At 42.3% G+C, this 255,411-nt stretch overlaps 4 protein-coding genes and 1 long non-coding RNA gene across 6 annotated transcripts; 2 read left to right on the top strand and 3 right to left on the bottom strand.

Annotated features, from left to right (window-relative positions):
• Positions 1 to 22,568: 22,568 nt before the first annotated feature.
• Positions 22,569 to 30,689, bottom strand: LOC118921213 (transcription initiation factor TFIID subunit 4-like). Its single transcript, XM_057489242.1, has 3 exons — positions 30,630 to 30,689; positions 30,077 to 30,491; positions 22,569 to 29,739 (listed from the first exon to the last, which is right to left on the bottom strand). Exons 1-3 carry the CDS (start codon positions 30,687 to 30,689, stop codon positions 29,129 to 29,131), a joined length of 1,086 nt encoding a protein of 361 aa, XP_057345225.1. The 3' UTR covers positions 22,569 to 29,128.
• A 5,002-nt stretch (positions 30,690 to 35,691) lies between these two features.
• LOC118921255 (WAS/WASL-interacting protein family member 3-like) lies at positions 35,692 to 37,222 on the bottom strand. Of its 2 annotated transcripts, none has more exons than XM_057489476.1 (2): positions 36,606 to 37,222; positions 35,692 to 36,221 (listed from the first exon to the last, which is right to left on the bottom strand). In XM_057489476.1, exons 1-2 carry the CDS (start codon positions 37,220 to 37,222, stop codon positions 36,062 to 36,064), a joined length of 777 nt encoding a protein of 258 aa, XP_057345459.1. In that variant the 3' UTR covers positions 35,692 to 36,061. The 2 variants fall into 2 exon arrangements, with proteins under 2 accessions (XP_057345459.1, XP_036758809.2); XM_036902914.2 differs by having other exon boundaries at positions 35,692 to 36,188.
• LOC130679901 (uncharacterized) lies at positions 35,890 to 37,398 on the top strand. The gene is made up of 2 exons (XR_008992902.1): positions 35,890 to 36,020; positions 37,013 to 37,398. It is a non-coding gene; the product is annotated as an uncharacterized LOC130679901 (long non-coding RNA).
• A 1,282-nt stretch (positions 37,399 to 38,680) lies between these two features.
• Positions 38,681 to 197,330, bottom strand: AFG1L (AFG1 like ATPase). The gene is made up of 13 exons (XM_036902913.2): positions 196,999 to 197,330; positions 184,984 to 185,207; positions 162,205 to 162,256; positions 153,197 to 153,298; positions 151,812 to 151,942; positions 143,843 to 143,942; positions 133,072 to 133,130; positions 104,794 to 104,876; positions 77,586 to 77,656; positions 77,229 to 77,329; positions 54,054 to 54,194; positions 51,344 to 51,457; positions 38,681 to 41,410 (listed from the first exon to the last, which is right to left on the bottom strand). Exons 1-13 carry the CDS (start codon positions 197,132 to 197,134, stop codon positions 41,282 to 41,284), a joined length of 1,443 nt encoding a protein of 480 aa, XP_036758808.2. The 5' UTR covers positions 197,135 to 197,330; the 3' UTR covers positions 38,681 to 41,281.
• Positions 197,331 to 212,950: 15,620 nt separating this feature from the next.
• Positions 212,951 to 246,970, top strand: SNX3 (sorting nexin 3). The gene is made up of 4 exons (XM_057489465.1): positions 212,951 to 213,224; positions 239,458 to 239,553; positions 244,625 to 244,749; positions 246,225 to 246,970. Exons 1-4 carry the CDS (start codon positions 213,063 to 213,065, stop codon positions 246,328 to 246,330), a joined length of 489 nt encoding a protein of 162 aa, XP_057345448.1. The 5' UTR covers positions 212,951 to 213,062; the 3' UTR covers positions 246,331 to 246,970.
• Positions 246,971 to 255,411: the final 8,441 nt, after the last annotated feature.

Here is a 255,411-nt window from a genome sequence, read left to right as displayed (position 1 = left end):
GACTTCATGAACTGCTGCCCAGACACCTACAGGTTCGCTCCCTCTTACCCAGGACTCGAGCACAGCCGTGTTTCCCTCGTCAGGAATTTCATGACAAACGCGGAAAGAACCGTGTAACGACTCAGAAGAAAAGCAAATGATCCTCCATTCCGAAACGTAGGAGCAGATTTTGAACAGTTGTGAACGGGAAGTAATTTGGCTCTAATTTGCATATAATGGTAAAACGGCTGATTGTGCGTTTTTGACTTTTAAAAAGAAAAAGGCTTAGGGAAACATCTCTGCAAATCCTTATCCTACGATCAGAGCCTAAATCGTCCATTTGTGCACTAAGAATGCACTCCATGCGACTCACTCACCAGAAGTCTGTCCACTTTGGTTCATAAATCTTTTTCCTGAAATACTTCCAGTGTAAATCTATTTTTCCTGAAATCCTTCCAAGTCACTGGAGATATTTTAGGGTCTAGACGCGCCCGCGACAACCCGACACACAAAAAGGTCCAACCCAGCTACGCAAGAGTCCGCCCACCCGGCGGACTCCAGGCTCCGGGCTTTCGCACGGCCCGTCACTCAAGTGACGCACGGCCCCGCCCCTGCACCAAGCTAGTTCGACGCGTACAAACAGATGATGTCATCGCATCCACACGCGCGTGACCCGGGCGCTCGGCGCTGCGTCGCCATTCGCTGGGCCGCCTTCTCGTCAAGCGACGCCGCGCGCTGACTGGCCGTGGCCGCCAGTCTCCAGGCCCCAGGCGCCCCTCTCCGCCCCTCGCCCCCGCCCCCAGCAAATAATAAACAATCGAGTAAAAGTCTCGGGAAGGAGGGGCTGGAGGGGCTGGAGGGGCGCGGGCGCCCCAGAAGCAGGTCCCCCGCCGGCTGACGGGCAGCGAGCGAGGGGCCGGTCGGGAGGCAGCGGGGCATGGCGGCGGCGGAGGGGAGTTGGCGGGGCCGCCGGGGCGCGGAGTGGGCCGCCCGCGGGCGGAGAGGAGCGGGCGAAGCGGCGGACACGTGCGGGAACGGGGCGGCCGCGGCCGCGCGGGCTCGGCGGGGCCGCGCGCTTGTTTACCGGCGCACGTGGGTGTTGTTATTAGTGGAATGCGGTGCCCGCCACGCGGCTGGGGGACGCGGCCCGGCCTCTCCGCGCGCTGCTCTCGAGCCAGCGAGGCCGTCGCCGCCGCGGCGCCCAGCCCGGAGGCGGCCTGGGCTCCGCAGCCGGATCGCGTGTTTCCCGCGCTGCCGCAGCCCAGAGGCGACTGGTTTCCGCGGCGGGACGCTGCCCTCCTTCAGCCCGCTGGCTCCCTGCTTCTCTTCGCCCAGGAGGCCGCGCCGGCGAAGCGCCCTGGCCACCGGTTCCGGCGCGGGTTCGAGACGCTCACGCGCCCACCGGTGCACAGCCCCTGGGCTCTCACGCTCCCTTGCTCTGAATGCCCCCAGACCACGTGTGCCACACAGCTCTGCCCACTCCAGTGCATCTCGGCTCCTTGGGCGCTCTGGAAGGACCTCTGAGGAGGGGCCCTCTGCGCCCTGGGGTTGTCCCTCTGCGTGGGTCGGATGCTGTGAGAAGCGCCGAGTTCGTAGCCTGCAGCGTGGGCGGCTCTGCACACCCACAGCTCTGTTTGCGGTACCCGTGCGGGCGCGGTGGGGAAGGCTGGGCCGGTGTTCAGCTCTGGGAGAACTGAGAGGCCCGATCACCCAAGGCCTCGCACCCTGATGCACCATAACATTCAAAGAACTTTCAGTTGCCCCTTTGTAATAACTTGTAACACACTGGAAGAAACTCACCCTTTTCCTTCTCTAAACCTACGCAATCTTTTGTCCTAAAAGTGCAGATGTGCAGACGTAGAAAGAATGTGTTTACACTGCTGGGCTCTCGGCCATTACATTCTCACTATAAACACACCGAGTGTCCATTTACAGAGCGCGCGTCCGGAAGGCTTTTACAAAAATGGAACAGCGATTGAGTTGACTGACTGAACTCGCAGAGACCCTCTTGGTGAGGACACGTCATATCGCCACTTCCCTCAAAGTGCTAGGTTTGGGAAGGTTTCAAGGTTAGAAGCAGTACAAGACAAATGCAAGAGGTCACAGGTGCAATGTCGGCTGGGTGTCAGTGAGGATTAACACTCCAGATGGCAGTGGCTATAAACTTTCAGCTTGGCAAACGTGCATCTTACCCAAAGAATCTGTCGTGGTAATTTGTCCCTATGGGCAAATCTTTGAAAACTCGGAGGTTTTATCTCAGTGATTGTTCTCTTTTAGCCAGAAATTGCGTTGGCCTTTGCCTTTCCCTTGAAGGATAAAGTATGTGTTTGTTGGACATTTGGTCTACTTTTGACAACAGATTGTAGAAGAAGTATCTTTACCTTTCAAGGGATCTGCCTAGAAAAGATTCCATGTCTTATCAAACTAATTTCCATTGTTTGCTGACTTAGTGGTTCTTGGTTACTTGGGAAAACCACGTTTCCGTAATATTAAAGGAGCCAAGACTTGGTAAGTTTCATAATCTGTGATTCCTGTTTAAGCTTTAAAACCTTTTTTGGTATTTTTGACAAATGTCCGCAAATCAAATTCTATATGAAGTCTCTTTTACCTGGAAGAAGAGGGCCCCTGGAATATCCCAAAGGATTTCTTAAACTAATTAGGCTTATTTGATATGTGAAGTTATGTCAGAAGCATTGTCAAATCAGAAGTAATCTCTATGTTGCATTTGTGTAGGTATGTAAGTATTCTAGAAATTGTGAAATTCCTAGAAATCTGATATGTCCTGGTATAATGTTCTCTCTTATAATTCTAGTGATGAATGTTGTGTGACCCCAATCAAAAATTAGCAAAAAGTAAACAATCTTCTTACTGCTCTTTTCTTACTTTCTGAAATTGCTGTCATCAAAAATTAAGGCTCCCACTAAAAGGCTCCCACTGACTGAGTCCCTGACACCTGAGTGAGGGAAATGCCCCAGCTGACTTTCACACAAAGGGAGCCACAACAGCACCTATATTGTGGCACACGTGGATGATGCCCACTCTGCTTCTGCAAAGAATGGCCCCGCATTGCCAGACTTGTGCCACCCCGGTGTCCTTGCGACAGTCTGCTCCTAAACGGAGGAACGAAGGTGGGTGAACAGTGGCTGTGAATTAGAGAGTTGGGGCTGTGGAAAATCCAGGATGGCTGCCAGGTTCTTCCTACTTTTCAGTTTTTCACTTCTTTGCCCACCATTGTGCATTTAAGATGACTCAAATTATGAATCAACATTGGTGGGGAGACTTCTACAAAACTGCAAATACAGCCTGCCATCACTGTGTGGCCTGTCAGGTCCACAATCCCAGAACAACTATATTTGTCCCCACAGGCCTCAGACCCCTCCCTCTGGGCCCTTTGAATATCTGCAGCTAGACTTCATTCAACTGCCACTTAGTACAGATTATCAGTAGGTTATTGATAGTGTATGTGTGTTTTCTGGATGTGTCAAAGCCTTCCCCTGCCACAAGGCTGCTGCCCTCACCTTGAGAAACTGCTAGGAAATGTGTTTCTCACTTAGGGTAGATCTTCCGCAATCTCCAGTGATTGAGGCACCTGCTTTGCTGGGCAAATTCTATGAGCCTTAGCAAAACCCTTGCAGGCTTCTTGGAATTAGTACTGTCCCTGTCATCCTTAATCATCAAGCTAGGTCGAGAGAGCTAATGGGATCCTCAAACTTAAAATTTCTAAACTTGCCAAAACTCCTGGACTTCCTGGGCTGAAGGTGTTGCCTTTGGCCCTGCTGCGAATTCACAGTAACCCTTCAGGGAACATAAACTCACTCCACATGGGACAGTCTCCAGCCGACCCATGTCTATTGATATGCAACCTGATCCCAATTGTCTCACGAAACTGGCCAACTGCTATCAGCCTCTAATGTCTTATGCTAAAGCCTGTCATCAGCTGGCTAAGGAAGTCTTCTAGGATCCGACCCCGTGCCAAGGATCCTAGTGGTCACAGCCTAGAACCTGGTGACTGTGTATTCTGGAAAGGTTATCAGATGAAGACAGCCCTTGAGTCCCACTGAAGGGCCCTTACCCAGTGCCCATAACCATCAACCCTGCTGCAAAACCAGAAGGAACTGAGCCTTGGGTACACATCACAGCTGAAGAAGTCTCTACCTGCGGCCTGGTCCTTTGTGGGTGCTGGAGCTGAAACAAACTGATGAGAAAGAGAAGTAGCTGCCATCAAGGCAGACAGATCAAAACACACCTTAACTAAGCATGAAACCCTTTCTCCTTGTTTTTCTTTCCTCTACTCTGGCATTGGCCTGGAACGATAATGCCATCATCTGTATCTTGCAGGGCACTGTGAAGGGGGTTAACCTTTGGATTTAGAACAATGCCCCTGACTTGCCCCTAACTTTTGACAGGCAAAATAAGACAGCTCATTGAGGGACTCCTCTGAATTCACATTGTTGGGATAGAAAGCACGTACCAGGAGGTTTTCAGGATTCAGGATTGACTCCTGTTTCCCTGGTTACAGATACATATAGGTGAGGCTATGATCAGGAACTTCTTACTTTTTGGAGTTACTGTACAACCTGCTGCTGAAGCAAGAGTGGCCCAAGAAAGATCCTTAGACTCTTTGTCCAAAGTTGTTCTGGGTAATAGGATAGCCCTTGATGATCTTTTATCTGTGCAAGGTGGGATCTGTCCTACGGCTGAAGCCACCCACCGTACCTGGAGGTTGGAACTGAATTACATAAGATCACTGAACAAGCCATTTTAGCTAGAAGGCATCATTCTTTGACTTTTTTGGCTTTGATTAGTCCGCATTTTGGGGAATATGCCCTGATGTACACTCAAAACATTGGGAATTATCCTGCTTATGATCTCCCTGGAGTGTTGTATCCTCTCAAAAGCTTTAAGTCCATATCTGCAACCACTAACAACCAAGCAGATGAACACTGGAGGGGGAGCAGAGAGAGTGACTGACTGAAGGGTTACGAGCTGGAACTGAGATCTGAGAGTGTCACGGGGATTAAGCAAAACATCATGGCCTGTGCATATCATGCAGAGGACTGGTAAAAATGCCAGAACTACAGAGTATAGCTGAGACTAGCATTAATGCCTTAATTTTTTATCACATCTTGCAGTTACACCAAGAATCAAAAAGGGGGAATTGTTTAAAAGAAGTAAGGATTGAGGGAGCCAAGATGGCGGCGTGAGTAGAGCAGCGGAAATCTCCTCCCAAAACAACATATATCTATGAAAATATAACAAAGACAACCCTTCCTAGAATAAAGAACAGAGGACACAGGACAATATCCAGACCACATCCGCACCTGAGAGAACCCAGCGCCTCGCGAAGGGGGTGAGATACAAGCCCCGGCCCCGCGGGAGCCGAGCGCCCCTCCCCCCAGCTCCCGGCGGGAGAAGAGCAGGCAGAGCGGGAGGGAGACAGAGCCCAGGGCTGCCGAACACCCAGCCCCAGCCATCCGGGCCAGAGTGCAGGGCCCCCGATACTGGGAAAACAGGGCAGCAAGAACAGTGAGCAGGCACTGGAGGCTGGGCGACAGAGGGCATAAGAAAAGCGCGCGACTTTTTTTTTTTTTTTTTTGCTGTTTTGTTTTGGCGAGCGCTTTTTGGAAGTCTTAAAGGGACAGGGACCCCAATACTAGGGAAACAGGGCAGCAAGACTGGTGAGCAGATGCCTGAGGCTGGCGCCAGAGAATAAAGAAAAACGAGTGGCCATTTTTTATTTATTTATTTATTTAATTAATTTAAAAAAATTTTTTTTTTTTGTGGTCATTGTTTTGTTTCGGCGGGTGCTTTTTGGAAGTCTTAAAGGGGCAGGGCGGGTCACTTAATCCAGAGGTAGGGAATCCGGGATCTCTGGGCACCCTAACCCCTGGGCTGCAGGGAGCAGGGAGGCCCCTTACGGAGATAAATAGCCTCCCAGCAGCTCCTGCTCCAACGCGACTCCACCACTTTGGAGCAGCTGCCCGAGCCAGGCCACGCCCACAGCAACAGCGGAGATTAACTCCATAGCAGCCGGGCAGGAAGCAGAAACCCTGTCTGCGCGCAGCTGCGCAGCACAAGCCACTAGAGGTCGCTGTTCTCCCAGGAGAGGAGGGCCACAAACCAACAAGAAGGGAAGTCCTTCCAGCCGTCACTCGTCCCAGTTCTGCAGACTATTCCTATCACCATGAAAAGGCAAAGCTACAGGCAGACAAAGATCACAGAGACAACACCAGAGAAGGAGACAGACCTAACCAGTCTTCCTGACAAAGAATTCAAAATAAGAATCATAAACATGCTGACAGAGATGCAGAGAAATACGCAAGAAAAATGGGATGAAGTCCGGAAAGAGATCACGGATGCCAGAAAGGAGATCGCAGAAATGAAACAAACTCTGGAAGGGTTTATAAGCAGAATGGATAGAATGCAAGAGGCCATTGATGGAATTGAAATCAGAGAACAGGAACGCATGGAAGCCGACATAGAGAGAGACAAAAGGATCTCCAGGAATGAAACAATATTAAGAGAACTGTGTGACCAATCCAAAAGGAACAATATCCGTATTATAGGGGTCCCAGAAGAAGAAGAGAGAGGAAAAGAGATGGAAAGTATCTTAGAAGAAATAATTGCTGAAAACTTCCCCAAACTGGGGGAGGAAATAATCGAACAGACCACGGAAATACACAGAACCCCCAACAGAAAGGATCCAAGGAGGACAACACCAAGACACATAATAATTAAAATGGCAAAGATCAAGGACAAGGAAAGAGTTTTAAAGGCAGCTAGAGAGAAAAAGTTCACCTATAAAGGAAAACCCATCAGGCTAAAATCAGATTTCTCAACAGAAACCCTACAGGCCAGAAGAGAATGGCATGATATATTTAATACAATGAAACAGAAGGGCCTTGAACCAAGGATACTGTACCCAGCACGACTATCATTCAAATATGACAGTGGGATTAAACAATTCCCAGACAAACAAAAGCTGAGGGAATTTGCTTTCCACAAACCACCTCTACAGAACATCTTACAGGGACTGCTCTAGATGGGAGCACTCCTAGAAAGAGCACAGCACAAAACACCCAACATATGAAGAATCGAGGAGGAGGAACAAGAAGGGAGAGAAGAAAAGAATCTCCAGACAGTGTATATAACAGCTCAATAAGCGAGCTAAGTTAGGCAGTAAGATACTAAAGAGGCTAACCTTGAACCTTTGGTAACCACGAATTTAAAGCCTGCAATGGCAATAAGGACATATCTTTCAATAGTCACCCTAAATGTTAATGGGCTGAATGCACCAATCAAAAGACACAGAGTAATAGAATGGACAAAAAAGCAAGACCCATCTATATGCTGCTTACAAGAAACTCACCTCAAACCCAAAGACATGTACAGACTAAAAGTCAAGGGATGGAAAAACATATTTCAAGCAAACAACAGCGAGAAGAAAGCAGGGGTTGCAGTACTAATATCAGACAAAATAGACTTCAAAACAAAGAAAGTAACAAGAGATAAAGAACGACACTACATAATGATAAAGGGCTCAGTCCAACAAGAGGATATAACCATTCTAAATATATATGCACCCAACACAGGAGCCCCAGCATATGTGAAACAAATACTAACAGAACTAAAGGGGGAAATAGACTGCAATGCATTCATTCTAGGAGACTTCAACACACCACTCACCCCAAAGGGGTGAAATAAGTAAAGGACACAGAAAGTAAAGAACAAAGAAAATAAGTAAGGACACAGAAGCACTGAACAACACAGTAGAGCAGATGGACCTAATAGACATCTACAGAACTCTACATCCAAAAGCAACAGGATATACATTCTTCTCAAGTGCACATGGAACATTCTCCAGAATAGACCACATACTAGGCCACAAAAAGAGCCTCAGTAAATTCCAAAAGATTGAAATCCTACCAACCAACTTTTCAGACCACAAAGGCATAAAACTAGAAATAAACTGTACAAAGAAAGCAAAAAGGCTCACAAACACATGGAGGCTTAACAACACGCTCCTAAATAATCAATGGATCAATGACAAAATCAAAATGGAGATCCAGCAATATATGGAAACAAATGACAACAACAACACTAAGCCCCAACTTCTGTGGGACACAGCAAAAGCAGTCTTAAGAGGAAAGTATATAGCAATCCCAGCATATTTAAAAAAGGAAGAATAATCCCAAATGAATGGTCTAATGTCACAATTATTGAAATTGGAAAAAGAAGAACAAATGAGGCCTAAGGTCAGCAGAAGAAGGGACATAATAAAGATCAGAGAAGAAATAAATAAAATTGAGAAGAATAAAACAATAGCAAAAATCAATGAAACCAAGAGCTGGTTCTTCGAGAAAATAAACAAAATAGATAAGCCTCTAGCCAGACTTATTAAGAAGAAAAGAGAGTCAACACAAATCAACAGTATCAGAAACGAGAAAGGAAAACTCACGATGGACCCCACAGAAATACAAAGAATTATTAGAGAATACTATGAAAACCTATATGCTAACAAGCTGGGAAACCTAGGAGAAATGGACAACTTCCTAGAAAAATACAACCTTCCAAGACTGACCCAAAAAGAAACAGAAAATCTAAACAGACCAATTACCAGCAACGAAATTGAAGCGGTAATCAAAAAACTACCAAAGAAAAAAACCCCCGGGCCAGATGGATTTACCTCGGAATTTTATCAGACATACAGGGAAGACATAATACCCATTCTCCTTAAAGTTTTCCAAAAAATAGAGGAGGAGGGGATACTTCCAAACTCATTCTATGAAGCTAACATCACCCTAATACCAAAACCAGGCAAAGACCCCACCAAAAAAGAAAACTACAGACCAATATCCCTGATGAACGTAGATGCAAAAATACTCAACAAAATATTAGCAAACCGAATTAAAAAATACATCAAAAGGATCATACACCATGACCAAGTGGGATTCTTCCCAGGGATGCAAGGATGGTACAACATTCGAAAGTCCATCAACATCATCCACCACATCAACAAAAAGAAAGACAAAAACCACATGATCATCTCCATAGATTCTGAAAAAGCATTTGTCAAAGTTCAACATCCATTCATGATAAAAACTCTCAGCAAAATGGGAATAGAGGGCAAGTACCTCAACATAATAAAGGCCATATATGATAAACCCACAGCCAACATTATATTGAACAGCGAGAAGCTGAAAGCATTTCCTCTGAGATTGGGAACTAGACAGGGATGCCCACTCTCCCCACTGTTATTTAACATAGTACTGGAGGTCCTAGCCACGGCAATCAGATAAAACAAAGAAATACAAGGAATCCAGATTGGTAAAGAAGAAGTTAAACTGTCACTATTTGCAGATGACATGATACTGTACATAAAAAACCCTAAAGACTCCACCCCAAAACTACTAGAACTGATATCAGAATACAGCAAAGTTGCAGGATACAAAATCAACACACAGAAATCTGTGGCTTTCCTATACACTAACAATGAACCAACAGAAAGAGAAATCAGGAAAACAACTCCATTCACAATTGCATCAAAAAAAAATAAAATACCTAGTAATAAACCTAACCAAAGAAGTGAAAGACTTATACTCTGAAAACTACAAGTCACTCTTAAGAGAAATTAAAGGGGACACTAACAGATGGAAACTCATCCCATGCTCGTGGCTAGGAAGAATTAATATCGTCAAAATGGCCATCCTACCCAAAGCAATATACAGATTTGATGCAATCCCTATGAAACTACCAGCAACATTCTTCAATGAACTGGAACAAATTATTCAAAAATTCATATGGAAACACCAAAGACCCCGAATAGCCAAAGCAATCCTGAGAAAGAAGAATAAAGTAGGGGAGATCTCACTCCCCAACTTCAAGTTCTACTATAAAGCCACAGTAATCAAGACAATTTGGTACTGGCATAAGAACAGAGCCACAGACCAATGGAACAGACTAGAGAATCCAGACATTAACCCAGACATATATGGTCAATTAATATTTGATAAAGGAGCCATGGACATACAATGGCGAAATGACAGTCTCTTCAACAGATGGTGCTGGCAAAACTGGACAGCTACATGTAGGAGAATGAAACTGGACCATTGTCTAACCCCATATACAAAAGTAAACTCAAAATGGATCAAAGACCTGAATGTAAGCCATGAAACCATTAAACTCTTGGAAGAAAACATAGGCAAAAACCTCTTAGACATAAACATGAGTGACCTCTTCTTGAACATATCTCCCCGGGCAAGGAAAACAACAGCAAAAATGAGTAAGTGGGACTATATTAAGCTGAAAAGCTTCTGTACAGCAAAAGACACCATCAATAGAACAAAAAGGATCCCTACAGTATGGGAGAATATATTTGAAAATGACACATCCAATAAAGGCTTGACGTCCAGAATATATAAAGAGCTCACACGCCTCAACAAACAAAAAACAAATAACCCAATTAAAAAATGGGCAGAGGAACTGAACAGACAGTTCTCCAAAAAAGAAATACAGATGGCCAACAGACACATGAAAAGATGCTCCACATCGCTAATTATCAGAGAAATGCAAATAAAAACTACAGTACGGTATCACCTCACACCAGTAAAGATGGCTGCCATCCAAAAGACAAACAACAACAAATGTTGGCGAGGCTGTGGAGAAAGGGGAACCCTCCTACACTGCTGGTGGGAATGTAAATTAGTTCAACCATTGTGGAAAGCAGTATGGAGGTACATCAAAATGCTCAAAACAGACTTACCATTTGACCCAGGAATTGCACTCCTAGGAATTTACCCTAAGAATGCAGCAATCAAGTTTGAGAAAGACCAATGCACCCCTATATTTATCGCAGCACTATTTACAATAGCCAAGAATTGGAAGCAACCTAAATGTCCATCGATAGATGAATGGATAAAGAAGATGTGGTACATATACACAATGGATTACTACTCAGCCATAAGAAAAGGGCAAATCCTACCATTTGCAGCAACATGGATGGAGCTGGAGGGTATTATGCTCAGTGAAACAAGCCAAGCGGAGAAAGAGAAATACCAAATGATTTCACTTATCTGTGGAATATAAGAACAAAGGAAAAACTGAAGGAACAAAACAGCAGCAGAATCACAGAACTCAAGAATGGACTAACAGGTACCAAAGGGAAAGGGGCTGGGGAGGATGGGTGGGTAGGGAGGGATAAGGGGGGGAAGAGGAAGGGGGATATTAAGATTAGCATGCATGGGGGGGGGGTAGGAGAAAGGGGAGAGCTGTACAACACAGAGAAGGCAAGTAGTGATTCTACAACATTTTGCTATGCTGATGGACAGTGACTGTAAAGGGGTTTATAGGGGAGACCTGGTATAGGGGAGAGCCTAGTAAACATAATATTCATCATGTAAGTGTAGATTAGTGATACCAAAAACAAAACAAAAAAAAAAAAAAAGGGCTGTTCCTGTGTGGTAACCTCCAATGAGTTCTACACAAGGGTATAAAGGGCATATAAAAGTGTAGGCAAAGGGTCTGTTTGTGTTTATACAGAGGATCAAAGCCTAATTGGGCTACCCCGAAAATGAACTGAGATACGATATGAAAAAGAACTTCCAACATCAGCACTCTCTGGAAGACTCATGCCAGAAGATGATCATCAAAAAACCCCAACAAAGATCCACGCACTGCTACAGCTGTAGATGTACTCATCCCACCAGCTCCTGGACTTGCCATGGGAATGAGGAAGGAGATTATCTAAGCTGGCCTGTGCATACAGTAAAACAACAAATTTGACTGGATCTATACTGTTGGAACTCAACCAAGAATTAGGAGAAGTGCAAATTGTAGCGCTCCAAAATCTTACAACTACAGACTATTTACTGTTAAAAGAACATATGGGATGTGAACAGTGCCCAGGAATGGGTTGTTTTAATTTGTCTGATTTCTCTCAGACTGTCCAAGTTCAGTTGGACAATATCCACCATATCATAGATAAGTTTTCACAAATGCCTAAGGTGCCTTACTGGTTTTCTTGGTTTCACTGGAGATGGCTGGTAATTACAGATATGCTTTGGTTATGTAACTATACTCCTATTATGTTACTGTGTGTGCGCAATTTAAGTAGTAGCTTAAAACCTATACATGCTGAAGTTACTCTACAAGAAGATATGTCAAAGAAATAATCAATCTTCCCATGTTTTCTTCCGCCTACTACTTCTATAGCTTTTCTTCTTCCTTCCTAATTACAACCCTTAAATAGAGTTCGTGCCTCATATCAAATTTACCGAGTATCATAATTCTTCCAAGTGGTAAAGATACCTCAAGACAAATGCTGGGCATAGAAGCCACAGGGCATAAATCTGCAAAGAAATAAAAAGCTAACCTTTTCAAACAATAAGGCTTCTCTCTCACTTACCAACTTTACATTTCCCTGTATGGCCCCGGAAGATGACTGGTTAGCCAGAGACGGGTAAGATTCCTCAAGGGAGGAACAACCTAAGACAGGCACAGTCGCAGGGGGGCCATCAGGTGAGAAATTGGGGATCAACAGAGATGAGGCTTAGAACCTCACCCCCCCTGTTCTGAGAGAAATCTTCTGCATACGTGGATGTTTTATTGCCCTGGTCTAGCTTGGATTAACACATAGTCTACAGGCACACACCTGATCATCTACATTTGCTCTCTTACAACACTAAACTATGTTTTCTACCTTTATCTTGTATCTACCTACCACTTCAGCATTTTATTAAAAATAATAAAGAGAGAAATGTGGTATCCACATATAAATCAAGTATAAAAATCAAATGAGTATTCATATTTGAACTGTTTATAGTTCATAATGCATGAGCAAAACCAAAAGTTTCTGTGATGACTGCCCTTGTACTGTTCACTATGTAACTTATTCACTATGTAAGAATTTGTTCTCCATGTAAGAACTTGTTCGTTATGCTTCAGAAGATTGGAGACTGACGAAAATTAGGCTTGGGGTGGATTAATGATTGTGCATTGAGCATTGACTCCCCTATACAGAATTTTATTGTTGTTAACAACCATTTGATCAATAAATATGAGAGATGCCCTAACAACAACAACTAAAAAAAAGGACAGACTTCCAATGGTAAAATAAATAAGTAACTGGGATGTAATGTATAGCATAAGGAATATAGTCAAAATATTGTAGCAACTTGGTATGGTGATAGCTGGTACCTAGAATTATCATGTATATAAATGTTGAATCACTGTGTTGTACACCTGAAACTAATGTAATGTAATACTGTGTGTCAACTACCCTTCAATAAAAAATAATTATCTAAAAAAAAAAAAGTAAGGATTGAGACCAGGCAAGCAGAAGTAGACGACTGCTTGTAAGCTACAAACGGGTTTCTCCCACTTTATTTCTCCCTTTGACTGATTCTGACTTCAAAGGTTATTTGCCCCAGGCTGGAAACATTTTCCCACTAGAGTTACAAACCCCCTTCCCACCTTTTAAAAACCTTTCCTTTTCTATAGCTTAGCAGAGTTCCTTTCTGCTGCCTGGTTCAGGGCTTGTTTAATAAAGCCAATTTGATCTTCCAATTTACTCCATTGAATTTTTTGTTATTTAAAACGAGCATCATTCCAGGCAGCTTTCATCAGCACCTCTGCAAGAGTCTGAGAAGCTTCTGTCTTCTCTCCTCTCCTTACCTCCTTCAGGCAGGCTATCCCGTGGCAGGGCCTCCCCAGGTCATTTCAGTGACTCCTGTGGTTCCTTGGAGCTGTGCTTATAGGGGGCATGTGGAGGATCAAAGGTTGAAGATTTACTCAATAGAGAACTACATAGGCAAGAGGGAGTGGGGAGGATTTTCCGTCCTGTTATGATGAGGTAATGTGGTAGCTAACCACTGTTACTGACGGGGTTCCAGGCCTGAACCAAGCACTTTATCTGCAGTGTTTAATTCAAGCCTCACGAAGACCATACAAAGTAGGTACAGTAGTGCTAAATGGCATGGGGTTTAAGAATTCAGACTCTGAGCTTAAGTCTGATCCCCTCACTTACCAGCTCTGTGACCTTGGGCTGTTAAGTAACCAGTTCCTGGTTAAAGCATGGTTGACCTCAGTTCCTTATTCATAAAATGAGAATAATACCTTCTAGGATTGTTGGAAGGATTGGGCAAAATGAGATTATAATCTGAAGCATTTAGGATTAGAATACAGGGGCAGGTGTTTAAACAGTGATGCCCAGGCTCCTTCTTGGACCAACTGAGTCACAGTCTTTCAGGGTAGGGTCAGCACTGATACTTGTCAAGTGTTTGCCAGGTGAGTCTCAGAAACGCTGAGCTAGTGGTCTCCCTTCTGCACACTCCTGTTTGCCCCCAGCTGTGGCTAATTGGCTGCTGCTTAAGGATGACGACAGAGCCATTAACATGTTCCCATCAGGTTGTGTTTTTTGCTTTCCTACGTTTTCAAAGTTTTTGAGTCAATTGCCAACATTTAAAAAGGAGGAGATTTCACCTAAAAGCTAGATTTCTAACTCTTGAAAAATTAGAAGCTCTGGTAACACAGTGAGCGGGCATGTGCTCCCCGGGCCCGTCTTCATCAGCAGGCCCTGTCCGTGCGCACTTCCTGGCCGCTCTTGGGCACTGCGCTTAGGACCCTTACATCTTCTGCCTCTACAGTGGCATACCGGGCTTGACTCATTCCGGTTCGTGAGAAACCAACATATCTGCCCAACTCTTTGTTCAGTGAATCAAACTGGTGGCTTGAGATGGGCTGTGGTGGGCGTATTTACCCCACAGAAATTGGCAAATGCTAACAAGTCTTTTTCTTTTTTCTTCGGAGAGTCACTTTGCCAGCACACCATTGCCCCTGCCCCACTCAGCCACTGACTGGTGTTCTGAGGAGGAAGATTTGTTCCGAATAGAAAGTGATGGGAACAGAACATTTAAGGAATTACTTAAACTTGTTTAGCAGTTGATTACACATTGCCTAACCTTGTGTTTAAAGTACTTCAATTTAATATGGTGGAGTAGATACCCAGAGGAAACTTGATGAAAACTACAGCTGGGTATGAATTTTTTTTTACTATTTTTTAAAATAAACCATTTTTCTAGCAAGAAAACCACAGAGACCAAAAACGAAATCGAGGTGGAACCCCTGGGAAAGTGTGCTGGGGCTGAGAGACTGAAGATAGAGCCCCAGGCCTGCCCACACCCACAAGCATAGGAAGAACCTGTCTTCACGTACCCCAGTGCAGCCACTACGGAAAACAGTGCAGAGGTTCTTCAAAACATTCAAAATAGGACTACCAAGTGATCCGGCAATCCCACTTATGGCGATCCAAAGGAAACAAAATCACTGTCCCAAAAAGATTTCTGCACCCCTGTATTCATTGCAGCACAATTTACAATAGCCAAGATATGTAAACAACCTGAATGTCCACTAAGGGATGAATGTTTAAAGAAAAGCTGGTACATATATAGTGGGGTATTACTCGGCCACAAAAAGGAATTCCCGTCATGCGTGACATCCCGGACGAACCTTGAGATCAGTATGCTAAATGAAATAAGTTAGACAGAGAAAGACTTTTTAATCTTAAACCTCATATTTAAATCTTTTTTAGAATCTGAAAGAGCTGAATTCATAGAAACAGAGGGTAGATTGCTGGGTGCCAGGAGCTCGGGGGTGGGGGAAATGGGGAAATGTTGGTCAAGGGGTAGAAACTTTCAGTTATAAGATGACTCTGTTCTGGGGATGCAATGCTCAGCAGGGTGACTACAGTTAATGGGTTGATGGGTATGTTAACCTTATTGTGGTGATCATTTCACTATGTATGTATAGCAAAGCATCACATTGTACACTTTAAACTTACACAGTGCTATATGTCAATTATATCTCAATAAATCTGGGGAAAATAATAATTTTATATAAAAGTTAAAATGTATACATTAAGAAAATAACTTCTCCCATAAAACTTGGCTCTGGAATCCCAAAGAGCCAAATAAAGATGAACGTGAAGTTGACCTGCCGTGCAGAAAAAGACCCTGGAAGGTGTGCCTGTCTGCGTCCTGGAGCCGCTTGGAGAAGGAAGTTTTCCTTGAGAATTCCCAAGTGTGGTGTGGTCTGCATGTACCAGTGTGACCCAAATTCAGGATGCCATGGGATCTTGAAAACTCAGTGAGGCCAAGTTTGACGTGCTCCAGACACCTGACAGAGGCAGAGGCCATCCCCCTGGAGGAATGGTTTAAGCCCAGGCTCCAGAGATGAAGTTTCCAGAGCAGAAGTTCACCATCAGAAAACAAAACACAGGAGGAAGCAAGGCTCTGTGAGTAAGTCCAGGCAGAGACAGAGTGGAAGGCCAGACACACAAAGACTTGGGGTTCGGGGATAAGCAGATGGAATACGTGTGCTGAATGCACCTCAAGAAATAAAAGAAAAATTTGAAGATACAAGCAAGGAACAAAAGTCTGTAAAAAACTCCTGAGTAGATTCCAAATCAAAGCACATCTTACTTGTTTTTTATTTTTTCTTCTCAACTAGATGTTGGCACATTGAAGACCCAGGGGCTGGGCTGCACACCTTATAGGTCACTGCCGATTGAAGGAAGGAAGTACTCAACTCTTCGGAAGCCAGCAGGAAGAACTGAGTTTATGACTACATCTTAAAAAGCCTATTGCAAAGCCCTAGTCATCACTTCTAAGGGAAAGGAAGATGTGAAGGCAGAACTGGGGCGAGGCTGCCAGTTGACGGGCCTGCAGCAGACGGCACTGGGCTGCATATGTGCTCCGTCTACTCCATTTCTCATCTTGGGAAAACCTGTCAAGTGGGCAGGTGTCCACGTCCACTTGTTAGAAAATCTATTTTAAATGCCTAGTAATTAGAATCTTAAATACAAATTACTTTAAAACATTGATGTGGTTCTTAAAAGAAAAGGCTGTGTGGAACCATTCATGACTCTTCAGAAAGTATCGCATCTCCCTGGTGCAGTTTGGGATGCCCACCCAAGTGTGAAGTTTTCTGGAAGAGGCTGACATTGAAGCCCGCACGGGGTGTGTGTTAGGGCCTCAGGGACATTAAATCTGATTATTGCATCTCCCACATCCACAGCTATAAAGGGACTGAACGTGTGAAACAGGAAATTTGGAAAAGTCTACAAAATATCGCAAGTCTAATGCATTTAAACTTCTCACGCTAGTAAGCTATGAGGCCTGTGTGTGTCACAGCAAACCTGGCACAGGGACGTGCCAAGGAAAGGTGCCTGGCCACTCACTGTAGCGACGACGTATGTGGGTCTGAATGCTAGTCCTTAGCGATGGTTCGAACATCCAAGAAGCAAGTTATCCTTCATTGGAGAACCTTTCTCTCAGTGCAGGGCCTGGTGGCCTAGCAGTATTGGAGGGACCTGCTTGGTGAGCCCCTCTCTGCTCCAGGAGATGGCATGAAGGCATCTGGCCTCAGAGCTCCCGGTTTCCTCCAGAGGTGAAATCCTGGCTGGTGTTTCAGTATACTCCCCTCAAAGGCAGCTCTTCTCCCCGTGCTAGGAAGGGCTTGCCTCACCCTTCTCCCCACTCTTTGGATAGTTCACAGGCCTGTCATGTCACATTTCTGTGCCTCTGGAGGGGCTTACTGGTGCTCATTTCTGGAGAGACAGCTGAGGGCCCCAAAATGGGTGATGAAATCACTCAGTGAGACATATGCAAGGAAGAAGGCCTCCACGAGTCACCTGATGAAGCCCGACACCTGCACTTCCCTTTGCAAAGCATGTAGTCCTTTTGCAACTCCACCTCCTAATGTATCATTTGAAGAGGTTTGTTTTTACACTTCTAAACTCTGTATGTTGGAAACATATAATGAGGCCAGGTGAATAATTCCATAAAGGAACACAATCCCTGGGGGATGCACCTGTTCAGGGAACTGACCAAACCCAGTCCCCTCCAGTCAGGCCTCCCTGCAAACTAAACTCCCTTTGGGGTTCGGGGCATTTTGCCCACCAATAAAAAGATGAGGTTTGAGCTGGGCCCTTTTTTTCCCCTTCCTTTTCACTTATTGTGTCATGAAAATATGTTGTTGAAGAGTGAACCAGTTCTCTTGACAGCTGGAGAGGCTATGCCCCACATGGATCCCGGAGGCAGGAGAGCCTGCGGCCTGCAGTAGCTGGCCTTCCTGCAGCAGAGAGGAGGCCCAGCAGCTCGGGGGAGGCCAGTGGCCTCAGGAACCACTCTTGGCAGGCTGTCCCCCTGACCTGACCGCTGCCTGGGTTAAGGGGCGAATCAATTTTCTGTTCTCTTTACCTGATGCAGGGAGCATCAGACCCAATCTAAGGAAACCACAGGCAGAAGAATTCTATGAGGCCAGTCGAATAGAGCCCATTTTGACCATTTTTTCCTCTATAAACACAATATTATCAGTGAATTGTTCTTTGCAAACCAATTGGTTCCCAAGTGGACAATTAGAATTGCATTCCCTTCTCTAAAGGATAAGAACTAGAGTGTCTGTGTATGTCTGAAGTCAGTCCCTCCTCCTCCTTCACCACTGTGGGACATGAATATTGAAATTCAGCTAGGTCAAAATCCGTATGTCTTTGTTGCTTAATTTCTGGATTCAAGAAATACTCAGAAGAGAATGTTAGAGGGCTTGGAAAATTCCTTCTCGATGTCCTGCCTAATGCTATGTCATTCTCTTGCATATTAAAAGAAAAAAAGCCTATTAACTTTGAATCTTTTGACTCACCAATATGAAACAAAGGCACTTAAAATATTATACAAGGCAGCTGTTTTGTCTTGACTTGTCCCATGTCTGAGGATGCTACCCCATCTCCTTCAGGATATACTTTTTTTCCCCCATTTTTTATGGAGAAATACAACATGCTTACAGAAACTCACAGAATAGTTTATACTTTATGTAATAATACACAGTTTAATGAATGATTGTTAAAAGAAAACCCACATAACTAACACCCAGATCAAGAAATAGGACACGACAAGCACCCTACAAACCCCTGGGGCGCCTGCCCACCCGGCTCCCCGCTCCCCGAGGGCAGTCACTCCTCCCGGCCCTGGCCACCGTTTCTCCTCTCTTTACAGCTTTCCACCTGTTCCGTCCCTGAACACTGTCACTTCGGTTTGCCTGGTTCTGATCTTCACGTGGGGGGAATGCCACTGCATACGTGAGCTCTTCTAGCTGTTCTTTGTGTCTTGCTTCTCCCTTTGTATTATGTTGGGGGACTCACCCATGTTGCTCTGTGCTGTTTAGTCCATTGTGGGAAGAGTTGTCCATCCACTTAAAATCCATATATAGTCACTTATCTGTTCTAATGTCAATGGCCAATTGGGCTGTTTCCAATTTAAGACAATTACAAATACTGCTGTTCTGCACATTCTTAGGCATGTGTGCATGAGTTCAGTATATACTTAACACAGAAACTTCTGGGTCACAGGCATGTGGACACCCCCTTTCACTCAGGGCCAGGCTGTTCTCCAAAGTGCGTGTACAGTGCACACTCCTGCCAGTCCCATGTGCTCCTTTTCCACATTCTTGCTCACACTTGGAGATGGTGAACTGTTTAATGTTTTTACTTTTTTCTTTTAGTGATGATGGATTTAAACAATGTAGATTTAATTAAGATGTATTGAGCAACGGCTCAGCAGCAGTGCCTACCCTGGGAACCTCTGTATATTTAATCATCAGGTCACAACAGCCCTGTAAAGGAGGTGATGTGCAGCCTGTTTCCCAGCTGAGGTTCTGACAAAGCTGGGCCTTCAGCTCAGGTCCGGCTGACCACACAGACCACGCTCTCCACATGTAAGTATGTCGCCTCCGCCCCTCGTGTCTGCTTGGCCTCATCACCTGGGTGGCTGGCTGGGTTGAAGGTTGTTGCCTGTGGTCCACCAAGGCCCTCCTGGGGACTGGGCTGACCTCGTGCAACTCTGCGGTAGCTGACAGTCCACCACCTGAGGGCAGAATTACAGGAGGTGGTGCTGCACTAGCCCCGGAGAACCGCATCTTTTTATAAAGGGTTCCCTTAAATATTCTTTCAACTAGTTTATTCTGTTTCATTTCATGCCCAGAAACCCACTTCCTTCTCTTTCAGTCTCAGCCTTAGTCCTTTTGCACTGGGATCTTCCCTTCCAGACTCTCAGCTACTTGAGGGCCGAGGCAATGTCTCAATCCCCTTTAAAAAATCATTCGTTGTTGTGGGGAGCTGTCTGTGAAAGGGTACAAAGTTTCCATTATGCAAAATGAATACATTCTGGAGATGTGTGCAACAGGGCACCTGTAGTTAACAGTACTGCATTGTCTACTTAAAATTTTGCTAAGAGGATAGATCTTCAATGCTCTTACCCAAAAAGAAAAACAATTAAGAAAGAGGGCAGAAACAAACTTTAAGGTGATGGATAAGTTCACGGCCTTGACTGTGGTGACAGTCTCATGGGTGCATACTTATCTCCAAACTCACCACGCTGTGAGTGGTGTAAGCTAAACATTAAATATGTATAGCTTTTTGTATATCAACCATACTTCAAGAAAGTGGTTAAAATAAAATAAACAAAGGAAAAGATTGTATGCTATGACAGCCCAGACCAGGGATCCACGTGGGAGAGAGAGCCCAGGGATGGGGAGACATTCCTGCTGCTTTCTGCTCCACCTTGGGCTCACCAGGCCCTTTGAGCTTCCCAGGGCCCCGTTCCCTTTTCTGTAAGACAAACAGCTGGACTAGACCCCCGCGGAGGGCATCTGTGGCTGTGTTGATTTCAGCAAGCATGTATCTCACACTCCCATTTGCAGCCTTTCACAGACAAAACTTCTGGCCCGTGTCACCGAGTCAGAGGAAAGGCCACAGAGCTCCTGTTTTCCCCTTTCCCACATGTTAGTTCTCCCACTTGACTGGAAGCTCGGTGAGGCCCAGTATTGTGTCTGATTTGTCTCTGCATGTCCAGCACAGAACAGACACTCCATACATGGAAGGGAGGGAGGGAGGGAACAAGGACGCAGGGGAGGCAGGGAGGGCCGATCTTTGGAGTCCTCCCACACCTGTGGCATCCCTGGGCACAGACAGTGGGTGTCTGAACCACAGCCCCTGTCCACGGAGCGGGCTGTTGGTAGCAGGCTCTGGCCTTTTACTGAATCAGCAAACCATCGGACCTACACGACATTACATTATTTTACAGAAGCCTTTTGCAGGTCGCTAATGTTATCAGGGCCTTGATAAAGGATGCCAGTGCACAGGAGAAGAGACAAATATTATAATAAAGTTAGACTCACGCAACCACAGACAACCCCCTGCTCGGGTAGACCCTCTATTTTTCCTGAGTTGGCCTTACTGTGCGGCAACCTGCTTTCTGTCAGTTCTCATTAGTGTTTTCAAAGGGCTCTTTGGGCAGTAATTTTCTTTACCTGGGTCCCACTCTGGGCTCTGCCCAACTGAAACCCGTGTTTATCATGAATATGCCCCAATCACGTTTCCTTCCCATAGTTGCAACTATGTCCCTAACTTCAGCATAAAAATACAAAATTTAGTTTGCGCAGCTGTACCCCGGGGCGCGGAGGCAGCGTGCGCCCCGGCGCCCACGCCACAGCACCCTGCCCTCCGGAGCAGCAGCCTGCGGACTTGCCCGCCACGGGGTCGGAGGGACACAGCCCCCAGCCCACTCCCCGCTAATGAAGTCTGACCACTGGCTGCTCCTGCGGGATCAGGCCCCTCGTTTATTCTTTCTTCACCACTTCCTTCGCAACTATCCAGGGGAAGATTACCTCCTACGTAGAAAGGTGAGCTCTATTTTTCAAAGCACCCATACGAGCCTATAATAAGTTTCTGTTTCCAAGGTTTGCGCTTCCCAGGTGGGCCCCGGAGAGGTTCTGCAGGAGGTTCCCCAGGTGCTGAGCTGCTAGGCAGCCTCCCGCCCCTCTCCCGTGTAGGGCTCTGGGTCCTGGGACAGCTTCTAGCAGTGGGGACCCGGCCTCACTTTTTGGGTGGGGGAGGCAGAGAACTGTCAGTCGAAAGCCCTCCACCAGGCGACGCCATGTCAACGAGGAGTTTAGGTCCTGAGGCAGGAGAACGGGTGAGAAAGGGGCGCCCCGGGGCGCCCCCGTTCCCCCTTGGCCCCTGCCGGCTCCCCCGGGGCTCACCTTCCCTCCCTCCCCCTGCACTCGGAGTCCCCCGCCGTTCTCAAGGCTTCAGAGGGGACCCTGTGCGACAGGGCGCTGTGTCAAGTGCCAAGCACTGCCTGCCTGGTCCCAGAGCTCCTGGTCTCCCAAGCCTGTGAGGTCAGACCCTACGCAGGCCCATTTTAAAAACTAGACGGTAGACTTCATAACGCGGGGATATGTCAGCTCTTTCTACTCCCGGCTTCCGTGGGGCTGTTCCAGCGGCTCGGCCAATGCCCTCCGGTGCCTGAAATCAAGAACAGCATCTTGCACACCCACGCACCACTACTTTTAAAGTGTTTAGGTGCTGTTACAAATACTTACCACTATGAATTTTCCACGATGAGTAGAGAATAAAGTAGAGCCACAGTCATGGGAGAGGCCTTACAGAAAGGCTGGGCAAAAGCGATCAGTGGCTGTACTTTACCTGGCTGGCTGCTGACAACCCCATCCTAGACCCCAGCTCCCTACTCTTGCGGGATGAGGATAAGGAAAGGCGCCCACCCTTCCTCATTGCAAGGGCACTCTGCACTACTGGGTGGTGGGCTTGGTGTCTGCATTTCTGCTCAGTGGGCCTGTAACTGTTGTCACAGGAAAGACATGGCTTGGGAGAAAAGATCCTTTTTTAAAAAGAGATGAGCTACATAATAAAGCCCTTCACATTTATTCTGGGTTTTTAAACCACCACCACTGCCCTCATTCTAATTTTGAATATCTTTTAAAAATAGAATAGTTGCTGAAAAGTGAATCAATCACTTCAGTTTGGAGCATTTTTCCCTTGAAGGTAATTTTTCAGGACAGTCTTAGGAGGTGGACCTGGGGCTTGCTGCAGAGGCCACGGTCAGTATTTGTACCACCATTTTGCCTACAGGAACCCGCAGTTGCCCAGGGTAGACTGGTCTACACTGCGCCGCGTCAGTGTTGTCCTGACACCCCTGATGCCCTTTCTGCCGCCATCCTAGCTGGAGGCATCCGCACCATGCTGTTGGACATCAGTCTCTCTGCAGGGGTCACTGTGGTCTGTCAGGTGGGCTCCCCACTCTTGCTGGGCCAGCTGCCAGGGCCCCTGGGATCCGTGCGAAATGGGCAACCTCAGGGCGCCCCGAGTGCCTGGCCCACCAGCAATCAGACTGCTCTGCAGCCTGCAGCGGGCCTTAGCCGTCGATCGCCCCCTGCGTGCTTCCAGAGCACGACCCACCAATCCCTCCTCGTTCCAAAGCTGGTTTACGCTAGTGACGTGTCTTCACTTGGACTCTATCTCAAGCTCCTTTCGTTTGAACCAGCAGACTTTCTCCCAGTGCCCATTCCAGGAAACGCTCCTGCTGACGGGTTTGCTCTCGGGACAGGTCTTCCCGCCTCCCCAGGAGCCGCTGTGAGACTGCTCCGGGCTGCGCGGTGAAACCGGACCCTGAGGGAACCCACGGGTCGGGGTGGGGCCGCTCTGCCCCCTCCTAGGAGCTAGAGTTTTCCACAGTTCATTGTAATGTTTGCCTCCCAGCCGCCATGTGGAAGGTAGTTGAAGGGTCAGGACAGGAGCAGAAAGCCGCTGGTGAAGTCTCAGAGAGAAGTTCTTGATTCAATGAAAACATACAGTTATGCTGCTCATCTCCCAACTTAATGCCAAGAAACAACAACGATATTTATGAAATAGGAGGAAGGTACTCACTGGGAGGAGAAAGAAGCCAGGGCGCGCTGCCCGGCTGCCCAGGGATGGTGCCGCCCTCCTGCTCTAAGGCGGTGAGGCCCCAGCCCACACGCAGGCTCCAAGTGTCGCTGGGAGGACAGATACCCTCAGAAAAGGGGTGGATTCAACCCAAGGGACGGGGCAGAGACAGTCTCCAGCGGCCGTACCTAAGCACGCGCACAGTTTATGCAGATCAGAACTAACATTTCTCTGCTGAGCCAGGGAGGCTCTCGCAGGACAGGCGCTGCTGCCTTGCGGGTGGGGGTGGGGGGCGGGCAGGGGAACCAGGCTTGGCCAGAGCAAGAAGGCGCCCTCGGCCCCAGCACCCGCTCCCAACCCGTCCTCCCGCACCAAGCAGCGTCCTTCTCCTCTGCCGAGCGCACCCCGCGGCCCGCGGCCACCGAACTCCAGGCAGCTCACGTGGGCCCAGAGGGTGCCGGGAAGGTCGGCACACATGCGCACGGACACCGGGCTTCCGGGAAGAACCTCTCTCCCCCGTGGCTCTCGGCGCGCGTCGTGCATGTTCTCTCCTACCTGCTCTGCCCCAGTGAGGTAGCTACAGCCAGAAGCCGTGTTCTGCAGATGGAGAAAGGGGGGGCGGGCAGAAACACGTATCCTCCCTGCTGGTCACCTTCACCACCAAACCATCGCACCTACTTGTTTTCTCAGCACCTCGGACTGTTTCACAGCGAAGTCCAGACAAAGGGAAATCGCTCTCCTCCGTCCTAACTTACCCGGGCCGGGCGGGCTGGGCTTTCCGGGGCGCAGCCAGCGCTCGGCGCAGTCCCTGGGCAGCTCCGCCTGCGTCTGCTGGTCTCCTCCTGCCCTCTTGTGGCCGTGAGCCGAGGGACCGTGCGGGTCCCAGCCGGTCCCCCGCGCCGTCTGAATGACCAGACTGAGTTACTGTCCCCTGCCCTCCGCACCCCGGGGGGAGGAATCCACTGGACTTGTAATTCACTGACCTCTTCACATGTCTGTGAGCGCGGGTACCAAAAAGGTCCTAACTTTGACCAAGTTGAACTTTTGCTGAAGATGGGGAGATGAGGTGCCGCGGGGAACTTCAAATACCAACAAAATAAAAGGAATTGCCTGGCTCATATAACACAGAAAAAACAAAGGTAGGGAAAACTTCTGCACGGATTGATCCAAGGCTCCTGTCGTCTTCAGGGCTCCGAGTCCGTGTCTGCGATCCTTTCTACCTTGGCCCCCAACTCCTCTTGACGCTGGCATCACCCCCAGGCTGCAGGACGCCGGTAGCGGTGCCAGGCAGCTCTTCTATCTGCCTGCTACATAGTCCAGAGAAAGACTGGATCATCTCTTCCAATAGCGCCCAGAGTCTGAGGACGTGGCTCGGCCAGAAGCCCTTGGTAAATATTTCCCTGTCTCTGTGAGGACCGGCCCGACCCCTGCCCTCGTCCCTAAGCCAATCACGATGCCCAAGGCAGAGCGGGGATCCTCCAGCTGGCTTAGACCAAACGGGCCCCTCCAGGAGATGGTGTGGGGTCAGTCTCACATAGCACACACGGCTGCCACGAGGTGGGCTGGGGCATTCTCCAGAGAGACTGGGTCCTGAATTTTGATGGGAGAAAAGGAATAGATGCAAGGGAGGAAGCCGGTGAAAGTGTGCCACGCTAGTAGTCTGGGGATGTTTCCCAGCATATGCCCCAGTCAGCAGACAATGCATAGTTACCTGTAAATCACAGCTCTATACTAATAGAGCAACATAGCTGCATACTGTAATACAAAAACATAACTTTCACATCATAAATAAAAGTGGAATTTTAAATAGTCAAGTTTTTACAGGGCTCAAAAAGTTTTTTCTTTCAAGATTGTAATTAAAAATTGCAAAAAAAGCAAACATCCAATTAAAATACGGGCAAATGTGAACAGACTTTCCCAAAGACATACAGATGGCCACCAGGCACACGCAGACTGCTCCACATCATCCATCACCAGGGAGACGCAAACCAGAACTGCAGTGAGGTATCACCTCACGCCTTCTAGAAAGGCCATCACCAAAAAGACGAGAGTTAACAAGTGTCGGCAAGGATGTGGAGAACAGGGAGCCCTGTGCACTGCTAGTGGGAATGTAAAGTGGGGCAGCCACTACAGAAAACAGGATAGAGGTTCCTCATAAAACAGAAAATGGAACTACCATACGGCCCAGCAATTCCGCTTCTGGGTATTTACCTAGAGAAAACAAAAACATTAACTCGAAACAATGTATGCACCCCCACCATGCTTGCTGCCACGCTGTCTACAACAACCAAGAATGGAAACAAGCCAGGTGTCTGGCAGTGAATGGATACAGAAAACGTGGTACAGACAATGGAATATCACTCAGCCATAAAAAAAGAAATCCTGCCATTTGTGACGACATGGACGGACCCTGAAGGCATGCTAAGTGAGATGAACCAGACCGAGACAAATACAGAATGGCACCCCTTGGGAGCAGACTCACAAACACAACAAGCTGCGCCCACAGAGACAGAGAACGGGCTGGTGGTTGCCAGAAGTGGGGGTTGGTGGAAATGGGGGAAGCCGGTCGAAAGATACAAACCTGCAGTGACAAGATAAATAAGTTCTAGGGACATATCGTACAGCACGGTGACTACAGTGTTATGTTGTATTGCATATTTAAAAGTCACTGAGAGAGTAGAGCTTAAAAGTTCTCATCACAAGAAAAAAAATTTTTTCTAACTATGGTAATGACTGTTCATTAGACTTACTGTGGTGATGGTTTTCCAATATATATTAATATTGAATCTTATGTTGTACATCAGAAAATAATATAATGTAATATGTCAATTATATATTAAAAAGATTGTGATGGACTGAAAACACTTTTTCTCTTTTAAATATCTTAGTTTAACACTTTATGATTCAAAGACCTGGTTTTAAGTTTATTTCTCTACTTGGTTTTAGTGGCTGTTATGGCAGACCAAGACACTGACACGTACATTGAAATTAAGAAAATCGTGTTAATGGCTGTGCTTACTAATTCATGATACTTTTCAGTTCCACCTACCGCTTATGCAAAGATTTTTTCCATCTTCTTGACACCAAAAGGTATTTTATTTTTAATAAGTGCACCCTTCATTTGGAAGACTTTAAAACTTTGTTTTTAAGTGTGCAGATCTAGGGGTTTTTAATAAATGAGACTTAACATCATTTTTGGCCACAAATCACATCATGATGCAATATTCCCAGATATGTTCAAAATGTTCTCTTTCTAGCAGCAGTTACAGCTGTTGTAAACTGCTTCTTTCTTATTCTCACTTTAAAAAGTCACCTATCCCTTGAAGGTACTGATTTTACAAATTCACTGTCAGCATACCACTAAGCTACCCGTCACCAGAAAGGTGGGCACATTTAGAATTAAGTCTTTTCCTTTTATGTGTTTGTCAAAGAAAAGTGCATAACTCATCCTTAAGTCCAACAATTCTTCTAAGCACATTGCCATGGGCAGCCCCAAAACCTCAGTGGGGTTCAGAGATTTTCACAACCACCTCTATTCAGCACCATTTCATTTACAAAATACCAAGAAGATCCTTTCCTTTAAAGGTCTTGTCTTTATAAAAGTAGCCATGTCAGTGCCAGCCTGTAACACCTAAACCTAACGCCAGATGACTCCTTGCTGACAAACGGACGGCGAGGGTGCCAATGTCCAGGCCTCCCATGTGGCTGCCCCCTCCCCTTGAGGAAGAGCCACAGGACTGGCTGTTTGACAAGGGACCTAGAGAGGTGCTAAGGGCAAGCCAGATAACAAAAATGAAACAATTTTTACTTCTAAAGTTTTAATAAGCAATATTTCAAAGCAGTGACTTTCCTGTGCTTTCTTCCTTCACCCCAGTACAGAGCAAGTGGCCCTGTGGCATGTGCACCCCCCTCAGCTGGGTGACCAGTAGTACTTCCACTGGGCCAGTCTGCCCCCTCCCCCCCACCACTATGGATTTCTAAGCCTCTCAGGAGCAGGGGCTGTGCCCTGTCCTTCTCAGCGCCCCCAAGAATCTAGCAGAGAGCGCGCAAATCTCAGCTGCTCTATGACACTGGATTGATTAATGGAAGGACTGGACTCCACCAAAAGTGGACCCTATGATGTGCAGCTGCCCACCAGACCCAGTGCGGCAGGGCTCAGGGATGAATAAAGCCCAGACCCGACTCTTGCAGCTTCCTTAGGTTCTGGGGTGAAGGATATAACTAAGCGATGACATATGACCCAGGTCAGAATGAAGCGGGAGTTGCTGGAGAAATGCAGGAAAGGGCTGTGGGAGAATGGGGCAAAAACTCCAGGCTCTCATTCATTCTCCCTAGAAGGATTGAAAAAGGCTTCTTGGAGGAGGTGGCAGTCTGTGCAGTGGCACAGGTTTTGTGAAAGTATGGAGAGAAGACGATGAAGTGGCCTCAGGAGGTGGCCTGTCCGGGGAGAGCACGGGTGGAGGCGGCACCGCACACCCTGCCACTCTCAAGGGGCATGGCCCCAGGTCCACAGGTGGCGGGCTGGGACAGGACGGTCACATCCCCTACAGTTCCAGATACACGGGGTTTTAAGAAGTTTTGCCCAGTGGGTAAAAGGCCATTAGATGCGATGTTCTTCCTGATCTTCCCTCCCTCTGTCTAGAACGCTCTCCCCAGGGGGTCACCCCCTTGGGGGCCTCCCTGTCCTCACGGGAGGAGGCCCAGGCACACCGTCATACCACGCTCCTCATTCGGTGTCTGCACTAAGCTCACCCTGGTGTTTTCTAGTTGGTTTTTATGGTGACTTGTTAACAGCCTGCTCCCCGCAAATTATAAGGGTCAGGGTTGCTGTGATCACTCACCACAAACACAAGCGCGTGGCGTCCCCCAGGTCCTCCTAAAATACTTGCTATCAGGCCACTCTGATGAAACAGTCTCTCTTGAGATTACCCCAAATCCACTTATGGGGGAAAAAGGAGAGAGAAATAGACGTGTGTGGGAATTGCTCCAGTGAACAGGGCTTACCAGGCAGCTTTGGTTTAACTTCTATGTAAACCTAATTGGTTTCATTTCTCTCATTTAGTTACTTGTTTAAAAAACTTAGTTTAAAAAGTCCCACTGTGTTTTATGCACATGTTTACGTTAAGATGCCTTAAGTGGTAGAGCTAAAAAGCACATTAAAAGTTCGCGGGGTGTACAACACTGAGTATGTGATTTCTCCACAGATTTCTCTAGGAATGGTCAAGGTGTTGAGGCTTTGTTTCCAGTCCTAGCTGACCATTAGGTTCTCCTTTTCCAATCCTCCCGAAAACAATACCAATGCTTCACTCTACTGCTCGAAAGCCATTACTGTGAGGATAGCGGTGTTAAGGTCAAAAGACTTTGCTTAAAATCTGCTGACTACAGTGTTGGCCCGACTCTCCCTGAATGTTGGGGTGCCTGCTTGGGGACCCTGCAGCTACGGGGTCTCCGCGCCCGGGTGCCCCATCCGCGGCACCCGGGCCTGACACCCTGCATGTGCCAGCGGGCAGGCAAGCACTCGGAGCCGAGCCCCCGACGTGACTCGAGGGGCTGCTGCACACATGCGGTGAGCCAGTGTGACTCGGGCCTCCCCCCAACCCGAGGACCCAGGCAAAGGCCGGGGGAGGGGGAGGTGCTGTGGACAGAACTGGGGGAGTTCCTGCTATTCTGAAGAGGTCTGAGCACCCAGCCTCGGTACTCGGCGGGGCCTAAGACCCAAGGGGTGCGGTGTCGGCGCGGCGGGTGCGGCCCGGCCCAGGAGGAGGTTGGAGCCGGGCCTCCACTCGGCCTCACCTGCGCTGGGCAGCGAAGACGCGCAAATGCAGACCAAGGGCCCCGAGGCCGTGTGAGGAAGGTGAGGTGACGGCCCAGCCGCCTCGGGCCGAGGTCGGACACGGCAGTCGAGGGGAGTGACACCCGGCCACCGCCTGGCGCTCTGAGTTCATGCGACTGGTGCCCTGGCTCGTCTGTCCTCACCCTCCGGATGGAGCCTGAAAAACGGGGAAGAATGGCCACCCTGTGACCCTGCAGGTGTCTCAGGACCAGTCACGGATGACAGTGACCCCTGAAAGCAGGCCCGCTGGGCCCGAGGGCCAGTCCGGGGGCAGCGGGCGCCCCGGCTGGCAGCTGCGGGGCAGAGAGCGGGCAGCACAGGCCGCCCCCACCAGCGCTGGCCGCGCCTGGACGAGCCAGGAGACCAAGGCCGGTGGCAGCCGGGCTCTATCCGTCACGGAGGTGGGACGGGGGCCGGCGCCTCGGGTCCGGTGCAGCCGCGGCCCGACCCCCGCGGGGTGGGGAAGAGCCCAGGGTGAGGAGAGGGGCACTTACCCGGGCACGCGCGGCCCGAGGTAGGGGACGGGACAGGTGTGAGGACACCCGCTCTGCGCGCGGCCCCGAGGCAGCGTCGGAGGCGCCGAGCTCGGCGCACGCGGGGCAGCCCGGCGCCCGGAGGAGGGAGCTGCCCCCCAAGTCCCGCCCCAACCGGCGGCGGCGCAGGCGCAGTCCCGGCCCGCCCTGCCCGGGGCCCTGGCCACGCGCTGCCACGCGAGCCCCGCCCCCTACGCTCCGCGGCTCCTGCCCGGGGCGTCCCCCACGCCCTGCGCGCGCGCTTCCCCGCCCTGCGACCACCTGGCCGCGCTTTGGGGATCGCGTCCGCGCCCTGCGCTCCGAGGGCGGCAGGACCAGAGGTGTAAGTATCACAAAGGTGTAAGCGATTACTTTTAATTCTACGGGCTACCTTCCTCTAATCAACAGAGATCAGGTGATATTTCTTAAGCATAGAGTTTAAGATTCTGCATGTTACAGAATTTGGTTTAAAATATGATAGGTTATTAGTGCAAAGTAAAGGGCACGTTTGATGATAGCAGTTTTCACACTATACACCCTCGACGTTGGGTTCTAAAGATGAATTGTTGTCTGAGAGGATCGAGTTATACCCCATTGCAGCATTCAGACATTCAAGTCATGTCTCCCGCTTCTGAATTTCCAGAGCACTTTGTACCGCACGTGCTACGTATCCCCCTCTGCCCGTATGCTAGGCCAACGTGTAAAGAGGAGGAGGGACGGGTCTTATCACTTTGCACCTTGTCCCCAGCATACAATACTTGTGGCTCTGCCCTTTCTCTGCCTTTTTCTAGACTCCTTGGCTGACCTGAGTGCCCTCGGAGTTCCCAAGACCCCTGGGCAAGCTGCCCTCCCAGCACCTACTACACTATGTCCGTTGGTAGGCCCCAAAGATCACCAGCCCATCATGCCTAGGGAGTGTTTCATTCAGCTTGGTGTGCCTAGCTCCTGGCACAGAGCAGATAGCCACTAAATGGTGAATTAATTAATTAATGATTAGTGAATATCTGCAAACTATTTAACAGCATTATTGAGATATAATTCACATACCATGAAATTCAGCAATTCGAAGTGTGCAGTTCAGTAATTTTTTGTACAAAGATTCATGCAGTCATGACTACAATCTAATTTCAGAGCCCCTGAAATAACTCCTAGAAAATCCCCTGTATCCATCAGTGATTATTCCTCATTCCTGACACCGCATGTAAGCCCTACTTTTTGTCCCGTGTATTCACCTACTCTGGACATTTCCCGTGCATGGAATCAATAATATGTGGCCTTTGTGCCTGGCTTCTTTCATTTAGCATAATGCACTCAAGTTCCTCCATGTTGTAGCATGTATCAGCGCTTCATTTTTAAATGCTGGTAAAACCCACTGTATGGATATACCGCAGTACGTACATCCATTCATCAGCTGATGGGTATTTGGGTTGTTTCCCTTTTTGGCTAACATGGATAATGCTGTGAACATTCATGTTACACATGAGAACTTGTTTTTTTCAGATCTTGGGTACATGCTTAGAAGTGGGTCATATAGTAACTATGTTTAACACCTTATGGAGCTATGCCTTGCCAATGGGTTTCAGCCCCAGACAAGTTCACTCTTAATTCAGTGAGACCAAAAAATGACAGTGGAACATTCTTGGGATGAAAGGGTTATATCCAACTTTATTCCCACGGTGGCAGGTCAGTCACCAGAATCCCATCCACTCAGGGCGAGTCTGCACACAGCAAGCCAGCCTCTGCCTCCAGGCCCCTCTGCCCCCACAGCTGTCTCAGTCTGTCCTCGGTGCTGCCACCACTCCAGGCTCTGCTCTCCTGCAGCTGTGCAGCCCAGAGCCCTGGGCAGAGCTCTTTACATAGAGTCAGTGTTGCCCACACGTGTGTAGTTAGCAAGCCAACCAGGGTCAGGTGAGAATCCTGGCTGTAGGAATGTCTTGCCAATGGGTTTCAGCCCCAGGCAAGTTCGCTATGGATTCAGTGTGACGAACGAAAATGACAGCAAAACGTTCTTGGGGTGACAGAATTATACCCAACTTTATTTCCAGGTGGCAGGTCAGTCACCAAAATCCTGTTCACTCAAAGTGAGTCTGCATGCAGCAAGCCGGTCTGTGCCCCTGCGCCCCTCTGTCCACACAGCCGTCCTGCACAGCCCTCCTCTGGGCCTCTCTGCACAGTCGTCCCACACAGCCCTCCTCTGGGCCTGTCCTTGGCGCTGCCACCACTCCAGCCTCTGCTCTGCTCTCCTGCAGCCTTGCAGCCGTGCCACCGTGTCGTGCCCAGAGCACTGGGCAGAGCTCTTTTTATAGAGTCAACAGCCATGTATTGCCCACAGGTGTGCAGTGAGCTAGTCAACCATGACCAGGTGAGAATCACAGGAACTCTCATTTTATCCACAAGGAACTTTCACTACAAGCTGCCAAATTGTTTTCCAAAGCTACACCATTTACCTTTCATCAGTGATGTGTGAGGGTTCTGGTTTCTCCACATCCTTGTCAATACTTGTTATCTGCCTCTTTAATTCTAGCCACCCTGGTGGTGTGAAGTGGTATTTCGTTAGTTTGATTTGCAATTCTCTGAGTTACGATATTGAGCATTTACATGTGCTTACTGGCCATTTATATCTGCACACTATTTAATCAAATTATAAAATGTCAGAGTTTCACAGAAAAACTTTACAGATGAGGCCCAAAGAGTATGTTCAGTGACTTGTTCAAGGTTACGTGCCCAAGGTCATGTCTGCTTAGCACAGTGTGGGCCCCGCATCAGTGCCGTCCTTGCCCACCCGGCCCTCCCGCCAGGTCGCCTCTGGAGAATGAAGTGACTGGTTTCTTACAATCTGTACAAGCAGGTGCTCTACCGCTGCCTGATTTTATGCTGTTTTTTCTTCTTTGGTCGGATTGATTTCATCTCTGAACATGGTTTTCTCTGGCTGCAGACTTCATAGCTGAGGAGACGGTTTTCATAACTTGCATCTACTTAAAGCTTCAAACAACTAACAGCTGAACTCCAACCCTTAAATAATGCGAAGCAGCTTTCCTGGCCACCTAAGTGCTAGTGAGAATGGGTTCAAAGGCACAGGATGAATTTAAGCCTGCCCACCAATGTTTCCACTGTGACCAGGAACACAAAAACAAAGTAAGAAGTATTTAAAGTTAAGGAATGTAGGGGGCTGGGAAGGAGTTATACACATGGGTAGATATAGAGATACGCTGATACTGCTCAGGCCCCCAGGGACATACCACACCGATCTGGAGATAAACTGGAAGAGAAGCCATCCTTAGTGTCAATTCTCAGGGAAAAGGCAGGTCCTCAGACAAGAAACAGAAGTCAAAGAGCTGGCCTGGGGATGGGCTCTTACATAGTCAAGATAGACCAGGTTATACTAGAGTAACCAACGCCACCAAGAATCTCCATGGCTTCTCAGAATGTGATTTTCATTCTTGCTGATGCAACATTCCCCGGGGCTGTGCACGTGGGGGCCGAATTGCAGGCTGCCTTCGCCTTGGGTGTACTGTCCTAACAGTGTTGCCAGGTTTTCCCTGGCAAGAGGACAGAGCTGGATGATCTCAAACAAGCTAGCGAGTGCTGCACCTTGGAAGTGACCTGGTACATCCCTTCTGCTCACAACCAATTGCTCAGAACTTGTCTCATGTCCTTGCCTAACTACCAGGGGCTGGGAAGTGGGATGGCTGGAAGCTTGGAAGGAGATAATGGGATACGGGCAAGCTCTAACGTCTACCACTGCTGGACAGGGGGGTCCCTTTTGGCCCATGCTCTTGCCAGGGAAGCTCTTGGGGCTATCCTGGTGTTTATGAGAGTAACCCTTTGTGGTAGGTGACGGAGATGAGTCCGGAATGTGGAGATGGAGCTGAAACAGAGGGCAGATGCATGCTGGAAATGATCAAATTGACTGTTATTAGCCAGATCAATCTAGATCCCAAGTATTTTCTGAGCTTATTATCTGGATCCCCAAACATGAATGAAGTCGTTGTCTTAGCTAATATTTGGGGAAACTCAGCAAGTCTGGCTCAGCCTTGCCTGAGCCTAACTACAGAGAAGGTGACAGTGGCGGGGGAGGCCCGGCACCTCCAGCTAGGAGAGTCCCATTCCTTCTCCATGTCAGTCTTGGAGATTCTAGTTTTCATTGACATCAACTGGTTAGCTTTCCTTGAGGAATAATAGTCAACATATAGATTCTTCTATCAAAACAACCACTTTTTTTAGCATTTACACTGTTAGATCCCACATGGTATCTAGCAGAATGCCTCACCGTAAGAAGCTCTTAAACAGTGTTTATTCAATAAATTAAAGAATGAACAAGAGGACTGAGAACTAGCAAATATTGCATTCCCAAAGGCCAGCCTCATTCAGTAAGACTCCCGAGTCCATTCTCAGCCCAGGGTGGATTGTGTGAACTGGAGAGACTCCAAACCTGGTTCGGCTACTGTAGAAACACTCAGGACAGGCCTGCGGCACTGGGAGGATGTCTGCTCACTGCTCCTATGGGCAGTGTTGCATTTGCCCCTCCTTCCCAGTGACTGACCATCCACCAAGCCCTGTCCTTCCCTGATACTCACCTGAGCCGTTTCCCAGTCACACACCCACATGATTCTAATATCCGTCCCGCCTTTTCTGTTCCCAGCACCACTGGCCCTTGTCAGTTCACACTGTACTGCAGCTACGCGACTGCCTGGATGATATCATTGCAAGAAGATATTGTGGACACGGAAGACTGGGTTGAGATCAGTGCCACCTTACACATCCTGAGTTTAAAGAACATTCAAGAGGAGAGATTCACTAGGCAGTTGGGAAGTGAAGGACAGACGACTGGGGGAAGTCAGCGGTGGGTACACACATTCAGGAATTGTCAGCATCAGACGCATTTGTAGTTGTGGAAATCAAGACAACAATGTGAAGAAGCTATCTGTCAAAGTATTTTGTATAATATTCGGTGTTGTTTTATAATTACCATTTGTGATGGGCCCAAGAAAGAACTTGGTGAGAAAAAGGGAAAGGAGCCAGACGCATTCAGAGGAGGAGGTAAGAGGCTTGAGGAGAACCAAGTATTGGTCCATGGAAGCTGGAGAAAGTGGTCTCATTGGGTAGATTGGCCACCTGCTGTATTCAAATGCCCGTCCAGCTTTGCCCCAGCCTTCCCCATGCTCAGAGCCCGCTCCCCATTCCCGTTCCCTATACCAGCTCTTACCCCTGGGCTCCAGCGGCCTCGTGGGAACTCTTTATCCCATTAGCAAAAAACTCAACCTCATCGAAGTGTGACCCAGGGGCTCCTTGAGGGCCTGAGCCTCTTCCATCAGTGAGTCTCTGAGGTCAGAACCATCTTTCACACCACCACTGACAGACATTACTTACGTCCGACTCTCAGGCTCTCCTAGGTATAAGGCTGACTTTTCCAGAGGCTACACGATGCCGACTTCACAGCCGTTGGGTGCATAAGCCAGTATGATAATCTAGCTGTATTCCATGAAGCCAGACATTGGCAAAAATTTAAAACAGTGCTACTCTTGTTCCTAAATTGCTTTTGTTTTGGAAAAGTTACTTTTTTCATAATGCTACTTATGTAATACGTAATGAGCTCATTACTTTTAAATGAATTAAATATTTCACAACTTCTCAACTGTAATTTCTGATAGCTTAAATACATACACCCCACCCACAAACACGAGCGGTTTGCAGCCGGCGGTGGTTCCTGATCACGGGAGAGGTGGGGCCGCTGGCTTCTCTCCGTCCCGCCGCTGCGCTCCCCGCCCCGGCCCCCCGGCTTCCAAAAACCGTCCCTGCCCATCCCGAAAATGGCTGTGACGCGCCTGGGGCCCCAGCGCGCTGGAACAAGCCCGGGAAGCTGCCGGCGGGCCCTCCGGCAGCCGGGGAGTCCTTCTCCTCGGGGAGCCCGGGGGGCTGTCCTCAGGTAGGGAGCCTGACGCCATGTGTCCGCGCAGGGCCGCTCCTTTATGCTGCGTGGCGCCTGACGTCATCTGTCGGCGCCAGGCCGCCTTTCGTCTCGCCCTTCAGCTCCGTCCTCGTCTCGCGCTTCCTCCCCCGAGCAGCCGCCCTCGTGTATGCTGTTCCCTCCGGTCTGTCCCCCACAGATAAATTTGATTTGTGTGGCCTAGACAAATACCGAGTCATTTTATGTGTGGGCTTCCAAAGTTACATTCATGGCATTGACTCTCACGTTGCCCCGACGCGGCTGCAGGCTCCCCCCGGGGCCTCGGGGGCCCAGGGCATTGCTTCCGGCGGCGGCGGGCGGTCCCGCGCCTTCCCCGTCCCCGGGCGGCAGACCCCAGGGGCTTCCAGGGAGTCCCTGTCCTCATTTTCTCATTGCACAGAAAGACCGGTGGTGACACCCTCCTCTTGGAGTCACTGTGCCGACGGCGCGTCCCTTTCTGTGCCGTCGCGTGTCCCGCCTGTGGTGCCGCGGGCGGCAGCCCCCGTACAAGCCCCTGCGCCCGCATCCTTCCCGGCCCACAGCGGCCCCCCTGGGGGCTGTTACCACGACCGCGGCGGCGGGCAGGGGAGGCCACGCAGGCAGGGCCCGGGGCGGGAGCGTGTCTCTCGGCGCGTGGCCCAGGGCCTCCGCTTCCGCAGGGGGGCAGGGGCACCACGCGTCCCTCCGAGCTGCCGCGGCGAGAGGGCGGGGGAGGGGAAGGGCTCCGTGAAGGAGGAGGCGCCGACCGTGGGGCCTCCGGGCCCTGTCGGTCGGGGTGGAGGGGAGAGGCGGAAGGAGAAGCGGACGGAGGGGCGCAGCAGGCCCGGGGGCAGCAGGGAGGCCGGAGGTGCCGGTGGCCGGGTTTCTGACAGGCGGTTCTCCACCCTGGCTGCGCAGCAGCATCCACGGGAGCCCTGGCAGGTACCGACCCTGGGGCCGCCCCAGCTCACCAGTGATCCTTGCGTCTCCAGGGCTGGGGCCTGACCTGGGAACCGCAGCGCTGAGAACCACGGTCCTCCGACACTAGGATTCTCCGACTTTCTTCCCCCTGCCAGCTCATCCCACTGACCACAAGATGGTGCCCTCTTCCTGGGAAATCTTTTTGCTGTTCCCGGCACAGGCTGAACAATCCATTTTCTCTGTAATCCTGAAAGAATGGACTGGAATTTAACAATCTTCATAGCATCTCATTAAGCCAGAATTCTGTACCCTTGATGTCTAACCGTTTAATGTGTATCTTCCTCTTCTGCTAGAAACCGCATTGTTTACTGTCTTACTATAATGCAAGGCAAAGCAACAATGCATAGTTACCTTATGATCATAATCATTAGTATCAATAAAAATACTTAGTCCCTTACCATTTATTTGCAAAGTACTTTTCACCAATCATCCTCAGAATAACTCCATCAAATGGGTATTACGGTTCCCATTTATAGATGAGAAAATTGAGGGTCAGTGCACTAGTTCAAGGTCACAAAGCAAGAGTTTGCAGAACCAGTTCCTGAGCCCTTCCCACTGCACTGGGATGAGAAGAGCGGGCACACCACAGAGCCCAGCTGTCAGGCAGCGGGGACAGCCTCCGGAAGCCTTCCTGGGCAGGCAAAGCAGACAAATGCCTCCGGCCTCACACCATCCCAAGCAGCTCAGGAGATGTGTTCCCTTGGGGTGAGGGACCAGCCGAGGGCAGATGTGAGGTTTCTAGTACAAAGCAGGACAGAGTCAGCAGACACTTGACCACAGGACAAATTTTATTATTTTTAATTTTTTGTTCCAGGAAAATGAACTGCTATGCCAATGGGAAAAATGAATCTTACTTCTGCCTTAAGAAAAAATTGTAAACTCATCTCCAGAGGACATTCTTTTCTACCAGCAAATGTTTATGAGGTTAGTGGACCTGATGAAGGTCATTAACAAGGTCACAAGATCACCTGCAGACTTTCTGCCAGTTTCCCACAATCAGTCAGGGACCCAAATGTCAGGACCCTGGATGCCAATCACTCATGTTTTTATCCCACATGACGGGGCTGCCAGGTAGGTTCAAGTTGCTTGCAGTAGGCAGAGTTTTCAGGACAGAAGCAGTTACATGGCAAGTTTAATAAATAAGTATTTTGGTCATTTTACTGACTCCAGCATACATATTAGCAAGACAGTATACTGTACCCATTTTCCATGCCTCGACTTCTTTGTAAAATGGTGGTAACTACCCAGCTCATCATAGGATGGTTGCAAGGATCAAAGTAGTTTGTTTAAGAAGCTCTTAGAACCATGCCTAGCAGAGAGTATTATCTGTTTCTTAAATAATGTTAAATACTTCGATATGAGCACATCTATTTGTACATTTTACAAAGGGAATTTTTTTCAAACTCCAGTGTTTAAACCATGTTACTTGCACACTCGCAAGCACATGAAATATACTTCAGGAAAACTAAAGTATTACAACTAAAATTTGAAATCCCACTGGAAATGCATAAATTTGATTAGAATGGTCCTATAGTCTTTTGGGTCTTATAAACATTAAAAATAGATTAAAAATTTAAGTCCACCATGTTTTTCTTTTCATTATTACTGATGTGAGTACGTGGCCCAATCACCACCTAAAGAAATGCAAGAAGAATGCAGTGATCAGATTTTTCTTTCTCCTCCTCAAGAAAAATCTTCCTTCACCACGGGATTTCTTCTCTGTTTGGGAATTAGTGACCCTTTTGGAGGGCGCCCTTCAGAAGCACGTTCGGACAGGATGACCTCTCGGTCTGAGTTTCTAGGTGGGAGGGGCTAACCCACAGCAAAGCGAAGCTCAAACTCCATCTTCAAGTGTAAATTTAAAGCATTCAAAAAAAGAGCGTTTGCTCTGGGAGATTTCATGCAACCCCAGGGAGAAAGAACGTAGTGCTGAGAAGGAAACAGGGGCAGGACTGGAAGAAAGACACATGAATGAAGCGCTGTCCGTTCCAGCTGTCATTTTTCATGTCTCACTGTGGCATTCGTATTCTTTCAGAACTGCCATATTGTTTCCTGGTAAGAGCTATTCTTTAAGACTTCTTTTTCTTGCAGGATGATTTATGAAGCAGATTTTATGGAGAGGAAATGAGGATAAGTGTGTAGCATTTCCAGCCGTCACGGAACTCCCTCCTGTCTTTGCCTGACGCCTAGGTGCACGCGCCCCCTGCCCCCCGAAACCCCGACCACTAGTGAGCCCCCTTCCACTAGGGCCTATCACACCAGGTGCAGGAAGAGGCAGGCATGGGGGTAGGACAGAAGTGGGGACCCAGTCCACATACTCAGCTGGAACCTGAACTAGTTTTACTCTACCAGAACAATATTTTAAAAGGAGTTTAAGTTTTTAGTGGTGAAATTATGGGGCAGCTATACTGAGAATCCCACAGGCTCCTGTGCACTGAGCCAGGGCACTAACCTGTTGTTTCTATGGGAAAATGAAATTCTAGTTCCCAATACCTGACCTCACACGGACCTTTACAACAGAAAGTGAGTTGGGGGCTATTCACATACACCCACACGCTCAGGGACGTCACTGTTCCCATCCCTTCACACTGTCTCTGTGTGTGAGGCACAGCAAAATTGCCAAAGAAATGTGAAAAACCAAAAGCTAAGATGGAAAGAAACAAGTTAAACATTTTATATCTATTGAGTTCAAAGCAATGGTTCTGTTGCAAATTTATCTTCACTGAGTTTTTTAAAAAAAGAATCAATATTAAAAATGATCTATTTTTTCTAGAGGTGGTGTGGAATAAAACATGGCATTAGTTTTGTAGTCGTAAACTGTGACTCTTGGTCAAACTAACGTTCCAAGCCTCAGTGTCCCTATCTACAAGCAGGGATGACTTCATTAACCTCCCGGGATTAGTGTTTTATCTGAGAGCAGGCAATGTCCGGTTGTTTCTAATACTTTGTCCCTCTTACCCTGCCTTAACTGCTTTTTGAACTTCAATAAAAATATTTTAAAACCACATTTAGTTTTCAGAAACCTTGATTTACACTTTTCTCTGTACTTGGGTAACCTATTCATCATCTACTTGACTTAGGTTAATGTCCAGAACAGACTAATGTGGAAAAGGTATTAAGTAATAAATAGGCTCAAAGAGCTTGCTTACGTGGCCAACTGGGGTCATTTATTCAAACAGAGTTGCCTGTCTTTACGCCCAAAAAGGATCTGATTTTCAGAAGACCTGGTAGCTTTCGCATTTTTTTTCTTTTCTCTTTTTTCCTTAAAGAGGGATTTAGACTCTTGTGACAGCCTCAACCAAGGTCCATCTGGACAAGAGTCAGGAAAGTCAGATTGTACTTGAATGAATCAAGGAATGACCCCAAGGAAGGACAAATCGGATTTTATCCAAGTAGGTTGTCAAAAGTGTTTTTTCGGTCTTACCTTGTGGTCGTCCCACCGCAGCAGCAGAGGCGGTGGGGGAAGCAGCCCTGTGCACCCAGACCAGGTGGGCCGTGGTGGGCACTGCTGTCCTCTGGGGCCCTGCCCGCCTGCCGGCAGGATCCACTCCACTGCCCGGCCTCCCAGAATCCTGTCCCCTCCCAATTCTGTCCCGCTGGCCCCCTTCCTGGTGTCTGTCCTCCTGCTGGCTGTCAGCGTTGGGGCATCTGCCTGTCAGTTGGAATCTGACGGCCATTCCGGCAACTCTGCGTCCCCTGGAGATGAGGTCCTGACTGGCAGCTCCATCTCCTGGTCAGAAACACACTCCTGCTGTGAGGAAACCTGAGGGCCTAGGAGATTTAGGACAATGATAGCCCCCCAAAATCCCATGTATAAGCCCTCATTCTAACTGCCATTCTTTAGTTTGTAAGACCAGAAAGCTTTCTCTGCTTGGGGTTGAAATGCAGGGTTTTTCCCGCCATCGTGGAAGATGTGTTTGTCGTGCGGCTGCCGTGGGCCGAAGCTCAGCAATGTCCAGACACCCTGCATTTCCTGTGTGTGTCAGAGGTTTATTCAGGCGCTTCAGGTGCAGCCACGAGGTCTGATCCTATGTTAGTCTGCAGGAGTGCTGGTTTTAATTTTGTGCTGCAGAAATGAGGCTGAACAGGCAAAGAGTAGACCTATAAAAATGGCTTTAACTTACTAATCTACTACATCCTTGACAGCAATTTTAGATAACATGGTGCAGAGGACAAACTGCATAATTAATGATGAGAAAGTGACTCCTTCAAGTCCCCTAATAAGGAGTTCTGCCTGTGCTAATCGTTTGCCCAGAGTTTTATTCATGCAGAAGTGACGGTCACTGCTTGCTTCTGTCCCCTTCATCCCAGTATTGTTCAGTCTGCATTTCCGTGAGGCGGGAAATCGTGCGCTGAAATGCAAAGATTTCCTCTTCCCCAGTAAACATGGAGAGTCCTTTGGCTGAGTCCTGGTTACCCAAAAAACAAAACAAGAAACAACCCAGCATCAATTAAAGCCACCAAAATTTACAGAGCAAAGTGCAGGTTAAAAAAAAATTGTTTAGGTTTACCTGCTAAGATTATGAAATGTCCTATAAATTTTTTTCATATACAATCTCTTAAGACTACAGAAGGACTAATTTAAACTGACAATTGATAAACAGAACAAATTACAAGAAAGGAAATAATAGGGAAAACTTTAGAAGAATAATTAAAACTAACACAATACGAGGAAAGACAGGGAAGATGGCGGCGTGAGTAGAGCAGTGGAAATCTCCTCCCAAAACCACATATATCTATGAAAATATAACAAAGACAACCCTTCCTAGAATAAAGACCAGAGGACACAGGACAATATCCAGACCACATCCGCACCTGAGAGAACCCAGCGCCTCGCGAAGGGGGTAAGATACAAGCCCCGGCCCCGCAGGAGCCGAGCGCCCCTCCCCCCAGCTCCCGGCGGGAGAAGAGCAGGCAGAGCGGGAGGGAGACGGAGCCCAGGACTGCCGAGCACCCAGCTCCCGCCATCTGGGCCAGAGCGCAGACACAGTGCGTGCCCAGGGGGCCCTGGATACTAGGTAAAAAGGGCAGCAAGAACAGTGAGCGGGCACCGGAGGCCTGGCGCAGGAGGACACCAGAAAAGCGAGCGCCCTTTTTTCTTTCTTTCTTTTTTTTTTTTGGTGGTCGTTGTTTTGTTTTGGCGGGTGCTTTTTGGAAGTCTTAAAGGGGCAGGGCAGGTCACTTAATCCAGAGGTAGGGAATCCGGGACCTCTGGGCACCCTAACCCCTGGGCTGCAGGGAGCAGGGAGGCCCCTTACGGAGATAAATAGCCTCCCAGCAGCTCCTGCCCCAACGCGACTCCACCATTTTGGAGCAGCTGCCCGAGCCAGGCCACGCCCACAGCAACAGCGGAGATTAACTCCATAGCAGCCGGGCAGGAAGCAGAAACCCTGTCTGCGCGCAGCTGCGCAGCACAAGCCACTAGAGGCCGCTGTTCTCCCAGGAGAGGAGGGCCACAAACCAACAAGAAGGGAAGTCCTTCCAGCCGTCACTTGTCCCAGTTCTGCAGACTATTCCTATCACCATGAAAAGGCAAAGCTACAGGCAGACAAAGATCACAGAGACAACACCAGAGAAGGAGGCAGACCTAAGCAGTCTTCCTGACAAAGAATTCAAAATAAGAATCATAAACATGCTGACAGAGATGCAGAGAAATACGCAAGAGAGATGGGATGAAGTCCGGAAGGAGATCACAGATGCCAGAAAGGAGATCGCAGAAATGAAACAAACTCTGGAAGGGTTTATAAGCAGAATGGATAGGATGCAAGAGGCCATTGATGGAATTGAAACCAGAGAACAGGAACGCATAGAAGCTGACATAGAGAGAGACAAAAGGATCTCCAGGAATGAAACAATATTAAGAGAACTGTGTGACCAATCCAAAAGGAACAATATCCGTATTATAGGGGTCCCAGAAGAAGAAGAGAGAGGAAAAGAGATGGAAAGTATCTTAGAAGAAATAATTGCTGAAAACTTCCCCAAACTGGGGGAGGAAATAATCGAACAGACCACGGAAATACACAGAACCCCCAACAGAAAGGATCCAAGGAGGACAACACCAAGACACATAATAATTAAAATGGCAAAGATCAAGGACAAGGAAAGAGTGTTAAAGGCAGCTAGAGAGAAAAAGTTCACCTATAAAGGAAAACCCATCAGGCTAAAATCAGATTTCTCAACAGAAACCCTACAGGCCAGAAGAGAATGGCATGATATATTTAATACAATGAAACAGAAGGGCCTTGAACCAAGGATACTGTACCCAGCACGACTATCATTCAAATATGACAGTGGGATTAAACAATTCCCAGACAAACAAAAGCTGAGGGAATTTGCTTTCCACAAACCACCTCTACAGAACATCTTACAGGGACTGCTCTAGATGGGAGCACTCCTAGAAGGAGCACAGCACAAAACACCCAACATATGAAGAATCGAGGAGGAGGAACAAGAAGGGAGAGAAGAAAAGAATCTCCAGACAGTGTATATAACAGCTCAATAAGCGAGCTAAGTTAGGCAGTAAGATACTAAAGAGGCTAACCTTGAACCTTTGGTAACCACGAATTTAAAGCCTGCAATGGCAATAAGGACATATCTTTCAATAGTCACCCTAAATGTTAATGGGCTGAATGCACCAATCAAAAGACACAGAGTAATAGAATGGACAAAAAAGCAAGACCCATCTATATGCTGCTTACAAGAAACTCACCTCAAACCCAAAGACATGTACAGACTAAAAGTCAAGGGATGGAAAAACATATTTCAAGCAAACAACAGCGAGAAGAAAGCAGGGGTTGCAGTACTAATATCAGACAAAATAGACTTCAAAACAAAGAAAGTAACAAGAGATAAAGAAGGACACTACATAATGATAAAGGGCTCAGTCCAACAAGAGGATATAACCATTCTAAATATATATGCACCCAACACAGGAGCACCAGCATATGTGAAACAAATACTAACAGAACTAAAGGGGGATATAGACTGCAATGCATTCATTCTAGGAGACTTCAACACACCACTCACCCCAAAGGATAGATCCACCGGGCAGAAAAGAAGTAAGGACATGGAAGCACTGAACAACACAGTAGAGCAGATGGACCTAATAGACATCTATAGAACTCTACATCCAAAAGCAGCGGGATATACATTCTTCTCAAGTGCACATGGAACATTCTCCAGAATAGACCACATACTAGGCCACAAAAAGAGCCTCAGAAAATTCCAAAAGATTGAAATCCTACCAACCAACTTTTCAGACCACAAAGGCATAAAACTAGAAATAAACTGTACAAAGAAAGCAAAGAGGCTCACAAACACATGGAGGCTTAACAACACGCTCCTAAATAATCAATGGATCAATGACAAAATCAAAATGGAGATCCAGCAATATATGGAAACAAATGACAACAACAACACTAAGCCCCAACTTCTGTGGGACACAGCAAAAGCAGTCTTAAGAGGAAAGTATATATACAATCCCAGCATATTTAAAAAAGAAAGAGCAATCCCAAATGAATGGTCTAATGTCACAATTATCGAAATTGGAAAAAGAAGAACAGATGAGGCCTAAGGTCAGCAGAAGGAGGGACATAATAAAGATCAGAGAAGAAATAAATAAAATTGAGAAGAATAAAACAATAGCAAAAATCAATGAAACCAAGAGCTGGTTCTTCGAGAAAATAAACAAAATAGATAAGCCTCTAGCCAGACTTATTTAGAAGAAAAGAGAGTCAACACAAATCAACAGTATCAGAAACGAGAAAGGAAAAAAAAACGACGGACCCCACAGAAATACAAAGAATTATTAGAGAATACTATGAAAACCTATATGCTAACAAGCTGGGAAACCTAGGAGAAATGGACAACTTCCTAGAAAAATACAACCTTCCAAGATTGACCCAGAAAGGAACAGAAAATCTAAACAGACCAATTACCAGCAACGAAATTGAAGCGGTAATCAAAAAACTACCAAAGAACAAAAACCCCGGGCCAGATGGATTTACCTCGGAATTTTATCAGACATACAGGGAAGACATAATACCCATTCTCCTTAAAGTTTTCCAAAAAATAGAGGAGGAGGGGATACTCCCAAACTCATTCTATGAAGCTGACATCACCCTAATACCAAAACCAGGCAAAGACCCCACCAAAAAAGAAAACTACAGACCAATATCCCTGATGAACGTAGATGCAAAAATACTCAACAAAATATTAGCAAACCGAATTCAAAAATACATCAAAAGGATCATACACCATGACCAAGTGGGATTCATCCCAGGGATGCAAGGATGGTACAACATTCGAAAGTCCATCAACATCATCCACCACATCAACAAAAAGAAAGACAAACACCACATGATCATCTCCATAGATGCTGAGAAAGCATTTGACAAAGTTCAACATCCATTCATGATAAAAACTCTTAGCAAAATGGGAATAGAGGGCAAGTACCTCAACATAATAAAGGCCATCTATGATAAACCCACAGCCAACATTATATTGAACAGCGAGTAGCTGAAAGCATTTCTTCTGAGATCGGGAACTAGACAGGGATGCCCACTCTCTCCACTGTTATTTAACATAGTACTGGAGGTCCTAGCCACGGCAATCAGACAAAACAAAGAAATACAAGGAATCCAGATTGGTAAAGAAGAATTTAAACTGTCACTATTTGCAGATGACATGATACTGTACATAAAAAACCCTAAAGACTCCACCCCAAAACTACTAGAACTGATATCAGAATACAGCAAAGTTGCAGGATACAAAATCAACACACAGAAATCTGTGGCTTTCCTATACACTAACAATGAACCAACAGAAAGAGAAATCAGGAAAACAACTCCATTCACAATTGCATCAAAAAAAATAAAATACCTAGGAATAAACCTAACCAAAGAAGTGAAAGACCTATACCCTGAAAACTACAAGACACTCTTAAGAGAAATTAAAGGGGACACTAACAGATGGAAACTCATCCCATGCTCGTGGCTAGGAAGAATTAATATCATCAAAATGGCCATTCTGCCCAAAGCAATATACAGATTTGATGCAATCCCTATGAAACTACCAGCAACATTCTTCAATGAACTGGAACAAATAATTCAAAAATTCATAAGGAACCACCAAAGAACCCGAATAGCCAAAGCAATCCCGAGAAAGAAGAATAAAGTAGGGGAGATCTCACTCCCCAACTTCAAGCTCTACTATAAAGCCATAGTAATCAAGACAATTTGGTACTGGCACAAGAGCAGAGCCACAGACCAATGGAACAGACTAGAGAATCCAGACACTAACCCAGACATATATGTTCAATTAATATTTGATAAAAGAGCCATGGACATACAATGGCGAAATGACAGTCTCTTCAACAGATGGTGCTGGCAAAACTGGACAGCTACATGTAGGAGAATGAAACTGGACCATTGTCTAACCCCATATACAAAAGTAAACTCAAAATGGATCAAAGACCTGAATGTAAGTCATGAAACCATTAAACTCTTGGAAGAAAACATAGGCAAAAACCTCTTAGACATAAACATGAGTGACCTCTTCTTGAACATATCTCCCCGGGCAAGGAAAACAACAGCAAAAATGAGTAAGTGGGACTATATTAAGCTGAAAAGCTTCTGTACAGCAAAAGACACCATCAATAGAACAAAAAGGATCCCTACAGTATGGGAGAATATATTTGAAAATGACACATCCGATAAAGGCTTGACGTCCAGAATATATAAAGAGCTCACACGCCTCAACAAACAAAAAACAAATAACCCAATTAAAAAATGGGCTGAGGAACTGAACAGAAAGTTCTCCAAAAAAGAAATACAGATGGCCAACAGACACATGAAAAGATGCTCCACATCGCTAATTATCAGAGAAATGCAAATTAAAACTACAATGAGGTATCACCTCACACCAGTAAGGATGGCTGCCATCCAAAAGACAAACAACAACAAATGTTGGCGAGGCTGTGGAGAAAGGGGAACCCTCCTACACTGCTGGTGGGACTGTAAGGTAGTTCAACCATTGTGGAAAGCAGTATGGAGGTACATCAAAATGCTCAAAACAGACTTACCATTTGACCCAGGAATTGCACTACTAGGAATTTACCCTAAGAATGCAGCAATCAAGTATGAGAAAGATCAGTGCACCCCTATGTTTATCGCAGCACTATTTACAATAGCCAAGAATTGGAAGCAACCTAAATGTCCATCGATAGATGAATGGATAAAGAAGATGTGGTACATATACACAATGGAATACTACTCAGCCATAAGAAAAGGGCAAATCCAACCATTTGCAGCAACATGGATGGAGCTGGAGGGTATTATGCTAAGTGAACCAAGCCAAGCAGAGAAAGAGAAATACCAAATGTTTTCACTTATCTGTGGAATATAAGAACAAAGGAAAAACTGAAGGAACAAAACAGCACCAGAATCACAGAACTCAAGAATGGACTAACAGGTACCAAAGGGAAAGGGACTGGGGAGGATGGGTGGGTAGGGAGGGATAAGGGGGGCGGAGAAGTAGGGGGGTATTAAGATTAGTATGCATGGGGGGGTAGGAGAAAAGGGAGGGCTGTACAACACAGAGAAGGCAAGTAGTGATTCTACAACATTTTGCTATGCTGATGGACAGTGACTGTAAAGGGGTTTATAGGGGAGACCTGGTATAGGGGAGAGCCTAGTAAACATAATATTCGTCATGTAAGTGTAGATTAGTGATACCAAAAACAAAACAAAACAAAACAAAAAAAAAAAGGGCAGTTCTTGTGTGGTAACCTCCAATGAGTTCTACACAAGGGTATAAAGGGCATATAAAAGTGTAGGCAAAGGGTCTGTTTGTGTTTATACAGAGGATCAAAGCCTAATTGGGCTACCCCGAAAATGAACTAAGATACAATATGAAAGAGAACTTCCAACATCAGCACTCTCTGGAAGACTCATGCCAGAAGATGATCATCAAAAAACCCCAACAAAGATCCACGCACTGCTACAGCTGTAGATGCACTCATCCCACCAGCTCCTGGACTTGCCATGGGAATGAGGAAGGAGACATCTAAGCTGGCCTGTGCATACAGTAAAACAACAAATTTGACTGGATCTATACTGTTGGAACTCAACCAAGAATTAGGAGAAGTGCAAATTGTAGCGCTCCAAAATCTTACAACTACAGACTATTTACTGTTAAAAGAACATATGGGATGTGAACAGTGCCCAGGAATGGGTTGTTTTAATTTGTCTGATTTTTCTCAAACTATTCAAATTCAGTTAGACAATAACCATCATATCATTGATAAGTTTTCACAAATGCCTAGGGTGCCTAACTGGTTTTCTTGGTTTCACTGGAGATGGCTGGTAATTACAGGTATGCTTTGGTTATGTAACTATACTCCTATTATGTTAATGTGTGTGTGCAATTTAAGTAGTAGCTTAAAATCTATACATGCTGAAGTTACTCTACAAGAAGATATGTCAAAGAAATAATCAATCTTCCCATGTTTTCTCCCGCCTGCTACTTCTATAGCTTTTCTTCTTCCTTCCTAATTACAACGAATTCTTAAATAGAATTCATGCCTCATATCAAATTTACCAAGTATCATAATTCTTCCAAGTGGTAAAGATACCTCAAGACAAATGCTGGGCATAGAAGCCACAGGGCATAAATATGCAAAGAAGTAAAAAGCTAACCTTTTCAAACAATAAGGCTTCCCTCTCACTTACCAACTTCACATTTCCCTGTATGGCCCCGGAAGATGACTGGTTAGCCAGAGACGGGTAAGATTCCTCAAGGGAGGAACAACCTAAGACAGGCACAGTCGCAGGGGGGCCATCTGGTGAGAAAATGGGGAGCAGCAGAGGTGAGGCTTAGAACCTCACCCCCCCTGTTCTGAGAGAAATCTTCTGCATACGTGGATGTTTTATTGCCCTGGTCTAGCTTGGATTAACACATAGTCTACAGGCACACACCTGATCATCTACATTTGCTCTCTTACAACACTAAACTATGTTTTCTACCTTTATCTTGTATCTACCTACCACTTCAGCATTTTATTAAAAATAATAATAATAATAAAGAGAGAAATGTGGTATCCACATATAAATCAAGTATAAAAACCAAATGAGTATTCATATTTGAACTGTTTATAGTTCATAATGCATGAGCAAAACCGAAAGTTTCTGTGATGGCTGCCCTTGCACTGTTCACCATGTAAGAACTTATTCACTATGTAAGAATTTGTTCTCCATGTAAGAACTTGTTTGTTATGCCTCAGAAGATTGGAGACTGACGAAAATTAGGCTTGGGGTGGATTAATGATTGTGCATTGAGCATTGACTCCCCTATATAGAATTTTATTGTTGTTAACAACCATTTGATCAATAAATATGAGAGATGCCCTCACAAAAAAAAAAAAAAAGGAAAAAAAAAAAAAAAGTACAGACTTCCAATGGTAAAATAAATAAGTAACCGGGATGTAATGTATAGCATAAGGAATATAGTCAAGATATTGTAACAGCTTGGTAGGGTGATAGCTGGAACCTAGAATTGTCATGTATATAAATGTTTTATCACTGTGTTGTACACCTGAAACTAATGTAATGTAATACTGTGCGTCAGCTACCCTTCAATAAAAAATAATTATCTAAAAAAAAAAAAAAAAACTAACACAATACCCCCAAATCCAAATATGGACATTTTTGCTCAGATGAAAGTTCTCTGCAAAACCTAAAGGAGGGGCGTTCCTACAGAAGAGGAGGGATTCTTTCTCCAAAGCGCATGCCAGGCATGAGTGATGGCCTGAAACAGCAGTGCCGGCAAGCTAGGAAGAGGCTGTCACCCCCTCTGGATCTTGGTGGACACGGCCACCCGCATTCCCCGGGGGAGGGCCTGAGGACAAGTCTCTGAAGAGCCTTTGCAAACCGGATGCCTGGGAGTCTCCTGGGGGCCTGGAGACTGTGCCCAGGGCCTATCATGGGAAGGCCAGGGCTGCTGTCGGCCTGAGCTGCTGAGACACATAGCCCGCCGTCTAGGGTTACGGTGGGGAGGCCTGTGTGAGGCCAGTGACCAGCCTGGGACTGAAGATGCCATTGTGGGCTTAGGGCCAGTAGGTGGACATTGAATTTTTGTCTCTTTCCTTAGGAGTCTGCTATTCTGCTCTTTCAGAGGAAAGTTCTGGACTCCTGAGTTCCCCACTGACCCACCGTATAACTGCATGACCTTGAGGTCACATGCCCTGATTATGAGCCCCACGTGCTGAACTTACTGGCCCTGTATCTGAAACCCAATCCTTGGGGAGAAATTTAAGAGCCAGTGATTTAAAGGCCTTTAGAAACTGAGATGATGTAGCCCCTCAAGAGTATTTCTCCAAATTTGAAAGACATTATTTGGATATAATTATTCTCTTAGAGAAACTACCATTTCAGAAGGCCCCAGCACATTGGTTTATGAGTAGCTATTTATTTCTACATGTAATCATATTTTCAAAGTTTGCTTTTTAAAGAATTCTTGGCCTCATTTTCCTAAACTCCTGAGAATATGCAATTTCTACTCAGGTTAACAAGGAACTGTTTCTTCATTCCAGGTGGCCTTTCACCTCCTGTTTGGAAGAATGGGGCGCCTTTCATTCCGGAAGTGAGGGTTTAGAGATGGTTTTACATTTGTGATTAATGTTTCAACTGTCTACAGCTACATCGCACCCTGCGAGCCTCCCGCAGAAGAAGGAAATCCGAGGGCACTTCCGCGCGGCCTGTGTGACTCAGCAGGCCCCAGGCTGTGGGAGAGCTGGGCCAGCCCGGGCTGGGCCCCCGGAGCCCAGCACCCACAGGGGCTCCAGAAATGTTCACAGAACGGGGGCTGGAAGGTGACTCATGCACTTCCTTTGAAGCCAAGGCCTTTGCCTGGCTCTCCGTGTTCCTGGAGTCCCCGGCCCGCGTGCTCGGGATCCTGTATCTCGCGCTCTGCGAACGCAGCAGATGTGAAGAGTATCTGGAAGAGGCAGAGCGCTGTAGGGGAATGAGCCCAGCACCAGAGGCCGGGGCCCTGGGTCCAGCGCTGGCCTGCCATTAGTCAGTAGTGGGACCGCAGACTCATTCATACACCCCTCTGGACTTTGTTTGGTCACATGCAAAAATAACTACGAAGATTTCTTCCACCCTAAGCCTGTAATTCTCTACGTTTAGTGATACTGAGAATGAGTCTACTGTCTGGCTTTGGAAGAAGGAAGCAAATCGATGGTTAAATATATACCGTATTTCTTCTTCAAACCGCAGCCATGCATAAAACCAAACCAATTAGGCTGTTTGATAATAATGAGAGATTATGTTAATATGGCCTACCTGGCTCAGCCCCAAATCATCCATCAGTATTCTGCTTTGCTCCAGCTCACTGTCATGGTGTTGGTGCAAAAACAAGCTGGATATAGGAGTCGGTGCAGAGCAAATTACGCGCACCTGAAATAGGGAAGATGAGTAAATGTGTGACTCCTTCCGTTTCACAAGCTGAAAGCAAGAATAAACCTCTCACAAAATAAAATTGTCATAACAGGTAGCTTAGATTTTTGCTTTTAAAACATCCATATTTTTCCTAAGAGTTGTGTCTCTTTAAAGTGATATTTTGAAACTGCATAGTTCTTTCCCACACAGCTCATGTGAGGTAGGGAGTTAAGGTTTCGCCGGGCAACCTCAGGCCTGGAGAGGACTCAGCCCCCGACGGCGGCCCACGCGCCCATTCTAAGTCCGGCGCGCTTTCCTTCACAGCCTGACGCTGGCATTCGCACCGGCTGTTTGGAGCCGTCTCGGTGGGCATCAGCCATGCTCCCAGATGCACTAGAGGACTTGCCCTGCCTACGTGGTGACCGCTGAGCTCGGTGCTCTGCCGCTCGGACTGCACCCCAAGTCTCCAGAACCCACATTTATGTCAGCATCCTGCAGAGGCACTCTGCAAAAAGACTGAGCTTTATGTCAATATTCCGTGAGGACATAAGTGTTTGAGCAAGTGTGTGTACGTGACCATATATTGGAAACAGCTTTTATATCTTCGTGAACTGTATGTCTACTACTTTAAATACAAAACATATTTTTGATGTTTACAGAGTCCTGAGTTTCTTTTCAGGATTCAAAGCTATCCTTTAAAAATCATTATTAAAATAAATATGCCAATACTTTAAGATACTGTATTGACATTTGAGACTAGTTTTTCCATATCCAAATGGCCTTCCTCCCCCTCTCATAAATTATTTAATCATAAGTGACATGAATACATGACTTTATTTCACAAGTTTTCACGAATACATTCTAGAATAATGTCCATTTAATGCTCCCAATGTCTGATGATAATTTCGCTGTTTACAAAAAGAGTATAAGCTCTAGATGTGATTTGGTAAAGCAAACATCAGGTGTGGTGCTCCATCACGTCGCCACATATGCCTTCCTTCGTCTTAATGAGGAAGTAAAAGAGTGGACTGGGGTGGGACTGGGCCAGGTGGTCCCCCAGCTCGGGCGGGCGCAGCCTCCTGCCTCTCCCATGCCCCCGTCTGGGTGTCTGCTGGCCCCATGCGCACGGAGGTGGGGTCCCCTTGGCAGCGTGCCAGAGCCATGCCAGCCGCCCTCTGTGCTCAGGCTGGTCACAGGGCTTTTGCTGCAAAGCCCCACCCTGCGGACCTGTTTTCACGCGGCCACATGGCTCAGCGTCCATGAGCAGCACTGGAGCTCGTGAACCTGCGGGCGCCGGGCCTCATTCTCTAGGACCAGGGCCCGCGTGCTGGGCTGGGGGCGGCCTGGGCTCTAGAATCTGGACCTTAACTGGCCCAGATGATTCTGCTGCCGTCAGTCCTCAGCAAGACTGCGCTTTGTCCGCCCCGACCCTGTCCCTCAGCAGAGGTCAGTCTGCTCTTCCCCCAGACCCCCAGCACCACACTGCCATCTCTGCAAAAGCTCATCCACAGCGTGGCTCCACATTCAGGTCTGCGGCCATGAGACTCATGGTCCTCTGGCGCCAGACCACAAGCCCCATGAAGGCAGGCACCACGCCTAGCCTGTCCCTGAATTCCCAGCCCTTGGCCTGGGCCAGGCAGTGTGACAGTTCTGAATGGATGGAGCGTTGAAATCTCACCTCTCCCACCCAGCAGATTTTGGTACTTCAAAGTCCTTCTGATTTTAGAAATCGCTGATCTATTCTGTACAAGGAACAGGGAGAAATTTATATCCAATAGAAAAATATTTTTCAATCAACTTATTTGAAGTTGGACTTACACTTTTGCTGTATTTACAGATACACACTACTAACAGTGGCTCACCTTCCCTGGAAGCTGATTATGTGCCACACGGTGTCTGCGAGCCTCCCCACCACCACTGTAGGAGGTAAGTGCCACCATTACCCGCTCTTTCTACAGAAGGCAACCGAAGCTCAGGAGGTAAGCTGGTCCTCGAGGCAGACAGCCCGGCCCGCAGCCCGGCACACAGGCCGCCCTAGCTGCTAGGCTGCGCTGCATGATGAATGCGCGGCACCTCTGCTACTCAGGCTAAAACACGTGGGCCAAAAAACCAAACACACAAGACGGGACAAGGCTTGTTGCTGGGGTTTCTGCATCGCAGGGAGAGAAAGTGCCGATACTCAGGAAGGTCCTTTAGTCATTCATTTGCTTATCATTCACTGTTTCATCAGTCCAGCAGGTTACTCAGGAGGCAAATACTTACCACGCCCTAAGTCCTGGGCAGGCACGTGCCGTGCATCATCGGCGGAGCACACGGCTCGTCCACGCACGGAGGTAACCACTAACACGAGGGCAGCGTTACTGTGCTGTCCTTACTGTTGGTACTTGCACAGCACACGGCTGGCGCCCAGCATTGTGTCAGTGCTTTGCACGGACTAGCAGTTGTGTCCTCACAACAATTCTCTGAAGTAAATACTGTCATTATCCCTGATTTGCAGATGAGGAGACTGAGGCACAGAGAAGTGAAGGGGGCAGCAGACCAGCGTTTCCAGCCCAGGCAGTACAGCTCCACAGTCCAAAATGTATAGTTCTGAGAATATGAACACCACCCTTACCTTGAAATTGTAGAGGCTATCAATGAGAGTTATGAATCTTCGAGCCTGAGTCCTCTTTGCCAGTGTAAATTGTGGAATGTTTCGTAAAAATACTGTATCAAAATTCCTTGACAGTTCCAAATAGTCACTGGCACCAAGTGGCTATAATTAAAATGAAATAACAGAAAATTAAAGCAAGCCAATGGTTATTAAGTTCCAGTTGCCTTTAGGTTATTTAATTTGAAAACACCTTTTTTTTCCTTGTCATGCTGATTGCGGTGGTGGCCTTGGGGTAAGTGACCAAGTGGGGCGTGTATTGTGCACCACCGTCCCCTGCGTGTAGCTGCACAGTGTGACTGCACTCCCGGTGTAGCTATACTGTGTGTGGTGTGCACTGTGTGACGTGCACCGTGTGTAACTGCACACTAGGCCGTAAGAGGACAGGTGGGGGTGAGGGTACCTCTGGCCATCTCACCTGGATTCTTGTAGGCCTGTCCTAAATCCAGTCTCCAGCTGTTAAATTTGCATGACCTGACTTTAAACACGTCCTAACAAATCCTTCCTATTCCTCAGCTGCAAACTGTTATTATTGTGGAATGGCATCACCTTGTGAAGGCATGCTGAAGATCATGTCACCACTTTGAAATAAAGACTATGCCTCAATATGAAGAGAATATTTTCTTGTAACTTGAGGTAAATAAAGCGCTTCAAGTGCAATGTCGTAAAGTTTGCTAACCTCCAGAGGAGATCCCGGGGAGGTTAATAACAAGACTGGACCGAGGGTAATTCGGCACAACTCGTTACCTGTTGATCTGAGGAAGGTTCGGCGCTCGGGCGCCACAAGGTCACCCACAAGGGTACCACCTACAGATGCACAGCGCCTGCTCCCGAAACATGGATCTGACTCGCGGAAATGACAGTAACTATCTGCAAGCACAGTCCGGGTCGCGTTGGGATGGCCGTGCGCGGGGGTGGGGAGGGGTCCCCGGGCCGCCAGGGTGACGGGAGCCCAGGGCCTGCGTGGGCCGGGTGCCGCTGAGACGTCCACCCCTCCGGCATCCCCAGCATCGCCACGGCCCGTGCCTGGCAGCATCACGGCAGAACCCACCGACACCCCTTCCTGTCCAGAAAGGTCTCCCGCGCTTGGGAGAACCAGGGGCCTGGGAGGAGGGGAGGGCCACTCCCGCCCGAGGGCCCCGCACCTGCGGCCACCGCTGTCCCCTCCGCCCGCAGAGGGCTGCCACTCCCCGGGGCGGGGACTCCCGGGAGGTGCGGGGCGGGCTCTGCAGCAGCTGCGAGGCCCGGGGCCGAGGGGCGCGGGACCGGAGGGCGCACGGATGCCCGCCGCCCCTGCAGCCCTGCCGGGGTCCCTTCCCCTCCCCCAGCCCGCCCGCAGACGCCGCCCAAGGAAGACCCCTGCCTCTCCCGGGCTGGAGGGCCGCGAGGGGGAGACCTCTGCCCGCCGTCGGCCGGCGCCCGGCCCAGCCTCGCAGGGCCCGGGGTGCAGGCGCGCAGGTCGGGGGCCAGGGGCGGGCGCTGACGGCGGGCTGGGGGTCCTGGGCCACGACTGACAGGCCGCCGGCCTCCGGGAAGTCCTGGGGCCTCTCTCCCGTTCCCCCATCCGTAGGGTGGGGACGGATTCCTGTCTCATGGGACTGTGAGGATTAACGGGAACGATGCACGCGAAGCACCCAGCACAGCACCCGGCGCGCACGTCGGCACTCACGCCACTTGGGCTGCTTTCCATTTCATTGTAGCTCAGATGACTGGGCTCAGTGGGGTTGAGGGTGTCGTGAAGTGTCATTCTCAACAGGACCGGCTAGTTTTTGCCCCCCACCCCACCCCAATTACCTCTGAAACCCGCAATCAGCCTTTGTGCGCCCGCCTGTGGGGGTCACAGCAGGGGCCGGGCGAGACTGGAATCCCGGCGTAATGAAAACACCCCCCAGATGCGGCAGGGAGGGCTGCCTACCGTCTGCACCTAATCCGGCGCCCCGCACAGCGAGACTCAGGCACCGAGGACCCACACACTGTGGTTTTAGGATCAGTCAGAATTAAGTGTCTCACCTTTTGCAAATCAGAAAGTATAAGTAAAAAAACGTAGAACCTCATCTTAGGTATGTAGTTATGTATAATTAAGCTCTTTATGCACGGGTGTGATTTCTATCAGTACAACGGCATGCCCACGGAAGATCATTACCAGAAGGGCGCTGAAGTGCCCGGGCAACTGGAAATCAGAATTTTGCCCACTCAGCTTTTTAAAACAAATTATATACCTTTGCCAGTGGGTCCTGCGTTTGCCATTATATTAGCAAATATCCCCAAATTCGTTTCACTGACCCAATCATCTGCTCATTCACAGAAAGAAAACTAATTAAAAACAATAGTCACTGGAGAGAAAGGGGAGTGACTGCCTAGTGGACACAGTTTCACTTTGGGATGACGGCAAATCCCAGAGCCAGAGAGAGGACGGCCGGCCGCCCAGCACGGTGGATGGACTTGGTGCACTGAACACGACGCTTTTAAAAATTATGAAAATCGTGAGTTTTATGTTATGTACTATATTACCACAAAAAAAAAGTCATTAAAACAAGGAAGGGCTATTAGTTGCCAAAGAAATCCCAATTAGGCCATGGAGAGATATTATATTTTTCTTTAAAAACACGAGAAGGAAGAATGGAATGTATTATTAGTTGAAGAAGAACATCTTTTCCCAAAAGAAATCAGCACCACTAAGATAAACTTCAAACGAGAAGGCATTTTGCTGTAAATAGTCACGGACTCTGCTTTCTTACACTGGCTTCAACGGTGAAGTGTCCGAGAAGTGACTCTCCAACTTTCAGGACTGACTTTGGCGACAGATTCATCAGAAACGCTATTTTCCATTAAGTGAAGCAGGAGTGGGCAAAAATGTGGCAGAAGCGTCGGCACTGCCAGTCCGCCCTCGCGGCCGCGTGCCCCGAGCCGGCCCCTCTGCCGGCCCTTCTCTGTGAAGTGAGGGCATCACCGCGCCCGGCTCACCAGGAACTGCAGTCGGCCGTTTCCAGCATCAAACCTGGTTTTTCGAAAGTTATGTTTAGGGAGGCGACTTTGCTCATTACAAATTTGAGAAGATTTTTACTTGACAGTTTTGTTCAAATCCAGTATTTGGTATATTTAAAATATCTTTGTAAATTAATTTTTACAAACAGTGTAAAATTGTTATATAATATATAGAGATATGGTAACTGTTTTCACTGAACCACATATAGACGCTGCCAAGTCAGCCCGTGTGCCACACAAGTGGATCGTTTTTGTTGTGTGACGCCCCGATCACGACGACTGAGAAGTGGCTAATGTTGCCCCAACTAGCCACCTGCTCTTTCTCTAGCACTTGGTATTTTAAAGGTGTTTGGGGCACTCAGGTGCACTGGCTGAAACATCCCCTGGAGAGTCATGACAGCTGAAGCCCATTTAAAACGCTCGGGAGGAGTGCAGAACGCCCGTGTGGCACCAGGCCTGCGACCTCGCCCGCTGGGCCTCCAGAGCTTCTTGCCTCCGTGCCCACACCCTCTGGGTTGTGACTTTCCAGCTCTCCCACTGAGACACGGGGTCTCTCTGCCCAGCCCTTCCATCTGGACTGGTTTTTTGATTTGCCGCCACCAACAGAACGAGGCAGAAGGGACGGTTTTCCAGCTCTGAGGTTAGGCCTCAGGAGGCTTTCCATGCTTCTCACACCGCAACACTGCCGCTGGGCTGCTGGGCGAGGAGAGCCAGCCGTCCGAGCAGAGGAAGCGTCCTAGGCCAGCCTGCAGCCAGCTGGTCCCCCAAACAGAGGACTGAGCCCGGCCAAGATCAGCAAAGCTGCCTACAGATGCATGGGCGCGTCCAAAGTGGACCAAAAGCACCTCCCGGCAGGCCTGCAGACGGCAGAGCAGGAGTGCGTGCTTCTGTTCATGAGCCACTGAGTGGGGGCGGGGGCTGACCCGTCAGGCAGCCAGAGCTAACGGAGCACTGTGCTTGCTACAGAGAGACTTCCTCAGAAAGGCCCTCAGGACTCATAGCAAGTCCAGGACATGTGGAAAAATATGATCTGCTTTTATAGTAAAAGATTGGTTTTATGTAAGTGATAAACACATGTAAACACATGTACTGTGACTTATGTTCATATGTTTTTGGCATTTGTATGGCATAGTATAAAACTTATTTCCAAAAATAAAACTTCTGATTTACTGTATACAAGAGCTAGAAGAAAAAAGTCAAAAATTATGTGGCATCTTTACAGAATGCAAGAAGACATGACCCAACTGAATAAAGCAGAAAGTCACTGAGAGAGAGCAGCTGAGATGAAGAAGTAACTGGGGGAGACAAGGACTGTGGCAAGAAAACTAGGTTGTAAGAGCATTCCAACAGAAAAATGGATAAAGAATTTGAATAGACAATTTGCAGAACAAAAAACTGCAAAAAGTATAAGAGGCTATTAGACAAATGCAAAATGGAGTCAAGCTCAACAGTAACCAAAGAAAGACAAAATAAAAACATCACTTTTCATATAGCAATTTGCAAAGAAAAATAAATTATATTACTCAGTGTTGGCAACCATGTAATGAGGTAGCCATTGCTTCCGGAAGAAGAAAGCAGTTGAGCTGTTCCAGAAAGGGCCTTGTTGGACTGCATTAGGAGCCCTAAAGTAGTCATAAACTTGACTCAGTCCTTCTGCTTCAAGAAATCAGTCTATAGGCCCATAGACAATGGGAAGTGACTGGTGGTTCCCATGGGGAAGGGGTTGGGGTGGGTGGCTGGAGAGGGGGAGGGGGAGAAGGCATAAAAATCTCAATCATGATGTGAGCTGGTCACGGGAATGGCAGTGCAGCATGGAGAACAGAGCCAATGATTCTGTGTGGACAGACAGTGACTGCACTAGTGGGGTGAGGATGTAATAATGGGGGGAACTGGGGAACCACTGTGCTGTTTACTTGAAACTAATGTAAGATTGTATATCAACTATACTTCAATTTTTAAAAAATCTATCTTTAGGAAGTGATCAGAAATTCAACCAAAGGCTATATACGGCAGGATTATTTATGACCATATGCACCAAAAAGCAACTTTAAAATAAAACAACAGAGGAATGGCTGAGTAAGTTATGTCACATAGATATAATGGAATAATATTATTGCCAACAAAAAATGCTATTTATGAAAAATATTTTATTTGGAAACATGACAAACAACTAAGTGAAAAAAGCATAATGCAAAATTATAATTGTACTGAAGTACCTGTTTTGCTCAAAATATATAAGTAGGAAAAAGGCTAAGTAAAAAATGCTAGTAATTGTTATCTCTAACATCTGATAGACTTATTAACTGATAGACTTGGAGGTATTTGAATGATCTTTTTTTATCATTCAGACTTTCCTGTATTTTCTGAAGGGGAGAGAAACAAGATATATTGTAACAAGAAAGAATAAAAACAGTGGTGTTGCAGCAAAACAATGCTGACACTCTGTACGGATTCCGACCAAAGTCTACTCTTTTTGTTTTTAAGCTATTTAGTTCCCTGCATCTTCCCTCATAATAATGAAGAATGACTGTATAAAATACTCAACATAAAGGCACATACTAAAGGACTTGAGGAGTCACCAGTCTATTTACTGCAATTTTCACCCTCATTTACCACTCAGTGAGATGGTGGATCCCCAGAAAGGTGGGCACCATCTTTCTCTCCTCTGTGTCCCCTGCACCTGGCACAGACCAGGGACAAGATTGGTGGATAAATGAATACACTTCTTCAAAATCAACTGTATCTATCATGCTTAATAAGTACAAGGCATTGTACTAAGTCCTTTAAGAACCTTGCAAAACACAGAGAAGACACATTTCTCCACTCTTTTGACCTGACATACTACTAAATTGCATGCACTGGATATCTATGGCAGTTGCAAATATTTACACTTTTGTTTTGCATTAGTTGACCCTCTTATGTAAGTAAACCATACTTTAAGGCACTTTTGAAACCATAATTTGTATTGTAAATTAATGCACATCCTATGAATAATTAAAGCATACGATTACTTTTGAGTACTAAATGGCACTTGAGTTAGTAGCTTGAGTATGTTATTCTAGCTCAAAATTCAAGTAGCATTATCCACTGCAGATTCTTATGACAGATAATGATGACATTCTCCATCTTTCTACCTGAGCAATTAAAAAGTTTAATAGTCTTTGATGTGGCTGGTTATCTGAATAATTTTCCCAACAGGAACAATTAAAATCCACTTACTCGATGGTTTGTGCATTCTCGACTATTGTTTCAAACTCTTTGTTTCTGTGGAAACCTGATGAAAACTTAAAGAACTTTAAATCTATAATGAGTCTGCAGAGAGCATTTGTCTTCCTTAATTACCGAGAGTATACAGCTGGATTATATGCAGCACGGTTTCTTAACAAACTTGCAGGAATAAAGAGCCCAGCCCGCCTGCTGCCTTACTTCTGTCCGGGAAGCTGCACAGCTGGCTGCTCGGTTTGAGCCTGGTGCCAGGACGGGGGTTTCTCAGCACCATGCCAGCCCCGCACCCGAGATCCCCACCAGGCTGCCTCCTGCCCTGCAGGGAGGACTGCACCACTTCAGCAGACACCAGGGAGCTCTCAGCCAGAGGCTCTTTCCTCTCTCCCCAGCTAATGCTTGTCTGCCACCGTTATGTCAGCTCAAGTCGGACGATTATGATTTCAAGCACCGTCTAGGTTGCACTGTCCTAAGGGTTATTGTTACCTGTAGAGACTCCTCTTTGTAAGATCCTTGTAGTGATGCCCTGACAGCCCCTCATTAAACAAGGGTGTGTGCATCTTGCTTTCTTTACACGGAAATGACAATACCTCATCATCTGAAAGAGAAGTACCTTTTAATAGGAAAAAAAATACTCAAATGGGATCAGGATGAATGTGTCATTTCCAAAACAAACCTGAACTATCACAGGAACTGATGTTAAGACAACTACAGGCACCACATTAATGACGATAATAATGAGGAAAGCACAGCACTAAGATGTGTGCCTTTGTAGAGTAAAGAATTTCCCAGGACCGGCCAAGTGGCACCTTGATATGAGGGAGCTCATTAACAGGCGTCCAAAGCCTCCAGGCTGAGGAATATTTCATCACTCCGGAAAATGCCACGAGCTCTTACACCTCCTACTGCAGAAAGTGTTCCGAGTAAGACTTTTACTACTTGACTTCTATGGTCTCAAAGGCAGGAACCTAATTCTACCCAAATCTGCCAGATTTTTGCTAAAATATTTATCCCTTCTATGGCCAAATAATAATGGTTAATATAGTGCTCTTTTGGGGGGCGGCCATATGTCTAGTAGCTTATAGAAACAATGACTCAACACAAAGGCAACGGGGCGAACCAGAGGCGACGGCCTCCTGTCCCCACCCCAACTCGACCAGCTTTGATGTAGGTAACGGAGCTCCAACTTCTGGCGCTAGTTCTGGAGATTCCAGAAGTCACAACTTCCTTAAAACACAAACCACGCCAAATCAGACCCACTGACTGCCTACAACGTGAAAAGCACTCTCTGGGTTTACTCTTAGGAGTTCTCCCAGCTACTGGGAAACCCCTACAATTGGCATCAAAACATGTTACCTATGGCCTGTACCACGGAAAATGAAAAATGTGGAGATAGGTTAAAAACACACCATTAGAAGAATATGCAGTGGGAAATCATCAGCAGTCGCGCCGTCATTACTGTCCAGGGCCTCTGAGAGCGGCCTCGGGAGAGCCCACGAGGCGGGGCCCGCGGGGCCTCCCAGACTGGGTCACACTCACCGCCCGGACTGCGGACACCACGCTGCTCAACACCTAGCTGGCATCTGACCAGCGCGGGGCGTGCAGTTGTTTAACAGACACCTGAAATTTGAGGCAAGTCAAAAATTGCCCCTTTTTGGAAATGAGATAAACAGCGTTCAACCATGCCAGTGGAATTAACAATGGTGCGTGAATTAATGTAGCTTAAAACCCTCTCTCTACTCAGAAGGACCCGAAACACGTGGGGAATTAGAAAGTCCTGCCTAGTTACTGTATTGAGCTACTATTTTTTTTAAGGGTAGTGGGAGGCAGTCAGAAAGCAGCCTCGAGTCTAAGGGAAACAGGGCTGCTGCTCGGGTTTTTCTGGCTGAGGGAGACGAGGCTTCCGGGACATGCCTAGGGGGCCGCGTCCTAGAATCCAGCCTCACCCGCAGATCATCTGACCTAGTTAGACTCTCCTACCCGTTCTCAGGTGTCTGAAGTTTCTCAGTTAGGGTTTAAGATTTAAACTTAATGCAAAGCCATGGGGACACTTCGGACTACTAGGTTTTGTGTCTCGGGGCTCCAAAAATTTGTTTAACTCTAAGCCTGTCCTAAGCATGCGAGGCTCTAGAAAAATGGGAACACCACTAGTGGGCTGAACAGTGCATCCCACTGAGCATTTAGCCTAATAAGAAAACCCACATTCTCCATTCCCAAGAACATAAATAACAAGACGCTTCTCAGAAACATGCCGTATACACAAGTATGCGTGAGTGTATGTGTATGATTGTCATTGGTCAGTTTCCTCAAGGAGTTTTTAGTCGGAAGGTATTTAGATTAACATGATCCTCTACCGTTCATTAACCATATAAAATTAACCCTTGAAGATCATAAAGAATGAGGACATTTTATTTTAGCCACATAAACAGCTAGTCCTGTTTGTGCAACTAGACATAGAGCAATCCAGAGACACTAAAAAAAATATTGCCAGGGGAGGAAAAACGGCCCAACTATTGCTAAAATTATTTCACAAACTCACTTGTTAAAATAATGCTGTAACAACACCTTCCTAATTTCCCAGTGGAAAAGAGATTTTCTGAGCAAGTTCAAAACAAATGGAAATTTAAACATTATTAATTCTTCAGACATGGTATCTGATTGTACAGACTACAGAAGGGTACACATGTAAGTGGCCAAAGCTGAAATGTTTCCATCCTTTTGGTGTTCTATTTGTTACTACAGTAATTTTAATAAGAATGTATACGGTAACAATGAAGGAATTTGTAACAACCTGATTCTACCAACATCTCTGAAATCAGAAACTGAGGACCAGCACCTCCTTGATCGCGCACACAGTCAAGCCGGCCCGGGCGGCCCCTCAGTAGAGGGCGGTATTCGCTACGTCTCCGCGGGAGGAGAGCCGGTTCTGTCTTCCCGGCACAGATCGGCCTGTCCAGAAGCTGAATGAATGGGGCGGGAGGCGGCGCCCCGGCCCTGCTCCTGCTCCTGCGCGTGCGCCGGAGACCAAGGTCGGTCGGCGGTGACCTCCCCCTTCGGGGCTGAGAGGCAGGAAGGGCGACTGGACTAGAGGGGCAGGAAAGGCTGTAGAACCGCAGGGTTTATGGTGAGAATGATGACTTCTGAACATGTTTCAGTCTTACAAATGCAGAGATTTTGTTGTGTTTGTTTGGCTTTTCTCTGTTTGAGTTCATTGAGGGTAAAGCCACATCAGGGTTGGGAAAGAAGAGGGTATCAAAGAGTTACTATTCTTCCACTCGCTCTTCTTCTTTGCAAATCATGGAAATACTCCGTGGAAAATGCTAATTCATATTCTAAAGACATGAAAAAGTGAATCAGAGCGAGGCTGAATGCCTCTTTGTGCTACTGGATATGCAAAGGGCCAAACCCTTCAAACTGAGTGAGACCAAAATAATTCTTCACTCCATCTCCTTGCCAAAAAGACAACCTGCTGCCCAAAGTTTATTAAAAGAAAGGTTTGAACACGAGTCTATCCAATCTCTAAGGATTTATCTAGTCTCTAACCCGTTTCTCTGGATCAAGCCAGATAATAAAAAGAAAAGGTTCCTTGTACTTTTCTGACCTCTATCGCACCAGCCCCATTACCCTGTACTTTGTCATTACGACCCCAGATTGTATAAGAATCTGTACAATACAAGCTTGTACCGGCGGAAGGAACGGTGCCGAGGACAGTCTGCGGCGTGTTCAGAAGTGCTCTTGTGAAAGGCCCCAGGGCCAGGGGAGTCTTCACTCCTGAGGACCTGACTTCTGTCTCCTAATTTGCTGAACCTTTTCCCATGACTGACAGGAGGCTGAAAGTTGATGGAATTGTTCAATTCAAGAACTCTGCATAAATTTGTCATGGATTTATGTCTCTCTTATCTTTCAGCTTAACTATTCCCTATCTCACCTTTGCCCTGCTTTAAAAAAAATCTATTTAATTCTATGTATGTATGTATATGTGTGTCTGCATATGTATATCTGTAAACACATGTAAAAACCTTCTTGGTTTTAATACATGCTCAAATTATTCTTTTTCTCTTTCTTTTAAAACTAACTTCATTATATATTTTGCTTTTATTAAATAGGAGGCCAAAGAGAATCAGGGAAATAAGGTATGAGTAAAGACTTCAGAGGCTAACATCAGTGCCTCTTTTAAGTTCATTAGTTAACAAGTACGTAGTGGGCACCCATCATGGCACAGTTCCAAATGTGGGGCATGGGATTCTTAGAGAAGGTGGGTTTCCTGTGCAGGGAGGTAGTTACCTGTTCTACGAACATGAATGGAATTTGGTGTGAATAAACTAGGCTGAGAAAAGCAAAGGATCACGGGCTTCAGTAACGCAGCAAAGGGGGATCAGGAAATGTATGCGGAGGCTGTGGCGGTCCAGAAGGACGCGGACACTTAACGACTGAGACTTGTATTAGGACATGATATGGAAGTGCAGGAAGTGCAGGAAGAAGCTGACAATACCAAAGGTGTGCAAGATTATTTACAAAAGCCAAGATGTGGAAACAGTGTAAGGGTCCATCAATGGATGAATGGGAGAAATTGTGGAACATTTATATAACAGAATATATATATATATGTAATGGAATATTATTCAGCCAGAAAAAACGAGGATGTTCTATCATTTGCAACACCATGGATGGACGCTGAAAGCATCATGCAAAGTGAAATAAGTCAGAGAAAGATACTGTATGATCTCACATGTGGAATCTAAAAAGAAAAACAACAAAAAACCACAAAAATGGATATACCAAACTCACAGAAAAAGAGATCAGATTTGAGGTCAACTGGGGCAGGGGTTTGGGAGAAGGGGGAGCTGGAGGAAGGTGCTCAAAAGGTACAAAGTTTGGTTTTTTTTCACATCATGCTGTACACCTTATTCCTCAATAAAACTGAAAAAAGGTAGGCAAGATAATTATTATATCTCCTTATAAATGTGAGTAAGTCAGTTTACAGTTTTTAAGATATGTTAAGGCTGAAAAGCAGTAATATTAGGTTATTAAGAATAGTGGTTTATTGTATATGTCTATTAAGACCTTGTACAAAATAACATCCAAATCCCAAGATGTTACCAATCTAGTAAATTACTTCCATTTGAAAAAACTCTTCAATAAGATGATGGGAAATTTTAATTGTTTCTACTGTACCTTTGATTCAACTGTACTAAGATTGTGGCTCCGTTTCCTTCCACTGACTCCTGTGGTCAGACTTGCAGCCCCACCCGGTCCCCTCACCTCTCCCACTTCCCCTGTCAGTCCCGGTGAATTCATTCCTTCAGACGCCGAACTAGCCCCTCTATGAATGACTCCAGATCTATATCTTGAGTCCGAGGCTTCCGACTGTTTGTAAGGCTTCTGCTGCCTTGGGTACAAGGGCTTAGCTTGTTCACTGCGCTTCACTTTAATGCACTTCGCAGACACTGTGTTTTTTACAGACCGAAGGTCTGAGGCAGCCCTGCATCAGGCGAGGCTGTTGGTGACATTTTCCAGACAGCATTTGGTCACTTCGTGGGTCTGTGTCACATTTTGGTAATTCTCACAATATTTCAAGCTTTCTTATTATTATATTTGTTAACGGTGATCTGTGATCCGAGATTATGACTCACTGGAAGCTCAGATGATGGCTAGCAACTTTTAGCAACAAAGTGTTTTTTAACGAAGTTATGTACATTCTTGTTTTAAACATAATGCCATTGCCCAGTTAATAGACTACGACGGTACAGTGTGCACACAACTTTGATATGCAGTGGGAAACCGAAACATTCATTTGACTCACTTTATTGCAGTGGTCGGAACCCAGCCCACAATATCTCCGACAAATGCCTGTGTTTCTGTGAAGGGTCCTGCCATTCCTCTGGTCGCCTCTGCTGAAAACATCAGAGCCCTAGGCGGCGTCTCCTTGGCCCTGAGACCTCTCTGCATCCAATCCCCTGGAGATTTCTCCTGTGTTCTTTCCAATCTATCATGCACATGAGGTGCGATGAGCAGCTGATCCCCAGTCCATGCTCCGCTTGCCAAGCCGTGCACCCCGGTGAGGGGCGGCATCCACCTACAGGAAGGGCCGGCCACCCTTTTTTCCACATAAAGGTGTGATTTGCTCACTTGGCTCCATGCCTCCTTGAGGAGCAGCTTCATCTGACACACACAGTCTCTATCTTTTTGTGTGTGTGTGTGTGTGTGTGTGTGTGTGTGTGTGTGTGTGTGTGTACACCTTTGCCAGATTATCTAATACAGATCTGTTAAAAATTAATGACTAGTTTGCTTTATGCTGATGAAGATTCTCACCCAACTCCACTGGCAGGTAAGCCCCTCTACAATGACGCCCCCCATCTATCCTGCCTGTGAACACACCACTCGTCTACACACAGTCTGAGCTCCAGCCATGGCTTCTCAGTCCTCTGGAGAGAGAATTCTGGATTGTCATGTCTTTGTTTTTGTTTTCCGTTTCAGAACTTTAAGGATGCAGTCGCATTGCTCTAGGTCTCTGGGGCTTCCAGTGAGCAGTCGGTCTTTAATCCCATTGCTGCTCCCTGGCTGCTTTCAAAGTTTCTTAACTTTCAGTTTTCAACAGTTTAACTGTGATGTGCTTAGGAGTGATTTTCCTTGTAACTGGCAGGGGTTTACTGAGCTTCTGGAATCTGTGAATTCACATGTTTCATCACATTTAGAAAATTACACACATTATTTCTTCAAGGAAATTTTCTGCCCTGTTCTCTTTCTCCTTCCCTTTTAAGACTCCAGTGACACAGGTTGACTTTTGATGTAATTTCTGATGTCATGAGGCTTTATTGTTCTTCTTTTCCCCCAGATCTTCCTCTGTTTTTTAGACTGCATAATTTCTATTGATCTATCTTCAAGTTCACAGACTCTCGTGTCAACTACAATTTGGTATATTGAGGACATACAGTGAACTTTAAAATTTTCAGGTCTAGAGTTTTTAACTTTTAGAGTTTCCATTTTGTTCTTTTCTTATAGTTACAATTTCTCTGCCAAGATTTCCTATTTGTTCATTACTAGTATATCTTCCTTTATAGTCTTGAGTATAGATATAAAAGCTACTTTAAAATCCTTGCCTCTAATTCTAACATCTATGTCATCTCAGGGTCAGCTTCTGTTGATTGTCTTTTCTCTTTTAAACTGGGTCAGATTTTCCTATGTCTGCATATACCTACTAATTCTGGATTGTATTCTGAATATTGTGAACGATATGTTGAGAAGGCTTGGGATTCTCTTATATTCCATCAAAATATATTGATTTTTTGTTGTTGTTGCCACTTCAGCAGGTTACTGGCTAGTCTCAAGCCCCAAATGCGGCCCCTCTGGGATGGACAGTGACTTGGAACCCCTGCTCGCCGTGTCAGCCTCGGCTGTGCGTGGCCTGCGGGCCGGCCCGCGATCTGGGCAGTCTGGGTGGGGCGCTTTGGGCTCTTCCTCTCTGGCTCTCTCCTCCCTGTGACTTCTCATATTCTCCAGCTGCCTTGGCCACTCTTCTCTGGGTCTTCAGACCAGGGATACTGAAGGTTTCTACTAAGTTCTAGGTGCTCCAAGTGAGGCCAATGTGATCTGCTCTCAGGAAAAAACTATAAAAATAAGAGATTCACCGCTGTCAATCCTTTCTACCAGGTGTTGACTGTGCACCACTGTCTCTCTGCTTCTGGCTGCTCAGCAGTGCCTTCCAGGTATTTACTTTGTTATATTTTGTCCAGAGTTACAGCTGCGGTCTACAGGGGATTGGTCAGACAGGAGCTGCGCTGTCACCAACAGAGGTAGACCCCCGAGTCTTTGAGTCTCTGAATATCCTCTATAGTTCCTTCCTTTGTGTGTTTCATAAAAACATAAACTCTCAGAGCAGGAAGAGACCACAATGATTGCCCTCCTGAGGGCCCGTTCTTAGGACACCCAACAGCCCCCTCTCATGCTCCCCACTTCTTCCCCTGCCCCAGCAGAACCCACAGCCCTCCAGCCTTCAAGGTCCAGGTCCAGGTCCTCTGATTCCACCCAGCATTCTAGTCAACCTGATCCTGTAGTACAAAGTACAGTCCGCCTCACACGCTAGTGATCTGTGTACTGATCACATTTTCTCTCCTAAATGCGGATTGTATAAGCATGGAGAGTGAATTACCCATCAGGGCACCCAGACCTGTGTCAGCTTTTCCACTAGTACTCAGGAAATATCTGTTGAATGACTAGGAAGAAATGCCATAAAATATAAAAAGAGTAGAGCCCTGTTACCCTGCACAAAAGGAAACTTAAATATCTAGCATGTTGGTTTCCTTCCTGGAAGGAGGACATTCCCAAGAGGAGACGCTAGTTGCTGACCCCTGGCACACGCTAGTGGAAGTTCAGGCCTTTCCGAGGGTGCCCCCTCCACCTTATGAAACCTCGCTTTAGGTGTCCTACGCCCGCTCAAAACCTACAATGGCTCTCTGTGGAGGGGTCCGGCTAGGACGGCAGATCTGAGGTTTTTTACACTTACTTCCCTTCTCTCCCCACAGGCACTCTGCTCTCCTGAGGCGGGGATCTTCTCTTCCTCCTGAGACGCGCAGTGCTTGGCTTTGGTCGTCATGAGACACCCCCACTCTGCTCATTTAAGCTCCACTTGCCCTTCAAGGTCAAGAGCGGCTTCCTCCTTACATCGCTGGCTCTTCAGTCTTCCCAACCCTTTCTATCCTCACTGTTAACTCCCGATGTGCGCAAAATATGTATTCAGCTCGTGAGCACAGCTCTTCGAATAGACCGTTGCAACGGGAAGTGCCAATCACATCGTGAATTTTACAGAGCCTCTGGGTGAGGGCTGGGGTTCCTGTCTTGACCCAGTCGGGCCTCTTTCTCCGCCACTCCGCTGCCTGACATTTGTCTCATGTTATTTCCTTCACTAAGGAACCTGAAAGAAACTTCTTTTACATTCCTCATGACATAGGGGCATACAGATATGGAAAGACGCAAGCAACAGCCGCTGACCACTGAGTGTAACAATCTTGGTTGGGAGGGAAGAGAAGCTTACACAACATATTTCTTGATTAACAACAAAAGATAGAAGAGTTAGGTCATATTTGACCCTAAACTACATGGGATTCTTATAATTTCTTGATATTAAAGCTCATTTTTAGTTTCTTCTCAAAATCTTCTGCCTGACCCAATAATACCTTCACTAAATTACATTAAGAAACAAAAAATACCATAGTCTAACAATTCTCAGACTTTAAAAATATATATCAAAATAATAACTTATCAAATGGGATATATCTTATTAAATATTTGAATTAGTAATGAAGCAACTGATCTAATCTAGAGAGAATTATACCAAATCATGTACTTTATGGGTGAAACAGAAAACTTTGAAAATTACAAATCAAAAAATTACTTAATAAAAAAATTTCTGTAAAAAAACAAAAACAAAAACTGAGCCAGTTGGTAGGTAAGCATTAGAAAAGCCATCAGTGTGAAAGGTATTTTAAAAAATCAAGTAAGTACCTTGAGAGTCAGATTAATTGGTTGGTTTAGATTTTCTCAACACTTTATCATTCCTTTTTATCGTAGAGGTCCTCTATTTAGAAAACATCCCAATTATTATATAGAGCTGTGATACATCTATTATTTAATCCAAGTGAGATCTCTTAAATTAAAAACAAATTCTAATTTTAAAAAGTTAATAGCCACTTTAAATGTTTACAATTCATAATTCTTAATCATTGTCTGAGTGTCTGAGTTGGTAAATGACACAGTCCTCCCCAAATATTAGATACTAGTTTGTCATATTAGAGCAGAAGTGATCTTAAAAGGAAGACAAGGAGTTTGTCTACTACTAGATCTGATCCTCAAGATAATTTGACTCCTAAGCCAGAGACCATACTGAACGTGTGCCATGCTTAGCACACCTTTCTTCCCAGGGGACCCTCAGGTATTCCTGAGGCACTTTCTCCCCATTACAGGGACCAGACGTGTTTAAACCGTTTCAGTTAGCAGCACAATATAAAAAAAGCCACAGAAAATGAAAGCAAGTTTTCTCCCTCAGAGAAGCTTCAGGCAGCCGGGTCTGACAAGTCCACGGCTTATGGAGTTTAAAATCTGCAGCCATGCGCCGCGTCGCCAAGGACCTGTTCTCGCCCTAGTTTCAGGGGGCTGTAGCAGAAAACGTGGCATGTAAAGAAAACAGGAAGGGGTTCTCTCTGCTCAGTCTCTTCATTCCTTCTGATTCTCCTTCACACCCCCTGCCTAACTGGCTACAGGTTTCAAATTTCTAATTTAGGCCCTCTTTTATGGGCATTTCTCTAAATCTTTCTTTTTTTCTTTCAAAATGGTAAAACACACACACACACACACACACACACACACACACACAAATATCAACAGCTTTTAACCCAATATATAGTTATTTTCTGGGAAGATGCAAATCATCAACTATTAGTAAAACCCAATCCTTCAGTCCAATTGCCAACCTTGCTTTATCTTAAAAAATGAAAGGAACACTTATAAAAATACGTCATTTTTAGCCCATTTGAGGAAAACATGGATTATAATAGCTATGAACTAAATTCCTAGGATAAACAATGAACAAACTATTTATTTTTGGCATAACTTTCTTGACAAAATTTTAGGATGATAAAAAATACATGCTACACTTGATAATTTGGTTATTCAATTAAACAGAAAATGATTTTTACAAAATATGTAAAGATTTCATCAATTTTTTCACAATCCTCTTTGTTCACAAATATGTCAGTTACTTTTCCAAAAAAGTTTTTATGGTGCCATTTAAGCTTGTCGGTTTTTCTCTGCTCTAAGTTGGCCAATCTTCATTTGTTAGTGGCTTAGCATGATGGATTTGCTTTTCATCTATATTGTAACTGTAGGATGTTTATATAAGACTAGCACAGAATGACTGACCAATGACTTTTTTGATGTGATGGTGGCCTTAGGTACCGGCATTGAGCTATGAGGGAGGTCTGCGTTCTTAAGTGGTGACTGTTTTCTTGTTACAATATTTTGCATTTCTTGGCAACCTTGTATCTGTGGTGATTGAGACACTAACTACCTGCGTGAAGAGGACTCTTGAATTGAGGAGGTAGCTCAAAAATGAATTATAATGACCTCATGAGTCAGATTTTAATGTCAAAAACCATTCAGTCAAACAAAAAGCACAGCCGACCCAGGGTAGAGACCCAGGCAGCTGGCAGGCTGTGACAGCCCCAGCTCTGGTCCCCTGTTCCGGGTTTCTGGGAGGCTCCCGGTGCCTGAGACACACCCAGCCCCGCACTCTTGACGCCACCAAGAAACAAAACCTTTGGCAAGGAGTTGGATGGGTCACGAGTCTGTAATGATTATTTTTGATCCCTGGCTCCTTCCAAGGAAAAAAATAATATATTTATAGACTTATATATTAGGTAAAAACTCACCTATTTTCATAGGTAAAGGGGGTTTTGACTGCAAGCTCTTGGTTATGCCGCAGGTAAAGCTAAAAAGGCGAGGGGCGTTCCCCTCTTCTCACACACACCTCCCACCCCATTTCCTGGATCTGGAACTCCTCGGGGTGACATCCAGCCGGGTATCTCTGGATTCCCTTCTTTACGAATCAATAATCCAACACTGTCACGCTCAGAGAAGCAGGACCCAGCTCCCGACCCCCGTTCCCCTGAATGCTGTATGGGGCATATGCCTTCAGGCTAGGAACGTCAGGTCTTGGGCAGCCTCATTTCTCTACTTCATAATAAAAATACTATCATCTTCTCACCTGCCATGATATGAAGGTCGGGAAGCTCTGTTGTGGAGAACTACGGGAGGGTGAAGGAGGATGCACTTGGTGGCCTCTGCTCCCCGCCACCCCCTGCGCCTCGGAGGCGGTAAGGGAAAGCGAAGCCGGCTCATTACCATGGACACGGCAGGAGCCCTCCGCTTTCCGTTCCTCACCTTGACCCTGGCCCCTGGGTTCATCAGAGGGGGAGGAGAAGTCAGAAATACAGCCACTGTTTAAGTCGGTGATTCCCAGAGCATGGTGCCCAGCACTCCAGGAGTCCCGGAGGCCCTCCAGGAGTCCCTGACGTCCAAACTTCCCATGATAGTAACAGAACACCCCAGAGAAGACAAGGAGTGACTCTACAGCATCTCACTACGCTGATGGACAGTGACTGTCATGGGGTGTAGGGGGGGACTTGGTGATGGGGGGAGTCTAGTAGCCACAATGTTGCTCATGTAATTCTACATTAAGGGTACCAAAATAAAAAATAATAATAATAGAACACTATTCGCAATGCACTGCAACTGTGGTGACGTTTGCAGTACCGATGCAAAAGCAACAGTGGGTAACACTGCTGGTGCCGTAGCATGAATCAAGGCGGTGGTACCGACCATGTTCTGCTCTTCACTCATAGTAAAAAAAAAAATCCAGTTCCATTTGGGAATGTCCTTGAAGCGGTAAAAATGATTTTGTTAAATCTCAACCACTGGGAACATGCCCCTTTAGTGTTCTTTGTGATGAACGAAGTAGGCATACAGCACTTTGCTGTAGACCCAATACGATGCTGTCGTGAGGAAAAGCCCCCAGGCAGCTGTGCACGCTGCTAGCTGAACTGGCCACTTTATTTTAATGGAACATCACTTTTACTTAAAAGAATGAGTGACAGATAAACTGGTTATTCAGGGTGGGCAGGCTTTTCTCACAATGTTTGACAGACATTTTCTTGAAAATGATCAAAGTAATAATGTCACTTCAAGGAAAACAGTATTTGTTGCCAGTGATAAAATCTGAACAAACAAGTAAAAATTAGAATTTTGGAAAAGTTGGTGCTGCCACCATGAACTTGACAGCTTCCCAATTCTTAACCATTTTTTTTTTCTGATGAGACTGACGGTAATATTAACAGATGCAATGTTTTGATACTGTATAATTAAATGTGTCAACATTTGAAAGATCTACATAACTCATTCAACTAATATTTTCTAATAACATGCATTCTCTTACAAAATTGTACATGACAAAAGACCCATTTAAATTTCAAGACTAATGGATTTTAACATAACAGAATTCAAAATATACACTGATACTGTTTCAGTTGTTTCAGTTTCTGTATCACAACTGACATTTTAAAATCTACTTCTTGTCAAGTTTTAAGAAATTACGAACTATATAACAGTTTTAGGTTTATTGAAAAACCATAGAGTTCTATATGCCTCCAAATCCAGTTTCCCCTATTAACTCCTTGCATTAGTATGGTGCATTTGTTATAATCAGTGAACCAATACTGATATCTTATTACCTGAAGTCCATACTTTATTCAGATTTCCTTAGTTTCTACCTGACGCCTTTTTGCTGTTCCAGGATCCCATCCAGGGACCACATCATTCAGGTGTCATGGCTCGAGGTTCCGCTTGGCTGCAACAGTTTCTCGGACTTGCTTTTGATGCCCTGGGTGGTTTTGAGGAGTGTGGCCACTTACTTTGTAGACTGTCCCCAGCTGGGGTCTGCCTGGCGTTTTCTCACAGTTACACTGGAGTCAGGGGCTTCGAGGAAGAAGCACAGTCCAGTGGTATTCCTATCACATCATATCAAGGGTCCATCCTACCCACATGAGCTGTCACCATGGCAACCCTGGTCACCTGCCTGAGGGAACTGCCATCAGGCTTCTCCACTGCAAAGTCACTCTCCCCCATGCTTCCCACAGGGGCTCTTTGGAGGGACGTTCCTGCAGAGTGTTCATGGGACATCAGAAAGGAGTGCCCACAATGATCTGACCCAGCCTCTTAAGATACTTTTCCCCTTTCCAACTACACATCTGTGCAAGGCCAGATATTTTTACATACTTCAACCAAAACAACGTATGTATCAGAGGAGATTGAATGCAGAAGCAGCAATAAGAATCTCGTATCTTCTATTAAGCCAGACATTAAAGAGATTAGCAAAAAATATAAACAATGTTACTCTTTTTACTACAAGACTTCCATTTTGGAAATAATAATTTTTCATTAAAATATTATTTATGTTAATTTGATGGGTTGAATATGAAATGGTTTTATATTTATTTTAAATAAATTAATAAATATTAAAAATTTATCGGTGTTAATTTCTAATACAGTCAATGTTGTGAGAACAAAAGCTCTTTGGGTTTCTCAGTAATTCTTAAGGTTGTAAAGGGGTCCTGAAACCAGAAAGTTTGAGGATTACTTGCTTTAGGGTTAAACTTCTGTGGACCAAAAATGAAAGAGCCCTGTTCAAAGAAAATAAGCCAAAACTGAATTCTAAAGGCTTAATGAGTAAACTGACTATACCTAAATTTCCTTATTGAAAAATGTAATTTTTACACCTGCAGAAAATTGTTTCTTCAACTGATAACTGTGCTCACAAGTATCTATTTGCAAAGAGAGTTTGTTATTTGTGTCTTAAAAATAATGACAGGTGGCCAGGTGTGTTTGTAAAAAGTATGAGCAGAAAAATGTATCAGTCGATGCATATGCATGGGTGTACGCACTGTTCACCATCAACTTCCTTGTTCATCAGCTTCGTTCTTTGGTTTTTAACATTCAAGCAATGGAAGTCCGTCAGATATGTGTTCTGGCCTTCATCTATTAACCTGATGACATCATGTCAGTGTAGACCTCATTAGACTTATAGCTGCACCACAGTTTCTCTCAGAGAGGTGTGAAGGGACAGTTTGCATCTGTTTCTCTGTTTTATGCCTTTTCATTTCATGCATTTTAAATGAAACCACTGGATGGGAACTTCTGGTTTGTGTCCTGTGCTTGGTATGCTCTCAGTAATACTAAAGGATGAATAGCTTTTATCTCCACTATTTGGCAAAGAGTCAAGGCTGGTGGTGTCTGGACGCCAACAGCGGTGATTAGCATCAGCGAATAAGGGCGTTAATCACCAGAGCCAAGGAGCCCAGGAATCTCCTTGGCCCTTTATCTTCCCAGCAGCAAAACCACTCCCGCAGCACTGCTGCTCTGTGAGCGCCCATTTCCTGAATACGTGACCTCTGGCATTGCCATGTCCACCAGGCAGGCAGCTGGCCTGGCGGAAGCACAGGGGACAAGTGGGGGAGAAGTAACAACATGAGTCTTAGATAGCAGGTGTGATTCTTATAGGGAGGAATGTGAATCAATGTCACAATGATCCCCAAGTCTTCTGCCCTCTGCCTGTCCCTGCCCCGTTCCTGGCCAAGCCTCAAGCCAGAAAGTCACAGTCTGGGTGCTGAAGGCGGGTGGCAGTCATCTCATCTGACCGTCCGACTGGCCCTGAATCCTCCCTACGAACTCTGGTCCTCTGGTTGCCTTCAAAGCCAGTTGGGGACATGAAGTTGAATGTGTGAAAAGGAATTTAGGGCACATGCAGTTAGATGTAAAATTTCAACACACAAACCCGGACCAGGGTGGTTTCATACGTGCCTTCAGAATGAGAAAGAAGGTTTGGCGAATAAAATCTCATAATTGACCCAAAGCATAATTTGATTTTAAAAAGCAAGATGTATACTAGTAACTTTTAACCTGAATTTATTTAATTAGTCTGAAATTTTGTAAATAAAAGAAAAAGAGAATTCTCTGCAGCAACCTTTTCACCGCCATCCCCACAGAGAAAACTATGAAGATTTTAATTCCTGATTAGCAGCCTTTTCCTGGTACTAAGAGTCTTGGGAAATAATGAGCACATTAAAAAATACAGACAATAGTCAGTATCTGCTCCAGGACACCAGCCACGACCCCCCCGCCCGTCAGTCCCCTGTCATCACTGGCCCCCCTCTGTGGGGTGGGGGGAGCTTCGTCTGTGCATATGCACCGTTTTTCTCGACTTTATTTCTCTGGCAAAGTAAGTAAAACTTAGTTGGAATCTTAATGGAATTTCTCCGGGATGTATTAGGTTTCCAGGACCTGGAAGAGATTGATCCGGTCACAGGCAAAGGGTCCCTGTCACCCAGAACTTCTGCTCACACACGAGCATTGCTGCCCTGCCAGGGGACCCCAGGGGACCTGAAACCTCATCAGTTTTGAAGTGCTTTACTTCTGTGGTAACACTTGCAGATTGGACTAATCTCTCTGGTTTAAAAATGACAAATTTACACTGGTTAGAAGGAATTAAGTCACTAGCTTTTAAGATTAAGTACTCATAAAATAGCTGGTGTTACAAACAAAAGATTTTATCTTTTCCCAAACTGAAAAAGTTTTTTTCTGTTACCTAAAAGTCAAGATACAGCAGAAACCAGCTGGAATGAGGATGTATATATGACAACTGAGGAGTTAAGCTTAAAGGTATTTGTAATTTGGGTTTAGTTTTCTCAAGATTTACAGTCAGTAAATATATTGACTGTCCATTGGGTACTGAGAATCCAGAGCTTCTAAAAGACAGAATTCATCTCTAAATGAGTCTGTAATCAAGGTCTTCCTCACTGATTTAAACGTGTGTATATATGTTTTTTTTCCCTCTGTTGAATATACTATTGCATAACATAGATGTCACAGTTTTAGAAATTCACTTTTTTTGACCCGGGCTCAAACAGGTCACACATTCATGTGGGAACAGATGGGCAATGGGAATAAGGAACAGAAATCCCTTCAAGTCACCCTTCCTCAGGTGATGGCGGTCCGCCTCATTTCTCTTTCCCCACGACGTACTTAACCTCACCTCAATTAAAAAAAAAATGACTCTCTCATGTTTGACTTTTATACAATATCCCTAAAACAGCAGACAGTTCTCTCTGCATTTCTAATTTTGCTTTCGAGTCCTTCTAAGTACAAACTTTGTGCCAGTGTCTATGACCAGCACGTGACACCTACAGATGAGCATTTCCCTTAAGGAGGCTTTAAAGTCAGCTCTGACTCTGTGAATAGCATTTTCGTACCTGAAACAGGCAGAGAGGGAAATGCGAGGCCCCATGACATGTGCAAAGGCCGACGATCTGGACGTGTCTGGACACTCACCCTCTCACACAGCTCTTCAAACGTGCAGTCGGCAACAGCTCCACAGGCTTTCCTCAGCCGCAGCTCTCTGCCTTGCACTTTCAGGATCCTTGGTCTAGTTACTATGGGAACATGAACAAAGACTCAATCTTGTCTGGATAATTACTATAAAATTCATCTCTTACAGATAGGAAATGCATAGCTTGATGAATAATAGCACATGATTCAACACATAAATTAGACAAAATGCTGATACAATGACTGCCACTTGAGCATGGCATCAACCCATATACAGCAATGGAACTTATTAATTGGTCAGTGGAGATTGGGCATTGTGTTCTAAATGTATTCTCTTTCAAGAGAAATTAACTTACGTACAATCATTTTGTTTCTGAGCCAGCTCATCAAACAACTTATCCATGACAGCCTCCACATCAGCTTCACTTGTGCTACAGTGAAAAGAATAATAGAATATGAAATTAATAACACTTGAAGCCAACATCAAACAGCTGCCTGAGCCTGCTTAGCTTTTTGCCCATAAAAAGAGAGAACAGGATGTTATGCTCTAAATACAAACATTAGATTTCGAATACACTTAAAAGCAGAGAATATTAACTCTCAGGTAGATGATTCTGCCTTATTTGCATACACTGAAAGACTTCTGTGCGTCTGGCTGTTTCCAGTAATGAGGCAACACAGGCGGAGTAAACCCACTAACACTATGTGTGCACAATGAGAAGAAAGGCTTCTGGCTCTCTCTTGCATGCGAAACAAGAGCAAACAGACAAGGCAGTCAAGCATCCAGCAGACTATCCTTTGAAATCTCTACTGAGAGGGTACATGTGAAATTAAATATTGAGGCTGCTTAAAGAAAAATCAAGTCAAGCCACTGACTGAGAGGATCAAACATCCAGAATTAAATTAGCAGTTTGGAAATACCAACTTTATCTGCACATCCGTAACTTTATCAGACTTCGAGCGTGAGGACAACTGCAGACCACACAGTTTCTCCCAGAAGCGTCCCTGTCAGAGACGCAAGAAACCCTCTCCCCCTGTGATGCCCACCATTGCGGCTGCTGCAGAGTGAGTCTCAGCAAAGAATCCTTTGTATTCTAATTAGAAATCACCATATGGTTTAGGGAACTCACATACATAAATGTGATAATACTGTGGCCTTTTCTCCTCTCACTTTTTTAAAAAAAAAAAATAGGGATTGGTAAATTAACAGTCAATAAGATAAAATAACTGGTAGAAGAAATAAATGCTGTTAAAAAAAACTTCAAGTGAAAATGTAAGTTTACTTCAACTCTACATACAAACTTACACAGGATGACCTTCCAATATGCTTAATTTTGACACACAGATTGCTCTTATCTAGGTGTGGAAGCAATTAAACTCAATCCTGGACATTCATCTTAATAGAGTCTTATTGAAAACGAACACGAAAAATTATTTTTTCTTTAGATTAAGCTTCAACTTACCCAAACTAATTTCTCCCTTGAGAAAATTACCAAGTGGCAGGTATTTAACACACAAGCACCTAATTCATCAACTGTTCTACAGCAAACACTTTTTTCTTTTTAGTTGAATTACAGTTGATAGACAATGTTAGTTTCAGGTGTATAGCATTCTGATTTGACAAGATATACATAACAAAATGCTTATCATGGGTAAGTGTAGATAAAATGCAACAAAGTGCATTACTATGTACTTCATAAAAGTCATTATGAAGGGTTCGGAATTGTCACATTCCAAGTAATATCCACTCCACTTCAAAAGATCTTAAAAACATCATTTGCAATGGTTAACTTTGCAGGGGAAATGCTATTTGACTCACATAAAATGTGAATGGCCTTGTATGTCATTTGAATAGAGTCATATTAAAATAATGAAATACTACTATGGAAAGGCTGATCATGATTTATAAAGACAATGAACAATTTTAAAGCTACAAAGAAACCACACAAGTCACTATAAATGTCAGTGCCCACCCCAAGGCCTTGTACACTCAGATGGCTGTGCCAACATCATTCTTGGGAATTCACTCAGAACTGTCTCCAGTTTGCCAAAGTGGTGTGCATGCCATGACTGCTGCAGAAGTGAGCTGCTCCCTGAGGGGTACAGAAAAGAGGGTGCGCTGCCAGCCACCCAGGACGTCCACTGACTTCCGGAACCGTAGCCTCTCCTTAGGAAAGGCATGTCCCCCGAAACAGGGGAGAACTGAATTCTGAAAAGTAACCAAGACAGGAGACAGTTGCCTTTCTAAAAGCTATCTGCTGCGCACACGACTGCTTACAAACTTCCTCAGTGGTGATGTCTTTTTTACTCTGTGCTCTGATATACTATAAAATTAAAGGATGGCTCAAGAGACTTTAGTCAGGCCACATCTTCTACATCAACTATGAAATTATGATCTGTGGTTTCACTATAGTTAAGTTGTATGTGAAATTATACAATTATTTTTATTTTAATAGTATCTTACAAGAATTTTATTATCATAAAAAGTTACTCAGAAGTTATGACATACAAAATAAAAATTTTTACTGGTGTTAAGTGGCCTAAAAATAAAAACTCATAAAAGCAGTTGATGTATCTCACAATTGAACAGTCATCCATCTAAGCCAGCTTGTACTTGACCTCAGGGAGTAAGTTCTACTAACCCACAGGGGACAGGAAACTCACCTTCATATTGTCTTAAAAGCAAGAGGGGCTAGTATGCGGTTTCAGTTATATCAGATGTCTCTATATTGATGTAAAATGAACAAGAATGCTGTGAAAGGAATCCTTATCAGAAATGAATACATTCGTAAGTCCTTAACAGATAACTGAGAAGAAAACACTAGTCCTATCACACCCCACTCAGCCTTCATATTTTCCCTGCTTAAGAGGATGCATCAACCAGAACTCATTAATTTCTTTAAAGGATGAGTATTAGAAAAGTAAAGAGAAATTAAAACTTACCTGCCTATGTTAGCCTAAAAGATTCAGAGTTTTACTTGTTATTCAGGTTCTTAACTGGTCTAAATACCTTTGAGTACATTTTGTAATTCTAGAAAAAAACTTAGATGACTCTGAATTATTTCAATGAGTCACACAGGGAATAACAGAAGCTATCATTTGCTCAACAACTATTATGTAGCAAGTAATTTACCTACACTACCCCCACCTTACCATGTAGTATGTATTATTATCCCATTTTTACAGAAGAGAAAGTGGAGACCCAGAGAATTAAGTCACTTGTTAAGATCTGAATATACAAAAATGAGAATATTTTGTATAACAGAAAGTATTATAAATAAAATATATAGGCCTATCAAACCAGGACATGCAGGGCAACATATAATGTATGATTAATATTATCAATGTATAGGGAGGGCTGTGCAACACAGAGAAGACAGGTAGTGATTCTACAGCATCTCACTACACTGATGGACAGTGACTGTAATGGGGTTTCGGGGGGGGACTTGGTGATGGGCAGAGTCTAGTGAACATAATGTTCCTCATGTAATTATAGATTAATTATACCAAAAAAATATTATCAATGCATAAAAAACTCCAAGAGATAAAAAAAAGTTACTACTCAACAGAAAAACTGTCAAAGGAACTAACTGTATTGAAAGAATACTCAATGGGCCAGAAGCACATGTAAAATCACTCACTCTTCCCAGTAATAACAAATACAAGGTAAATCATGAGATACCATTCTCTTATCCAAACTAGAAATAAGGAAAGAGATAAAATAGCTGGAGCCAGCCTAGTTACTAGTTAAGGGGGAAAAGGGCCCTCTCACCTACTACGAGGAGGAGTACAACTGGTACAAGACGTCAGGGCAACCAGAGAATCTGTCATAAGGCCACTAAAAGCACACATATCAAATCATGCAGTTAGTCCACTCCCAGGAACTTCACCTCTGGAAATAATAATGGTTAACGACTAGAAAGACTTTTCGCTGTGACACTGTTAACATCAGAACGTGAAAAAGAACCGGGAGTCTGAAGCACATCTGGGTTCGCCCACACAAGGGAGTATCGTGCGGTGTCTGGGCGCGACTTGGCCCTCTCGCCCTGGGACTGCAGTTAAGGTACCAAGCTGATGGTCAGAAATGCTAAGCACCCCACATTTCGCAGGAGAACCCCCAATGGGCCGCCAGTACCGGGATCCAGGCTCCCGCCCCGTGGACGAGGGGAACCAGCCCGACTCCAAACGCCGCTCCCCATCCGCCCCACCCGCTGGCCACACAGCCGTTACAAGGGGGGAACGCGCAGGAGCCCCAGCCCGCCTAGTAGTGGCCGTAAGAACCTTGGCCCTCTCTTGCCCTGGGGGAGGAAGAGGGCGACTGACCCTCCCCCAAGACGGATGATGGGAGGGAAGGGCCACCCAGGAAGGTTAGGAGGCCCCACAGAAGCAAAGACTGGCACTGCCTTCCTGCGCTGGCTGGGCAGGACCTCGGAAGATGAGCGATCAGCAGGGAGGTGGGCTGCCGAGCTGGGCTGGAGCGAGTCGGCCCCCCCAAACCCCGCCGACCGCCCGGCACCGCTAGGCCACCTGCAGATGCAGGCAGGGGCCAGGCTGGAAACTGGGGCGCTATTCGAAAACAAGACAGAGGCAGTGCCCTGGACACCCCCTTTCCACGTGAACAGACAGACAGGTGCCTGCACCTCCTCCACTCCGGCTGAACCTGGGAAATTCACCATCCGGGACGGACGGACGGAGAAGCCACACGGACACCCGACCCAGGGAACGGCGACTCCCACAGCCCCTCCTCCTCCAACACCCAGAGCCTTAGCAGCCAAGCTTCGGTCCCGAGAGGCGGGCAGACGGGCTGCAGGAAACTCCGCGCAACACTGGGAGCCGGAGGGCGGCCTCCCCCGTACCGACGCCGGGGCTCTTGGGTGGGAACCTGGGCAGGTGGGTCAGACCCCGTCTGCGGGCCCGAAACTGCTCGTCAGCGTCCGAAGGCCTCGGTCCTGGGCGAGAATGGACAACCCAGCATTTCTAGGCATTTAAGGAAAACCTCTAGGATAAAAGAAAAGGCAAAAATAGAGAATGAGAAAAAAGTATCTTGGGGGCAGCAAAGAATAAATAGAGAGACCAGAAAAGGAAAAATACATTCTAAATGCCTGGAGAGAAGAAGATGTTGCATCCATAAAACCAAGGAGGATGCTGAAAACTGAAAGTACAATTAGGGCATAAGAAAGAGCTCTAAATATGATTGCTATGTAAAAGACTCAGGGAAAGAATAGGATGCAAAAGTTGAAGTGATCTTTCAGAGAATACAGCAAAAGACAGAAGGATGGAAAATAGAAGGGAAAATGAAAGACTTGGAAGATAAATCCAGAAGGTTCAATGTCCAACCAGGAGGAGGTCCAAAGACCATGAGGGAAGAAAAAGAAGCAAAGCAAAGAAAAAATTAAATTTCCTAAAACTGTAGGAAGTGATTTTTCTAAGTTGAAAGAGTCCAATGAACATCCAGCACTTAGAATGCGGAAAAAAAGCTACATCTGAAGGCCTATTTTTATGAAACTTCAGGAAACCAGGACTAAAGAAAGAATATACTAGAGGAGGGGGCGGAAGATGGCGGCGTGAGTAGAGCAGCGGAAATCTCCTCCCAAAACAACATATATCTATGAAAATATAACAAAGACAACCCTTCCTAGAATAAAGACCAGAGGACACAGGACAATATCCAGACCACATCCGCACCTGAGAGAACCCAGCGCCTCGCGAAGGGGGTAAGATACAAGCCCCGGCCCCGCGGGAGCCGAGCGCCCCTCCCCCCAGCTCCCGGCGGGAGAAGAGCAGGCAGAGCGGGAGGGAGACGGAGCCCAGGACTGCGGAGCACCCAGCCCCCGCCATCCGGGCCAGAGTGCAGGGCCCTCGATACTGGGAAAACAGGGCAGCAAGAACAGTGAGCAGGCACTGAAGGCTGGGCGACAGAGGACATAAGAAAAGCGCGCGACCATTTTTGTTTTTTTTGCTTTTTTGCTGCTTTGTTTTGGCGAGCGCTTTTTGGAAGTCTTAAAGGGACAGGGACCCCAATATTAGGGAAACGGGCAGAAAGACCGGTGAGCAGAGGCCTGAGGCTGGCACCGGAGAATAAAGGAAAACGAACGACCACCTTTTTTTTTTTTTAATTAAAATTTTTTTTTTTTTTTAATTAAAAAAATTTTTTTTCTTGTTTTTTTTTGTGGTCGTTGTTTTGTTTTGGCGGGTGCTTTTTGGAAGTCTTAAAGGGGCAGGGCGGGTCACTTAAGCCAGAGGTAGGGAATCCGGGATCTCTGGGCACCCTAACCCCTGGGCTGCAGGGAGCAGGGAGGCCCCTTACGGAGATAAATAGCCTCCCAGCAGCTCCTGCTCCAACGCGACTCCACCATTTTGGAGCAGCTGCCCGAGCCAGGCCACGCCCACAGCAACAGCGGAGATTAACTCCATAGCAGCCGGGCAGGAAGCAGAAGCCCTGTCTGCGCGCAGCTGCGCAGCACAAGCCACTAGAGGCCGCTGTTCTCCCAGGAGAGGAGGGCCACAAACCAACAAGAAAGGAAGTCCTTCCAGCCGTCACTCGTCCCAGCTCTGCAGACTATTCCTATCACCATGAAAAGGCAAAGCTACAGGCAGACAAAGATCACAGAGACAACACCAGAGAAGGAGACAGACCTAACCAGTCTTCCTGACAAAGAATTCAAAATAAGAATCATAAACATGCTGACGGAGATGCAGAGAAATACGCAAGAAAAATGGGATGAAGTCCGGAAGGAGATCACAGATGCCAGAAAGGAGATCGCAGAAATGAAACAAACTCTGGAAGGGTTTATAAGCAGAATGGATAGAATGCAAGAGGCCATTGATGGAATTGAAATCAGAGAACAGGAACGCATAGAAGCTGACATAGAGAGAGACAAAAGGATCTCCAGGAATGAAACAATATTAAGAGAACTGTGTGACCAATCTAAAAGGAGCAATATCCGTATTATAGGGGTCCCAGAAGAAGAAGAGAGAGGCAAAGAGATGGAAAGTATCTTAGAAGAAATAATTGCTGAAAACTTCCCCACACTGGGGGAGGAAGTAATCAAACAGACCACGGAAATACACAGAACCCCCAACAGAAAGGATCCAAGAAGGGCAACACCAAGACACATAATAATTAAAATGGCAAAGATCAAGGACAAGGAAAGAGTGTTAAAGGCAGCTAGAGAGAAAAAGGTCACCTATAAAGGGAAACCCATCAGGCTAACATCAGATTTCTCAACAGAAACCCTACAGGCCAGAAGAGAATGGCATGATATATTTAATACAATGAAACAGAAGGGCCTTGAACCAAGGATACTGTATCCAGCACGACTATCATTCAAATATGACGGTGGGATTAAACAATTCCCAGACAAACAAAAGCTGAGGGAATTTGCTTTCCACAAACCACCTCTACAGAACATCTTACAGGGACTGCTCTAGATGGGAGCACTCCTAGAAAGAGCACAGCACAAAACACCCAACATATGAAGAATCGAGGAGGAGGAACAAGAAGGGAGAGAAGAAAAGAATCTCCAGACAGTGTATATAACAGCTCAATAAGCGAGCTAAGTTAGGCAGTAAGATACTAAAGAGGCTAACCTTGAACCTTTGGTAACCACGAATTTAAAGCCTGCAATGGCAATAAGTACATATCTTTCAATAGTCACCCTAAATGTTAATGGGTTGAATGCACCAATCAAAAGACACAGAGTAACAGAATGGATAAAAAAGCAAGACCCATCTATATGCTGCTTACAAGAAACTCACCTCAAACCCAAAGACATGTACAGACTAAAAGTCAAGGGATGGAAAAACATATTTCAAGCAAACAACAGTGAGAAGAAAGCAGGGGTTGCAGTACTAATATCAGACAAAATAGACTTCAAAACAAAGAAAGTAACAAGAGATAAAGAAGGACACTACATAATGATAAAGGGCTCAGTCAAACAAGAGGATATAACCATTCTAAATATATATGCACCCAACACAGGAGCACCAGCATATGTGAAACAAATACTAACAGAACTAAAGGGGGATATAGACTGCAATGCATTCATTCTAGGAGACTTCAACACACCACTCACCCCAAAGGATAGATCCACTGGGCAGAAAATAAGTAAGGACACGGAAGCACTGAACAACACAGTACAGCAGATGGACCTAATAGACATCTATAGAACTCTACATCCAAAAGCAGCGGAATATACATTCTTCTCAAGTGCACATGGAACATTCTCCAGAATAGACCACATACTAGGCCACAAAAAGAGCCTCAGAAAATTCCAAAAGATTGAAATCCTACCAACCAACTTTTCAGACCACAAAGGCATAAAACTAGAAATAAACTGTACAAAGAAAGCAAAGAGGCTCACAAACACATGGAGGCTTAACAACACGCTCCTAAATAATCAATGGATCAATGACCAAATCAAAATGGAGATCCAGCAATATATGGAAACAAATGACAACAACAACACTAAGCCCCAACTTCTGTGGGACACAGCAAAAGCAGTCTTAAGAGGAAAGTATATAGCAATCCAAGCATATTTAAAAAAGGAAGAGCAATCCCAAATGAATGGTCTAATGTCACAATTATCGAAATTGGAAAAAGAAGAACAGATGAGGCCTAAGGTCAGCAGAAGGAGGGACATAATAAAGATCAGAGAAGAAATAAATAAAATTGAGAAGAATAAAACAATAGCAAAAATCAATGAAACCAAGAGCTGGTTCTTCGAGAAAATAAACAAAATAGATAAGCCTCTAGCCAGACTTATTAAGAAGAAAAGAGAGTCAACACAAATCAACAGTATCAGAAACGAGAAAGGAAAAATCACGACGGACCCCACGGAAATGCAAAGAATTATTGGAGAATACTATGAAAACCTATATGCTAACAAGCTGGGAAACCTAGGAGAAATGGACAACTTCCTAGAAAAATATAACCTTCCAAGATTGACCCAGGAAGAAACAGAAAATCTAAACAGACCAATTACCAGCAACGAAATTGAAGAGGTAATCAAAAAACTACCAAAGAACAAAACCCCCGGGCCAGATGGATTTACCTCGGAATTTTATCAGACATACAGGGAAGACATAATACCCATTCTCCTTAAAGTTTTCCAAAAAATAGAGGAGGAGGGGATACTCCCAAACTCATTCTATGAAGCTAACATCACCCTAATACCAAAACCAGGCAAAGACCCCACCAAAAAAGAAAACTACAGACCAATATCCCTGATGAATGTAGATGCAAAAATACTCAACAAAATATTAGCAAACCGAATTCAAAAATACATCAAAAGGATCATACACCATGACCAAGTGGGATTCATTCCAGGGATGCAAGGATGGTACAACATTCGAAAGTCCATCAACATCATCCACCACATCAACAAAAAGAAAGACAAAAACCACATGATCATCTCCATAGATGCTGAAAAAGCATTTGACAAAGTTCAACATCCATTCATGTTAAAAACTCTCAGCAAAATGGGAATAGAGGGCAAGTACCTCAACATAATAAAGGCCATCTATGATAAACCCACAGCCAACATTATATTGAACAGCGAGAAGCTGAAAGCATTTCCTCTGAGATCGGGAACTAGACAGGGATGCCCACTCTCTCCACTGTTATTTAACATAGTACTGGAGGTCCTAGCCACGGCAATCAGACAAAATAAAGAAATACAAGGAATCCAGATTGGTAAAGAAGAAGTTAAACTGTCACTATTTGCAGATGACATGATACTGTACATAAAAAACCCTAAAGACTCCACCCCAAAACTACTAGAACTGATATCGGAATACAGCAAAGTTGCAGGATACAAAATCAACACACAGAAATCTGTGGCTTTCCTATATACTAACAATGAACCAACAGAGAGAGAAATCAGGAAAACAACTCCATTCACAATTGCATCAAAAAAAATAAAATACCTAGGAATAAACCTAACCAAAGAAGTGAAAGACTTATACTCTGAAAACTACAAGTCACTCTTAAGAGAAATCAAAGGGGACACTAACAGATGGAAACTCATCCCATGCTCGTGGCTAGGAAGAATTAATATCGTTAAAATGGCCATCCTGCCCAAAGCAATATACAGATTTGATGCAATCCCTATGAAACTACCAGCAACATTCTTCAATGAACTGGAACAAACAATTCAAAAATTCATATGGAAACACCAAAGACCCCGAATAGCCAAAGCAATCCTGAGAAAGAAGAATAAAGTAGGGGGGATCTCACTCCCCAACTTCAAGCTCTACTATAAAGCCATAGTAATCAAGACAATTTGGTACTGGCACAAGAGCAGAGCCACAGACCAATGGAACAGACTAGAGAATCCAGACATTAACCCAGACATATATGGTCAATTAATATTTGATAAAGGAGCCATGGACATACAATGGCGAAATGACAGTCTCTTCAACAGGTGGTGCTGGCAAAACTGGACAGCTACATGTAGGAGAATGAAACTGGACCATTGTCTAACCCCATATACAAAAGTAAACTCAAAATGGATCAAAGACCTGAATGTAAGCCATGAAACCATTAAACTCTTGGAAGAAAACATAGGCGAAAACCTCTTAGACATAAACATGAGTGACCTCTTCTTGAACATATCTCCCCGGGCAAGGAAAACAACAGCAAAAATGAGTAAGTGGGACTATATTAAGCTGAAAAGCTTCTGTACAGCAAAAGACACCATCAATAGAACAAGAAGGATCCCTACAGTATGGGAGAATATATTTGAAAATGACACATCCGATAAAGGCTTGACGTCCAGCATATATAAGGAGCTCTCACGCCTCAACAAACAAAAAACAAATAACCCAATTAAAAAATGGGCAGAGGAACTGAACAGACAGTTCTCCAAAAAAGAAATACAGATGGCCAACAGACACATGAAAAGATGCTCCACATCGCTAATTATCAGAGAAATGCAAATTAAAACTACAATGAGGTATCACCTCACACCAGTAAGGATGGCTGCCATCCAAAAGACAAACAACAACAAATGTTGGCGAGGCTGTGGAGAAAGGGGAACCCTCCTACACTGCTGGTGGGAATGTAAGTTAGTTCAACCATTGTGGAAAGCAGTATGGAGGTACATCAAAATGCTCAAAACAGACTTACCATTTGACCCAGGAATTGCACTCCTAGGAATTTACCCTAAGAATGCAGCAATCAAGTTTGAGAAAGACAGATGCACCCCTATGTTTATTGCAGCACTATTTACAATAGCCAAGAATTGGAAGCAACCTAAATGTCCATCAATAGATGAATGGATAAAGAAGATGTGGTACATATACACAATGGAATACTACTCAGCTATAAGAAAAGGGCAAATCCAATCATTTGCAGCAACATGGATGGAGCTGGAGGGTATTATGCTCAGTGAAACAAGCCAAGCGGAGAAAGAGAAATACCAAATGATTTCACTTATCTGTGGAATATAAGAACAAAGGAAAAACTGAAGGAACAAAACAGCAGCAGAATCACAGAACTCAAGAATGGACTAACAGGTACCAAAGGGAAAGGGACTGGGGAGGATGGGTGGGTAGGGAGGGATAAGGGGGGGAGAAGTAGGGGCGTATTAAGATTAACATGCATGGGAGGTAGGAGAAAAGGGAGGGCTGTACAACACAGAGAAGGCAAGTAGTGATTCTACAACATTTTGCTATGCTGATGGACAGTGACTGTAAAGGGGTTTATAGGGGAGACCTGGTATAGGGGAGAGCCTAGTAAACATAATATTCGTCATGTAAGTGTAGATTAGTGATAGCAAAAAAAAAAAAAGGGCAGTTCCTGTGTGGTAACCTCCAACGAGTTCTACACAAGGGTATAAAGGGCATATAAAAGTGTAGGCAAAGGGTCTGTTTGTGTTTATACAGAGGATCAAAGCCTAATTGGGCTACCCCGAAAATGAACTAAGATACGATATGAAAAAGAACTTCCAACATCTGCACCCTCTGGAAGACTCATGCCAGAAGATGATCATCAAAAAACCCCAACAAAGATCCACGCACTGCTACAGCTGTAGATGCACTCATCCCACCAGTTCCTGGACATGCCATGGGAATGAGGAAGGAGATATCTAAGCTGGCCTGTGCATGCAGTAAAACAACAAAATTGGACTGGATCTATACTGTTGGAACTCAACCAAGAATTTGGAGAAGTGCAAATTGTAGCGCTCCAAAGTCTTACAACTACAAACTATTTATTGTTAAAAGAACATATGGCGTGTGAACAGTCCCCAGGAATGGGTTGTTTTAATTTGTCTGATTTCTCTCAGACTGTTCAAGTTCATTTGGACAATATCCACCATATCATAGATAAGTTTTCACAAATGCCTAAGGTGCCTAACTGGTTTTCTTGGTTTCACTGCAGATGGCTCGTAATTACAGATATGCTTTGGTTATGTAACTATACTCCTATTATGTTAATGTGTGTGTGCAATTTAAGTAGTAGCTTAAAACCTATACATGCTGAAGTTACTCTACAAGAAGATATATCAAAGAAATAATCAATCTTCCCATGTTTTCTTCCGCCTGCTACTTCTATAGCTTTTCTTCTTCCTTCCTAATTACAACCCTTAAATAGAATTCGTGCCTCATATCAAATTTACCGAGTATCATAATTCTTCCAAGTGGTAAGGATACCTCAAGACAAATGCTGGGCATAGAAGCCACAGGGCATAAATATGCAAAGAAGTAAAAAGCTAACTTTTTCAAACAATAAGGCTTCTCTCTCACTTACCAACTTCACATTTCCCTGTATGGCCCCGGAAGATGACTGGTTAGCCAGAGACGGGTAAGATTCCTCAAGGGAGGAACAACCTAAGACAGGCACAGTCGCAGGGGGGCCATCAGGTGAGAAATTGGGGATCAACAGAGGTGAGGCTTAGAACCTCACCCCCCCCTGTTCTGAGAGAAATCTTCTGCATACGTGGATGTTTTATTGCCCTGGTCTAGCTTGGATTAACACATAGTCTACAGGCACACACCTGATCATCTACATGTGCTTTCTTACAACACTAAACTATGTTTTCTACCTTTATCTTGTATCTACCTACCACTTCAGCATTTTATTAAAAATCATAATAATAAAGAGAGAAATGTGGTATCCACATATAAATCAAGTATAAAAACCAAATGAGTATTCATATTTGAACTGACTGTTTATAGTTCATAATGCATGAGCAAAACCGAAAGTTTCTGTGATGACTGCCCTTGTACTGTTCACTATGTAACTTATTCATTATGTAAGAATTTGTTCTACATGTAAAAACTTGTTTGTTATGCCTCAGAAGATTGGAGACTGACAAAAATTAGGCTTGGGGTGGAATAATGATTGTGCATTGAGCATTGACTCCCCTATACAGAATTTTATTGTCGTTAACAACCATTTGATCAATAAATATGAGAGATGCCCTCACAAAAAAAAAAAAAAAAAAAAAAGGACAGACTTCCAATGGTAAAATAAATTAGTAACCAGGATGTAATGTATAGCATAAGGAATATAGTCAAGATATTGTAACAGCCTGGTAGGGTGATAGCTGGAACCTAGAATTATGTATATAAATGTTCTACCACTGTGTTGTACACTTGAAACTCATGTAATGTAATACTGTGTGTCAACTACCCTCAATAAAAAATAATTATTAAAAAAAAAAAAAAAAAAAAAGAATATACTAAAAACTTCAAGAGGGGAAAAAAAGGTCAGATAGGAAAGGACAAGAAACAGATCCGCATCAATTCACATCAAACTTTGCAACTGCAATAACAGAAGCATGAAGATAATGGTGGTGTCTGCATTTTTCTAGAGGAATATTACTGACAAACTATTCAGGCCCAGGCAACTATCAAGTAAAATACAGACACTTTTGGACAACTGAGTTCTCAAAAAATGTACTTGCCAGGAAGCCACGGGAGGGGGTGCCCTCTATCAAAACAGGGAGGGGGTTTCTGCTTCTATTGGGACCACGTATGCTCCGCCCCAACTGACCTTCCTGCAGGACAGCAGCCATAACTTCTGAACGTAACACAGACACAGGGGACCGAAGGCAGGGACAGTGAACAGAAGCACGCAGACCCTAGAGGGAGCTGCTATTTGGGAGAAGGGGAAATGCGGGGTGAGTCACCCACCTTGAAGCTTTCAGAAGACAGTAAGTCAGGCCTGCTCAAGGCAACTGAACTCCAACAGAAAACCTGTAGTCCTTGTGGCGGGAAGAACCAGAGGACAGGTGGGGCGACCACACAGCTGGGGACTCAGAGGAGAGCCCAGAAAAAGGGTTTCCAAATTCCCAAAAGACAGTAATCTTGAAAAACTCCTGAAACCGTAAGTTATTCAGTATTTGTCCTAATACTTTGTGCTTTCAAATAATGAATATTCACAATAAACAGTGAATCATTTTCTAGCACCAGGCTTTATTAAAAGTTTCAGCAGTTTTCTATAAAACAATGACATAAAAATAAATTCATCGCTTATCACTATTATAAACCAATATGCTCTGATAAGATTATGTATCTCAATAACATGTAAAAAATGATCTCTACCCAATACAGACAGACTTTTGATAGGAGAAAACATTGAAAGAAGGAAACAGTCACACAAAATACAAGCAATATAAATTATATTAAAATTTAAATACCTCAAATATTTAATATATAAAACTTATGTTTCAAATTTAAGGTTCTAAAACACAAACCATTAATTATCCTAGCTGCTGGTGCTAATCTTTGCTGACTGACAAATATTTCTGACATAGGAAAATGTCGTTTTGCACTGACATTGAGCAAATCATCAAGAGTGCCTTGGTCACTTTCAGGTTGGGTGCTAGGTACGTGCTGCTTCACATAGGCTCATTTCCCTTATTAACATGTGTCTGGACTCACTCACTCAACACTACCCCCTTAAAGGCCCTATCCCCAAATGCAGTCATACTGGGGGGTAGGGCTTCACCTATGAGTTTTGGGGGGACACAATTCAGTCCTTAACAGTGAGCATTTGTGCAGTTTACAGTCTGGGGTTACTAGGAATAGTGTTACTGTCAACTTTCCAATACATGCCTTTTGGCAAACTTATGCCAGTTGGGTACGCAACTGGAGCGGGACTGCTGTTCACAGGGTACCCCTGGGCTCACCTTAGGAACCACGGCCAGGTTTCAGAGTGGCTACGACAGTCCACTCCCTTGGCTGCAGTGTACAGAGTTCTACTTGTTCCATGTCCTTACCAACACTTGGTATTTTCCTTCTCTCCCATTTTAGTGATTATGGTGGATGTATTATAAATGATTTTAATGTAAATTGTCTCAAATTATTTTCAAAAATGGGTGGGAATTAAAAAAATACAATATCATTTAATTAATGCAATAGTTAATCCAGAAGCATTTTTTTAAAGCAAAATGTCATATGACACACATAAAAATTTTAAATCCATTCTTAAAACACCAAGATCTCTTTCCTTTTTTAAAGTAGGAAATGTCAAGAACACAACATTATTGTGAAAATTTCTTCCAGAGAAAATGCCTTTAACTTCAAAATAGGGGCGGGGGGGTAGTGGTATTTATAACAGGGGAAAACTGGGGTAACAGCACTGAGTGTGTGATTTCAGAGCCCTCTTGTCAGTTTTCCAGTGAAACTATTTACTATTTACACTAAAAGTCTATACTCAGAAACACAACCATGCCAGTGAAGCCCTAAAAAAAGACCAGGTCAGCTGGTTTTTAAAATCCCAAATGTTTGGGGCACAAGACCTAACCTAGGGCAGCGACAGGCATATTCAGACAACAAACATACAAAAGCTACATAAAGATACAGAGTATACAGAAATACAAACAGTGATCAAAATTAGCCTCAAAATACAAACACAACTGAACAATATTCCAGCCTAACCAGTAAAACTTGAAGAAGGAGTGATACCCGAAGTCAACAGCAGTTGCATGGAAAAGCGATAGCCTAAAGATAGCACTAAATTAAACACGATTTTTTTTTAAAGTGTAAAAGGGGAGCTAAATTTGGTTTTCTTTTGGGGCTCCAAGAATATTATGTCACATAGCATGGGAAAAATGTTCTGTTCAGCTTTGTGCAGTTCTGTTTTAACCACAAAGAGGCATATTTTAAGGAAGGGTGACTTGGGTAACATCAAAATGATCAGGAGAAAATACAGGAATTAAGCTCAGATGGTGTGACGCGTATCCCCTTTCCTCTCATGTGGCGGGGCAGAAACAAGCTCCCACGACTGAGCAGAGATGAAGAATTTAAGTGACTCCCTTAAATTCTGCGTAACTGCCCACTATTGGGATACTTCTGTAAAGCAGTCCTTTGTGCAGATAAGACGCAAATAGAAAATGTGCCCACCGACAGTCAAGAGGCTGGCCACGGGAGGAGCACTACAGTCATTTCTGAAGCAGCAGAGCCACTCCCTTCAAACGCTCTTTCATGGGGTGGGGCCAGCAGAGCACAGACTATTTTCCCTTTGTTCTACAATGTCCTGGTAAAATCCACCCATTTCATTGCTTCTGTCACCTTTTGTTACGCTCAGAAACCGCAGTGGAGGGGCAGGTTTCTAATTTCTGTTGAGCAGTACCACTGTGTCTTTAAGTCAGAAAAGCCCTGGAATCAACCGCTGTTTTGTTGCCAGGAAGTTTGGCACCGGCTTGTACAGGAATCCTGTGGGTTCAGTGCCCCGGATTAAAAGCCTGACTGCTTCAGAAGCATGAGAATCATGGCTTATCTTTCCATATTAAGTAAGTAAATAGAGAGGAAAGCAATCGGTCATTCCAATTTTGAGAACATTTCTACAGCTGAAATCAGGCATTCAACATAAAAATTAGACTCAAGACACTGAACATGTCAAAAAAGACCTTATTATTGCTGGGTCATTTGAAATGCTCAACAAAAATTCCAAAAGAAGTGGAAGTTTCTAGAAGAGGGTCACACATGAATTTAAATGGAAATTAATTTCTTCAAGAACCTCCCACTTCATTAGGGTTGACTCAGGGGAACAGAATGTTACCCACACTTTACTCCTTTATCCCCTCTTTGAAATCAACAGCTTGTTAAGGCGTCAACAAGCGGAATAGGGCTGGCTTTCCTTGGTCCTCCTCCATGTCCTCTATTCCAGAGCCAAAGTTGATTCAACGAGGAGAAATTTCCCCTTCCTCTTAGAGTTCCTGTGCCAACCCTCCCTGGCAGTGAGCCTCTCACTCTACCCATTCCTTGTGCATTCATGCTGTACAGCTCTTTGTGCCGCACCAAACATAATCTGGGGCTGCGGGCAGGTCCGAGATTAAGTTGGTTTATACTTGCCTTAGTAAAACAGACTTGGTTGCATTTCAAATCCCGTAGGTTTGTCTTACATAACAGAATCAGATGTTCAAATGGATTTTTGTCCTAGCATTTATCTTCTTCTCAATCACTCAAAGGCTTAATTGACTGTTCAGAGATCCATTTCAGTCTCTAAATTTCCCACCCTTCTCAGTCACCTGGAGAGTAACTTACCTGGTTCCATTAATCCTGACCTGTTATAATGTAGAAGGTGGGATCTAGTACTTTGCTCTCAGATTCCAGACCTTCACCTCCCCTCTCCTCGGCCCCAAACTCCATGTAACATTTCTGCCAAATCTAAATATTGCATTTCTTCCCAAATAAATCAGCAGTGTGGCATGTAGAACTGCAACTTGGTAGATCCTAAAATATTCCTTTTTCATAAATTTTGAGAAATGCTATAACAATTGAAGATTTTGGAAATAAATAAATAAAAATGAAGAAGAAGCTGGAGAGTAAGAAGCTCTAACTCCTTTTGAGGGGAAGAAGGTGGCCCCATCCACCAGGAAAGAGAGGCCGGGGAGCTTTAATAGCTAAAAGGTACACAGCAAGTAACTAAAGACCTAGGACTTGTGCCGGATCAGTTTTGCTAATGCCGAAGATGGACCTTTGGTTATAAGTGTGATCTACTTGAAGATGGATAACAAGAGATAAGAATTCTAAGGAAATTTAAAACTTTATTTTGAACTTTTATATGTATAAGTATATATATTATTTCCTCATGCATATATTGTATAAATATCTTATTTATACTTTACTAAATAAATACACACAATTGAAATGTCAATATATTTACCTGGAAATGGTGGGCCAGACAGAACCCAGACATGCTGATGTGCTATTGTCAAATCACAGTCAATGAAGGAATGAAAGATAAAAGGTGAGCTAAGCTGACTGGTGGAACCTGATATTCACACCTGCACGAGATGAACTTCCTTTGCTGCTGTACCACTTTTTAGGGTGTGCCTCAAATGTCAGATCCTTCAAATTAATTGTTAAAGTCAGTCCTCCCTGAGTTAAGACAGGATTAGTTACTATTTAAATGTGCACCTAAATTATGTCAAATAGGACAACTTTGTGATTTTAACAGATATAATTAAACAGCCTACCTATACCCTACAGGATAAAAGCAGAAACTTACTGTTTTTACTAATATACAGTTAAAAGTTGGTAATGTCACAGCCTTACTTATTCGTGAAACATCAACAGGAGACCTTATGAGGAACATCCTGTCCATCTGCTTAGAGAACTGTCCTTCTACCCGCAGAGCCCTCTCCGTGCAGGTGGCCTTTCTTACAGACTCATCACCATTACTGACCTCTCAGTTCTCAAAACATATAGCAACATACAATGCTTTATTTTGAATTTGAGACATTTCAATTTGAATGAAACATTATACTTTATATTTCTCATGGAGATAAATAGTTAGTTCTTCACTAAAAGATACAAAAAAAGTGAAAATAATTTAAAGTTTACACTAAAAATATTCATTTAATGTAAAAGCTCTAAAGGAAGACCAGAGAAACAAAATGGCACAAAACATAAAGAAAGAAGTAAAAGAGCCCAATATACATCCAGCTATATCCATAATAACCTAATCTGTGAAAGGTTAAACCAATTCAATCAAAAGGCAGAAGCTGACAGACTAAATAAAAAAGCAGGATCCAACTACATGCTGTTTAGAGGAGATACGCTTTAGGTTCAAAGATACAACTGGGTTGAAAGTAAAAGGATGAAAAAAAGATGTATTGATGCAAAGAGCAACTGCTACTAACATCAGGCAACACAGACTTAAAACAGCAAAAAATATATATATGACTCGAGATTAAAAGGGACATTTCGTAATGATAAAAAGTGTCAATCCATCAGGATGATATAGCAATTACAAACATTTTCAGTAGATTGTGTCTTTCTAGGAATTTGCTCATTTCATTTAGGTTATCTAATTTATTGGTATGTAGCTGTTAATAGTGTTCCCTTATAATCCTTTTTGTTTCTATAAGGTTGGTGACTAATGTTCTCTCTTTCATTCCTGATTTTGGTAACTTTAATTTTCTCTTCTCTTCTTGGCCCATCTAGCTAAAGGTCTGACAATTTTGTTCACATCGTAAAAGAAAAGTTTTGGTTCTGTTGATTTGCTCTATTAATTTTTCCATTCTCTATTTCACTAACTTCCACTCTCTTATCTTATTGTTTCCTTTCATCCACTTATTTTAGGTTTAGTTTCTCTTCTTTGTCCAGAGTCTTATGGTGGAAGCTTAGGTTGTTGGCCTGAAATTTTTCTTCCTTTTTAATGGAGGCATTTACAGCCATAAAATTCCCTGTAAACACGACTTTAGTGCATCTCATAAGTTTCAGTATGGGGTCTGCATTTCCATTGCTTCAAAGTATTTTATGATTTCCCTTGTAGGAAGATAAACTAAATAGAAGAGGAGGGAAACTTCCCAACCTGTTCTATCAAGCCAGCAAAACCAAAGACATTACCAGAAAAGAACTAATAACCAATCTCTCTTATGACTATAAACACAAAACTCCTCAACAAAATACTAGCAAACTAAATACAGCAACTTAAAAAAAATATTAGACACCATGGGATCTACCCTAGAAATGCAAGGTTGACATAAAATCTAAAAACCAATGAATGAAATACATCACATCAAAGAATGGACAAAAACCACATAATCATCTCAACAGACACAGAAGATGCATTCAATCAAATCCAACACCATTCATGATAAAAACACTCTAAAATAAAGAATAGAAGGGAATGACCTCAACCTACTAAAGAGCATCAATTAACATCCAGAGCTAACATCATAATTAATGGTAAGAGAATGAAATCTTTGCCTCTAAGCTCAGAAACAAGACAAAAATGTCTGTTCTCTGAAACGGAATATACCACTTCTATTCAACATTGCACTGTGCACTGAATGTTCTAGGCAGGGAAATTAGGTAAGAAATGTAAATAAAAGGTATTCAGATTGGAATGAAAGAACTAAACTAGCACTATTTTTAGATGACATGATCTGGATTTAGAAAACCCTAAAGCATTAGAACTATTAGAAACTATACAACAAATAAACAAGTTTAGCAAGGTTGCAGGTTACAAAATAAATATGCAAAAATCAACTGTATTTCTACACAGTAGCCACAAAGAAACCAAAAATCAAATTAGGAACACAATTCCATTTACACTAGCTTCAAAAAGCATAAAATATTTATGAATAAATTTAACAAAATATTTACAAACTTTATACATTGAAAACTATTACACATTGTTGAAAGGAATTAAGGAAGACCAAAACAAATAGCAAGATATCTGTTATGGTTTGAATTGTCTTCTAAAAATATGTTAAAATACTGATGCCCAGTACCTGTGAATATGACCTTATTTTGAAACAGAGCCTTTGCAAACATAATCAAGTTAAGATGAGGTCACACTGGGTCTGTGATGTGAGGATTGGTGTCCTTATATAAGAGGAAATTTGGAAACAGAGATACATAGGAAGAATGTCACGTGAAGACAGAGGCAGGGATTGCAACAATGCACCTACAAGCCTAGGAATACCACCAGAAGCTCAGAGAGGGGCAGGTTCTCCCTCAGAGGGTTGTGAGGGAACCCACCTGCCAACCCCTTGATTTCAGACTTGCAGCCTCAATGACAACAATAGAATACATGTCTGCTATTCTAAGACATTTAGTTTGTGTTACTATGTATGGTGGCTCTGGGATACTAATAAAACATTCTGTGTTCATTAATCAGAAGACTTAATATTATATTCCTCAATGTGATTTACAGATTCAATACAATCCCGATCAAAATTCCAGCTGGCTTCTTTGTGGAAATTGACAAACTGGTCTTAAAATTCATATGGAAATTCAAAGGACACAGAATAGCCAAAACAATCTTGGGGGAAAAAAAATAAAGTTGGAGGGCTCACACTTCTTGACTTCAAAACTTACTACAAAGCTATAGTAATCAAGACAGTGTGTCACTGACATAAAGATAGACAAATTCAAAACTTTCTTCTTTTGTTGCTTATGCAACAAAATAGCATCAAAATTTAAAACTTTCATGCTCCAAAGAACATCAAGAAAATAAAATGACAAACCACAGACTATGAGAACATTTTGCAAATTATATATCTGACAAGGGACTTGTATCAAGAACATCTAAGAACATTTAAAATTCAGTAAAAAGACAAATGACCCAATTTTAAAACAGACAAAGTACCTGAATAGACCTTTCTCCTAAGAAGATACACAAATGTTCAACAAGAACATGAAAAGATGCTCAATATCTTCAGCCATCAGAGAAATGCAAATGTAAACTACAGTGAGATATCATTTCATACTTACTAGAATTGTGTCTGGGTGGAATTGTGTCTCCTAAAAAGAATATATAGTCCTAAGTCCCACCACCTTAAAATGTGCCCTTATTTGCAAAAAAGGGCCACTGCACATATAACTAAATGGGCCTTTTATTCAATGTGACTAAGGTTCTTATAATAAGAGAGAGATACATAGGAAGACCATGTGATCACAAAGGCAGAGACAGGAGTGATACGTCGCAAGCCAAGAATACCAAGTATTGACACAAACAACAGACATTAGAAGAGGTAAAGAAAGACTCTCTCCTAACCGTTTCAGAGGGAGCAAGACCCCAGTGAAATCTTGATTTTGGGGTTTCTGGCTTCCAGAACCGTGAGACAATAAATTTATAGTGTTTTAAGACACCCAGGTTGTGGTACTTTGTATAAACATCCCTAGGAAACTAATACAGATGGCTACAATCAGAAAGACAGATAATAACAAGTGCTGACACAGATGTGAAGAAATTGATACCCTCACACACTATTGGTGGGCATGTAAAATGGTACAGCTGCTTTGGAAAACAGTCTGAAAGTTCCTCAGAAGACTAAACACAGGATTACCATACCCAGAAATTCCTCTCCTACGTATGTACAAGAGGAATAAAAATAAAAGTCCACAAAAAAAACTTGTACATGAATGTTCACCGCAGCATTATTCACAATAGTCAGAAAGCAGAAACATCCATCAACTGATGAATGGACAAATAAAAGTTGTATATCTATGTAATGTAATATTTGGCAATGAAAATGAACGAATTATTGATACATATAAAACATGGATGAATCCTGAAAAAGTATGTAAAGTGAAAGTAGGCAATGCATTGTTCCATTTATATGAAATATTCAGAATAGGCAAATCTATAGAGATAGAAAATAATTAGTGGTTGCTGGACTGGTTGGGAGATGGGGTAGATACAGGAGAAGGAAGTGATGGCTAAGGGGTCCAGGGCTTCTTTATCAGGTGATATAAATATTCTAAAATGGACTTGGTAACGGTGGCACAATTCTGTGAATAAACTGAAAGTAACTGAATTACATACTTTAAAGGGGTGAATTGCATGGCATGTGAATCGTATCTCAAAAAAGCTGTTAAAAAATTAATGTAATATCCTTCTCACACCTGACAAAGTTAACAATAATTCTTCAGTGTCATGATATAACCAGTTAGTGTCTGAATTTCTCTGATTGTCCCATAGAGTTTTGTTTTGTTTTAGTTTTTGCTCTTATGCAGTTGACCCTTGAATGAGGCGGGTGTCAGGGTGCTGACTCCCCTACATAGTCAAAAACCCATATGAAACTTTGATTACCCCAAAACTTAACTATTAATAACCTACTACTGACCACAGGTCTTACTGTTAATATAGCTGACTAACACCTATTTTGTATGTTATATGTATGATATACTGTGTTCTTACAACAAAGCAAGCTGGAAAAAAGAAAATGTGTTCCGAATGGTTGCAAATCTCCAAAAATATTTCCAATATATTTATGGAAATGAATCCACTTGTAAGTGGACCCGCACAGCTCAAACTCAGGTTGTTCTCAGGTCAGCTCCAGTCTGTTTGATCGAGGATGCAGACAAGGCCCACACGCTGCAGGTGGCTGGCACGTTCTTTAAGTCTCCTTTAAGCTGTAGGCTCCCTCTGCATCTCTCTCTCTTTTTCTTATTTGTTGAAGAAGCATTTATTTATGTTATTAAAAAAATTCTACAGCCTACATTTTGGTGAATGTACACCCAGATGTTATTTAACATATTCCATTGTTCCTAATAGTTCCTTTAAATTGATCAAATTCAGGTTCCACTTCCATAGAATAGCAGTTACTGTAGAATTTAGGATCACTGACTATAAATGGTGATACTCTAATACTATTCCAATTCTCTCATTCTTTTTTCTTTTGTTACCTGGAAATCTCCTATAAAGATAAGTTTTCCCCCAACTAGACTGCAGAAGACTCTAAAAGACACATAAGAGGATTCAGCCAACTGAAAAGAAAAGAGTACAGGGGCCCTTATCAGGCCTGCGACCGTCAGTGCGGTGTGTACGCAGCCCGCCCCAGGGGCCCTGGGCAGTGTGCACAGAACCGAAACAAACCACCATTAAAGAAGAAGGGGGACAGGCTACAAGTTATTTCGATCGGCAGATGTTTCAGAGGTTCAGTGGGAATTGAAACAGGAAGTGACTGGGCTGGTCCTCTGGTCAGAAATACTAAGACTGAAACCAGAGATTCCAATGTGTGGGACAGAAACACCTGGACTAGTAATGATGGGGGAGGGGAAGAGGTCCCAAGACATCCTAGAGGCCGTGGCCATGTCACTGGCTCTGCAGACAAGGCTGTGCCCGCAGCAAGAAACCTTGAGGGACGAGGCAGTGTCTCCCTGAGACAAAAAGCAGCCTTGCTTCCTTCCGGCTATAAAACGGCAACTCCCCCAGCTCAGAGCTCCTCTCCTAAAACACATTTCACCACCTATGCTCAACTCCCCCCAGCCCCCCACAACGGAACTAGGGGGCTAGCAGGGAACTGACCCAACATGCTTTCTGTGTCCACAGTAATAAAATCCTTTGACTCCAACTCAGGTCTCCTGTATCTTCTGCCAGCATCCCCCAAACCGTAACAGGCAAACCCATTAGCCTGTAAGCAGGGTAAAATCAGATCCCAGGCACAACACCTCCCCCGGCTCCTTCTGGTTCGGTTTTAAATCTCCCACTGAAGCCACAGTTTCTGCACCGAGGGTGGGGTGTTTGTATATACGATGGAGATAGGGTATTTGAATAGGAACTCTCTCCCCGCCCCAGGCCCCCAGTTCCTCAACAGACCTAGTAGGATAAAGAACCTGCACTACTCAGCTCCTGAACGAAAAAGAAAAAGAGAGTGAGGGGGAGTCCAAGGCGACCTGACCTCCTCTCCCCACGAAACCCCAGCCCTTCACAGAACTGACAGCAAAATGGCCTGGGGCAGCACCCCATGGACCCCTCAGCTGTGGGGATCCCTGTCAGAAAGGAGATGCTCACTGCTTATATGAAATGATAGCCTCTAGTGTCGCCTGCCCCCAAGCAAGTGCTAATCCGAAGCCCTAAACTGTCTGAAAGGTGTGGCATAGGGCCACCCTTGGCAGACGCCAAGCCCTTCAAGATAAATTACTGGTCCAAGCCCATGCCCAGGTGCACACAGGAAGCCCAATACTTAACAGGCCTGCTTGGGTTTGGAAAACCACATTCTACACAAGGGGTCTTTATTAAGCCCAATCCACAGAGAATCAGGAAGGAATGACTTCGTGCTCATTCTGGGGTGATCATGCACAGAATAAAAAACTGGACAACAGTGGGGTGTTTTTGTCTATGCAAAAGTCTGGATATCTGCACTCAAGCTCTCCGACACCTGTAACTTGCTACATTTAAATTCTGAGTTTGTTTTATATAAGATTAAAAACTTCTTGGTATTGGCCAAAAACACAGGAAACTTAGTTGGAAAGGTACTCTAGGATTTCTAAATTCAATGTCATATAAAACAACAACTGAAATAGATAACACACAAACATATAATGTCTTTAATGAATTCCTTCTTATGTGACCCAGGCAATATTATGATACACAGAAAGTGTTGCATGTGAATTTTGGGGGTAGTTTTTAAAGTCCCTAGTAGTTCTTGATATAATTTGGACTGTGACTTGGGACCTTTTGAACCTGCTTTTGGAAAGTTAGATGAATAAAAACATTGAATTAATGAATATTTCTATTTAATTAAGGGTCATATATGAGATTCTGTGTGCCTGAAATTCTGAGACGGAGCTTGGTGCTACCCTGGAGGGGAGCTCAAGCTTTCTTTTCGGGCTGATGGAGCGCCAGCGAGACTGGCAAGGGGGTCGTCTGGACTCGCGTGCTCAGGAACCAACTCCAGGTGTTTATGGGCAGAAGTAACAAAGAGCAACACATGCATTAATAGGGCAATATATAACAGAGCACATTCAAATCTATGGGAGGGAATTAATAAGCTTTCCCTATAACAACAAGATAAAAAGAAACCTAATCAATTCAGAAATGTTAACATGACCCTAGGAAATTTTCTTGTACTCTGTCATAAAAGAAGTTAGACCTAAGGGCTCATGTAAAACAATATAAACTACATCCCAAGCAGCCATCTTGGAATCTAATATCCTCCCACTTCTGAGACGATCTTTATTCCTAGTTCACCTCAGGGACCTGTATCTTCCCTACCCTCTGAGTGAGGTGGGCCTCTAGGCTCCCTATTCTTGGTTATCGGAATATGGTGAATAGTCTTTTGATATTAAATTCATGGACAAATCTATCTTTTTTGAGTATTAAATGAATGTATACACTTTTAAGAAAGCTGTTTCAGAGCTTCATGGCATTCTTTGGAGAGTCTAGCTTTCTGGGCTCTGGGATGTGGTGGGGCTCTGTTTTCGTCCTGTGCATGCTTTGAGTGCAGACCTCGACTTCCCTGGGTTAGAGCTGTACCGCTTTTATCAGACAGACGAAGCAGCAGCACAGAGAGCGGCGGAGAGAAAACGGCTCTGCTCCCGGCAACAGCAGCCTCCCCGCCCCCTGTGAAACTGTACCACGAGAAAACAAATTTCATGATTTAGGCCTGGACTATCATCTTCATTCAGGGAACTTCCCTTTAGGGAAATGTTTTAGTTCTTCTATAGGACGATACACGTTGTGGGCAAATAGAACACAAGGATGACCTCCTTTAAAAGAGAATAGAATAATAAATCAATTTTTAAGTACCACACCACCAGAATATCAAGAAATAGGTAGCAAAGAATCAGGGACAGATTGTGAATAGCAAAAAATATATATATAGAAAAAACACAAAAATAAAAGAAACGGGGGGAAGGGGAGGAAGTCCAAGTTAGAGCAGAAAAAAGTGCTTAAAGAATTTTTAAAATTATAAAGTACTTTAAAGACAAAGTACTTAAGGGCAGATGAAGAACCTCCTATAATAATCATCAGACTGAATAATAAACTGAAATAGTCCCCTTGGTACACTGTAAAGTATGCAATTTTAATTATGTGATTTTTCTAGCTAATTTCTGCTTCAAAAACAGTAAAGTACTTCTGCTTACAAGGTGGCAGAGACAAGAACTGTTCTGAACCTCTCATATGCACACTGTCATCAAAATTTAAATCAGCAGAAACACGCCTTTGAGTCACATCACAGTTGGCCCTTACACAGGTCTGCTGACCGAAAACCCACTATGTGCCAAACACTGGTGCATCATTCAGCGACAGTTTGCATTTGTGAAGCTCTTTTTTCTTTTCAGGTTCTCACAAATGACATTTAAAAACAAACTCTATTTGCTTTTCAGCATTAACTGCACGTGCTATATACATCTATCATTAAACTGCTCCTACTCAGGAAAGTCATAACTTTTAAAAGATAAAATATATCCAGTTGTACGTGTATATATGTTTTACATAGTTATGTTTGGAAGTCAATCAACAATGATAAATACAAACAGATTGACAAAATAAATGAACAATTTTGGGGGAACAGAAATGGCACATTTTCAGAAGTTGTCCACAAATAATTAATTACTTCAGCACAATAAAGATACTCTCTTAATTCTAGAGTCTCTTGTAAGGGGTGCTCATTACTTTCTGACCATCTGTCATCACTCCTCCCCAAAAAACTAATTAGGGTTTCATCCAATCACACGTTATAAATCATGCAAATGTGGATGGCAAAAAGCAGTTCACAGACGTTAACATTGTAACATTTTGTATTTTAAAAATCACAGGCTTCAGAACTAGGCTTTCCCATTCTGGTAATTACCCTTCTTATTTTTCTCATCATTTCCTGATTATTAGATAATAAACTTAGAAAATGAAAGTCAAGAAAACCACACTCACAGGTAGTAGAGTTTTCCCGCAGCAGGAAGTCCCCTTTTCCGGTAATCTACCCCAGAATCCAGTCGGACTGTATTACAGTATTCCTACGGCCCAAACACATACAGGAGCTTTTTAAACAAGTGGTGGCTTAGAATTACAATGTACTGCTAGCCCGTTTTTTTTTTTTCTTAATTTTTGAAGTTTTTCCTTAATAAAGCAGTAAAATGAGTTTAGGACAAAGCAGAAGAACTCATGTAAGAATCATACAACTTGAATACCAAATAAGCAATACACTAAAAAAAATCGGTTTAAAAACTAAGATTCGCAGCATGCCTTCCTTAAGCTTTGCTAAAACAAAGCTGTCAGCAAATCCCCCACGTAACTACATTACATTTAAAAAATCCCAATTTCCATTACCTGGAAGTAAGAAGCTGGCGGCTACCGGAAAGAGTAACTCAAGCGTCTTAAGTGACCCAGTGGGAGGCAGACAGCCCCAGAGGCTTGGGCCAGGGCATTAGCTGCGCGTATACCTGCCCTCCACGACTCGATGACCGTCACCGCGCTGTCCCTTGGACGCCCCTCCCGCCGCCGGTGTCCCCAGAGCCTTGCTGCTGCGGGGACCTCTCTCCCACCGGACTCATGCTGCCCCCCGAGGTCAGTCTCTTCTCCCAGCTGCTCCTCCCGTCCACCCGCCCAGGGAGCACCTGTACGGGGAACACGGACTCGGCGCGCACGCACACACCCTAGAACGCTGACCGTGGAAGCCCACAAACTTCTGCTGCGCCTACCTTGGTCAGCTGGCTTTTTTGTTGTGGGAAGGGACAATATATGTATTAATTCCAGTAGAATAATGGCTAGCAAGGGTTTTCAGAACAATTCAAGAAAACACTGAAAAGCTGATCTTTTTGTTTCCATTCAAAATGAAAACCGCTTTATGAAATTTCATGAAGAAAAAATTATATTTTAACAACTTTGCTACTTTTATTAATGGGAAACTGCATTTGGGGGCCAGGGTAACCGGGGTGGATGCCGTTCTCCAAAGACGGCTGCACTGACCTGTCCGACTTAACACGTGGTGACGCTGACAAGGGAACTACCCTCCCGCCCCTCCATTCCTGAGACCACGGGGAAAATGCAAGGCTATCCCACGTGACACTTGCGGCCGCTTCTCGCCGGCGGGGTCGCCCGCTCCGGAACCCGGACGGCAGCCTCAGACGCGGGCCCTGTGACCCATCTGGGCAGGAGACATGCGGTATTGCCCAAACACACGCAGCCCACTCTCCCCCTGCCGCAGCCCACCTACAGAAAGGAGGGTAGCATAGAGCTGTCTTCTCATCCCGGGGTAGTGAGTCAAACCGGGGAGAGCGGTGCCCACCGACCCCCCGCCTGTGTTTAACCTGGGGGCTGAGCCCTAGCGCCGAGGGAGCAGGAGGCCACCAGCCGGCCGCGCTTCTCCGCCCGGGGGGTTGGGGGAAACCCGGGCCACGTAGGGGCCAATGACCGTGGATGTCCTGGGCCACAGGCCGCGTGACCAACAGCGCGGCGATGTACTCATTTCCGTCCCCAGGTTCTCTGTTTCTTCTAAACCACAAGGTATTCTATATGACTCAATATTCTGAATTTAGTAAAAAATGTTTCTTCTTTATTTTTTTACTATTAAAAAAATAAGGCTAATGGAACTTATGCAAGCTTCAATTTCTCTTTCTGGGTAACTCACTTCTCTCTCACAGGAGTGATTAAGCCCCACCAAATGATTGCATCTGTACATTTGCTAATCACCACGGAGGAATACCTAATCAGTAGCGGAAGAACTAATACCACAGCCCTTGGATGGCAGCTCTTCAGTGTCTGGAAAATACCAACACTTGGTTTATGTTTCTAAAGAAAAATAAACCTCAGAATTTCAGATTTTATTCACTTAACACTTTGCAGAAGGTTTGAGGAGAGTGAAAACCAAGCTACTTCCAAGTTGAGAATGAATCTATTCAGAAGGGCATGATCTAATTCCCTAATTTCCCAGGATATTTACAAGAACTGTGACCTCTTATCACCACCCAATTCAAATGCATAAAACTAATCAGCCACCAAAAGAAATTTATTTTAAAATAGTTTGTATATTTATGTATACAAAGGACAAATAAAATTACACAATCTAAAAACCCAATTAGGAAATTTGGGGAGGAAAAGGAGGGAGGTTAACACACCCTTGGGAGTCCACTCGTAACTCAAAGGGCTTTAACTCTGGAAAGAAAAATGTACCACTGAAAGAACTATTAAAATACCTAAATAACTAAGATCTATCTTATTTAACTCTTTAAAAATGTGTCTTTTTTAAACTAAAAAAGTGATACATGCTCACTGTAAAAAATTCAAATATTAAAAGCATAAAAGTAGAAATAAAAGTCTATCCCTTTCTCAGAAAAAGTACATACAGCTTATATCCTTCAAGTTTTTCCTTCATGTATAGAGATGATGACATGATAGATAAACTGGGGTCATATTATACACACAGTTCTAAGCTTAATTCTTTTTGATTTCTTAAAATTTCTGAGAGAAATAACTATAGATTTAAATACAGGAAATCTCTACTGCACTCTGTACTATTTTGTTGGCCAAGAATACAATTCCATAAGTAAATGACAAGTAAGAGTACAAGAAAGACATTGAACCAAGAAAAACGACCAGCTAGATGCGTCTTTTTCTGGGGGGAGGCAGGCGTACACTCAGATAAACATACTGAAGTGGCTCTACGGTCTAAAATCACCACCCCAGCCTCTTTTAAAACATTCATGAGCTACAGCTTTTAAGCTTATGCAGTGATACACAGAAATTCAACACATAGGCTTCTACATATTTTTAAGCATTTCATAATTTAAGTATAACATATCTACAGAAAAGTACACAAACCATAAATGTCCAGCTCCATCAAGAGACAGAGCATTGGTAGCACCTTGGAAGCCCAGCCCCGCCGCCCCAGGTCCTTCCTACCTCTTCGTCATCCATCGGGCCACTCGATGCCTTTTCAGTGGAGAATTTCATCCATTTATAACTAGAGTAATTACTGATAGGTAAGTATTTACTAATGCCATCTTACTAATTGTTTATAGTTTCCTTGTTCCTCCCTCTTGCTGCCTTTGTTTGTGAAAAGGTAATTTTCCCTATTGGTATGCTTTAATTCCCTTCTCTTCATCTTTAGCGTATCTACTGAAGGTTTTAACTTTGTGGTTACCGTGAGGCTTATGTAAAACACTTTGTAGATATGACAGCCTATTGTCACTGTAGATATGACACTGTTAACAACATCAACTGCATACAAAACCTAGACCCTTTTACTAACCCCCTTTCATTTTTAAGGTCACAAATAACCTATTTTTATATTGTGTATTCATCAACAAACTATTATAGCTATAGTTATTTTTAATACTCTTGCCCTTTAACCTTTATACGAGAGTTAGATAGTTAATACACCACCATAATACAGTATTACAGTATTCTGAATTTGACTCTATACTTACCTTTACCTGTACATTGTATATTTTCATATGCTTTTGGGTTACTAATTATTGTCCTTTTGTTTCAGTTGAAAGAACTTCTTTCAGCATTTCCTGTGAAGCAGTTCTAGTGGCAACGAACTCCCTTAGATTTTGTCTGTCTGGGGAAGTCTTCATCTATACTATATTTCTGAAGGGTGACTTTGTTGGATAGAGTATTCTTGGTTGGCAGGGGTTTTTTTTTTTTTTTTTTTCAGCACTTTTAATAAATCATCTTGCTCTCTCCTCACCTGTAAAGTTTCTGCTGAGAAATCTGCTGATAGCTTTATAGGAGTTCCCTTGTAAGTTACAAGTTTCTTTTCTTTTTGTTTTAAGATTCCCCCTGCTATGATTTTTAACAGTTTTATTATGTCTTTGAGAGGTTCTTTAAAGTTGAGTTTGATGACCTATAAACTTCATGAGCTTGGATACCCAATCTCTCCCCAGACTTGGGAAGTTCTCTGCCATTATTTGTTTAAATAAACTTTCTTCTCCCTTTCTCTCTCTCCTCCTTCTGGAATTCAAATAATTCACAGATAGTTTCTTTTGATGGTATCCCACTGATTATGTAGGTTTTCTTTACTCTTTTTTCATTCTTTTTTCTTTGTTCTCCTCAGACTGGATAAATTTAAAGTTCCCATCTTCAATCTCACTGATTCTTTCTTCTGCTTGATTAAGACTGATGTTGATGCTTTCCAGTGCATGTTTCTCCCATTTCATTTATTGCATCCTACAGATTTAAAAAAGTACTTTTTATGATTTCTATCTCTTGGTTAAATTTCTCATTTTGCTTGTGTATCATTTTCCTGCTTTTGTGTTTTCTTGTAACCATATATTTTAAACCCTTAAAATTCAAAAAAGCCATTTTGAATTTGTTACCAGGTGCACCCCAGGTCTCCATGCCTTTGGGACCCGTTATTGGAATGTCACTGTGCCCCTTTGTGGGTGCCGTGTCCCCTTTATCTGTCACACTCCTTTGAGCTTTTCATCTCTGTTTCCCCATTTGAGGTTGCAGCCACCTCTTCAGTCTTTACTAATTGTTTCAGCCCTGATGTGATATGACCTTCTGTGATATACATGCTCCACAACTCTCATACCCTCGTGTCCGAATCCTTAAGCTTGTGTGCCTTCTCTTGATCCTGGAGCACACTGATGCAAGGGCTTTCCCAAAGGTGGCATTAGAGTTCGAGGTTCAGCCTCTCCCTGCCCTGCCTATTCAGGCTGGCTCTCTCACCCTGCTCACTGGCACCTGCCAGGGCTCACTCTCACCACCACCACTGGGAGCATGCACAGGGTACCAGCCAGAGTGGGAGAGTATGTGGGGGAGATGCGCAGAGCACTGCGGATGCCCTTGGGCCAGATGGGGGGATCTGTTGGCAGAGTGTCCCCAGCAGCTACGGGCAAGCTTCTTGATGGCATCCGTGACGCAGTTAGTAGGATCCACCACCTTTAGTGTCCTCCAAGGAGTCCTATCTGCCGCTCTCCCAGCCGCTCCCCACCTCCCGTCATGCAGCTCAGGACTCAGTTCTCTGGACGGAGCAAAGGAGAGATGAGCCTTGTTGGCAGCATCCCGCACAGCTGGGGAAGCTGGTGGCCATTCACATGCTCTTACTTCCCCTGTGAGAGAAGTCACAGGCCGAGAAGGCCTCTCTTGGTCCTAAGCTGTGCTGCCTTGGGGAAGGAACGATGGGGGTAAAGTCAAACTGTTCCTCTTACCCTCTCCAATATATATTTTTGGCTCCAAAGATGTGCCAGAACTTCTCCACTAGAAACCTCTCTCCTCCCTGGGTGACTATTCACGATGAGTTGCCAAGGGCTCCGGGCCATGGCTGAGGAAGGCTGGAGCTGGTTCCTGGGCCGCAGCAGAGCCCGCAGCCAAGACCGAGGTCCGTACGCCTGTCGCCTGACAAAGGCACGGGCGCCTCCTCCCGGGACCCCTGCATGTGGGGATGAATCCGGCAGCTCCCACAAAGGCACTTGTGTCTGTGGACGGATGCCAAACTGTTGTTGTGGGGTCGGGGCCAGAGGACACAAGCAGAGAGGTCTTGCTCAGTCATGATGCTGACATCACTTCTCCGCATTAAACCTTTAGCAGCGGCTGCTCCTGAGGCAGGAAGCGGGAACGCGAGGGGCAGAGGAGGGGAGAGGGAGACGGGGAGGGCCAGCTTTTGATATTTAGTATATATACATTTATGTGATGTTTGGGTTTTTCAACCTAACAAGCATGTATTTATCTCTCATGAAATTTTATTAAAAGAAAGATCTTAAGAGAACTCCATGTATTGTCCCTAAACAGTGGTGCTTGGAAAAAGTTGATAGTTGTCTTACTGAAATCACAACCATTATACATTTCCAGTTCTGTCATAGCAAACAGAATTTTAATTAATATTCCATTCTTCTCCCAATGTTTACTTTATCTAAGAAAACTAGAGTCCTCATTCCTGAGGTTAAAAAAAGAAAAACATAATGACCTATCACAGACTGGAAACAAACTGGTACATGTACCTTTTGAGAATCTCTGTACAGGCACGCGACCACGTGGGTAACCACAGCTCCGGTAGGCCTCCTTCCTCCCGCAGAGGGATCGTGCAACTCATCTCCTGGCTGACGGGAACTGCTCCCTATCTAGGCAGCCTCGCAAAATCTACCTGTTCAAAGTCCAGTAAATTTACCCACAAGATCTTCTCTTCTATACAATCAGAGGTAAAAATAAATAACTTTGCTATTGAAGAAAATAAAACCATACTATAAACACACAAAGTCCATAAGGCATGTGATTCATTTACACTACAATCACAAGTTCTGGAATAATAAGAGAAAACTAAATCTCAATAAAATATTTAGCGTAAAAAATGACCCCTGTCTATTTTCAGAGACTTCATCATTAAGACTTTTAGTACCCAGGATAGCATTTTTAAATATTCTAAACTCTGGTTCTGTTCTTCATTGTATTTGCTCAAATTTTTGTCATTTCACTCTGCATTAGCACTTTTATCTGAAGCTGAAAAGAGGAAGAGAAAGACGAATCCAGTCAAACTTGCAACTTATTCTTATCTCTGATAAAAGATCTGAAAAGTAAATTTTAAACTATTAGCTAAAACAAGATTTGGGTATCACTGTATCTTATCATTGCATACAATTAAATGTAGATTAATAAAGTAGATTATGCTTTTATAAAAGATGGAATACCTTATAAGTAAAAGCAATTGCTATTACAACTTATTCTACCCAAAGACAGTAAGATCACATATTATATGTAAATATAATGAACATTGATGGTGGATCACAAACACACGCACTCACTGTGCAACCTGGCTGGGTAGAGAGGACTCAATAAAAGGCAGGGATCTGGGTTCTTAGACCCAGACCACCACGAGGTGGGCAATCACAGGCAAGGTGACCTTAGGCATGACCCTCAGTTGCCTCCACTGTACAAGGTGGTGGAATAAAGGTTTCTAAGGCTCCTTCAGACTCTGACACACTGTGAATGGACACAACACACACACACACACTTTTGTATGCAGGCAAAGCAGGTATTCACCAGTACACCCCAGTATGGCATGACTGCCTGTTCACAGCCCAACATCTGTTATGATTGGTCTGTTGATGCTGTACGGGTTGGTAAAGATTTTGAACAATTCTTCCTGTTTACAGGCAGTCCCCAAATAACAAAATGGAAACATGTAGCACCTGATGCTTGCATTCTGCCCTCCACACATGATGGGGATATCCCAAAAGTTAAACAGGCTCTCTCAACCTCTGGTCGTAACTTAGAGCACAGTCCCTTCCTTACAACCTTTTTCCCTTCAAAAGGAGAGCCCACATGTTCCTTGCTGCCCGCAACTCAGCTCTCACCATTCCTGACTGACTTGGCTTCGTTTCAGGTGACTTCTCCCACATACAGTGTTTGAAGCTCTCTTCCTCTCCCCTCACCACCTCCCTTCTAAGCCTTGTCCAGTTGTCTCAAGAAAACCTCTGCATTCCCATAAGAGCAAAACAGAATCATAAGCACGACTATTAAACCCAGAATGATGGCAGTGACGCATCCATGTAAGAACCAAATGGCGGACAAGGCTCCAGTTTCATCAGCTTCTGAGATTTGTAGACACAGGAATCCATTCAGAATTCACACAAATCTCCATTTCATTCACTCACCCTCCACAATCAGTGGCATTACAGAAGATAGAAAACTTCTTTAAAATTTGTGGTTTCAGTTTAATACATTGCTGTTTTCTAGTATTGTTAGCACTGTGATCGCCCAAACACACAGTCAACACTCCGTACTCTACCCTGACGACAGGACTTTTCCTACCCTTCACTCACTGACGTGTCTGTTTCCTCTATGAGACCATCCTGGTTTCCTTGATGGAGGACTCCACTCAGGACCACAGCCCTCCCTGTAACCAGATACTAAGCACTCAGCAAATGCATGTTGAAATGGCAATATTGGTTTCTTCTTTTATCTTACAAGGGTATACTATTTGAACTACTTGGAGCAACTGAGCTTTCGCAGACTAGTAAGCTTAGGGCTTTAATACCACATTTAGAACAATATGTGGGGAAGAACCTATCAGTTCAAAAGAGACAATTTACAAGTAAACTTCTGAAACTTAATCTTTTTTAAAAATTTGTACAATAAGGACTTTTGCAATCTTGTAGTCCAAGCCCGTCAGTTACAGATGAAAAACAGTGTAAACTTAGGAGGACTCAAGAGACTTGCCCAGAGTCAGTGACAGAGCCAGGACTGCCCTCACAGCCCATTGTTCTCTCCACCGTATCACGGAAACCACGTAAGTATGTGTGAGACGAATGTGTGGTTCCTTCTAGTTTCCAGTTGTTAAGAACTTTAAAGATTTAAGTTATTTTAGACATAATGTCAAAGTTCTTTCTGTTGATCAACTATACCTATGTAACAGATGAATCCTAGCAAACTTAATTCACTATTGGCTGAGGAATATGCTAAGACTTCCACATGTCTTTAGAGACAAATAAAGTTCACATTTAATAAAAATAAAAACAGTTGAACATTCACTGCCAACAGAGTACAGTCTGGTTATACTTACTGCAAAGTCCTTTCTATGGATCCTAATTTAAGTGACAAACTATGTTTTGTTGTCATTAATTTTATCTTTGTGTGTATATGCAGAAAGGACACTGTCTCAATAATCTATTACATATATACAATTTAACACCAGCTCAAAAATGGGAAGTATAAATACAGTCAATCGTAAATGAATATACAAGTATTTTACACCAAGCACCCATAATATGCTATAATTTTGAGAGAGAAAAGCTAAATTCACTATAGTAGGAGTTTCTTGAATATCTTGCAGCCTCAAAAACTTGGCCAAACTATTGTTCAATGTACACACAGTTTGTGTCTCATGCTCAGATGTTGTTGAAACAGCAGACTTAAAAGAAATAATGTCAATGAATCCTACCAAGCACTATACATGACCTCTGGGGTAATTAGCAATCATTCAAAAGCAACAAGACTAAAATGTTCTATTCTTTATTACTGTCAGCTCTTATCTTGATCAGCATTTTAATAAAGATGGTTTGCTTCTAAGACAGTTTCATGAATCAGTCATAATTACATTCTGACATGCAGTGAATAGGAAAGCAAAACTAAATATCACTTCATCAACCTTGCCAACCTTTATGCAAGTATTAACTGTAAATAATTTTTACACGATCCTACAACAGAAAATCTGCATATTTCTTAGCTTTGTGCGTACTTTACCCTAAATGAATTTCCCGTGACCTGTACCTGAAAAACACAATCAGCCGTAATTACCCAGTTTTGTGAGATGTTCAGGTGTTGCCTTTCAGAGTTCAAATCAACTTCAAGTACAAAAGGCTACTTTATTCTACAAATGGCACAATATGCAAAACGGGTTAAGTAGCCAGAAGCATCTCAGAGCACTGTGGCCTGAAAGAAGTCTACCCAGAATCAAAACGTCGGAATGAAAATACACTAAAGCAAAGCAAGATGTACAGAAGTAGATTCACAGATTACACACCAAGGAATGGATTGCTGATGACTACTGCAGGGAGCCTTATCATTAAAATATGTTAAATGAAGAATATTAATTAGAAGGGAATCTGAGCACTTAAGTTTCTGAAGGGTAGATTATTTTTTTTAATGTAATTCCAAGATAGCTGTCGGAAGAGGGTGAAAAATCTATCAGGATATAAAACTTACTTAGAGATATTCTTCTGATATTGAGGATAATGTGTAGTATTTTAGGCCCCTCCCCACCCACAATTTATGTTAGAGCTTTGAAATAGCTAAGTTCTCTTTTTCCTGAGGATGAAATTTAGAAAATACTTTAGATAGTCAAAGTGAACAGAATTCAACCACCAGTATAAATTGCCACTGCATTTTAGGTGATATACTGTTTCCAACCTTAGAAAATTTCGAAATAAATGCAATGCTTTCTCAATAATTTGTCTTTTCAGCAGTAGATACAAAATATCCACAGAGCTAGGTTCCCAAGCCTATAGTCCACATTATCTCTCAAATGAGTAAAGTTTACAGCAAATCTACTAACATTTTTAACCAAACTGATTTCCATTTAAAACTTAACTACAGTGAAAGAGGACTATACCATTTTATTTTGTGTAATTTCAATTTGAAAAATAAGTTCTTTCAAAAGCCAATCTCAAATCATGTATGTTTTCTTATACATTATAAAACAACCTTACTAGATTGCTACCAATCTGGGATAGAAAGGAAGAGAGCAAGCATCTTTTTGATAGGGGATTAAAAGCACAAAAATGTGTTAGTCTTCTTTGTGATTATTTTTATTTAACTCTTCTATTTAGCTTTCTTGATTATTATTCTTTTCTGTTATTGGGGGTGCAAGCAAAGAAGGGAAAAGAAGTGTTGATTTAAGAAAACAGATTTCCCAGAAAGAAAAAAACTGTGATTAAGATTTAAACAAAAGCTAAAGATGGCTTCCTCTGAGCTCTGATGAGGTCTGCTACCTCATTACTAACAACTGAAAACTCGTGATGCATTTTGTTTCAAGGGAATCCAAAAGTCCTTGCTATAAAGCAGACGGAGGGTGCAGGGTCCATTCACTCTTTCTGCATCACAACCATTGTGTAAGTAGTATAAAACACTGCCTTCCTGCTGCCAAGTCACAATGGCTCTTCCTACATCAAAGGAGTTTCGCCACTAGGGTTTTTTCTTCAAAACTTATTCAAGCTAAGGGCAGAGAGACAACAATTCATACACGCTAATTATGTCTAATTATCTATTCCCTTTTCTGACCAGCTTCGGCCAGTGTTACTTGCTATCTGGATTTCTCACAACCTCCCTCTGCCCTGTCCATCCAGCCCCGCAGTGAAGGCTTTGAAGAAAACAGTTGTGGCTTTTTAGAGTTTTCTCAATATAAAGTTCAAGCAAATTAAATAATTATTCTGTTAGTTTTGACACATTTATGCGTTAAATATGAGAACCTCTTGGTTAATTTGGCAAATTCCTCTCATCCCTTTATGGCTGGAATCAGAGTGACACCCTCTCTCCTGGGAGCTTCTCCATGCTCTCCTTTCATGATCTAAATGAAATGTTTATTGGATTAAAGTTCTGCTCTGCAGACCTCCACGGTGGCCCGTGACAAAGAGCTTAAAAGTTCTATTAATTGCCTTGAGTTTTCAGGGAGGGGAAGGGAGAACTTTATTTCACATTACATCACTAGCCAAGAAAACTGCCACGTGTAATTAAACTAATTTACCTCATGAGCCAAAGAAACAGCAAATTCATATTTAAGATGTACTTCCTTTAAATCATTTTTGTCACCAAAGAATTGATTTCTTGTAATTTAACTAAAAATAACTATTATTCTAACAGAAGAGAATTCAAGACCTAAACAATACCTTTTTACATATAAGCAATGGCTTGCTGTATTCCAATTTGATACAAATACATAATTATGTCATATATAATTATACAAATACAAATATGTAACATGTTTTTCATGGGAAATCTTAATTTTCATTTTATATGAGACAATTACAAAAAATACCATTTTAAAAGGCATACTCCCAAAATTACTTTTCCATAAGTAGGCCCTGACTAATAAGGTCTACATTCTGGCATGAAAATGGACAAAAATTACATTTTAAATCCACATCACAATTTTTGTTCTATATATTTATTACTTTCAAGGACACAGCACAAAAACAACATCATCATGAAGCTGATGGGCCTGTTACTGTAGCCAATTTTCTTAAATATATTTTCTCAAAAATATGTGAAATAGATTAGTTGATGAATATATCTTAGGTAGATCACCTTGTTTAGCCTAAAACTTGGTGATTATAGGATGTTTTCCAAGTCAATGAGTCACTTTTGTATCTTAGAATATTAACACTAAAATTTAAACGAACCCTTCAGTGGTTTGCAGGGGGAAAGACACAGCTCTTTCCAGTGCAGGCGTGAGTCTACTACTCCTGTTCCATCTTCTGTTTCTTTCAATCTTAAGTATTAAAAAGCTAACTTATAAGTAAAGACATCACGCTAACAAAGGGTTAATCCCTGCCGGGCTGAGTCAGGTGACAGCACAGCAGAGGTCAGTCAGTGGGGCTGACACTGACCTCAAAAGCTGATTCTAATTATCTAGCCCTGTGAAAGCTCTAGTATTCAAAGTTCTAGTGAAAAAACTGACAAATCAATTTCACCGATTAAATGAAAATTGTGGCAGGGAAAAAATGACAAATAGACACTTAGCAAGTCTATAAATTCTAATGCAGGTGGCTAGACAAAGTCTGAACATTGATGCATTTTATCTACAGGTTATAAACAATTTTCCTGAAGTTCATAACTAGAAATCACACCATGGAAATATTCTCAAAGAGTTCACTATAGGTATAAGATTCCTCAGAAAAAATTCCTGAGGAAACAACAAACACAAAGGCTAATACATAACTTAATCTTTTTTAAGTTTTAGATAAAGGATGCATAACAGCTTAAAAACATTAACAACCAAGTAGAAGAAATGAAGTCCTTTCCTGAACATTAAACAAATACTATAAAAATAGCAGTAAGAAAACTATTACAAACTTGGATTATAAAATATTTTTATGTGTTGCATATTTAAACCCAGCAAATGTTAAACTAAATCAGATGATGACACTCTTGAAATGGACAATCCCCTTTTGGGAAAAGGTAAATTCATATTTGTAAGAGTTTACCCAGCATCTTATTTTTCTCTAGTTTTATCACTAACTGGCATTCACGGAAGATAAAATTATACTGTAGAATGCCTGGCTGGTTATTTTTGACCAGCTCACAGTTAGTCAGTAGTCTATTAATCATCTAACTCACTTAATTCTAAATAGAAATAAAAATCTAAAGAAGATTGTTTGTTAAAATGTTAGTGTGAATGAGAGTTATAGTGCTGAATTTCTGGCTTTATGCTGCCAAGATAGTAGAATCTATCCCTATGTGGCAAAAACACACAAGATTACACAAGAACTTTTCCTGGTGGGGGGAATTACTTTAGATGTGTCCATACTGTTAAACTGTTAAGAAATCTTAAGAAGAAAGTTAATGAAATTCACGTGGAGAATTTTTTTTTTTAACTCTAAATATCATGAGCTGTATTTCACTTTCAGGGCTTACTATGGAATGAATCAAACACGATGGCTCATGGAAGTGACTGAGTGAGCAGATTTTTGCCGGGCCCAAAGGAGCGGGACTCCGGCACTGAACTGATGAGACGGGCAACACCTGTCAGGTGAGCTGCTCGCCCAGAAGGCCAGCAACAACAGCCTAGTTCACATCAACTGAAGAAACTATTCTTCTGACCAAACTATCAATTGGTCTTCTTTTCCTTTCAACCACAATAATTTTAAATGTTTACAGTGCAATGAGACTGTTCAATGCACATTATTTGATGAATGTACATTTAAGACATGTTACTCTTTTAAAATGAGAACCTTGCAACACTGTTGGTGGGAATGTGAATTGGTGCAACTGTTGTGGAAAGCAATACAGAGAGGTTCCTCAAAAACTAAAAATAGAAATACCATTTGACCCAGGAATTCCACTCCTAGGAATTTACCCACAAAAAACAAAGTCCCTGATTTGAAAAGACATTTTGCACCCCTATGTTTATTGTTGCACTATTTGCAATAGCCAAGATATGGAAACAACCTAAGTGTCCATCAGTAGATGAATGGATAAAGAAGATGTGGTGCGTATACACAGTGGAATACTATTCAGCCATAAAAAGAAAATAAATCCTCCCATTTGCAACAACATGGATGGATTGAGAGGGCATTATGTGGAGGAAGACAAATAACAAATGATCTCACTTATTTGTGTAGTATTAAAAAAAAGTAAAAAAGAAACAAAATAGCAGCAGACTCATAGACAAGAGGAAGGGACTACTGGTTACCAAGGGGGAAGGGTTGGGGTAGGTTGGGGGAGGAGGAAAGGGATAAAGGGGAATAATAATTCACAATCACAATATAAACTGGTCACGGGGATGGTAGGACAGCACGGAGAATACAGCTAATGATTCTGTAACATCTTACTATGTTGATAAATAGTGACCGTACTAGAGGCCGTGAGGACTTAATAATGCTGATTTAAACTGTTGAGCCACGGTGTTGTATAACTGAAGCCAACACAGGATTGTATATCAATGATACTTCAACAAAAAAAAAAGTATGAAAAGGCAATTTACCCACAAGCTTATAATTGAAAATAAGCATGTATAAAGATGCTCAACATTAAAAAAAAAGACATGCTAATCTTCTTAAATGTATAAAATTGAAGGTATTTCTAAGGAAGTTAATCCCAACAAAGCTAATATTTCTCAAGTTACCAAATTCAAATTGATACTGAACTACCCTCTTATCTTTTGGTTCGCCAAGCTCTTCTATCTATCAACCATTTATCCAAACAAGCGCTTAGAATGCCACTTTCCAAGAAGGTGAGTGAATCTGTGCTTACACATGATTTCCATCACATAAAACAAGTCACAGCTTATAGGAAAAAAGTGCTAAGTACATATTGTTTTTCTTAACAGTTGTTTGTCTCTCGGTTCTTTGTGTATTGTATAGATAAGGGGTAAGAAAACCCTTTCTGTCAAAGGCAGAGGGTAAATACTTGAGGCTCTGAAGGCGCGGAGTCCCCTGCAGCAGCACAGCGCTGCCACTGTGGTGCGAAAAGAGCCACAGACAGTACTTGAAGGAATAAGCACCAAGTTTTCCAATGAAACTTTACAGAAACAGGAGGCAGGCCAGATTTGGCCACTGGCTATAGTTTATCAACCCCAGGTATAGATGATCACAGTCGACTTTAAAATACTGCAGTGCAGAGACTGAGACAGATGTATTTGATTTTATAGAACAGTGCTATGTAGACACCAACAAATGCTTTCACCATTATATGTTTACATACTTTAGAAGAATTACTTAAGTCTTATTAAAATCACCGGAAAGATTCAAATAAATCAGCAAAATCAGGACATTAAGCCATAAGGTCAGCAAGAAGTTTCAAGTTTGAAGCAAGCACAATAATCATAATATCAACTATTTTTTAATATAAATAAGGGAATGTTAACTACCAATATGTTGGGTTTTTTTTAGTTTACAGTAGTCTTCCCTTACCTGTGAGGCATATGTTCCAAGACCCCCAGTGAAACAGCAGATAGTACCCAACCCTTTATATACCACGTTTTTCCTATAAAAACTTACTTAGGACGAAGCTTATTGTATAAATTAGGCACAGCAAGAGATTAACAGTAACTGGTAATAAAATAGGACAACTGTAACAATACACTGTAATGAAAGTTCCGTGAATGTGGTCCCCCCTCTCAGAACACCTCACTGCACTGTCCTCACCCCTCTTGTGATGACGTGGATGGTGAAATGCCCTGTGATAAGACGGAGTGAGGGGAATGACGCCGGCGCCGTGGCCCAGAGAGAGGCTACTACTGACCTGCCAGTAAGTCAGAAGGGGCATCACAGTTGCTGGGGTCACTGAAACTGCGAACAGTGAAACCGTGGGTAAGGGACCGACCACTGTACATGCAATACAGATATATAAATTTGACTTTAAAATAAATTTCCAAGCCTCAAGCAAACAGAAGACTAGCGATAGTTATCATTTTATGAAAATTTCAATGAACTAATTACTAATCACAAAATTTTAATCTAGAATTCTCATGCTTCTGTGTCTCTGCCATGTACTTTCTCCTCAATGCTGAATGTCCTTTCCCACCTTGCCTGGGACTTTTGTCTTTTAAGTCTTAATTTAAGCATTATTTGCCCTTTGGAAATACTCCTGATGTATGCTGCCTCCTCCACTCAAACTACTCCTGTGGTTACAGCCTCTTTTCTATACCCTTTAGCATTCTGTGCTTAACTCAATTACAGAAGTTCACATATGACATGAAAAAATTTATTGTCTTGACTTACAGACTAGCATACGACAACATTTAATCAGATTCAAAGACTACCATCAAAGTTTTCCCAACACAATATCTCCATTTACAAGTTAATTTTGACTGTTGGTATAAAATCTTAAAGTAGTTTGTTCAGAAAGCTTCATAAGGACTATAATGACTATAATTTCTAAGTTACTGTAAATCCAAAAATACCTATCTGTGGGCTTAGACTTTCATGACAGCCTAGCTGACAGAGAACACATCTTTTTTCTTAACTTTAATATAGTAAAAACAATTACATTCTATTTTAGTATCTGTTTGTGGCAGACAAATCTCAGACCAGTTAATTTTTTCTCATTGGTTTTTCGTCTATGTAATTGTAGGATTTTTTTTTTTAAGTTTGGTTATCCACTAGAAAACTGTATAATTCTTCTATCTTATCTTTGTGTTCTTGTTTTTAGAAATATGAATTATGTGAATGTTTGATCTCTGCGGTCTGCTCTCCATATTTAGCATCTTCTTATAGTAGTTTTTATCTCTGACTATATTAGTTTCATCTTGTGTGATTTTTTCATAAATCTGATCTCTTTATCACTGATTTTATGTTGGGCAGTGTTGATTCTTTAACTTGCTTTTTCTAAGATGCTTTTCATTTTTTTAACTCTGCCGGGTCCCTTTTCATCTGATCTCATAGTTAATCTCTGATCTCTTTTTCATCTATACCATAACTTCCTTCTTTTCGATAAAGAAAAGTTTTATCTGAAAAAGTCTCCCATTTCCTGAGGTAGTTCTTCTTCAAAAGTATATCTTTCATATGTTTTTACTTGTTAGTTGGAGTTCACCTCTGGAACCCTTGTGCATTGCTGGCGGGAATATAAACGGAGCAGCTGCTGTGGAAAGAGTGCGGCAGGTCCTCAGAAAATCAAACACAGAGTTACCATGTGATCTAGCAATTCCACTGCCGGGTGTGTACACAGAAGAACCGAAAGCAGGGACTCAGGTATTTGCGCACAAATGCTCAGGGCAGCACTATTCACAATAGCCAACAGACGGGAATGACCCAAATGTCCGTCAACAGGTGAATGGATGACAGAATTGTCACATATGTATAATGGAATATTATGCAGCCTTAAAAAGGAACAGAATTCTGACACATGAGGTAGCATGGGTGAACGTTGAAGACATTATACCAAATGAAATAAGCCAGCCACAAAAGCATAAATATTATGTGATTCCACTTACATAAGGTACCTAGAAATGGCAAATTCATAGAGAGAGAATTAGGGTGGTTACCAGGATTTGAGACAGAGGGAGAATGGGGAATTATTACTTGGTTCCCAAAATTTCAGTTTGGGAAGATGAAAAAGTTGTGGAGGTTTTTGAACCTGATAGTAAAAATATTAAATATCAGACTTCCTGGATGCATCTATTTACAGTCCTAAAGGAAAAGAAGGTTGAAATTAGATTAAAAAAAAAAAAAGTCTCAATAAATTAGAAAAAGAACAGCAAAATAAACTCAAAGAAAGTGGAAGAGCTTAAAAGGCAGTGGAAATTATGGGTAAGGGTTCTGGATTTTTTTGTCTTATTTTGTTTTGCTTTGTTTCAAGGAGTCACTCTGGGAAGGCTTCCTAGGGGAAATGTGCATAAGCATTTTCTACATCCTTTCCAGTCCTATGACTTTTTGCTTTCTTTTTTCATAAACTGTTGTAAAATATACCACATAAAATATACATAGCATAAATTTTATAACATTTTAGTCATTTTTTTGGTGTACACATCAATGGCATTAAGTACGTTCACAATGTTACACAACCATCACCAGGACCTGTTTCCAGAACTTTCTTATCAGTCCAGAGACTCTTCGCCCACGAAACAGTAACTACCTATGCCCCTTCCCTCCCCGTCCCTGATAACGTCTGTCTTCTTTTCTGCCTCTGAATTTGCCTTTTCCAGGTACCTCATAAAAGTGGCATCTTACATGTGTCCTTCTGTGGCTGGCTTCTCCATGATGTTGCATATGTCTGAATCTCATTCTTTTTATGACAGAACAATATTTCCTTGTATGGATATAACATTTTGTTTTTTAATAGCATATTAGTCTTCCTCATCATTCCTATCTTATAAAATATCAGTTTACTAAGAGCTTATATAAGTTTTTGCTATTTTACAATACTCCCAGCAACAAATCACAGTTCTTGTCGTGAATTACGAGCCTGTTATCACTTAGTTCACAGGGCAGAACATAGAGGGAAAAAATGGATTTTACACTGTCCTTTTTCCCCAGATAAACTTCTATCTTGTTTATAATCCCCTTATTAAACTGAGATTCTCTATTTGTTCTGAAGATTGACTTCTGCTATACATTCCTCTCATCTGGGCCAAAATGAAAGAGTGACACTAGCATAGGTGAATATGCAAAATACCATTTAATATGAAACAACCTTTCCTTATAAGGCAAATTTCATATGCCCACCAAAAAAGCCTCAGGGAAACCAGCTTCAGTGCACATTTCATCAAGCTGACTTGTTACATGAGAAAAGTCTTTTGAATAAATAAGACACTTTACATCTTTTCTTATCCAGTCTGGTATTTAGTTTTCTGGGAATTTCAGTTCATATTCATTTCAAATTGTGCATTATTAATCTCTGTTCTTGTTTGATTTCAAATTTGAGTTATTCATCTTTTTAATGTCTTTCCTTTTCCAAAAAAAATATATATATATAAATAATGATAGGAAAAGGAAAGGAAATCAAATTCAATCTAGCCAATTTAGTTGCCCATTAATAATACTATTATATGTTGAAGTTTGACAAATTACTGGCCATAAAATAAAGCTGGGATAAAAAAAAAAGCATAGCTACACAGTTCTCTGAGAACATTTTAACTTGTTTTATTCTGTGAGCCTTCTCTTGTTTTAATGCTATATGATGATACTATTTTTAGCACCTATTTTTCTTAGCGTCCCTGTTTATATTTTGGTCTCTACATACACCACATTACTTTGCATTCCTGACATGGAGAAATCATCACAAATCTACCTTTGCCCCAAATGCAAAACATGAATGTAAAGGGGAAAAAATTACTAATAGCATAAATTTTCAAAAAGTACTTTTTCCTACATCTATAAATATCTCAGAGAAACTAAAATCCTCTGGGAACAACCTAAAATTGGGCAAAGAAACAGATGTTTGAGTTCTCCTAACTATAGCGCAGGGAATAAAGTTTGGCACCACCACCAATTTCAAAAAGATTGTCTGACTATAGTTTTAGAATATTTGAAGATAAAATGTTTTTACTCCTCCTTCTGGGTAAGAAGTTTTCAAGTTTTAGGTTAAAAATTACATGCACACACATTATCCTTTCTCCCTTATGTTGCTGTGGACTGGGCATATTATGTACCTAAGAATTTTGGGAATTATATTTTGATACATAGACTTCTTTTGGGTACTTGTTACATTTTGCGTTGTGTTATAGGGATTTGTATACATATTATATGCCCAGCCAGATTACAAATGACTTGCAGACAAGAATTATGGCCTATTTCATGACTTTACTAGCAATACGCCTAATTAGCACTTTTTGCACATAGTAGGTTCTCAATGAAAATTGATAGAATGTAGAATTATTAAATAATCATGTAAGAAATTACTTAAAATTAACATTGAAAAAGGAGGTTATTTTATTCTTAATCATATTGTAATGAAGAGTAGTTCAAACTCCATGCAGTGATGATACACACACACAAATGTTTAAACTATTTATGTGCCTCAACTTGACATAATTTTGTGATAACTTGATAGCAATCACATTTAAATATATTAGAATATTTTTGTAATAATGCTACTCTAGAATAGCAACTTTAATAGCTGGGAAAACATGTTAAAGGCCATTAACCTGAAGGAAACAGGAAACATTAGACATTTTTTTCAGAGACCAATGTATAAGTTTAAACATACCACTATAATATTTATGAGCAAACCTCAAATTAAAATTTATACAATGCAAACTATCAAATGTCTCAGACAATAATTTAGACTATGGTTTATCATTTTTCCTGTGTACACATTGATAAATACTGTATAAAAAAGATTCTTTTCGAAGAATCACTTATCAGAAGATGGCGGCGTGAGTAGAGCAGCAGAAATCTCCTCCCAAAACAACATATATCTATGAAAATATAACAAAGACAACCCTTCCTAGAATAAAGACCAGAGGACACAGGACAATATCCAGACCACATCCGCACCTGAGAGAACCCAGCGCCTCGCGAAGGGGGTGAGATACAAGCCCCGGCCCCGCGGGAGCCGAGCGCCCCTCCCCCCAGCTCCCGGCGGGAGAAGAGCAGGCAGAGCGGGAGGGAGACGGAGCCCAGGACTGCCGAGCACCCAGCCCCAGCCATCCGGGCCAGAGTGCAGGGCGCTCGATACTAGGAAAACAGGGCAGCAAGAACAGTGAGCAGGCACTGGAGGCTGGGCGACAGAGGACATAAGAAAAGCGCGCGACCATTTTTTTTTTGCTTTTTTGCTGTTTTGTTTTGGCGAGCGCTTTTTGGAAGTCTTAAAGGGATAGGGACCCCAATACTAGGGAAACAGGGCAGCAAGACCGGTGAGCAGAGGCCTGAGGCTGGCACCGGAGAATAAAGAAAAACGAGCGACCACCTTTGTTTTTTAATTTAAAAAAAATTTTTTTTTTTTTTAATTAAAAAATTTTTTTTTTGGTGGTCGTTGTTTCGTTTTGGCGGGTGCTTTTTGGAAGTCTTAAAGGGGCAGGGCGGGACACTTAATCCAGAGGAAGGGAATCCGGGATCTCTGGGCACCCTAACCCCTGGGCTGCAGGGGGCAGGGAGGCCCCTTACGGAGATAAATAGCCTCCCAGCAGCTCCTGCTCCAACGCGACTCCACCATTTTGGAGCAGCTGCCCGAGCCAGGCCACGCCCACAGCAACAGCGGAGATTAACTCCATAGCAGCCGGGCAGGAAGCAGAAGCCCTGTCTGCGCGCAGCTGCGCAGCACAAGCCACTAGAGGCCGCTGTTCTCCCAGGAGAGGAGGGCCACAAACCAACAAGAAAGGAAGTCCTTCCAGCCGTCACTCGTCCCAGCTCTGCAGACTATTCCTATCACCATGAAAAGGCAAAGCTACAGGCAGACAAAGATCACAGAGACAACACCAGAGAAGGAGACAGACCTAACCACTCTTCCTGACAAAGAATTCAAAATAAGAATCATAAACATGCTGACAGAGATGCAGAGAAATACGCAAGAGAAATGGGATGAAGTCCGGAGGGAGATCACAGATGCCAGAAAGGAGATCGCAGAAATGAAACAAACTCTGGAAGGGTTTATAAGCAGAATGGATAGAATGCAAGAGGCCATTGATGGAATTGAAATCAGAGAACAGGAACGCATAGAAGCTGACATAGAGAGAGACAAAAGGATCTCCAGGAATGAAACAATATTAAGAGAACTGTGTGACCAATCTAAAAGGAACAATATCCGTATTATAGGGGTCCCAGAAGAAGAAGAGAGAGGAAAAGAGATGGAAAGTATCTTAGAAGAAATAATTGCTGAAAACTTCCCCAAACTGGGGGAGGAAATAATCGAACAGACCACGGAAATACACAGAACCCCCAACAGAAAGGATCCAAGAAGGACAACACCAAGACACATAATAATTAAAATGGCAAAGATCAAGGACAAGGAAAGAGTGTTAAAGGCAGCTAGAGAGAAAAAGGTCACCTATAAAGGGAAACCCATCAGGCTAACGTCAGATTTCTCAACAGAAACCCTACAGGCCAGAAGAGAATGGCATGATATATTTAATACAATGAAACAGAAGGGCCTTGAACCAAGGATACTGTATCCAGCACGACTATCATTCAAATATGACGGTGGGATTAAACAATTCCCAGACAAACAAAAGCTGAGGGAATTTGCTTTCCACAAACCACCTCTACAGAACATCTTACAGGGACTGCTCTAGATGGGAGCACTCCTAGAAAGAGCACAGCACAAAACACCCAACATATGAAGAATCGAGGAGGAGGAACAAGAAGGGAGAGAAGAAAAGAATCTCCAGACAGTGTATATAACAGCTCAATAAGCGAGCTAAGTTAGGCAGTAAGATACTAAAGAGGCTAACCTTGAACCTTTGGTAACCACGAATTTAAAGCCTGCAATGGCAATAAGTACATATCTTTCAATAGTCACCCTAAATGTTAATGGGCTGAATGCACCAATCAAAAGACACAGAGTAATAGAATAGATAAAAAAGCAAGATCCATCTACATGCTGCTTACAAGAAACTCACCTCAAACCCAAAGACATGTACAGACTAAAAGTCAAGGGATGGAAAAACATATTTCAAGCAAACAATAGCGAGAAGAAAGCAGGGCTTGCAGTACTAATATCAGACAAAATAGACTTCAAAACAAAGAAAGTAACAAGAGATAAAGAAGGACACTACATAATGATAAAGGGCTCAGTCCAACAAGAGGATATAACCATTCTAAATATATATGCACCCAACACAGGAGCACCAGCATATGTGAAACAAATACTAACAGAACTAAAGGGGGAAATAGACTGCAATGCATTCATTCTAGGAGACTTCAACACACCACTCACCCCAAAGGATAGATCCACCGGGCAGAAAATAAGTAAGGACACGGAAGCACTGAACAACACAGTAGAGCAGATGGACCTAATAGACATCTATAGAACTCTACATCCAAAAGCAGCGGGATATACATTCTTCTCAAGTGCACATGGAACATTCTCCAGAATAGACCACATACTAGGTCACAAAAATAGCCGCAGTAAATTCCAAAAGATTGAAACCCTACCAACCAACTTTTCAGACCACAAAGGCATAAAACTAGAAATAAACTGTACAAAGAAAGCAAAAAGGCTCACAAACACATGGAGGCTTAACAACACGCTCCTAAATAATCAATGGATCAATGACAAAATCAAAATGGAGATCCAGCAATATATGGAAACAAATGACAACAACAACACTAAGCCCCAACTTCTGTGGGACACAGCAAAAGCAGTCTTAAGAGGAAAGTATATAGCAATCCCAGCATATTTAAAAAAGGAAGAACAATCCCAAATGAATGGTCTAATGTCACAATTATTGAAATTGGAAAAAGAAGAACAAATGAGGCCTAAGGTCAGCAGAAGGAGGGATATAATAAAGATCAGAGAAGAAATAAATAAAATTGAGAAGAATAAAACAATAGCAAAAATCAATGAAACAAAGAGCTGGTTCTTTGAGAAAATAAACAAAATAGATAAGCCTCTAGCCAGACTTATTAAGAAGAAAAGAGAGTCAACACAAATCAACAGTATCAGAAACGAGAAAGGAAAAATCACGACGGACCCCACAGAAATACAAAGAATTATTAGAGAATACTATGAAAACCTATATGCTAACAAGCTGGGAAACCTAGGAGAAATGGACAACTTCCTAGGAAAATACAACCTTCCAAGATTGACCCAGGAAGAAACAGAAAATCTAAACAGACCAATTACCAGCAACGAAATTGAAGCGGTAATCAAAAAACTACCAAAGAACAAAACCCCCAGGCCAGATGGATTTACCTCGGAATTTTATCAGACATACAGGGAAGACATAATATCCATTCTCCTTAAAGTTTTCCAAAAAATAGAGGAGGAGGGGATACTCCCAAACTCATTCTATGAAGCTAACATCACCCTAATACCAAAACCAGGCAAAGACCCCACCAAAAAAGAAAACTACAGACCAATATCCCTGATGAACGTAGATGCAAAAATACTCAACAAAATATTAGCAAACCGAATTCAAAAGTACATCAAAAGGATCATACACCATGACCAAGTGGGATTCATCCCAGGGATGCAAGGATGGTACAACATTCGAAAGTCCATCAACATCATCCACCACATCAACAAAAAGAAAGACAAAAACCACATGATCATCTCCATAGATGCTGAGAAAGCATTTGACAAAGTTCAACATCCATTCATGATAAAAACTCTCAGCAAAATGGGAATAGAGGGCAAGTACCTCAACATAATAAAGGCCATCTATGATAAACCCACAGCCAACATTATATTGAACAGCGAGAAGCTGAAAGCATTTCCTCTGAGATCGGGAACTAGACAGGGATGCCCACTCTCTCCACTGTTATTTAACATAGTACTGGAGGTCCTAGCCACGGCAATCAGACAAAACAAAGAAATACAAGGAATCCAGATCGGTAAAGAAGAAGTTAAACTGTCACTATTTGCAGATGACATGATACTGTACATAAAAAACCCTAAAGACTCCACCCCAAAACTACTAGAACTGATATTGAAATACAGCAAAGTTGCAGGATACAAAATCAACACACAGAAATCTGTGGCTTTCCTATATAGTAACAATGAACCAACAGAAAGAGAAATCAGGAAAACAACTCCATTCACAATTGCTTCAAAAAAAATAAAATACCTAGGAATAAACCTAACCAAAGAAGTGAAAGACCTATACCCTGAAAACTACAAGTCACTCTTAAGAGAAATTAAAGGGGACACTAACAGATGGAAACTCATCCCATGCTCGTGGCTAGGAAGAATTAATATCGTCAAAATGGCCATCCTGCCCAAAGCAATATACAGATTTGATGCAATCCCTATGAAACTACCAGCAACATTCTTCAATGAACTGGAACAAATAATTCAAGAATTCATATGGAAACACCAAAGACCCCGAATAGCCAAAGCAATCCTGAGAAAGAAGAATAAAGTAGGGGGGATCTCACTCCCCAACTTCAAGCTCTACTATAAAGCCATAGTAATCAAGACAATTTGGTACTGGCACAAGAGCAGAGCCACAGACCAATGGAACAGACTAGAGAATCCAGACATTAACCCAGACATATATGGTCAATTAATATTTGATAAAGGAGCCATGGACATACAATGGCGAAATGACAGACTCTTCAACAGGTGGTGCTGGCAAAACTGGACAGCTACATGTAGGAGAATGAAACTGGACCATTGTCTAACCCCATATACAAAAGTAAACTCAAAATGGATCAAAGACCTGAATGTAAGCCATGAAACCATTAAACTCTTGGAAGAAAACATAGGCAAAAACCTCTTAGACATAAACATGAGTGACCTCTTCTTGAACATATCTCCTCGGGCAAGGAAAACAACAGCAAAAATGAGTAAGTGGGACTATATTAAGCTGAAAAGCTTCTGTACAGCAAAAGATACCATCAATAGAACAAAAAGGATCCCTACAGTATGGGAGAATATATTTGAAAATGACACATCCGATAAAGGCTTGACGTCCAGAATATATAAGGAGCTCACACGCCTCAACAAACAAAAAACAAATAACCCAATTAAAAAATGGGCAGAAGAACTGAACAGACAGTTCTCCAAAAAAGAAATACAGATGGCCAACAGACACATGAAAAGATGCTCCACATCGCTAATTATCAGAGAAATGCAAATTAAAACTACAATGAGGTATCACCTCACACCAGTAAGGATGGCTGCCATCCAAAGGACAAACAACAACAAATGTTGGCGAGGCTGTGGAGAAAGGGGAACCCTCCTACAGTGCTGTTGGGAATGTAAGTTAGTTCAACCATTGTGGAAAGCAGTATGGAGGTACATCAAAATGCTCAAAACAGACTTACCATTTGACCCAGGAATTGCACTCCTAGGAATTTACCCTAAGAATGCAGCAATCAAGTATGAGAAAGGTCAGTTCACCCCTATGTTTATCGCAGCACTATTTACAATAGCCAAGAATTGGAAGCAACCTAAATGTCCATCGATAGATGAATGGATAAAGAAGATGTGGTACATATACACGGAATACTACTCAGCCATAAGAAAAGGGCAAATCCAATCATTTGCAGCAACATGGATGGAGCTGGAGGGTATTATGCTCAGTGAAACAAGCCAAGCAGAGAAAGAGAAATACCAAATGATTTCACTCATCTGTGGAATATAAGAACAAAGGAAAAACTGAAGGAACAAAACAGCAGCAGAATCACAGAACTCAAGAATGGACTAACAGGTACCAAAGGGAAAGGGACTGGGGAGGATGGGTGGGTAGGGAGGGATAAGGGGGGGAGAAGTAGGGGGGTATTAAGATTAGCATGCATGGGGGGTAGGAGAAAAGGGAGGGCTGTACAACACAGAGAAGGCAAGTAGTGATTCTACAACATTTTGCTATGCTGATGGACAGTGACTGTAAAGGGGTTTATAGGGGAGACCTGGTATAGGGGAGAGCCTAGTAAACATAATATTCGTCATGTAAGTGTAGATTAGTGATACCAAAAACAAAACAAAACAAAACAAAAAAAAAGGGCTGTTCCTGTGTGGTAACCTCCAATGAGTTCTACACAAGGGTATAAAGGGCATATAAAAGTGTAGGCAAAGGGTCTGTTTGTGTTTATACAGAAGATCAAAGCCTAATTGGGCTACCCCGAAAATGAACTAAGATACAATATGAAAGAGAACTTCCAACATCAGCACTCTCTGGAAGACTCATGCCAGAAGATGATCATCAAAAAACCCCAACAAAGATCCACTCACTGCTACAGCTGTAGATGCACTCATCCCACCAGCTCCTGGACTTGTCATGGGAATGAGGAAGGAGATATCTAATCTGGCCTGTGCATACAGTAAAACAACAAATTTGACTGGATCTATAGTGTTGGAACTCAACCAAGAAGTAGGAGAAGTGCAAATTGTAGCGCTCCAAAATCTTACAACTACAGACTATTTACTGTTAAAAGAACATAAGGGATGTGAACATTCCCCAGGAGTGGGTTGTATTAATTTGTCGGATTTTTCTCAGACCGTTCAAGTTCAGTTGGACAATATCCACCATATCATAGATAAGTTTTCACAAATGCCTAGGGTGCCTAACTGGTTTTCTTGGTTTCACTGGAGATGGCTGGTAATTACAGATATGCTTTGGTTATGTAACTATACTCCTATTATGTTACTGTGTGTGTGCAATTTAAGTAGTAGCTTAAAACCTATACATGCTGAAGTTACTCTACAAGAAGATATGTCAAAGAAATAATCAATCTTCCCATGTGTTCTTCCGCCTGCTACTTCTATAGCTTTTCTTCTTCCTTCCTAATTACAACCCTTAAATAGAACTCGTGCCTCATATCAAATTTACCGAGTATCATAATTCTTCCAAGTGGTAAAGATACCTCAAGACAAATGCTGGGCATAGAAGCTACAGGGCATAAATATGCAAAGAAATAAAAAGCTAACCATTTCAAACAATAAGGCTTCTCTCTCACTTACCAACTTTACATTTCCCTGTATGGCCCCGGAAGATGACTGTTTAGCCAGAGACGGGTAAGATTCCTCAAGGGAGGAACAACCTAAGACAGGCACAGTCGCAGGGGGGTCATCAGGTGAGAAATTGGGGATCAACAGAGGTGAGGCTTAGAACCTCACCCCCCCGTTCTGAGCGAAATCTTCTGCATACGTAGATGTTTTATTGCCCTTGTCTAGCTTGGATTAACACATAGTCTACAGACACACACCTGATCATCTACATTTGCTCTCTTACAACACTAAAGTATGTTTTCTACCTTTATCTTGTATCTACCTACCACTTCAGCATTTTATTAAAAATCATAATAATAAAGAGAGAAATGTGGTATCCACATATAAATCAAGTATAAAAACCAAATGAGTATTCATATTTGAACTGACTGTTTATAGTTCATAATGCATGAGCAAAACCGAAAGTTTCTATGATGGCTGCCCTTGTACTGTTCACCATGTAACTTATTCATTATGTAAGAATTCGTTCTCCATGTAAGAACTTGTTTGTTATGCCTCAGAAGATTGGAGACTGACAAAAATTAGGCTTGGGGTGGATTAATGATTGTGCATTGAGCATTGACTCCCCTCTACAGAATTTTATTGTTGTTAACAACCATTTGATCAATAAATATGAGAGATGCCCTCACAAAAAAAAAAAAAAGGACAGACTTCCAATGGTAAAATAAGTAAGTAACCGGGATGTAACGTATAGCATAAGGAATATAGTCAAGATATTGTAACAGCTTGGTAGGGCGATAGCTGGAACCTAGAATTGTCATGCATATAAATGTTTTACCACTGTGTTGTACACTTGAAACTAATGTAATGTAATACTGTACGTCAACTACCCTTTAATAAAAATTATCTAAAAAAAAAAAGATTCTTTTCTCCTTTAGTGTCTTTGACTATTATTATTTTATATCAACATGAATTCTGCTTGAATAGAAGACCATGGCAATCCTATTAAACCCCGTGATTATCAATCAATATGATATTGGTCAGTGAATACAATTTCCTTACCTTCAGGACAGCTATGAATGGTACAAAGTTAGCTCTTTGGAGTCCATTTTTATAGAGATCTGAAAAAAAAGTTTGGTATTAGCTTTTTTACTTAGCCTAAGTCATGGTAGCTTGTATTTTAGCCTGGTAAATTAAGTTTTCCACTGATAAAAAAGATAAAGGAGTAAAATAGAAGAAATATAACCAAATTTAATTTCTATTCTGTTTCTAAACAAAATTCATTATATTCTTATAGAGAAAAAACTAACAATCACAGAACTAAGAACAAAAGGCAGTCAATCAAATTAGTTTTAAATGTAATAAAAAGCAATAAAATTTGGCAAACATCACAAATGATGTCAAAACTCATCATACGAAGATGATACATTTAAGAGAATTTAATACTTGAATATATACGATTCTACTAGGAAACTGAATTATACTCTCCTTTTCTCAATCCATCATAAAGTCCTAGTGCAGAATTTAAAATGTACAAGATTACCTTTTTAAAGTAACACAGCAATAGACAGAACTAGGCAGGTATTTGTATAAAGATTATATATTTGAACATTAGGCCACTTTATTTTAAAAGCAATAACCTAATAATTAAAACTCTATTCTTAATAGGCTATAAATGTAATAAAGTTATATATCATGACCAGTTAGTATTTATCACCTTAGAATGGTGTTTTATGTATGTGTCATAGTGTATGCATGTTCACACATATAAACACACATACTGCCCAGAGCAAACAAGTGGGAAGGTGAAAAATTTTAAGTTTTACATATTTTTCCTTAAAAAGAGACTTGGAATATTTTTTCAAGACATTGAAAATTTTATTGCACATAGAACATTTCTTTTAAAATTCAAAGATATAGTAATGAGATTTAAAAAATTAAAAAGTATAAAAATGGAAACAGCAAAAAGTTTTCTTATTAATAAAAGCCACAAATTAGATTATGTATCTCAAGTTTTTCTTAAGTATTGCATTATGTGATCCTTTCTATATCTCCCTGTTCAGAGAAAATTTGATAACTAAGATAGACTTGAACTGTCACATTTACTTATGGAAATATAATATGGTCATTAGGAAACATTTATTCTCTTTAGAAATATATTCATCATAACATCATTATAGTGAAGAAAGTATTTGCATAAGCTCTTTGGTTAATTAAGGACTAGAGGCTTTAATTCAGTTACATTTAAAATTTTTATTTAGGGATATTATAAAAAGTAGGATACTGCTAGCCAGGCTGTTAGGATTTCAAAATTCACAATGAGGTCTTTTCTTTCCTATAATCAATACCTCAAATGAATAAAATGGGTAAAATGCAGGAAACAAGTTCAAAGCTAGATATTTTCATAATCTTACCTAATTACCAAGTTGGGGAAGGTACGTGAAAACATTGCTGTATAATAAGAGTTGAGAGCCATGATTGCCAGTAAGTGGTAAAAATTTAAAATAAAATAATATAAAAAATAAACTCAATGTTTATAGGGGCCTTATTTATAATAGCTAAACACTGCAGTTTTACTTATAATAGCCCCAAACTGCAAGCAATTCCAAAGCCCGTCACCAGGTGGGCAGACAGACTGCGCACATCTGTACCATGACATACTACTCAGCAATAAAAAGGATTAAGCTGCTTATACATGCAAAAAAATGGATGAATCTCAAAATAATTATGCAAAGTAAAAGAGGCCAGACCAAAAAAATGGGGAGGGGAGTACATATTGTGTGATTTCATTTATTTAAAACTCGAAAAAGCAACTAATCTGTAGTAACAGAAAGCAAATCAGTGGTTGTCTGGGGAAACAAAGTGGGGGCAGGGGCAGGACAGATGACAGATGAGGGACGAGGCATTTTCGATATGATGGAAATGTTCATTATATCGTTGTAGTGGTGATTTCACAAATGTATACGTGCCTTTTTTTTTAATATTACCCTTTAAATATGTGCCATGTATCATGTCAATTATGCCTCAATAAGTTCTTTTAAAATATACTGGGAGAAAAACATACAGTATTAGTAAGTATCAAAGAACACAGAGTTATAGGATTAAAACTACAGTAAGTTAAAGGCAATGAGAGATACAAAGACCCACTTGTACTATTTTTTATTAAATCATTTCTACTCACCAAGCAAAGTTAAAGATAATGATACCTTTAGGTCTTTAATATTTAATTTATGAAGAGTTCACTTTTTTAAAAAAATCAGTCTTTACAGAGATCTATAACTTAAATTTTATGCTCTGAGAATTATTTTCTAAACAAAATTCTAAACAGAATTCATTTGCCTTGGAAACCTTTAGGTTTTTATAGGACACTTAAGTGAAAAAGGACTGTTCTCGTTAAATTGAAGAGTTATTTGCAATTCAAATATTATGCTAATTATTAATGCAATAGATCCATCTCCTGAAATGTTATTTAACTACCAAAAATTTTAATATTAGTTGCCTAATATTATTTTCTTAGACCTACAGGCTTTACAATACATTTATATCAACATTTGTCATTATTTACTAAATACTATTTAAAAATTCAGCAGAAGTTCTTACTCATGATTTTTAATGATCTCTACATAAAGCTAAATGAGCACTTGGTCATACAAGATGGAGTACTGGAATTATGGGACATTCATTTTTTGAGAATGGTATAAGGACCTCTACATTCTCCACAGTGAATAACTATCATAATACTTACAGATGAAATACATGCAAAGAGGATTTTTAAAGTAATTACAAGGGTCTAAATACTTTGGAGATGCACATGGATACGCAGATCTTTTCCTTAAAAATCCAAGTGTCACAACCAACAGGGTGAATGATGCTTATTTGTGTAAATACATATCAGTTTAGACTAAGAACAACTTTTAAGAAAGGTAATTAAAAGGAGTTTTCCATAAATAAACACAAATAATGACACGGCCTCATGAAACCAATTCCACCGGCCTGGCTTCTGGTAGTTTCTTCGTTCATGTCACTCACTCAGACTCTGAAGCCTGTCCTTGAAGTCTGAAGACCTTGCTACCAGGCGAGGTGTCGGGGTGAGTGAGTGGAGTTCTTGGACTGACTTCTTTAGAGTTCATTTCAGGTCACTGTGGGTCTTGCACTGATCTCTACAAAATTACATGCATGAATCGGAGCAGTCCTTAACATCTCCCTCCATGAATTCCCTTCTGCGGCAATACCACACTTATTTCCTACAACATCAACTACAAAACTAGATGGGCCTTGCTGTAAAAGATCTTTTTTAATGGATTCCTTAATGTTGAAAGCATTTCTTCTTGGTGGTATCATAAATGACTAGAGCCGAAATTAACGATAGCAGTATATTGGTGGTAAAAGGCAGAAAGTCATTCTTGCGCAGCTGTATCCCAGACTAGGAATTGATGTAGCTCACTTTGGTACTAGATGCCGTGGTAGAAATGAGCTTAAGCTCAAAACTGCTTTCCACACACCACCATACAATACTTGATTTACCTACAACCGTAATCCCCAGCAAACAAACTCCAGCACAATGGCCTAGGAGTCAGGGGCGCAGGCCCACTGCTGCCATGAGCTGAGAGAGGGAGACTGAGTCCAGCACAGCATCCTCTGGAGGGGCCGCAGGGTCGGCAGGGCCTGCCTCAGTCAGTTTAGTCTGATATAAGAAGCCCATCATATCATTACTCTTTCTGTGGTTTATCTTTTGCATCTACTTACTTTCAATCCACTTGTATTTTAAATAATACTTCTTGACATTTTAATCCATTCTGATAATTATTTTTTAACTGCAGTGTTTAGCTCATTAACATTTAATACTTAGCTCTACAATTTTTCATTTTTTTTCCTTTTCTTCTACCTCTGTTCCTCTTTTGCTGATTTTTTTGGATTATTTCAATATATTCTTTATTCCTTTTTGTCTATTGGCCTTTATTTTATTTTTGTTGTTATTCTGGGGGTTACAATATGTATCCTTAACTTCTCACACTCTATTTAGAATTAATATCATACCACTTACAAAAGAATGTAGAAACCTTACATCCATGTAAGTCCATCTAAACTTCTCCCTTTATGCTATAGGTGTCATATGCAACAAATGTACATATACTACAAACCTTATAAAACAATGGAAGGGAAAGAGAGGGGCATAAAAGTTCTCAATCATAAGATAAGTGGGTCACAGGGATGGTGGTACAGCACAGAGAATACAGCCAATGATCCTGTAACATCTTCCTTTATTGACAGATAGTAACTGCACTATGGAGGGTGAGGGTTTAATAATATGGGTAACTGTTGAATGACTGTGTTGTATATTTGAAACCAATATAAGATTGTATATCAGTGATACTTTAATCAAAAAAAAGACAATGGAATAATTTCACAAAAAAAATCTCTGATCAGTCAGCAATCTGGGCAGGATTTATACAAGGAACCTGGGGCGACATCAATCTAGTTCTCTCTGGGATTCACCCCTCATTTGCCAGCAGTAAGCTTGCCCCAAACTCTGCCATCTGGTTCTTCAGGCCATAAAGACTGTGGGTTTTCTGTCTGAATGTCAGTCACCCAATGCAGCACTTACACCTTCCCTAAACCTGACAGCTGTTAAGAAAAACAAAAACAAAAAAACAGGAAACCCCATTTTGGGTCCTCTTTCAAGTTTTGTCTCCCCTGTAGAATCTGCTTGACATGTTTCACTCTCCAGGACCTTCCAATAGTTGCTTATGTATTTTGTTCAGAATTTGTTACCGCTGTCTGCAAGAAGGTCATTCCCATTTAGCTAAAAGCTTACTCAGCCATACCAGCAGTTTCATTTTTTAATAGAGATATATAACCCATTTATATTCCCTGTCATTGACATGCGTGATCTTGTCTCATGCTTTTATTCATAATTCTAGTTGTTTCTTCTGCTGTCTAGCTCTTGCTCTAAGAAATATTTTTTCTTTGATCTTTAGTCTTTTCATGTAATTTGAAAAGTAGAAGGCATACTTAGATTCTAAAGAAGTACTTGACTGTGTATTTCCCTAGTAACCAGCAGCACCAGTGAGGATGCAGATCACTCAGGATGCGGGGACTCTCCCACCAAACCTCACAAGTGTATCAGCGAGCAGTAACTGCAGATACTCACTCACACTCAATCCATTGTTACAGTCACGCTTCTTATTTCGAACATTTGTTTTTTCATAAATTCCAATTAAGACCTCTTTCGTCCAGGAGACTTAAGTACTTCTTTCCATCATTTCATTCTCTTTATTCTATTTCCACTAGCAGAGCTTCTTAAGTAGTTTTCCTATACCACTAATTTCATTTGCTGTAGTTTCAATTCTACAGTTCAGTGTTTCTAATGCTGATTTTAGTTGATTTAAGTCAATTAATTAAATCTTTTATTTCATTTAGCTTTTTTTAATTTCACCTGATTTCTTAGTTAAAAAGGTTTTCAACTCAATCTGTTGTTTTCTCTCAGCTTGGATCTTCTATACCACAGAGTTCATGTTGTCCTGATTTTTACAGAATACAGAAGTTTTCTAATGTTTATTTACTTCTCTTTCCTACTCACTGTTCCCATATTAGAGTATTTTCTGTTTCTATAACCTTGAAAAAGGAGTGGTATGGCTATCTTGGAGAACCCCTGTAATCAAGATACGTGGGTTTCCCTCGATTCCCCTCCCTACACACCTAGTTGTTCTTATAATCTGTTAATACTCTAGTTCAATGTTAAAAAGAAATAGTTGGCTTCCTTGCCTTATTCATACTTATAGTAAAGTAGCATGGAGCCCCCACAAAGTATAATTCTGACTTTTGAGCTGAAATACACATATTTGGTATCATATTAAGAAACTATCCATCTATTTATATCTTCTGGAGTGATTCTATCAAGAAAGGTGCTGAATTTTGCCAAATACTCTTTCAGCTTTTATAGTGGACACCACTGGACTTTTTCTTCTTAGAAGTATTAATATGATAAATTACATTTGTGTGTGTGTGTACCCATAACTATCAGCCAGCTTTCTAATTATATCCAGTCTTTATTTACTACGGATGTGTTGGCTTGAGGACTGATTACATAAATGTTGTCTGACAATCCAAGTAATACAGGATTATTCCTGGTCATTCTAATGCTATTTGGAACATTTTCATTATAAAAAATAATAAATTAAAAACTAGAAAGTCCAGAATGTGCATTTCTTCTAGATTCAGTCAATAGGGCCCTTTTTGTTTTAGCACTTTGTGTTTTACTGTCAACGAAATGTAGTTATTTCACTTTATACATATTCTATTTCCTCACAAAAATTTATTCTCACTTTTGATTGAATAATTTCTTAAGTTTATTATTAATTTCAAATTTTATTCAAAATTTTAATTGAATCTACTAGTCTATTATTAATTTGCTGTTATGCTCTCCATACACTTAAATCTCACAGTATAATTTTTCCCTACTAGATTATCACAGAATTCACAAAATTTTATTTCAGAACCTAAAAAAGGAGTAGCATGTATATGAAACTTTAGTCGTGGACTTTTGTTTCTGACTCTTCCAATGGCCTGACAGTGTAACATTTGAAAAGTAAAAATATGTCTATTTGTGTATGGGCCATATAAAATATTTATCTAAATGAAAATATAGATAAATAAATCATTTGCTCGAAGTTTTCTAAAAATAAGAAATTGAATACAATCTATCCCTAGATATATTTTAATCTAGAATTTTTTCAGCAAATTTCTTTCGATCCAAAATCCTCTCTGCTTCATGTTCAATAACCTTAACCAGATTATCCTAGAAAATACAAAATAGCACTACAAATGTTGTGCTATAAATGTTGTTTAAAATATACTAAACATATTTTGAGCTTGCAAGAAAGGAGGAAAACCCCTACAGGCCGGCAAACAAACAGGGAGCCCAAAGCTACCGTAGAAATCATGAGCTGATGCCAGTTTGGTGCATGAAGGATGAGGGCTTCAACCCCAGCAAATGAGGAATTCGAGTTGAGGACTAAGAAAAGCAGTGAGAACCCGACAGCCACTCGGGACCTTATTCCAGGACCCGCCTCAACTACTGCTGCCCTTTCTTCTCTCTGCAGGACTTTCCCAGACCACTCCCCTCTACAGCTATTTTCTCTCCTATACAGGTTCCTGAATTCCAGTGTCACTTTTACTTGACTACTGATAATTTTCTGTTAAGATTATGAATTATTTGTTATATGTTTCTGGTAACTGTCTACTAAAAATAATTTATTTGTCTATAAATTGGCAATTAAGTTACTAGCTAATAAAAGATTAGGATATGATTGTAACCTCCACCAATAACAATAATGCCCATTTTTGCCCATGAAATTAATGCATTATAACTAGAAATGGAGGAAATGAGGTGAATGAAGTAGAAGGAAATTAAACAGAGAGGCCAAAGAATTAATGAAGAGAAGAAAAATACACATTCTTCTCCACTGGGCAATATCTTCTAAACCTCTAACCTCTAGGTTTTTTCTGTCTTCATTGGATGATAGGTGCGACCACCCACCCAGTTGTACAAGCCGGAAATTTACAACTTGTTCTTTCCCTTTTCCTCAATATCCAATCTATAATCAGGTGCTATCCATTTTACTTCTTAAATATCTTTCAAATCTATCCCCTCCTTATGTATTGGCATCACCCTACATCAGAGTTTCTCGACCTCAGAACTATAGACATTTTTGGCTAGATAATCATTTGTTGTGGGGGATAGCCCTGTACATTATAGGAAGTTTTAGCATAATTACTGAAGATGCCAGTAACAGTGCCCACCCCTGGCCCTGCCTAGTTCCAACAACAAAAATGTCTCAAACATTACCAAATATCCCCAGGGAGTGGGACAGCCCCGCAGTGGGCATCACTGCCTTCTCCCAACCTACTTTCATTTCTTGCCTGGTGCACTGCAGCAGCCTCCCAGGACGCCTCCCTGCATCCACAGTACTGTGCGGATTTCCATAAACCAAATCTGTGTGACTGCTTTGTAAGGTCTGCCTCTTGCTTCTCCAGATTCGTCTTGCCCCGCACTGCACCCTACTCCCCCTTTGCTGCACCCGGCTGCACAGGCCGCCCTTCTGTTCCTCGAATGCGCTGTCCTCTCTCCTCTCTCCAGCCTCTCCCAGGAAGGTTCTCCCCCCGCCTCCTGTAACAGTCTGAGAACAAGTAGATGCTATTAAAAAATAATAATGTATCTGGGGCTCTTTACATTAAAGTATTAAGCTACTTTTTAGCCATGGTTTAAAAACTTAGTGTGTGACCTGTGTCTCTTTGATAGTTCATATTTACAAAAGACTTTCTTTACGTTTGTGACTAAGCCCAATGTTTGTGATTTTTGTATCTTGAATTTCCACTCTTCCAGAAGGGTGGCTTGCCCTCAGATTTCTGCCTGCTACTCCAGTGGGCCTATAACTTTGCTCCCTCCTTCAGAGCTATGAGCTCCAGAATGTTCCCTGACCTCTCTGTGGTGGTCCTTCCTCAGTTCACCACACTGCAATAGCTTGACCAGCCAACTGCAATTTTCTTTTCAGCAGCCTTTGCCAGGGCGTTCCCAGGCTTGTTCTAGACCCTTGCTATTTATTAACATAGCCAGTCAATAAATGTCTAAAGACAATGCTGATGACACCGTTAAGTCAGCTAGAGTCAAGTCAAGTACACACATTCACGTACAGAGATGATCTCATATGAGAAAGCTCACTGCCTTGTCTCACAGGGTCGCTATGCTAGTTAATCAAAAGAATGCTATACATAACATTATATGGATTTTCATAAGTACATCAGATAAAAGCATGCAAGATTCTCTTGTAGTGTAACAGACTAGGTATAGCTATGGTTGCTTGGATAACTGGATCCAAAAGTATTAATTGATGTGTCCCTAAATAACACCTCTAATGGTATACTACAGGGGTCTGAACTGGGTCCTATTCTGTTTACACCTTTACTTAATGAATGGCTGAGGATAAAAAAGCACAGTCACCAAGTTTATAAATGTCATAGTAGGGATGGCTAAAAATAACTTAGAGTCATACTTCAAAAAAATATCAACATAAATCAACAAAATGGAACAATGTAGGTAGACTAATAAGCTGAACTTCAATAGGAGGGAAAAATAAATCAACTACCTTATATAGAATGAGAGACACCTAGTCTGACGCAGCTGACATAGTAAGATCTGGGTACATTAGATCACAAATGCAATAGAAGTCCATCAGTGTGACATGGCTTATTAAAAAAAAAAACCTCACACTATTATGTTGCTCTTTTCAGGCTCACTAATGAACTCCACGTTACCAGTTCCAAGGGTCAATCTCAACCTCATTAACACCTCCTAGGAGCATCTCACAAAGGTGACCATCCTCCCTTTGGTACCACCTTCTCCTTGCTTGACACTCTCTTGGTTCTCTTCCTGCCTCACTGGATGCTCTTACCAGCTTCCTTTTGGACTGATGACTCCCAAAATTGTATCTCCAGTTGAAAGCTTTCCATCGAGATCCAAAATCTTGTATGTTCATGCCTCGACACCATAGCAACCCCTACTTCCACCTCCCTACCAAAGTCTGCTTCTCCTATCGTCTTCCCCATCTCAACGAACAGCAATTTCATCCTTCCAATTGCTCAGGCCAAAACCTTCAAGTCATTCTTGACCCTCTCTCTTATTTTTTTTCTCTCCCATATCCTGTATTCTTTCCATCAAAAAATCCTTTTGGCTCTGCCTGCAAAATATATCTAGAATCTGACCCCTCTCAGCTCCTTCGCACTCCATCATCTCCCCTCGCGATCACTGCGTTCATCTCCCACATGGCCTCTCTACTTCCAGCCTTGAAATCTCATCCCCACAGTCTATTCTCAACACTGCATTCAGGCAGATCCTTTAAATACATGCATTCATTCAGCATTAATCCTAAGACTGTTTACTGAGATGCATTCATATGCTCAACACCGCTTTAGGTGCTTAGAATACACCCGCAAAAAGAAAGACACTGCCCTCGTGAAGCCTTTGCATCCTGGAAGGGGACAGACAGTAGCCCAGAACTATAGGCAGTAATCCCATAAATGCCAGAAGTGCTACAGGTGGTCCTGTAGGTGCTATAGGAAAAAAATAGAGCAGGTGAGGGGGAACAATGCCAGGGAAAAAGGAAAGATTGTAGATTCGAAGAGGGAGGTGAGCGCTTTTCACTGCCCAAGCAGCTTTTGAGCAGAAACCTAGAGTTGTGGGCATAGACACGCAGTTACCTGGCAGAAAAACATTCCAGGCAGAAAGATGTTAACATTAAGAACACATAAAGCATTATTTTTGACCACATTATGAGCTGAAAGATACAAGATTTTAAACTGGTGTTTTTATCTAAATACTATTTGCATTTTAATTCTAAAATAATCTCCTAATAAGCCACAAGTGCTTTTTTAGAAATGATAGATTAAGTGAAGTATCAGAAACTACTTATGCAAGTGTGCTTTAAGTCTTTTGTTAAGATTCAATTAGCAGCTCTGTCTTTCATTTCACTGAATTTCTTTTATAGCCCATAAAAAGCAGTTAGAAAGGTCTGCATTTTTTGATATGCACATATGACAGACCTGGTAGAGAAACAGCAAGGGCACCAAACTCGGCATCACCTGAGTTTAGCCTGCCAGGAACATGAACATTTTTCAAATAGAAATGCCAACTAATTTTTCAGATTAAGTCAGGTATGAAACTAATGATAACCAAAGTCATCAGATTTACTAACACAGTGTGTACAAAATGACGGATTTTTCAAATCTTGTTCATTTCTACCCAGTTGGGAAAGACGAGCTCAGTGTTTGTTTTTACCTTCCGGTGGCCTGTTGGATGTCGCCACAACGATGACACCATTTTTGAACAGATTTTCAAAAAGCTGTTTCAGAATCATGGCATCAGCAATGTCAGTGACCTGTGGACAACAACACATTTGTTTTACGTTAATTTCACTTCTGCTTTAACAAATTTGCTAATGGCTCATGGTTTGTTTTTTAAAGATGAAAGTGAATTCCAAGAGAAAAATTCTAATTATCATCCGGAAGAAAGAGAAGATAATTAAAACCATGAAAGACTGTATAGTAGTCTTGTAAACCTGACTCTTCCTTTTTGCAAGCCTGTCATTTCTACACAAATTATGAAATGGTTCTATGTTAACTGCTTTTATAGAACTACAGGTGGAAAGCATAGACAATTGTCTGAAATATTTAGGAAATCTAATTAATTACAACTAAAACAACCAATTCCCTCCTCCTCTCATCACAACCCCTTTCCCCCGTAAAAAGGAGAGAAAAAAAAAGGGCGGGGGGAGACACAGGCTGCCTGAGTTTCTAATACCTTTCTGGCAAAGGTCCCTACGAAGGTGACTTTAAACAGTCGTGGGACTTCAGAAATAAGGACAAATAGCCAACGAGACATAATCAGCTGCTGTTGAAAATAGAATGACATGACATAGATACTATTGTGCAATTGTGGCACAAAACAATTCAACAGATGGCCCATCACAAAAATGAGCAATTTCATTGTTCTTTTTAAGTGCCTTCTATTACTGTCCATGAATAACCAAAAGGCCCTTCAGTCACTTTCAGCACAGGCCTCTGCTGACCTTCCAAACAGATACCCTTCTACCAAAAAAAACCGACTTAAAGGAATGGTGGACACGGTGCTTTAAAGAAAGACTTCTGACAAAACCGGAAATGCGTAATGCAGATAAAACTATTCCATCTAAGTTACAGAGACACATACTAGTGATCTTGTCTAAAATCATTTTTTAAAATCTGCAATTAACAAGTAAGCTTAATGTTGACTTTTTTAAAAGCTTTCAAAAAACATAAGGAAATACAGAAATTAAGGAGGGAAGGAAGTTGACTTCAAAAATAAATGATAGTGAAGGTTGATATTAATCATGTACCTTCCCATATGAATACAATAATATGGGTTTTAGATTTTCCCAGTGTGAAAATGTTCTGATATTTCTTTTCTTTAATAGCACCTTTTAGATAACCCGCCAAAAAAGGATTTATATTCACAAAATATGTCACACAATACATATCACATTGCTATTTTTAAACCATGTTAGAGCGCATACAAACTGGTGGAATTCTTTCAAATTAGATCAAAATACTAAAAGTTACCAAGTAAATGGTTATAATATGACTAACAACAACTTGGGTTACACAGATCTAGATTGCTTTTCTTTTTGCATTTGATAACTTATGAAGTTTAATTATTTCCTTCCCACCTAAATAAAACCAATCCAAGCTACAATATGGAGATGGACAGATCTTTTTTTTTGCTGTCCCTAGCTACAACTTTAAAACATTTACCGAAAAATTACAGAGGATTCCTTCAATTAGACTTCAGGAACTTACAAAGTAGTGATTAAAATGAAAAAGAAAGTGGTACTATTTAATTATTTAGCAAGTGATATTAATTTGGAGCTTAGGATCACTGTCAAATTTTGCTTCCGCAAGAAACACTCACAAAAGAAGGCCCTTTTCAAATGCTTGAACACCAGTGGCATTTCTGATGAGAGGACAGAACAGGCTTGCAAATTTTAGAGGCAACTGCATTTTTAAAGTGGGTTCCCAATACACTGACTTTTGTAAAGAATGACATCAATTAAAAGTTACCCAATTTTAGGAAACAAAAATGGTCATCTGACCATGTCACTGATATTTTTGAAAAAATTAAAAATAGCTTTTGTGGCCTAACGTTCAGAAAAGTGAAGGCGCATTTAGCTTATCTCATAGCGCAAAGGTTTAAAATGAAAGTTAAAGACAGTGAACAATAAAGACTTGTGGCTGAATTACAATTTGTTGTTTTTGTATTAGGGAATGTTTTTGCGCTATCAGAGTACATTAACTTGGAGAAGCTACGGCTAATTAATACAGCAGGAGTCACTTGGTGTAGCCGGCTGCCAGTGCACGCTCTTTTGATCTTGTCCCCGCACTTGTTCGGCTTTGCTGGGGAACAGTGATTTTACAGTGTAAGTGAGCAGGAGACAATGGCCGCACATTCTTGGAGAGCGGGCTTTTTCAGCACCCAGCATTTCATTACCAACGGGAACAAAAGAGAAGGCTACAGATTACCAATAAGGGTAGTCTGCTAATACAGAGAGTGGAGACATTTCATTAGCATTAAAGAGAAAAGATTTTTTATGACCTGGAGTTGCTTTCCATTATGACTCACTTAAGTAAAAACGAAAAAAAAAAATCGAATGGTTAATTTACATGTGTAAGTGCCTGAGGCTCAGTCACCCACTGATTGGTACAGTGCCATGTAATGAGCGACAAACATAAGCATGCATTATCAGTAATTAGTATTAGCACAAAAATAAGCACCTATTTTTTATTAGCAGTTTTTAATAGCTTTCCTGTTTTATAAAAACGGTCAAAACTATTTTTTAAATGATATTGATAGCTTATAGAGGAGAATTTTGCATGATAACTGCTCATCAGAATTCTTTTTTTTTTTTTTTTTGGACCATATTTGTAAAATATCTATCCAGTATCTCTAAAAAGAGACAAGAAATAACTTAAAAAAAAATCAGTTACTTTCAGTATTCTGATATATGCTTCTAAGAAACAAATATTCAAAGTGGACATAACTAAGACCCTAAAAAAAAACTTTGAGGAAAAGCTATTCTTTTATTTCAGCAACTAGAACACTTACCAACAACCTATCTAAACAAATTTCTCAAACAAAATAAGAATAGTGTATCTGATACCATAAGTAAAGCTGAAATGCTACACTTATTAAAAAGAACCAAACTAATGAGGATACATTATGCAAATGTCATCTGAATGCTACCAAAACATAATCTTAAATAAAATACCCTAAACTGAAGAGCACAAAAAAGAAAGAGTATATTTTTTGTTGTTAAGCAGCAATAATTCCCATTCTTTTCCCTAGTAAAATAAATACTGTATTAATTAACACCACCTAAAGGCCAATTATTAGTTAAAAACCAAGACTATTGATAGGATTCAACTTTAAAAGTGAAGTAGGGATTGCAGACATACTGTCACTAAAAATAAAGTGCCTAAAAAATTCTTTCTAGTAAATCAGCAATGCATTGTACTAGGTTTAATAAGTTTGAGGATAATTTTTAGATTCTCTCATTAAAACACCTAGTAAAGCCTATCTAGCTCTAGATCTATAGCTATAAATAAATAATACAAGTCATCATATACCAAAGATAACATAGAGCTGTTACTACTAGTGAATAAGAGCGCTGATGATGGATTCAAACTGCGTTACTGGCTGAGGGGCCATGCACAAGTTCTTTAACCTCTCTGACCTTTCATCTCCTCATCTATATATTATACCTACCTTGCAAAGTTGTTGATACATAGAGTAAACCCTCAAAAAATGTTAACTATGACCATTACCCATATATGGTATATATGCTAAAATAAGTCCATATTATTTATATGTAGTTGTATAAAATTTGAGCCGTAAGAATAAAGGTACATAAAAGGCTCTCAATGAACAGTAGCTAATGTTGTAATAGATGGAACGTAAGCACCTCAATAAATGGAATCACCCCAGCTGGTTCACAAGAGATGGATTTTAACTATCTTTCGACTACCTACCAGTAAGTAAACAAACATGGAAAAAGTCAACCATATTATTATTTAAAGAAATACACATTAAAATGAGATGCCATTTTTCATCTGTTAAGTTTGACAAAAATGTTAGGATAATTCAGAACACTGACAGGAAAAAAATTCAGGTTGTTATTATATAAAGGGAAGTGAGACTTAGTTGGGGAAACTCCAATAGTTATTTGGTACTAGAACTCATTTGTTCATTCATTCACTCTTTCATTTTCAAGCACTGTTCTAGACACCTGAGATACATCAATTAGCAAAACAAAGATTCTTGCACTAAAGTTTATATTCCTGGGAAGGAACGTGTATTATAGTAACACTGGGCACAATAAATAAGTAGATATGTATCTCAGAAGGTGACAGGTTATCTCTGAAAGGAGGGCAGGGGCCCTGGAAGCTCTCCTGCCTGGACATCCTTGCTGTCTCTGCTCCTTCTCAACAATGGATACGTGCAGATATTGGCCTTTCTTTGTAAGCTCCAAGTGGTCAGCTCTAAGATTCAGGCTTGGGATTTCATAGGAAATAAAAGAGCAAGACTGGAAACATTTTTCATTCTAGAACATTCAGGCCAACTTTGCTCAAGGCAAGAGGGTCTCTCGGGTTATCAACTCTATCATACTAGAAAGATACACTGAAATTTGGGATCAGATAAAAGCAATCAATCTGATGTTCAGTCTTGCACTGTCATCTCTGCACTTACGTCCTTCAGAGGCCTGGTGGGAAAGAAGCATTTGGTGTAACAGCCACTCTGAACCACCGTCCCCTACTCCATGAGGTAAACGGGATTGGCAGCAGGCGGAGCAGTGAGAGGCCAAGTGTAAGACGGAGAAGCAGGAGAGTCCGAGCAAGGGGCGTGACACTGCCTTACGCAGCGTAGCACTTCCCCCGGAGAGTTTGTGCTCTGCTAAGTCGGGTTTTCACCACCTGCGGCCAAAAGCGTCCTGGGAAACACCTCATCTCTTCGCTCTTCTCGGGCTTTGGTCCGCCAGCTAGTTCTCCTTCCACCGGAGGTGACGGACTGTGTAGTAAGGAAGGTGACGGTTCCCCACAGCACCGGAGGTGACAGTTCTCGCTGTCTTTCACAGATCACAGGGAAGTCCCTCTTGATAAAGCAGGTGGGAGCAGAGCATGAGCTGAACAGGTCCGTTCTCATCAAGACTGTTTGTAAGAAGCAGGCCCAGGGGCTGCAGCTAGCGGAACGGGGTCTGAGACTCCAGGGCAGGGGCGGCCCTGACAGCACATCCCGGGAACCGGGGCTGGAGGTCGGCTTGGACTAGAGGGAGGTCGGGAGAACCCACAGCCGCCTAGGGAGCCGCCCGGCGCTCCTCCCCGGCGTGATTCATTTACTTCCCATGTCTCTCTGTTTCCATCTCGTTAGCACATGGGAACGTCCCGGATGCCGTTTAGTTCGAACACAGGAGACGGAGGAGATGATCGGCCCAGTCCCTGGGGCCACACCACCCAAGTCCGGGGTTGTCGACAAGCCTGTGGACTCGCTACCAGGGATGACGGTGCATGCGACTCTGGGACAGATAGGGTCCTGTGGTGTGGAGTAAGGCCCTTCAGAGCAACTGGATGGACGGGCACAGGCACGAATGAACCTCAAACCCACCTTGACGGGGCGGGCGAGGACAGGTGCATCCACTTCCTCTTAGCAGGTGACGTTTTACAAGCAAAGGGCCTGTCTCCCTTGGTCCCCCTGACACTCGGGATATAATCTGGAAAGCTTTTCATTTGCCCGCATTCCTTTTGCAAGACTCAGCACACAGAAACAGGAGGATCCTGACGGATGCTGCTGCTTCCTTCTTCCCGGCCACGCAGTGACCTTCTGAAACCTGAGCGCGGTGGAGGACGCCCGTGTACCCAGCGGGCTTCTGGTGGGGCCCCCGTCAGGGCGGCACTATGATGTTCACGGGCCCTGCACGCTTCACCTACGTGAGCCCCTTCCTCAATCAGAAAATAAATTCATATTTAAAATACGTAGAAATATACATAAATTACATGTTATGACTGTTGTTATAAAACAATCATGTATAGACACAGATACAGGCTGGATTCAATATTGATATATTCATTTTCTTCTTTAAATTTTAAAAGTAATTAAATTAGAATATTTTCTTGGACCCCTCAAGGTACCACGGATACCAGGTACTTTGCCTACTACGCCTAGTGGGTAACCTGGCCCTGCTTGTTACAAAGCCTCTCCAGATGTCCTTCACACAACCAGATTTTCATCACTTCCTGACCCTAAATGATCTTGCTGATGGTCCTCATGTCACAGAGACATGCCAATCATTTCTCTGAATGTTTTCAACTTTACATTTTTCAAGTTAAGGGTTATAATTTTATACATGATACCTAGAGAATTCTGATGCCTTCCTATGCATCACCTACATGGTGGAGATAATAACTATTTTATAGAGTTAAAGGCAGTAAAGGATTTAAAGCACTTTGTAAACCAGGAGCCAGTCTACAAAGATGACATTTTAATATAATTAAAAAAAATTTTAACTTCAATACCTTAGTCAAAAATTTAAGTGTGCCAATTCAACTTTATTTACAGATAACCAGGCTGAGGGACTCAGAATGAGCAGCTAAGACGCCTCCCCTGGTGCATCACAGACTTCGGTTGTTGACGGCAGCGGAACTGCTGAGCCCAGGGCCTGCTTCAGGAGCCAGGGGGGCCTCGTCCCTCGGCAGCACGTCGGTGCCCTCAGCACACCTCTTCAGAGCGGCGGGGGGACACCTCTTTTCCATAAGCCTTGCTTTGGAAAACCTGTAGTTCTATAATGCTAAGGGGAAATGCCAGGCTGTCTTAACATGACTGCAGGGAGAAAGAAGTAAAGATCTTGTCCCCAGACAGCTCAGTGTCACAGCATTCTCAGGGAAAGCACCTCCTTCTCCTCTACAACAGACGGAGACCTTGGCAGCCATGCAGACCAAGCTGCCAGAGGTGAGCTCTCATGCCTCACCTGGCGTATAGGCATGCTGGCCACATCACTTCCCACTAACCCATGTTTTTAAGCACAGAAATACAGGAAATAACTCACTATCAATTCAAATGTGTAACTTCAGAGAATCTTACAACTGGAAGAAACTTTAAAATTCTTGGGGCAACTAGGGCGATTCCCTCACTTCATCACAAATACGTTGTAAGGCTTCCATGAGATGTATGACTCACCACCCAGGGCCTACACCCTGGAGCGGCACACAACAGATGTTAGTTTCTTCCCCTTCAAAGTTCTCTGGGCCTTTATTCTAGGCAATCAAACACGGGAGTTTCTGCACTCAGCTCCAGAAGTATTTTTCAAAAGCTTTGGATGTGAAGCCTTATTTTTAAACTTAGATACTTCTGGATTTATCTATTTTCATTCCAATAATCAATTACTCTAATGATGAGCACTATAGAAAAGCCAAGTATCACATTTCAGAACTACTAAAGAAAGCAGTCAAATAAAGAGGAAGAAATTCTTAAATTACAGCATCTCTTATTAGTACTCCTACTACTAGTACTGGACTGGCATGACAGGTGGGATCCAAACAGGCATCAGGCATGGCGTTTGCCTTCATGCCCTATGAAAAAAAGATCAGGAAATAACTTACCACCAATTTAAATGCACAATTTCAGAGAATCCTGAAACCAGAAGAAAGTTAAAAGTTCAACTAGGGCAGTTACCTCCCTTCATCACAGGGAGGCTTAAATGAGATGTGTGAATCACTTGTTTTTTTTATATAACACTTAAAAAACCCTCAAACATCTTTAGACATTGTTTTGTCATCATTACCTTATCTTTACTGTGGTATAGGGGAAATATGAATCTGTTGACTAGAATATAGGGATGGGCAAACTTTTCCCATAAAAGGCCAAAGAGTAAATATTTTATTAGGTTTTGCAAGCCACATATGTCTCTGTCACATTTTCTTTTTCTTTTTTTAATAACCCATTAAATACCTAAAAAGCATTCTTTTCTCATTGGCCCTACAGAAGCAGATGGGGCAGACTTTCCCCTGCAAGTCTGGTTTTCCAATCCCCAAACTAGACAGTAAAATTAAAGTCCTAAGAGACAATGTGTCAAATCAATTTACAAAACAATGACAAAATCAGAAACAGAATTTGAATTTTTGCACCTCATTTACCATTCTTCATCTATGAAACATCTCGACCTTACCTGAAATTCATCAAAACATAAGAGACAAGCCTCTTCTCTGATTTCTTCAGCTATAGGAGCTATTGGATCATATGATTTAGCCATAAATCCTGGCTTCCTTTTTGGCAAACTCTGTTTAAGGTGGTGTATTCCTTAAATGGATAAAATTAAACACAAATCAAACATTGTGTTAATACATTTTAAACAACTATAATATATATTTTTAAATCTCTAAGTGAAACTTTAATGTGCACATATAATTAAGTTGCAATACCACATACTATCAAATGTGATCACTGAAATTGATTGCATTGTCTCTACCTCAAAATAAGTAGTTCACGTTATTGTTATATTCCTTCCCGAGGTTGTAAGGACACTTTGTGGCCATTCCATCTGCACTCTCCAATCCCTCAGAGATGGCCAAGCAATAGACTACGTGACTACACAGTGACCAAAGGGACGGAAAGATGGATCTCAGGCCTGAGGGCTTGGGGCAGGGGAGGGAGAGCAGGAAGGGACCAGCAGCGAAGGCGACCCTGCCCTGCGTCCCGCGTGCCTAAGCACACCTTGTCTCTAGCCAGGCCCACCTCGCTCACTTTCTGTGTACTCACTGCTGGGAATATTAGAAGACAAATACAATGGTCCTGCCCTGGGGAGGTGCCTGGATAGCTGCTAGACAAATAATGCCAAAGCGAAATAAGGAAGGGCACCAGCAAAGCGAAAGAGCATACGTACAAGTACAGGCTGAATGCCCGCATGGCGAGGTGACACACAGGCAGCAACCCAACCAAAATTAACTTCTTCAAACAAGTGAGGCTTTAACATTGCTTTTCCTTTTCCTTCTTTTATTGGATGGGAATTTATTATTATTATTATATTTTATTGAAGCAGAGTTGATATACAATATTGTATTGGTTGCAAATATACAACACAGTGATTCAACAGTTAACTAACTACATTATTAAATGCTCACCCCAATGTAGAGCGGTTACTGCCTGTCAACACAGAAAGATATTATAGAATCGTTGACTATATTCTCTTTGCTATACTTTCATCCCCATGACTAACTTATATTATGATTCAGGTTTCGTGCCTCTTTACCCCCTTCACCTAGTTTGCCCTTTTTCCCACCCCTCCCCCATGGCAGCATTTCTTATCGATCCTCAGTAGAAAGAGAAAATGCCTCATCTTCCTGCAGTGACCTCTCATTTGGAAGGACTGAATTTGCCTGTAGGACCAACTCGGGATGCAGTACTGTTTCATTATAGCACAAAACAAATGAAACCAAACAATACTTTAAGCAAAAATCTAGTTTTTTAACAGATGAGAAGATTACAAATTTAAGATAAGGAAAACTACTTGTATTCACTCACTTAAAAATCACTTTTTTCAGATCATTAACTTACTTTTGTGAACATCTAGCATGAAACCATGAAAATGAACCCGTTTTTTCCTCTTCATTTCCACATAAGCATAAAACATGTCCATCACCATTGTTTTCCCAGTACCTTAAAAAAAAATACTATTAAACAGTCGGTACTGATTATTCTAATGATTGTTCATTAGCTTTGGGATAATGAAACCATACTCTTCTACTGAAAGCTTAAGACTACACTACTTTTTCAGAAAGGAGTGCTTATTTTTTATGTTAAACTAGCTAAAAACAAATGTTGATATTACTCTTTTCTGTTAAAATCCTGTTTTCAGGAAATTCAACATTTAGTTAACATTATAGGAGCTAGTTCCTCCAGAGAAATGTTCATAAACTGTGGCAAGATTTACAGACTGCTCGTTCTTCAGTTTCTCTTCTAAAAGGCATCAGTAAAAAAAGAAAAAAAAACTTAAGTGTTCCTTGGACCATTATTAAGTGTGGGGAACTATGGGAAAATTCAAAAATGAAAAATAAAAAAGATTAGTGTCTAACATAAATACTGAAAGTAATAGATACAGATTAGAGCTGGATCACTGCCAATTATAACTTTTTTTTTTAAGCTGAGAATATAGGTCTTTCAAAATGAAGCCTACTTGAAAAAACTTTTAAGTTAACCCTTATAATTAAATTAGCTGATTTTCAACACTGAAACTTAATCACTATGATTGCATTACTAATCGAAGAGTCAACAGCCTGTGCATCTAACAAGGCAGAAAAAAGCCTTCTTGCCTTGCAGAAAGCGCAGTTTTGGGAACACTGGCAGTCCCCCTCAGTTCTGAGGAAGAGCCGGCATCCTTCGGTGGGCCCAGCCAGGCACGCTGGTCCTGCCTCAGCCTCACTGCCCCCCAGACCACCACCCCACCACAGTGCCTGCTCTCCTCGTACGGGCTGCGGTCACTAAGCTCGGGCATCTCAGGGAGTAAGATCGGAGTCACGGATCTTCTGAGCCTCCCTTCTTTGCACAGGACGGCTTTGGGCCCCTGACATTTGAATTGTCAGAAAGTGTTTTGTATACACAGATTTTTAATGAACAGACCATTTGGACTGAAAAGTAATTTCTTACAAAAATATTAAATACGATATCTTCTGATACATAGTGAGAGGCAGCAAATTTTATATCATTATATTTACACAAAAAAAGTAAATTAACAATGTTTAAAATTCTGCTGCATGAAGCAAAGCATACTTGTAGATACAGAAAAATGTCATGAATTATCTAACAAAGTGTGAATTAATATATACTTTAATGTAATCTTTGGGCTAACTCTTTAAAAAATTGGCTTAAAATATAACAAGACCATCACATAAAAAGTTTCTGGAACAAAACAGCAGCAGACTCACAGAACCCAAGAATGGACTAACACTTACCAAAGGGAAAGGGACTGGGGAGGGTGGGTGGGAAGGGAGGGATAAGGGATTAAGGGGCATTATGATTAGCACACATAATGTAGGGGGGCACGGGGAAGGCAGTACAGCACAGAGAGACAAGCAGTGACTCTACAGCATCTTACTACACTGATAGACAGTCGCTGTAATGGCGTATGTGGTGGGGACTTGATAATGGGGGGAATGTAGTAACCACAATGTTGCTCATGTGATCATATATTAATGATACCATAATAAAAAAAAAGAATACAACACACACACACACACACACACACAAAAAAAAGTTTCTGGAGATAAAAGCAAAAATAGTAAATCATAAAAGGAAAGACTGGTAGATTAGGCTACACAAAATTCAATGTTCTGAAAATCAAAACCACCATATGTAAAATTAATATCCTTATTTAATCAATATATTTCTACAGATGCCTACCATGTGTGAGGCCCTATTCTGGTGCTTTGGATATGACAGTGAACCAACCTGACAAAAAAAAATCTTTGCCCTTATGGAACTTGGGAGTTTAACCTCATGTATATTTAAGCTCTTAGAAACTACAATGGACATCTTTTTCTGTATGTGTGTCTATCCTAAATCTCTTTTCTGGAAACTTCTCTCCTTAGTATGATTCCGTGATGGTAACAATCACAAGGTGAGCCAATCAAAACATCCTATTACCCTACACACTGCAGTTGGTCTGCAATGGGAATGTGATCCAGTTAGGTCAGCCCTTTCTAGGGACAGTTAAATGGACTCCGAGTAGGAGAATAACCTTTTCCCTTTAAGAGAACAACCTAGAAGATTCCAGGAGCTATCTTTCCTATAACATCAAAAAACTGACAAGAATGAAGCCAATAACAAGCAAAACAAGGACCAAAAGATGAAGGAGAGGGACAGGGAGGGGAGGGGAAAGAGACCCCTGAACATCACTTAAGCTCACAGATGTACGCATGGCTGAATCAGACCGTTACTGGACTTAACTATTAAACCAGCCATTAGATTCCTCCCCCGGTTCAGCTAATTCAACTGGCTTTTTTTTTTTCACTGCAAATGAAACACATCTGAACAATACAGGATCAACAGCAAGGAGGAAAAAGAGATGACCGATACACAAAGAACATGAGGATTCACAAAACACAGGAAGCATAAATAGCTTTAAAAGTAATTTTAAAAGTTTAACTCTGCCAGAAAAAAAAGAAATGCAAATTAAAACACCAATCATATGCTATTTTTATGTTGGTGAAGATATGGGAAAATAAATACCCTGACATACTTCCAGTGGGAGTTTAAGACCCATCTTTTTGGAAGTCAATTTGGCAATGTCTAGCAAAAGGTATAAAAACAGAGCCAAAATCAGTACTGTTAAGATATTTTTACTCCCTAAATTGTTTCAAAGTTCAATGGAATCCCAATCAAGATCAATTTAGGAAAAACTTGACAACATGATTCAGAAGTCTATCTCCTGGTAAAAAATAAATAAATGTCTATGAACAGGAAACCGGTTAAGGGAATTGTGGAAGTCATATGACAAAACGGTATATATACCCAGTAAAATGAACGATGTAGAGCAGTATGTACTGACATGACATAATATGTAAGACCAATGATTAACTGAAAAAAAAACAAGGTACTTAATTTTTTAGTAAAATAAAATTTTAAAAATTCACCTGAGTGGACAATACAAAAAGGAGTGTCAATATTCTAAAACAATACAGACAGATCTTGTGTGTGTGTGTGTATGAGGGGGTGCGCTCGAGATGGCGGAGTAGGAAGGCAAGACTGAAACTTCCTCACACACACACACAAACACAAAGGAAGCAACTCCAGAAAATACAACTAACCCTGAAAGTAGCCTGAAGGCTGCAGAACAGACGACCTCCACGCGGGGCAGAGAGGACCACACAGAGAAGGGTAAAGTAGTAGAGCCACAGCTGAGTGGGAGGAGGCCCTTCCCCCATCTCAGACCAGGGGCAGGAAAAAGAGGAAGGGAGCGGGGAGGGGACAGGTGCCCAGGAACTCTGCACCCCTGGCCCTGGAGAGCTGCGCTGGGAGCATGAGTCCACACTGCACTGGGTTCTGCTGATTAGCAGGTCCGGACAACAGTCCGCTGGAGCAGAGTGGGAGCGGACACACCAGCCGCTTGTGGAGGCCAGGAGCCTCGGCTGGTCCCACTGAGACCCAACAAAGAGGCAGCAGTTTGAAAAGACTTGCTGAGGGCGGGAGGGGAGCCAGAGGGGGCAGAGCTGGACGGAGCCATCTCTGCGGGAGAAAGGGCAGGTGGACGCCTACCCCAGCCCTCCCTCGGCCCAACAGGTTGTGCCCTCTCAGGATACCCAGACACTCCATCCTGCTCACTGGCAGCTCAGCCCAGAGGCGCTTCCCTGCACACCACTGACGCACCAGCCCACTCAGCCCAGCAGTGATGGACTTTGCTGCCTGACAGGGAGAGGGAGGCTCTCCCAGCTTTCACGCCCTGTTTCAGCCCAACTGGGAGGCGCCTGTAGGAGGCAGCTCCAAGAGCTCTGTCCTCCCACGGATGCCACGCCAGGTGCTGCACACCTCGCTGCTGCCAGGGGGCACCAGAGGGACTCGCTGCTGCAGTCGCTGCCTGCAGCCACAGGTGCCACCAGCTGCCTCTGCCGCCGGCACAGCCACCTGCCCGCTAAGCGCTGGCCCGCCCCCACCCCATGACCACCCACATTGCTCTGCTTCAGCAAGCCCGCGCACCCTCCCACTGCTCAACTTGCTGCCACGGCAAAGCACCCAAGGTATCTGCAACTGGGTGACTTGCCTTTGCTGCAAGCCCATGCACCCTGACATTTTCCAACTCCCTGCAACCACCCCGCCCACCCTGTTAACCCAGCAGCCCCATCATCACTGCAGAGCAGCCAGAGGGCAGCCCTGCCCACAAGATCCCAGCAGAAGCACTGCTCTGATCACATTTGCCCAGCTGAGGCAAAACACAGCCTCAGCAGACCAAGATGAACTACGGCTGGCAGACAGACAGAAATGCAATAGGTGCATTGCCCACCAACAGCAACTGGGGCTCCACAGCAAAGATGCAGGCACTAGAGAGGGAGTCCTAGGCTTCTGAGCACCACAGGATGCCTTATTCATAAAGCCATTACTCTAGATCAGGAAGCATAGCAGATCCATCTAATACAGAGGATGAAACAAAGACCCTGACAAAATGAGAAAGTAGAGGAATATGTTCCAAACAAAACTACAGGATAAGGCACCAGCAAGAGGGCTAAATGAAACAGACATCACCAATCTTCTTGATAAAGATTTCAAAGTGAAAGTCATAAATATGCTCACTGATATGCAGAAATGTATTAAAGATCTCAGGGAGGACTTCAACAAAGAGATACAAGAGCTGACGACTACAGTAACTGAAATGAAACATAAAATGGAAGGAATGAGTAACATTGCTGCAAGTAGAGGAGACAATCGATGAGATGGAAATTAGAGAACAGGAATACAACAAAGTTGAGGAGCAGAGAGAAAAAAAGTCTCTCTTGGAATGAAAGAATTTTAAGAGGGCCGTGTGCCCAATCCAAATGAAATAATATTTGTATAATAGGGGTACCAGAAGGAGAAGAGAGAGACAAAGGGATAGAAAGTCTTTGAGGAAATAATTGTTGAAAACTTTTCCAAACTGGGGAAGGAAGTAGACACTCAGTCATGGAAGCACAGAAAGCCCCTAACAAAAGGAACCCCAGGAAGACACCACCAAGACATATAATAATTAAAATGGCAGAGATTAAGGATAAGGAGAGGGTATTGAAAGCAGCCAGAGAGATAACAAAGATTACTTATAAAAGAAACCCCTTCAGGGTATCAGCAGACTTCTCAGCAGAAACTTTCAGCCAGAAGGGAGTGTCATGATATATTTAATGCAATGAAACAGAAGGACCTCCAACCGAGAATCCTCTACCCCACAAGATTATCATTTAAATTTGAAGCAGGGATTAAACAATTTTCAGATAAACAATAGTTAATGTAATTCACCATTAGACCCAATAATTCCACTTGTAGGACTTTACCAGAAGAAAATTAATTCCCTTATTTGAAAAGATATATGCACTCTTATGTTTATCACAGCACTATTTACAATAGCCAAGATATGGAAGCAAACTAAGTGTCCATCAATAGATGAATGGATAAAGAAGATGTGCTACATATACAAAATGGAATATTATTCACCCATAAAATGAAAAGAAATCCAGCCATTTGCAACCACATGGATGGGTCTAAGCGAAATAAGTCAGGAAGAGAAAGACAAATGCCATATGATTTCACTTATTTGTGGAGTATAAAAACAAAGCAAAATAGAATAAACATCACAGCAGTAGACTCATACACACTGAGAGTGACTAGTGGTTACAACAAGAGAGGGTTTGGGGTGGCTGGGTGGGGAGGGGGACGGGGATAAAGGGGCACAAAAATTCTCAATCGTAAAGTAGGTTGGTCACAGGGATGGTGGTACAGCATGGAGAAAACAGCCAATGACTCTGTAACATCTTTCTATGTTGACAGATAGCTGTACCAGTGGGGGTGAGGATTTAATAATATGGGTAACTAGTGAACCATTGTGTTGTATACTTGAAACTAATATAAGACTGTACATCAATAAAAAAAAGACAAAAGAAACAACAAGTAATAATGGGGGAGGCAAGGAAGAAACGAAGAGGAACTATATAACACAAGTATATTATAAAATTAGAGAAATTACATTTGAGTGATATTGGATTTTTAAAAAAATTCAACTAAACCATTAAGTAGGCGTAAGTATAGATAGCAACCATGTATATGAAAAATTAATAAATGCTAAAGATAAATGCTCAGCCATTTGCAAAAAATAAAACTAAATCCCTACCTCACATTTCACACCAAAATTAATTCCAGATGAACCCAGAGTGCTAAAATACATGAAAGACCAGAAGATAACGTGTGTGAACATTTGTATAACCTTCAGTAAGAGAGGCTTAGCAGCATGTATCAGGAAAATGACAACCTTTGAGAGACATGACAGTAATTGGCTCTTGACTTGCCACCCCAACATAAACAACTAGCAAACTGGCTGATGCCTACACATCTAATGTTTTCAGGTACTGGAAAAGAAGCAATACTTCCCTGAGAGAAGAAAAGAGACAAGACAAGCCCTATAGCGCCCCCACTTTGGAGTTGGAGGTCCGTCCCAGATCACTGCACAGAAATGGGACATCCATGCACCACACTCAAGTCTGGCTGAGCTGGACTGAGATCAGAACTCCAGGAGCCCGACGCAGGCACAATTTACAAGGCACAGTGTCAGAGAGGAGGAAGCTACATCAAGAAGGAGCTCAAAACACCTGGCGTCTGTGGCTGCATACTAGCTGCTTACGTGTAGGATGGTACGCCACAATGTGAGGTGAAGGAGGGCCCGCAGGAAGCTATACACACGATCAGCAATTTCCAGAGATACACATACAACTTGAATCTCCAAGAAATTAGGCTGGGTGAAAAAAAGCCAACCTCAAAAAGCTGTGTCTTTTTCCATTTCTGAAATGACAGGATCTTAGGAATGGAGAACAGATCAGTGGCTGCCACAACTTTGAAACAGAGGGTGAGTAGGTATGGTTAGAAAATTATGCGCAGTACAAAGGATATTTGTAGTGACAAATTCTTCAGTAATTTGAACCTGGTGGTGGACACACAAACCTACACAGGTAATAAACTGCATAAAATGGAGCCCCATGGACTGAGGCTCCGTCTGAGTCAGTCATCTCAACACGTCTACGAAGAAGCAGAGTACAGTGGAGTGGACGCGACAGAGCCCAAGTTGAGAGCAGGTATATGAAGTGCAAAGGGGGGCTACGAAACAGACATCTCTTTCCAAGTCTCGTCAAAATTAAATACCTGTTTTTCCAGTCTAAAAAGGAACATAGTGAAGAGTAAGAGCTTGTGAAACATTGAGGCTATTTTCTAATTCTTCCAAGCGTTCAGATAACATTTACTCTACCTCCCTTTAGTTGATTAGACTAAGCCTGAATTTTCCAAACTAAAATCCACCAAGCTTCACAGGCTTTTGTTAAGTCCTTTGGCAAAGGAGGAACAGTTGTGCTACTAACCACCTCCATTTACGGGGAGGGGTAGGAGTCAGGAGAAGCAGACAGGTTGGCCTCAGCAATGACTAAGCATGAAAGTAAAGGTACAGGAAGTAAATGTTCCCCACAGAGGCCAAGGACAGAACGAGCTGCGCCATTGGTGCCCAGCGGTGCAGCCACAAAGCTGATGAGGCGCCTGTGTAAACCACTTTCTAAATGAGAAGCAAGTGTATGATAATAGGGGGAGTCTAGTAACCATAATGTTGTTCAAGTAATTGTACATTAACGATACCAAAATAAAAAAAAATTTTTTAATGAAGAAGCAAGCATACAAGGATCTCAAAAATACCCATTAGGCAACGAACAAAGAAAAACAACTTTGAAATGTGAGCTTCTTTCAGTTTTTAAACCTGTAAGTCCGGAGAATGTGAAGACTCTGCAGGGGCGATCTCTTGTCATTCAGCCCTGGGAACGCAGTTCTTTCCATTGGGCCTGCTACAGATCAACTAAATCTATAGCATTTAGAAGCACTAGTAAGCAAATTAGAAGACAGGGCACCCAGAAGGGAAGAATTTGATCTTTAAGGCACTATAACTGGTTATTCAACTATTATTTTTCATGCCCTAAGACTCTTGCTAAGATAATAACCTCTGCTGCCACATCCTCACAATGCGGATTTGTCATGACTACAGGGACACTGAAGCTCCCAAGCTGAGGACCAAAACTAACATCATTACACGTAAACGTGCACTTTGAGTACTTCAACAAAAGAACTGATTAACAAGCAATAAGGTCAGCTAACGTAGGAGCTGCCTTCATGACATCAGTGAATGCAGGCGACCAGGGAGAGCTTTAGGCTTGGAGAAGATGATTTATTTGAAGGAAACAGAAACCAGAAAGCTGACAGTTTCAACGAGAATGAAGTCAGGGAAGAAGATAGTAATTGATTAGGAAAAATCTAGAAAGTAAGCGACAGCTCATAAGGTTGCCAAGAAAATGTGAGTCTTTGTGTCTAATGTATGGGAGCGGGAGAACAAGGACATGTTACCATGTGTTAAGAATATCCATAATAACTAAAGATAATAACTAAATCAAGGAAAAAAGGTTGAGATTATGAGCAGAAATATTAGTGGAAATTAAAAGTATAAAAGAATAGCCTATTTCTGAAAACATTAAGCTGAGTCAAGTATCACTGAGCAATGAGACTGTTTATCTAAGAACCTATCTAAAGATGATTTCCTTCCCTGAGATGAACTCACTCTATACCTACAATAATGTCTGCCCTCTAACGTGCTAACTAATCCTGCCTTGTACTGCAGTCATGCCCCCCATGAGGTACAAGTAAGAAGAGGTGACAGCCCTCCTCCCCACTTTTGTCTCCCTCTATTTCACCTGGCCTCATCGTATTCCCTTGCTGGAGGCAGACAGAGGGATAGAAATGGAAGTTATCCCTGAGTGAAAGCTGGGAAACTTATTGTTCAAACCCCTCAAAACTTATTTTAACACACTTACCAACATCTCCATAAACATACAGGCCCCTTGGAGGTTTGCTCCTTGAAAAAAGCTGTAAATTAAGAACAAATTATAAATCTCTAACATGGAAATAATTAAATATCATTATATATATAATGTTTCTAACTCTGCTATTTATAGGACAAAGATGGGCTGTCATACACACTGAGTACAAAAACTTAATGCAAAAAGGCTATGAACAAACATTATACTTAACAGTGAGAAGCTGAAAGCTTTTCCTTTAAGATGGGGAACAAGACAAGGATGCCCACTCTCCCCACTTTTATTCAACATAGTTCTGGAGGTCCTAGCCACAGCAATCAGACAACACAAAGAAATAAAAGGCATCCAGATTGGCAAGGAAGAAGTCAAACTGTCCCTGTTTGTAGATGACATGATATTGTACATAAAAAACCCTAAAGAATCTACTCCAAAACTACTAGATCTATTATCTGAATTCAGTAAAATTGTGGAATACAAATTTAATACACAGAAATTTGTTGCATCCCTATACACTAACAATGAACTAGAAGAAAGAGAAATCAGGAAAACAATTCCATTCACAATTGCATCAAAAAGAATAAAATACCTAGGAATAAACCTAACCAAGGAAGTGAAAGACTTATACTCTGAAAACTACAAGACACTCATGAGAGAAATTAAAGAAGATACCAATAAATGGAAACACATCCTGTGCTCATGGATAGGAAGAATTAATATTGTCAAAATGGCCATCCTACCTAAAGCAATCTAGATTCAACGCAATCCCTATCAAAATACCAACAGCATTCTTCAATGAACTAGAGGAAATAGTTCTAAAATTCATATGGAACCACAAAAGACCCCGAATGGCCAAAGCAATCCTGAGAAGGAAGAATAAAGCAGGGGGAATTACGCTCCCTGACTTCAAGCTCTACTACAAAGCCACAGTAATCAAGACAATTTGGTACTGGCACAAGAACAGACCCATAGACCAATGGAACAGACTAGAGAGCCCAGATATAAACCCAAGCATATATGGTCAATTAATATACAATAAAGAAGCCATGAATATACAATGGAGAAATGACAGCCTCTTCAACAGCTGGTGTTGGCAAAACTGGACAGGTACATGCAAGAGAATGAAACTGGATTATTGTCTAACCCCATACACAAAAGCAAACTCAAAATGGATCAAAGACCTGAATGTAAGTCATAAAACCATAAAATTCTTAGAAAAAAACATAGGCAAAAATCTCTTGGACATGAGCAACTTCTTCATGAACATATCTTCCTGGGCAAGGGAAACAAAAGCAAAAATAAACAAATGGGACTATATCAAACTAAAAAGCTTTTGTACAGCAAAGGACACCATCAGTAGAACAAAAAGACATCCTACAGTATGGGAGAATATATTCATAAATGACATATCTGATAAGAGGTTGACATCCAAATTATAAAAAGAGCTCACGTACCTCAACAGACAAAAAGCAAACAAGCCAATTAAAAAATGGACAGAGGAGCTGAACAGACAGTTCTCCAAAGAAGAAATTCAGATGGCCAACAGGCACATGAAAAGATGCTCCACATCGCTAATCATCAGAGAAATGCAAATTAAAACCACAATGAGATATCACTTCACACCAGTAAGGATGGCCATCATCCAAAAGACAAACAACAACACATGTTGGCAAGGTTGTGGAGAAAGGGGAACCCTCCTACACTGCTGGTGGGAATGTAAATTAATTCAACCATTGTGGGAACAGTATGGAGGTTCCTCAAAAAACTCAAAATAGAAATACCATTTGACCCAGGAATCCCACTTCCAGGAATTTACCCTAAGAATGCAGGATCCCAGTTTCAAAAAGACATATGCACCCCTATGTTTACGCAGCACTATTTACAATAGCCAAGAAATGGAAGTAACCTAAGTGCCCATCAGTAGGTGAATGGATAAAGAAGAGGTGGTACATATACACAATGGAATATTATTCAGTCATAAGAAGAAAACAAATCCTACCATTTGCAACAACATGGATGGAACTAGAGGGTATTATGCTCAGTGAAGTAAGCCAGGTGGAGAAAGACAAGTATCAAACGATTTCACTCATTTGTGGAGGCAGAACAAAGCAAAAACTGAAGGATCAAAACAGCAGCAGACTCACAGAACCCAAGAATGGACTAACAGTTGCCAAAGGGAAAGGGACTGGGGACACAGGAAAGGCAGAATAGCACAGAGAAGACAAGTAGTGACTCTATAGCATCTTACTACGCTGATGGACAGTGACCGTAATGGGGTATATGGTGGGGACTTGATAATAGGGGGAGTCTAGTAACCATAATTTTGTTCAAGTAATTGTACATTAATGATACCAAAATAAAATTAATTAATTAATTAGTTAGTTAGTTAGTTAATAAGGCTACGAAGCCCAACTTAGGTTTTCAGAAAGGGAAGCAAGAATCAGAGAGGCCCACCCAGAGAGAGTGTCTGAAGTCACGCACCCTGGATTTGCATGCCCTACACTGTTTACTGACTACGTAATCTTCGCTCTCTCTCCCAAATGGGTTCCCCAACCACTGACAGCTGAGCTCATTCCCAGCAAGAAAATCAGAAATATTCTAGAGTAACTGAATAGTCTGCAGAAAAAAAGATCACAAGGCATTTATGTTTGTACTCCTCCCAAACTGGGTCACTGTCAGACCACTTTACAGCAGAGCACACCGACTAAAAACCCCATTTAGATGGGGCCTTCACTCAGCTTGTTAGTATCTGAAAAGACTCTAAAAATGAACTGACAGCCAAGAAGCAATAGAAATTTGAAAGAAAAAAAAAAAACTTCCAATATTAAAGTTGGAGACCAGAGCACAGATACAAAGGACGGGAGAAAAACTCAGAGGAAACAGAGGCTACAGACCACAAAAGGAAAACTTCAAAATAAAACAGTTATCAATACAATTAATATGCTGGGGAAAATGATATAAACTATTAAAACTGTAAACCAAGGACAGAATGTAATTTTTAAAAAGGACCATTAAGAACATAAGAGAGAGTACTCTGAAATATTTAAAACATGGCAGCAAAAATAAAATTTCAGAAAAATGTTTAGAAGATAATATTGAGGAAATGTTCCAGAAAATAGAGCAAATAAACAGCAACAATAAAAGATGGAAAATATAAGAAAATTACAGGATTAACAAAAAAGGTCCAATATCTGACAAAAAGGAATTCTAGAAAAAAAAATAGAGAAAGAAGAGAGGACGTTGTCTAAGAAATAATGCAAAGATTTGTCTCAGATCTGGGACTTGGTTTGTAGACTGGGAGGGCAGAGAGCTCGGCACACTGCGGGCAGCAAGACCCACACCAATCACAATCCTGAAATTTCAGACAGTAGGGACGTAAAGATCCTACAGATGTCTCGGGGGGCCATGAGGGTGAGACAGTGGAGGTGAACAGGTCACAAACAATGGATAAAGACTAGAATGAGGGATAATGATTTCCAGTCTAATCCACCCAGTCTTTCCAGCTAGTGTGAAAATGGAAAACTGACATTTCATACACATAGGGTCTCACACAAACCTCCGCAGAAGAAATAGGAACACCCAGGCTCCAGGAACACAGGGCACCCGGGAAGGAAGCCTGGCGGGACGGAGGATCGCTCCCACCTGCAGCCACACAGCAGGTCAGGGAGGCGGTTAGGGCCCAAGCAGCACAGAAGGGCAGGGGGCTCCAAGGAGGAAACCAAATGGGACTTCTCCTTGCCAGATACTATCATCAGCCCGAATAACATCCGAGTTTTGTTCCACTTAGAAGACTCTGTCTGGGCTCCAGGCAGCTGCGTAAAAAGCAAGGTGAGCCAGAGCCGAGATTATTTCGAGACAGTAAAAGCAGAAAGAGAAGGTCACGCAGTCCGTGTTTTGGAAAACTCCCAAAAGCTGATGTCAGGATCTACTACACAATGCTTTTGTGTTTTTATCTGTGGACCCACTCCAACATTTCTCAGAAACTCTCTCACTTTCCTGTCCTGGTTTTCTCTATAAACGCAGCACCTGACTCCAGCCTGCTCCTTCCAGAAGAACGTCCACCACAGTTTAGGCAAAAGGATCTTCTTTGCTTCGATTCGGCAGGCCGGATGCCTTCCCCGTGTTTCTCCGCATGCTAACTCCCATCTATTCTTATATCTCAATTGAAAACAGATTCCACTCCTGCCAAAAATCTCTTAATTTGTCTTATTTTAATATCATACATGAACCATTCTGTACATGGGTTATTCTGTTCCCAATTTGCCAGAAAAAAGCATTATGCTCTGAAATAATCTTGGAATAGCTTCCAATTGGAAAACTTAACACACAATCTAATAATCTCTAAGTATATTCTAGGTATTAGAAATATTTTGAAAGGAATATTCTGAATAACTGGGAGTGTCGTAGTAATTCATAATTCTTTACAACACATTTCGTGTGAATAGTCTGGGACCTACTCCTAGTACTATCCACATGATATAGTCAACATATGCTGAATAAATGAAGAACTTAACACTGAAAAGAAAAATTGCACTTTGTCCTATCTTCTACCCACTCAGATGCAACGTATTTTTGAAAACAACACATATTGTTGAAACACAACATATTTTTGAAAAAGTATTCTGACAAATATTATTACATTATATATTACTGTGGGTAAAACTGCAATATTTCCAGAATCTCTCACCTAGCTTTAGTGCATCTCCATATCAACAGGTGTTCCCCAGGGATGGAGAAGGGTAGTCCATCTCCATATTAATGGTAATGAGATGGGCAAGCGAGGGCTTAGCGAGGGCTTATCTGGACTGGAGAGGTTGGGGGGAGCTTTCACTGGCTTCTACCGCAGCAGGAGAGAGAGATGCAGTATGACTGCTCGTAAGCAATCAACGGGTTTTAAACTTTATTTCTCCCTTTGGCTGATTTCAATTTCAAAGGTATTTTGCTCCGGGACTTCCCCTCCCGGAATTACAATTACATATATAATTTATATTTTATGGCAATATTTAGTAGATGATACTGTTATAGTACCAACAGAGAAGATCCTCAAAATCTGAGATCACAGGTTCCTGGTGATACTCTACATAAATTGATAAACAAAATAGGTACTTCTCTAATAATAAAAGTTAGATATAACCTATCTAGATGATATTATCTACTCCAAGTATTTTCACTTGGCGAGGCAAGCTAATTTTCTTGTACTAAAATTTTAGTCGTCCAAAAATTATTGAAATTATTTTAAGGGATTTAAAAATCTGCATTTTAAGGGGAAGATCAGAAGATTGAGTGGAGAACTGTAAGACTATTTAGAAGGAGCACACATGATTTACGTTTCTCACAATTTACCCTATTTTTCAGTTCCATTAAATTTCCTTTCAAATGTTTTAATTCCCTGTAATCTGTCCTTATCTTGGAGAGCTCCACCCGGCGTCCTTCCTGGAGCTGGCATCCTCCTCAGCCACTCTCCCTGTGCTCCCCTCCCCCAAGTGCCTCCTCCTTCCTGCTCTGCGCCCAGGAAGCTCTATTTGCAGGAGGCAGGAGGCAGGAGGCAGGGAGAGAGAACTCGGGTCGTTCCCTCCCGGCTCAGCCTGTGTCTGGCAGAGCTGCACCCCTCCAGGCGTCAGCAGGCCCTCGTGCCACAGGCCAGCTCTCTCCGGGCTCCTCCCTTGGCCTTCCACCCCTCATGTGCTGCCTTAGGCCCGTCCTGCCCATATCTCTCTTGTCATCTCTTGATTTGGTCTTCATCTGAAACATCTGATGGGAACTGTTTCCTGCCAGGACTCCGATACACGCCCAACCCCGAAAATGCACACACTGAACACTAGACAAAGGCTTGAAAATCTGAACCTAAGTTTCCCTAGTGGCCAACTGTAAGATTTGTCATGTTATTTCCATCTTGGGAAATTCGTAAACTAGAATGATGACTTCTCTAATGGGTTTTTTTAAGGATCCAATCACATGGTATTTTCAGTCGTGCAGATGGTAAGCTTAAGGAGCACACTAGAAGATAGCGGTAACCTATCACCTACTGCCAATAAGCAGAAAAGATACAGCAGAAGATCTGGGTACAAATGCTGGTTCTGCTATTTAGTAGCTAAGTGACTGGGTAAACCACCTCAACCCTACAACCCGCTGTTACCTTATCTACAGGGTGCAGCGCACAGCACAGGAAAGTTGCCACTCACCACCCACCTCTGCATGACTCACACAGGGCCCACGCACTCACCCTAAGGGTTGCAAGCTTTGTGTTCTCACTGCCACCTGCTTCCACCTAAGCCTATATCACAGCCTTTGACACGCTCCTCTCAAAGATCTGAACCACTAATGTACACTCAAGCTATTTTATACCTATTTAAATTCTATACCAAACAAATGAAGAATACATCCAAGAACAAATATAGTCCATATGCTAATCCATAAAAGAAACCTCAAAAAACTCTAAAGAGTCACTATACTCCAACCATAAGGGAATAAAATCAGAAACAAATGATGGAAGGATAGCAAAGCCTCATGCTAAGAGACTGACCTTCCTGCCATGCTCACCAGCCTTCAGAAGATTACTGGAAAAAGTCTGGGCGTCTTCAGTGTTCCCTCTCCCTGGTCTCTCCTCAGGTCACCAATTCTGTTTCCCCCGGTAGTTCACTCTCTGTTTCTGACATGATTCTCCGGAACCTTCTCAGCTCCCTTCAAGCTAAACTACACTTGCCCCACCACCTTCCACAGATGTCTCCTGCCTCTTCAGAAAGAGCACAGAAGGCATCACCTTCCTATATGAAATTGCAATCCCACCCATATCTGCACACATCCTTTCCTCTCTCCCTCCTGTGACAAAACAAGATGATTTATCTTCCTGTGTAAATTCTATCAATTTCTAGATCTCAATCCCCTCCATCAACCGTCTAAAGAACCGTGGCCTATCAAACTAAATTTTTCACTTCTCTTTCAATCCTTCACATCAACATATTTACGTCTTCCTGTGAGTTTGTTTTTAGTCTTTAAGTATAATGTCTTATAAGCAAGACATAAAACCAAAATCACAAGGGAAAAGATAAATACACTAAAAACAGTGAAATTCATCAAATTCTGTTTGGAAAAAAATGCTCAGAAAGGTAAAAAGGCAAATAATAAACTGCAAAAAAATTCACAGCATTTATTACACACAGGAACTTTTTCCTTAGTAAACAAAGAGCTTCTATCAATCAATAAAAAAAAACAACAGAACAGAATAGGGAGCCCAGAAATAAACCCATGCATCCATGGTCAATTAACTTATGTCAAAGGAGCCAAGGATGTACAATGGGGAAAGAGACAGAGTCTCTTCAATAAATGGTGTTGGGAAAACTGGATAGCCATGTGCGAAAGAATGAAACTGGACCACTATCTTACATCTTACACAAAAATTAACTCAAAATGAAGAACATAAAACCTGAAACCACAAAACTCCTACAAGGAAACATATGTAGTAAGCTGTTTGACATCGGTTTTTACCAATGACTTTGGATTTGACATAAAAAGCAAAGATAACAGAAGCAAAAATAAACAAATGAGATTACATCAAACTAAAAATCTTCTGCACAGCATATGAAACAATCAACAAAATGAAAAGGCAATCTACCAAAGGTGTTTGCAAATCATGAATCTGATAGAGGGTTAATATCCAAGAATGTATAAAGAACTCAGACAATACAATAGCAAAAAGAAAAGAGAAAGAAAGAAAGAAGGAAGAAAGGAAAGAAAGAGAGAAAGCAAGCAAGAAAGAAAGATCCAATTGAAAAATGGGGCAGAAAATACAGACGTTCTTTCAAGAAAACATACAGATGACACCAGGTATGTGAAAAGATGTTCAACATCACTAATCATTGGGGAAATGCAAATCAAAACCACAGTTAGGTATCATCTCACACCCACTAGAATGGCTATTATCAAAAAGGTAAGAAACAATAAGTGTTGATAAGAATTGGAGAATAGAGAACCCTTGTGCACTGTTGGTGGGAAAGTAAATTGTTGCACTCACTGTGGGAAACAGTATGGAAGGAGGTTCCTCAAAAAATTAAACAGAATTACCATATGACTCAGCAACTCCACTTTTGGGTGTCGATCCTAAGGAAATGGAAACACTAACTCAGAAAGATATCTGTATTCCCATGTTCACTGCAGCATTACTTACAATAGCTAAGACACAGAAATACTAACGGATGAAGGGATAAAGAAAATGTGATGTGTGTGTACACATTTATGTATATATGTGAGTGTGTGTGTATACACACACACACTCACACACATACACACACACACAGCTGACCCTTGAACAACATGGAGGTTCAGTCAAAAATCTGAGTATAACTTTTGAATTCACAAAAACTTAGCTATTAACAGTTTACTGTTGACCAGAAGCCTTACCAATAACATAAACAGTCAATTGACAAATGTTTTGCATTTTATATGTATCATATACTATATTCTTATAATAAAGTAAGCCTGAGAAAAGAAAAATGTTTTTTCAAATTGTCACAAACCTTCAAAATATTTTCTAATTACTGAAAAAAATTCGCACGTAAGTGGACCCAGGCAGTTCAAACCCATGTTGTTCAAAGGTCAATCATAAAATGGAATATTATTCAGCCTTAAAAAAATGGAAATCCTGCCATTTTTTACAACATGGATGGACCTCAAGGGCATTATGCTAAGTGAAAAAAATCAGATAAGGAAAGACAAATAACATATGATCTTTCTTTTATGTGGGATCTTTAAAAAAAAGCACACACAGGTATCTAGTCAGGGAGCACCCTCGAGTTCAGGAGACTCAAAAGGGAGGATGATAAGAATAGCATTTGTCAAATGAATGTCACCAAAATGTTTTCAAACAATATGACAAGGCTGCCAACTGTCCAGTAAGGAAATGCACTGATGTCTTGAGTGTTTGGGGTCCTGGCTGCTACACATGTGGTGGTGCACTCCAAACACTAAATTTAATAAAAATTTATGTTTTGTATTTAATATATATAAAAGCCTACTTGCACACAAAGAATCTTTTGATCATGGGGTTTATATTTTTTAAGTAAATATCTAATAATTATTCCATCAAAATTTTATGAGACAAAATCAAATGCAAATATGGATCCAGACAGACAGACACACACACACACACACACACACACACACACACACACACACACACAGTTAAAAGAACATTTGAGGAACAATGGAAGAAATTTGATGTGGGCTTTATATTTAGGACTGCCAGAGAAAATACAGGATGCCCAGTTAAATTTTAATTTCAGGTTAACATCAAATCATTTTTTTGTATATGTTAAGTCCCAAATATTGCATGGGACATATGCATACTAAAATTGTATTCATTATTAATCTGAAATTCAGGTTCATCTAGACAACTTGTATTTTTATTTGCTACATCCCATGAGCCTATTTTAGATAATACTATTATATCAATGTTAAATTTCTTGGGTATAATAATGTAATATAGTTATGCAGGAAAATGTCCTTGTTAGGAGATACTTAATGCTGTTTTTAGGGATCAAGTGTGTTATAATGTTGCAAGTAACTTTCACATGATTAAAGAAAAAAATACATTTAGAGAAAGAGAAAACAAATGTCAAAATAGTAACCATTAGTGGGTTTACATATGCTGTGAAATTTTTCAAAATAAAAAGATGGGAAAAAACCCACAAAATTTAGTAAAGTATCTAATTGCTGTATTCCTTTTACTTTTGAATTAAGTCTAAAATTATTCCAAAAGTATCTACAAATATTTTAGACAACTAATTTCAAAACTGTTAACCAAAACTATTCATTTAACCACTGCAAACTAAACATCTGTCATCCATCATTCCAAATATTTTGATTTAATCATTCTTGTTTTATCCTTTGTTCCTTATGATGCTACAGTTCTACCATTAAAAAATAATCCAAGGTGATTCTCATCAAAGTTATAATTAAATTAGCATGTCCTCTGCCCTTCTGGGTCACTATCCATCTGCAATTCCAGCATAATTTCCATTAGGACAATTAGATAATAAGGGTGGTGCTTTAAAATAAAAAGTGTTGTTTTCCGTTTGTTTAAAATGCAGGAATACTACATTTCCTGTTTTCCCCACACCCCTCACCATCTATTATTATCTCCCAAAATGACAGAATCATAGACAATGATTCCAGCTGAAATATTGAGCATAATTACATCTTTTAGAAACTAACATCATTCTCAACATAGACCACTTTTTGATAAAAGTAGATCACTTCAGGTTTCTAAGATCTTTAAAAACTCAACTACATGTTAGCACCCACAAATCCTCTTTACATGAAAATTTTAAAAGCCTTCAGTTGATTTGCAAAAGAACCCTCATAACCTAAAGGACACCAATTTGTTCAGTTTCTGAGTGTAATTAAGGCTATTTAAGTATCTAAATAACTAGCAAGTGTGTGTTGGGGGGGTGAGCTTAAACCTCTAAAATAACTAGCATAAAAATTGGCTCAATTTCTGATTATAACAGATTTGAAGATGAAAATGACTTTTTAATGCCTCATGCATTCAAGCAGTAAGCATCTGTAAGCTCCTCTATGTGCCACCGGCAGACAAATGACAGGAGGCACCTGCTTCAGCAAATTCTTCCGCGTTCACTCACTCCTGAAACTGGCATTCTGATTCTGGACTGCCTTAGGTGGCTCTGCTGGGCATGATCTACTCCGGTCCACCACTGGTTCAGAAGGATGGCCAAGACAAGGATAATTCTCAAGCCAACCTGGAATTCATTAAAAGAAAGATATGGACAATATCCCTCAGTCAGAACCCAGCTGAGGTTCTGAATTTGAGGAAATTCTCCTAGATTTCTCTTGGCTTAGCAAAGAACTGACACTAAGGAGAACAGACACACCCACAGAGAGGCAAATGGATAGAGAACTCAGAGACACCTACGATCTCATAGACGTGGACAGGCTAACAGGCCACCAGGTCAACTGCAAGGAGAGTCAGCAGAGAAATTGTGTGCATCCTCACTGATGGCTTTGTTACTCATTTTTTCATTTATTCTTCAAACATGGATTGAACATTGAGCACCTACTTTAGGCCAGCGTGTAAACTGCATTCTGCAGACCTGAAGGCCCAGAGAAAAAGACATAGTGTTTACTAAAGGAGCATGGGGTCGTCAGATGGGCAATGTGAGATGGGCCACAACAAAAGGATGGGGGTGAGGAGCAGCCTCAGCAAAGGCCCAGAGGCAAGAGAAGGTTCCAGTCTTATCCAGGGATCTTCAAGAAGTCTGTTCCAGCTGGTGCTTTTACTGTTCTTTCTCCTGAGGGCACTAAGAAGCCTTAAGCAAGAGGATGGTACAGTCAGATTATGTGTTAGAAATACCATTCTTGGTACACTGTGGAGAATGAGCTGAATGGCAGGAAACACTCCTTATACCTACTTCACGGACAAGCCATCCAAGTGGCCAGGAAGAAATACTGTTGGGGTTTTTTTTGTGGTTCATCAGGGCAAAAGCAAGTGAAAGCAGCCCTCTGGTGGTCTGCATTGCCAGGAAGGGGCTGCAGATTGCCTGGGAGCTGTGCTTCGGCTTCTCCGGGAGAAATGGCACAGGGCTGTGGCAGTGTGGCCCAAATCGTGTGTTCAGGTCCTACTACCTGCAGTTTCCATGAGAGATGATAACATAGGTCCTGGATGCTCAGTTTTTCTTTTATCATCTCTTGTTTCAGAATAGAAGTTTCCACTCAGTTAAAAACCAATTATATAAAGCAAAATCAGTTTACTATTCAGCTTAAGAAAAGAACTGAAGGCAAAATATCTAATTCTTACAAGTTTACTATGGTTAAAAGACAATAATCTCCTTAGAATTACCCCCAAAGATGCTGCCTTTGTAGAGAATCTTCAGGAACAGCAAATGGGAAAGCAATTGGAGAGAAGCTCACTGGGTATAACTCTGAACTTCAGGCTGAAATCAATTTTATGGAAAAACAACTAAAAGAAAGAAAATCTGAAAATTCTGAACTAGACTGGCTGGTGACTTTACAAAAGAAATGAAATAACCAGAACATCAATCAAAATCAAGTGGCTTTTCCAAATACAGCATGCTCTTCACCCAAAGATTGGCCTTCGTTAACAAGAGATGTTCTTGCTCTACTCAAGATTTGCCCTTGCCAGGCACATGAAAAGATGCTCCACATCGCTAATCATCAGGGAAATGCAAATTAAAACCACACTGAGATATCACCTCACACCAGTTAGGATGGCCAACATCCAAAAGACAAACAACAACAAATGTTGGCGAGGATGTGGAGAAAGGAGAACCCTCCTACAGTGCTGGTGATCAACCATTGTGGAAAGCAGTATGGAGGTTCCTCAAAAAACTCAAAATAGAAATTCCATTTGACCCAGGAATTCCACTCCTAGGAATTTACCCTAAGAATACAGGATCACGGATTCAAAGAGACATACGCACCCCTATGTTAATCGTAGCACTATTTACAATAGCCAAGAAATGAAAGCAACCTAAGTGTCCATCAAGTAGATGAATGAATAAAGAAGATGTACATATACACAATGGAATACTATTCAGCCATAAGAAGAAAACAAATCCTATAATTTGCAGCAACATAGAGGGTATTATGCTCAGTGAAATAAGCCAGGCAGAAAAGGCAAATACCATATTATTTCCCTCATTTGTGGAGTATAACAACGAAGCAAAACTGAAGGAACAAAATAGCAGCAGACTCACAGACTCCAAGAAGGGACTAGTGGTTACCAAAGGGGAGGGGTGGGGAAGAGCAGGTGGGGAGGGAGGGAGAAGGGGACTGTTGTTATCATGACTGGTGCACATGGTGTGTGTGGGGTCACAGAGAAGACAGTGTAGCTCAGAAAAGACAAATAGGGACTCTGTGGCATCTTAACTACACTGATGGACAGGGACTGCAATGGGGTATGTGGGGGGGACTTGATAAGGAGGAATCTAGTAACCACAATGCTGCTCATGGGACTGTATATTAATGATACCAAAATAAAAATAAAAACACATAGAGTGCGAGTAACTGAGAGACAGCTAAACAGAGATGTTAACAGAGGATGATAACTTGCCACCTAATATAAATATATAAATACATAAAATATATACAATGATAATGCTACATACACAAAATATATATTAACTTGAAAACAGAAACCTTTAATTGAAATGTTGAAGGACTGAAAACTAAGTATATTCACTTGAAAATGCAAGGTCTATGTGTGTATATGCTTCTCCATGTACATTTTAATGCATATGTGTATGTAAGCATATAAAAGCCTAGTAAAAAAATCTACATTCATTACCTATAAAGGATAAAATAAGTTACTGTTATTGTCCTCCTTATGATTTTTATATGTTTTCCTATTTTGACAATGAGCATGGTTTACTTTTAGAATAAAAAATAAAATATATTTTTTTAAAAGTAAAAAATATAAATCAAGTATAAAAATCAAATGTGTATTCATATTTGAACTGACTGTTTATAGTTCATAATGCATGAGCAAAACCGAAAGTTTCTGTGATGACTGCCCTTGTACTGTTCACCATGTAACTTATTCACTATGTAAGAATTTGTTCTCCATGTAAGAACTTGTTCATTATGCTTCAGAAGATTGGAGACTGACGAAAATTAGGCTTGGGGTGGATTAATGATTGTGCATTGAGCATTGACTCCCCTATACAGAATTTTATTGTTGTTAACAACCATTTGATCAATAAATATGAGAGATGCCCTAACAACAACAACCAAGAAAAAGTACACACTTCCAATTGTAAAATAAATAAGCAACCGGGATGTAATGTATAGCATAAGGAATATAGTCAAAATATTGTAACAACTTGGTATGGTGATAGCTGGTACTTAGAATTATCATGTATATAAATGTTGAATCACTGTGTTGTACACCTGAAACTAATGTGATGTAATACTGTGTGTCAACTACCCTTCAATAAAAAATAATTATCTAAAAAAAAAAGTAAAAAATAAAAGATTTGTCCTTTGCTACCATTTCCTCCCACTTCCTCCACGGCCATCCTTGTTGCCAGTAGATCCAAGCAAAAATTCTTTAAACGGAGACCTCTATTTTCCTACTCCATAAATACTTCCTGCCAAGGGGTTTTTTACTGTCTATCACTGTGATTTTCCCCTTCCCAGGGGAAGGAGTTACCGAAGCCAGGACACGGCTGGCAGAGCAGCATCCTGGGGCCAGCCCAGCTGCATTAAGCCCTGGAGACTCTGTGGAGTGGCCCTGGCCCTGGACATTTCAACACATAGGCCAGCGATGGCTGACCCTTCTGGCACCTTGGGGGAAAGGCCTGGAAGCTGGACGCCTTTGTTCCTGGAGGAACAGCAGAGTGGCCCCCAAAGATCATGGTAGTGTACCCCAAAACATGTAGGAGATAAGAGCATCTTACAGGGAAGTTTTATCTTTACGGCCAGGGCATGTACCTCCCATATCCCTATATATTGGCCTGTAACTCCTTCAGGGAGGGGGGTGAAAGTCAGGTGTACTAGACCAGGATGAGATCCCATTCCTGCCAGTGTCCTATCACAGGACCCCTCTCTTGCATGCATCCTACCTGAGGGACAAGATTTGCCTATGCTGGTGTCATTAAAACATGTATCTTATCACCCTGAAGGTTATTTTCTTCTACAGTCCCTGTGGCCTGGACCTGTCCCCTGGCTGCAGCTGCTGCCTGATGACTGCTCTGAACTCCCTACCTGTTCAGCTACTGACTGCCTGTGGAATGGGCCAGCTATGGACTTAATCTGCCTTGGACTTTGAATTCAGCTAAATCTTCCAACTTGAAGATTATCATGATTTTATTGCTGTTGCTATTTTATGTTATAAGCCTGGTCACAATGCTCCAGTTTTCTCACCCAGGGGCCATTGTGGAAGACAGGGAATGAGTAGATTGTGAGGCAAGACTTCTGGAGGGGTGGGCTGTGGGTAAAACTGCAACATTTCCACAATCTCTCTCCTGGCCTTAATAGTGTTTCCATAACAATAGGTGTTTCCAAGGGGTGGAGAGAAGTAGTCCTTCTCCATCTCAACAGGTAAGGGAAGGGAGGGCATATCTAGACAGGAGAGCCTGGGTGAGGTCCCTTTTTGCAGCCCGGTTGTGAGAGACACGGGCGAGGAGAAGTGGAGGACTGCTTGTAAGCAGTAAACAGGTTTCTCCCACTTTATTTCTTCCTTTGACTGATTTTGGTTCGAAGGTATTTTGCCCCAGGCTGGAAATTTATTTTCCCCCTGAGTTACAAGACATAAGTACACATTATACATAGAACTCAGAAACACCTGGCATTTGTGAAAAAGAGTTAAAGCCAAGAAAATTCAGCTTATGATATTTCAAAATGAGGAAAAAAATTCCATTGCCAAAAAACTCTTACTAAGATATGCCCTATCTTTTCTGGACTCTGTGCTAATAATTCCCCTTCCTCACTCTATTTGTAAAGAGCAAATACTGAACTAGTGGAGTCTAGAATGACATGATCAAGAAAAGAAGTAACTTCCTCAAAATGATAAAAACAACTAAACTGTTGAATTATCTCACAATTACACTTAAAAATATTTTTATTATGGAATATTATAAACAGGTTAAATTGGAGAGAATACTGAACACTTGGTTACCTACCACCCAGCTTTATCGAATCTTCATACTTTGACATATTTATTACAAAATTTAAGTAATAACATATTAGATACAGCCGAGGTCCTTTGTGCCCTTCATCCTCAGAATTAACAATCCTGATTAAAGTTTATTATCCCCATGCTAGGTAATATTCCATTTCAGAAATACATTCTGATTTACTTATACATCTTTGTGGCATCTGATAGTTACCCTCTCAAAACAGACTCTTCATTAAGGTTTCTACTGGGTTGCTTGACATTTTTTCTATTTATTTTTGGTACAAGTTCTTTCAGAAAGCCATCTGTAGTCAATTTTTTTTAGAGGATTTTTTGTTGTTGTTGTTATTATTAATGTACAATTACATGAGTAACATTATGGTTACTAGACTTCCCCCATCACCAAGTCCCCCCCACATACCCCATTAGTCACTGTCCATCAGCGTAGTGAGATGCTATAGAGTCACTACTCATCTTCTCTGTGTTGGACAGCCCTCCCCGTGCTCCCCACCCCCTACATTATGTCTGCTAATTGTAATGCCCCTTTTCCCCCTTATGCCTCCCTTCCCACCCATCCTCCCCAGTCCCTTTCCCTTTGGTAACTGCTAATCCATCCTTGGGTTCTCTGAGTCTGCTGCTGTTTTGTTCCTTCAGTTTTTTCTTTGTTATACTCCACAGATGAGTGAAATCATTTGATACTTGTCTTTTAAGGGTAGCTTCTTTACTTTCTAACTGTCTAACTTTAACTCACTTATTACACTATTATAAACACAATCTGAATGATTCTTTATTTCTCTCTTCTTATTCTTCCTCCTCCAACCTTTATATGATAGGTGTTTTGTTCTGTACTCCTTTGCATTTCCCTTGACTGCTTCTGTGGATAGCTGATGTTATTTTTTGCCTTTAGTTAGTATTTGGTTGGTGTGCTTTCTTTGCTGTGATTATATTTTCTATCACGGCTTTGTATCTTACCCTTTCTGAGAGATGCTGAGTTCTCACAGATGTAGATGTCGCCTGGCTGTTGTACTGTATCTTCTGGTCTCTCTTTTAGGAATAGTTGTATTTGCTTTATTTTCAAAATATATATGGGGTTGGAAGGAGACGTCCGCCGCCCTACTCACGCTGCCATCTTGAGCACTATCCTGTAGTCAATTATTTTTGATGCAAATATTTTCTCCCAGTCCACAGTCTGCCTTTTCAGTTTTTCTATGATGCTTTTTAAGTTTTAAATTTTAGTATAGTCAAATGTTTACCTTTATAATTTAGGCTTTTGTATCTTATATGAGATATTCTTCCTTTTCCCAAATTCATAAGATATTTCTCTAGTTTTCCTTAAAGTTTTAAAATTTCACTTTAAATTTTGGATATTAATTCTAAGATTTATTTTTGTGTTTAGAGAGGAAGGTAGGTACCTATTTTTACATTTCACAGACAGTCAATTGTCTCATTCCTGTTGATTGGCTGGACCATCTTTTTTCCCACTGATTTTCAGTGCCAACCCCAATGGTCTATCAAGTTTCCCCGTACATTCTGTACTTTCTACTTTGTTCCATCTGTCTGTCTGCCTGGATGCAGGTACACATGAAGCGACATAATGTGCTATTAGCCAGGAAAGCCAAAGCGACTGCATTCCAGCAGAACCCTGACTGCGATGAACAGTCTCGCCCCAACCCTCAGATCTAGTCAGGTAGCAGTCTTCTAGAGCAGGGGTCACCAAATCCAGGCTGACACCTGTTTTTAATAAGTACTTACTGGAATACCTTTATTTATGTGTTGTCTGTGGCTCTTTGACTACAAGGGCAGAAGTGAGTGGATGCAGAAGTCACATGGCCCCGTGGGCCACAGATTCCCCACATGGTCCTTTATGGAGATTTGCCAGCCCCTGACCGGACCTCAGCCTACACCCTCCGGCTGCCGCACCAAAGCAGTCAGCTCTGGCTGATGACGACAGATGAAACCCCAGACCTGAACACTGTGAAACGGGGCTACACCCCCTTCCTTTAAATTCCTTTAATAAGGGACTTATTAAAGACATTCTCATCTATGTTGGTGACATAATTTCACCTTTTAGAACCATGATAAAAAACTGAACACATTGTTTAATTATTCTGGAGACTCAAGCAGCCCCATTAACACTCAGTTTTCCAAATTTCGGACTTTAAATGGTGTTTGGTATGTTCTTAGTTCTCAAAAAACAATGTAGTTTGAACCTCAAGCTCATGTCCTTACAGATGACCCTGTCACTGGGTTAGGCTGCAGTGCTTCTGCTTCAGCTTTCATAAAACTGTGATAAAAGAAGCATTCATTTAAAAACAATTCTGGCCTTTAATAAACCTGTGGCTGTAGATATTGTCCATTTTGGACTCAATGCTGCTTATGACCTTCTGAAGGATAAAGTTCCAGGGATCAGGGAAGCTTTAGCTAAACCACACTGCTCAACCTTCCTTAACCTATAGGAAATGCGGGCTGCAAGAAGATGAATGAAGAAAACAAGTGCTCACTCCCTTATCTGGAGGAAAGAAGGGAGGGACTGGGGAAACAGCAACCGGCCTGGTCCTGGGTAAGAAGGGCTCCAGACAGCTGAGCGAAAAGCCCAGAGCCCAGCATTCCAGGGACGCTGCTCACAGGTGCCAGCAGCCAGAGCAAGGGAAGCATCAGGACCTCAGGTAGGCCGGTGCACGGGGGGCCTGGTCTTTTCTACCTGCTATGTGCATTGTTCCCGGGAGGGTGAGGAGGGCTCTCCAAATAAAAGGTGGGAGCATAGAAGAGGGAGTTGGAAATTACAGTTTCTCATTAGAGAAGAAATTGAAAATTATTTTGTAGAAAGCAGAAGAAAAAGGAAAAAAGGAATTTTGTCCCCCACCCCAGCCCAATTCCCAGGTCTCCTGGGCTATGACATTTCCTCCCAAAAGATGGAAAAACCTGGCTGCCTACATACCCATGATTAATGGGGGCATTTCAGAGCAGCTCCACACCCTGTTTAATTTTCTCCCTCCCTGACTCTAGGAACGCTTGATTTGGCTGTGTAGAAGTAATTCTAATTATAGTGATTTACATGAACTACTTACCATTTATGCCTAATTACCTCACAGCACAATAACAATTATGCATACATTAAAGGTGTCAGATTAACCTGGCTGTAAGTTTTATTTGATAACAAAAGTAGAGTGCTCATAAACGCTCATTCTTCAGTCTGTTGCTCATACAGCGTGGTCACCTGCTGCTAACTTTCTCAGATCTTTGTTAGAGAAAATACTGTTACCTAGGTAGGGGAAAGTGGCCTCATAGCCTGCCAGCAATTGTTTTCTCACTGATAACGCGGGTATTCTGTGAAGAAGGTGCAGCATTTTATTCTAATATTATAACTAGACTTACAGAGGGCACTTGGGAGTGCAATGAAAAAAGGCCATTACAATGAATGTTTAAACATCTGCATTAAATAACAAAATCAAATGCCCATATATGCTAAGTGAACAAGTCAGAGAAAAATACTGTATTCTAGAATGGTGTTTTCCAGGGGCTGGGGGGTGTGGGGGGGCAGGGAGTGACAAGACATGGTCAAAGGATATAAACTCCCAGCCACAAGATGCGAGAACTCTGGGCATCCGATGCACAGCATGGTAGCCATGATTAACAATACTGTATCATATACGTGAAAGCTGTTAAAAGAGTAGATCTGAAATGTTTTCACCACACACAAAAAAATAGTAATTATGTGAGGGGACATAGGTGTTAACCAACCTTACTGTAGTAACCATTTTGCGATATATGTGAATATTAAATCATCATGCTGTGGCCTGGGTGGCCTGTGCAGGGCTCAGCTGGCTGGTCCTGCCAGGCTGCCCAAAAAAAAAAATCATCATCATGCCGTACACTCTAAACTTACATATGTCATACGTCAATAATAGCTCAATAAAGCTAGGGACAAAATCAATCACAAATCCTATTGACAAAAATAAACAAGTCTACACTTGTTCTTCTATCATGGGGAAATCTAATAGCTCAAATTCTCCTTCTCTGATAATCAGCATATCTGTATTCACTTTTTAGAAGATTAAGTCTGTGGCATCTTTACAATCTCCAAATGCTAAAGCTTTACGTATGTTTTATTTCAAATTACATTACATGTTCAGGTCTTTTCAATGTTGAGGATTTAGCAGGCTTAAGAAACTATACGAGAAATACTACCAACAAAGGGATGTTGATCGAGCTACTGAACATTAATGAAGGGCCCCCACCCATAAGATGGCAAAATTCCCGCTTCTCTTCCGGGTCCTCAATTCCCGCCGGCGCCATCTGAACCCCATTCACCCCTTGCCTCCCTAATCCCAGCACCTGGCCAATAGCCACCAGCCCCGTAGAAGTAACACCACAATCACCCCATGCCCCTTCCTATATAACCCAGCACCTTTCCCTAATAAAGCGGAATTCTCCGGTGAATTGCTGCTGTGTGTCGCTCCTTTCCTTTCAATTAACTCACATGTGCATTAGGACTTAACAAATACAAGCTGCACTGGACACTTGAAACTATCTGATACATCAAATCTCCTACTCACATTAAGATCACAATTACACAGACCAGGGCTTCTAGATGGTAGATATTGCACTTCCTTACGGCTAAATAGCTGTCTACTCAACTAGGCAGACCCATCATGGCCAATTCAGGAACCAAAGGTGGAAATGTGGGAGAATATCCCTAAAGTCCAGGAAATGATTTTAAAGGAAAAAAAACACATTGCTGAATTGTCAACCAGATATGTTAATGATTAAAGGATACTTTTAATTGGGTGGAAGTTCACCAAGCACAGAAAGATGAGCCCTAGGATGATACACAATGGGGAGGAGAAAAGAAAGGCCTACATTTCCAAAAGGGAGAAGACTCAAAAGGGAATAAGATTCAAGTTCATGAAAACAATTTAACTCTCAGATCTAAAAAATTCAATTACATAATACATCTTGCTTCCCAGCTGTGACACATAACCAAGTTGTTATTTTATTTGGAAGGTCACATATATTGCAAACTATGATTAGGTGTGTAATACATAAACAGTCTACATTTTCCAAACTTTTTCATTCTTCACCCACCTATAAACTTTTGGAAATATGGGGAAAAGAAGTAGGGTTAGCCATCAAAAGGGGTAATTCCTCATGACTTCCTATAAGCATTGCGCTGTACGGGCCAATCATAACGGCTACCACACTCACAGTCCTCTTCTGGGTGGTACCTTCTGCAGAGATCTGATCTTCACACGGACCAGTGGCCTCTGAGAAGCGTGATGTGATAGCTCAGAATGAACTGACTGGCTGTCCTCTCAGATTCTTATCCAGGAATTTAAATCATAGATAACAAGAAGAGAATTAAGAAGTTGGTAGAACAAACTGAAGTGGAAGCAGACATGGGAGAAAAGGAACAGAGTAAGCAGATTCCATGAAGGGCAGAGCACTGGAGTAAGAGTCAAGTGCCCACGACCACCGCCTGCCAATCGGCAAAGCTTTTAGAGCCAGTGATGCTGCCGAAGGCCTGGGGCTCCTGAGATGCCTCCGCTGCTGTTTGCATATGCAGCCTTATTCTAAATCGCCATTTTTTTGGCAACCTAAATGAATTCCTATTCCTTTTGCCAAAAGTTGTTAACAAATTGACAGCCTTTTTCTTTACATAAAAATAAAACTACTTAGTTATACTCTCAAGAACTTTTTAAAAAGTAAAATTACTCTCATTAGAGTTTTAAAACAGAGTACTACTAACATGTGGTATGTAGTACCTTTTTTCTAAAGACCATATAGTGAAAGAATATTTGTGTGTAGGGTAGGTGGGGAGATGGTTTGGCCCACCAATTAAAGAAAAACTAGATTCTTAGGCTGAACCACACCCTAAGTCTCATTATTATACTATCCCTCATACTTCGGGGATGACCCCACAGATGACAGTGGTTTCCACGATGGGATGGGGAATGGGTGTTTCCTGTTCTCCCAGAATTTCAGTGAAAGCTCAATGCTGAGAACAAGGAGAGACAAGTTCTCCTACATTGTGAATAGAGGCAATAGTCATATCCATGCAGGAATTACTTTAAAAGAAAAAAAAAGCAGAAACAGCCCTTAAATCAAAATGGAACTGAAAGTGATCCAGGTAGAAAGCAGTTAAGGAGGGCTGGGCATTCCCACAGACGCCTCTGGTGCCCAGCATGCAGTGTCCCCAGAGACGCATCTGGAGAGATGGGGCTGAGTGTAAGAGGAGACGGGCAGCCCCTCCCCAGGTGGGTGTGTTTAGGTGAGGAAACCCACGGGCAGCTGCCAAGGCAGGGTGTGTGGGTGCTGGTGCGAGGACTGGACAAGTGCCCCTGGGAGCACTGGGTGTACAGGGCGCAGCCAGGGACTGTACCTGCTTCTCACCGGCAGAAGCCCATGGTGGGGGGCTGACCGAAGCTGCCCACGCAGCCGGGGGGAGAAGCTGTCACACTTCCTGCGACCTATGCGGACACCACAGAAGGTGATCTGGCTAAAGCTGTCCTGAAAGGACCCGACCCACAAAGCCTAAATGAAAGGGCCAGGGGGTCCCAGCAGAATGCAGCGATGACAGGAGCTCCACCAGCGTCACGAGGGGACGAAGAGCGGAGCAGTGGAGAGGCCCCCACGGGCATCCTGCAGGACCCACGAGCGTGCCTGCCCACGAAGAGCCGGCACATCAGCGTCTCACACAAAAGGCCCCGCACCGGTCACCTGAGCCTCTGCTGCCTGGCTCTCGCCTTCCATCCCTCTCACTCTCACCCTGGAGAAGCCAGGCAAGCAGAGCGAGGACGATGCAAAGAGGAAGAACAATCCACTCCCCTCCTCCACTGCGGACACCGGGCCACGCTGAGCAACAGGGAGGGCAAAGCTGTGAACCGCACACAAGTCCTCATTTAGATTGGACCGTACCAATCATTACCTAGATACGAAGCTATCCGCATCTCCCTGAAGGTGCAAGAAAGATACAGAACCTGAAGGGGGTGGGAATGGGGACCTCACAGAGCTTGGTTAAAGGAGCTGGTGGGAAATTGTCAAGCTGTTTCATGACTGTACCCAACTGCACTTAATCCATTTTATAAAACGCTTACACTTTTAAACGTTCAATCCTTAGTATCACAAAACCTCACCTTTGAAAAAAGGCCTTCTGCCTCTGTGCTGTATCCTTTCAGGTCCTCATGCAATTTCTGCAGACACCGTACGACTCTTCTCTGATGTTCATCATCCTTCAGCTCATGAGCATTGACCAGAACGTCATAGTGGTCCAGCGGTCCGCGGCAATTAGCCAAAGCTTTTGAATAAGACTCTGTAGCCACGGTGGGAGATACAGTCTCAGCTGTCTGAACTGTATAGGCTATCAACAAAAACATATGCAAAATTTTAGACTTTCTTAAATGAAGGTATTTCATAATGCTCTACATATGTTTCTTAATGGTCATATTAAAACCTTTAACCAGTTACAAGGTATGTATTTGAGCAGTTATGAAAAATATCAGGTTTGATAAAGTGATTATATAAAACACATTTCATACAACAAATTTATTTATACCCTAAGCCCATAAACTATGACCGCACCCCTCTCCTGGGGCCTAGCCTGCCACAGGGTGTCCTCTTGGTCCCCACTCCGCCAACCGCCACTGGGGTTCATCAGACCCTCCCCAGGGCAGGGCTAGCGCCTTCCTCGGGGCTAGGCCTCCTTCCGGTTCCGAGCCCCTGGGCAGAGACGCGACTACTCACAGAGGGCTTTCTCCCGCCGCTTTCTCCTCCACCCCAAGCTACACAGCATTCAGATGCTGTCACACTGACGTCGGCCTTCTGCTCAGGGGAGCCCCTCCTTCCCATAACCTTTAGACTGAACGCGAAGAGTTGGGATACAACAGTGTCTGTTTCAAAGCGGGGGAGAAGGGGTACTCTGACGTTCTTTTCAGCCTCTTTTTAGCCTCTCCTGGGAGAGAAATGATTGGCCATGGCAAGGTCCAATCAAAACTCTGTTCCTTAACTGTGGCAGCTAAGGAACAGGTAAGTCCCTCTTTGTTCTTCAGGAGCAAAAGCAAGGGGCATCGTGCTGGCACGTTTCAGTTTCACAGACTTTGCAAAGGTGCGCTGCTGTGCGCTCTCACACTGTACTGAACGCCGAGATTCCTTGGTTTCAATGAATGACAATGACTTACTTTAGAAAAAAAATTAACAGTCCCGATGTTAATTCCATCTTTTTTCCCCAAGAGAGGGAAAAAACCCCAAATATACCATAAATGTTGATGATAGTGTAGGGCCTTCTTCCAATAGCTGTTCTCCTGTTCTGAATAGAAATTTTAGGTGAGTACAAAGTGAAATACTCCATTTCCTCGCCTCTCTGGCAGACACGGAGGGCCACAGGAGCAGTTCTCACCAAGGGGTGTGAACTGACATGCACACACAGAGCGAGGGCACACGCCCCCTCTCACTCCCTGCCCTTCCTCTGACGGCAAGGAAGCGTGCTGCCTGCGACGGAGGAGCCAGCTTGCCAGGAGAGGCACACAGCGCACTGAGCAAGCCCAGCGGAGCTCGCCAACGATGCTCAGATGCCAGGCCAGCTCTGGACCACCGACCTGGATTTTTAGTCAAAGAATAATAAACTTCCATCTTGCTTTTCAAGCAGTGGGTTTCAGGGTCACTGTTAAAGCGGCCTAAGTTGAACTCTCAGGGTGCTAATGGCCTTGCAAAAGAGAATCTGACTAATTCTCTGGAACCCTAGGCCACACAGGACCAGGCCAAGGCGTGAGTTCAGCGTCGAGGCTGGAGGCACAGGTAAAGGTTTCCAGCAGCTTCAGATATTTACCAATGTGGTATAAGAAATGTATTTGGTCTTGTGAGAAACACACTCACTGGTGCAAACTTAGTCAAAGAGAACAGCAGAGTGAAGCTTTAACTGCGCCCTTGCAAGATCAGTGTTTGGTGAGCAGGCACACTCGGCGGTTACAAGAAGCTATTTATTCCTTAGCACACAAGTCCCTCCCCTGGTCCCTCATTGGCTGAGTACTACAGGGTTCACATTCTCTCCCACACGTCACCTAAGCAAGTTACATCCATCTTAGGCTTTCTTTACATTTGCTTTGATTTTATTGGCTGGTTTAAAACATTCTCTGCATTTTTTTTTTTTTTGCAGTGATGCACAGTCCACTCCTTCTCAATCTCCCTCCCACTCCCAGCTAGAGTGGACCCCCTGGTACGCGTTCTGACATATTGACTTCTTTTCTACACCCTTTTGTTTAAACATTAATTCCCCTGGGAATAAATCACATTTAGTTTTATGCCACTTATGTCTTTGTCCACTGTCCCCTGCACAAGGCTCCTCAAATGCCTGGAATTTCCTGAGTGACTGGAGCCTTCTGTTATTCATAATGAGCCCTTTCCCTTCAGGCCTGAGTTTATAGTAATGAGGTAACTTAGGGCAGCGCCCCAGGATAGCCTCAGGACAGGGCTGGGCTCCAGAGAGAACAAGTGTTTATAGTGTTGAAACTTTCAGCCCCACCCAACCCACTGACCTCCTGGGAGGGGAGGGGAGGCTGGAGATTAATCTCTAAACACTCCTGAACAAGGAGGTTTGGAAAGCTTCCAACGTGGCGATGCACCCAGAGAGGGCATGGAAGCTCCCGGCCCCTGTCCCCATCCCTTGCCCTATGCATCGTTTCCATTTGGCTGTTCCTGAGTTGTAGCCTTTAAAATAAACTGGTAATCATAAGTCAAGTGTTTTCCTGAGTTCTCTAAAACATTTTTGGCAAATTATCAAACCTGAGGTCAGAGTTCGTGGAAAGCCCTAAATTTGTAGTCAGCCATGCAGGTGTGGAGGAGCTGGGCGGCCTGCAGGCAGCTGGTGTCCAAGTGGGGGGACGGGCAGTCTTGCAGGACTGAGCCCTTTATCTTGTGGGCTCTGACACTACCTCCAGGTAGAGAGTGTCAATATTGAATCATATATTTGGACCCATTGGTGTTGGAGTTTTTGAGAATCACAACGGGAAAAGCAAAGGGGAAATGCTCTTTTCTACCCTTCCTTTAATTTTCCAGAGTTAACCAGGTAAGGAACCCAAAAGTAATACTAATTTCCTGCTGTAACTCCGGAAAAAGAAATCCCAGGTTAAAACACCTCTAAAACCGAAATCAGTCAAAGTAAGAAATAAAGTTTAAAGCCCATTTATTGCTTACAAACTGCGGTCCAGGGCCATCTCTCTTTCTGCTCCGGCAGAAGCAAAACCAGCCCTTCCCCTAACCTCTTAGGTTCAGTTAAACCCTCGATTGCCCAGGTAAGGAGAGGAACTTTTATCCACCCCTGTGGAAAACCTGTTGAGATGCAGATGCACTAAAGCCAGGCAAGATATTCTAGAAATATTACAGTTTTACCCACGATAAGAAACTCACTTTAAACATAAAGACACATATAGATTAAAAGTAAATGGATGGAGAAAAATATACTATGCTAACATAAATCAAGAGAAAGCAGGAGTAGCTATATTAATTTCATATAGAATTGACTTCAAAGCAAGGAAAATTATCAGAGATAAAGAAGAGAATCACCTAATGATGCAGTCAATTCTCCAAGACACAACATCCTTAATGCATATGCACCTAACAGACAATCAAACTAAACTATATAAGGCAAAAATTGATAGAACTGTAAGGAGAAACAGATGCCTCTACTACCATAGTTGGAGACTTCAACAATACTCTAGCAGAAATGGACAAATCCAACAGGCAGAAACTCTCTAAGCACCAGTTGAACTCAACAAAACCATCAATCAACTGGCTATAAATGACATCCACAGAATACTTCACCCTGTTAAAGTACAATTTAGTATATTTACAAATTTGCACAGACCTCATTGCTAACTCAATAACATTTCTGTTACCTCCTCAAAAAAAGAAAACCAATACCTATTAGTAGTCACTTCTCCTTCCCTTCCTGCTTCCCCCAACCCTAGGCAACCACTTACTTACTTCTGTCTCTATGGATTTGCCTCTTCTTGACATTTCACATAAATGGGATCATATGCAGTTGTGTGTGGCTTCTTTTACTTAGCATAATGTTTTTGAGGTTTATCCAAGTTGTAGCCTGTATCAGTACTTACTCCTCCCTACGGCTGGGTAATATTCCGTTGTATGGATGGGTGCACCTTACTTTGTTTATTCATTCATCAGTTGATGGACATTAAGATTGTTTCTATTTTTTGGCTAATGTAAATCATGCTTCTATGAATATTTACATACAGGTTTTTGTATGAACATGTTATTTTCATTTCTTTTGGGTATATACCTAGGAGTAGAACTGCTGGGATATACGGTAACTCTGTTTAGCCTTTTGGGAAACTGTCACTGTTTCCCCAAGCATCTGCATTATTTTACGTTCCCACCAGCAATACATGAGGGCTCCAGTGTCTCCACATCCTCTCTAACACTTACTGTCTTTTTGATCATCACCATCCTAGTGGGTGTGAAATGGTATCTCACTGTGGTTTTGAATTGCATTTCCCTAATGACTAATGAATTTTATGGAATGTGAATTATATCTCAATAATGTTTTTAATTTTTAAAAATTCTGGCAAGAAAAAAAATATTCCCAATACATACATATGACAAGAAACTTGTATCCAGTGTATATATAAGAAACACCTAGCAGTAAGACGACCCAATTTAAAAAGAGGAAAAGAGTATCAACAGATACTTAACAAAAGAAGATAAATGAATGGTCAATAAGCATATGAAAAACTGTTCAACATCTTTAGTCATTAGATAGATTCAAATTTAAGCCACAATAAGATACCACTTCCCATTCACTAGATGGACAAAAATGTAAAACGTTGACAACCCTAATTGTTGGTAAGGATGTATAGCAACCACAACACTCCATATATTAATGATGAGAGTGTAAAATGTACACGCATTTTAGACAACAGTTTGGCAATTTCCTATAAAGTTAAACCTACACTTAACAATATGGACCAGAAATTCCATTCCAAGGTATATACCCAAGAGGAATGAAAACATGTAGCCACAAAATGAGATTGTAGCAACTGAAAACAACTGAAATGTCCATCAAAAGGAGAATGGATAAATAAATTGTGATATATTCATATAATAGAATACTACTTGGGAATAAAAATGAACTGTTAAAACATGAAATCACATGAGTCAGTCTGAAAAACATGTAAAATGGAAGAAACTAGGCACAAAAGAGTACAAACTATATAACTCTATGAATTTCAAGAACAGGTAAAAATTAGTAGAAATTAATCTATTGTGGTAGAAAAATTAATCTATGGCAAAAGTAATCTATGATGACAGAAATCAGAGGAGTGAACACCTATAGCATATGTAGAATGAACAGAAGAGATTATCAGGGTCAGTAAACCATCACCATGGGCCAAATCCAGCTCACTGCCTGTTTTTCTAAATAAAGTTTTACTGGAACACAGCCATGTTCATTTATATATTATCTATGGCTGCTTTTGCACAAGGGCAAGAAAAAGTCATGACAGGGACCCTAAGGCCCATGAAGCATAAAATACTTACTATCTGGCCTTTATAGAGTTTGCTGGCCCCTAATCTATATCACTGAGTGCAAGTAACATGGTAAATACAGCTGTGAAAACTTCATTGAATAATACATCTAAATATTCATTATTGTCAAAGTGGATTGGGGACAAGGTGGCAGCCAATACATTTGATGAATGAATAAATAAGTGGATTATATATTACCAGTCTTGATGTTTAAAGAACTGTCACATGTACAAGCAGGATTAGGGTTATATAGGTTGTACCTGGGGAAAGATTCAAGATAAATGGGAAGAAGTGACAAAAGAGCTCAAATTTCAGCTTAAAGAATTTTCTAACAATCAGGGCTATCCAAAAATGAATAGGATGCCTCTGAAAGAAACAGTTAAGGCATAAACTACATGCCTACCATTATTTGATTACATGATCCAGAGGTCCTCTTCAGTTCTGATAATCTGAGTCTATAAAATGTTATCTTTCTATCCTGCTGCACAGCAAATAATTCACAAGTACTTGAGTTCCTTTTGAAAAGAGTATCTATTTCTTACTAAATGAAGATATTCTACCTTAGTGACTTACCCTTGCATACTCAATCAAATTTCAACAGCTTCCTTGAAACATCATGACAAAAGCAGTAATTCATAATTTCTAAGAGTCTCTAGGTATTCAGAGTAGCCAGAGAAAAGTTAGTTAAGCTAAGGAAAAAAAACAAAACAAAAAACATCTCTGGTTATCTACAGAGGCCCTGCCCACAATCTTAGAAAAATCATAACTACATTTTCTAGAATTCAAAGCACCGAAATCAGACTGGCCCCTTTGCCATTATAAGTATAAGTGAGTCTTCTCCAAATTTAAAATGGTTTTAGTAATTTTATATAGAGTTGAATTCATTCCATTTCTGCTCAGCCTGGAATCTACCACCTCTTGCATTTCAGTATTCATATTTCTATTATTCTTAGCAGAGCCCCACATTTATATAACACTTCTTATAGTTTTCAAAGGACTTTCTCATGTAACTTATCTGAGCCTCAGAATGACCTGTGAGAAAGGTAGAGTTAGGACAATTAATCCCAATCTACAGATAAGAAAATTGAAAAACCAAATTAAATGACTGATCCAGTACAATGGAATGAAACCAAAATCATAACCTAGTCTTTCCAGGTCACATTTATTATTGCCCTGGTGTCCCCTATGTTCAGCAGTCCTAAGACAGGGCTGCTCAAAGTTCTTCAAAGTAACATTTATGGAATAAAAGGAGCTTCACTTCTTCACAAAGACAAGGAAGATTGCTGCCAAAAAAGAACACATGCTTAGTTAAATGAAATCAAAACTATATAAGGAATTTAGATTTCCAGTTTAAAATGTTTACCCAACTGCTGTGAGAAAAATGCACAATCAGGAAAAGCACATTTAATATTTCTAAAGGGCTGGATTAAAATTTCAGCTGTAAACTTCATTACTGTAATTAGATTTTTAATGCATATTTATTAAACATCCATTCAAATACTGTGTTCACAATTATTCATGAGTTATTTGTACATTTGTGTTGATTTTAACAAATTGTAAACAGTGGCCACTGACCAGAAATGTTCTCCTACAATGACAGAAGCCCATACTAAGGTCATAGGCAGCCCGTTTATGCTCCATTATGTTCTAACCACACTGAAAAGATAAATATTCAGCTGGGTTTTTTTTGAAAACTGCAATGGTCATCAATGACCCAAAAGTCAGACTCACCAGTGACATTAAAGACCTATGTTTGATTCAGTGATGAATAAACAAAGTACAGAACAGAAGAAAATCAAATCTTAATTAAACTCTTTAGAAAAACAACATAAGCCATCATCAAGGAATGCATCACAAGATGATTTACTTTATTTATAAAAGGCTGATTTGGGGCTTTAAAAGGGTGCTTTTGATTTAAATAGAAAAATTATGAAAATTAAAACTAAATGCTTGCTGGTTATCATTCTTTTCCTTTAGAAGCTAGTAATCTTAATGTGCCAATATGTATAACTTTACAAAAGGAAAAAATAGTACTTTAAATTTCATGATAACAAATCAGTAAAATACTGCCTAAAATCTGAATAAAGCTATTCTGAAGTAATTATAGGCATGGCCTAGCATACTGAGTAACTCCTTAACATTCACCCTGTTCATACACTATTTAATAATGAGATCTGAGGGATCTATTTTTTCCAAATGATAAAGAAAAATGACATCTAGTTGTTAATGTTCATTTATTTTAAATGTTATTCATTCACACATACCTAAATGAAAATTTTTAAATGGAAATCTACAAGAGTCACATTTAAGAGTTACATAAATTGCAACATTTAAGTTACTTAAGCTACATTTAGGTTACACAAGTTGCATTGTGAAGCTATGAAAGGAACTATTCCATGAATTCTATGTTCAGGCTTTGAAAATTGTTGAAAACTGCCACCTGGTCAAGAATTATGTATAGATAACTGACTGAAAAAGGAACTTCTAGTATGGGCTCACTGGTGAGAAGAAGTAAGAAGGCACAAGAAGGACGGAGAACAAAGGTTATGAAGAAGATTCTGGATTTTAGAGCATCATGCACTTTCAGTAGGGTAGGCATAGAAATGGGACCTCATGGAGGAAGGAAGGAAGGAAGACAAAACACAGTGGGAAGAACAAACATATTCAAAAGGATTCTGAGAGAGAAATGAGAACCAGTCTTAGTCATGGGTCCGTGAAAAATACGAGTGACCTAGGAAAACAAGTACCCTTCTGTCAGAGAATGCATAGAGCGTATTTGTTGCACTGCACCCAAGGCTGAACTACCAATCCTAGACCCTTTGTGTGGTCCTACTATTTTGGTGGTACTTTTTGTGAAAAGATAAATCCAAAATAATAGTTATTCTCCATTTAAATATTCATCATTTGCTTAAACAAAGAGGACAAAGCTCTGAGGCATAAGGAAGGGCTCCTCTACGGTGGACCAGTAACCCACCGCTGGGCCTCTGCCTTGGTATCAGTTCCGCTCTGGGACCGGCCCTATTGCATCTGCCCCTCCCACCACCCCAGGTCTACAGGAGGGCAGGCCTACGCAAGGCCTTAAAAAACAATTAATTGGAAGAAACCACTATCATGAAGTTAATCATTCCCAGGAGTAGGCACGAACATTTTTTGCTGATATAATAATAAATGTTAATGGAAATCCAAACAACGTGAAGTTTCACATAAGGGTATTCACCTAATTGGGTAAGAAAAAAATCCAAAGCCCATTTTTTAACCACTAATCTGTACTACCAATAAATTACACCAATTCATATGGCTGAGGCTGACTAGTTCTTCTCAGTAATACCTAATGGAGATCTCCTATGTACATGTAGTAAAAGAGACTGTGAAACTAAAGGTAAACATGAGTCATCACTTAATAGACCTAAAAATATAACATGGAGATACAACACACTATAGTAACAAGAAATCACAAGATATGACTCATACTACCTTGCCCCTATGAAATAAACTTAATTTCTGAGACTAGCTTAAGTAAAACAGAATTTTCAGATGAGCTAATTTTCAGTTTTAGGCAACCTAGAAATACTCCTCGCCTCGGCATCTCTCCTAGCCCTTCTAGGGCCTTTCTAACTGCTCCCCAGTGCGATCAGGTTCTTCTGCTCACAGAGCGTCAGTTTTCCTCAAGGACTCTCTCAGCCTTCTCTCCTTCTGACTCTACAAATAACCTCAGGCTAGTTCTGCCATTCTCAGGGCTCTCACCGCCTCAAGCTGGACCCCGTATTTCCCACAGCAACACTTACGCACCTGGAGCCATAGCAAACACCGCAAATCTAACAAGTCCAAAACGTAATCTCCCCCTAAAATGCCTCTGGCTCTACTTTGTGTATGTTTGTTCGTTTGGTTTCTCTTGACTGATGGATGGTGATGCCATCAAACTACCCAAAGTAGGAAACAGACTCATCTTAACTCCCGTCTCTCCTTGGCTCCCCCAAAGCCTATCCGATTCCACCCAAGTTGTCTCTGAATTCCATCCACTGGTGCCCTGCTCCCCATCTTCCCCACAACAGTAACTTAGGTTCCACACTGCTCTCCCCTGAACTACTTCAACTTCCTCCTTAACCACCCAGCTTCCATATTCCCCCATCTGAAAAGTCCAGATATGTTTTTCAGGCAGCAAGAAGAAAAATCATGCTAACAGATCTGACACTTCTTTTAGGAAACCTCCAACAGCATCCCTCTGAGCCTAGACATTTTCACACAGTATATACAAGACTCACAGATCACAGGCCACCTTCCTGGCTTCATCTCTAGCTGCTCTCCCTGAGGGACCATAAGCTGCTCAGGGCCTTGTACAGCTTGCTTTTACACTTTTGCTAAAAAACCCTCCCCTCTTCCAGCAGAGCTGCTTTCTACTCTGAAGTCCTATACTTCAGATGGGCCTAGATGGTGGGTTATTAGTGTCCTTTGTTATATTAAAAAGCTAGCAGAATAGTGGTTAAGTTTGTGGTTCTGAAGCAAAAATACCTAGGTTCAAATCCCAGTTGGGTGGCCATGCCTGTTTATTCATCTATAAAACAGAGATAACAGTAATTTTATAGGGTTTTTATGAAGACTAAATTATGAAAGAAACTGCTAGTAGTTCGCCTGGAATACAGAAAGGGCTCGCTAAATGTCAGCTATTATAACTTCATCTCCCTTCCAAGATTGAGCTACTCAAGGGCTGGGACTGAATTTCATTCACTTTTCCCCCCTCACACTTAATACGAGGCTTCAGTTGAACATAGTAATTTTGAGGCATTTTCCACTCATACCATGGCCACTCTGATTTCTAATAAAATACTTCCTCTTAACTATTTGGAGATTGAATAACTGTTACATTAAATGAAGATACACTTAGACCACCTACAAGAAAACAGGCTGTGAAAGCAAAATTGAGCACAAATACTTAAATTACAAAAGATACCAAAATTCACTTTCAACAATTTAATAATCTAATGGAAATACAGGTACCCCAAAATGGAATTCATAATGTTGTATTTCCCTAGAAATTGAAAGTTAGGCAACCAGGTAAGTGATTTAGATGTAAAAAATTTTAGGGCCCCTAAATTATCATAGTTCCCATTGCCAAAATGTCTTCAAGCCAGGGTGGCATTAAAGCTTAGATGAGGCATGAGACTAAAGTTAAGAACATGCTCTTCCTTCCTCCTCATTCTTTTCCTTCATCTATTTCCTTTTGTTTAACACAAAGCCAAGGCCTCCCTGACATTACGCTGCAGTAAAGAGAAGGCTTGAAAAGATGAAAAAATAGGAAAACATAAATGTAAACAGTAAATAACAAAAAAAAATCAAGAAAGGGATGTAAAAAATATTATTAAATCAGACTCTAAATACTGTATAACATTTCAACTTAAAGTTTCCTTGTATTTAAAGAGGGGGAGGGACCATCTTCTTCCCTAACTGCATTTTCATCAAATCTTCACACCCAAAACTGGCTAAATTTTGAATACAGGAGGCAGTATGAGAACAGGTTAACAGCATAGACTGTAGGGCCCGATATAAGTACAAATACAGCCTTTATCTGAACCCACAAGTTCTGCCATTTAACTAGCCATATAATTCTGCAACCTTGGATTCGTCATTCCAAAATGAGGATAATGACACTTAAGTACTGTATGTAGAAGGCACTTAGCATATTGCATGACACAGAACAAGCATTCGATAAATCTGATGTATATTATGATGCTAGTCCTTAAATTTTAATTTTCATAAATTGTGGCACATGGTACATGCATAGAATGGAATTGTTTTAACTACTTAGAACATGAGGCAGTTCTGTACATATTGATAGGGAATTCTCTCCAAAATATGCTAAATGAATAAAAGAAAGGAATTGAACAGTGTGTAGTATGTTATGACTTCAAGGCACCAAATTTTGTGCCAAGTGCTGAGGAAACAATGACACCTGGTCCTTGCCTTTCAGTAGCCCGCAGTTTAGTGGGAGTATATGAATAGAGCAGTAAAATTAGCATTTCTAAGGGCTGGGTTACTCAAAATTTATGTTCATTCATTCATGAACACGTAATAATTCCAATGAATGAATGAGGCCAGCCCGGTGACGAAATACGGCCCTCTCAGGCCTCTAGTGACCTCAGAAGGACACAGAGACTATCCCTCAATACGAGGGACACCCTGCGTCCCCAGGATCCCAAGGGCGGGCGGGGCCGCAGGGGTCAGACCTCGGGTTTCAGGCTCAGTGCCGGGTCAGCAGTCCCGAAGCTTGGGAAGGGCAAGCCCCGGGCCCCAGGCCCTGGCCCCGCACTTGCATCCCTTCAAGCCAGGCACGTCCACACCGGGGCTCACCGGCTCTCAACTCCGAACGGCCAGAGGGGGCAGACCCTGGGCAACCTCTGAGCTGCACAGCGGCAGTCCCGCTGGGGCCGCTCCCCCGGCACTCGCGCCCTTCGCGGGCAGGCTGTAACGGGGGGCACAGAGGCTGAGGCTCCCCCCGAGGAGCCCCGGGCCCTACAGCAGGTCGCCAGGGGCAGCGGGGGACACGGAGCGAGAGGCTGACGCGGGGCTTCCCTGGTCGGGCGCAGCCGGCTCGGCCTGCTCACGGCACAGTCACTGACCTCTCCACAGGGGCCTTCCGGGGGCGGCGGCCGGAGGGGCGGCGGCAGCGGCCCAGGCCCCGCACCCGGCACATCTCCCTCTCAGCCGGCTGTGCACGGAGCGCAGGGTAACCAAGGGCGACCAGGAGGCCGCCATGTTGAGCTCCGTACAGGGGGAGGAAGAGGAAAACTTTATTGAAACCCAGAAGCAAGACGGTGGCACAGCAAATCCAGCCGTGTTCGGGGGAGGGCTCCGCCCGAGAGGACGGAAGGGGGCGGCGGGAGAACGCGACCTGTAGTCGCGAGGGTGCGGGCCGGGCCCCGGTGCCCTCCTGTCCTTCCGGGTGCGGCCGGCGGGGACTGCGAGTCCCAGCGTGCAGCGCGGCGGGGGCGGGGGTAAGGGGCGGGGCGTGCCGCTCTGGGGGCGGGGCGTGCCGCCCTGGGCGGGGCAGTTCTCCTCCCACCGCCGGCCGCCGAGAATCCCAAAATATTTTCGCGGAATTAGGGCAGGAGGTGACGTGCAGGCGGTACCACGCCTGAGCCTTGTCGGCTAGCGTACCGGACCGAGGTTCCGAAGCCTAATAAATGGTAGGTGACCCAATGGGCCCTCATATGTTAACAAAATATCGATGTCACGTCGTCACATATATTCCTAAATGGTAGCCCCAGTTTTTTCGCCTCCCAAGTCATCTTTGGTAGAGTACCCGAAATGTGCTCCTGCAACTTTTGCTTTTATTTGAATAGCATAAATTATTTTCAAGTTGGCAAACACTCAAGTGTCTGTGTTTGTAAGTGACATGGGAAAGCCGATGCCCCGAGGTGGCAATGAGAACGTGGAGTGGCCAGTGGATAGTGTATCCAAGGGGGATTCCTAAGTGACCTGTCCAAATTTGACTAAACAAAAATTCTTTGAGTCACTGTGTTTTGAGAATACAAACTGCTGCCCCAAAGAGGCGGCAATACAGTAGGAGAGATTTTAAAAGGCCAGAGAAGACTCCACCGCGCGATGTGGAATCCATGGAGAGCACTTTGGCAGAGAAATCACGGTTTACCTTTAACAGACGACGAAGACCTTCCAAGAATGGAGAACAGAACGAGCTCCGGCAGGCAGGCAGGAAAGCCTGGATTACAGGAAGGAGAAAGCCAACTTTCAGCTATGTCAAAATTAAACTACAACTGACTGTACTGGAGGAGTTCCAGGAAGTTAGGCAGTTGGCCCTCAACAGAAGTTTCCAAAGCAGCAGGAAAAGCAGAGCGGAGCATAGTGTAATAATTGGGAAAATTCCCTACCAACTCTCCCGAACCGTTATGGAAAACTTTTTGTGATTATATCTTTCAAAGTAAGTCAGTTTACACTGTTTGTTTTCTATCTTTAATTCTATTATCTGACATGACAAACTATTCCTGCTGTAGTGAATGTTTTTGTTTATTTGTTTAGTTCATTTAGTGTTTCTAATTTTTGGTGTGACACTTTGTGAAAGACCTTTGGAAAAAATCAGACTTTCTTCCTTGACTTGCACATCTATCACACTCAAGACGTTCAGAGATGATCTAGTTACTTTGTTTGCTCTGAGAAAAGAATTGCTTACCTTAGTAAAATTACCTTGTATTAGAGATTCCAATAGCTTAACAACAGTGGAAGTGAAGTAAGCATTTCTGAAAGAGGGGAAATAATTTAGATTACGTTTGTTGTATTGCAGAGAATTCATTATGACCAGAAGACTAATTAAGCAGCCATTGTTAACTGTTTCATTAAAACATCAATCCTGTGCTCCAACTGTTCTGCATTGCTAAAACAAATTTAAAAAGCAAAAATAACCCTAAAAGAAAATTTGAACATTATCAGAAAAGCGAGAAGTAAATCAGAACACCAGAAAGCATTATCTTCTCCTTACTAAAAAACTTCCCTAGAGAAAGTGCCAAGTAGTTCTAGCATCTAATCTAGCATTCTAACCAGACTGAAAGTATCCAGAGAAGGACAAATAAAATAAGGAAGGAAAAGGGAAAGAAAATGGTCAATGGAATACACACTATAGTACGAGCTACAAGATACATATGGGTTCTGATTTTGTTGCTACTTTAACCTCTCTCTTTTTATTTTCCCTGTCTATAAAATTAAGATGCTGCTGTCCTAGCTATCTCACAGAGGTTTTGTGAGAATTAAATGAAATAGTATGTATATGCAAAGGTTAATCGAATACAACCTGTAAATAGAAATTGAGAGGGGTAAGGTCAAAATCTAAAATAAGGAGCCTAGGACAGCATGGATTCATGATATCCCAGAATTACAGCAATTGTAAGTGTACTCTAAAGCTTGAAAAAAAGTAGGGGGAAATATAAAAATAAAACAAAGCGCTATTATTGAACCTTAACATTTCAAGTAGCAAATTTATGAAACCCATTAGTAGCCAAAAAAAAAGGAAAAAAGAATTTCAAACAGGATTTAAATAAATTAGATGATATTCCATAATAAATATGGATGATTCAGAATATTTAGTTTTCTCCAGCTCTAGTACACTACAATTTTCCAACCCTAAGTTCATGAGGTTGCCACCTTAGAGGACGCCTTTTGGTCAGACATCAGGGACAGACTGCAGGTGGGATAGGCCATTGGCAGGAAACAGCCAGGACACCATTTCCTAATGCAGTTACTGTTCTTAGGACCATTTCCCGTAGGGGAAGAGGAGGCCCTAATACCTGACTCACGCTACTGCTATTCTATCTGTAGCCTTTTCCATCTCAGTAGACGGCAAGTGGCCTGCCAGTCGCTCAGCCCATGTATCACAGGAGAGTCATCCTTTCTCCCTCATCCTACATCCAGTCCTACAGTGAATTTGTTGGCTCCACCTTAAGAAGTATGCAGGATCCCATCACATTTCACCACCAACCCTGGGCCAAGGCACCGTCACTTCCCTCCCAGATTATTGCACCTGCCTTCCAAACGGTCTCTCTGCTCCCACTCATGCCCCTACAGTCTATTCTCCACGCAGCAACCAGATTTATTTATTTGTACTTTAAGCTGCATCATGCCATTTCTGTGTTTAACAGACACTGGTATCTCTCCTTACCACTCAATTTTTAAAGAAGCCTTCAAGGCCTCGTGAACTGGACCCCAAGTAGCTCTCTGATCTCCTCATATGCCACCTTGGCTTTCTCTCTGTTTTTGGAACTCTCAAGCCTGCTTCCCACCCCAAAACTTTTGCATTCCCTGTCCCTTCTGCCTGTCATGCTGTCCGCCAAGACATCTACTTGGTGTGCTTCATGCCCTTGCTTCCTGAGGACCCCTTCTCAGGTGAGGCCTTTCCTAACTACCTACGTAAAATTACAGTCTCACTCAGCAGTACTTTTTCCTCCTTCCCAGCTTTATTTTCTCCACAACGCTTCCCATCATTCGGCATAATACATACTTTACTAATTTATTTACTTATAACCTGATCTTACTGCTCTTTCTAGAATTTAAGGTGCATGTGGGCAAGGATTTATGTCTGTTTTGTTCACTGCTGTATCCCTAGAACCTAGAATAGTGTCTAGCTTAGCAGACACTCAATAAATGTTTGTTGAATGACTAAATAAGTAGTCTTAATAAAAATACAAAATTTATCATCTCATTTTTTCTGCAAAAAAGCAAACTACCTGTGTAAGTCCATCGAGAGGAAATCCCAGGGCAAAATACCTCTAAAAACCGAAATCAGTCAAAGGGAGAAATTAAGTTTAAAACCCATTTATTGCTTACAAATTGCAGTCCGGGGGCCCTCTCTCTTTCCTGCTCCAGCAGAAGCAAAACCGACCCTCGCCTCACCTCACCTCACCTCTCAGGTACAGATAAACCTCCTTGCCCAGGTAATTACCCATTAATATGGAGATGAACTTCTCTCCAACCCTGAGGAATGATGCCAATGCACTAAAGCCATGCTTCTTTCCACCTCTGAACACCTGTTGATATGCAGATGTACTAAAGCCAGGCGAGATATTCTGGAAATACTCCAATTTTACTGACAACCTGCTTCATGAAATCAGTGATGCTTTTAATATTTTAAGCCCATTTTAAAATTTATTTTTAAAAATACCATCAAAATATCACAGAGGTAACTGGAATACAACCAAAGAGCCCTTATTTTCCACTTATTTATTTATTCATTTATTTGTCATTACACATGATTGCTCTTAACTAGTTTCTTCCAATTTAACAAAGAACCCAGAGCTACAAGAAAAAAAATAGTTCATTTGAAGATACATAAAGAATGATTTAAACCATAACTCATTTTTTTATAGTCAAGTGCAGACAGTCAAATATCTAAATTCCAACATTTTTATTTAAAGATACTTAACCAAAAATATAAATTAGGTTATGTAATGTCAACAAGCTAAGTAAATAAGTAAATAAATATGCTTAAGTCCCTTATTAACTATGGAAACTTCTAAACAAGATATACGTATCTCAGTAATACAGATTTATGTAAGTATAGATTTTGTCACATTTGCTAACCTTCCAACAAGTTACCTTTTGTTCCTTCACTTGAAACATTGTTTAAACTGTAGAGACTAGCTAAAGTAGAAATATTTGAAGTCAAGTCCAATGCTGAAATCTTTAGTTTCTTTGTACTTATTTTCAAAAACAGATTAAAAAATAACTGATTTTGTGTTTCAGTTTTAAATATCCTTTATCAGGATTTTTTTTTAAATTTGAACCACATGGTAATATGTCTGTGTTTATCTGTACATACATATATCATCCTTTAATGTTCCTAAACCAAATTTTGGAGGGGAGATTTCCTTATATAATTTCTCACATGCCCTCTCTGCCATCTGTCTTACTAAAATAGCTGCAACCCCCCAACCAGTTCTAACCTGCCCCAACTGCACATGCAAATTTGTAATCTGAAAGCTACCTTCAGTTAATTTTTCTTCCTCATTATTCATTCACATCCAATCTTTTACCACATATGACTGAATCTATTATCTTGCTATGACTTAAATCCATCCCCTATTATTGGGTCTTATGTTCTTCCTAAGACTAATGAAGTCTTCTTCTAACTGGCTCTGTCTCTTTCTCCTCCACTCCCTCCTACTGTCAGGCTTCTTTCCAAAAATGTGACCTATATGACCACATCCTGTCACAGATTCTGAATTTACAATGCTTTCCTACTTTCTACAGAATGAAATACAATTCCTTTCCATGGACCTTTAAAAAATCAAGATCTGACCCCTACCTACCTTACCATCTTTTCATATCAGTCAAATGATTTAGACCCAGAAAACATGCCATGGGTGATTTACTAAGTATCTCATTTGTTTTCATAGCCCCCATATATATTATTTTGGAAAAACTAGAAAATTGATCCCATTCCCCACTCTCTACCCTCACTTTTATTACCTAAGTGTTTTCTGATCCCTGTTTTTAATTAGGAAAATCATATTAATAAAAATAATTTTTAAAACTAGTAATTGAATTTTAATATTTGCAGGACAATACTGATTGAATACTGTGTATGTATTCAGTATTCATCATTACAAAATAAAGAAACTTCATGTAGCTGTATATCCAGACTTATTAAGACAAATTACTTTTAGATCCTCAAGGGATCTTTAAGATCTTCTGATTTTAAACCAGCCATATTGCATATTAAGACTCAATGATCCTGGGAGATTAAGTAAGTGACTTACTCAAACATCACAAGTACTAGCCTTCTTGAAGTGAACAGAATGGTAACAAGGACTGAAAGCTTATCTATTCAACAAAATATTTCTTCAGTAGCCCCTAAATCACATTTGTAAAACTAAGGGGCTGACTCCCATCCCAGTGCAATTCAAAATACGCATATAACTTTTGACTCCCCCAAAACTTAACTACTAATAGCCTACTGTTGACAAAAAGCCTTACCAGTAACATAAAACAGTCGATCAACACATATTTTGCATATGTATCATTGCTGTATTCTCACAATAAAGTAAGCTAGAGAAACAAAATGATTTTTCAAGCTACTGCAAACCTCCAAAAACTCTGCCAATATATTTATTGAAAAAGATCCATATACAAGTGGACCTGCACAATTCAAACCCACATTCTTCAAGGTCAACTGTTGTGGGTAAAATTGTAACATTTCCAGAGTATCTCCCTGGCTTTAGTGCATTTGCATATCCTCAAGGGTGGAGAGAAGTTCATCTCTATGTCAATGGGTAATTACCTGGGCAACCAAGGGCATGTCTGAACCTGAGCATTTAAGAAGAGGGGCTGGCTTGCTTGCTGGCTTGCTTCTTCTGGAGCAGAGGAGAGAGATGGCCCTGGACTGCAGTTTGTAAGCAATAAATGTGTTTTAAACTTTATTTCTCCCTTTGACTGGTTTCGGTTTTTAGAGTTATTTTGCCCCGGGATTTCCTTTCCCTGGACTTACAACTGTATAGACAAAAAGTAGACCATGCTACATAGAATTTCAGTTGCCACTCAGCAAGAATCATAACCAATCTAGTTGTGTTGGTTGATTAGCTGGATTTGATGCAATGTTATAGTAGTAGGAATACATACTATAAATCAAAGAGATTGAATGCTTTTCAGTTCTGTAGACTGCTATTCAAAGGAACTAAAGGTGGCTTAAAATGCAGCCAGTCCGGGGGACTTGGTGATGGGGGGAGTCTAGTAAACATAATGTTCCTCATGTAAATGTAGATTAATGATACCAAAATTTTAAAAAATGCAGCCAATCTTTAAAACTCAAAGATGCAATCATGAAATTCTGTGGACTCATTTGTTTGTAAGTGTCAGTCAGTACTTGCATCAGCTGCCTACTACACTCAAATTCACCACGACTGGGCCTAGACTTCAAAGGAATCCAACTGGGTGTTTATTTTCAAATGGACATCTCAAGGAGATTACCTGGATAACTTTTAAGTCAAGGTTAAGTTTTACTCACCCAATTTTACTGGTAACAGAAGTTCTTTTTCTAGAGTTAGATGATAAAACCTGAATGCCTTTAGTCACAGGACAGAGCTAATGCAAGAAGGGTTCATTCCATAGTTGAGTATCTTCCAAAATCAAGACTGGAGAAAACTAAGGAAGGAACCAGTTAAGGAAAAGTGTCATGAGACGCTAATGTCTATACACACCAATTATAAGGGCTCAATTTTCCCAGCATGTATCTCACTTACGTCAAGCAATTCTCATCAACTTCAAGGAGAGAGATGTGCATCCACAGATCCGAGTTTGCAGTATCCAGGACTTACTCAGCAGGAATACATTCTATAATTTATGGTACCAGGCTTCATTTCTTTAGTCCAAATCAACTCAGCTGGATTTTGAAGCTTCAGTTCTTGGAAATAATCAACTGTCCCTTAAAATATCAGATCCACTTGGCTTTATTTCATACTTCAATCTTGTTGATTACGTAGGATAGGCCACAGTTTAGGTCTATAGTCTGAAGGGCAAGATGTGTAATATCAAACTATGCTATACTACTATGTAGCTTTCTAGTATCAAATCATCAAAATCTATTTTAGAGGTAATTTTATAAATAGCAAAGAAAGAAGCAGGAGATATAATTTCCCGTGTTTGCTGTTCAGGAACCTAAGAAAATACATAATTCTGTTTACAAGTACTACTTTTCAGCTTTAATTTGATACTATACTACCAGGCAAATTTTTAATGTAATTACTTTTATATAATAATTATGATCTTGAAAGTCTGCAAAGTGAGTAAAGGGCATTTTCTAAGAAATAGATTTCTGGATTTAAATTATGCAATTTTTCTGCTTCTAGTTTTGGTAATATCTAATTTATTATCCTCATTATTATTACTATTACTAAATAGTAATAATGAAATTATGAAGTGGCAGGTATAGAGGTAGACCTTTACAAATATCTGAGACTGTAGGTCTAAAATGCTTTTAATTAGACTTCAAAAGTTGACACAAGTATATCCCCATTATCTTTTTTTTAGCATTTATTAGTTTGACTCACTCTCCCATGTTATACTCATCAGCACCTGTGCCCATTTAGCAAAGAATTCAGTACAAATCACTCTGAATTGAATAGACATCTCTAAGAAGCATTACAATTGTTGCAATATTTTTAGAAACTGAAACAAGGAAATAAACAACTTCAGTAAAAGTGATTTAAATAACAAATAACGTATCTTTATAAACAGCTTATCTCCTTGAGAACAAAGAATAAACAAGGAGACAAGGGTTTTTTTTTTTTCCTTCCACTATTAAAGCAGATCACAATATGAATGGGTGAAATGTCATGAATAATTGGAGAAAATCACAGAGTAATCTTCGGCAAAAACATCTGATTTATTTAAATTGTCGCTGTTTGTCTTATTAGAACCTTTATTTAACCTTGTTATCCACAATGCAGTATTCAAGCTGGTTTATCAAAAATATACTTTGGAACTAACCATTTTTTTAAAATTCTGACTTTCTCAAATGCAAGCTATGGTAATGCAAACTTCCCATGGCAGCTGTTTTACTTGGGACCTAATTAACTGACATTACATTAGACTCATATGCCCTGTGAAAACCAGTGTTTTGAATCTAAAACAATAGTAAATAAATCAAGACTTTGAAACGTTTTGTCAATAGATTTAAGCTCAGGTTTCTGGTCAAGAGCATCATCAGGCCTTCCACTACTAGACTCATCTAAATGCAGCTTCATTCAATATGCTCTGCTCAAAAACCTGACCTCAAACCACCAGTCACTCTTGATTATGGCATTCAAGGCCTCATCCTATGCTTTTTTTCCAACCATGCTGTTTCTTTCTAGTTAAACCCATTTCCTTATTAACTCCAACACAGATTCTTGGAAGTTTAGGGCTTACTATGTGCCTGGCACTTCTAAGTGTTTTATATGTGTTAACTCTTTCAATGCTCCTTGCTCCCCCGTAAGGTAGGTCCTGTTATTGTCCTTATTTTACACATGAAGAAATGGAGGACCAGACAGGCAAAGTGACTTTGTTGGGGTCACACAGCTACTAAGGACTTTGCCCATCTCCTTTGCCAAGCCCTGGCTAAAAGGAACTGATTCGTTCACAGTATTGTCTTCAAGTCAGACATGTTTATATAAAATCAAAATTGTAGCCAAGAGATATTTATAATGTAAGAACCTATCAGAATGGTAACATGTAAATCATGCTAATATTATGCACAATGGGTAGGAGAGATTAGGGAAGGCAGGCAATATGCTGATCGCTGCAGTCTAACATCAACCAAAATGAAGATGTGGCAGGGGGTGAAGGGTGCATCTAAAAGAAGAGAAAAAGGATGACTCATAAGCCCAAGTGATTAGAAAAACAATGATAATATTTACAGCAAAAAGGATGCAAATATCAGGGTTATCCTCAATTTTGGAGATGAGGCTAATTTTCCACATGTTGAGTTTGGTATAGTAAATAGGACAACAAACAAATAGCGTGGGTACCTGTGTGAGTGTGTAGGGTAATGGGGTGGAAGCCATTGTAGTGATGTGCCCATGCTTGAGGTTAGGGTAATTACAGATTTGGGCACATTAAACAGCTTAGTGGATCAAGACTTGGTCCAGCAGGCCTGGTAGAGCTCTCTACCAAATCCCACCTATAGGTTCTGGACGAAACACTTCCTATGAGGACGTGTTCCCAAATGAATAGTTAGAAGCGCTTACTTCATTTGCAAATACAGTTAATAATCAAACCCAGTATGCCTGGGAATGCGCGCATGCCCTGGTTGCTAAGGCCCTTCACTGGAACACTGACACCAATCCCCAGAGATTTGCCAGGCCCTTCCCCACCTTCCCATAGTCCTTGTGGGGCTGTCTGCATCCTGACACCTCCTCCATCCTATCATCGCACACTTTGAGTCTGAGCAGTCCCCAATTGTGCAATATCACCTTTGTGTCAAACCAGAGAAACGGGCAAATATTTCTCAAGTCCACTTACTATTCTACATTCCCACTGGTACTATTTTACTTCTGCCAGGGTGATCTTTCTAAACTAAAAATCAAATCACATCACTTCCATTTAGCAGTTTCCTTTAGAATGTCTTGCGAGAGTATCCAGTGCCATAAACTTGAACTGCAATATGCTTTGTGGGTAAAATTGTGATATTTCCAGAATATCTCACTTGGCTTTAGTGGATCTGCATATCAACAGGTGTTCCTTAGGGGTGGATAAAGGTAGTTCATCTCCATGTCAACGGGTAATTACCTGGGCAACTGAGGGCTTCTCTGAACCTGAGAGGTTAGGGGGAGGGCTGGTTTGCTTCTGCTGGAGCAGGAAAGAGAAATGGCCCCCGACTGCAGTTTGTAAGCAATAAACGGGTTATAAACTTTATTTTTCCCTTTGACTGATTTCAGTTTTACAGGTATTTTGTCCCAGGGTTTCCTTTCCCCAGAGTTACACCCTTCATGGCCTTATCTGTAGCTTCTAGCTGTGCTGCGGTTTTTCCTTCCTCTGGGCTCCTCTGTCTGTGTGTATCTCTATGTCGAGGACGCACCTCCCATGAACAGGTACACCCAAAGCACAGGCCCTTGGCCTGCCGAACACAAACTGCTGACCTCGGTTGTGTCGTTTCCGTCCGGAGTCCACTACTATCCTCAAGACTGGGCTGCATGGCTCTCATCCTCTACTGACATGGCTTGTGCATTTTTATGTCCCTGTGACCAGACTGGAAGATCCTGCAAGTAAAACCTGTACTTTGTTTACCACCTTCCTCTTCTCCATGCTCTTTGCCCCGCCCCCACCAGCACCCAGCTCAGGGCCTGGCTCATTGTAAGGACTCAGCACATCCTTGTCACATGAATGGCCAGAATGGTCTAAGAGTCGTAAGGGGGACACGTCTGTTCAGTTAGAGAACACATGGTGCCCTTGGTTCTGGAATGGGACCCTTCCCCTGCCCCACCAATCAGTCAGCATATCTGGCATTCCTGAGATTCTCTGGATCCTTGCTTGGTGAGGCCCATGTACATGGGCATTACCTGGACCCTGTTAGAAATGAAATGTCAGGCCTCATCCTAGAATTCCTGGAGAGAATCTGTGCTTTCCCAAGGTCCCATATACAAGGTGTGTGCGCATTAATATCTGAGAAACACCGCTCTAGGTCACACTGGTGGTACTTCACTCAGAAACCGGCAGTCTATTTTCCTGAGAGAAAGAATGCAAAGGCCTGGTTCCCGGTGCTCCCACAGCTGGGGGCTTGTTTCTTTCTGCCCTGATCCAGGTCTGCGCTAACCTTGCCTGGCCTTAGATGTTTGAAATCCCTTCCTCTGAGGTCAGGGGCCCTTCTGTCTCAAGGAATGGCTCAGGGAATGGCTGCTAATGACTCTCCCAGGCACTGGATCCAGTGTCACCTATGGATGATCCCTCCTGTCCCAGAAAGGGCCTCATAGCCCTGATACCTGGGCAGGCCTCCACCCTTGGCCGATGTGCCAACCACTGGCTGGGAGCAGCCTGTGGGAAACGTGGCCTTCGGGCAAGTGCGGTACTGGGTCAGAGCACAGCAGCTGAGGCCGTAGGTTAATTACGTTTCCTGAGCCTAGAGACCTGAGAGGCACATTCTCCTGCCTACCACAAAGAATAAGGAGAAGATACTGGAAAAAAAGAATACTTAGTGGAGAAGTACTTGAAAAAAGCAAGTGGGGGTGGTTCTGAAGTTGATACAACCAGCCTGGCACTGCCTGATTTAGCAATGAAGAAGATGCAAAAGACTATGTCACACACACAAAATAACAATACCTATAATTGTGTATGTTTTGGAAAAAATACTTGATAAAGGATCTCAGGGAGGGGAGTAAGACCCCTTAATGGGCAAGCAGAAAACACAGTAGATGGTGGCTAACCAGCCTCCTGAGAGTGAAAGTCAAGTTTCCGGAGGGCTTCCTTTGCTGACCAGGGTGCAGAGCCGGGCCCGGCTCCCTCCAGGGCTCGCCTCCAGCAACATGCAGCCTCTTCTTTAAATAAAACTATGACAATATGCACAGAAAATCAGGGTGAACATGTGTTTGGCTCAAGTAGGAGCTTCCCAGAGACTCCAGACTCTCAGGCTGTCTGAGGAGCAGCACGTGCTGACCTGTCCCCTGGCTGGGAAGCAGAGAAATTACCTTCTAAGAGGAGAGACTGGCTCCTGTGCTACGAGAATGGAAAACGTCATCTCTGTCTGACTGTCCAACGCCCACCGGGTGGCCAAGTCAAGCCAATTCTCGCACTAACTACCTGGAGTCAGAACAAGACCCCATGGGTGAAGGCCTCAGTCCTACAAGACTCCCTGCACTTCGGACCCAGCTGCAAATGGGGTTCCTAAGCTACCACTTATGTCCAGCTAACTACACGTTTGGGGGCTTCCTATGACCTCTTCTCTCTCAGGTTTGATAACCCAACTCACAGAACTCAGAACACTTTACTTATGCTTACTGGTTTGTCTTAAAGGATACAACTCAGAAACTGCCAAAGGGAAGAGACGCACAGGCGAGCGAGAGGAAGGATGCGCGTGGCTTCCAGTCCTGGCTGCTGCCGCCGGCTTCCTGCAAGGCAGGGGGTGCGCGCAAAAGTCCCCACCTTCCTGGTTTTAGGAGCTTGGTGCCTGGATCCAGGAATGAAAACCAATATATTTTTTATTAAAACATATACAGTCACTGAAATATACAGGACTGAATGAAAAACACATTTTTCCTGAGACTTCAAGTATAATAATACCACCATCTCAAATCAGTGAGTAAAAAATGGATTTTAAAAATTGTTTAATAAATGGTGTTGGAACAACTAGGTACTCTAGTGGGGAAAATTTAGATCTATACTTATGCCAAATTAAGTTCCAAATGGACCGATATTATTTAAAAAGTATAAATATACCACTTTAAAAAAGGAATTTTTTTTAAGAGAAAGAAGGGCTTTCTAAGAATGTTTCAAAACTCAGAAACCATAAAAAATTTAATTCAACTGCATAAATTAAATTACAAAATACATAGTAAAGCCATCATTGGCAAAGCCAGAAGTTAAGTTGGGGAAAATATTTGCAGTTTATATTACACAAGAGGCTTACCCTTTAGTATTTAATAAGCTTCAATGTATCAAGAAAAAGAGAAACATTCAATATCAAAATGGCAAAGGATTTGGGTAAGGTAATCATAAAAAAATAAAGAAATAAGACTAGCTTGCAAACATGAAAAGATTCTCAACTGCATTCATGATAAGGAAAATTCAAATAAAGATATCATTTAGACTAGTAAAGGTTTAAAAGTCTGATATTACTTGGTGTTGGTGAAGTTGTGAACAAACAGGCTCTTCCATACTTTGCTGAACAGTATATAAACTGGTAAAACCTGTACAGAAGGAAATTTTGCAGTATCTCTTATAAATGCATGTATCTTTTGGCCCAGTAATTTCATCTACAGGAATTTATCCTACAAATATGATCCCACATGTGTGTAATGATAGCATATTTCGAGGTTATTCACTGAAACATGTAATAGTGAATGGTTGAGGTCCCCATATATACTTAATCAGTATGGGACAAGTTAAATAATGGAACATCACATAATGGAATACTTTGCTGCTGTTAAAAACACGGACTACCTTCAAGATATATTGTTAAATAAAGTACAAAAGTTTGTATACCCTGGGAGGCCATTTCTGTTTAATATAGGTGCATCCACACGTTTTACATGCTAGAATATTTCTGGAAGGATACAAAGACACACAAGAAACTGGTAATGGTGGCTGTCAATAGAAAGGGAGCTAAATGGCTGAAGGTAGGGATTGGAGGCAGATTTTTCAAAGAATACTCAGTATGTTTTGACTTCTGAATCATGTAAATGCTTTATTTAAAATCAATGAATAAGCCACAGTGTCTATAGAGAATTTCCTTCATACCAATAGCAAAAATGCCCACATCCTCAAAAGCTGGAAGTGGCCTAGCCCCCACGCTCGGAGGAGTTCTGGGATGATTCATTTTGCGTGGTCTCTCAGTGGCGAGGAAGGACACACCAAGCTTCGAGCTTCGTGGCTTGTACTTTGTGCAGAATGAAGCGAGGTTACCTGCTGGGAGTAAGTAAAGGGGTGTGAAATGTGAGAATAGGATAAAATGAGGCGAGCAGAAGGGTCAACTGAAGTTGGAAACAATAAATTCGCAAAGGTGCCAGTCAGTTTGGGATTTTCTTTGGGAACACTCAGCAGCCTGGGAGCAGGGGTTTAGGAGTGTAGGGGTGAAAAAAATTCCCCTTCTTCCTTTCTAGGTTCTTTAGCTGGTCTAATAATAAAGTTGATATAAGACATTACTAGGAGAAAAACAAATATTGTACATATGTGAGTCCCATAAGAACATGAGACCCAAAGGGCAGCCAGGATATTAGGGCTAATATAATATCCTGGGCTAAGGGAGGGGATAAGGGTCTGGGGATACAAAGGAGAGGAAGCCATTTACAGGAAGGCAAAGATGTTTAGCAAACAAAGGCTGCCCTGTTGTGCAGGTAAGTTTCTTAGGGAAAAAGGCATCTCTGGGAATTGCTCTCTTCTACGTACAGGCCCCCTCTGCAAAGGAAACTTATGCAGATCAGTGAGAAAGCTTTCCTTTTGCCAAAATAGAATATTTTAGGGTGACAAATTCTACTTCCTGTCAGGAGGTAGGTTAGGGTGTGAGGATGGAAAAATGAATATAAAAGATGACTTGACAAAATGTCCTAAGAGAGGCCAGACTGGCCCTTGAGAAGGCTAAAGGACTTCATTAGGTTTGCCACAATTCCAGTCTGATTCTCTGCAGGTCCAGCCATTTGGTTTTATTACTTTCTTAGAAGTGATCAGGCTTGGGGGAGTGATGCATCAATCAAGCTCACAAGAGACTGGTTGATAAAACTAAACCTCAATTTACAAATTTAAAATGAAAATATAAACTAATTGTTCCCGTGACGTAGCACCTCCTTTCACCTTTAAGAAAGTCTTCATGAACAACGAAGTTATTATCAGCTGACCATTTAGTTGATCACTGGACGTAGATGAATGGATAATCTTTACGGACAGAGCCATCAAGCTGTGATTATTTAATATGCCATTCAAGGGACACAACTCATGGTCCCACAGTAATACAGGCACACTGACAAATAATTTTTCTAGAATTAGGCCATTTAGAAAATGGTTGAGTTTTCTGGAAAATAATCTATACCTGTTTTAAATTTCTTCATTCCAACTGTTCTTAGTGTTAATAGGAATGGTTGTTAATGGCCTGGACAATTTAAGCTTAAGAGGCAGATCAGATTATTTAAAGTGTATAGGGATTCTGAAACTCAATTCTGAAAAAAATGCATGAGCAGCTGGGAGGCCACGTCAGGGGCGCGGGTCTCCAGGGGGAGGCGGGAATCTCTCCTTCTGCCCCGGCGTTCCAAGTCTGCACCTGCTAGAGGTGAACTTGGGTCTACTTGTCTCTACGTTTTTTCATGTTTTAAAGGCTTGAGTTCCGTTCCAAATGCTGTGGAGATACGTATACACTTTTAAAAAAAACTTACTGGGACTTTGTGGGGAGTTCAAACGGCTGCACGTCACCCAGTCCCAGGGCGTTACTCTGCTTAGGAGGCCAGCGGGGCCGCACCGCGCCCGCGCGAGGCTTCGCCGCGGCCCCTCTCCCACGGGACACGTGCTAACGGCTCTCCGGGCGGGCGGCCGCGGGAACGGCCAGGGGGCACGGGCGGCCGGGCACACCTCCCCCGCCTCGCCCTGCGGCTTCCATCCCCGCGGCTCTCGAGGCCGCGAAGGCCGCTTCCGGCCTTCTTCCCACCGCGCCGGGCCCAGGCGGACGCCAGCGGCCGGAAGCGCCTGCCCGCGGCCCGCAGCCCCTCGGCCCGCCGGCGGCGCGCTCGCCCGGGGCATTGTGGGCGCCGCAGCCCGGCCGGCCCCTGCCCCGTGAGGCCGCTGCGCCCGCCGCCCCGGCCGGTTCGCGGCCTCGCCTCCGGGCACGAGAGCGGAAGCGGCGCGGCGCGGGGAGGAGCGGCGCGCGGGTGCACGGCCGGCCTACGTGCTCGTCCGCCTCTCGGCCGCGGCGCGCGAGCCCGGAGTCCCCGCGGCAGGCGGCGGCGGCGGCGGCGGCGGCGGAGGGGTGGAGGCAGCCCGCGGCGGCGGTGGCGGCGGCTGCAGCGGCGAAATGGCGGAGACCGTGGCGGACACCCGGCGACTGATCACCAAGCCGCAGAACCTGAATGACGCCTACGGGCCGCCCAGCAACTTCCTCGAGATCGACGTGAGCAACCCGCAGACCGTGGGGGTCGGCCGGAGCCGCTTCACCACCTACGAGATCCGGGTCAAGGTGAGGCGCCGGCCGCGCCCGGGAGCGGACCCCGCGGGCCGCCCCGCCACCGGGCTGGGGCCGCGCTGTCCGCGGGCGGGGCGCGCGGGGCCTGGACGGGGCGGCGGCGCGGGGGCCCGCGGAGGGGCTGCGGGCGGAGGCGGGCGTGGGCGGGGCGCCGCTCGCCCCTCGGGCCGCCGCTCCGGGGATGACATCTGAGCTGGAAAGGGGTAGATCCTTCGAGAACACCGCCCTCGGTGCGCCTGCGGGAGGCCTGCGCGGGGTTGGAGCCGCCCCCGTTTTCTCTCCCCGAGACCCTCCCCCGCGCCGAGCGAGCTGTGCCAGGCCTTCCCGCCCAACGGACGAGCCTGCCGGCGCCCGTTCCGGAGCGGAGCCCGGGGGCGGTTCGCAGACACCCGGCGCCCCGGGCCGAGCCGGCGACGGCGGTGCTCGGGGCTGAGCGACCCTCGGGTGCGGGGCCGCCGTCGTGCCGAAGGCCGAGGCGTGGCCGGGGCCGCCCCCTCTCCACCCCAAACCAGACCTGCGCCCTTAGGCACCTTGCTCTGTTAATTTCGGGATTTGCTCTTCACTGAACTAAAACACTGATCTTAAAATTTCAGAACCAGTATTTGTTGACAGTAAATATTGGAAAGATGCTAATTGAGAAAAGTGCTTCCGTTTCACTCTGGCTCAGGATTAAAGAACTTGCTCACATATGGGAGTATCTTCAAAAACTACTTAAAACTAATCTACCTGTTAAAGGACAAATTATTAAAAATTAACTGTAAGAACTTAGCTTTCATCAGTTTACAGGTTTCTACTAACATCTATTTTCTCATGCACTTTTCTGTGGTAGAAAACAACATAAAGTTTGCCTTCTTAGCTATTTTTTAGTGTACTGTTCAGTAATGTTAAGTATATTCACATTTGAAACTTAAAACACTTTGTAAAAATGATTTATCATCGTGTTCCTAAAAAAAATTAATTCATCAAACTTTAGTAAACAGTTTAATGTTACAAGCTACTCTTTGTCTCTTTACAGATGTGTAAAATGTGAGCGAAAAGCAGTCTTGTTATACTGAAACTGCAAAATCCTGACTCCATTATACCTAGGGAAGTATGTTATCGTCCAAGCCTTGTAAAGAAACGAAGCTTGGTTTTTGTGTGGTTTTTTTTTTTTTGGAATGATCTTGGATTGTCTTAAATATATGGCAGATCGTTGGCTAAGAACTTCCTCTTTTACCCTTATTCACCAGCATGTTTTCCTTTCTTTCTTGTGCTGAGAGAGAGCTTGGTATTGTTTCTAAACTTTCATAGCTAGCACTTCCTGTCACATAAGTGAAGTAAAATCTGCCTACACTTCCTCCATTTAAAAACTTTATCTTGCTGAGTCCCTTACATTGAATGTACTCAAGTATGGTAACTATTTTAAAAATACATCTGATACTTTATTAGAAAATAGCTGATGTGATGCTCAAAAATAAATTGTATTTATGGTATGATAATTTGCATGTCAGAAAATAATCCTTTTTAAGATTGCTTAACGAGTTAGGGAATTAACAAGGTATACACTTACACTGGTTTGTATTAATATAAACCAATTTGTTGTGTGTTAATGACTGGCACAGTCATAAATGCAGGTGCCCTCTAAGAAAATGTATTGAGTTTCTAATGCATATGAAATGCCATTGGGGTTTCTCTTAGTATGTAATGTGTTAAAACTCAGGACGTAATATAGTAAGGCATTAATTAGGTCTTAGTTAAGCAGCATACGAATTTTGAGAATAATTCCAGCCTTTTGTTAAGGTAGAATGGCCAGTGAGATGAATAGATAAATCATTTTGTAATTTTATTAGTACTTTTTTCTAAATTGTTGCTGCTCTCCCTAGCCCTTACTGCCTGCCTTTGCCATTGAATCTGCCATCTGGCAAACCATTTTACGTTCCAGAATTTGGCCCCTTAAACTATCTTACAGTTACTCTCTAATTCTAATCTTGAGAAAATGTTCAATTTTATAGGCTCTGATTGAAATTACTCTTATTCACAGAGTAATTTTATCTGGATGGTGGCACTTTAGCATGCAAGTTGCCCAATCTCCATTTATCTTTTAGTTTGAAGACAGTGTTTAAGACTATTAGGATCACTAGATCAGTATCTCAGGGCTTCTGAAAGTAATTGGTACAGTGTTAATGTTTTTTTAAATTGTTCTAATAGGTAGGTACAGCAGAGAGCACCATAAATGATTTAAGTTTTAGGAACGCTCAGTGTCAACAATTATTTTGTCATATTAAAGAGAAGGCTAAAGGGCAAATTCAGCCACCTTACGAAATTTATGCTATAATGCAACTTTAATTTTCTGGAGATTTTAAATTAGTTAAGATCTGTTGTACCTAAAGAGAATTGTTTTGAACAAGAGTGAAGTTACAAGTTTTTTTGAGCTCTGATTTAAAAGAACAGTTTTATCACTTACTAGCAGAGTAAAGTACACAGTCTAAGTTCCACTTCTCTTTAAGATTGGTATGGGAGTGATAGTACTTAACTTACAGGGCTAAATAACATAGCACATATAAATCTCTTTGGCAATGACTGATACATAAGGGTACTCAAAAGTTACCCCTTTTAAATAATTTGATATCTTGTAAATTAAGTCATTAAAAAACTTACAGAAATAAAAAAGTAAAAGTTATTGAATAGCTAACTACATTTTCTATGTTAATGTGTAGCTGAATTATTAAAGTTAAGATTTTTTTTGGCCAAGAAACCTAGTTAGCCTGAAAGTATACCTTTATTGAGGGAAATGTGGTATAGAAAGAAGCCATCTTGTTTAGTGCCTAATCAAGTAGCTGGGCTTTTTAATGCTTTAAATTCTTATTTTGTTTGATTCCATGTGGGAAGTTCTGATGCCATTTGAGACAGGGTAAATTTCACATTAAGACCAAAAATATTGACTAGAATACTCCATATTTTAAGGTAGTGTGTTAGCTAGATTGTTCTAGTATTTTCTTTTCCGGTTTTATTGAGATATAATTGACATAACATTGTATTTAAGGTAACAACATAATGATTTGCTCTAGGTATGTATTGCGAATGGTGACCTCAGTAACTTCAGCTAACATTCACCACCTGATGTAGTTACAAAAGAAGCCTTTTGAAGCTGAGGCATATTAAAACAGTTGAGTGGTCAAGTTTGCTAATAAGCATTTGACCAAGTCGATTAGTAAAAGCATCTTGACAGTGTTTGCCATTCTAAGCCTGTTTTGGTGATTTTTCTCTGGGTGAGTCCTCTCATTTTAAATTGGGAGTCATTCTTAGCCAAGTTGGAAGCGGAGAAATAAATTAATTCTTAGACTTGTTTTAAGGATTTATAAGCATGTATTATTAAATGACCACTTCAACCGTTGAGGCGTTTTGGTGCCAAAGGACCTCTGTGGAATTCGGGAGCTTTATCACCTGGCCTTGAGATGCTGTCAGACACGCCGGATCTCCATCAAGGAAGGGCATGTTGCTAGCTGTGAAGGTTCTGGGTTACCCACCCCTTAAGGTGGGGCTGGGGAGGCAGTGGCAGTTAAGTAGCCTGTCACCTTGGGTTCCTGGGGCCTCTGACCTATATTGTTCACTTGAACAGATGGTGGGGGGGGGGGGGCGGGCAAGGCACAGCAGGGTGTCTCTCGCCTAAAGTGAATGTTCAGGCTAGTGTCAGAGCCGGGATTAGGTTTGTATTTTGTATTTTGAATTGCTTCCCAGCTGTGGTACATTTAATTAAATACAGTACACTAAAATCTTTGTTACCTACAGCCTAGTAGTGGGCCACCCTCAAGTGTCTGAACCTTTTGAAGGAAATCCCAGTGTTGGCCCTCTTGAACCTGAGCGTTGACTCTTCAGTAATCCACGGTAGGTAAGATGCACCCAGCAAAATAAACAGCTGCAGAGAGCTTCCTGTTAAATTCTGTGCTGGGGTGAGATGGCCTGAAGAAGGGGGGTGTCGACTGGCTGTTGACCCTCCGCTCTGTCCCGCTCTCATTCTTGCTTTGGGCCCCAGGCCTGCTGAACTCCTGGTTCCTGACTGAGCTGCCTTCTCTTACAGCCCTTGTATTCTTCCTCTGCTACAAACAGCCTTCCTTTACCCTCCTCGTCTGGCTACCGTCCCTTGTCCTGCAGGACTCAGCCTTACTGGCACCTTTTTAGAGATTTTGCCGACTCCTTCCTGTGCCCCTGTAGCCCTCCTGGATTGCATTTGTTTGCTTGTCTTCAGCTCCTTTTAGTTCCTGTATCTTCCACCATTAGCCCCCAGAAGACAAGGACATGATCGGCCTTACTTGACAGCTGGTGCTGTGCTTGGCACCTAGTGGACACTTAGGAGTAAGTGAAGTTGAGGAAGGTTAAGTAATTGCCCAAAGCCACAGCTATTAAATGGCAAAACTGGGATTTGAATCTAGATTTTCATACCTTTAGACCCCATACTTTTCCTTCCACTCTTCCTGGACATGCACATCACCTGGGAAGCTTTTGCAGTCTTTGCGATTCTCTCTCAGTGGGGTTGGGGTGGGATTTGGGAAGTGGTAGTTTAAAAAGCACCCCAGCAAGAGCACTTCACTGAATGCAGCAAGGATTATTCCTGGTTGCACCATGCTATTTCTGAGAAATGGTGGGAAGCAGAGAAGTATGAGAAAAACAAATGGAGGAATAATGGTTGGTAGCCTTGATAGGATGGCAAACTCAAAAAATAAAACAAAAAATAGCAGATACTGACAGCAGAGAGGAAAACTAATGACATTTGCTGAAGATAGAAACCTTTTTGGATGGGAGGCAATTTAGATACTGGCTGAAAGCATGCCGACCTGTGCGGCGCAGCGTTGGCTGTGTTCAGCCACGCCAGATCTCTGCCCTGTCTCACCCTATCCTGTCTGTATCTTGTGTAATAATCATAGAAGTAAGCCAGAAGTCAAGAAAAGGCAATATATGTCCATTTAGCAAAAAAAACCTATATTTTATTAATACTGCCACTCTACACCTTTCCAGCGGAAAGTCTGAAAGTGTTTTAGCTCGTAGCTGTCTTGACGATTCCACATAGTGGAGATTTTCCTGTCTTCACCCTCACAAGCGTGCTTGCCCAGAACAAGTGCTGCCCTTCCTAGAAGGCTGGCTGTGGGCACCAGGGCGCGCTGCTGTCTCCGTGTAAGCAGAGCCAGCAGTTCTTTGAACATCAGATAAGAAAGATGGAGTCTAAGATGGTAGTACAGCATGGAGAATGTAGTGATTCTGTAACATCTTCTATGTTGATACTAACAGCACTAGAGGGGGTGAGGATTTAATAATACGGGTAGTTGTTGAACCACTGTTGTACATTTGAAACCAACGTAAGATTGTATGTCAGTGATACTTCAATTTTTAAAAAAAGATGGTGTCCGAGAAAACAGTACTATAATCTTGGTACCGCAGTTTACTGATTCCTTAGTTTAAGTGACTTAAAGCTTTCAACCAAAGTTCTACTTCTTTAAAGAAATATTTAACTTAGAACCTGGGAATTTGGACGTGGTAGTAAAATGCGACGTTTTGCTGTAGCTTGCCAAAAAAGTTGTATCAGTTAGGATACGGTGTGGGCTGTTCTCACAGGCCTCCGCGGTAGAGCGGTCTGTTGTCATGAAGAGGTCTCAGGGAGTCCGGGCTGACGTCGGGACCTCTGTGTCGGCCTCCAGCATCTCACCCACGTTCTAGCCAGAGGGAAGGCCGTCTTCTGCCCTGCGCCAGGAAGCTGGGAGTTAGCTGGGCAGCCCTGAGGAGAGCAAGCAGATGGTGGGGGTCAGTCCTCCTAGGGTGTGGCTGTAGGGACATTCTGATCATTGCCCTTTTTCTTCTGATTCCTGAAATTTCAAATTTTAGAGAAAGTTCATTTGATTTGTGAGTGATAAAATTAAGTTGTGGTTAGTTTTGACAGTTTTAAATGTGAGTGAGTTTTGCGCTCTTCCTGAGAATTTAGATGAGTAGAAAAACGGGGCAAGCATGAAGACATGGCCTATCCACTAGGGGTATTCTGTAGGATTGGAGTTCATGTAGTATTGAAATGATGGAAATCAAACGCACTTGGGGAATCTTAATTTCAAAACATGGGATTATGGAAAATGCATTCAATTTAGGGTACCAGTAAATGATTGAGGAAACAGTAGGTAAAAATTTTAACACTGCTGTGTAGGTTTTTTTCCTTATACAGTCATCAAATACCAGTAAGATCTTAAAGCATAGCCCTTGCTGGGTGCTGAGTGAAATGTTAAGACACCACTGTTTCCTTCTAAAGGCCAAGTTTTTACAAAGACATAACTCTAACTTTGTGAATCATTACATTTCTGCTATTCATGTTAAGGCCAACATCAAGGATTTTCAACTTACAAAAGTTTATTTTCTCACTCAGAGCCTTCTATAGGCTCCTTTTAACAGCCATTTGGAGACAGAGTTGGTGCTGATAAAATTAATAGGCAGCTAGTTCATGGTGGTATAGGGTCATTCAGTAAACGAATGGCAAAACTGAAGATAATGCCTGACAAAACTGTAACCAATTCTGGCCAGGATCATGCTTTCAGTATTTGCTAGCCCAGGATTAATTTATTATGCCATATCACCATTTAATGTTTTGTGTTCTTACATGTTAACTCTCTACATAATATGGCAGTGTCATTATATGTTATTCAGTAATTTTTAAAGACATGTGAAAGCAATTTTAGGAAAGCCAAGCAAACAGAGATGAAACATTAGTGATAAAGTCAAAGTCAGTTGGCTGAACTATTGACACGGATAAATAAGTTTAATGTTGGGTTGTAAAAAGGGATTAAGTTGAAAATTGAGAAACTGATGTTAGCTCTCAAAATGGGACAATATAGTAAATTGACAAAATTTTTATCTTAGTTTAAAAGGGCAGATGATGTACTTAAATAAATTTTAATTGTAGAGCTTTTTGCTTAGATGTTAGAGGGAATGATTCTTATCTATGTATTTGCCCAGTTTTGTTCTCCCAAGACTTCTAATCAATTTTTTTTCTAACTAAATTTCTTTTTAGATTTAAGTTAAATTTGAGTAGCTCCTGTGGGCCAGTTGCTGTGTTGGACCCCTGGAATGCTAAGTTTAATGAGACATGGTTGTTGCATTCAGCAAGTTCACACCAGCCTGAAACAGTACTAGATGTTTTCTTTCATCAGTTTTCCCTAAAAGTGTCCAATAAATGAACATTTATGGACTGCCTACTATATACCAGACACTAGAGGCTTGGCTAAGAGACAAGTACCATATGCCTTGCCCTCAGCTTGCATGTGGGAGGTGGGGAGAGAGGTAAAGTCAGTTTAATTTGGTAGTACTTGATAAAAATAGTCATAGTGTGCAGTGGGAGCCCAGGCCTCCATGAGGGACTAGAAATGTCAAGGCAGAATGGGCCAGTAGTGTTCTAGGCAGAGTGAACGCCTGTCTTTTCTGTCCTTCACTGCCAACATCTAATGGTGTCAGTGACCTGCCAAAGTCACATGATACTAATACTGGACTCTGACCACTTTATGCCCTGAGAACCCTTGTTACTGTCTGGCTGAAACATCTTTCTACCTGTTTGTTTATAATTTGTTTTGTCACAAGCATACCTTGGGCAATTGTTACATCTCAGGCAGTGTGACAGGCACTTTCTCCTGTGTTTTCTTTGCTATAGTTTATCTGACTGACTGTTCCTAAAAACTGTAATGGCTCTTATGTCCAGTTAGATTATTGATATAGACCAGTTAACATTCTTAACAATAGTCAGTTTGTTTCAACCTGACCATGCCTTGTGATACAACCAAGAAAGTCTACCTGCTGTTCCTCCCCCCCACTTAACCCTAATGACCTTCCCTTTTCCCTCTTGCTAAAAATGAAAGCTCATCCAAGTATGTGCACACAGTATAGGCTAATCTGCCAACTAATACTGTGTCGGTTAGCTGTGCATGATAGACCATCCAACTTTAATGACTAAAAACAGTGATTTTATCCCACCGTCTGTGGGTTGGTAGGTGACCTCTCCATGCTCATTTATGTCTAGTGGGTCTCAGCTGGAGAGTTGCTGTTTCTGGCATGTGATAGCATGTCTGGCTGTCCCTTGGGTGCCCCAGTCTCTTTCACATGGCCTCTCGTTTTCATTCTCTGGTTAGACGGGCTTCCTTGTATGGCAGTTTTACAACAGCATTCCAAGAGAATGAAGATGGAAGTTGCAAGATCTTTTGAGCTTTAGGCTCTGAAACTTGCTTTTCACCTTTAGCACATTCTGTTGGTTGGTCAAAGCGAGTTGTAATGCTAGTCCAGGTCCACGGGGGGAGGAAACAGACTCCACCTCTTCGGTAGAAAGAGCTTCGTAGAATATGTGGCTACATTCATCTGCGCACACTGCTTATGAGTTAGGAACCTTCAAATGCCGTGTTTGGTGGGGGGCCTGTGACTTGTGTGACTGGTAAAAAGCAGATGATTCCCCAAGGACGTCCACTCCCTAATATCTAGAACCTGTTACTAGGTTACCTTACATGGCAAAGGAGACTTTGCAGATGTGATTAAGTTAAGGATCTTGGGATGGAGAGCTTGTCCTGAATTTTCTGGGTCACAGAGGTCCTTATACATGAAGTGATGCCGTTGTTGACCTTGAAGACTGAGGAAAGGACCACAAGCTAAAGAAGCAGGCAGCCCCTGCAAGATGGAAAAGAGGAGGAAATGGATTCTCCCTTAGAACCACCAGAAGGCACACAGTGCTAACCACGCCTCCATCAGCCCCGTGGGACCCGTCTGGGACCCCTGACCCCCAAAACTAAAAGAATCGACGTGTGGTGTTCTGAGCCACTAAATTTGTGTTAATTTGTTAGAGCTGCAACAGGAAGCTAATGAGATTGACCATGCCCATCTCTTAAAGGTCATTTCCAATAGGAGACATCCTGGGTACATTCCAGGAGTAAGAATTAGTAGGGACGGGGGCTCAGCCTGACTGAACCTTGGCCATAGGCCACAGCCTTGTCTTTCTTCTTCCCCATGAGAATCCAGCATCATCAGCTCTTACTGTCCCTGGCCTAATCTGCCAACATGTGTTATCAAGGGTGTAGAAAAACATTTCTGCTCATGGAAAAGGGTGAGTGTCTTACTTAGGTTAATAGGCTGTAGAGGGTGGTTTTTCCAAACTAAAGAGAATTACTAAAAACAGTTGCTTTGGTTATCTGGATATAGGTGAAGATGAACAGTTCTGAATGACCAGTGTGTTTTTCAAAAGACTGAATGAAAGAAAGAACCTCATAATCTTTGGTCCTTGCTGCTATGATCTGGTTGGTGCCCTTGTAATGGGCGGGGGGGGCTCATGAGGCGATGAATTACTTCAGTTTTTGGCTCTTGATTAAAATTTAACTTAGAAGTTTTCATACCTCATTATCAAACCTATGACCCTCCATACTCCCAAACAAGGTCTTAAAACATTAGGAGAAAACATTTCTCTGAGGCCTTTATTGGGATAGAAGGGAGTTTGGGAAGCACTTCTCTTCCACTGGCCACAGTAAGACCTGTGAGACCTGCACACGTGAGAAGGGAAGTATTTCAGTTTTGCAACTTGAGATTTTTATAATATCTAGAAATATATTTTTAGATATATTTAAATATTTATCAAAGTCTAAAATATATTTAAATATTTCAGGCAATAAATGTGTACCTACACAATTTCTTCTGGTGTCATGTGATTTTTTGTTTCTATTTTGAGAAGAAACCTGCACCTTAACTGCAGGCAGCTACTTAAAATGAGCAACAACAATCTGTTTCCAAAACATCTACATCCATTTATGACAGGATAGGTCTTAAAAATTGAACTTAAGGGTTAAGATTATGAAATATATTAAAAATATTTACCAGATATGTAAGGTGCCCAGGGCTTACATGAAGAAAGCTCAAGAATGTCAAAGCTAAAGGAGCACTGTAGAAGGATTATAATTACACAGAAACTGATAAAAATAAATAAATAAAATTAAGCCCAAAAGTTGAAGTAGGCATCAGGAATGTAGTTCGGTGGATTATTTAGAAAGAGTATGTTCTTAAATCTGCTTTTCTCTAGAATTTCTGATATGCCTTAATCTGTAACTGCCCTAATACGGTGACCATTTACCACGTGGGGCTGGTCACACTGAAGTGTCAGGTTCTGGTTACCTGGTTCCTTGGAGTTGGAGCGGACTCACCAGACTTGTCTTCAGCTGACTGCAAGTGCTGACTGCCCGTGAGTGTGCAGGGTGGCTCGTGTATGAAGGAGCCAGTGCGTCATGCAGGGCTTTTTCCCTTGAGTTTCTTTGACCTTCTGGCCCCATCTCACTGTGTGTCTAGTTAGTGGTCACTTAGTCTGGTCACTGTTAACGCCAGAGTGCAGGTGTGCACTGACTTTACTGCCCCAACCCCGTTCTCTGCTGATTAAGAAAGAGAAAAATGTCTTAATTCACCCAAAGGTTAGAGACTTACTTTCTTGATAGGATCTTTTTATTACGTCAGGAAAATGAGCACAAGTTGATAAACTATACTTGTTACTCTGTAGTTAACTAAACATGACCTGGGACAAGACTACGTGGTGTCTTGTAAAGTGTCTTACGTTTTTCTCTCCAGTCCTGTCCAGGTTAGATGTAAGGTCTCTGTGGTCCCAGACATTTCAATATACCTGCTTCCAGGTCTGTGGAGAGCCCCAGGCCTTCCCAAAATATTTAAATCAGAGCCCGTCAAGCAATTTCCCATTCTGCGACGTATTTGGGTCTCATAGGTCTTCAACGGTGGCCAGTGGAAGAGCAGTGCTTCCCACAGTCCCTTCCACCCCAATAAAGGCCTCAGAAAATGTCTGTCAGATGAAAACATTGAAGTCTTAACACCTTTTGCATGTAGGCAAACTAAAAACAACTCCCCAGTGGATAGTCCGCTGGATTTTAAAGCACTCTCACCAGTTTTGTCTCAGCATACACACGAGTGCATTCCTTTCGGGAACACCATTCGTGGGTGAGAGTCAGTCGGCTGTCCGGACTACACTGCAAAGCAAAAACAGCTTCAGTTGTAGTGTCCTTGAAATCCTGTAGAAGGATTATAATTACACAGAAACTGATAAAAATAAATAAATAAAATTAAGCCCAAAAGTTGAAGTAGGCATCAGTTAGGAATGTAGTTCGGTGGATTATTTAGAAAGAGTATGTTCTTAGATCTGCTTTTCTCTAGAATTTCTGATATGCCTTAATCTGTAACTGCCCTAATACGGTGACCATTTGCCACGTGGGGCTGGTCACACTGAAGTGTCAGGTTCTGGTTACCTGTTTCCTTGGAATTGGAGCGGACTCACTAGACTTGTCTTCAGCTGACTGCAAGTGCTGAGTGCCTAGAGGACTTCGTTTTTACAGCTTCCTAATTTAAATTCTCGGTGGTTGAACAAGTCACCTAGTTATATTTGAATTGTTGCAACACTTTCTTTGGCAGTTTTTGATGTCTTGTGGTTCTGATTAGTTATTGACTTATTGAAAGCACAATTTCATAGTATCACGTGGTTTCAGAGACATCTTGGCAGTTTTTTGATATAGGTATTGCTAGAAGTTCTATATTTTATGCCAGAATCTGTAGGGACATTTTGATTTTAATTCATAGCTGCTATTATTTATGACTATTAATTCCTACAGTTGCCCTGACATAACATTTTGTTCTCTCACTCTCTGTTAATTCCTTGTGTAGGGCTCCCTACTCCTTCCTTGTCAGCAGAAGACCTGGCGCATATCTTGCTTTCTTGTTGGGTTTTTACTGATGTGTTTATCATATTGTTCAAGTTTCCCTTTCAAGTGTACTAGACTTCTCTTCCAGCTGATCAAAGCATCTGGGGTGGTCTTTCCCTACCCATTATAGAAAAGAACTGGAGAAAGGCTTGAGTATTGACCTGGTTGTGGGGGCAGAGGAGTAGAGCTGTTATTGGTAATTATGTAACATGGACTTTCATTCATGCAGAACGTCCACTAAGTTTTTGTTCTTTGGGAGGCAGCGTTTAATGGTCTTAAGAACCCTCAAATTATAAATGTGAATTCATATTCCGGTTTTGCCCTACCTGTTAATCTGGCCGTTAACTGCCCTGGACCTGTTGCCCATCATAAAGATAAGAGTGTTAATATCTTCCTCAGGGTTACCTGAGAATTAAATGATGTGTATTACGGACTTTAAATACTATCCCATTTATTTAGTATTGGCTGTTGTTTTCTTCCTGCTTGCGAGTCGGCTCTTTCTCCTGCTGCACTCAGAAGAGCTGGTTTCAGTGATTTGTTTTCTGATACATTTTAACAGATCTGCATTTTTTCCTCTGAGTGCTCTGATTTATCATTGGAGTGTGCTTAAGGGAAGCTTGAAACTCCTCAGAATCCCTTACTTATATTCTTACAGAATATGTGAAAGAAACAAGTTACGGCGCCGTGTAGCGGTGGTGGTATGACAGTGTGAATGGGCTGCACACCACAGAACTCTCTTCACCTAGAAAGGTACAGTGGACACTTAAGATGGTAACTTTTATGGTCATGTATGTTTTACCACAATGAGAAAATATGGAAACAAAAATGAGAGAGGGTCAGGTGTTGAAATTTGTGTAATCATTCCTTTCAAGTTACCAAGCAGGGGAGGAAAGCAGTTCTTTGTGACCTTTGTGAAGAATCTCATTCCTTACCGTTTTATCTTAAAGTCTTTTTTATCTGATGCTAATAAAGCTACTCCCGCTTTCTGGTAGTTACTTGTAGGTGGTACCATTTATCATCCTTCACTTTTAACCTGTCTCTTCTAGACAGGATATCGTGGGATCTTGTTTTTTGATCCAATCTGGCAATCTCTGCTTTTTAATGGGAATGTTTAATCCTTTTATGCTTAATGAAATCATTGGTATGGTGGCTTTATTTCTTCCATTTTGGTATTTATTTTCTGTATGTCTCATGTTTTTGTTTCTCTGTTCCTTCTTTACTGTTCTTTGTTAGGTATTTTCTAGCAGACCATTTTAATTCCTGAGAATTTTTTACTTCTTTTAAAAAATTGTTCTTGTTGTTTGATCTGGGAATTACAGTATACCTCAGCTGTTCACAATGAATTCAGATTAATACTAACTTTAGTCCAGGTAAAATACAAATAATACAGATATTTCATTCCAAAAGACCTACATATCCTCCCCCTTCCTTGTGCTATTATTGTCATGTGTATTACATCTTTCTGTTATAAGGACAGAAATACAGGTTTGTAATTATTCTTACCTGTGTAATTATAGGTAAGAATTATCTTTACTGCTGCTCTTTATTTCTTTTGTGTGGATCCCAGTTACCATCCGCTCTCCTTTTTTTCCAGCCTGAAGGGCTTTCCTTACTATTTCTTGTAAGGCAGATTTGCTTACTATGAATTCTGGCAGTCTTTTTCCTCCAGGAATGTCTTACTTAATCTTTATTTTCGAAGGATAGTTTTGCTGGATGTATCAGTTTCCTGTTCCTGCAGTAAAAATTATCATAAACGAGGCACCTTAAAATATTACCTCACCAGTTTCTTCTGTAAGTCAGAAGTCTGGGTATGTCTTAGCTGGGCCCTGTCTCAGGGCTCACAAGGCCCACAGCTGGTGTTGGCCAGGGTTGTGGCCTCATCTGAGGCTCAGGATTCCGAGCAGGCTCACAAGGTTCTCAGCAGAACCTGAAGCTCTAGAACTGACGATGGCTTCCGTCTCGAAGGGCAGTGGGAAATCTCAGGTCTCAGGAAAATCAAAGCCATCTTTTAAGGGCCTCACCTGATGTAGTTTAGTCTGCCCTCAGAAGTTCTCCTCCGATTAGGGACTTTAATTCCATCTGCAAAAACCTTCACTTCAGCCTCACCCCCACACTCAGTAAAACCTAGTTATATCTGATTTGGGGTAGGGGCGGCCTGGGAGAGGCTTTGCCAAACTCCTCACCCCACTGGCCCAGCAGGTCCACCTGTGCTTTTTTACACTACACCTTTCTTTTAGCATCCACATTTTGAAGATAAAAGGTTTTACTCACATTATTATGCTTTTAACATTAATTTATGGGTGCTCAGAAACACTTATGCAATGTTTAAATGTTTTTCAAAGCTTCTTAACCAAGTATTACTTGGCTCCTTTCACATAGTTGTTGAGATATTTATTAAATTCTTAGTAGAGCTTTTTTTAAGCTGCATTAACATCTGCTTTGGGTCAGGTACTGTAACTATAGTGTGCCTAAAGAGCATGAACTTTGAACTTGAACATGGGTAAGAATACCCTCCCTCTCTGCCTAATAGTAGACATGTGTCCCTGACAAGTTACCTTACTCCTCTTTTTGAGTTTCTTCAGCAGTAAAATGAAACTGAGGAGGTTAAATGTGACCTGGCATAGTATTTGCCCTACACTAAGAGTCCAGTAAGTGTAATATGTATGAAGTACTAATAGCTCCTATGAAATTATTGAAGTTATACCGTGGCAGTGTCTGCATTTTAAAGATGATGGAGCTCAGATTTAGAAAAGTAACTTGATGTGGCCATAGTGTTAATGAGTTCCAGAGGAGCGCGTGAACCCAGGAATTGGAAACAATGTCACAGGTTTGTGATTAGCGTCTATTATGTTAAATCTACAGTCATACAAAGGAAATAATGAGTCTGTATACTCAAATACATGTTTGCTTTCATTTTTCCCCCAGCAATGTAACATGTCGGGAACTTCTGTCACTGAAAGTGATGTAACAATTGTTTGAACCTTAAAAAGTCTCTAGGGTACAACCTTAGTGGCTTTAACCTTGATTATCTTAGGTAGGTGAATGGGAAAAAAATCTTGGCTTTAAACTGCTTATCCACAAAGTTTGAACATCTAAACTTGAAAACTTCTGATACATAATGATGTAAGCAGCCATGAAGTAGACTTAGAAAAATTGTATTAAAGTCTCTAAACCTAAAAGGTTGGGCATATGTTTATCTTTACCACAATAATGTACCCCTCAGATTGTGTACCGCCTTGCGGAGACTCCCCCATGGTACTCCTGTGTCCCTCATCTCCCTCTCCTGACCCTGACCTCTAAGTCTGCTAAGTCGTGGACCATGTCCACATACTCAGTGTCCATGGTAGATTCTCAGTGCCTTCTATGCCACATTCTTATTACTGTTTTAAGTGACACCCAGTTTAATGGCTTATGAGACTTCATAATTAATATTTGTAAATGTCATGACTTAAAGTATCTTTTTACCATACTTCCTAGTAGGGCTTGGGGGCTAGAGATGAAGGATCTGGAATGATTTCCTTTCCTTACCGACTTCACACCTCAGAGGGGAGGGCAAGAAAGGGCAAGTGTGCAGAGAAAGAGGCCTGACCCAGGACTCGGGAGTGAGCTCGATACGAGGGAAAGAGCCAGAACACCCTGCCCTCCAGCCTCACTTCAGACACTGAGTATGCCTCGCAGTCAAAGGGGGTATGCTGGCCAGAAGCTTTACAAAGAATACCTGATTATTAATGTAGTGAAACCTTGGGTGACAAGTTGGAACTGCTGCTGCGTCCTGTGCTCTTAGCCATGCTTGTTGTGAGGACTCTTAGTTACGCACTGTTTCTCATAAAAAGATTTTTGTTAGAGATTTGAGTACTTCCAGGTGATTAGAACAGCCATCTCTATGGGGCTTCATGGGAGGAGTAAAGTATTGTAATGGCCCTGCTGTCAGTCTGTAAATTTAAAGTGTGCACGTATACATGGGTTAATATCGTGCTGACCACTCTGACTAGAAGAGAAAGGATTCTGGTAGTACAGGCATCCCTCATGTCTTAGAAGATTCATTAACCCCTCTTACGTTTTCATAGTTTTCCAGGAAACATCTCATTATTTGAAGAAACACCTCAGCTTCATTCTTTTATAATATAGATGGCAAAGTTAATTTCATACTATCTATTCTTAGAGGCCTATCAAGTTTACTGTAGAGAAAGCAACTCAGTTTCAAATTACAACTTTTATTTTAGAAACTTGCCTTTGTTTAGCATAGAAAAACTTGACTTCAGTTTATTTTTGTCGGCTGCTTAAGTAATGGAGAAACACTTCTTTGGTGATAATCCAGAATCAAGTAAGTAATTTTTATTTTCTGGGAACCTTAGTTGCACAGAACATAGCCAAGAGCTAATATGGTTTCATTTGCATGTGGAGCTGAAAAACAACACACACACACAAGAGAAATAGACTCACAAACAGAAAAGATGGTCGGTCACCATGGTTGTGGGGGGTGGGGTTGAAATAGGTGAAGGGGATAAAGAGGCACAAACTTCAAATTATTAAATAGCTTAGTCACAGAGATGGGAGTATAGTGTGGGGATTATACCACATAATATTGTAAGAAATTTTTGTGGGGACACATGGTGATTACAGTTAGCATGGTGAGCATTTAATAATGTATGTAACTGATGAAACACTAAGTTGTTCAACTGAAGCTGATATATTGTACATAAACAAATTCCAATAAGTGATTTCTTAAAAAGCTAATAAGCAAGAGTAAATTGCAAAGAGTTTAAAAATTTTTTAAGTCTGTATAGTTTTTAGGTATGTTTTTATATGTGAAGTACTCTTCTCTCAATCTGCTTCTTGATAGTATAATTCAACCAGTGTCAGGTCACTGGTTCAGTTATCTATGGCTGTGTAACAAATAGCCCCAACAGCTGGTGGCATGAAACAGCAACAGTTACCATTCACTTCATCACAGCTCTGCAGTTTGCTCAGGTCTTTGAAGGGACTGCTTATCTCTGTTCTCCTTGATACCTGCTAGAGGGGTCATTTCCAAGGTGACTCTTTCATATGGCTGGCTGGCAAATTGGTGCTGGCTGTCATCTAGGAGCTCAGCTGGGACTGTTCATCAGGGCCTGAGTTTTCCCAGGTATGGATAGCTAGATTTCTAACAGAATAATAATGCCCAAAAGGACAAGCCCCAGTTCACAGATACTTGCTAATGAACGATCGATGAAAGGCGGTCACATCCATGGCCGGCTGAGTAGTGAGACACAGAAAGGGAGACCCTGAGAGGCACGGTTCACCGCAGGCCACCGAAGTGACAGCCTCTGTCGGTGCCATGCCCCCCTCAGTCTGCAGCACAGTTGCTTCTCTGAAGGATGTTTTGAGCCTTAACATTCATAGCCTTTGGCCCAGTAATGTCACCTTTAGGTGTTTGTCCTAAAGAAAATACATAACTTCCCTGGATCTGTATCAGGGCTTCATCTAGCTCTCATCCCCATTTTGCCCAGAGTCAGATAACTGGCTAATGCAGGAGTTAGAATCAAAACCAAATTGGCCGTCATCAGAGAAATGCAAATTAAAACCACGATGAGATATCACCTCACACCAGTTAGGATGGGCACCATCCAAAAGACAGACAACAACAAATGCTAGTGAGGATGCCAAGGGGAACCCTCCTACACTTCTGGAGGGAATGTAAATTAGTTCAACCATTGTGGAAAGCAGTATGGAGGTTCCTCAAAAAACTCAAAATAGAAATTCCATTTGAACCAGGAATCCCACTTCTAGGAATTTACCCTAAGAATGCAGCAGCCCAGTTTGAAAAAGACATGCACCCCTATGTTTACTGCAGCACTATTTACAATAGCCAAGAAATGGAAACAACCTAAGTGTCCATCAGTAGGTGAATGGATAAAGAAGATGTGGTACATATACACAATGGAATATTACTCAGTCATAAGAAGAAAACAAATCCTACCATTTGCAACATGGATGGAGCTAGAGGGTATTATGCTCAGTGAAATAAGCCAGGCCAAGAAAGATAAGTACCAAATGATTTCACTCATCTGTGGAGTATAAGAACAAAGAAAAAACTGAAGGAACAAAACAGCAGAATCACAGAACCCAAGAATGGACTAACAGTTACCAAAGGGAGAGGTACTGAAGAGGATGGGTGGGAAGGGAGGGGAAAAAGAAAGGGGGCATTATGATTAGCACATATGGTGAAGGGGGAGGGGCATGGGGGGTGCAGTGCAACACAGAGAAGACAAGTAGTGATTCTGTAGCATCTTACTATGCTGATGGACAGTGACTGTAATGGGGTATGTGGTGGGGACTTGATAATGGGGGGAGTCTAGTAACCATAATGTTGCTCATGTAATTGTGCATTAATGATACCAAATAAAAAAAAAACAGATTGGCCGGTTCTAGAGCTGTGTACTTAACCATTGTACTATACCACCTCTCACATAGGTAGTGGCCATATACAACCATGTAATAATATCAAATGAGAAGCTAATAATTAAGCATATTTAATAAAAATAACATTTGTATATATAAAAGTCTGGAAGGATATATAGCAAAAGAAATACCTACAAATGAATCTGCTGTTCAAATTTTTTTTGTAAGGCTGATTTTTATGAGCATACTGTGCAAACTTAAGCTAATATATTCATATGTGTATGTTTTATGTCTATTTTGTTTCTACCCTGATTACTCTAGTACAGGTTTCTACTCTTTTCTCTAAACAGTAAGGGTCTGTTGTGAATTATGTTTGTAATGCTACATGTAAATCTTGGAAAATCTCCTGGCTTCACACTACTCCCTCCCATACTGGAAATAGCTCTTGAGGGGAATGTCTCTCTTAGATCCCTGTAGTCTATACATGCCTGATACTGCATATAAAGATGTTTAGAATACACTTACTGAATAGAGCTTCTTAACTAATATTTTTTCACTGGTTTCCACATCACAGTTTGACTTAATGGCTTTGCATCCCATTTCCGGTTAGTATTCTCATCATGTTAATTCCATATCACTGTCCTTGAAGAGGTACAGTGTTACTGTCCCTATGTGTCCTGGCTCAACTTAATCTCTTAGTGATCAGACAGATCCCTGAGCTGCCCTATCCTGGTCCCCATTTAGTAGGTCTAGGGCAGTGGTTCTTAACCCTGACTGCACCTTAAAGTCACCTAAAAATACTGATGTTTGTATTCCACCCCACACCAATTTGAGTAAGATTCTCTAGGTGGTGTCAGTGTGTGTGTGTGTGTGTGTGTGTGTGTGTGTGTAAAACTCTTGAGGTGATTCTTTGAAATTAGACAACTTGGGAAAGACAAATGAGTTTTGCACTTTTAAAGCCATTCAGAAAAGGTGTTAGGTTATTAATGAGCAGTTTTCTTTAGCAGAAGCTGGTAGGATTATGTAAATATTCATGAACAGTTATGGACGAATTTTCCTTTACAGTAGAATTATTACTGCACAATTCAAGTAGTTGCTCATTGAAAACCTTGCATGAGCTCACAAATGAGTCTTGTTACCAATTCACAAATGAAGAATATGGTCAAGGTAGGAAAGGTATATAGAATTACTTGGTTTATACATTAAACCCGTGTAGATAATTTCTTCTCTACTGTTTTGGGAATTACACCATCAAGGATACTTCTTTTAAAATAACGGGAAATTGTATCACTGGAAGGCCATGTCCTTATTTTTTTTTAAAAAGAAAGAAACTGAACTAAATACCTTGGCTTAGTGACAGTCTACATTTCAAAGGTTCTCCAGACTGAAAGCTTATTCTTCACTTAAATGACTTCTCGCATCCACATTTAGAGTTCACCTAGGTTATAAACCATATCTCCAGGTATTCATGCTGGTCCAGAGTGGGTAAAACAAGTATCAAAAGTGCTGGGGGGCGAGGCAATGGCTTGGGCACCTCTCAGCTTATCCTTTATCTCTAGATGTAGATACTGGGAGAAATGCAGCCATTTAGTGAGAACTGCAGGGGGCATCCATTTACATGGCTCGGGGTTGAGCTGACTGTAGGCTATTGAGCAGACTTTTGATGTCGCTGCCAGTCTCTTTTCCAATGTACATGTGACACTATCTGGAGAAATACTAGAAACACCTAGTAAACATTTTTCTAATATCTATTGTTAAGCTATATTCAGGGGATCACATTTTGGGGCTTGATTTTCTGCTTGGCTATCAGTGATAATCAGGTTACGTACAGGGTATCTGTGAGCTGCTGACTTTGGTAGGTCAGCCTGTGTGAGTGTGAGACCAGTGCTGTGGCCGTCGCCTCTGCCTGGGTGTGAAGTGAGCACTTGCTTTAGAGGCTGTAGCCCGGCTGCCAGCTCAGCTCTTGGGCATGCAGTGTCCGTTTGGACTCCGGATGATTGCACCCTGCATGATTTAGTCATACTCTGTGGGAAACAGCTGCTTTCTCTTTCATAGGAACAACAGTTTAACAGACTATCAGGCATACAGACGTCTCTTAACAATATTTCATTTTGGGGGATTTTGTTTCTGGCATATTGTTGGAACAAACAAACAACAAAATAATATTGAACAGCAGTCAGGTTTCTAGTCTTGTTCTTTTCTAGTTTTCTGCCTGTCCCAGATATCTTACATAATCCGTCTGTCATCTCTTCATATGTTACCAAAATACTGTCTTGTCCTATGAATGGAAAGATGCACAGGAGCTTGAGAATCGCCCCGAGTCCCTCCTCGGGCACATGCAGTGCCCATGGCTCCTCCTAGCTGAGCAGGCTATGAATCATCTTTCCTCCGTAAGCCAGCCTTTCTCCTAATGGTTTAAGTCAGGAAAGTACTTCACCTAAAAACGTGAATTCTCAAAGAAGCAGAATTCATTTTGTGCTCTGACAGTTCTGTAAGTGTTTTAATTTAGCTGGGTACATTCCAAATGACACTACGTTTTATTATGAGGGGCAAGTGTAAGAATAAGAGAAAACTTACTATAAAAAGCGAAAAAGGCAGCTTAATGTTGCAGAAATCTGGCAGACCTCCCGTTAACCAAGTGATGCAGCGACTGGACAGACCGACACCCTGTGCCTTCTCAGGAGGTGACACTGAGCACCTTCCGCGTGGCTGCCACTAGGTGCGCTCCTGCCAGAAAGGCACAGCGTGCAACTGGGTATTAGGAACAGACACACTGAAATGCGTCATGTAGGTCCTTGTCTGCACTCTTGCAGATGGTCAGTGTCCTGAAAGGCAGAAAGGAGGGAGACTAAAGAAAGTACAAGGCAGTGCTTGGTTCTTAATTGGATTCTAGTTTGGAAAAGTTATGAAGGATACTTCTGGAACAACTGGTCAAATCTGAATGTGGACTGTGTATCGATATTAAATATGCTGTGTTGGTCCTTGTTTGGTGATTATGTCAGAGAGTGTTCATAGGAAATGCACGCTGAGGTACCTTGTGGGGAAGGGTTACCATGTGCGCAGTTTACTCTCAAACGGTTCAGCAAAAGTACCTGGAAAATCTACAAAGCAAATGCAAAATAATTGGTTAAAGGTATGGGAGAATATTATAATATTAAAACTTTTGGCTAAGTTAAAAAAGAAAGGGGCAATGTCATTTTTCTGGGTTTGTGCTGTACTCCACGGAAGAAGTTGTTCTAGCTGCCTGAGTGCCTCTGAAGCACAACCGGGTTGAAGTCGCTGATGTCTTGACTTCAGTAGCAGGAGTACGGCAGAGAATACTAACTCTTTAACATTGTGTCGCGTATTCAGATGTGGGTTTGAAAGCTCCTTTCAGTGCCAGATGCTGAAAGTTCCTGTTTCTGCCTGCCTTGATAGTATAGGTAATCTATTTCATAGTTTCCCAAAGAAATATAAAGTAGTGGTAACAAATTAACTAGTATTTGGCTTATCATAATTAATTAAGACATATTTTGATTATGGAATAAAATAGCTTTTATAGACTTTATGGATGACAGGCCAGCAACATAACTTTTTGAGGGGGCAGATTATTATAATTTTATGATCATAAATGTTAGTTTGGGCCAAAGCCCTGAAATTAGCTTTAAGTTATTGTTAATATTGGGGGTTCTTATATAGATCCTGTGAGAGTAGTTGATGTAAATATTTATAGGAGCTTCTGTCTTTGCTTCAGGTGTATAATGAGACATGATTTGCAGAATTTCATAGTTCCATGAACGAAATTGAAAAGTCTAAAATAAATAGACCAGGGTCATTCAAATTTGCTTTCTGCTTTACTGATAATAATACTTATACAAGTAAAGACTGTAGCTTAGTTTATGGTTCTTGCCTGATGGAAGACTTCAGTTTCTCTCTCATCTTCCCCGTCTCTCATCACTGGTCCTACAAATAAAGTGTTTCCTACAAATACTGTTATTTCATACATGCTGAATTGGGACACTTTCATCTGTTGGGCAAAAAGAACAGTAGCTAGGCAGGAAACAGTGGCTTCAATTTTATGCTCAGCCTGAGCAACTTAGAGCAACTGTTCTTAAAATTAGGGGGAAAATACAAATGTTAGGAGGACAGAATACTGAGTCTTGCCTTTTAAGATTCAAAGATTTGATCATCCTAAAATAAAATAAAAGTTACCATATTTAAGTCTGATTTACATTTAATTTCAGAATTCAATACTTGGTGTCTAGATAAGTCTTAAAGCATTTTAGATATCCAAACTAAAACCTTTAAGGAATCTTCACAATAATTTGCCTCAGTAGTCTGACTGTCCATATTCTTGAAGCAGATTAACCTTAGAACTAGCTAGAATGAGCTGTGGTCAGGTTGGTTTGTTTTGAGGTATAATTGACATATAACTAGTTTCAAGTGTGTAACATAGTAATTTGGTATCTGTATACATTGCATAATGATCACCACAGTAAATCTAGTTAACGTCGGTCACCATACATAGTTAACAAAAATTCTTCTTTTTATGAGATTAGAACCGTTTTTAATGCTGCCCCACACACCTAATATGTAGTTTGATCTGTTAAATTTTGTGTCTTTCTACTTCTGTGGTAACTTCTTTGTTCTATTTTTTTTGTTTCAAAGGTTTTTATTTTCCTGTTCAGAGGTACTTACTAATTCCTGATGTTCACAGGTAGATACCTTAGCCAGATACTCAGGGCGCACAATTTAACCTGTTCAGTTTTATTTCCCTCATCTTCTGTGCTTTAAAATATGTAAGAATTACTTCCTAAATACACTTGTTTCTTCTCTGCTTGTAATTCACACCATTTTCACCATTCTCAACTGTCATCTGGTGGTGTACTGACTCCATGTGCTTATCAATTGTCAATTCCTTTATGCTGCTTTTATTGTACAAGTGATTGCATAAGGAATATACTGTTCTGAAAGTTCTTACACTTAACACATCTCAGGCAGGCTTCCTGATCAGTCTGTGACTAATTTTTTTTTTTTGCTATCATTAATATAAAATCACATGAGCAACATTGTGGTTACTAGATTCCCCTCATTATCAAGGCCCCCCCCACACACACCATTACAGTCACTGTCCATCAGTGTAGTAAGATGCTGTATAGTCACTACTTGTCTTCTCTGTGCTGTACTACCTTCTGTGACTGTATTTTGTAAAATCTGTATACTGTTTCATTTTATGTTTACAACAAATGTGATTGTTTTGGATTTCTGTTTTGTTAGGTTTTTAGTTCTTGTTGTTTTTGTTTGACTATTCCATAAACAATGCTGAAGTAGTTTCTATGCACTGATCTCTTAGTGTATGTGAACATATTTGTAGAATTCACTCCTGGTGGAGTCGTTGGCCTCAGAAGATACATGCATTTAAGAGTGATAGACATTACCAAAACGCCCACCTGGGAGGCTGTCCCGGTTCTCACTGCTGCCAGTAGGCAGTTTAGGTGCCTTTCTCTCCACCATTGTCATACCTGGAGGTGAAGGTGTGATACTTGCTTGTCGGGTAAATGAAAAGGGGTCACCCAGCATTTCCTGTATGAGTGAAATTGCCCATTATTGGCCACTAGTTTTTCTGTGTTATGCCTCTTTCATCAGGTTACTCATCTTTGCTTTTCATTGAGTTCTGAGTTCTCCACATTTTAATGAAATTGTCCTTTTGTTTGGTGTTGCTAATATTTGTCTACAATTTATTCTTGGCCTTGGTGGTGTTTTTAACCATATAAGTTTAACTTTTTATGTTTATCGTCTAACTTCCCTGATACAAGCTTCTGCAAGGCCAGGATTCATCATTCTAGTCCCCACCTTGTCTAGTCCCCACCTCATGTAGCACTGTACCCTTTTAATAGATGCTCTCAAACTGTAATAATAGTTGAATCCCCCAAAACTGTAGGGGGGAAAAACCTTTACTTTTCTCTCTTCAGAAAACTGAAAACATTTTATAAGGGTTAATTACATTGAAAGTGGCCAATCATAAGAGTCTATAAGCAACAGTAATAGTTCAGCGTCTTAAACAAAAACCCTTAACATTTTTCATTTGTGTTTTGAAAAGCTGAGTTAAAAGTCCTTATGATGATGAGGAAGAAGTTAACAGGCAGGCTCAGTGCTCTGGATGCGATGGGCTGTTGATCCTGAGGATTACGTGGTGTGACTCCCCAGACTCTAAAGCTTCCTCATGTAAAGAGAAATCATAGGCAGCTGAGAAAACTAAATAATTATCTTAAAGTAACCATGATCCTTTTTTTATATATATTAAGCCATTAGCTGATCACAGAAAGGAATGGACTTTCTCTCCTTTACACTCCCCTCCTATTAAAGTGAATCAGATTCAATCATGATTGTGTCAGAAGTTCAAAAGGGAAAATGGGAGGTAAAATGAGCGGGATTGGCACTCTTCCCTCAGCATTGTACCTGTAAGCTTGATATGCTGTTTCAGAGATTAACTTTATAGACTTCCGTACCCAGAAGTATGAAGCATCTTAGGGAACTCTTTTCACAAGCCTGATCTTAACATACTGAATAAAGAGAGCAGCTAATCCCTTTTGTAAAGTAATTTGAGAGGAGGGAATTCAAAATGTAAAATCTCACCTGCAGAAAACACTCAGTTCTGTAAAGGCCTTTTCTATCTTTAGACACTTACAGAGACTTAATATTTTAATGCGGAAGGGTGAACTTGGTGAAAAAGCCAATGAGTGAAATTAGAGAGAAATAATCCAGTGCTTTCTTTCTGGGAATTATCACCCTGCTCTCCAGGGGACCTGATTTTATTCCCTGTGGGGAATGAGAATACCCCTCTGTACAGCAAGCCAGCATCTCTAAATATAAGCTTGACTTTTAGCATAATAAGAGTCTTGTTAGGTGCAGTTTTGCTCTTAGTCATTAATACAATGAACAAATGTTGTGGTTACCTGGGAAAGAAAATTCAAGTACTTTTAAATCTCTTGTGAGATCTGGTTTCATGCTTGAAACCTATATACAGTGTTAGGCCCAATGGCGTCTGTAGAAGACTCCAAGCTATAAGGTATGCAACATGGAGAAGTTACTACACTTTGGGAAAAGTTGAGACCACTACAAAATGAGATTTAAGGTCCTGAATAAAAAGCTTTTCTTTTGTTAGTGAATGACAAAATTATTTACCAGTAGCACTAAACTTAACACGTGATTAGAATTCTCTGCAGAGTGAGTTTTACATGATCTAACACAAACTGTCCCCTACAGACATGTGCATTTTAAAATCTATTCTTGGTAATAAAATCTTGGTAGTGTAAGATTCAGCTTCTATAACAGTCCTATCATAAACTATTTTAAATTGGATTTAGTAGTATATTTTCTCTTTTTATAGGGATCAGTAGAACATAATAAAAATCTTCTTGTTAACGTTGCTTAGAAATTGGCAGAGGTCTTTGCAGTCTTATAAGGAACAGTCTTCCATTCTGATTTAATGTCAGAGTCATGGCGTTATATTTTCATTTCTTAAATTTGCCCTTGGCCTGTGAAGCTCTGAATCTGTGAACCTGGTGGAATGTGTGTGACTCCTAATTTCCTTCCACTGCACAGACATTGTACTCTTTCCCTGCTGTTTTCTGGCATTTTTTAGAAGACCATTTAGAATAATCCTTTATTCATTTCCTTCATTATGAAGCGTCGATTTGAGTCACAAAAACAAAATATTTTGTCCTTCATTTTCAAGGGGTTGAGGTCCCTGCGAGCATTGTTCTGGGGTGGATAGCAGTCGCGCACACCTCGTCTCACGCTTGTCTGCTCACCTCTTTACAGCTCACGGAAACAGAAAACATGACCTATAGTAATGTCACCTCAGGCAGAATGGTACCCAAAAGCATGTGAGCAGATGTGCATTTTGAAAGTTTTATTCTGGTGTAAGTGAAGTGGTTTTTTTTTGTTTTGCTTTCTTTTTAACAGCCAGGTTTTATTTTGTCAGAGGTAAAATGTTATCTTAATAACTATGATTTTCTTTTCTTAAGGTAACCAGGCTTGCCGTAGTATCAGTTTGACAAAGAACCCTCTGCGCCCCTCACCCCCCCTTTTGAAGTCCCTGTAACATGCTTCACCTTAGGAGTGATCTTTTTTTGTTTCAGACAAATCTGCCTATTTTCAAGCTGAAGGAATCTACCGTTCGAAGAAGATACAGTGACTTCGAGTGGTTGCGGAGTGAATTGGAGAGAGAGAGCAAGGTAAGGAAAGGGTTCATGACGCGGCTCGAGAGCTGGACATGCTGGGTTGTGATGTTTCAGGCCTTCCGGGAAAATCGTCTTGAATAAAGTGGGTAAAAAGAAATATGAATTCTTTTTTTCAAATAGTTCAGTTTCACTTAATTCATGAGAGGCAGGGCAAGTCTGTTTTTTTTCTCTGAGCCCTTCCTTCTCTGGTCACTGGCCACTGAGGCCTGTGCTGACTCCCACTGGGTTCCCCCCTCTCCTTCATCTCCCTGTTCTGCCATTTCCCCCCCACACCTCATGCCAGGTTTCTCTTCCTCAGCACATAGGCCAGTGTGTTCCCAGCCTCTCGCTGGCTCACAGTGCATGTCCTCCACCACGCCGTGCGCGTGCCGGGTGCCCTGAGGCAGCGCTCACCTCACTCTTGCGATGTGCTGATGCTCGTCCGAGTACTGTTTTGAGTGGTGGCCGCGATCTGGTGGGATGCTATCTGCAGTTTTAAAGCACTTTCATGTACCTTGGCAATACTGTCTTCTTTTAGAAGAAAATTTAGTGGCTCTGGCTACAAGACAGATTAGAGCAAGGTCTCATTCTAATGTCCCTTACTTCAGCCCTAGATCAGAATGACGTCATAGGCACAGGGTCATGGAAGGGCATGGTATGCTCAGAGTGAAGATAAGTTATTTTGTGGCTAGAAAGTAGGGAGGAAGTGGGGTGACAGGCACAGGGTACAGTGTCGTTAAGCCACAGTCACCATGCTGTGCCTCGCACCCCAGGACTCACTCTCCTTATAACTGGAAGTCTGATTGCTTGACCAGCGTCCCCCGATCCCTCCCACCCCCCAGCCCCTGGCAACTACTCACCTACTGCTGTTTCTGTGAGCTTGACTCCTTCCGATTCTCCCTGGGAGTGACGTCATACCGCGTTTGTCTTTCCTTGTCTGACTTAGGGGAAGGAAGTGTCTTGATAGGCTCTGGACTTTGCTTAACGTGGCACTCGTCACACTGGAGTGTTTGGTAAGCACTTGACAAATGTATACATCACTTCTTTAAAAATAATAGCTTTATTGACATAATTCACATGCCATACAATTCACCCATTTAAAGTATACAGTTCAGTGGTTCTTAGCATATTCACAGAGTTGTGCATCCATCACTACAGTCCATTTTTAACATTTTAATCACTCCATAAAACAAGCCCCACATCCACTAGTAGTCATACTGACTTCTCTGCCAGCTGCTCCTCACCCAGCCCCAGGCAGCCACTGTTCTACCTTATCTATGGATTCGCCTCTTCTGGACATTTTGTATAAATAGAAGTGGACAACACATGATCTTTTGTGTGTGGCTTCTGCCACTGAGCATGTTTTCAAGGTTCATCCTGTTGTAACACTAATTACTACTTCTTTTCTTTTTACTGCCAAATAATACTGTGTTCTGAATCTACCCCACGTTATCATTCATCAGTTGGTGGACATTTGGGTTGTTTCTACTCTTTGGCTGTCATGGATGACTGTTGTGATGATTCATGTACAGGTTTTGTGTGGGCATATGTCTTTTATTCTCTTGGGTATCTACCTAGGAGTGGGTTTACTGGGTCCTCTGGTGTCTCAGTTTAACCTTTTGAGGAACTCCCAGACTGTTTTTCAAAAGCAGCTGCACAATTTTACAGTTCCACCAACAAGGTATGAGCGTTTCGCTTTTCTCCCCAACCTCATCAACACTTACTATTGTCTGTCGTCTGTTGTAGCCATCCTAGTGTGTGTGAAGTGGTATCTCTGTGGTTTTGATTTCACTTCCCTAATGCCTAATGATGTTGATCATCTTTTCATGTACTTATTGGCTGTGTATCTTCTATGGAGAAATATTTTCTCAGGTCCTTTGCCCATTTAACTGAGTGTTTTTTTTGTCTTCTTATTACTGCATTGTATCTAGAATAAATTTTTTTTTTTTACAAGTCCCTTATCAGATACATGATTTGCAGAAACCTCCTATTCTGTGATTTTTCACTTGATGTCCTTTGAGGCCCATTACTTCCCTTTCAACATTAACATTAAATATCTTGGGGGTTTAACCTGTGTGAAAAGTTATATAAGAACAATTAACGTATTTTGTTTATATATGATACTTTTGACTAATATAATACTAATACCTGTTACACTAGACTAGAAAGTAGGTGATACTTGTTAGGTTTACTGGTCATTATGGTTAAATATTTCCACTTTTAGTCTCTTTCACTGTAATTTGCTTGCCAAGTATTTTCCTATTTACTTCTCACTCCACATACACATATTTTCTGATTCATGACTTTCAAATTGTGAGGGAATTCTGATTAGATCTTTTCAGGCTGCTTACCAAACATAATTTGGTATTGAAGAGGAGCTTTGGAATCTTAATTGGACAAACCGTGTATGATTTTTGTAGATCATTCATCCTGTTGCCTACAACCTCACTGTCTGTTTCAGTGACTGTTTTGAATATTATGTTAGGAAGAATATATCTCTACAGATGATACTGCATAGTAATCTTTAATTCTAAATTTTATGCTAAATTCTACCCTGAATTAACAGTGGTCATTTATTTAATTCACTGGTTCTAGATTCCTTTTTTTATAATAGCTTTATAGATAAAGGCATTTTCCCCTGCCCATCACATAGCGATTCTACTGGAGCTCAGTTAGTGGCCATCATCTGTCCCTCAGTTAGTTACAAGGTCCCCGCAGGTTTTAACTCTCACCACAACAGATTCCAGTATGGCAGAGAGGGGCTTCCGGAATGCTTAAAGCAAACTTACGGAGGTAAGTCTTTAGGAATCTCAATCATTGGTCCTCTGGGGAGACTAGATCTAAGAAGGAATCACAAAGTTCATGCTAGGCATTTGGTTTCATGTTTCTTTTTTGCTTTGTGTGTTTTGCTCATCTGTATGAAGTTGTGTTCTTTCCCTTTTTTACCTGTGAATTATTATTTTAGGATAGAAACTGCATCAAGGATTCAAAGTTGTACTTATTTTAGTGTCCGTATAATTTCATAACTGGTGTTTGCTATTTTATATTTCTCCTCGTTTGAGGTGTGTGCTTAGACCCTTTCTCTATTTTGGTGTAAGGTGAGGATCCAGCTAAGTGGTTGCTCATTCAACAGATGTTTGAGCTTCTGCTGTATGACCAACTTTTCTTAAAATAACCATAAGAAACCTGAGACAGGGCCCCTGATTTGAAGCCATTAATAGGATAGTTGGGTGGTTCTCCACCAGGGATGGTTTTGTCCCCTAAGAGACGTTTGACGGTGCCTAGACAGTTTTTATTGTCACAGCAAAGGGGTGTTACTGGAAGTGTCTAGTGGGTGAGGCCTGGGATGCTGTTGAATATTCTGCAGTGCACGCAAAGACCCCCTACCCCCCAATAAAACACGGTCTGGTTCGGAGTGTTAGTGGTGCCATGCAGAGAAGCCCAAGCATGGAGAGAAACCAAGCTAACCTGTGAAGTAAATAGCTGGGTGTCATCCAATTCAAACAAATATTTGATCTCCAGATAATTCCCAAAAGAGAGAGATCAGTATAAATTGACCCTAGAGGATAGCTGGGCTTTGAAGGGAAAAATTCGGATGTTTCTACTGTGTAGGAGAGAAGTGACAGAATTTGGGGGAAAGAAAAGATAGTGGACTTGGGGGAAAATAGCCTAGGAAATGGGAGGGTGGTAACAAGTGGGACTGTTGGTTATTTTGTCACCACTTCAAATGCAAGTAGAAACGACAGTGCGTTTGGGTTTGAGGTTGAAGAAAATGACCACAGAATTTTTTTTTTTTTAAGTATCATTGATACACAATCTTATAATGGTTTCAAATACCCAACACAGTGGTTCAACATTCACCCATATTATCAAGCTCACCTCCTCCAGGGCGGTCACTGTCCACCAACATAGTGATGTTCCGGAGTCATTAACTGTCTTCTGCATACTGTACTACTGTCCCTGTGACCAGCCTGTATTGTGATCGTGAATTATTGTGCCCCTTAATCCCCTTCTTCCTCCCCATCTCCTTCCCTTTGATAACCACTAGGGTGTCTGTAAGTCTGCTGCTGTTTTGTTCCTTTAGTTTTGCTTTGTTTTTATACTCCACAAATGAATGAAGTCATTTGATACTTGTCTTTTTCTGCCTGGCTTATTTCACTGAGCATAATACCCTCTAGATCCATCAATGTTGTTACAAATGGTAAGATTTCTTTTCTTCTTATGGCTGAATAATACTCCATTATATATATGTACCACCTCTTTATCCATTCATCTATTGATAAAGCTCCCATATCTTGGCTATGGTGAATTGTACAGTGATAAACATAGGGATGCATATGTCTTTTTGAATCAGGGCTCTTGTTTTCTTTGGGTAAATTCCTAGGAGGGGAATTACGGGGTCAAATGGTATTTCTATGTTTGGTTTTTTTGAGGAACCTCCATACTGCTTTCCACAACGGTTGCACCAGTTTACATTCCCACCAGCAGTGCAGAGGGCTTCCCCTTTCTCCGTGTCCTTGCCAGCATTGCTGTTTCTTGTCTTTTGGATGGTGGCCATTGTAACTGGTATGAGGTGGTATCTTACTGTGATTTTAATTTGCATTTCCCTGATGGTTAGCAATGACCGCAGAATTTTCAACTCCCCTTGCCAGAGAGAACATTGTTAATATTTTGTTTCTTCATTTAATTGAAAGTCGATTTTGGTCTCTGCAGTTTCCAGTATAATAAAATACTGTCTTTCCCAAGTGGCTTTAAAACTGTCTGCCCGGCATGGTAGCCTTCACTTCAGTCTGGCTTGAATGCCTGCTTCATACTCTTGGGCTTTGGGAAGTCCAGGGAGAGTGATAATTAAGTCATGGGTCCTGCCGTTGAGCTTTGGTGTGATGGGCTCATTCGCATTTGGTTATCTTTCTCCAAAGCACTGAATCTATCTTCAGTGTGTTTTTTGCTGATTCCCTTTTATAAACTAGTTTAATAATTGGGTGGGTCTCAGAGCAAAGATACACTTGGTCTCCATGTTGTGCACTGTAAATCTTCATGACGCAGTCAGCATGTTTGAGAACTTTCTTTCCCTGTGTTGTTCTAGGTTGTAGTTCCCCCGCTCCCTGGGAAGGCTTTTTTGCGTCAACTTCCTTTTAGAGGAGATGATGGAATATTTGATGACAATTTTATTGAAGAAAGGAAGCAAGGGCTGGAGCAGTTTATAAACAAGTAAGTGTTTTCTGCCCCTTGAGGTGTGAGGGTGAGTAGCGTGCTGAGGCGACATCAGGTGACTGCTGGTGATTTAGATACTGAGCTGAACTGCAGTTCCTCACTAACTTTTTGTATCATTTAAACAAAGTAGAAGTATGTAACAAGTTGGTTATCATGTGATAAATATTAACACACGTAAATGACTGAAATCAGTATCTTTGTGTTGACCTTAGTTTTATATTTGTTTTTCTTGGTTAATTTATGCAAATTACACTTAAAATTACAGCATTTAAAAAACACAGTGTTACTTAGGATTCTTTCTCACGGACAATGAAACTGACACAAACAATAAAACAGTACATTGCAGTTGTTTTGTCTGATTGCAGGTGGAGGTGTTATCAGCATGTCTTGTGTAAAGGTGCACATTTAAAGTTTTCATGGCAAAATGTATTCTTTTGAAAATGTAGGAAGATTCAGATTTTTTTTTTTTACTTTAGAAACTCCTACTGAACTGGAACCAAATTTCTACCTCTAAATTTAATTCCTGTTTGAAGTATAGCCATTTTTTTATTGAAGTATCATTGATACACAATCTTACATTGGTTTCAGATACACAACACAGTGGTTGAACAGTTACCCATACTACTAAATCCTCCCCCCAACTAATGCGGAAATATCGCTATTTTTTTAAATCAAAGTAGTAAGGAGATCTGTGCCCGTAAAGGGCTCCTGTAGTTGCCGTCAATCTTAAGTTTGACCAGATAGTTAAACCCAAGAGAATATGAGTGTGTGAGCTTAGGTGGGACACTGTGGTTTTTGTCTGGTAGCGTGAAGATCTATGAGGGGTAAACAGAAGGGTGGGTTACGCCAAGCCTTTGACGCGTAGTCACCTGCCAGAGTGCACAGCCTTTGTCGCCTTTCCGTGAGCAGACTCTCCTTCAGGGACGGCAGTACGAGCCTCAGTGTCTTCATTCTGAAATTAAGTCTCTTTGCCCTGTCTAGTCTTGTGTTCTAGTCTGTGATGGAAACCTTTAACAGCAAGGAAAAATAAACGAAAACCAGATACTGGTGCCTATTTATTTCATGATATTTGGGGCTTTTATTGAACTCATTGTGTTTCTAACTCTAATCCATTGTCTTTTCCTTCATTAAAGTTAATTCTTAGAACCAGTGACATGTTTCACTGTTAACATTAAGTTCACTAGTTCACTTGGATTCTTTAGGACTGCACCAACTAACATTTAAAGAAGCTAATTGGGTACATATGCCAGAAGGAGCACAAGGCTGGTGATTAAGTGTCTTCTAAACAGCCCTGTGAACCGAAGCAAAGCAGATGTAGCATTAGTTGGTGAGATCACAGGTTTACGGGCAGCCAGAGTAACACTGAGGCTCACTAAACTGTACGTGCTTCCTACCCTTAAAATATGTCTGTACCCCCACCCCAGCCCCACTTTTATAAAATACTGGACTAAATTTGTGTTTTTTATTCTTAGGGTCGCTGGTCATCCTCTGGCACAGAATGAACGTTGTCTTCACATGTTTTTACAGGATGAAATTATAGATAAAAGCTATACTCCATCTAAAATAAGACATGCCTGAAATTTGGTGAAAGGGTCAAAAAAACCTGTCTGTGACTATTAATGGTTCATGTGCACCAGTGAGCAGAAGTTCTGACTAACCCTTAGCATGCTGCGCAGAACTGCGGTAACAGCCTTCAGTATACTAACACTCATATGCTCAGCCCGTTCGGTTTTGTTTGGCAGTTGATAAGAAGTTAATTTGCTTTAGTGAAAATGCCTCGTTCCAGCCTCCCTATAGAAATAGCCTCTGCCTTTGCTGTCTTTCTGTGGTGTACACTGTGGCCTCAGACCCATTCTCAGTGTAGCCCGCCGTGTCCTAACTAAAGTTTCCGGCTTGGTCCTACCCGCATAATTTTTGTGTCATGTTTGCTTCTTGACTCTGATGAACTAGACTGCTTCTCTCGACCCCCTTGTAGTATGTGACGTCACTTTGCCTGACCCGTGTAGAAGCACTACGCCACTGGTTCCCAGGACCCTCCACGACAGGGGCACGCTGTGTGCAGAGCGTGTCTCCCTTCAGGCTTGTAAAACCCTCCACACGGAAGACCGACGAGGGAAGGCTTTATACTCTGTATAAAAACAAAATCAAATTTATATACTAAAATCATTTGTCTAAAAATTTAAGTTGTTTTCAAATAAAAATGCATTTCTGATGTGCACTGATTGTGTGGCCTCTGGCTTTTCTTTTCTCCCTTCATGGTTTTCCTACTTAACTCACTTGTTGAGAGGGATTATTTACTAATTATATACTTCTCATTCCTGTAACTCCATTCCTCTTTAAACAGTGGCGGTATCAAATACGCTGCCGCCCTTTGAATGGGGTATTTTTCTTTTAAACAACAAAAAAAGTGATGTACTAGAAAAAGCATTCCTTAAAGCTTATTGAGTCATTATGAAGCACTTTGTGTATTTGAAAAATGCTTTATAATCTCAAGTCATTCTTTTTAAAAGGTTTTTTAAGATAAGTCAGTACCATGCCTCCTATTTTTCAGAACTTTTTCCTAGCTGATCTGAGTGGTTTGCTTAAACTTCACAAGGGTGTAATAACCCTTTTCTTAGCATTCATGCTTTCTCTTTAATTTGGATTGGGTAGTGGCATACTTCATCCTCTTTAACCAAGGGAGAAGGGCAGAGTGTTCTAGCCTGACTTGGATAAATGATAAGAAACCAGAAAACAAATGACTTGTTGCTGCCTAGCTTGTGTTGTGGCCAGGCCTTTGCAGCCAGAGCGTGGTCTCCAACTTGAATTGGCACATCTGGTGGTGTGGGGGCCCATTGTGACCTGGAGTTACACCCCAGGGTGAAGGGTCTGACCTCCCACTCCACCGGTGTCTTCTTTAGAGACAGGTCAGTCTGTTTGAGAGAAAATCAGCTTAGGTGTTGTCCCAACTAGGATGTTGCCACAACTAGGATGTTGCCAATCAGATGGGAAGTCATAGGAATAAATCAGAGCTGCCCTGTAAGGCCTTGTGTTTCCTAAATAATTTTTCCTAGTTCCGTGATGACCAGACATCTCAGTTCAATGAAGTAAGGCACAAAAGCTAAACAGTACGTGAATTTTGTTTCCGTGAGCTAGAGAAACCCAAAGCCATCGGTTCTGGGCGTGCAGAACAGAACCGGTAGCTCTGCTCAATAGAGTACAGTCTTCTAAGGCAGTGGTTCTCAAGCGGGGGGCATTTGGCAACACCTCAAGGCGTTTTTGGTTGTCACAGCTCAGGAATGTCCTGGGGTTAAGTGGGCAGAAGTTAGGAGATGCTGTACCTCCCACAACGGGAAAATGTCCGCAGTGCTGAGCTTGCACTCGCTGGAATTCTTTTGATTTTGATCATTTATAGGCAAGGGAGTAAGGTGGCTTTGGCAGGGCTGTGCTGACTGGCTTTTAACCTCTACAATTTCCTAAGGGCAGGCATGCTCTTAGGAACTTGAAGGTTTCAAGTTAGGTGGACTTATTTCAAGTTAGGTGATATGTCTTTGCCTAACGTAGGAAGGTACTTCTCAGTCTTGTTGCTTACAGAAGTGAAATCATGGTCTATTAAAATAACACCTTCAGCCCTGTGAAATAGAAATTTAGATGCTATTAACTCTAGCCATATAGGAGTATCTAGAATCCCTTAAGAATCTTCCTAAAAAAACAGAAGTTAAATTGGCTGTGAGCTACACAACAAGAGTCTCAGGCTCCATCCTTTCGGTGAGTAACTGACTTGTCTCCACTCCTGCGAGTTGTAAAGGGTCAATATCAATTTTAGTGACTTTCATTTGTTGAGGACTAAATGTAAAATCCACGAACAGAAGTGTCTGGGACTTAATAATTCCCCAAGGCAGTGTCAATCTTAGACACAGCAGGATTAGCAGATAGTACCGCAAGACCCATGGCAGTTCCTGGATGGGCTTATCTGTAGTTTCCTGCTCAGAGGTTCTGCCATCACGACCCTCTGTAGGGGTGATGACCTCTCGGTGCACGCAGGGGGGTCTCTCCTTATTACATCCTGTAGCTTTCAACTCAGCCCTCTTACTGTGGGTCACTGTTGATTACAGGCCTTGTCCTTCAGCCTGCTTTGCCTGTTCTGGCTACAGGAGTGAAAATCAACATAGCCAGTGAAAGTGGGAACCCGCCGCCCTCTAGGCCATGACAGGTAACATTTGTGTGAAGTATGGATAGACAGCGTGGCCACCTGCCTAGCATACAGATTAACTGCTCAGCGGTGCCAGCACTGACCGTTAGAATATGGAAGTGTTTGGACCGGAAATGAGTTAGAAACCATTTTGGAGGGTAGAGTATATCTTCCCCAATAGTTCCTTTGTGATCTCTGTCACAGCTTGCCTATTAAGTAACTAACATTCTTTACTGATGGGAGGACTTGGGCTCTGCAAGCTCAAGTAACCTGCTCAAGGTCAGCCAGGACTATGACGGCTCCGGCGTGTAGCCCATGAGGGAGTCTGGCTCCCAGTCGTGCCTTGGACACGTGCCTTCTTGTGGACAGGGTCCATACTTGGTACCCTGCCCTTACCTGGTGCTCAGTAAATCTACTGAATGAAAGGGTGAATTTTCAGTAACATTTCCTATGTCCTCTAGGACAAAGATGAGTGAATGAATAGCTAGGTTTGGTTTGGTTTTTTATTTGATTTAAGTTTGGGTATAAAACGCATTTTGGAATGAAGAGTTCACTGATGAGAAGTATCTTGTTTCTTAAGCTTATCTGTGCACCGTGGTTACTCCCTAACACTAAGTTCAGCAGTTTTTTTAAGCTTCCCAGATAATTCTGAAATAGCCTAGCTCTTAGCAAGGAAGCCCTTTGATGTCCTCAAACTTGGTCAGATTTTATCTTAACCTGGCTACTTAAGTAATTACCAAAAAAAAAAAAAAAAAAAAACAGGAAATTGAAGAAAAGTCAGAACCCTTGGGAAATCTCATACATCTTACAGTAGGTGAAGTTCGTCTAATTTCAACCTTGCTAAGAAAATAAAACCTTGGTTTGAAGACCAGGAAAACTCACTCAAAAGCACAAGAGGAAGGTCACAGGGTTTGGGTGACACCTCACCAATGATGCTTTTTACTGTTAGACTGAGGGCTGTAAATGGAAGCGACCTGGTAAGGTCACAGGGGCACTAAGTGCTTCACGTGTCCAAGTGTCAACGCAGACGAGGCTCAGCACGGCCCGTTCTCGAGCAGCGCAGCTTGTCGGGACGTTGTTGCAGAGGCTCACTGCCAGTACAGCCAGAGCTGGGCAGGTGGGAGAACAAGGCCGGGCCCGAGAGCAGGTGGGGGAGGGGGTGGCCGTCAGGAGGAACGGGGACTTGCAGTTTCAGCTCCGGTGTGTAAGGAGCCTGGAAGGGGGCACTGCTCTCCTTACAACAAGAAAAGGCTAGACACACTGAAAATCAGTGGCTTCTTGGGCCCGCCCACCAAAGAATCGGGGTTGCAGGGCAAACGGCCACCCCAGAATTGAGTGACAGGCTCATCTAGAGAGACACAGTCCAAGTCTCCCCGGAGTGAGACTGCCAGAGCGTGTGAGCCGGTCGGGACGCTGGAGTGGCAATGTTGATGACCTGCTGGAGCTGAGTGTGGTCTCACATGGGAGTGAGAGACTTCTGGGGACCACACTGTCAGATGGGTCCCCACATGTCCCTGCTCTTTTCCTCCAGGAGCCCCACCAGAGTCCCCTGGTGAAGATCAAGATCCCCTGTGGTCCTAGTAGGGAGAGGAGACAAAAAGCTGTGTAACACCCAGAGCTCATGCTTCAGAGGCCTGCTCCCCAGGTCTGAGGCGGTAAGGGCCTCACAGCAGCTGGGGAAATGGCCTGCGCCAGCCCCTCAAGCCTTCCCTTCTCACCGAAAGAGGAAAAACATAGTCAACAGGGGTCAGGACTTCAAGGAAACACAATGCAGAGAAGGGAGGAAGGCGCGAAACCCATGCGCCAGGGAAGCACTCGCCAGGCCCCAGCCCCACCGGAACACGGGGACTCCAGGAGGCCCCCAGCACAGCACAGCCCCCGCCAGCTCCCCACCCCGGGCTCCTGCGTCAGCGGCGGCTTACAGCCCAGAGCGGCAGCACGAGCCCTGCGGAGCAGCGGTGAGGGAAGCCCAGAGCCGAGGGATGAAAGGCGGGCACTAGAGGAACCTGACGCATCTGGTACTGTAACCACAGCAGATGTTAATACATCCACTCCCCAGCCACATTGCCATAAATCTTCACATGTAAGGCCTGCTACCCTCACTTTCCAATGCACCATGTCTGGCTTTCAGCCAAAAATTACAAGGCATGCCAAAGGCAAGAACCTATCTGAAGAGAGAGCATCAGAATGAGTCAGGTATGACACACATGTGGGGATTCTCTAGCTGGGAGTTTAGCCAACTAATATGTTAAAGCTTTTAATGGAGAAAGAACATAGAAGCTCAGAGAAATGGAAGCTCTGACAATCAAAAGAAAACACTAGAAATCAATGTCACTGTAATAGAAATGAAGAATGCCTCCCATGGGCCCATCAGTGGACGGACTCCACACGGTTTAGGGAAGAATCGGTGCAACTGAAGATAAAGCAATAGACACTTTCCATGCTGAAATGCAAAAAGAGAAAACAGAACAGAACTTCCAGAAACTGGGCTCATTTCAAAAGATGTAACCTACGGGTAGTTGGAATACCAGAAGGAAAATGGAGCAAAAGAAATCTTTGAAGTAATAATGGCTGAGAACTTTCCAAAATCCAGGACATCATACCACACATCTAGGAAGCTGAGCAAACACCAAGCAGGATAAATTTAAAACAACCCGTAGGTGAATCATTCTCACAGCAGGAAACACGGAAGCCAGAGGGAAAGAGTGAGAAGGGACTTGCTGCTTTGACTGGTTTTCAGGGCTTTTCATCGGTCTTGGGGCCAGAGGTGGTGATGATTCCTAACACGAGAGTTCGAGCCTGACTTTGGATGGGAAAATATGCATCTTTATCCTTGATATTTTCTATTTAGCATTTCTTCCATTATGAATGTAGACACAATGAAGGCAGAACTTGAGGCTCACCAACTGGAAAATACAAATATGTTCCATCACTTTCGTTGTTGCAGATCTTGAAATACGATGATCACTACTTGAAAATTACTAGATATTAGACCTGCCCCATAATCTTGTTTAATGTGTTAAAGAGAAACACATTATTTTATCACGTTTTTAAAAATACTCTAACATATTCAACAAATTGGTTTCCTTTGTAATCCGTGTTGTATGCTTTTATAAACATCTGAGTAGGTAGGGATCTTGGTGCACCAAAGGTTAGGAACCCCTGATGGAGCAAGTGCTGAACCCTTCAGTCACAGTGTGATTGGGGTGCGCACCTGCACAGGGAGATGGGAGGGTGGCCTCCCGTCCGTGGAGGACTTAGCTTCCATCTCGGGCTGTCGTGCATCATCTCGTTTAACTCTCCAAATAGCCCTCCTGAAGGGAAATTGTCCCCATTTCACCAAGAGAAGAGCTGGGACCAAGTGTAATTCACCAGAGGAAGTAAACCGGGACCCAGACCCGGGGCCCTGCTTCCGGAGCCTGTGCCTGGGCAAAGCCGCCTCCCACGTGAGCAGCGCCGACTCGGGGCAGCTGGGCCTCCACGTTGCCTGGTTCCCCCACCGCTGCCCCGCTACCAGTGCTGTTACCAGAGGCTGGTGCAAGCAGAGACTCGCTACCTGGATCTGAAGGACAGTCAGCGTTCCAGAGTTCGGCTATAAAAGCAGAGTGGTCGTCCCTGCTTGGCAGACGTCAGCACTGCGGCTTTGTCTTTACTTGGCTTTCTCGGGGCGTTTCCTTTCCTTTCCAGCCAGATTATACTTTAATCCAGTTGTTTTCATGGTCAGTAAATCCAAACCATGTTTAACCGGTTTATTCACTGAAGAGTCTCTGAGGTGAAGAAAGTTTTGTCCTTCCAGCCGCACTGGGGATTTGCTGTCGTCTTTCTGCAAAGGGATTTTCTTGGACCTGTAATCTGAACACTTTGACCTGTGGGGTTCTTCCCCCACGATGAGCGGATTTGTGAGGCCCGGCCTTTGTGTGCCGTGAAGCAGGGACAATGCCCCTCTGCGAGCGTCCTCTCCTGAGGACAGCAGTAATTGATGTTCGGGGTGTTAATTGTCTGGCCATCACTTCCCCAGGCCTCGCTGCCCCCAGCCCTGCAGCCGCCCCGCCCGCCGTAGCCACATGGGCCCGCGTCCTAGAGGCCCCTGTTCCCCAGAATTCTGAGAGTTGCCAGTCTGACTTAACCCGCAGGGAGCTGGCCTCTCGGGTAATGCTCTGTGTTGGGGACACGAAGGTCCTCACGCATGTCTGGTGGGAGGGTGAGTTGGCACCACCTCCGTGGGAGGCAGTGGGCAGTAACCATCAGAACTGTAAGCCCAGGACCCCACTTCTAGGAGCCGACCTCACACACAGACTTGCCGTTTTGAGAAGTGATATTTATACAGTAGAGCTGTTTTCTCTGATTATGAGTTGAGTATGCCTGAAAGATTATACAAGAAACAGGTAACACTGGCCACCTGGTTAGGACTGGGTGGCCTAGGGACGTAGGTGAGAGGTAAACATCTCACTGTATACACTTAAAAAAAAACTTTTGATTTTGGAATACGTTTAGGTCTCCAGAAAAGTTGTAAAGATAGTAAGAGAGTTCCCACACGCCTCCTCGCCTCATTGCCCCTCGTGCTGACATCTTACATGACCATGGTATTTTTGTCAAAACTAAGAAACCCACATTGGTACATTGCTAATAACTGAACTCCAAGCTCTGACCTTCACCAGTGATTCTGCTGCCTTTTCCTGCGCCAGGAACCGACCAGGAGGCCACATCATAGTCAGTCGTCACGTGTCTCTACTCGCCCCTGGTCTGAAACATGTATATACCCTTTGAAACTTCTTGAGTTTCGTATCATGCAATGATTAACTATGCAAAAGTAAGTAAAATTTTAAAAAGAAGTAGACCTGTAGGATCATAGAACTGGAAGGAATCTTAGAAGCAGTCCAGTCTAAGCCTCTCGTTTTTCAGACACAGGACCTTGTCCAGGGGCCTCTCCTAGAAGCTCACCCAGAACCCGGGCCAGAAACCCAGGGGCAGCCCGAGAGTAGTAGAGAGGATCACCTGCAGAGTCTCCCAGACCTGAGGTCAAATCCCAGCTCTGTCTCACTCAGTACTCTTTTTTTGCCCAGGTTCATTTGCTCAACATAATGTTTTGAGATTATGGTGCATGTATCGTAGTCAGCTTCACAGACCAAACAAAAAACAGTTCCTTGAGGAAGTAATCGTGATATATAAGAATTTGTTCAGAAAAGAAAATGTTTTTCCATTCTTGGTCTCTTCCTCTTGTTCAACAACGCGTCACCACAGACCAGTCTCCCTTCCTTCCTGGGAACCCTCCCACCCGTGGGGACCTCAGAACCCGGGGCTGCCGAGGGGCAAGCGGGGAGGTAAGCCCACCGCAAGGCTCCTCATTAGGCGCTGGCTGAGCAGACCCGCTCCCTCCTAGGATGCAGCCACCTGGCCTTTTGTGTGGACGGCACTCGTCAGTCGCGGAAGCTGGGAAGAGGCTGCGTTCTGGGTTCGGAGCAGCCGTGTGAGTGTGGAGGTGTCGCCCGCCTGGGCCTCCCATGTGCAGTGATGGGGTGGGCAGCCCGTCCCTAAGCTCTCTCCTGTGCTCCCCGTCGGTCCTCGTGCCGCACGCGCACACCTCTCATACATACCCTCTCTCCACGTTCCACGTCGTGTTCCCTGCGTGTGTGGATGGGACACCGTGATGGGTAGATTTGACCTGAACTTGCCCAGGAATTCCCAAGAGGGTGGGCAGCTCCTTGCCCTCTTCTGGAACTGCACAGACATTCCAGCTCCCATAATGCCCTACAGTCAGGACTAAATCTGACTGAAATGTGGAGATTTTAAGTAAATGTGTTAACTATAAAAATAAGTAATAAAAAAATATAAACAATATGCCTATTAAAAATAATAAAACCACCTGATAGATTGGAAAAGAGATGAAAAAATAACTTACCCACCATAATTCCACCCCTTTTTCCAATGCAAATACTCGTGTATTAAGACCTCCATGTGATCTTGCAGGTAGAACAGCATACGTGGGGGGCATACAAAATGGGTGTCACATTCTGTTGTCGGACATTTTCATCGTTTCCAATTTTTAGATGTTAACTTAGATAAATAACACTGGTGAGGGTCTGTGCCTGTGCATGAAGCTCTTGCTGTGTCTTAGGTTTTCCTTAGAGCCGGAGTTCCAGAAGCACATCTGAAGAGGGCACATCTTTAGCTTGGACTGCAAGTTACTAAAATGTTTTTCACGAGAGTTATGTACCCACTTCCTGTCACGGGCATTTTATAAAAGTGCCTAATTCACGGCGGCACCTTTTGTTTGGGGGAGGATGCCTCGCTGTAGGCATATTTTTCCACTGGCAGGGACCCAGTGCTCTCCCGCCTCCGCTGGCTTGCCCTCTGGAGGAGAGGTACCATTTCCAGGTCTTAGGCAGCAGTTTGGGCCCTATCGCCTGCTGACCTTACACCCTCCAGCGTTGGCTGCCTGTGTTTCTCAACTGTCACGGAGGCAGTGTAGGATGGAGTGAGACCGTTTT

This window comes from Manis pentadactyla, chromosome 12 (assembly GCF_030020395.1).
Source record: "Manis pentadactyla isolate mManPen7 chromosome 12, mManPen7.hap1, whole genome shotgun sequence".
Classification (NCBI taxonomy): Eukaryota; Metazoa; Chordata; class Mammalia; order Pholidota; family Manidae; genus Manis; species Manis pentadactyla.
This window is presented reverse-complemented; position numbering and strand designations above follow the sequence as displayed.

Coding starts and splice junctions, on each gene's coding strand:
- AFG1L (XM_036902913.2), bottom strand. CDS start 197,134: ATGGCGGCCTCCTGGTCGCCCTTGGTTACCCTGCGCTCCGTGCACAGC. Junction 133,131..143,842: donor ATCCAACAGGCCACCGGAAG/GTAAAAACAAAC, acceptor CTTTTTTTTCAG/ATCTCTATAAAAATGGACTC. Junction 77,330..77,585: donor GGCTCAGAAACAAAATGATT/GTACGTAAGTTA, acceptor ATGTTCCCATAG/TAACTAGACCAAGGATCCTG.
- LOC118921213 (XM_057489242.1), bottom strand. CDS start 30,689: ATGGGGTATAACTCGATCCTCTCAGACAACAATTCATCTTTAGAACCC. Junction 30,492..30,629: donor TAGAACCCAACGTCGAGGGT/GTATAGTGTGAA, acceptor TCTGTTGATTAG/AGGAAGGTAGCCCGTAGAAT. Junction 29,740..30,076: donor CTCGGGCCGCGCGTGCCCGG/GTAAGTGCCCCT, acceptor CCCGTTTTTCAG/GCTCCATCCGGAGGGTGAGG.
- LOC118921255 (XM_057489476.1), bottom strand. CDS start 37,222: ATGAAGATTGTTAAATTCCAGTCCATTCTTTCAGGATTACAGAGAAAA. Junction 36,222..36,605: donor TGCCCGCCGCCGCGGTCGTG/GTAACAGCCCCC, acceptor GTATTTGTCTAG/GCCACACAAATCAAATTTAT.
- SNX3 (XM_057489465.1), top strand. CDS start 213,063: ATGGCGGAGACCGTGGCGGACACCCGGCGACTGATCACCAAGCCGCAG. Junction 213,225..239,457: donor CCTACGAGATCCGGGTCAAG/GTGAGGCGCCGG, acceptor TTTTTGTTTCAG/ACAAATCTGCCTATTTTCAA. Junction 244,750..246,224: donor CTGGAGCAGTTTATAAACAA/GTAAGTGTTTTC, acceptor TTTTATTCTTAG/GGTCGCTGGTCATCCTCTGG.